This window comes from Notechis scutatus, chromosome Z, assembly GCF_049901735.1.
Source record: "Notechis scutatus isolate UNSWTSFEM ecotype Mainland chromosome Z, rNotScu1.2, whole genome shotgun sequence".
NCBI classification, from domain to species: Eukaryota; Metazoa; Chordata; class Lepidosauria; order Squamata; family Elapidae; genus Notechis; species Notechis scutatus.
In genome coordinates this window covers 56912558-57162390 of record NC_142025.1, presented here as the reverse complement: position 1 = coordinate 57162390, position 249833 = coordinate 56912558, and the positions used below count along the sequence as shown (strand labels likewise).

At 41.3% G+C, this 249833-nt stretch overlaps 2 protein-coding genes and 1 pseudogene across 4 annotated transcripts; 1 reads left to right on the top strand and 2 right to left on the bottom strand.

Moving 5' to 3' along the window:
- Nucleotides 1-17517: 17517 nt before the first annotated feature.
- On the bottom strand, nt 17518-28400 carry BFSP2 (beaded filament structural protein 2). Its single transcript, XM_026678508.2, has 6 exons — nt 27363-28400; nt 25911-25993; nt 25567-25723; nt 24450-24611; nt 22870-23001; nt 17518-17854 (listed from the first exon to the last, which is right to left on the bottom strand). Exons 1-6 carry the CDS (start codon nt 27933-27935, stop codon nt 17621-17623), a joined length of 1341 nt encoding a protein of 446 aa, XP_026534293.2. The 5' UTR covers nt 27936-28400; the 3' UTR covers nt 17518-17620.
- Nucleotides 28401-43011: 14611 nt separating this feature from the next.
- Nucleotides 43012-46236, top strand: LOC148128881 (E3 SUMO-protein ligase KIAA1586 pseudogene; annotated as a pseudogene).
- A 3969-nt stretch (nt 46237-50205) lies between these two features.
- TMEM108 (transmembrane protein 108) lies at nt 50206-243097 on the bottom strand. Of its 3 annotated transcripts, XM_087945258.1 has the most exons (5): nt 242993-243097; nt 175817-175902; nt 84115-85227; nt 58425-58579; nt 50206-50465 (listed from the first exon to the last, which is right to left on the bottom strand). In XM_087945258.1, the coding sequence occupies exons 2-5, from the start codon at nt 175854-175856 to the stop codon at nt 50343-50345; spliced, it is 1431 nt and encodes a 476-aa protein (XP_087801384.1). In that variant the 5' UTR covers nt 175857-175902; nt 242993-243097; the 3' UTR covers nt 50206-50342. The 3 variants fall into 3 exon arrangements, with proteins under 3 accessions (XP_087801384.1, XP_087801385.1, XP_026534299.1); XM_087945259.1 differs by lacking the exon at nt 84115-85227 and having other exon boundaries at nt 242993-243088; XM_026678514.2 differs by lacking the exons at nt 175817-175902; nt 242993-243097 and adding an exon at nt 96356-96539.
- Between the last annotated feature and the right edge of the window lie 6736 nt (nt 243098-249833).

The window sequence follows — 249833 nt, the reverse complement described above, 5'->3', positions numbered from 1 at the left end:
TCTTTCCCTTGTAAGTTTTTACAAGGCAGATAATACAATATTTTATACAGTGTGATTTTAATATATCCCATTTCTACTTAAATATCTTTTAACACTCTCATTTCTTCTCATTAAATTTAATCATCATATTCATATTTCCCTCTGTCTTGTTTGCAATTGTTCTCCTCCCGCTTTCCTCCAAGGTTTTATTAAATCTCACATAGACATAGACACACAAAACACATAAGGTAAAACTTCTTTTTCAAAAAAGTAGCTTGGCCCCGGATTACCACTCTTTGTATGGACTTCAATTAAATTCATATTCATCTTATATGCCATTACCTATCTTAATTACCATTCTGTAATTTCTTTATAACTTCTCCCCGCTTTCCTCTCTTCTTAATTCTATTTTGTTTATTAACTTAATTTAAATCATTATATTTCTATCCTTTGTCCATTGTTTTCCAATTGTCTATATATTTCATTTCCCATAGTAAAATAAAAGAATTTCTCCTGAAATCACAAATCAAAGTATGATGCCTTTCCATCGCACCTCTAAATTAACATTTAAGGTAACTCCAAATTCCCTATTTGATTCTGCTTAGTACATACTACTTACAAAAAGAAAATAGTGAATCCATAACATAATTAAATATGTCATTAAACATTAAATCTCATAACATTCCAATTATCTATTTCAAAAGCAAGTATTACAATAATATATTCATACTAACATCCACACAATAGTCAATTAAAATCTATATTTAAACTAAATATTTTAGACCTTCCTTTAATATTTTAGTTTTTACTTAAATCTTATAAAATTATAATTTTCTATTTCTAATACAAATACTACAATACTATCATATGTACCTTGCAGAATCCTTTTAAAACAAAATTATATTACCCTTTATCCCTAAAAAACCATTTCTTTTTCACATCTTGTTTGATACCCTCGTGGCCTTTTCCCCCTTCTTCCTCCCTGTCTTATCCCATCTGGTCTTTTTACCCCCTTAACTTCCCCTCTCTGTTGTATTTCTCTTTCCTTTTGCTTTCTAGCCTTATATTGATTTTGCATCTTATTTTTCTCTTTCTTAGATATTTTTTTAAGTCTTATATCCTTTTTTTCCCCTTTCTTTCTCCTTCCTTTCTTAAGCACCTCTATGGGTTCATTAAAGATGGCTTCTTCTTCTTCTTCCATCAATTGTTGTATTTGCTGATAAGTAGCAAGCGCCATTTCTAAAAAGCAAAAAATTTCTCCCACATCGTCTTTCTTTATTTTGCCATATTCCTCTCTCAGTTCATCAGCAGATAAAGTCATTGTAAATCCTCCTCTTCTTCTTCTTAAAACAGCCAAAGGTATTTCCAAGCTTAAAGCAAATCCCAAAGTCCCAAAGTCACCAAACAATCCAAACAAAGCACAAAATTCTTCCCTTCTTCCTGGGTTAAAATCAGTTGCAAAGGGAGAAAAAAAACAACCAGTCTGTGTTTTAAGTTCTTATTACAGTAACTTCCAATCTCTAAAATCTTCCAGGCATCTCCTTCGACAAAATCTTAGTATAAATTTTCCTTTTGTCCTCTCCCTTCCCATTTATAACAAGAAGCTTTAGATTTTTACCTTTTATAGAATAGTAGTATTTTCAGCATTCATTTGTTAATTCCATGTGAAAGGAGAGTAAACTTTCACTTGAAAACACTTTCACTCGCCGCTTGCCAATCTCTTCTGGAAACAAAGTATCTTTCAAACAAAAACCAAATCTTAGATTTCAGGGTATTAAATGTATCTTCTAATCCCAGTTCAGCCAAAAAACTTTCGCTTCAAAAATTTCTCCTTCTTCCTCCAGCACGATCTTGTCCGGTTGCTGGCTTCTTTGTGGCGGCCATTGCTGACCGCCGCTGGACCGACTTGAGAAAAGGAGGTTATGCCGGGTGGGGAAGGGGTCTGCGAACACCCAACCCCTTGTCCGGATCCTCCCTGTCTTCGGTTGCCTCTACGGGGCAACCTTATCCTCCGGACCCGTCTGGGTCGGAGGAACCAAGACGGCTAGCGCGGCGGGATCGCAGAGATCGCGAAACCCCGCCGCCTCCGAAGCCTGGCGGAAACCCGTCATTACCAGTTTTAAAGTCGCTACATCCTGCCATGATGTAGACGCAAGGCTTACTTCCATACATTGATTAAAATATACTACGTTAAATGCAACTTCAGTTGCGTTAAATATTTTGTGTGTATAAGGATCTCTCATTTTAAACCTTGTTTATTATTCCAAAAAGTGTTTTTTCCTTATTGTTTACATTGTAGGAAGTTAGCACCCACCCCCTCCTGGAAAAATGAAATATCCTGAGAAATATTAAAAAGGCAGAATATTTCCCCTAAAAAGAGTAAAGTAGAAACTCAGAGAAGCAGAAACTCAGGCCCCCCCCCCTTTGCTAATGGGCCATTAAGGCCTAGACCAGAGTATTCTACATAATAAAGGGTCTACCCATCTCACCACCTGGCCTGGGAAGATTGTATTGCCAACACTCAGGTGAAGCCATGTGGTCCAGACAAAGCCTACAAAGTTAGCTAAGACCCCCCACCCCTGGGAGTCTGACAGCCAATGGGATATATTTTTTACACAGGAACAGGAAACACTAAGGTGGGCGCCAACAGAGGTTATATAAGGGTCTCTCAGCATCTTGATCTTCCCTTCTTGACCTTCCCTTCTCACCTTGAAGTATGTGATCATCTCTTTTTCATTTTGGATCTCCAAGCCATGTGGTCCTGCTGTCCACCATTAAACCATCTTTCCAAATAGCCTCCATGTTTCCAGTGTCTTTTTCCCCACTTGGAACTGAACCCAGAAGGATATTTCTTTCAACAATTGGCACCCCAGATGGGACTCCAAGCTAACCTAACCAATGGACCAGGCCCAGGTAAGATTCCCTCGCCAGCAAACAGACCCATTGAGTCTCTGGGTGAGTTTTTCCTGGACCTTGGCCATTTGGGAAAAAAAGGTTTTAAGGGGGTTTTGAGTGTTGAGCTCAAAGGCTGCTTGGAAAGAAGGTGAGTACCTTTAAATTTTAATTTTAAAGCATGGGAAAACGTGGGAAATGTGTGTATGCCTGTGTGTGAATGAGAAAGAGATCTTTCTTCCTCTGTGTGTTCTACCAGGAGAGCTAGTATCAATTATATTACTGTTTATAACAATAATATTCATGCTATTTGTTTAACCAAGGTAATGTATCTCCCTTATATCACTAATCTTTTCATATATTTCCCTTTTTTCCCTGTTCTTGTCTGCTAGCCATTGATGAGTCCCAAGGGGAAAAAAATCAGTTTCTTCCTTTTCCTTAATTGTAAATGTTAGCTTAGTTTAATCACATCTTCATCGGTTGGGATTTCTTCACTTTTCCATTGTTGTGCAAATACTATTCTCCCTGCAGTCAATACATGTAAATACATTCCCTTTGTTATACTGTTTGGTAGTATGCCCAACAAAAATGTATCTGGTTTCAAATCTATATGTTTTTTTATCATTTTCCCCTCAAGCCATGTATGTGTTTCTGTCTAATATTTTTTTCCACTTTTTGACATGCCCACCACATATGATAGTATGAACCAGGTATCTGATATTTCCAACATTCTGCAGATTTACTCTTAAACATCTTTGCTAACCTTGAAGGCAGAAAATGCTATCTATAAAACATTTTATAAAGATTTTCTTTGTATGCAGTAGACATTGTTAATTTATCATTTCTATCCCATAAATTCTGCCATTGATCTAACTCAATCGAAACCCAAAATTTTTAGAATCTTGCAACATTTTCAAGTTTATCCTTGCTTTTTTTTTTCCCTTGCCAAATCCAGTTTTATTGGTATTGCTTGGAATAAATATAGTAATCTTGGCAGGGTATTCAATTTTATGGTCGCTACTCTTTCCATCAATGATAGTTGTAGATTTTTCCACTTAACCAAATTTGTTTTAATTGGTTGCACCAATTTATAATAACTTGACTATCTGTATACCTATTTTCCTAGTTCTTTTTCTATAAATCTGTAAACAATTATTTTGATTTTTTTTCTTTATTTATTTTCAGTCCTGCAACTTCACCATACTCTTCTATTTTCTTAATTAGTTTGAGTCCATTTTCTTGTGGGTCTTCCAAAATAAAGAGCAAATCTACAAATCCCTATAATTTATATTGTTCCCTGTTTATTTCCATAGCTTTAATTTCTATCTCTTGTCAAATATTTCTATTTAGCAATTCTAATATCAATATGAATAGTAAAGGAGATAGTGGACATCCTTTCCTTGTGCCTTTTTATATTAAAAATCTCTGTCCTATTTCCATTTTTTATCATCTTTGCCATTTGTTTATGGCAAATTGCCTTTGAAATTGCCTTCACCCGTGAACAGCAGCTGGATCTCATTTCTTTGTTTGGCCTCAAGCTGCCCTCTTGCCTGTTGCTAGCTATAGAGAGCCATGATCATCAGGACAGGAAAAGCAAGGGGGGCCATCGGAGTGTGTTGAGGTAATTCCCCATTAGGAGAATGAGCGCATACGGGGAGACGTATTTGAGAGAAGTGTTTGAATAATACACACACAGAACACATATACACTGTACAGTAAATGTAGGTTTTTACTTCCAGAAACGTTAAGCAAAGTCCAAAATAGGCAGTCCAAAGTCATTCACAAGTAAGTCAGTTTTCAATCCAGGGATAATCCAGTAACAAAGTCCAGTGTCAAAAACAGTTCAGTATCAGACTTACATCAAATCCATGAATACCAGTCAATTATGAGGAACAGCAATATTCTCCAACAAAAGGAAACAGAGACTGACTCACACTCTCTTCTGAGACTAAGACAACCCAGGTTTCTGGCTCCATCTTATGGCCGTTTGAGAAACCACACATAATTACACTTTGCATTTTCTTAAAAATACAGTTTATCCTGATTTGTATATTTCTAACCCAAATACCTGTTAGGTGACTTATATTCCTAACATTCTCCCCTTTTGGGTAAGACAATATATACAACCTTACATTCTAATTCCATAATCCTCACAGCTAGCCTTATGCTTTATAGAGCCTTGGGCCTTTGTAAAATGATCTGCTATATTGTTTTCTGACATACAGTATTCCAGCTTAATCATCTTACTTTGCACACATTGTCTCACATTTAAATATCTTAAATCTCTGTGTTTCGTTCTTGTCTTAACAGCAATATTTGAAGCCATCTGTATTGCTGATTGGTTATCTTCGTAAACAACAATAGAATCTGTTACATCAATTCCCATGTCAATTAGTAATTGCTTTTACAAAACTAAATCTGTACATAGTAAAGACAAACATGAGAATTCAGCCTCCATTGTTGACAAACTTAGATGTTTCTGCCTTATAGATCTCCATCCAATCAATGCTTTTCCCAATAATACAGCAGTACCCGATGTAGATTTTTGTGTATTGATGTCTGTAGCAAAACTTGCATCAGCATATGCAGTTAAACTTAGTTCCTCTTTAGGCTCCAAATACAATGCATAATGCATTGTTTGTTTCAGATATCTTAACATAGGGGTCCCCAACCACCGGGCCCCAGACTGGTACCGGTCCGTGGATCATTTTCTACTGGGGTGCCGGTTTGCTGGGTGCCGCCATCTTGTTTCGACGAGAAAGTGCTTCCGGGTAAGCTTTTCTAGTTGGAAAGCGGCGTTTGGGTCCTGAAGGAATCCTCGCGCCTTAGTTTCATCGAACGGGGAGGGCGGCTTCGAACAAAGAGCCGTCCCGATGGCGGAGGAGATTAAGAAAGCACAAAAAAGGTACAAAGGAGGAGTTGAAGGTGGCGGGGAGAAGCGGGGGATGGCTGGCTGGCCGGTCGCTCGGCTCGCCTTGCCTTGTCATGCGTGCTGGTGCTGGTACCGGGCCGCGGATCATTTTGTGATTCCGGTACCGGGCCGTGGCACAAAAAAGATTGGGGGCCACTGTCTTAACACACATTTAGCAGCTTGCCAGTGCCTTTCAGTTGGCTCAACGTTAAATCTCGCTAATTGATTAACACTATGCAATATCTGGCCTTGACCAATTACTGAGAGAAGATAAACTACCAATCAAAGACTGAAAAATGTTCTTATCAAAAATAGGACTTTGAACTGCAGTATTGCTAAACTCCTGGCTCATTGGTGTCTTAGCCGGTTTACAAAGTTCCATTTTAAAACTTTTTAGTAATTTTATCTGACTGTGAGGTCGTTCTATCTATCTTTAAACCAAGATATTGTTTGATTTCTCCTAACTGTTTTATCTTAAATTTCTGTTCTAATAGTGATATTATTTTAGTAGCTTCTTGTTCAGTTTTGGTGATTAATGCTATGTCATCAGTAAATAATAGCAATGATGAAATTACACCATTATTTTCTCTTTTAAACAAACATGGATCAGCCATGCCAGCTACAAAATCTATCTTAGTTAATTCTTTAACTATACATTGGTTCCATTCATATCCTGATTGCTTCAAGCCATAAAGACTCTTTTTCAATCTCCAGCAATCAGTTGTATTATCATTTTTGAGACCTAAAGGTTTCTTTAAATATATAGTGTGTTGCAACAGTGCATGCAGATATGCTGTCTCTACATCCAAATGATTTACAATGTATTTCTCCTTAGCTGACCACACTAATGCCGCCCTTAATGTAGTAACCTTCAGACTAGGTACAAACACCTCATCATAGTCATTTGCTGTCTGATTGAACCCTTGTGCTACTAACCTGGCTTTATGGGTAACAGTCCCATCTACACCTGTCTTTAGTTTATAAATCCATTTACACCCTATGGTGTAAATGTTTACCAGATGGTAACTTAACATTTTTGTATACCTCCAGTCTTTTTAATGATTCCAGTTCCTTATCCATTGCTTTCTGCCAAACAGCCTGATCTTTAGCAGGATACATTTTCAGTTCACTATAGTTACTAGGAACTGTATTCACTTGGCATACAACACTAGCCTGATATCTATCAGGTGGTCGTGTTACTCAGGTTGAACGTTTTGGTAATACAGGGCTTACTGGTGGACTTTCCTGTGCCACCTGCTCCTGTTCTTCTATTTCCTCCTGTGCCTGTTCTCCTACTTCCTCCTATGCTTCCTCTTTAATGGCTATTTGTTGTTTACTGATATCATCTTTAGGGACTATTTTGGTGTCAATAATTATATCATTACTGGATTCCTGTTCCAGTTTATCCCATCCAACGTGCTCAAGAAATTTTGCATTAGCACTACAATAAACATGAGCTGTGCCTTGATCCCACAATATAAACGATCTATGGTTGGCCTTATAACCTACAAAAATAATTTCTTAGCTCTATGTTGCCCTTTCAGTCTTACTTGTGAGGGAATATGCACCCATGCTGGAGCTCCAAATGTGTGTAGGTAACTTAAATTTGGCTTTCTGCCATGCCAACGAGTGAATGGCAATTCTCCAGTTGTTGTGTTAACTACATTGTTTAAAACATGATTGCTACACATTATGGCTTCACCCCACAGTGTTTCAGGTAAACCTGAATCAGATAACATAGTGCGAGCCATGGCTTGTAATGTTTGCCCTCTTCGTTCTATAAACAAGTTATGTTGTGGTCTGTAAGGTGCAGAACGTTTATGCTCAACACCAGCCAATTTCAACATTGTTTGGAATCTTTTGTTAACAAACTCAATCCCATTATCAGTAACTAAAGTAATTACTTTACTTTTCATTTTTCTCTCTGCAAACCGTAGCCAGTTAAAGAAATGTTGGAATGTTTCTGTTTTGTTTTTCATAAGATAGCAGAAATCGTATCGTGAGTAATGGTCCATAATACTCAAAATATAGCAGGCACCTCCTAAACTTGGTTTCTTAGGACCAATTATGTCAGCAAACACAACCTCTAAAAGTTCTTTGGTCTTAAACCCATTTAATCTGTTTGCTGGAGTAACCTTACTTTTTTCTTGGCTACAAGCATTATAGTTTAAATACTTGCTACAGGGTTTCAATTTTACTCTCTCTGACAATTCAACAGTTTGTTTGAGCATTTTGAAATTAATGTGCCCCAGATGTCTATGCAATAAATGTCTGACTGACCACCCATACCACCAGGCCAAGCCTCTGCCACCCAGAGACATGAAAGAAAGGACCCTGAGATGGATACTAAAAGACTTTTTTTTCAATCCCCAGAAGACAGAAAGATTATGGGGGGAGGGTGGAAGTCCATTGTAATGTGAAATCCATTGTAATGTTTTCTTCCTTGTATCATTTATATTGTAACCAGTTTGATGTACTCATGTAAGGATTGTATTTCAGAGTGGCTGGCCCAGCAAGCTCTGAACACCGTGTACTTCTGTCTGATGGGAGGGAAAATTGTCCAGCATGTTTGTATTATCTGTATTGTAAAACTAGCTGCATACACAGGCACATACACAAAGACACACCATTCAGAATTAGACAGAAGCTGTCCTAGCTTCCTTTCTTTTAAAAAAAATGTGTTTTTTGTTCTGTTTTTTTGTTGTTGTTTTGCTGCTCTGTGGCACTAAGGCCCAAGCAGTCATATTGCCTTGCTAATCCCAAGGTGGAGGGGGCATCCCCCTCAGGCAATTCCTGAAGAGATAGCAGAAAAGAGATCTCCAAGCCCTGACTGACTCACAAATGACACTGCGCAGTAAAGCAGGATATGTTGCACTGGTGGTCTCATGAGTAGAAGTCCCAGGGCTCCTTGTGTGTAATTTTAAATACTAAATAGCCTGGATTGTACACTGACTAACCTCAATTTGGCCTCACAAACCCTGGAAGCTAAGAGCTAGGCAGGTAGTAACCATAACCTTGGAAATGGGCAGTCTGTAATTTAAAGGCTGTGGAGAATGTAGGGGCTTGTGCTTGCAACCTGACTGTAAGCTCACAAAAAAAAGTACATCAAACATCTGAAAATTAATTGGCATGAAAAATTGGATACAGCAAAAAAAAAAAAAAAAAAAATCCAAAATTTTTCCCAGGCTGCTAGACCTTTATGGTTGAAAGCTTTTGGAAGCCACAGAAAGAATCCTTTTCTGTTGCCTCTTTTTCAATGCCTTTCCCTTTACATCAGAAAAATTAAAAGCACCCATCGTCTCCCTGATCTTCCGGTTTGGGCTTCTTCAACGATGGGCTGAAATCGCGATTATCCACGGTTTTGATCCGTGCTCGCCACTGGAGCGCCCCAAGCTGCCCGGATTTGGGGCTAAAGCCACCCCGTAGAGGTGGTGATGAAGAGGGAGCCATCAGCAGAGTTGAGGAGAGCCGCATCTCTCCTCCTTGGCTGGCCATTATTCCCTTTCCCAAAGGCGGTTGCAATGGTGGTCAGAAATGGCCACCTCAAAGAAGAACCCGACCGGACAAGATTGTGCAGGAGGAAGTTTAAAGGAGAAAGTTTGACTGACCGGGTTGAATGGAGAACATCTATTTAAGGTACCTGGAACCTGAATTTTAAAGACTAACACTATTCCTAAAAAAGATTTTAAGCTGTGAAAGAAGGAAAGGAAACGGAATTGGCTTTTTTTCCTCTAACATTGACAGTTTTAACTGACTTGGAACATTAAGAAGAAGAGATTCGAATAAGAAATAAGAAAAGGGATAAGAGGCCTCAGTAGTAGAGAGCAAGATGTAAAGAAACAAATCTTTTTTAGAGACAATGGGTAATCTTATTGATGAAGGGATTCTAAAGGTACACAAGATTGTTTTTTATATTTGTACTTAGAAATAACTTTTAGAAGGTTGGAAATAAAGTGTAATTTAAAATGTGGTAAAATATTTAATATAACTTAGTGAAATTGGTGTTAAGGAAAGGGGAACATTTTACTAAATAAAGATTGGAGATATGATGTGGGGGAATAACTGTGGAAAATATAACTATTATTAAAAAGATATGATATTAAATTGAATGGATAAAATGGTTAAGGTATAAAAGAATGTTGGGGAGAGGAGGAGAAGGAGGATTACCTTAATGAAATAATGATTTAAAATATGTGATGGTGGGGAGAATAATTGGAAAGTAGGTCCTCCCACAAAAGTATGTTAATTAATTGAAAAGCAATGTGCTAAGTTTTTTATGTTATAAAAGAATATGAATATTAATGAATAGATTAGTTCTGGTAGTGATAATATTGTATAATTTTTGAATGTACCAAGCAGGATCTAGAGGAAAGAGGTAAAGGCGTTATACTCCAATTAGTGGACAGGAGAAGTTTTTTTTATTTTATTTTAAGGAAGAAAGCAAATGGATAGCTGGAAATAAACAGACAAAGAATAATAAATATTATGATTTGAACTGAGATGAGATGAATAAAATAAAATTAAGAGAATTTAAGAGAGAAAAGAAACTATATATAAAAGTGAAGATGGTAATAAGATATGAATGATATATAAAATGAATATGAATTTGAAGTTGTGTCTGTATAAAGAGTTTTGACCCGGGATTGAGCAACCTTCAGAAAAGATGATTTTTTATTTTCTTTATGTTATGTCTTATGTTATATGTATTTGTGTTTGTTTTTAAAATTAATAAAACTTGTTTAAAAAAAAAAAAAAGACAGATAGTCCCTCGACTTACAACAGTTCATTTAGTGACCTACAATGGCACTGGAAAAAGTGTCTATATATAAAATACACACATGGTTGGAAAAAACGATTAAACAACATATAGATTTGAAGCCTGAAATATTTCTACTAGGAATAGTACCAGAAGGTTATAGTACAGAAAAAGACTTACTTAATTATACATGTTTTAACAGCAGCTAGAATTGTGTTTGTCCAAAATTGGAAGAGTGATAAGATACCAATAAGAGGGAAAAGTAACTGAGAAAATATTTGAATGTGCAGAAATGAATAGATTAACATTGGAAATTACAGAAAAAGAAGAATCTGAATATTATATGGTATGGGATTTGTTTTATCAATGGATAGAAAATAGAACAAATTAAAAGGGATTAGACGTATTTATAGAGCAATAAGAGAAACTAATATAGTAGACATATTGGATCCCATCTATACTATATATATGGGAATGTGATTATTGTTGTATTGTTAAGTTGATAAGAATATTAATAATTGATAAGTAATTGAAATATGTACATAACCAACGGCACGATTGAAATGGATTTATTGTATATAAAAATTAAAAAAAATATATATATTTTTTTTAAAAAAAGAAGAGATTCGAATAAGAAATTGATATTAATCCACTTTGACATTAATAGGCTATTTCTAGCTGAAAATAAAGTGTCAAAGGGATAAAGATTCTTGGATAATTTAAAAACTTTCTTTAAAAAAAGAAAGAAAACAGCAGAGGGAAAAAGGAAAAAAGGGTGGAATCTGGAAAATGGAGACCACCTGAACTTAAAAAAATCAATAGTGGAATTTTATCAAGGCTTGCAAAAGATACATTGTAGCTGAGACTTTGTTACAAGATAACAAAACCCCTGGAAAGAGAAATTGAGAAAAGAAGCAAGAAACAGTTTTGGATTATTGGATGATTCCTGGAATTTTGGATGGTGGGTCCTAATGAAACAAAATAAAATCAATTTAAAAATTTTTTAAATGGCATCACTCCTTGAAGAGTTAAAAATGAGACTTAAAGAACAAAAAGAAGAATCACAAGAGGGAAGAGGATCTTTTGGCTTCATATTTCAATTTTTAGAAATGGAGATCTTGAACTATGAAAAACAAGAAACGCTGGTAGAACAAGAAGGGCAGGACAACAAAGAAGTCATCTTTAATGACCAAGCAATTTTAAATGGGGGGGAAAAAAGGGAAAGGAGGGAAAGGGAGTTAAAAACTTAAGCACTGAAGCAACAACCAAAAAAAAAAAGAGTAATTTGAAAAGTAATCATAATATCAGGAAGAAGCAGAAGGGAGGATCACAGAAGGGAGGATCAGATAGGGAATAAAAAGGGGAGGGAGAAGAGAGGGAAGAGGGTAAGGAAAAGAAGCTACAAAGGACAGAAACAGGACAGATATAGAGGTACAGCAAAAGCGTACAAGAATTAAAAGACACAGAGACAATGGTTAAAATTTAACAAGGAGAGGATTCTGCAAGGGTGCATGGGATAGCATTGTGGTATTAGAAATAGAAAAGGGTTAGAAAATATGTTAGATGATTTAAAGTGATAGAAAATTTCTATTGATGTGTAGTGGAATATTTGTAAAGAGAATAAGGCTCAATGATTTAAAAAGAACGTTTAAAAAAATGAAAAGATACATGGAAGATTTTTATCAGTTGACAAGATGAACTTGAATAAGAATAATAACTTTATTGACTATTGTTAATAACTTGTTTGTTTTTTATTTAAAGACAGTAATAAGTAAAATATGAAATATAGATGATTAAAGTGAAAGACAACTGATTACTACGTAATGTTTGTGAAAAGAAATAGAAATGTAAAAGATTGTTATTAATATTAATGGCAGAGCTGTATTTGAATAGAATAATTATTCCATTTACTATTGTTATACATATATACACAGATATATATACATACATACTTTTTTCTTTTAAGAATTTAGTATTTTTAAGGGAATGTACCAAGCAGAATTCGATTGAAAATAGGTATGTGTTATAAAATAGAGGTTAGAAAATGAATGTTATAACTGTAATACAAAGGTGTCACACTCCAGTCTAGTAATTACAGGGGAAAATTTGTTTTATGAGAAAAGATAATATGAAATTGTAAACAGGACAGACAAAAGTATAAAAACATTCATTAGAAAGATTTTAAAAATTAGAAAAAGATGTAATTGAATTAAGAAAGGAATGAGATAATTTAAAATAAGGCTATAGGAAGTAAAGAAAGGGAAAAGCTATCGAAAAAATTGCGAAAATAGTTATAAGATATGGATTAGAATGTATAAGATAAATATGTATTGAGTTAATGTCTGTATGGAGAAGTGATCACCCGGGGCCACGCTGTTCTCAAAAAAAAGATATGTTATTTGTATTTGTATGTTTTGTGAAAACTTAAATAAAACTTTTATTAAAAAGAAAAATTAAAAGCACCCGTCGACTCCCTGATCTGATCACCTTTTAATCTTTTGTCAAAACACTCGTGTTTTGAAAAAAAAAGGGATTGTAGGAAGTTAGCACCCACCCCTCTCCTAGAAAAATGAAATATCCTGGGAAATATTAAAAAGGCAGAATATTTCCCCTAAAAAGAGTAAAGTAGAAACTCAGAGAAGCAGAAACTCAGCCCCCCCCCCTTTGCTAATGGGCCATTAAGGCCAGAGTATTCTACATAATAAAGGGTCTACCCATCTCACCACCTGGCCTGGGAAGATTGTATTGCCAACACTCAGGTGAAGCCATGTGGTCCAGACAAAGCCTACAAAGTTAGCTAAGACCCCCCACCCCTGGGAGTCTGACAGCCAATGGGATATATTTCTTACACAGGAACAGGAAACACTAAGGTGGGTGCCAACAGAGGTTATATAAGGGTCTCTCAGCATCTTGATCTTCCCTTTTTGACCTTCCCTTTTCACCTTGAAGTATGTGATCGTCCTTTCTTTTTCACTTTTTGATCTCCAAGGCATGTGGTCCTGCTGTCCACCATGAAACACTTTCCAAATAGCCTCCATGTTTCCAGTGTCCTTTTCCCCACTTGGAACTGAACCCAGAAGGATATTTCTTTCAAACATGTTCATTTAAAAGCTTCTTTATTAGCTGAAGTAATATTGTGAATTGAAATTGCAGCATGTATTTGAAGTAACATCCATGAAATGTATAGTATTTGTTAAAAATTTATCATTATAAAAGTCAATATATTCTTTTATTCTTCTTTTGACCATCACAGTCACAAAAGAAAAATGAGGTAAATAAGGAGTTGAACTACAAAACTCTATCTGTAAATGGACCTATTTAGTTTTATAACATTACAGATCTCTTTGCTTAGAATAATAAAAGGACTTCATGTCAGATTGATCAGAAATGGGTCCCCCACTCCAAAAAAGAAACAGAATCTATTGTGAATATTATGGGCACTGAGTTTCATTTGAGTTCGGATTTGAAGTTCCTGATTTCTGGAAGAACACTATTTCACACACTTTCCTAGATGTTAGTCAACATTTTTAAAATGTTTCCTTAGTGTAGGGAATTCTTAGGTCAAATGAATTGAGATGAAATACATTTCTAATATGCTCTATTTTTAAAGAGTTGTGCAAAATATACTTTTCTTTAAGTGGAACATTCTGGAATTCTCCAGAGCAGTGGTCCCCAACCTTTTTTGTGCCAGGGACCAGTTTCACTCAGAAACACTTTTTCAAGGACCGGGAGTTTGGAGTTTGTTTGCAGACGTTTCATTATCTGACTAGGTAACATCTGATGTTGTTACCTAGTCGGGTAATAAACGTCTGCCAGCAAACTACCAAGTTCAGGGAACGCCAATGCCTCCTCATTGCAACCCTGAGCGACAGATAGTCCCTGCAGGACGGCTGAGAAGCCTCGCCTCGGCCCTGCCTTCATCAGCCCCATCCTCAGGTGTCTCCCTCCCTCCTCAGCCTCATCCTCAGGTGTCTGCCTCGTTCCTCTCTCAGTCGCTCTCACTCCTCCACCAGCCCAGGAAGAAACTGCTTCAAAGAAGCCAGCAGGGTGGCTTTTTCCTGTCGGCGCAGCTTCCCCAAAGCGCCCGCTCACCCCCACCCCGCCGCCCACGGTTCAATCCTCCGTTCTGCCTGCCTGCCTTAGTTTCTGGTGGTTTCGGAGCGCAGCTTCTCGGCGCCCGTTCACCCCCCGCCCGCCACCCAGTGCTCGTTCTGCCTGCCTGCCTGCCTGCCTTAGTTTCTGGTAGTTTCGGAGCAGCTTCGGCTGAGAAAAAGAGGCGAATAGTTATTATTCTCAGCCGAAGCTGCTCCGAAACTACCAGAAACGAAGGCAGGCAGGCAGGCAGAACGGAGCACTGGATTGAACCTGGATTGATTGGCATGGGTGGGGGTGAAACGGGCGCTCGGAGGCGCTGCATGGCGACAGGAAAAGTCACCCCCGGCTTCTTTGAAGCAGTTTCTTCCTGGGCTGGTGGAGGAGCGAGAGAGCAACTGAGAGAGGAATGAGGCGGGAGGAAGCCGAAGCCACTGAGCCAGAGAGCAGGACAGGCTTCAGTTGCTTCCTCCCTCCCCTTCTCTCATTTGTGTCCTTGATCCCGATCCCAGCAGCATTCACCGAAGGCAAAGAAAGCCGCCATTTTTTTTTTTTTTTTCCTTTGCGGCCCGGTACAGAGTGCTCCACGGACCGGTACCGGTCCGCGGCCCGGTGGTTGGGGACCCCTGCTCCAGAGGATTCTTCTTGGGGAATACCACTTTTGAAACTTCACGGTTTCTCTGGAGAGGGAAGAATACTGAATTAGATTGGGATCAGGAAAGGGGAAATAATCTGAATACTCTTTTGCAAAATTACTACTTGCTCCACAGAAGAAAATCTTTAGGATGCACTGCATCCCTATTACTAATTAAAATAACTATTGTGGATATGTATGAAATTTAAATTAGAAAACTGCAATGGGGAAAGAGATAAAACCATTTTCAGTACAGTATGGTTCAATATGCCCCCTCAAACAGTTTTTAATTTTTAAAAAAGTTGTCTTTTTTGGCTAAGTTGATGGTATAAAATGCTCACTTGCTAATTTAGGGCTCTGTTGAGATCATTGTACAAGATTAAACGGAAAAGGTAGCCTAGAAAACATCCACATTCTTGGACAGTGCAATAAATAACAATTAGACAAAGGTTAGCTTAAAAATTTCTAGTGCATAGTGCATAAAGCTTGTTCTACAAAAATACAATTTTAGATACTGTTCTGCCAGTCTGATTCCTCAGTTGTTCCTTTAATTAAAACAAATAAATCCCACTGTGATCACTGGAGTACAACTTCCAAGTTACATATCTAAAATTGTAGAATTATTTTAGTTGCTTAGTATTTTAAAAAAAATTGGACAGCAGTATTTGAACCTAATTTTATTCAATTACATTTTTATGCAAAGCAGTAATTTAGGGCATTTAATATAATGCTTAGATTGGTAAATCAAACAAACTTTGTCATGTTTTACATGAACACTTGCCAATAAGATACTTTTCTTTGAATGGTAATACTGGTCTTCTGACAAAGTGATCAGCTGAAAGTTAAATGCAAAAAATACCATGTTATTATTTCCTAAAACAGAACAAATTAACAAAACCAAATTATTAATGTTAGCAACAAAATAAGAAAATTACAATACAGATACATTTTGTATATGTATGGATTTGTATAAATAATTAGCAAACTTCTCAGGTATGGGGTACCATTATTGTTCAATGACATGGATGTGAAGATAGATAGATGATAGATAGATAGATAGATAGATAGATAGATAGATAGATAGATAGATAGATATAGATTTGTAACAAAAATTCATATGCAAATGCTTTGAAGAATTCTCTTAAATCTCATACATTTTCTATGAGAAAGATTTCTCTCTCTTGAAATTTCATATCTTATGCAGGACTGGTGGAAATTTACCAGATGTGGCTATCTCAGAAGAAACTAATTTTGAAAATCCACCTGAGATAATTGAGTCCCTTAGGAGCCATGTGTCCTTACACTCATATAAATGATTTAGTAAGAACTATGCCTTAAATAGATAGTCACCTAATCTAAGGAATTAAGAATACTTTTATCATAGTTTTAAGGGCTGAATAAACGTTAGAATATAAATGAAGTTAGTAAATTGGACGATGCTTTTTATTTACAGAGTAGGTCCGGTAATTGCAAATGCAATATGCTACTAATTATTAAAATTATTATAATTTCCTAATTTTGGTTTTAAATGCCACCTTAAAAACGCCAGATAAGTAAAAGATATGGTTTTCGTGATAAAAGTACACAGAGAAGCACAATTACATTTTCAGTAATATATACCATATATCTGGTGCTTTCTAAAGTTATTGGAAACACTAATTAGGATTGACTGGCATTGTAGTTTGATAGTTTGACAGTTCCTGCTATTTTTTGCTCTGATCAAAGAAAGTAGTATTGTACTGTAGGCTTGACTTTGAATAAACTGAACCATTAGCTGACAATCTAATGACAATCTAGAGAGGCATCAAGCTGGAGAAAGCAAATATATGAATAAAGTGTGCATAACTGCATTCCTATTTGGTAAGTAATATTTGGGATAGGTTCTTAATTATTAATTATTAAACTGCTTGGAATTTCTTATGCAGAAATCCAATTCTTGGAGCAAAGAAAATGGCACAGGCTACACATAATGATCTCGGTGGAAACACAAAAACCTTAACAAGGATATGGACTACAAAAGATGGCATCTGAATTTCGCTGCTGAGAGCTTTTGTCACACTCCAGTTTTCCTTCTTCAATAAAGTGCAGAAAAAAACACTTATCTTAAGATCCCATCTGCTGTAGGCAGTGACTTAATTTTGAAGGAACATTTGAAGGATGTTCTCATCCCTCCTGTAGTACAGGTGCTGTTAGAAGGAACGTGTTGGGCAAACCAGGAATTCTATCATTTTCTATGAATATAACCCACACAACTAGGAATATTCTGCTTTTTTTTTGTCTGAATCAGCTCACTCTGATTTTCCCCTCTCCTTTGGCCCAGACTTGCTGCTATGTAAATTCAACACACAATTCTTACTCATGAAAAAGAATACCTGCTTTCCTTCTCTAGAAGGCAGTGATACACAGCAATGTCTGACTCAAGTTGTGTTTTAATGGACAGTAGAGTTTCATGATTTCTTTGCTGCTGCTCAGTTTCTCCTTGGATTTCTCTTACTTCTGCTTCCAGTTTGCCAATGACAGAGCCTAAATTCTGAAGCTCTATATCATGCCAATGCTTGACATCATAAAGAGAGTTTTCTAAGCCTCTTTTCTGTAAAGACAAAATATCCATGGAATGTTGAGCATTAAATCTTGAATTTCTGTCTTTATTATTATTAAATCCATACATACTAGTTTTCAAATATAGAATCCTCCTCAGATACATACCGTGTTTCTCATATAATAAGGCTGGGTCTTATTTTTTTTTTGAGCCCCGAAAAAATGGCTAGGCCGTCTTTTCAGGGGTGACTTAATTCCCCCCCCTTGCATCTTCAGGCGGGTGGGCAGTGACGGCTTGGATGTTGACCTCGGCGTTGGTGGGGCACTTCGTATCGGGGTCAACGCAGGCAGCACCATATCCGGTGTGCAACAAAAGTACTTCCTAACGGCAAGCCCCCCCCACCATTCCCCCCCATTTCGCATGTTTTAATATAGGCCTTAATTTGGGGGGAGGGGCTTAATTTCATTTCATGCCTATAAACATGCTGGGACTTCCTATTGGGGGAGGCCGTATTGTTGGAGAAACGGTATTAATTTCTAGAAGAAAAAGATATTAATAAATTATTCCTACAAAATATCTGCTATGTACAGTCTAAAGAATTCCAGTCAAAAAGATTATTTGGCCATCAAAATAAATACTAATCAGGAGCATTTAAACAGTGCCAATTTTTCTCATTAACATCAGTTTTATTTCCATATTATCACAGTGCCTTCCAAAATTCAAGTTAAAAGTGGATAATTTAGTAATGATAGCAATAATTACTGTATTATCAGAAAGTGGGTTCCAGTTTATGATTTATAAAAACTCATGGAAAGTGTTGTTTGATAGTAAACAGTTTAGAGCTGGTCAGCTTTTTATTAAGAATGCACTAGTCTAGAAGCCCCCAAGCTTTGGGGGCCATTTGATATTTTAAGAACATGTGAACTCAAAAGAAAATGGTCATTCTAGGGGTGATGGGATCCTGTTCATAAAATGGCTGCTCTACTGCAATACATATGACCAAAAGAGACAATCAGGCATTTTAATAATGGAATGGAAAATGGTGATGTCTAAAATATAGCCTTTTAACATAACAGCCTTAACATAACAACCTTTATATCTTAAGTCAAGGGGTACCTGCTATTTTTCAGTTAATTTGAAAAGCCCTCTGGAAGAGATCAGTCTAGACTTTTAATAAGATCTGTGTATTCTTTTCCTAAACTGGCTGCTTGGGAGAAGAACAAAATCATTTTTATTTTGATCTAACTCCTAATATATACTGCTTTACAGCTTATTACTGAAAAGTGACTTTTCATCGTAGAAAGATGGTACTACGGATAAATTGAAAGAATTTGAGTTCAAAGGACGAATGGCTGAATCGACATATTGCATTAATCTAGGCTTTAGTGAATTATATTTGTTGAATAAATACTGTTTTTAATAGTATTAAGATAGAAGCCATGGTTTATAAATAGAGCATATAGGTTCACTAACGTTCCAAGTCAAAGCCAAACACATTTTCACATAATGTAATATGTGAACCAGGTCAGTGATTTTTTCCAGAAAGTGTTTAGTTTAGTTTAGTTTACTTTATTGTCATTGCACCTCGTACAACGAAATCAAACACCATCTTCAGTGCACATTGTTAGGGATAACATTGTTTACCCTAACTGGTTTGGGTAAAAATAATAAATATGGTATCATGGTTTGTTAGTTAAAGTGTGTGTAACTTTAACTGCAAGAATGTAATTAAGGGTGTGGTTGTAAAAGCACTATATAAGAAGCTAGGCAAATGCAGCTCGCTCTCTCTGGCTTACTGATCCCTAATTACTTGATGAATTGATGACAGCGTTCTTGCTGGAAAGGGGAGAGAAGAAGGAGTGTTGATTTTTCTCAACGGAGAGAAAATAAAGATTGGACAGATTTATTGTAAGTGTACTGACATTGGCTATTCAACACGGACTTTGCAAATAGAGTATCCCTGACAAGACTTGACTGAAATTGATATATGACTAATGGACCGTTTATTTGACTATGCTATAATTCTTAAATGGAATAAACTATACTTTTGATAGCACAAGCGTATCTGTATTTTTACTGCGTGTTAACTAGAAAACTTATCTCACACATTTACCTGTCTTCCTATCTGACTTCGCTGCACGTTCTGTTTAGTTTGTTTTCCTTAACACCCGTTGGGGAATCCAGGCTTAACACACATCATGACCATGACCATGAAAATAAACACAAACACACATCCTTCATCCTTCACACATTGAACCGGAAACCCCCGACACCACACCAACACTGCACTATACAGCAGAATTCAAAAGAGCTACTGCCCTTGGATAGAAGCTGTTTTTCAGCCTATTTGTCCTTGTTTTTATTATTCTTTACCATCTGCCAGATGGTAATAGTTCAAAAAAATGGTTCCCAGGATGAGATGGACCTTTGAGAATGTTTTGAACTTTCTTAAGGCAGCGGGAGCTATAAAGCTCTTCCAAAGAGGGGAGAGGGCAACCAATGATCTTCTGGGCAATGACATTAACCCTCTGGAGTGCTTTCCTATCTGCCACTGTGCAATTGGCAAACCATACAGAGGTGCAGTATGTTAAAATGCTCTCTATGGTGCAGTGGTCACCAGCAGTTTTTCATTCAGTTGTTGTTTTCTGAAAAGTCTCAGGTAGTATAATCTCTGCTGGGCCCTTTTGACCAGGGCTGCAATGTGGGCACCCCAGGTTAGGTCCTCTTAGGGTAACACCCAGAAACTTAAAACTGGCCACTTTCTCCACTTGATCTCCATTGATAAACAAGGGCTGGATGTCTGATCTGTTCCTTCTATAATCCACTATAAGCTCCTTGGTCTTATTGATGTTGAGGACCAAGTTATTGTCTCCACAACACGAAAGCAACCGTTCTACCTCATCTCGGTAGGCAGACTCATCCCCCCGAAGATAAGTCCCACCACTGTTGTATCATCTGCAAATTTAGCAAAAGTATTACTAGCATGAGTGGGAATGCAGCCATGCACATAAAGAGTATAGAGTAAGGGACTAACATGCAACCCTGTGGTTTACCAGTGTTAAGAATAAGGGCTGAAGAGGTATGATTACCTAATCTGACCCTCTGTGAGCGGCCAGACAGGAAATCCATAATCCAAAGGCAGATTGAATTAGAAAGCCCAAGGTCCAGAAGTTTAGACACTAGTCTATGTGGAAGAATTGTGTTAAACGCAGAACTAAAATCCACAAAAAGCATCCTCACATAGCCCCCCCTCTGTTAGATAAGTCAGAGCAGTGTGAAGAGTGATGGCTATAGCGTCCTCTGTAGATCTATTTTTTCTGTATGCAAACTGATGTTTATCAAATGTATGTGGAAGACCAGAAATGATGTGCCAACTGATCAGCACAGTCTTTAAGTACTCGGCCAGAGATACTGTCAGGACCGGCAGCCTTTCTAGGGTCCACAGCCCTCAGAATGCTCCTCACCTCCTGTTCCTCCACAATGAGGTGGGGGCTACACTTGGCTGGTAGTTGTATTTTATCTGTCTCTGATGTCTCCACTTCAAAGCAAGCAAAGAAATAATTCAATTCCTCTGCCAATGAAGCATCCCCCTCAGCAGGGATGACATTGGTTGGTTGATGGTTTGTAATGTGTTGAATCCCTCGCCACACCTGCCTCATGTTATTGCTATAAAAATTATCCTCAATCTTCTTATAATCAGTCTTGACCTTCCAAATACCTTTCTTCAGATTAACTCTGGCAAAACTATCTTGCCCCATCACTGGACCTAAAGGCCTTAGTCCTGTCACGCAAGAGGCACTGGACTTCCTTGGTCATCCAGGGTTTCTGATTGGGATAGATCCTAGTAAGTTTATCCACAGTGATAGTATCTGTGCAGTGTCTGATATAGCACAGAACAGTTGCAGTGTGCTCTTCTAGGTCAGGGTGGTAAAAGATGTCCCAATTTGTGTTCTCAAAACAATCCTGAAGTCGTTGGGAAGCATGTTCTGACCAAGATTTCACTGTCTTTATTATAGGCAGAGCCCGTCTCCTAAGAGGGATGTACACTGGTGCTAAAAGCAGTGACATATGGTCTGATTGTCCCAAATGTGGTAATTGTATAACCTTATAGCCATTTTGATGTTGATATATACTTTGTCCAATATGTTTGCTCCTCTAGTAGCACACTTAACATTCTGATAGAATTTAGGGAGCACTTCTTTTAAATCAGCTTGATTAAAGTCCCCCGCTATGATATGCACAGCATCAGGACACTTATTCTGCTGATTACTAACAATATTATATAAGAATCCCAAAGCTATGGTAGTATTGGCATCAGGTGGGACATAGACTGCAGTAATCAAAACCACGCTGAATTCCCGTGGAAGATATATGGGTCTACATTTAAGAGTCATATACTCCAGATCCATGGAGCAGTGGCTGTCTACAGTCTTTGTATTAATACACCAGCTTTTGTTCACATAAAGGCTTAAACCTCCCCCTTTGATCTTGCCAGAATCTCTACTCCTGTCCTGCCAGTGAGCTATGTAGCCTTCCAGCTCAACAGCTGCATCTGGAATGAGTGAATGAAGCCAAGTTTCTGTGATTAGCAAAACACAGCAGTTCTTGATTAATTTAGTCTTTGCAATCTGTAGCCTTAAATTCATCCATTTTGTTAGAGATCTTGCATTGGTAAGAAATATACTTGGAATTGAAGGCTTTATGGAAACTTACCCAGCCTAAAGAAAACCCCAGCACGGCACCCTCTCTTCCGCTTCCTGTTCTTCTTTCTCCGCCTCTTCCTCCTTCCTATAGGGATCCATGGCTCCCCCAGGGGCCTAGCTGCCTCCCTTGGTATGTTATGAGAATGTATAAAATTGTCCGTAATAACCTTTTCACATTTCAGTCCAATTTGTAACAAGGCTTGCCAACTATAGATGCTCCTTGCCCCACAGGATTCAATCAAGGAAAGGATCCAAAACAGAATCATGTACACCATACACTGAAAGAAGGAGCGGTTAGCCACAGCATCCATGTGAGCAGCCATTTTGAAAACCGTATCAAGAGACTCTTGATCCCTTACTCACCAGTGTTTTCAGTGATTCAGTCTCTACTTGAAGGCTTTGAATTTTGCAAGCTGTTTCATGAAATTCTGCCCTTAGGGATTCAGCCAACTCTGCCTCTTGTGTTTGTATAGCAGGCACTGTTTCTGTGGATTGCTGACATAATAATGATAAACAGAAAAATATTGTTTTATTTTCCAATCTCTTCCACATAGGTATATTAGAGAAAAATGAAAGGGAAATTGTTGAGTTTTGGATCCAGCTTTTTAATTGTTAACATAAATATAATTCTTGAATAGAAACATTATCAGAAGAAAATGGAAATAAAAGTTTTTGCTAATAAGTAGTGCTTCATGTTGCTAGGAAGAAGTGCTGAGTGTGTAAACACTTATAATTCATTTCAGTGGCTCTATCTTGTTTTCAGGATTGTGGCTATTCTAATGAGTCATAGATAAAGGCTACATTTGTCAAAATGCATTTCCAATTATTTTGAAACATCTCTTCCTAATCAAATCAGAAGCATTGGACAGTCTTAATAATGAATAGCATTACATTAAAACGCAGAAGCACACAACTGGGTTAGATCTAAATTACACTAGTCTCACTTCAATCCCAGTAAAACTGATGACACTGAAGTGATTTGACCCATAAAGTTATACTGTAAGTATGACTATTGTAGGCAGGAACTAACCCAGTAAACTGAAATTGCCTAAATTTCTTAATTTCCTTCAACAAAACTTAGCCAAATTTTTGTCATCATACTATTTTAGACCCATGCAAAGACCCAATTCTCTGGAGAAGGCTCTAACGTTGGAAAAGGGTGAAGGAGAGGGATGAAGACGACCAACAGCAAGATGGATAGATTCAGTTACCCTGAGTAAGTGCACCATTGAGAGACTTGAAAGAACAAGTTAGGGATACAGTGTTGTGGAGAAAAACTACATGATTGCTAGAAATCAAAATAGTAGCACATAATCATTCTACTGATGAGCAATTCTGGAGAAACAAAAAGCTTCCCATACTCTTGACTTTCGGATTTAGCCTGATAAATGTTTTTGATTTTGAGGGGTGGAGGGGATCACCAATTCACATTTGTTTTGGGAGTTTCCATTCTTTCACTTAACACTAGTTTTTGTTCCATTTGACAATTTGAAGCTAAATCTTGATAAAATAGAGGAGCAGCAATTGCTAGAATTCTTCATCCTAACAGAGCTATAGATAATCTTAGTTGCAATTTTAAACTATCAAAGAGCATCCAAAGAGTGTAATTGGAATGTCTAGAACTTTTTCAGTTACCTATCAAGTTAGGGACATCCACAATGAGGATTATTGTAAAAGTCAAAATGCACCCATCTGCTTGAAGGCTTGTTTTTTTATATGCATGGAGTTTTTGTCCGCTTCTACACATAGGCTGGATCAAATGCAAATCCTGTGGATGTGGTGTTTTACTATTTCCTACTGAACTCTTGCTTTTATTTATAATTTTGCTGAAGAATTCTGTATAATTCAAAAACTTATATTGTATGTTGTTTGATTATGTTTAATTGGCCTAAAAGAATTAGCAGTTAATTCTTATATCTTATCTTAGCTTGTTCCATGCTTACCTTAGCATGGAGCAAGATACCAGTCTCAGCATGGTTTTGTTCAATATTTTTCTCCCATTGAATCTGGATTTTCTTCAAAATGTCATCCAAGCTAATTCCAATGGGGGTTTCTGATTCTTCCAGTGATGATAAAGCAAGCTGTTTGTAAAGCATTTTGATATCCTGAAAATAAAGTTGTTACAAATAGTTGACCAATTCATCTAAATAAATAAAATATTCATTATAAAAAATCCTGAAGCACATATTGTAATAAAAGCCAGAGCAGTTATTATTTGATGCAACTTTGTCACTATACAGTGCATTTGCCTCTATAGTAAGGAGTTGAAAGAGAGCTATTTCTCAACCTGTATTTCATAGTATCTGCTAGAATTTAATAGAAACATTAAAATCTAATTGTGGCTTTAAGTGGTGACTATGAATATATTTCTCTCCAGAACAAGCCATGTTCAAGAGTGTCTTAAAATGAATGGATGGCTTGCAAAATAATTTTAACTTGTCAGTCTAATAAAACAGTTATCACAGTACTTGCTTGTAATATATTGCTTTGCAAGTTTTTATTTAAATCCAGTACATATTATGTAAGAACATAAAAAGCCCTTTTGGTACAGATTGAAAGCCCATCTAATCTACCACTATTCCCATAATGGATAGCCAGATCTCTCCTAGAACTCCAAAATGTTTGGATTCCACAGCCACTGGTATTTAGAACCATGATTGGGAAGGCTATAGTGAACATATGCTGTACTGCTAATAGCCATTGTTTATTTTCCATAATGTTCTGTGAAAAAACGGAACGGCCTTGAATACATGTCTGTTTGTCTCAGTTTACAACACTTAATATTATTACTAAGGAGAACCCATAAATTTCAAACATGAACACAAAAGAGAGGTTTCATAATGTCTACTTATAAAGTATTTTTCAGTTATTGGTTCTAATGCTAATTAGACTTTCATCGGTGTTTATTATATTACAGTATTACAAAATTATAAAATGCTTATTGATGATATTAAAATTCTGGTATCAAAATACTCTTATCAGATATAAAGTTCTTTTCTATCTCTTGTTTAGATAGAAGTAGAATACATATCTTTTTTTTGTTTCTCAGAATTGATTTACCTCTTCATGATTCTTTGACAATAAAGCTAGTTCTTTCTTCATGTTTTCTATCTGACTCTCCAGGTCTACTTTAGTCAAATTAGCATGGTCAATTACTTTATAGAGCGAGTTAATTTCATCTTCCACTGCTTTTCGAAATGGTTGCTCATTTTCATACCTGCAATATAAATGAGAATATGTCAAAATAATACAGTATCACAAAGTTTAGACTTCTGGCATGAAGAACTACTAGTTATTGAACTCATAGTTCCAGTTTCCTCAACTTATTTCCAGTACAATTCCTTTGTTTTTTAAATATTGAAATGCATATTTATTTTTACTTTTAAATTTAAATTTAACGTTACCTGTCTTTAACATCTTCAGCACATGCTTGAATGCTTTCTGTTTGCAACATGAGGCGGGCATTTTCCAGAACTGCATCTCCTACCTATTCAAAGAGTCAAATGTAAACACACACACTCACACACATATACATATACATATACATATACATATACATATACATATACATATATATATATATATATATATATATATATATATATATATATATACATACATATACATATATATACATATACAGTTTTTATTAAACAAATAAAACAAATAAAATTGTATACAGATGGAACTCTATGCTAGAATAAATTCTTACTTAAGTGGTGTTTGCATGGACATGATTTAATGTTCTCCTGACAGCAGTATAGAGTGGAAAAATGGATGAATCTTCAGAGTGAACCATTGAGAAACAATAATTTTTCGCATGGCACTATTACTATTAGAATTGTTTAAAACAGCTTTTATATGCCATATATATTAATAGCATGTTTCCTGTACACTGTATTTTCGATGAAATGGCATTCCTCTGTTATTGTATGTGATTATTCCCAAGCGATGACTGTAGATCCCAAAATGTAAAAAAAAGAAAGAAAACTCAAATATTGACATATCTCTCATAGGAGTTTGGTTCTTTTATAACAAGCATGTTGTTTGAAATCTTATCTATCTATCAGAGCCCACCCACTCCTTCAGTTTATGTTTATTTTTTGATCTTCTGAAATATGTTACATTTGTATGTATGTTTGAAATGTGTGGTTATTTCATATGCACTATTAGCTTTTTTGGACATGTTTATCATTGGTAAATGAGTGATAGCCAATAACTCCCACACTTGTACGATTATGTTTCCAAAAGCTGGAAATTGGTTTTGAAAGCAGTTGTGGGAGACTTGCAAATGAGGCTTCCCTATGCTGTTAGCACTTATGCTTTGGATGATATTAAGTTTCACTGATTAGTGTGTTAGAGATAGAGAAATGTCTCTATTCCCTAAACAAAATTTTAAATTTAAAATGTGACAAGGAGGGAATATAATGAAAATCTCACTTTATTCATTACATATCGAATCATGCTGGTAAAACGGTTATATAAGTGCATAAACCTGAATAGTTCTGGCAGTATTTCTCTTAATTGTTTAATTCTACTCAACTACTTCAAAGAGAAACAAGAAACAACTTTTCATTCTTCTTTCATATTTTCTTGTGAACTACTCAGAATTGTAGAGAATCAGGTGATACATTAAATAAACGAATAAAAACTTATAGGTCCCCTATGAAAATGCTCAAACTTAATTTAATATTACAAAACAATATAAACTTTTATGAAGACAGAATTATATCAGGTAGGAGAAACTGTCATTTGAGTTTCACCTTAAGTAGCCTCATCAAAATCTAGGTGAATTTGGCTATGGTTGACAAATGCTTCATTTTTTTTTAATTCTTGCCATAAAGTTTCATACTTACTTGATGATAAATGGTTGTCCAGCTCTCCCTTAGAGATCCCCATTTACTGTCACTGGAAGATTTCTTGTTCAGGTAAGCACGGATATGTCCTTCAAGTTCCTGGTTGATTTGCTCCAAAGTTTTCACCTTTTCAATATAATCCACCAAGCATCTGTTCATATTCTCATAAGATAGGCTTCGTTCTTTTTCCAATCCTTGGAATAGCGGTATGGTTGTACAAGAACTATGAAGACCTTGTAAGAAGACACTGCTTATCCCCAGAGCTCTGCGGGATATCCGTGTGCCCAGACTGCTGACACTTTCCATAGGTACAATACCTATGTAAGCAGCAGATGGTCTTAAGAGGCTTCCTCCTCTGCTAATACTAAATCTATGGCTTATGGGCACTGACCTTTCCTCAATAGAAGTTGAGGGTTCATGTTCCGCAAAGGATGTCCTGCTTCTGGGTAAGGACATGCTGTACTTCAGGAGGTTTGCACTAAATGAATTCACTCTCCTTCCCCTGACTTTCTGATGTTGCACATATAGAAATCTGCAAAGTGCTCTCTCATAAATTTCTGGAACATTTCTCATTGTTTGGGGCTACCTATCTCAGGCATATTTGTTAGAACAATTGTTGGACATTTCACTTGGTCAGCAATCTATTTCATGAGAAATCTGCTACAAGAGCACCATGCAGCAAAGACAATGCAGTAGAGGACCATTATAGATGGGGGTGGGGGGTGGGAATCCTCTGTGCATTTAAATATTTGGCTCACTTGATTTCAGCCAGTGTAAATAGTTTTGCTGGAGTCAGGTTTTCAGTGTTAATGTGCTGTTCTCAGTTGTTTTGTGTAATTATCTGATAGGTTGCCAGGAACTGTTTGGTACTGTGAAGGCTAACAACAGTGGCCTTGAAACTGCTATGAATTGCTATGCCTATCTGATAGGATACAGTTGAAATGAATGTGGATTTTAAGAACCATATTTATAGTTTGGAATAAATACAAAGAAAATTCTTTATCTAAAATACCTCTTTGGGTGTTACCCCAAGAAGCCTTTTTTAAGAAGGAAATCACAGGAAACCGTAATGGGTGGATTTATAACGAAATATTCTTTGTTCAAAGTGAACCTATTCTTAAAAGAAGAATAGAAAGTCGAACATATCACTGGTTTCCTATCTACAGTATATCACAGGAGTACACCCCCTCACATTTTGTAAATATTTAAGCATATCTCTGCATTTGACAACACTGAAGAAATGACTCTTAGCTATAAAGTAAAGTAGTGAGTATATACTTGTATAGCAGTGTAAATGTGCTGTCCCCTCAAAATAACGCAACACACAGCCATTAATGAACATCTAGCAACAAAAGTGAATATACCCCTAAGTGATAATGTCCAAATGGAACCCAAAGTGTCAACATTTTGTGTGGCCACCATTATTTTTCAGCTGCCTTAACCCTCTTGGGCATAGAGTTTACCAGAATTTTATAGATTGCCACTGGAGTCCTCTTCCACTCCTTCATGATGACATCACAGAGCTGGTGGATGTTAGAGACCTTGCACACCTCCAACTTCCATTTCAGATGCCCCACAGATAATCAATTGGGTTTAGGTCTGGAAACATGCTTGGCTAGTCCATCACCTTTACACGCAGCTTCTTTAGCAAGGCAGTGGTTGTTTTGGATGTGTGTTTGGGGTCGTTATCATGTTGGAATACTGCCCTCTGGCCCAGTCTCCGAAGGGAGGGGATCATGCTCTGCTTCAGCATGTCACAGTACATGATGGCATTCATGGTTCCCTCAATGAACTGTAGCTCCCCAGTGCCAGCAGCATTCATGCAGCCCCAGACCATGACATTCTCACCACCATGCTTGACTGTTGGCAAGACACACTTCTCTTTGAACTCCTCACTTGGTTGCCACCACACATTTGACACCATCTGAACCAAGTAAGTTTATCTTGGTCTCATCAGACCACAGGACATGGTTCCAGAAATCTATGTCCTTAGTCTGTTTGTCTGCAGCAAACCGTTTGTGGGCTTTCTTGTGCATCATGTTTAGAAGAGACTTCCTTCTGGGATGACAACCCTACAGACCACTTTGATGCAGCATGCAGTGTATGGTCTGAGCACTGACAAGCTGACCCCTCCAACCACTACAGCAATGCTGGCAGCACCCATACATCTATTTCCCAAAGCCTACCTCTGGATATGACGCTGAACATGGGCTCTCAACTTCTTTGGTCGACCATAGCGAGGCCTGTTCTGAGTGGAACATGTCCTGTTAAACTGCTGTATAGCCTTGGCCACCATGCTGCAGCTCAGTTTTAGGGTCTTGGCAATGAATTGTAGAGCAACAATTCATCTTTTCAGATCCTCAGAGAGTTCATTGCCATGAAGTGCCATGTTAACTTCCAGTGACCAGTATGAGTGAGAGCAAATTTAACACACCTGCTCTCCATTCACACTTTTTTTTAAAAGTTTTATTTGGGTTTTCACACATACAAAATACAAGTAAAACATCTTTTTTGAAAATAGCAAGGTCCCGGGTTGAACTTCTTTATACAGATACAAAACTCAATTTCATGCTCCTTTTTGTATTCTATTCCATATCTTACACTATTTTACATTTTCTATATAGTTTTTCCCCTCTTTTAATTTTATCAATTTTATTTTGATTATCTCATCTCAATTCAAATCATTATATTTATACTTTTGTCTGTTCTGTTTCAATTTCATATTATCTTTTCTCATTAAACAAATTTTCTCCTGTAGTTACTAATTGGAGTATGACACCTTTATATCTTTTAATTACATCCATTCAACTCTTATTTAAACTTCAATATATACCTTAAGTTTATGACCTTCAATATAATACATAATACATAACTTCCAATCGAATTCTGCTTGGTACATTCTTATAATACACTATATTCTTTTTTTTTAAAAAAAGAAAGATTGTAAATATATGTAATTATAAACCCTCATTCCATTCCAGTTCAGTTCTATCATTAATAATCATTAAAACCTTTAACATCTTTAACACTTCTGTTCAATTAAATATCATACTTCCTTAAAAACACATATAATCTCCATAATTAATTTTTCCTTTATTTCTCTTCACGTTTTATAAATCATTAAATATACCTTTTGTTACATTTATTTATTGACAAGCATTCCACTGAATTACGATAGCTATTTTATCAGACATTTTAATCATTTTCTAAAATTATTTCTGCTACTAATATAACCATACTATCTTATGTACCTTTGCAGAATCCCTTTTTCCATTAAGTTTTCACCCATTATCTCTAAATAGGCCCTGTTTCTCTATATTTTGCTTCTGTCTTTTATAACTTCTTTTTCTTTCTTTCTTCCCTCTCATCTTCTCCCTCCCCTTTGTCTCTCTAGTTCTAATTCTCTCTTCTGCATTTCCTTCTTCTGTTGCTTTCTGATTTTATACTTATTTTTCACTCTATTTTTTTTTTGGAGTTGTTTTTCCCAATCTTAAACTTTTCATTCTCTTTCCCCCTTTTCTTCCCCCCCCCCATCTAAGATTACTTGTTCATTAAAGATGGCTTCTTCTTTGTCGCAATCTTCTTGTTCTGCAGGCATTTCTTGTTTCTCATAATTCCAAATCTCCATTTCTAAAAACAAATACGAAGCCAAAACAACCTCTCCCTTCTTGTGCATCTTCTTTGTACTTTTTAAGTTCCATTTTCAGTTCTTCTAAAAGTGGAGCCATTTTAAACAGTTTTAAACAACCACCCGACTGATTTTAGTCATTCAAAACAATAACCAAGAATCCAGAAATCATCAAGTAATCCAGATAGTCCCGAGTTGTATCTTATTATTTCTTTTTCGACTTTCTCTTCCTGGGGTTTTGTTGCGATATTTCAGTTAGAATGTATCTTTTGGAAGTCTTGTTGAGATTTTTGCTGTAAGTTCTTTTTAATTCCAGGCAGTCTCCTCCTTCCAGATCCTACCCTTTTTATTCTTTTCTCTCCTTTCCTGTTTTTAAAAGCTTTTAATTATCCAGAAATCTTTATTATCCCTTTGATTTTTTATTTTCAGCATTAAATGCCTATTGATGTCAAAGTGGACTTTTTTTCCAATTTCTTGCTTAAGTCTCTTAGCTGTCAGTATAGGAAAAGGAGAAAACCAAATCTTTTCCCTTTTCTCTCTCCTTCGCAGCTTAAAAATCTTCTTAGGGAACAATGTTATTGTTTTTTAACAGTTTCAATTCTTATTCGTTGCTTTTGCTGTTTGACCCAGTCAACCAAAACTTTCTCTTCTTATCTTCCTCCTGCACATTCTTTTCCGGTTGAGTTCTTCTTTGTGGTGGCCATTTCTGACCACCGCTGCAACCGCCTTCGGGAAAGGGTGTAATGGCCAGCTGGGGAGGAGAGATGCGGCTTTCCTCAACCGTGCTGGCAGTCTCCCCCCTCTTCACCACCTCTATGGGGTGGCTTAGCCCCAAAACCAGCCGGCTCGGGGCGCTCCAGCGGCGAGCACGGATCGAAGCCTTGCAGAGACGAGGTTTCGGTCTGTCGCTGAAGAAGCTCAAACCGGAAGTTTCACCATTCACACTTGAGAACTTGTAACACTAACAAATCACATGACACCAGGGACGGAAAATGGGGCTCCATTGGACATTATCACTTAGGGGTGTACTCACTTTTGTTGGCAGTGGTTTAGACATTAATGGCTGTGTATTGCATTATTTTGAAGAGAGAATATTTACACTGTTATACAAGCAGTATACTCTCTACTTTATACATTTTAGCCAAGTGACATTTCTTCAGTGTTCTCACATGAAATGATATACTTAAATATTTACAAAGTGTGAGGGGGTATACTCACATTTATACTGTATAAATATATACTCATATATATTGTATAATAGAAAATAAAGATTTGCTATGGATAAAAAATTATGGTTTTGAAGTTGCTAAAAGTGAAATTGAAATATACTGTGTACTAATTATGACCATCTTATAGCTAAGGTTTATAAAATGTTACATTGGACCTAAAAAGGGAGCATGTCAAACATTGTATCATTCAATGGGCAGGAAATTTTGGTTATAATAAAATGTTAGAACAATGGGAAAGTATGTTGACGGAAGGCTTGAAATTCACATTGAATTAAAATCTTAAAGAGAATTTCTATAAAATGATGAACTGGTAGTATTTAATACCATATAAATTATCAAAATGCATGAGGGTGTTTTGAATGTTTGTCGGAAATGCAGGTATAAGGAGAAAATCATATACATAATTTCAATTATATATATGAGTTACTGCTTAATGGGAAAAGTACATCATAGGCCAGAAATGAGATAAAGACAATGAATATAGTACAATGAAAAAAACTTGCAATGAATACTCATACCATGATTAGAAGTAAGTAAAGAGAGACCCATAGTAGAAGATGGAATCAAGATGGATTGTGAAATTGTAGTGTCCACTGTAATGCATTCTGGTTTCATATTAATTTAGTGATGACTCACCTCACAGAAATATTTTTAGTCCAGGACTAAGCATAATATCTAATGAATATGTGCCAGAATATGGCTGTGTCCATGAACCATATTAATAAGACCATAAAACCATTCAGAACAATTTCAACACACTTTCAAAAATTTTGAAACACAAATGGTGGATCAAAGTATAAATAAATGAATGTACACTAGGTACTGGGAATTGCTTTTAAAAGGATGTAGAATCTGTAGCCCTCTAAATGGCATAAGGTCTGGTTATTTGGTAGATCGTCTATTCCCCATAGTATTTGCCTGACCAACTCAATTCCACTTGGCACCCTTCAATTAAAAAATATATATGTTGGAACCCTGGAAATATGCCTTCTCTATGGCAGCACCTGACCTCTGAAATGATCCATGCTCCTGAAATTTGGGTAATCACACCCTGCTGATGTTTGTAGGGCCTTGAAGATTTGACTTTTTGCTCAGATTTTTAGCTAGGACAAGTGTAGCCTTTTCTGAAGAATGGGAATGCTGCTTGGTTTTTGCCATATTTTGTTCCTTATTTTTTACTACTTTTATTATTATTTTATTTGTTTCCCCCTTTTTTATTTGGGAACCTTCCAAAGTCACTGGAAATTGATGGTTGTTATTGTTGTTATTGTTGTTGTAAATAATATTAATATTAATATTATATGCACAACAAGCCTCACAGAGATCCATTTCTGACAGTTTGGGGGAGAGAAACAAGCCAGGATCTCTGCTGCGTCTGCTTTCCTTGTGTACAGCCAAAAGTTCACAAAAGGCAGGAAAGTAAAATGCCAAGCTTGACCTGTACCCACATCTCGCATATTAACCCCACTTTCTCAACCTGCTACCCAAGTGATCCTCTCCTCCTGCTGAGGCTTTAGGAATATCTCTCAAGCAAATTCACCCACCATTTTGCCACAAACCGCCCTGCTCTGACTAAGGGCAAAGCTAAAACAGGAAGAAGCTGCAGCTGTGGCTCCAACTGCACTTGCTCACTGGCCTTGAGCATGCTCAGCAAGTGCCAGCAATGCCTGTTGTGGTAGCAAAGGCCAGAGCTGAAGAACCATTTTTGGCTTCTCTGGAGTATGAGCTGTCCTGAAGGAAAAAATTAAGACATGTCTCAAAAATAAGCCCTAGGGCTTATTTCGGAAGTCAAAAGAAAATAAGTGGGTCTTGTTTTCAGGAAAACATGGATACTAAAACAATAAATAACAGCTACAGGCAGATATAAGGTGCAAATTGCAAACTATAAACAGATACTCAAGTTTCATCCCAGTTAGAAATGTTCCTACCAATCCATGAATGGAGAGACTGCAATAAATAAGTCAATACCTGACAAAGAAGAAACAATGCAATTCTGGGCAGTTATGGGACACCCCAAAGAAATACAACAAGAATGCAGCTTGGCTAAAGGAAGTGGATAAGAATAAAACTGAAATTAAACAATTTGTAATAATATCAGAAATGGTGGAGAAAAGAGCAAGGAAGGTCAAGAATTGATCAATAGAAAGTGAAAATGAAGTGCATGGTTTTTAGTTGAAACATTTGAGTGGTCTTCACTTGTTGTTAAACAGTTTAACAACATACTCCAAGGAGGTAAAAATTGAAGAGTGGCTAACATCTTGCAAAACCTATTTGATAATGAAAGATTCTGCAAAAAGGGCAGCATCAGGCAACTACAGGCCAATTACCTGCTTACTAACAGTATGGTAGCTGATGCAGTCCAACAGCATAGTTGAAAAAAGGTTCTTTCTTCCTGAGTAGAAAGGAAATGGCCCTAACAGCAGAAGAACAAAAGATCAACTCCTACTTGACACGATGGTTCTGGAAAATTGTAAGAGAAGACCAACTTGGATGTAGCATGGATTGTTGGTTTGACTCCCCCCACATGACTGGATAATCAAATGCCTAGAAATACCAGGAGTCAGTAGAAACATCAGAAGCTTTGTGAAAAGATCAATGGCACAATGGAAGACATGATTGCTGGTCAATGCTGAAATATTGAGAACGGTTAATATTGAGAGTAATCTTTCAAGAAAACTTACTATTACCCAGGGGTGGGTTTCTACCGGTTCGCACCGGTTCTATAGAACCAGTTGTTAACGTCACCAGTAGTTCTAAGAACTGGTAAAACCGACCCGTTTGGCCCCTCCCCACTCCGCCACTCCTATGGGCCAAAAACTGATTTTTATTACTGCACATGCACGAATATCCCTTCCTCATTCTCCCCCTGCTCGCCCCTCCCTTCACTGCCCTGGCCCCACCCCTATCCGCCGCTCAAATGTAAAAAAAAAACCGGATTTTTTTTTACTGCGCACACGCGAAAATCCCTTCCTCATTCTCCCCCACCCGCCTCTCCCTTTGCTGCCCCGGCCCCCGCCCCTATCCGCTGCTCCAAAGTAAAAAAAACCGGTTTTTTAAAAAGACCCAGTTTTTTTTTACTGCGCACGTGCGAAAATCCCTTCCTCATTCTCGCCTGCCCACCTCGCCCCGCCCCTGCTTATAGCGCACGTGCGCTAACTACAAAAATTTTCCCACTCTGTGCCATCGCTCACACCAGCAGCAGCAGCAACAGTAGCAGCAGCAGCAGCCGCCAAGCCAGCCAGCCGCCGAGCCAGCCAGCCATTGCTGCCTGCCTTCTGCCGCTCTGCTGAGTGAGTGAGGGCAAGCCTCAGCCTCAGTCGCCACCACTGCTAACTGTCCTCGCCCAGCTGGTCTGCCTCCCAGGCATGTCTTGCCCGGCCTGCCTCCCGAGTCTGACTTGCCTGCCTTACCTTAAAGAAGACGTCCTCGCCCACCCTAACTGCCTATCCCGGCGGCCTCCAAAGATGCAGATGTGTAAATATGACCTCCAACCCGGTCGTCTACCTACTGCCGCCAGTCCTGGTCAATTGCTTACTCCTGGGATGCCCACCGCCCTTGCTGACGCTTCCTGCCTTGCCCACCCCCATCTTCCCTCGCCCGCAGCCCTCCATTGTTGCTGCCTTGGTAGTGAGTAGGCAAAGCAGCAGCTCCTGGTGGCCCAGTCCCCTACCTCCTCTTGCACCGCCGCCAGCCAACTCCCAGGCCCGGTGTTGCTGCCATCTTGGCTAGGCCGCCAGTGCCAGCCCGCCACCTTCCCTCACCCGCCGCGGCCCAAGGATTGCTGCCTTACCTTCCCACCACCAATTGGTAGTGAGGAGGCAAAGCAGAAAGTCCTGCTGGGCCGGTCCCCTACCTCCTCCTGCCGCCACCAGCCTGGTCGAGAGCCAACTCCTGCACCGGCCATCCTCGCTGCAGCAAGCTAGAATACTGAGGAGGACCTCGGCATAGTTGGCTAGCCAACTTGCCTGTCTCCTTTTTTGGTAAGTTGCTTTTCTTTATTTATGTATTTATATATTTTGTTACTATCTGTTTTTGTTTTTATTAATCATAAAAACAAAACAGATACTAAAGAAATAAACACATAAATAAAAAATATTTTACTATTCATCTTGATGTTTCTTCTTTGCTTAAAGAAACATCAAGATGAATAGTAAAATAATTTTTATTTATGTGTTTGTTTATTTCTTTAGTATCTGCTTTGTTTTTATGATTAATAAAAACAAAAACAGATAGTAAAATATATATATATAAAGACATAAAGAAGAGCAACTTACCAAAAGGGAGACAGGCAATTTCTTGTTACATTGATGTTATACATTGTATATTTCCGCTTAAATCAATATATAGCAACATCAATGTAACAAGAAGTTGCATGCATATATAAATGGATTTTTTTAAAAATAAAAGTTTTTTTTTTTTAACATAAACAAACCATCTTCAGTTACATATTGTGTTGGTTGGTACAAATCACTTGTGCACAATCTCTGCAGTCTTTCCCTTCCAATTTGCATTAATCCTTACATCATAAATCCACTATATATATTTATATTATTACTATTATTAATTACTTACTAGACTAATATTACATCACCATTTTTACTTAATCTACTTTATAATGTTCATTTTATCATCACCAATCTATTCTACAACAATATATCCTTACTTTACCTTACCTCTGTAATTCTATTATATTTATAAACTATTATAAAATATTTCATAAATGAAAAAGCAAAGCAGAAACAAATATCAATAAGTACAGCAGTGTAACAGAAAAATTATTTAATTTTTTTCGTATTGACTTATTTCTAATTTTGTTAATTATATCAACATATTTATAATTATCAACCTTCTGTATTTAATTCATACATAGCAATGATCATTCTCCACCTAATTTCTATCTCTTATCATTTCTGCACATTGTAATTTTTTAATTTCATTTTCATCTATGGGGATCTCTTCGTATTCTGTCTCTTGCACAGAGCTAGATTTATAGCTGTGCAGATGCAGATAGATAACTCAATAAAGCTTCCATAACAAAGTTCATTTATTGGTACATCAGGTATCTTCATAACTCACATTTATGATGAAGTTCTTCTTTAATGACCAATCCTTTGCATATCTGCCTTGTACGTGAAAGATGGTTATCTCCTAACCCATCTCGTAGCGATAGAAGGAAGATGCCATGAGGTAGAGAGTTCAGACAAAGAATGAGGAAAACTCCCTTAACCCATGAAGGGTCAATTCAGTGACCAATCATGATTACAGATGTAGCCACGTGAGATGAACTACATTTCCCAGGATACCTTTAACTACATTTACCATGATGCATTCCCTTAAGGGGACAGCTCATAATTCCTAAGTAACTATCCAACTCCCATAGACTGGCTGGGACAGCACACTCCCCACCTGGAATTGTAAATTCCACTATTAAAAGAAGAGAAAAAAAAATTAACTATAAACTAAGATAAGCAGTAAACAGTAATACTAACTGAATAGCATATAACAATATAACTAAGATAAACAGTTAGCTATATAACTAAGAAAAAACAGTAAACATTAATAAAGCATCAAACAAAGCAAAGCATGCAAAGCTTGAGGTTCAATCTTCAAGTTCGATCTCTTGGTGCAAGTCTCCTGGTCACTTCTGGCGGCCTTTTAGGGTGGACAGGTACACTTGGTGGCAAAGGTGAAAGTTTGCAGGTCGCGTCTGGGGGCCTTCTAAGGTTGGAACAGTACTCTTGCTTCCACGGTGTCAAAGGGCATCGGGAAGCTGTTGGAAAGGGCATTGCAGAGGCATATACCTGTGTAGAGTGTCTTAATGGATGTCTAGTGGTTGTTGGCAGCCGTTTAGGGTGTTCTAGCGAACTCGTACTGATCGGCGGTGGACTTTGAGGCTGGAACTTCATTCTTGTTTTCGGTGGTGCTAAAGGGCGTCAGAAGGTGGGTGGAATGGATGGTGCTGCAGTATTTGCTAGGGTTGGAGCCTGTATCTGGGCATCACTGACAATTCCTATGATCCCCCATCCTAGTGGAGATTTGATGGCCACTGGGCCGTCTACACAGGACCGCCGACTGACTCGGAGAGGAGAAAGGTGCATGGGGCATTATTTCCCAGCAAGAGTAAGATATCAGCCTTGGGATCTAGAGTGGGAAAGTGATGAGCAAGGTGCTGTAGGTGAGGCATGCTACTTATGATCTCAGGTGTTGCCATCTGACTGCGGTCGTTCGGTATGCCTTCGCATTCAAAAACGGGCGGTAGTGGGAATTGGGTACTTCCATCTAATGACTCTGTACAAAGTCCAGTCCATCTAATGACTCTATACAAAGTCCAGTAGCTCTCCTCCCTGCCGTGCTTCTTGGTCCGTGGCATGTTGATACAGTGAAGGGAAGTTTGGCCTGTTGCACCTCAAAGAGGTCGAAGAATGCAGGTCTGGCCAGGGTACAGGTGCTTTGAGTGTCTATCTGTACATACATTTTCACGGCATCTTCAGGGCGTCCTTCAGGGTACACTTTGGCTAAACAGATGAGAAGACACAAATGAGGGTATGGTGAGTCGGCACACAGTGTTGTGCAGTTTACACTCATGCATGGTTTTGGTTGCGATTTGTCAGTCTGTCAAGGAGCCCTGCCTGCTTCTGTGTTATGTTGCGGCTCCTTGTCTGAAGGAGGGTTACGAAATATTTGCCGTGGTGGCTCGGCATCTGGATGCAGCGTGGTTGGGTGTTGGTCACTTTTGCAGATGTGACATTGCACTTTGGTTGTGCAGTATTCGGGTGAATGTTTGGATTCGCAACACTTGTAGCAGTATTGGTACTCTCTTAGCAATTCTTTTTGTTGGGACAGTGATTTCACTGCAAACCCAGTGCAGCTGTTCAGCAAGTGGCGAGTGTTGTGCATAGGACAAAACTGGTTTCTTCTTGTAGTGGGAAATCTAACTTGGGGTGGATGGGATGAAGTCTCTCCCCAACTGTGTGTGGAGGAGGAGTCAATCTCAGTATCATGGGCAACCATGAAGGGTCTTTCTCTGGTAGTATGTATAGGGCCTGAGGGCGATATATGGTTGGTTTTGTATCTTCTGGTATTAGGAGGACTAACAGCTCTGAGTCCACGGGCTTGGTATGTGTTGCACACTGTAGCTTGGTGGGAGACAAATTCTTCAAGAAGTGTGAAGGGTACAAAGTGAGGGTACCCTTGGCCATGAAGGTGTCAGTCAGCTGGAGCCACTTTTCAATTAGTACCTGCAGGAGTTTCCAAACAATTTTGTTCGGTGTGTCGATGTCATTGAGACAGGTGAGTGTCGGTAAGTTGGGATCCCATTGTGCCGTTCTCAGCTGGACAAGTATATTAGTGAGGTCTATGATTCGGTGGGGCTTGTCGATAGGAATTTTAGGGAAATTGTTGAGGCTATTTAGGAGTGTTGCTTCTACATCTTCGGGAGCGCCATACAGTTTGTCAAGCCTTTTCCATGATAACCATAGGACAGTGGCTGGGTCATCAAAGTGGGATATCAACAGTGCCCTCAGTATGTCAGAAGACTGTGGCCCTAGCCATGCTATCAAGTGTTCGATTATCACATCAGGGTTCAGGCGTGCCGCCTGAATGGGGTACAGGAAAAGTTTCTTCCAAACTAGATATTCGCCATCTGGCTTGTCAGAGAATCTGCGAACTCCATTGGTGTGCAAATTTAGCTTTCCACTCAGCACAGCCAAGTTTCTCCAGTAATCTTCAGCATTTGCTGAGGTGGGGGGAGGTATTGACGTAGAGGGTTCTCTCCCTGAGTTCTCGTAGGATGGGTTCGTAAGTCAATGATGGGTTGTAGTCTTCTTCCCAGTGCTTATGGAGGATGTCATCCTCCCATACTGGGGACGATGGTTGAGTGTCACGCTGCTGTGTTTGTTGGGCACGGCTACCTTGTGGTGCCTGGGAGCCGGATTGGTATTGAGGTGGTGGCAGGAATGCTGCTGCCTGTGGATTGAGTGTGGCAGTTGTGATTGGTTGCAGGTCAACTTGTTGAGAAGTTGGTGTGAGCACTGGTGGGCTACATTGCTCGGCCAGAAGGGAGTGAGACATTGCAGTAGGGTTGCTGGTGCTGGGAAGAAAATCTCTAACATCAGTTGGGGAAGGTTTACTGTTGGAGGGAAATGAATCTTGTATTTTAGGTTGTACATCAGTAGCGTAACTAACGTGTAGAGTCTGTGGTTGAGATTCAACCCTGTGTTTCTCTGTTTGTGGGAGACTGCTATCCAACTGAAGTGGTTGCATCTGCTTGTTGTGAAGCGAGTGCTGCTCATCTACGTGAGCCATGTATCTGGGCTCTCTTCTCCCAAGTCTTTGAGGTTGAATTGGAGGGAGGAGTTGTTGGCTATCTTCCGCCATGCTGCAGCCCGTGCCGCCTTTGTTGTTGAGTCTCTTTGCCGTTCGGCCAACTCCAATTTGGCCATTTCTGCCTGTTGTTTGGCCTGGACTTCGGCTATTTCTGCCTGGTGTTTGGCCTGGGCTTTGGCTATTTCTGCTTGATGAGCCACTACTGCCGCCTTCTGCCATGTCACCTCCTCTGTGGCGCGTAGCTGTGCGTCTGCTACTGCAGCATCTACTTCAGCTTCTGCAGCCCGTTCGGCGTAACTTGCTGCTTTGGAGGCCTGAGATGTGCCACTACAACGGGAGGCTGTTCTGGAAGGCTGGTGGGAACCAGCAGCAGAGAATTGGCACGAGACACTAGAACCTGCCTGCGATCTACCCGACTTGGGATGGAGGGAGGAGGCTTTCTTTGAGAGGTGGGAAGAAGCTGTTTGTGATCGAGGAGCTATGTCGGATGTGGACTTCTCCCTCGGTGTTTGTTCCTTCTGTAATGCAACAAGGACCATGGCCTGGAGGGAGTTTCTGCCTTCCCGAACGCTGTCTTCACATTCTTTGTTCACCTCCTCGAAGCACTGAATGTGTTCTTGGAAATGTGGGTCTTCCAGGTTCGACTGAATGTACTTGAGCTTACTTTCACTGTCTCTCCATTGTTTGAGGTGCTCTTCTAACTCCTTCTGCATCAGGAAGACGGTCTCAAGGGGCAACTTGCTTTTGGGGGTGTTGCAGATCTTGAACAGCTCCGTCCATGCATCTGCATGATGGTGATACTGCCTTTCCCAATCCTCTCTGAAGTGTTTCACCGTGGGTGAGGTAAGCTTCCTATGCTGCCTGAGGTCATAGGCCTTCTGAGATATCGCGGCTTCTCCAGAGGGTTGGACATCTAAAGGCGGTTGTTGGGAAGCAAGCTCCACGTTTACATCAAGGGTGGGTGGAGGATTCGGGTCTTCTGGTACATCATAGACATCTGTCATGGTTGAGGAAGTTACCATGCTTCAAATTGGGAAAGGAAAAATTCTGGAAAATTTTAGTGATTTTTTTGTGCAATTCCTTTTTATAATAGGGTACGCTGCAAGCAGGTGGCAGAAGGTAGAATTGTTGCTGGATTTAACACTTGAGCACGTAGGGGGCACTGCAGAGTCTGGGTGATGCTAGCACAGCACACGGTATGGCTGCTTCTAGGGTGCAGTGTGAGTGTGCGACAGAAGGGGTCACTAGAGGTTGCATCGCGAAGTCTGAGGACTAGAGGGCTGAATGCAGAAATATGTGCAGCAGAGCCTGAAGACTTGAGGACAGAACGCAAAAATATGCCTATAAGGGTTGCTTGCTTCACAAGGTGGCAGCAGAGGGTCTGGAAGACACTGTTGCTATGCCCATATTAGGTTGCAGTTACTCTTGGCACCTTTCAATTAAGTTGATTAAATGGTGCACAATAGTTTCATGATCACTCTGGTCAATATTTGAGAAATTGTGAAAAAAATCACATAAGAAGGAAAAAAAATCTTTTTTTGTTCAAAATAAAATAAAATGACTTCACTGTAAATTTCTTCTTGCCCACCAGATGGAGCTGGTAGGTTGTAGGTAATCTTGGAATATTTGAAATAAATTGATTAAATGTTCACAATAATTTCAAAAGGAGTTATCAATGTAAACACGTATTGGAAACTCAGGGAGACTTTTCTTTGAGTACCAGATTCAGAAATCTTACAGAGTCCTGTTAAAATTCCTCTTGGGAGGTGTAATTTGAGACACAGCTTTTCCTTCACTGAAGAGAAAGGGAAGGGGGATCTCCCTTCCAAATGATGCAGATAGCAAAATCAGCTTCTGGTTTCCATTTAAAACTACAAGCAAGATTTCTCAAACTTTCCAACTGAGGTTTGACTTAACTTTGGAGAACGGGAAAATTTCTAACTCTCTTTGTTATGCAAATAGAGTCTCTGAGATAGTAGGAAGGCGAATTGAGCAGAGAGGAGGGGTGGGTGGGTGGGTAGAAAGGTCTTTTTGTCTGTAGCATGTGGGAAACTCCAGCCCCTCCCAACATCCACAGCATCTAAATAGTTCCTATGCTCACAGAGAGAAACGACGAGACATGCAGGTTCAGATCAACATTGCACATTCACTCCTGGCTTCAATATCACGTTGCTTTATCACAAATCCAAAAATTAATAAAAAAAATTAATTTTACTTTTCTGATGAGTTAGGATTCATCTTTCACTGTTCTGTCGCTTGCACAGAGCTAGCTTTATAGCTGTGCAAATGCAGATAGCTAACTCAATAAAGCTTCCATAACAAAGTTCATTTATTGGTACTTCAGGTATCTTCATAATTCACATTTATGACGAAGTTCTTCTTTAATGACCAATCCTTTGTATATCTGCCTTGTACGTGAAAGATGGTTATCTCCTAACCCATTTTGTAGCGATAGAAGGAAGATGCCATGAGGTAGAGAGTTCAGACAAAGAATGAGGAAAACTCCCTTAACCCATGAAGGGTCAATTCAGTGACCAATCAGGATTACAGATGTAACCATGTGAGATGAACTACATTTCCCAGGATACCTTTAACTACATTTACCATGATGCATTCCCTTAAGGGGACAGCTCATAATTCCTAAGTAACTATCCAACTCCCATAGACTGGCTGGGACAGCACTTCGTTTTTCCACTATTGTGCAAACAATTCTAGCCGCTATTAACAAATGTAACATTAAATATGTATTGTACTCCCTTTATGTGGGTACCAACAAGATATTACTGGTTTTAAAATTTAAATCTATATGTTGCTTTACCATTTTTGCTAACCTGGACACTATATCCTCTTGAATAGCTACACTAGCAGTGCCCAATACTGAATTCATATATTCCAGTTTTTTAAACTGAGGAATAAATTTCAGAAAAAGAATTCAGTATTGCTCGGTGAATGTGCTTATCAATTCCATTTGTAATCTAACTTTTTAGATGATTTTGTACTATCATCTTTTTTTTTTGTACTATATATATCTGCATAAGGCTGTAAAAAGCTTCAGTGTATTTTTAAGCTGCATTCTAAAAAGGTTAGGTGAGCGAACATGGCTTCCCCTGGCTTCTCTCTCTCTGCTATAGAGAGAGCATTCCATTAGGGACTGTTGGTCCAGGTAAGTAGTCTTGGCTACGAAAGATTTTTGTGCCACTACTGGCACAAAATAACAAACTCCCTTGGTTTGTTAATAGTATTTCCATTTCAAGTGTTCCTTTTTCAATTAATCAATTGTAATTATGAAAATATCAGCCATTCTTTTATATACACAGTGCAACATCTTTTTTATAGACTGTCATTTTCAAATCCACTTTCAGTTCCATCTCATTCTTGTCTGGTGAAATTTGTTCCTCTTCCATAACATCTTTTAAACACTAACTAGCTATAGTGTCAGGGACTTTTAAAAGTAACTGAATATTACTGATCTCCGTTCCTTGCCTGCTTTCTTTGCTTGCCACTGCCTTCACCACTCAACTTACAACAACAATCGAGTCCAAACCACTGTTGATTATTTTGCAGCATATTGCCAAGATGAAAAGGCAAATGAATTTGTCTGCTTTCTTTGGCAAGAAAACAAAAGGAGATCCAAAAGAGTCACAACCACAACCATTGGAGTCTGAGGAAAGCAGAGCCAGCACATCATCCATCAAAGAAAGTGGAGCCAGCACATCATCCATACCATAACCAGAGGAAGGAGCCAGCATATCATCAGGTACTGGAAGAGCTGAATCAGACATTGAAGAGAACCTTCCTGACTGCTGATACTGCAGCAATACAATAATTTTAGGGAAAAATATGATGGACTGGACGTTTCATTGAAAAAATTAGGTTGCAAGTATTGCAGAAGATTTGAAATTTCAACCAAAGAAAAAAGTGTCCACGGAGCTAAGGAATGGAAGAATTACCAAAATGAACCATCAGGAAGGAGTAAAGAAATCCAACAAGCTTCCCTCAGAATGAAATTGAAGGAACATTTCTCATCTAAGGCTCACAACATCTGTACAGAGAAGTTAAAGCAATGTGAGCAGGATGCCATAAACAAAGGACTGGAGAAGATGAGTGAGAAATATCTGGGTAGTACATATAGTGTTTATTACAGTTTATAGTCTGGCACAAACATGCAGAACATTTTCATATATAGAAGATCTGATTGAGTTACAAAAAAGAAATGGTGTAGATTTGGGAACAGGATTGCATTCACGTAGAACTGCAGTTGCAATAGTAGATTTCATTGCAAAAGATATCAGAAAACATTTATTTACCAAAATTATTGAGAAAACTCGCAAAATCTGTTTGATAATTGACGAAGCCTCAACAATATCTTCCAAACCAGTTCTTATACTGTACTTAAAAGTTGAGGATCCATTTTTCTCACCAACAATTTTCCTTGAACTAGTAGAATTAGAAACAAAATGCAGAGACAAGATGTTGTTCAGTTATAGAAAGTTTGAATAAAGTTGGGTTTAATAGAAACTATCTGGATAAACATTTAATTGGATTTTTCTCTGAGGGAGCCAGTGTTATGCTTGGGAGAAAATCTGGGGTAAGCACTAGGATAGCCAAAGAGTTTCCAAATATTATAATATGGAACTGTTTAAACCATTGTCTTCAACTTGTTTTAGATGATTCTATTAGGGAAATAAAGCAAATCAATCATTTTCAAATTTTTATTGATAAAATATATTCTATTTTCCATCAATCGAATAAGAACCTAATTGAGCTTAACAAAATCTCTGAACAACTTGAGATTGAAATTATAAAAATTGGTAGAGTTTTTGGACCAAGATGGGCTGCCTGTAGTTTAAGATCAACCCTAACTGTGTGGCAGGCTTATCCAGCGCTACATCAGTTTTTCTGTTCAAATAAAAAATACTCTGGTATGGCTGCCTGTCTTGAAAACTCATATTTTCTCACTGATTTGGCCTTGATGATTGATGTGCTAACTGAAATATCTCTCCTTTCCAATGCATTGCAAGTGAGAAACATAGACATTATAAAGGCTGAAAAACTTGTGCTAAGATCAATTAGATCATTTGAAATGCTTATAGAGGAAAAGGGTTCATATGACAATAAAGTTGATGAATTAGTTACTTCAGAAACCTTTAAAAATATAAATTTTATACAAAATCATCGATTTGTGGTTTTTCCTCGTGAAAAACTTATACAAAGCATTGTAACTAATTTGAAGAAAAGATTGATGGATTGCGAACATTTAAAAACAGGCTGCCAATTTAAAGACATTGATCAATTAAAATTTCTAAATTATTTGGAGCCAGATTATTGGAACATTGAAGGAGTGGTGGTTCCATGGAGAGCAGCTGAAGGACAATTGGCTGCATTTGATGAAATTTTCAATTATGTAATCAATATTAATGATTATTGTGATTTCATAGAAAATGTACGAAAAGATTCTAAAAATTATACAATTCCTTGCAGCAATAAAAAGGCTAGACATATTATTAAAACTATTGCAATCAGTTCAGCAGAGGCGGAAAGGGGCTTCTCGCAGATGAACATAATATGTTCAGAAGGGAGAAGTTGCCTTACAGTTTCCAATATTACAAACCTCCTGACCATCAGTCTAATTGGCTTACTTCTGCAAGAATGGGACCCTGTTCCTTGGAAACTGGCAAAAAGCACTTGCTAAGCAACTGGCCACTAAGTGAGGACCTGGTCATTAAGTGAGGACCACTTAAATTTGGGTTTCCAGCCACATGGCCACCTGCCCGGGCCTTGCCTGGGCCTCCCCAGGCCTTGGAAACTGGCAAAAAACACTTGCTAAGCAATTGGCCACTAAGCGAGCACCTGGTCATTAAGTGAGGACCACTTAAATTTGGGTTGCCAGCCACATGGCCACCTGCCCGGGTCTTGCCTGGGCCTCCCCAGGCCTTGGAAACTGGCAAAAAGCACTTGCTAAGCAATTGGCCACTAAGCGAGGACCTGGTCATTAAGTGAGGACCACTTAAATTTGGGTTGCCAGCCACATGGCCACGCCCACCCCAGTCACATCACCACGTAGCCATGCCCAATCTGCAAGCCACTCCCACCCGTCATATGACCACCAAGCCACACCCACAAATTAGGCCACACCCACAGAACTGGTTGTTAAGACATTTGAATCCCACCCCTGCTATTACCACTACTGTTTGTGATTGCACTTATTCTGTTAACAATACTGGATAATTCAGGCCATGGCTATCAACATGAAAAACACCTGACAGGTTATCCCACCATCTTTCTATGGACAATCTGAAGCTGTATAGAAATACAATTGCAACAACATTTTCCATATATACAGCCAAGAAACTGCAATGAAGTAGACAAATGTGCCACCCTCAATCAAATAGAAATAGTGAAAATGGAAGGAATCAAGATCCTTATGGAAACAACATCAAATACAAATATCTGGGCATCCTTCTAGCCAATAAGCTCAAGTACAAAGTCAAGAACAAAGCCAGAAGTTAATACGTCAATTGAGTGAGGAGGATCTAAACTCCTAACTCAGTTAAGGAAATACCATCAATGCAATCAACACCTCAGCAATTCCAGTCATTAGATACACAGCTGGAATAGTGGACTGGACTCAAACAGAACTAAAAGTTTGTATAGAAAGACTAGAAAAATAATGACAAAGAATTTTTTTCCTCGCAGCAATATTGACAGGCTTTATTTACCATGGAAAATAAGTAGGCCTGGAATGTTGCAAGTTAGACAGTTAAAGAAGAAAATGGGGCATTGGAAAAATATCTTAAGAACACCAAAGAGGATGCACTGAAGCTAGTATACCAGGACGGCTTACTGAGTATTGGAAAGACCAAACTGCTCCACAAGAAAGACCAAATGAAGACAGCAAAGAGATATGGGAAGAAAAATTATTACATAGTAGTACATTGTAAAAAAGGAGGCAAAACAGATAATAAAAAGACCTGGCAGACAGATGGGCTAATTTTGGATGCACAAGATCAAACCTTAAGAACAAACACATACAAAACCAGAATTGACAAGACAATAAGTGACAGCAAGTGCCACATTTGCAAAGAAGCTGAAGAAACAGAGGATTGTCTGGTAAGTTTGCAAGAAGACTGTACAGATAACTACAATTGCAAAACAAAGCAGCAACAATAATACATTGGAAGATCTACCAGAAGTACCAGTTACTTTCAAGGAACAATTGGTGGGGCCATAAAATAGAAAAAGTCATAGAAAATGAAGAAGCTAAAGTGACTTTAGAATTCAAAGACAGGCACTTGCCAAATGATACCCTAAATTTAACACTGAATCGTGGGCTTGGCAGACAGCAGAGTAGAAGGAAAAGAACTGAGAAAAATTACAAAATACAAAGATTTGTGAAAAAAGTAGAATGATGGTGACAAAAGAATGCAAACATTGCCTTGAATGCAATCCCAAAATACCTGAAGCACTAAACATGTTACGGACAAAATGTCCATTGGTCAATTGCAAAAGGCAGCTTTACTTTACTTGAAATAACTTACATATTGTGACAACATCTTTAACACCATCAATATCCTAACCCAGGTTCTTGGATAAAAATGCATACACCAGTCTAAACCTCTTGTAATGAACCATAATGCCAAAGATGACAAGTGCTGGTACTTGTAGCAACATCAGGAATTTTATCAAAAATTTCTCCTGAAGTAAGCAGGTTTGAAGAGCCAATTATTACATCACTTGCTCTTATGAATATTTATCAGTTACATTATACAGAAGAAAGAAGCTAATCTTATACTAAAATCTACTTTATATAGCATCTTCGAATATTCAGAGAAAACTTGGAAACCGCAATAGAGTGTAAGTAGAAAGTATCTAATGCAACTGTAATATCTCAGGCTCAGTTCTACATATCTGAACAGTAAATGTGTAATGTGCAAGTCCTACCCACACATATATTCTAAATATTTGTTATTCACCAGAGAAACAAAAATTCTTTATAATTTAGTTTGTGATTATATGAATTCTATCTCTGCATTTTTGTCACCTCAAAGTTTTTTTATTTTATTTACCGAAAAACCTTTTTTCATCTGTGCTGGCCAAATTAAATAAAAATAGGTATTTTCAATCCTAATCACATTTGTAGAGAGCAGCATAAGAGAATAAACATAGATGTGCCCAGATTGATAGCTTAGGTAAATTCAGAAAGTTAAATGTAGAATGGGGAAAAATCCCAATCTGAATAATTCAGAGGTTTGATGGTTGTTGTTGTTTTTGCTTAGAAATAGCTTTTATTTTATAAAGCTGAAGTTTGGTCTGTAAACTTTTTAATCATACTTATAAAAAAAGAGGAGGGGAGCTGAAAATGTTTCTTACATTTCATGGCTACACAATTTTATATATATATATATATTCTGGGGTTCCCGCGGGTATTTGTATGTGGGTCTTTGGTTATTTGGGTTTTCTCCCACGTAAGATTGGAAGTATCTAGGCAATGTTTCGATGAAGTCTCATTCATCATCTTCAGGTTTGTGTCTTCTGCTCTGTGCTTCTCAGAGTAATGTGAGCTTGCAGCTGCTTCTTCCTTTTAACTGCTAGTGGGTGTGTGACTTGATTGGGTGGGGGCTTGGCTGTGTTCTGATTGGGTGGGGGTGTGTTCTCATTCCCTTGCACCGCCTGCCCCACCACATACATTGGACAAACTAACAGAAGAATAAGTGCACGCATTGAAGAACATAAGAACTCAATCAAAAAAGAAGAACCGACCTCTTCCCTGGTCCAACACCTCAAAGCCACAGGACATGAGATTGACTTTAAAAATACCAGAACTATCACCAAAACTGAACACTTCAACAACAGAATAATCAGAGAAGCCATAGAGATAGAAAAACGCCCACACAGCATGAATAAACGAGATGACACCTCCCGCCTACCAGCCATTTGGAAACCCGCCCTCACGAACAGACGAGTACCTAACATGAAGAATGACACCAGACCCACACCCACGAGGGCCACACAAGATGCTACCACCACACTTCCACGTAGAAAGCAGACTCACACCCACACAGAAGATGAGACACGACCATGGACCAGAAGCCGCACTGCAGCTGCATCACTACCCGCTTCAAACCCCTCCGAGCCATACATAAAGCGAACTGACACCCACCATGAAGATGCGGCATGACCATGAACCCGAAGCCAAACAGCAGGATCACAGCTCACCAGCTCAAATCCCCCAGCAACTAAGACTAACCTGAGCACAACCAAGCCCCCACCTGAACAGAACACACCTCCAGCCAATCAGAACACGGCCAACCCCCAACCAATCAGAACATAGCCAAACCCCCAACCAATGAGAACACACCCCCACCCAATCAGAACACAGCCAAGCCCCCACCCAATCAAGTCACACACCCACTAGCAGTTAAAAGGAAGAAGCAGCTGCAAGCTCACATTACTCTGAGAAGCACAGAGCCGAAGACACAAGCCTGAAGATGATGAATGAGACTTCATCGAAACGTTGCCTAGATACTTCCAATCTTATGCGGGAGAAAACCCGAATAACCAAAGACCCACACATATATATATATATATATGGATCTTTGGTTATTGGGTTTCTCCCATCGCACAATTGGAAGTACTTTGGCGTCGACAAAATACTTCCAATTTTACGCGGGAGAAAACCCGAATAACCAAAGATCCACATACAAATACCCGGGAAAACCTCAAATATATATATATATATATATACTCATTCATAATTTGGAGATCATAAAGATAAAACTTTAAGAACTGGAGCAAAGTTCATATTTCAGACACTTGTTCATGTCCTACAAAGAGCGTCTCCTGGCAGAAAGGGTTCACGAGAACCATGCCGGTGTTCCTGTAATCCCCATTGGTTGGAGAACGGGGCTCGGAAAGGTGGTCCTAGAAAATATTGAGAAAGGGGGAGAAAAAAACTATTTAAAAATTTCATCACATATTAACTTTCATAAAATGGAATGTGTTATATTCATTCCTGCCATGCAAATGGATTATAACATTGCTTTATATAAAGTGATATATAATTAATATTTGTATGCAGATTAATTGATTCTAAACTAATGTCCTCCAAGTAGAACTTCTTCATTACTAAGTAGCTTGGGATAAATGTAACTAATTCATGCACAACTGAAGGGGTCCATTGCTTTGAAAGGCTTGTAAGTTTCAACATGTAAAATGGTACTCCATCACTTATGTCTAAAATCTAATGATTCAGTTAAAAAAAATTAAAGATAGAAATACCAGGTAAGATTTTTAATCACCCATCATTTGGAAGATCAAACAAATGCAAATCACTTCATGCAAGGTTCTACTTTTATTCACTATATTATTTGCCAGAATTACACATCATATCTCTGCAAGCAAATATAGTATTTGAAAAATAGGACTAATATTTGATTTAACATGCTAGCAGAAACTAAACAAAAAGTATCATCCAGCTATATGCAAATCTTTAAAATGTCTTCAGGAAACATAGCTACATACTAATGTAAAACTATGGCTACATATTAGTTTAAATCTATGACAAACTTCTGTCTTTTCCAGCATTGGCAAGCCAAAAATTTACAGTATATCATAAGTGAGTACCCCCTCACATTTTGTAAATATTTTAGTATATCTCTTCATATAACAACACTGAAGAAATGACATTTGGCTACAATGTAAAGTAGTGAGTATACAGCTTGCATAACAGTGTAAATGTGCTGTCTCCTCAAAATAACTGTCAGATCTGTGCATCTGTCATTTCTTCAATGGAAGAAGAAAAGTGGGGGGGAGACTAATAAAGAAATCCTTCTTGATGTAACCTGAATATATTTAATCTTATATCGAATTTGTATAACCTACACATGATACAATGGAGGGATTAAACCCAGATAGCCGGAACCTATCACCTCTGAGAGAGACAGTCAGGAGATGAAGAGACCATAAAAATTCCACAGTGAGATGTGTCCTGGAAAACTCTGGAAAAGATCGTTCTAAAAAGGGGGTGGGGGGAATTAACATGTTGCCTCTTTGTTTTACTAAATACACATCAAGAGAAGAGGAGGGGTTTTAAACTCCCTTATCTATCTCTGCATGTCTGAGAGACTTTAGACTACTTTTAACCCCTACATGAATTGTCTCATCTCAATAAAGGATTCCTTTTGATAGGTTTTGATACGTTTTCAGAAGTTCATTCTAGTTGATTGAATGGGAAAAGTTCTGCAGCCTGACATAAAGCAGCGTCTGCAATAGAGGTCAGCCCGGAGAGGAAATTTAAACAAAAAACAAAAAACCTTCACTCTATCGAGGGAACCCTACAAAAAAAAAAAAAAAAAAGGAAAATGTCTGAGTACAGCAAGGACCAAGGGGAAGCCGAATGCTGGGGAGAAACGTCGACAGTTACCCAGCCAGATACTGACTCGGTGCACCCCATCGAAGATAGCGAAGCTGCCTACGAATCCTCCACAAAGCCCCGGTGGTCTATAGGCATAGGAAAGAAAGACAGCTGGGATAGAAGAACCAGGGGAGTAACCCTCACCCGGGGTAATCGTAAACCCGGGTGGAAATTGGAGCTGGAGGCCCTATCGGATCAGGAAGAATGGGGTGAGAAGCCACCAGCCAACGACCGACTGAGACGGTACATAAATCGCCTCGTGAAGGAAATCCTGGAGAACCTCGAGGTGAGGGATCCACCAGGACGCCAACGCAGGAGAGCGAGGGAACCAGAAAATGAGAGAACCCGAGCCACCACCCTAGATTCAGCTGATAAAGATAGGGCAGCGGGACAAGCTGAAGAACCAGCAGCCATACCAGGTACCTGACCTCTAACCACCCCAGAACAGGGGATTAACCCTGGCCAAACCAGAGACATACAACTGCAGAGGAAGGTACCATCCCTGGGAGTAAAATTCGATGGAGACCCCCAGAAACTGGGATTTTTCCTGGTGCAAGTCCTCACCTACATGCAAGAATACGGGCAGAATTTCCCAACCCAGGGATCCCGACTACAAGTCGTCACCCTGGCCCTTGAAGGATTTAGGATGCACCCAATGCCTAATAAACCCCTCCCTTGCAGAGAAATTGGGGATCTAATTGAAGGAAATGGAAAATCCCATCGCTTTCTGCCAACTAGATGGAACTATAGAGGGGTGGGGATCCAGCTAGGTTTACCACAGAACCATTGAAAATAAGACTAGGGAACCATAGTGAAATGCTCTCATTCATTGTAGCCCCAGGAATGGAAGAGCCACTAGTCCTAGGTCTCACATGGCTGCGGGAATGGAATCCAAAAATAAATTGGAAGAGAGGAACTGTACAATTCCAGAGAGACGTAGTATTTGCAAACAGTTCAGAGGAAAGGATAAAGAAAGGAACAGAGTCAGCCCTGACTGGACAGTCGGCTGAACCCATTAACATACCCAACAAGTACCAGGATCTGGCCCAAGCATTTAGTGCAGAAGCTTGTGATGAACTCCCACCCCATTGCGCCATATACTGTGCTATCAAAATCCTACCAGGGCCTAAACTCCCAAAACCACAAATTTACTGCATGTCTCCCAGAGAACTAAAAGAACTTATCGATAAAAATTTAAAAAGGAGCTTCATCGAACTCATCCTACCAAAAATAGCTGCTCCAGTGTTATTCCACGAAAAGAAAAATGGCTCTGTACGTTTGTGTGCTAATTACAAAAAATTAAATGCGATTTACATAGAGAATATGTATCCACTCCCCCTCATGAAGTACATGTTAGCCCACCTCTCATAAGGAAATATTTTTTCAAAGTTAGACCTACAAGATATATATTACCGCATCAGAATAAAGGAAGGGGATGAGTGGAAGACAGCTTTTAACACCCCATTGGGATGCTAACAATTTAAAGTGCTCCCTTTTGGACTGAAAGGAGCGCCTGCCGTGTTTATGCAATTGATCAATGAAACCCTTCATGAATTTTTATATAAAGGGGTTCTAATGTATCTTGATGATATTTTAATCTACACAGAAATGATGGAAGAACACATCAAGCTACTCCATGCAGTCCTCACAAAACTCTTAGACGCTAAACTATATGCAAAACTAAATGTGAATTCCACCAAGAAAAAATTGACAATTTGGGGTATAGAATATCCCACAAGAGAATAGAGATGGACCCACAGAAAGTAAAAGCTGTCATGGACTGCGGCCCACCGCACACCTGCAAACAACTGCTAAGCTTCCTGGGATTTGCGAACTTTTATCGCCAATTCATTTCAGCTTTTGCAAACATCGCCCTCCCTATCACAAACTTGCTAAAAATGAAGGGGGAGGAGAAACCCAAACCAAGGTAACCCCTTATCTGGACAATGGAATGCCAAACGGCATTAGAAAAACTCAAAAGTCTATTCTCAGCAGAACCGGTCCTTAAGCATCCAGATCCCGAACAACCTTTTGTCATCCAAGCAGATGCTAGTGATGTTGCAGTTGGAGCAATCCTCCTCCAAAAGAATGGAAATGGACAATTACAACCATGCGCTTACACATCCAAGAAACTGACAGAAACCGAGCAAAGATGGTCCATATGGGAGAAAGAGGCATATGCTGTGCAGTGGGCAATGCTCACATGGAGACATTTCCTGGAAGGAAACCAAATCCCCTTTGAAGTATGGACTGATCACAAAAATCTGGAAGCCCTGAGAAATCCACGGAAACTCTCCGAAAAACAAGCAAAGTGGGCTCAATATTTTAAACAGTTTAATTTCACTCTCAAATATTTTCCTGGGAGAAAGAACTTCTTAGCAAATGCACTGTCCAGAAAACCCCAATACACCAACCAACCCAACTAGCAGCCAAAGTAATCACCCAGGCACAAGAGGAAAAAAAATCATCACTGACTGAAGATACAACGACATCAATATTTAAGGAGGCACTACTTAAGGACGATTGGCTCCAGGCTAACAAAAACACTTGTTTACTCAAAGATGGCCTGGCCTGGGTAGAAAACAAACTTTATGTCCCTGCAAGCGAGAGAATGGATCTCATGAAACACTGCCACGACTCCAAAATAGCGGGACACTTTGGGTTTGTAAAAACCCTGCACCTCATCAAAAGACAATTTTGGTGGCTGTCTCTCAAAAAGGACACTGAAAACTATGTTGCAAGCAGCCCCAATTGTGCTGCTGCAAAGAGAAGACAAGGAAAATCTTCTGGACTTTTACAGACAGTAGCAGACCCTTCTGCACCCTGGAAAGAGATTTCTGTGGACTTTATTGTGGAGCTTCCCAAAAGTGCTGGAAATACTGTCATTTGGGTTGTAACTGATCTTTTTTCCAAACAGGTTCACTTTATTCCATGCCAAAAGATCCCAACTGCCAAGGCATTGGCAAAGATGTTCCTAATACACATTTATCGCCTTCATGGAGCTCCCCAACAGATTATCTCAGATAGGGGAGTTCAGTTCACATCCAAATTGTGGCGGGCATTTTTAAACCTATTAGGCTCCACCCAGGGTTGTCATCAAGTCACCCCCAGACAGATGGATCAACAGAGAGGGTTAACAGCGTATTAGAACAATATTTAAGATGCTTTATTAATTACCAACAGGACAATTGGACTGACCTTTCTTTTGCAGAGGTAGCATACAATAACTCAGTCCATAGCAGCACGGGGTTTAGCCCATTCCAGGTAGCCACGGGCCAAGAATTCAACTCCATGCCGGAACTACCCACCAAAGAACCTGAAATCCCCACCCTTAAGGAGTGGATCAATAACTTACAAGCCATGTGGCCAGTGGTAAGATTATCTTTACAGGAAGCTAGAGCAGTTTTTAAAGCTCAAGGAGACAAAAAACTCTGTGAACCTAAACCTTTCCAGATTGGGGACCATGTATATTTGTCCACAAAATTCTTAAAATCATTACAACCCTCTAAGAAACTAGGGCCAAAATTCATTGGCCCATTCCCCATCTCCAGAATTATTAACCCGGTGACGGTAGAGCTTCGACTTCCCAAAACACTTAAGCAGATTCATCCAGTATTTCACTGTAGCTTGCTCAAACTGGAGATCACTTCAAACCTCCAACTCCCATCATGGTACATGGGGAACAACATTTTGAAATTAAAGATATCCTTGATTTGCGCACTCACCGTGGATCCACACAATATTTGTAGCTTGGAAACACCTTCCTTCCTCAGAAAATGAGTGGGTAGCCAAACAACACGTGAAAGTACCCACATTACTACGAAAGTTCCACCTAAAATATCCTGATAAACCATCCTAAATTGCAAATGTAATGCATGATTTTTGTTTTTTCCAGGTAGACCTATCTGTTTTTTAAGGAGGGCAGGATGTCAGATCCGTGCATCTGTCATTTCTTCAATGGAAGAAGAAAGAGGGGGGAGGAGACTGATAAAGAAATCCTTCTTGATGTAACCTGAATATATTTAATTTTATATCAAATTTGTATAACCTACACATGATACAATGGAGGGATAAAACCCAGATGGCCGGAACCTATCACCTCTGAGAGAGACAGCCAGGAGATGAAGAGACCATAAAAATTCCACAGTAAGATGTGTCCTGGGAAACTCTAAAAAAGATCGTTCTAAGAAGGGGGTGGGGGGAATTAACATGTTGCCTCTTTGTTTTACTAAATACACATCAAGAGAAGGGGAGGGGTTTTAAACTCCCTTATCTGTCTCTGCATGTCTGAGAGACCTTAGACGCTACTTTTAACCCCTACATGAATTGTCTCATCTCAATAAAGGATTGATTCCTTTTTATAGGTTTTGATATGTTTTCAGAAGTTCATTCTAGTTGATTGAATGGGAAAAGTTATGTAGCCTGACATAAACGCAATACACAGCCATTAATGTCTAAAACACTGGCAACAAAAGTGAGTACACCCCTAAGTGATAATGTCCAAATGGGGCTCAAGTAGCCATTTCCCCTCCCTGGTGTCATGTGACTCGTTAGTGTTACAAGGTCTTAGGTGTGAAGGGAGAGCAGGTATGTTAAATTTGATGTTATCCCTCACACTCTCATACTGGTTATTGGAAATTCAACATGGTACCTCATAGCAATGAACTCTCTGAGGATCTGAGAAAATGAATTGTTGCTCTACATAAAGATGGCCTAGGCCAAGACCCTGAAACTGAGCTGCAGCATGGTGACCAAGACCATACAGAAGTTTAACAGCACAGGTTCCACTCAGAACAGGCCTCGCTATGGTCAACCAAAGAAGTTGAGAGCCTATGTTCAGCATTATATCCAGAGTAGGCTTTGGGAAATAGACATATGGGTGCTTGCCAGCATTGCTGTAGAGGTTGGAGGGGTCAGTTGTCAGTGCTCAGACCATACACTGCGTGCTGCATCAAACTGGTCTGTAGGGTTGTCATCCCAGAAGGAAGTCTCTTCTAAACATGATGCACAAGAAAGCCCACAAACGGTTTGCTGCAGACAAGCAGACTAAGGACATAGATTTCTGGAACCATGTCCTGTGGTCTGATGAGACCAAGATATACTTATTTGGTTCAGAAGGTGTCAAGCATATGTGGTGGCAACCAGGTGAGGAGTTCAAAGAGAAGTGTGTCTTGCCAACAGTCAAGCATGGTGGTAAGAATGTTATGGTTGGGCTGCATGAATGCTGCTGGCACTGGGGAGCTACAGTTCATTGAGGGAACCATGAATGCCAACATGTACTGTGACATGCTGAAGCAGAGCATGATCCCCTCCCTTCGGAGACTGGGCCACAGGGCAGTTTTCCAACATGATAACGACCCCAAGCATACATCCAAAACAACCACTGCCTTGCTAAAGAAGCTGTGGGTAAAGGTGATGGACTGGCCAAACCTAAATCCTATTGAGCATCTGTGGGGCATCTGAAACGAAAGGTGGAGGTGTGCAAGGTCTCTAACATCCACCAGCTCCGTGACATCATGGAGGAGTGGAAGAGGACTCCAGTGGCAACCTGTGAAACATTGGTGAACTCTATGCCCAAGAGGGTTAAGGCAGTGCTGGAAGATACTGACGGCCACACAAAATATTGACACTTTGGGCTCCATTTGGACATTATCACTTAGAGATGTACTCACTTTTGTTGCCAGCAGTTTAGACATTAATGGCTGTGTGTTGCGTTATTTTGAGGGGACAGCACATTTACACTGTTATACGAACTGCATACTCACTACTTTACATTGTAGCCAAATGTCATTTTTTCAGTGTTGTTATATGAAAAGATAAATATTTACAAAATGTGAGGGGGTATTCAATTTTGTGATATACTGTATATACCATCAATGCTATATCTACAGTGTAGTATTGCTAAAGACTTCCAGGTCTTTAGAAAATAGGTAGTTTCTTTGTACCATTGATAAACATGTAAAAGGATAGAAATTGTAAGATACAACTTTTCTATAATATTACTATCATGATGGAAACTAATTGCCAGATATGCTCTCTTGTTAAAATGTCATGGAATCTTCCTGAATATTCTATCCACTAAGGGAAAATAAAGAATGTAATAAAAAAGAAAAAAAATGAAATTAGAAAGAACATGTTAAGTAGTGGCACGGTGCAGAAACCAGGTGGGCAAAGAGGGATAAATGAAGCAAGTGGTGATAAGAGAAAGGAGTGGGGCTTAAAAGCAGGGAAAAGGATAGATTTTGGAATCCTATAACAAAAACTATTGATGATAAAAAGTAATTGAATCTAGTAGTAATAGGAAAGCATATGAGGAGGAATTATAGTTCTAGAAACCAAGGGATGGTGTCTTTCAAGAATTGTAAAAAATGAACATTTCTCCTGGTTCCCATCACAAGAAGAAAACTGGTATATACATTAATCTGAACCTCCCCAACACTCCTTTGCCAACAGGGTTCTAATCTCACCTCAGATATTTCAAAGGATTGTATTTCTCTTGGCAATGCTACTGCATGCCTATTGAAGTAGTCCATGGTGATTGCATTGTTCCAATAACTCAGGTTGTTTTCTGGATTTGATGTCTTCTTTTTTCGTCGCATGCAGCACACAGTTAATAGCACAGCTGTAAATACAAACATGTTGGGTTTCTGTTGTGAATCAAGTGGAATGATTGCTAGTATGAAATATTTAGACTAGAGCTACTTTATCATTACTGGACTCTTTCCAACCTCATTCCTAATAGTATGATATATACTACAGCAACTTGATTAGATGCATTATGTCTGGAGGCTTCCATTTTACCTTGTATCAAGTAATTATTTATTGATTGATTTATTATTTTACTAGACAACCTATGAGCAATTGGGTCATCCTTTCAGAATTATTTCCTTACATAAAAAGAGCTTATTTAAAATAAATTATTTATATTATAATAGCATTCTTATTATATCACCTCCTTCTTTCTACATGTAATATAAGCTGTTTCCTTTCTTTTCATAACACTCAGCAGAATATCAGTTAAGCAGCTTCCTCTGCAGGAAGAAGGAAATGAAGCTGTGGATCATGACACCCTATTCCCATACCATCCAAGCATATCTCTAAGGGCCCACTCCTTCCAGGGAGACAGCTGCTGTGTCCTCTCACCCCCCCCCCCCCCGCCCCAACAGCCAGCCCAGTCACATAAGCAAATATATTTCCTTGTCTTTCACTATCCATTGCTGTTAAAATATTTCAAATTTTGTCCTCAGTTTCAAATCAGCCAGTCACCAGTCAGTTGGGCACAGGAGCCAGAGGGAGGTGGGAAAGAAAGCAGGGACATACCCCTTCAATGCTCCCTTGTGCCATGCAACCTACAGGTTTCTGGAAATGTAGTTAGAAATCACAATCAAGTGACAACTTTGCAAATATAACAAGTGTGAAAATTCTTGCAATTTCAATTGCAGAAGAGTAATGGGTTCCAAATTTTGCGTGCTTTCTTTAAATTATCAGATTTGAGGTACCTTGATTCAGAAATTTTTGTGCTTTGATGCATTCATTATTTGGTTGATTGAAGGTTATAAATGGATGAACAAACAGGAATATTTTAGCAGTGTATACACAGAACCAGTGTAAGCTCAATATTCAGTATCTACATTTTAATGTAGATTTTTATACTTATAGACATCTTAAAACAGGTAATTCCCCAGGTTACAAGCATTTCTTTTGTGAACGTTCAAAGTTACGCGATCAGCACCCACTAGCATTTACAAACAAGTCCCAAAATAACAAATCTTACACCACCATGGCAGTTGTTCACTCTTACTAATGACCGCAGAGCCTCTGAAACATTCACTTTATCTTTGATGGCAAGCCTCAAAGAGAAAAGAATGGTTCCAAGCAGATACAACTCAGGCAAATAAAGTTACTCATCTAAAGGAGGATTAGAGAAAGGAAGTAAACATAGGTTGGACTTTGACTAGAGATCATTAATTGTGTTAGTTACTATGCTGAACAATATCGAAACTCAAGCAGAAACCAAAGTTAACCAATGTTAGAGGATTACTAAAAATGTGTATAAATGCAAGACTAGATTCCAATAAAGACCATCATGAATCAGTTGATCATGAACAAACACCTCGACTGCCTCGTCATTGCAACAAGTGGCGCATGAACAGGGACACTCTTACTTCGTCCGGCAAGGATTTGGTGCATCTTCAACCCTTTGGGGTTTCTCAACCATTTTTGGTTTCTGTAAGTATGGGGTCTTCGCTTTCTGAGGAACAAAGGAAGCATGTAGATGAATTAGGCTACTTGTTGAAGAAAAATAATACTCAGGTACCAGAGAAAAATATCTTAAGGCTGGTCCAGGAGATTGCAGCTCAGTGCTTATGGTATCCAAAAGAGGGGTCTTTAAAATTAACTGATTGGGAACGTATAGGGAAAACATTGCATACTGAACCTAGAGCAGAAATAGAAGTTTTGCAGGTGTGGCATTTATGTAGGCATGCAATTGAAAAATTTGGTCACAATGAACTTTCTCTTTTAACTCCTCCACCTTCACGTTATACTAATGCTGTCATTTGTCCTCCTTCTTCACCTGAATATATGTCTTCCATTCCCTCAGCTTCTGCAGATACAGGGCAAAAGCCTCCTGACTCTATTGTTCAGTCTTCTTTTCAGAAAATGGTTGAGGCTTGTGAAAATGATGCCTCTGTCTCAGGAACAGAACTTGCAGAATTACTGTCTGTTTGTCCAGTACAATATCATCCTGGTCAGGGGCCACAGCTTGGACTGCAAGTAGCAGAATGGGAGGGTCTGCCTTATCAAATCTTAAGAGAGTTAAAAAAGGCAGTTACAGACTATGGGATTAGTGGAAATTTTACAAGAGGACTTGTAGAAGGAATAAAAACTGGTTATACAATGATCCCTGAAGATGGGAAGCAAATATTACTTGACTCTTCCAGCAGTCTCTCTCACTCCTCCCTAGCCACAGCTGGTAGCGCTGGGATTGATTTAATCACTCAAGAGGAAAATGAGTTTAAATTTCCCATGGAAGTTAAAATAGTTCCATCTCAATTTAAAGGTACTCTTCCTTCAGGATTAGTTGGCTTAATTTTGCCTCGTTCTTCTGCACACAAAAAGGGCTGTTTTGTTGTGCCTGGTGTAATAGATTCAGATTACACTGGTATCTTCATGATTCAGATTTGGGTGAATCTTCCTCAAGATCTTCCTTGTAATTCTTCTGTTGTTCAATTGTTTCTTCTTCTATATGAAAATCCATCTCCTGGTATAGGTAATCATGTGGATGCAGGATTTGGATCAACTTCTTTATCTGTAGGTTTACTTCATCAGCTGAACTCCTCTCGTCCTTTGTTAACACTCTTCCTAAATAAACAACCATTTCAAGGGTTATTGAATACTGGAGCAGATGTTACTGTCATCTCCTTTTTACAATGGTCAGTACAGTGGCAAAAATGACAGTTTCTTCATTGTGGGGAATAGGAGGTTCTACAGCTCCTTGGCAGAGTGTTCAAGAAATTAATGTTACAAAATCTGCTGGTAAGTCTTTTTTTTCTACAACCATACATTATAGATATTCATACTAATATTTGGAGCCATGATATCCTTTCTCTTCTTAATGCTTATTTGATTCTCGATGATGGCTCTTCTTCTTAAATGGCTCTGTTCTAAACAGGTTTGGGTGGAACAATGGCCATTATCAAAGGAAAAAGCTTATTGCTTTACAACAATTGGTTCAAGAACAATTGGCTGCTGGTCATATAGAACTTTCTACTAGTCTTTGGAATACTCCTGTTTTTGTTATAAAAAAGAAAAATGGGAAATGGCATTTCCTTCATGATTTAAGAGAAGTTTTTAATAATAGCATGCCCACAAAACGATATCATTGGTGAGTGTTGCCTCAGGGAATGCTTAATTCCCCTACACTTTGTCAATATTTCGTGGATAATGCTCTTCAACCCTTTAGGAATAAATTTCCTTCCTATTTAGTCTATCATTATATGGATGATATATTTATAGCAGCCCCAGAATCTAAGTTGTTAAAAGAGTTAATGGATATTGTGGCACAACAAGGATTGTATATAGCCTCAGACAAAATTCAAAAGGTAGAACCTTATACCTACTTAGGACATAGAATGTTGCACAATTTCTCCATTCCAATTCCTCCTGAATTACAAGTACAGAAATCATATACCTTAGTACAATGGGAAAAATTACTTGGCATTATTAATTGGGCGTGCTCATTCTTCTACATTACAACTGGTGATATGTTGCCCTTATTTCAGTCTTTGAAGGGAGCACAATCACCAGGAGATCTAGTTGTATTAACTGATCTTCAAAGAACATGCCTTCAAGAAATATTGAATAAGTTTAAGCATCGATATGTGGACAGGATAACATCCTTAACAATAGGACTTTGTTTAGCTATTCTTCCTACTGCACCCTTACCCACAGGATGTCTTTATTCTAATGCCTCTCCACAAGCAGTCAACATTCATGAATGGATTAATTTGTCAGCTACTCCGCCTAGAAACATTTATCCTTATCAGTCTGCATTAGAAGATTTGATTATTAAAGGTCGTAAACGAGCCTTACATCTTACAGGACAGGATCTCATTAGCATAGCTTTCACTCATACAAAAGTTGAACATGAGCATTTGATGATGATTTCAAAATCATATCAGATAGCCTTTTCTCAATATGTGGGAGACTTATTGTATTCTTTACCCAAGGATCCTAGAATAGTGGTTACTACTACTTTAAATCCGGCCTTTTCTTCCATTTTTGTGCAAAATCCTATTTCTAAAGCTCTTAAAGTTTTTACTGATGGCTCACCTACAAGGGGTGTGGTAGTCTGGCAGATTCAACAACAATGGTATTCTAAATTTACTGCCACGCAGACTTCAGCTCAATGTGCTGAGCTGGCTGCTGTGATTTTAGCTTTACAATTGTTCAGTGACCAACCTATTAACTTGATTGTTGATACTCAATATGTGTATTTAGCTATGTAATCTCTTCTTTTTTCTTATTGTGCTCTCTCTTTGGATAAGAATTTGTTATCCTTGGTTTTATCTTTAAAGAATAGTTTGGAAACTCGCTTGTATTCTTTGTATGTAGAACACATTTGAAGTCATGCTCCCTTTACTAATGCCTTGACTGAAGGAAATCAGAAGGCAGATGAATCTTTAAAGGATGTTATTTCTCATTGCCTATTCTCTTTTGCTGTAATGGTTTGGCCTTCTCAGTTGAAAACTGACAAGGGCCTCACTTATATTAGTAAGGAATTTCAAACCTTTTGTCAAAAATGGAATATTACTTTAGTGCACGGAATTCCTTACAACTCTCAGGGTCAAGCTATAGTTGAGCGAGCTCATCGTACCTTTAAGGCATTGCTTCAAAAACAATTACAAACTGAGTCTGGCCCTTACCATCTGCGAAAGATTCAAAATCTCATTGCTGTAGCATTATATACTTGGAATTATTTAACCTTTTTAGATTCTCTTGCAGACTCACCTGTTAATTTGCATTTTCGAACTACTGAATCTTTAGCAAGGCCTTTGGTAAAGTATCGCCAAGCTCCAGATCCAACCTGGAAAAGCCCTACACTGCTGATCACCTGGGGTTGTGGTTACGCTGCCATGGAAGATCCTTCTACTCGACAAGCAGTGTGGGTTCCAGCGCGCTGTGTTCGTCTATATCATGGCATGGCATCAGGGCCTTCACAACCCGATTCCGGATTTCAATCTTCATCTGAACACAGAAGTCTGTCTTCCAAGGTCGAAGCGCCCGCAATCCATCACTTGGGGCCAGGTTAAATCTACTACATATCAAGCTCAACAACAACTGCAACAGGCCTCATTACCTCAGACTCCTGAAAACCTTGTTGCTGCTGTTTTTGCTATTATTACTGCTAACTCTGTTACAATTTTACTTTGTATTTTCTTGTTTATGGTTAATGGTGTTTCTGCTCAAAATGACACTTCTGGGGTTCGTCTTAACCCTAATTTGTGGGTTCGTCATGCCCAATACATGTTTATGACCCATGGCACAAATATTACTTTATACTATGAGCCCCCAATGGCATTTGGTCAAATTTCCCTAACTTGATCATGTCTTCTACATTTATTGTCTCACAACTACAATCTATTTCACACTCCTGGCTATTTTCTAAACCCCCTATGCAATTGAATTCTGTCCATTGGCGTTACTTGAAAGTTAATCAATTTACAAGGGGTCTGTGTTTCTGTTGTCACGCTAAACACACTTGGCTTCATAATTGGTCTGATTATGATGCTGCTCAGCACATATTAAAAAAGCTAGGGAATTATAGTTATTGTTCTGACTACTATTGGTTGTCAGGTACCTTTAATTCTTCTTTGTATGGACTTAATATAGTTCCTGATATGTGTCCTGACAATTTTCCTATTTTTAATGCTTCTGATCAATCTAATACAGGATCAATATGCGCTGGTTGGCAGATTGGATCCTAATATGTGGTTCTTTTTTGATAAATATGCTACTAATGTTCATCCTCTTTGAATAAAACTATTGAGGATGAGCTTGCCAATTTACAATCCTACATTCAAAATAATATCCATGCTCAGTACTCACCTTTTGAGTGGCTAACCAATTGGCTCCCTGATTGCTCCTGGCTCAGACAGTTTTTCCTTTATGTTATTATTATTATTATTGTATTAATTGTAACCTGTTGTTTTATTCAATGTATTCCAAATTTATTTGCATTGTTTCGTCCTGCTTTCCCCTCTCTTAATCCTCTCTTACTCCTTTACAGTTGTGATACATTCATAAATCTTTGAATCCTCCATTTCAAATAAAAAACGAGGATATGTAGAGTTGTAATTGCAGGAATGTCTTTATCTTTGATGGCAAACCTCAAAGAGAAAAGAATGGTTCCAAGCAGATACAACTCAGGCAAATACAGTTACTCATCTAAAGGAGGATTAGAGAGAGGAAGTAAACATAGGTTGGACTTTGACTAGAGATCATTAATTGTGTTAGTTACTATGCTGAACAATATCGAAAGTCAAGCAGAAACCAGAGTTAACCAATGTTAGAGGATTACTAAAAATGTGTATAAATGCAAGACTAGATTCCAGTAAAGACCATCATGAATCAGTTGATCATGATCAAACACCTCGACTGCCTTGTCATTGCAACAACCCCACCTATTTCCCCCACGCTGGGTCTTCACAGGCACTTCACCTGTGGAAACTCACTTACCTTGCAAAGATCTCCTCTCACGGTTTCTTTGCCTGATTCACTGCTTCAGGCTTTCGGTGCATTCACAGAGAACAAAGGCTTAATGTACTGCGAGATCAGTAGTGCAAGATCTTACGCTACTAATCTTGTGTGATCTCACACTTTAGGCCACTATTATCTGGGAATTAAGGCCTGGACATTTGCAAATGGAGGGAAGGCTTCAGGCCCTCCCTCCATTTGCCATTTCCTTGCTGAAGCCTGCAGGGAGATTGCATTCTTGTAGGCTTCTGCAGCCCTTTGCAAAATCTTTTGTTGGCACCAGTGGAACTTGGGAGGAGTGGGCGCATCCCTCCAAAGCTCTGTTTCTACCGGCAAAGCTTTTTGCAAAGAGCTGCTGAAGCCTACAGGGACGCAATTCTCAAGCACTTTGCTGATGAGAAAGTAGGCCCAGAGGGGTATGTGTCCCTCCGAACCTCCTTTTTTGTCACCAAAAGCCAACTCAAGCAGTTTGGTAGTGAGAAAGGAAGGCCGGAATGGCGCGTGCATCCCTCTGGGCCTCCTTTTTTGTTGCTGAATAGTTTAGCAGCAAGAAATGAGGCCCAGAAGGGCACACACGGGCCTCCTGCATTCTTCTGGGCCTCCTTTTTCATTGCCAAAGGCCAACTCACGCAGTTTGGCAGCAAGAAAGGGGGCCCGGAAGGATGCGCACAGCCCTCTGGGCCTCCTATTTCATCGCTGAAAGCTCACTCAAGCAGTTTGGTGGTGAGAAAGGAGGCCGGGAAAGGTGTACACAGACTTCCAGGCCTCCTTTTTCATTGTCAAAGGCCAATTCAAGCACTTCAGTAGTGAGAAAGGAAGCCCAGAAGGACACACACAGCCCTCTGGGCCTCCTCCATCGCCAAAGTCTGACTCAAATGGTTTGGTGACGAGAAAGGAGGACAGGAAGGCCGCACATGGCCTTCTGGGCCTCCTTTTTCATCACCAAAGGCTGCCTCAAGTGATTCAATGATGAGAAAGGACGCCCAGAAGGACGTGGGCCTAATTTTTTATCACCAAAGGCCGACCCAGATAGTTGGATGGTAAGAAAAGTTCAGAAGAACACATATGGCCCTCTAAGGCCTCGTATTTCATCGCTGAAAGCTGACTCAAGCAGTTTGATGGTGAGAAAGGAGGCCCAGAAGAGTGCATGAGGCCCCTTGGGCCTCCTTTTTCATTTTCAAAGACTAACTCAAGTGTTTTGGTGGTGGGAAAGGAGGCCTGGAAGAGTGCGCATGGTCCTCTGGGCCTACTTTTTCATTGCCAAAGGCCAACTCTAGCACGGCCCTCTGGGCCTTTTTCTTCACTGAAGGCAGGCAAAAAAGAAGGCCCGGAAGGATATGTGCAGCCCTCTGGGCCTCCTTTTTAATCACCGAAGGCCTACTCCAGTGGTTCAGCAACAAGAAAAGAGGCTTGGAAGGGTGCATATGGCCCTCCAGGCCTCCTTTTTCATCACCAAAAACCAACTCAGAGGGTTCAGCAGTGAAAAAGGAGGCCTGGAAGGGTGTGCGAGGCCTCCAGGCCTCCTTTTTCATTGCCTAAAGTTTCTTCAAGCCCTTTGCTGATGAGAAAGGAGGGAGCAGGCAAAGAAACAGGTTGGAGAGGAAACGTATCTTCATAAAGTAAGTGACCCAGCATGGCAGGATGGGGGGAGCAATTGTGGGGAGCCCTGGGGAGGGAGAATGAGGTATCTGTGAGTTGGGGAGGCCTTGGGTGGCCTGAATCAGATGGCCTAGTCCATTGCTGCCCCCCCCCCCATGGCCTTCCCCACCCCAAGATACCTCATGTGCACTTAATGACTTACGCATTCGATTAGCAAATGCGTGGAGGAAAGCAGAAAGTGATCTAATTCATGGTACAAGATTTACTCCCTCAAGTCTTCAGGTTACGAATGGAATGGGGAGGCTCAAGGACTTCCTGTAATTTTTTATTCCATGAATCAACAGCTAAGGCAATAATCCTGCATAGAATTAGAAATTACCTAGAACTCTGAAACTACAGATCTTTATTAGTAAAATTTGGGTTGCATTTTTATTTGCATTTCTTTCCTGTGTGAATTTAAGACAGTGGTTCCCAAAGTGGGCAGTACCGCCCCCTGGGGGGCAGTGGAATGCCTTAGGGGGCGCTAAGAGGCAAAGGGTCTGGCAGGGGCGCTAAGAGGTGGCAGGGGGGCATTCGAGGCCCTGCAGGGTCACCCCATTGACTGTTGCACTGCTCCGGAGCCGGCACCTCAAATGCGGCAGCTCCGATGCACCATATTGTAATGGGCTCCAGGAGGAGGAGGAGGGGATGGAGTAAAGTGCACTAAATTTGAGTGTGCCGCACAGGTGCTGCAAGAGTAGCAAAAAACCATGGAGCTGGCTGTGGTGGGGCCTGGAGGGTGCACATGAGAGGAAAAGGAGGGGAGAGGGAGGAAGGAAGCCTCTGCCACGGCTTGCGCTAATTCCTCAGCCAACCTGGATTTCCAAAAACTCGCCAAGAAGAAGGAAAAGAAGCTTCTCACACTCTCGAAAAGTCCTGCATGCTCTACTTGGGGCTCTTCGCTATCCTTTTTTCTTCCTTCCTTTTGGAAATCTGGGCTAGCTGGGGAACGAGCAGAAGCTGCGGTGGAGGCTTCCCTCCTCCCTCTCTCATTCTTCAGCCAGCCCAGGTTTCCAAAAGGAAGAAAGAAAAGGGGACAGTGAAGAGCCCCAAGGAGAGCATGCAGGGCTTTCCGAGAGAGTGAGAAGAGAGAGGGAGAGGGAGAGGGAGAGGGAGAGAGAGAGAGAGAGAGAGAGAGAGAGATTCAGCTCAATTCAGCTCTGTCTGCTCCCCTCTCTCTGTCTTTGCCCAGTTTTGCAAGTATTCAGCAGCAATCTAAGGCAGCAACCTCGTAGCACTGTGAGGTAACAGCCTGACTGTCACTCCTTTTGGAATGCAAGGTTTACTTTTGTATCTTTCCAGAGACAGAAAGAATGTGGCCAAATTTCCTTACAGTTATTCCCTGGGTGTGGGAGTTGGGAAGGGGGTTGGGGAATGGGGGAGAAGGAGCCCGGACGGCAGCTGAGACGGAAGTGAAAAAGAAAGAAAAGATCTTGTAACAGCATGCTTAGTCTTGGTAAGAATCACTCCAATTTCTGCAGTGGAATTTTCCTTGGAAAGTGGGACTCAAAGGAGGAAATAAGTTGCGATTAACAATCAGGAGTGACTATCAGATTTAGTAAAGAAAGAAAAGATATTGCAGCTAGAAGTAACTTTAAAAGTAAAGGACATATTGGATTGGTTAACCCAAATTTCTGGACTGTATTTTTACTACTACTCAACTTGAAGAACTTTGGGAAACTATTGAAAAACAATCTTATTCAGAAACATATTGATTGCAGTTAAAGTGTTTTAATTCAGCGAGTTTTGCTCTCTTTCAATAATACAGTGTGCTTTTGAACATCCTGTTACAGCCTATTGTTTACAGCGCAATAGCAGCAGCCATCTGAGCAATAAATCCCTCCCACCCAGTAAATAACAGCTGCTAGTAAAACAATTAACCCTTTCCTTGCAATACTATCTCATTACTTTAATCAAACACTTTACCTTTTTCATTACCTCAAAACTTACAACTTTTCTACCTCATTACTTATATCAATGATTAGATAATAAATTTCTATAAAATAATTTATTAATGGTTTAATTGATTTATTGTTTTAATTGATTAGTGTGATTAGAATGTTTAGTGAAAATGGTGTGATTACTGATTAGTTGAAAATATCAAGATTCATCTAATTTAATTGATTAGTAAAATTAGTGATTTAGTGAATTTAATTGAACAGTGTGATTAATGATTAGTGTAATTAATTGATTAGTGATTAGTGTAATTAATTGATTAGGCAATTGTTGCTTAGCAAAATTATTTAACTAGAGAGATTATTGCAATTGATTGATTGGTGTGATATTGGCTATATTGATTACCCAAAATTGTTTCATAAAGTAATTTAATCAATGTACCATCTTAACAAACCTACCATGCCAAAAAAAAAATCCAATGCCAAACCAAAACCTAAACAGAAAGTAATCCCCACCAATGAACCACAAGACTCCTGCATGTGCCTTAAATGCTATAAAACTCTAAAGAAAAATGAAAATTCCATTAAATGTTCTCTATGTAACAAATACGCTCATCATGACTGCTTGGGATTACCCGAGCAAATGATTCATCCAATGAATCACCTAGAATCATCCAATGAGTTTCCATATTTCTGCAAATCATGCAGACCCAAAATGGATCTGTTTGAAAGAGTTGATACCATAGAAACACGAATAACATCCCTTGACACCATAGTAGCATCCCTGGACGCTTTAAAAAAAAGATTATCCAACCTTGAAAAAAAAGACACAACCCAAAAACCTGAACATCTAATAGTTACAAACCACGTCTCTACCCAACAACCACTACTCAATCCACAAAAAAACATAAATCAGACAAATAATGATATCCCAATCCTCATCAGAGAAGCTGTTGAGCATGAACGGAAACATCAAAATGCGATCTTTTTTTAAAAAAAGTTTTTATTGGTTTTTAAAAACAAACAAAACATAAAAACATCAAACCATCTTCCATATATGTACATCCAGTGTGCCGGTTGGTTTACAAATTGTTTTGTGCTTCCATTTCGTAGTCTTCAATTACAATTACATTGCATATAATCTCGTATTTCCAATCAAAAATTAAATACCTTAGTATCATTATTAATCAATCATTTGACTATACTTTTATTCATTCATGTTTTACAAGATAATCATAATTTACTTATTTTGTTTTATAACAGTTCATATTATCACCCCAAATCTATCCTAAAATCATTTTGTAGATATAAGAAGAAAGAAGTACATCTTTATATATTTATTATTTTCTAAAAGTCTACATATTTCATTACTGTATTTTATTGTCTAACCATTGAAAGAATAGATCCCAAATTTTATAAAATTGTTTATCCTCTTGTTCTCTAATTTCAAATGTCAATCTACTCATTTCAGCACATTCCAATATTTTCTTAATGATTTCCTCCTGTGATGGTGTTTTCTCATTTTTCCAGTTTTTGGCATTGTATTATCCTAGCCGCTGTTAATACATTTACAATCAGATATTTCAAGTCTTTACTATATATTTCAGGTAAAATTCCCAATAAAAATATCTCTGGTTTCAAGTCTATATGGTTTTTTGTCATTTTTTCCAATCACATGTGGATTTTAATCCAGTATTTTTTAGCATCCGCACAAGTCCACCACATATGGTAATATGAGCCAGGTGTCTGATGACATTTCCAACACTTTTCGGATTTATTCTTGAACATTCTTGCTATTCTTGTCGGGGGGGGAAATGCCACCTGTAAAACATCTTATACAAATTTTCTTTATATGCTGTTGACACTGTCATTTGATAATTTTGAGACCACAATTTTTGCCATTTCTCTAAATCAATCCCATATCCAAAATTCTTCCCCCAAGCAATCATAGTTTCTTTAACTTGTTCTTCTAATTTAATTTCTAATAAATATCCATACAATTTTTTAATCACCTTTTCATCAGTACCTGTCAAAATCTTATCTAAATCAGTCAATTTATCATAGAAACCTTCCATTTTAGAATCTTTATCATACCTTGAATGTATTTGCGCATATGAAAACCAATTCATCTTTATACCTTGTTCCTCTAGTTTTTGTATAGATTTGAGTTCACCCTTTTCATTCAATATTTCACCATAACTGTTTGTACCTTTTTGTATATTATAGGATAAGAAAATGCTTCAATAGTCGATAGCCAGACTGGAATTTTCAAATAACATTGTCTTTTAATCTTCTCCCAGTTTAACCACAGAGACTCCCGTATATAATGTCTTCTAAAATACCCCTGTGTTTTAGTTCCTTTATACCATAAAAAAGCATGCCACCCCAACAACAAATCATGTCCTTCTAATGTCAACAATCTAGTATTTTTTAATGTTATCCATTCCTTAACCCACATCAGATTTGTAGCTTGATAATACAACTCCCAATTAGGCAAACCAAATCCTCTTCTAATTCTAGCATCTTGCAAAAGTTTTAACTTTATTCTCGCTTTCTTACCTTGCCATATATGTTTCAACACAATTTTATTTAAATCTTCAAAGTAATCTTTTCCAAGCCTAATTGGAATTGTTTGAAACAAATATAAAATTCTGGGTAATATATTCATCTTGATTGTTGAAATTCTCCCTATTAGTGACAGTTGTAAATTTTCCCATTTCGCCAGATCTAGCGCTATCTGTTGTTTAAGTTTGATATAATTATTCTCTTTTAATGTACTACATCTTGCTGTCAAATATATCCCCAAGTACTTGATCTTATTCGTGACCTAAACTTTCAATAGGTCTGCCAGTTCTTCCTTTTGTCTTAATAGCATATTCTTTGTCAAGATCTTTGTCTTATCTTTATTTATTTTCAAACCAGCCACCTTTCCATATGTCTCTATCTTTTCTATCAATTTTGATGCTGTTTCTAAAGGGTCTTCTAAGATGAAAACCAGATCATCTGCAAATGCTTGCAGCTTAAATTTTTCCTTTTTGATTTTCATTCCTTTTATATTTTTTTCATCTCTAATATTTCTGTTTAGCACTTCCAAAGTTAACACAAACAACAAAGGTGATAGTGTGCACCCTTGTCTTGTTCCTTTTCTTATATCGATAGAGTCTGTCAGTTCTCCCTCTATCATTACCTTTGCCGTTTGCTTATAGTATATAGCTTCTATTGCTTGAATAAATTTTCTAGCAAAAGCCATCTATTCCAACAGTAATAACATGCATCGCCAATTCACATTATCAAATGCCTTCTGTGCATCTAGAAATATCAGAGCCATTTGTTTTTCAGGATGCGCCTCGTAGTATTCCAAGGTGTCCAAGATTACTCTCATATTGTCTTTAATTTGTCTCTTTGGCAGAAATCCATTTTGATCAGGATGAATAAAATTATTTAAATATTTTTAAAGTCTTTCTGCCAATATTGAAGCAAAAATTTTACAATCTGTATTTAGTAGAGAAATGGGTCTATAGTTCTTAATTTGTAATGGATCGGCCTCCTCTTTTGGAGTAAGTGTAATATAGGCTTCTGACCATGATTTAGGTATCTTCTTCTTTAACATAACTTCATTCATAACTTCTAGCAATGGAAGATTCAACGATTCTTGTAATGTTTTATAAAATTCTGCCGGAAGTCCATCTGGGCCTGGTGCTTTTCCATTATTTTGCTTCTTGAGTGCTTCAGTTAACTCCATCATCTTTATATTGCTTTCTAACATTGTTTCAGTCTCTTTAGGTATCTGAGGTAAATTAACATTCTGTAAGTACTGTTTAACTCTTTCATCATCAATATTCTCTTGCATATATAATTTCCCATAGAAGTCTCAAATGATTTCCTTCTTATCTTTACTACCATAGCAAACTTGGTCTTGGTCATCTATTAATTGCAATATTTTCCTTGATTCTTTCTCCTTTCTCAGTTTGTATGCTAACCATCTACCTGGTTTGTTTGCGTCTTCAAAGTAGTTCTGTTTAGCACCTCTAATTTTCTGTGCTGATTCTTCTTTTTCTATTTGACCCATTTTATGTTTAATTATATCCATTTTTAGCTTGATGTCCTTTTTCTGTGGCATTTTCTGTAGCTCTTTTTCAAGTCTTTTATACTCATCCTCTAAGGCCTTAGAGGCTAATCTTTTCATAGTATTTCTTTTCCTTGTATAGTCTATTATCAAGCCTCTAATATATGCCTTCATTGTATCCCATACATTCTGAATTGATGTATCTTCTTTTTTGTTTTCTCTAAAGAAAAAAGCCAATTCTTTCTCCATCCACTGTGTGAAGTCTTTTTCCTTTAAAATAGTATTATTTAACGTCCATCTAGATCTTTTTTGTCCTTTCCATTTAATTGTCATTGGATTGTGATCTGCCCAAGTACTTGTTTCAATATTTATTTCTTGAATATTAGTTATTAATTCTGTTGACATCCATATCATATCTATTCTGGACCATGATAAGTGTCTATTTGAATAGAAGGTGTATTAGCATTTCTTTCTCTCCATGTATCTTTTAAGTTTATTTCATCTACCATTTTAAAAAAAGATTTAGGGAGAGTCTTTCTGTTTTGCTTTATTGTTTTCTGTGCTGTATAGTCCAATTTATAGTCTACAATTCCATTAAAATCTCCCATAATAACTATATTAGCATAGTCCAGTTCAATTATTTTCATATGTAATTTTTTGTAGCATTCTTCTTGTTTGTCATTCGGAGCATAGATTGCAATCAGGAGTGTTTTCGTATTATTGTCCATTATTTCCACCATTAGTATTCTTCCATCATCATCGGTATAAATCAATTTTGCTGGGGTGGTCTCTTTAATATATAAAACCACTCCTCTTTTCTTACATTGTGTCAAGGAAGTAAATATTTTCCCTAATTTTGGCTGTATCAACAATTGTTCATATTGTTTTTTAATATGTACTTCTTGTAGACAAATTATATCAAATTTTAATTTCTCTAATTTATGAAAGGTTTTCCTTCTTTTAACGGCTGAGTTAAGTCCATTTATATTAATTGCAATCAATTTTTTCTCTTCCATGATTATATTTTGTAGTTAAGTTTAGCAGCTCTTGTAGATCTTAGTTCACGTTGTTCTTTGGCTTCCACCTTTCCACCTACTGCACCTTCTTTTTTTTCAGTCGCCATTTGGCAGTCCTCTTGGAATTCAATTAGTGAGATCTCTTTTTCTGCCTCTTCCTCTTTCCCTCCAAAATATTCTGTATAAAATAATTCTGCTTTCTCAATTGAGTCAATTCTATGTCTCTGTTCTTGCCATGTGAACATTAAACCTTCTGGAATCAGCCATCTATAATTCACCTCTTTTTTAAGTAGCATTTTAGTCAGGAATCGGTATTCTCTTCTCATCTCTCTCATTCTTCTGGGTATTTGTTTCAAAACCACAATCTCCTTGTTTTATATTTCAATGTTTTCTCTTTTGCCACTTGCAATATTTGCGTTTTAATGGCTTTCTTTGTAAATCTAATGTGAACTTCTCTTGGTAAGCTATTTCTCATCCCGTATCTTGTGAAAACTCGATAAACCTCATCTATTCCATCCATCATCTTCTCTTTAGTTATTTCCAAAGCTTCAGCCAGTATTTCTATCATTATCTCAGCTAAGTTTTGTCCTTTTTCTTCCTCTACGTTTTGGAATCTAAGATAGAATTCTGATCTATCCATCTCCCATCTCAACATACCACTTTTATCTTGTTCAACCACCGTTAATCTATTATCAATATCTCCAATCTTCTTGTCTCTTTGTTTATCTTCTTCAATTTTTTGGAATCTCTCATCATACTTCAACATCATTTGTTGGATGTTCTCCACTTTTTCATCGGTTTTCCCTGTTCTTTGTTCAATGTTCTCTGTTCTTTGTTCAATGTTCTCTATTCTCTTTTCAATATTCTCTGATCCTGCTTGAATATTTTGAATTCCTTGCATAATCATCTGCAGAGTCACTTTTTCTTGTTCTTTTTCTTGCTTTAACATTGTCTGTATTGAACGTTGTCCTCCAGATGGTGGAGAGGAAGAAGTGGAAGTTGAAGAACCAGGAGCTGTAAATTTCCTACTCATTTTAAGCAATTCAAAATCTTCAGGTTCTTCTAAACCTTAATCCAATTGTGAAGTAACCAATTATAGTTCAAAATAAAAATAGTAGAAAAAAGAAGCCCAATAATAATGATTTTTAAAAAAAGGGAGGACAAAATTTCTTCAGGTTCTTGTATACCTTAATCCAATCAGTAGTTAGATGAAGAAAAAGGCTTGAAAAGAAAAAAAAGAAAAAGGAAAAATTCTTCAGGTTCTTCAACACCTTAATCCAATTGAAAGGTCTCAAATAGAAAAGAGTGCAAAAGAATAAACCAGAAAGGTAGATGAAAAAACAAAAATACCAGGAAAGGGGGAAAAAAGGCTATTCCCTTTAAAAAAAAAACATTAATACTAAAGCTTTCCCTTTAAAATAAAAAGCAAACATAGAGATTGGACTTCCAAAGAAAAAACAAAAAACAAAGACAAGCTCCAACAAAGCCAAAAACCCAAATAGTTATTACAAGAAAAAAAAAGATAAAATGAAATACAATAAAGCTGGTGAGGAGGGATAGCACAACTTCGAAAAAGTAAAAAGAGCACACTGCACTTTGTTTAATTATCCAAGGCTCTTATTATAGCTCTCTTCTCCAAAAACTTATCACCTTTTTTTCCCCTAGATTTCAACACCAGACTCCAGCTGTTGATAGAAACCCAGAAGAGCACCTGCAATAATACTCTCCCATGCTCTTCCCTCTATCTTATCAAAAAGCAATGTCCTTGAAAAAGAGTCTCAGTTCTTTCTTTCTCAGCTTTGTCTGGTCACAGGGAAATAGAATATTTTCAAGCCTCTAGTTGGCAGTGTTACAAAGTTTTTTTGCTCTCACTTTCCCCCTCCTTTTCCAAGCAAGATATAATAAGAATTAATAAAAAAAAGAAAATGATATTTTTTAAAAAAGAAATAACTAAAAGGGAGCCTCTAGCCTAAAATATTACAAAATCAAAAAGGAGAAAAAAAAATAGATGTAAAAGAAAAAAACCAGTCCAGTTTCAAAATATAAGATCATGTTTTGAAAATCCAGCAATGAGAAAAAAAACACATTACTTTGACATTCCTGTTTAAAATCGCCGCTTAATCACATTTGTCAAAACTTTTACAGATTCTTTCTTTTCCTTAGGGTGTCCTTTCAGATCTTAGAATAAAGAAAAAATTCTCACCAAACCGGCACACTCTCTGAAAGTTCTCTTTCGTTTCGGAGCTGTCCCAACTTCAGCAGCTTTAATGGCTGCCTCTTTGCCGTTTGCAAAAAGAGCTTCTCCTGGATCTACCAGGAGATCTACCACTTTGCGGTATCCCTGGAATTGACAGGATGCGCTCTTCACTTTCACTGCCTCTTCGGGACAGTTTAGATCCGATAGGACCGTTCAGGAGCAAAGATATCGGCAGCGATCTCAGACCTCCAAGATTGCATGCTGTATCATCACAACGCCAGCTCCGCCCTCCCAAAAATGCCATTTTATTTGGTCTAGAGGACATCAATGACAATGATGACATCACAACTGTCTGCAACATCATCAGTGATTATCAAGCATCAACCATCTCCCCTGATGAAATCCGTGACATTTTCCGTATCGGGGTTTTCCGCATCGGCCCAGAGTTCAAAAACAGAGACGGCTCTGTGGCCCCATGCTTCTGCAGGGTCATTTGCAAAAATGAATCAAGCAAACGTAAATTCATTTATACTATAAATTCACTTGCCAAAAGCAACACCAACCATAAGAACCTCCGTTCTCACCCTGACCTAACCATACAGCAATGTGCCCACTCCCGTGTACTCCGCACAGAACTCAAAAAACGACTAGACAATGGAGAGAAGGACTTGTACATTGACTATCGTGCTGACTGTATCCAAAGTAAGTCACACAACCTGCAACTCAGCTTTAACCTTCAACCAATCCACCATCACCCAAGACTAGGCACGCCCGCCCCTAACTACCTCAATTCCAACTACAGCTGGCCTTAAATGCAAGCTACTCAATGCAAGAAGCCTTGTGAATAAAATACCTGAATTTCTCCTCTTACTAAATATGGCTAATCATATTTTCACAGACAATTCATATTTTCACAGACAAATCATATTTGTCTGTGGAACATGGCTCAACGCATCTCTCCCTGACTTCATTACCACAGTAAGAGACTATCAGATCGTGAAATTCGTAGAGGAGGTGGTGTTGCTATCTAAAAGTCCTTACATCTAAAAAACATCCAAGTTACCCAGGAGCTTGCTCTTCCTGAGACCATCATCTGTGAACTATCCTTAAATATCACATTTCAATTCTTACTATGTTACAGAGCACCTGATTATGACATTCAACATGTAAACGAGCTAAATTCACGACTAACATGGGCAACATCCTGCCCACACGCTTTTATCTTTCTTGGTGACTTCAATCTACCTCATATTAACTGGACCCTAAACAAATGTACAATTGAACCCATAGGTGCAACCTTCTACAATGCTGTTACAAATCTGGGACTGGAACAACTAATAACCAACAATACTAGACTTAACAACTGCCTCGATCTCATCTTCTGCAATAGTTTGAATTTAATTTACGGAATACAAATTAAAGAACCCTTTTCTAACAGTGACCACAACATGATTGACTTTTGTCTCAACATACGCCCACACAAAAATCATCACAATGATGTAATCTCCAATTATAACTTCAAAAAAGGCAACTATGATCTTATAGACAACGATCTCTCATCCCTTGATTGGCAATCTCTATTCACTGGATGCAATACTGTTGAAGACCATTACAACATATTTTTACTTGAAGTCAAAAGAGTCATCAAACTATATGTACCAATAACAACTCCCAAAACAAACAAAAAATTACCCATAACAATAAGGAAACTTTAATCCAAAAAGAGATCACTCTGGCAGAAAAACAAATCTGGTCACTTTGCCAACTTCAAAAGCCGATACAAAAATATATGCCACCAGATAAAGACTGAATGCATCAATTATCACATTAAACAAGACGAAAACCTTCTACGCACCAATTCCACCCGTGCCTTTTACAATTTTGTAAACAACAAACTAAAAGACTCAAGGTCCATCCCACTCCTGATAGGATCTAATGGTAAAGACTGCAATGACGACACCATTAAAGCCAACATCTTTAACACATTCTTTGGCTCAGTATTTGTAAACAGCAATGGATCATGCCCAGTATTTCCTAACCGAACCACAGAAAACTACAATGATCTAATACATATCGATTTTACAGAAGACAATGTTGAAAAAGCACTACGCAATCTAAAACCATCTCTATCTATTGGACCAGACGGAAGATGTGCCTACTTCTTTAAAAAACTATCCACTGCTATAGCAGAACCTCTAAGCATAATCTTTGAAAAATCTTTCAGGACCAGCTCCTTGCCTAACTTATGGTCACAAGTCACGGTCATCCCCATCTTCAAATAGGGAGACCCCAGCCTAGTTGAAAATTACAGACCAATCTCCTTATGCTGCGTCACCTGAAAAGTCATGGAATCAATTATTAACCAATCCATTATCTTCCACTTAGAGACAAACAACCTACTCTCTAATAAACAATTTGGTTTCAGAATGGGCATTGGTAGAAGTTACCGTGAACGCCCTTTCTATCTATGCTGCAAGAGAGCCCAGGATGGGTTGACTCCTTCCTATGACATCATTTAGCTGAGTCTGTACTAAGATATAAAAGCCAGCCCCTGGGAGAGACCCCAGCTTTGGTGGAGATACTTGACAGACTGAAAGCACAAAATGAATACAGAAATATGTCTTACCCTCTCCGGACAAATCAAGGGAGGGGCTGGGCTCTCTTGCAGCAGAGATAGAAAGGGCGTTCACGGTAACTTCTACCAACACCCATTCTCCTCCATGCTGCATCGATAGCCCAGGATGGGACATACCAAAGCTTGCATGTCCACGGGCGGGTCCTCGTCCAGCTCATCACATCGACTGTGGAACCACTTGTTGAAGCACCTGTCTGTCGAAGGCTGCAGTCGCCGAGGCAAAGGCATCCAGATGGTAGTGTCTGATGAAAGGACATGGAGATGTCCACGTGGCCACACGACAAATCTCCTCAAAGGATGCTTGGGTCACCCAGGCAGCAGAAGTGGCTGTGCTTCTGGTAGAGTGCGCCATCAGACCTCGGGGAACCGGAAGGGCCGCAGCTTTGTAGGCCTGCTCAATGCAAGACCTGACCTACCTGCTAATAGTAGAAGAGGCCTTGTGCCCCAAGTGAGAAGGGAATAAGGAAACAAACATGGCTTCTGACTTCCTGAAGGAGGAAGTGTGCTTAATGTATATTCTAAGTGCCCTTCTGACATCTAGCGTGTGCCACTGCCGTTCTAAGTCATGGTGTGGGAGAGGACAGAAGTCAGGCAAAACAATGTCCTGGGACCTGTGAAACCAGATGTTAACCTTTGGAATAAATGAGGAGTCCAGACGAAGAACAACCCTATCATTGTGAAAGGAACAAAGGTCCTGTCTGATGGAAAGAGCAGCAAGCTCGGAAACCCTCCTGGCAGAAGTGATGGCAACAAGGAACACTACCTGCAGAGTCAAGAAATGGAGAGACACTGTTCTAAGGGGTTCAAAGGGGGGTTTTGTAAGGGCATTAAGGACCAAATGAAGGTCCCAGGAAGGATACCTGTGAACCACCGGAGGGTGCAGGTTGGAAGCCCCTTTCAAAAACCTCCTGACTGAAGTGTGATGGGATAAGGAAGGAAGCGAACCCCATGAAAGAACTGAGGAGAGGGCTGAAACCTGCCTGCGTAAGGTGTTGGGGGCCAAACCTTTCTCCAGCCCATGCTGAAGGAAGCTAAGAACTTCTGCCAACTGGGCTGAAGCAGGAGAAAGACCCTCCCTGAGGCACCATCGGGAAAAAGCCTTCCAGGTGGCATCATAGATGCGCCTTGTAGAAGGTTTGCAAGAAGCCAGGATAGTGAGGATGACCCTTTCTGGAAGATCAGCCTCCTCTAGCCGCTGCCGCTCAAGTGCCACATGGTCAGCTTGAACCACTGGGGCTCTGGGTGGAGCAGGGCCCCCTGGTGAAGGGAGATTAGATGGGCAGGGATCCTCCAAGGAGAAGCCACCAATAGGTTGACCAGGTCCGCAAACCAGGGCCTCCTTGGCCAATAGGGTGCCAGGAGGAGGAGCTCCACTTGTTCCTCCAACATCTTCCGAATTACTGCCGGAATGATGGGAAGCGGGGAAAAGGCATAGAGGAGACCCTTGGGCTATCTGCACCGAAGAGCATTGGTCTCCTCCGCTCCCTGGCCAGGAAACCTGGTGAAGAATCTGGTGACTTGGGCATTTTGAGGAGTGGAGAAAAGATCCACCTCCGGTGTTCCGAATCTGAGAGAAAGATCCCTGAATAGAGATGGAGGAATGGACCATTCTGCCTGGTCAACTAGGCTCCTGCTGAGCCAGTCGGCCTGGGAGTTGTCGACCCCAGAGATGTGGTCCGCCGAGATCGATAACAGGTGTTTCTCTGCCCATAACCCCAGCTGTAGAGCCTCTCTCATGAGGGCTTTGGACCTCGTCCCCCCTTGCCGGTTGACATGAGCCTTTGCGGCCATGTTGTCCGTAAGGACTAGAACATGAGAGCCAGTCAATGATTGCCTGAAATGCTTGAGAGCCAGAAAAATGGCTCTGAGCTCTAGCCAACTTATGGGAAGGGTCTGTTCCGATCTGGACCAAACGCCCTGAGCTATCTGGCCCTGCATATGGGAACCTCAACCCAGGAGGCTGGCATCGGTGGTTATCACTAGCCTGTCTGGGTCCCTGAACAGGAGTCCCCTCCAGATAGATGGGGAATGCCACCAATTGAGAGATCTCCATATTTGTGGCGGGAGTGGGACCTTGATGGATGAGTGGCTGGTTCCTGCTCGTTGGTAGGGAAGCAGAAACCATTGAAGGGCTCGGGAGTGGAGCCGAGCCCACGGGACGATGCCAATACAGGAAACCATCTTCCCCAGATGTTTGGACAGCAGCGACAGGGGGACAATTTGATGTTGCTGGATCTGGCTGATGATCTCTGCAAGGCTCTTTCCACGAGCTGGGGACAGGAAAACGACATGGTATCGATGACTGCTCCCAAGTGTTGCAATTTGGTTGTAGGAGAGAGCTGGCTCTTTGTGGTGTTGATAGAAAATCCGTGGCTCTGGAGACATGACAGGGTAATTTGCAGATCCCGATGGGCTGCAAGGATGGAAGAGGAAAGAATCAAAATGTCATCCAAGTAGCATTGGATCCTCACTGGAATAGAACACAGAGATGCCACCAATGCTGCCAGAACCTTTGTGAAGACCCTTGGAGCCGATGAGAGGCCGAAGGGAAGTGCTCGATACTGGTAATGGGTATTCTGATAACAGAAACAGAGAAAGTGGCAATGATGAGGCCAAACTGGGATGTGGAGGTAAGCCTCAGTGAGATCAATGGAAGAGAGGAGGTCGCCCACCCAAACACTCTCTAAAATAGAATGCAGAGTCTGCATTTTAAATCACCTGTATTTTACAAATTGGTTGACAAATTTTAGATCAAGGATGGCTCACGCAACCCCCTGAGGCTTTGGGAGCGATGAAAAGGCGAGAGTAAAGCCCACGTCCCGTTGAGAGGGGGAACAGGTTGAATAGCCCTGATTTCAAGAAGGTGCTGAATGGCCTGATTCATGAGGGCTTGCCTGGAAATGTCCCGAGACACAGGACAGATCAAAAAAAATTTGGGGGTGGGGTTAGGAAGTCCTGACCTAATAGTGCTGAGCACCCAGGCGTCCGTCGTTGATTCCTCCCATTTGGAGGTAAAGAAGGCTAGGCGACCTCCGATGGGTGGGGAGAACGAGGGATTACTAAGAGCGACGGAAGGAATGACACCCTCCCTCCCGAAAGGGCCGTTTACCAGTAGAAGGTTGTTGCCTGCCAAATGTTTCCACCCTTTGGTCTTGGCGTTGGGAGTACGGCCTGTGAGAGCAGGGAAGCGAGATGAGGTCTCCACTCGGAAGGCAGGAGGGCGATAAGGAGCAGGGCAATAGTCGGCTTTCTTCCCGGAGGAAGAGAGAATTTTACGTTTATCTCTGGTTTCGATGAGATAAGGTTCCAGAGTGTCGCCAAAAAGCTTATCACCTGCAAAAGGAACTGACGCCAGCTTCCATTTTCGGCGTGACTTCGCAGAGCTCTGTAAAGCTGCTCCCAACGTTGCAGGAGAGAGAGAGAGAGAGAGAGAGAGAGGGAGGGAGAGAGAGAGAGAGAAAGAGAGAGAGACCTGCTCTCCTGGGAGCTGCTTGAAGAGAGGAAAAAAGTACTGAAGATCGCTGGTGATTGCTATCTAACAGAACGCTTTCATAGACACAACTACTGACTGAAAGGAGCTGAGTCAAAAGCTGGGGTATCTCCCGGGGGCTGGCTTTTATATATCAGTACAGACTCAGCTATGACGTCATAGGAGGGAGTCAGCCCATCCTGGGCTCTCGATGCAGCATGGAGGAGAATGACAAAGGCAACTGGTAAGAAGACTTTGGACAGTCTTTGGACTGTTAAACGTATATGACCTGGACTGTTTATTGGACTGTGCTATTTCTTAAAGTAAACTTGGACTCAATTCAGTGTAGCTGTGTGTGGCTGAATAATTATTCATAACTACTCTCATAAATGTTTCCATGTGCATATCCTTGTTACTCAAGGGTTATTCTGTACATATCATAATACACCCATTGCTTCTTGTCCTGCTGTCAGGTGCTTTGGAGAATAGCTTGACTCCCTCTTCTTTGTGGCAGCCCCTGAGATATTGGAACACTGCTATTATGTCACCCCTAGTCCTTCTTTTCATCAGACTAGACATACCAGTTCCTGCAATAGTTCTTCATATGTTTCAGCCTCCAATCCCCTAATCATCTTTGTTGCTCTTCTCTGAAAATCCCCATTCCCTCCCCACTCTGGGGGAAGGTTACTGCAAAATCCCATTCCCTCCCCACCCCACTAACCTGCTTTCCAGTTCCATTCTCCTATGCAGGACAACAAAAGAAGACCCAGCCAATCAGCTAGGACTCGGGAGGCAGGGGATGGGACGGGGCCAGTCAGAGGTGGTATTTACTGGTTCTCCAAACTACTCATAATTTCCGCTACCAGTTCTCCACAACTGGTCAGAACTTGCTGAATACCAGCTCTGGATGCAAAGTCTGGTTGCTGTTCTGATGAAAGAGATGTCATCAAACATATTGAAATCTCAGCAGACTTTTTTAAGAGAGTTGCAGAACATACTAACTGAAAATTGAAATATCAATGATATGAATAACTTCACTGCCAATTTCTTAATCTACTCTGATGAACTAGCAATTGGCTATAATTAGCTTCAGTGAAGTAATATCAAAAAATAAATTAGACCAATTGTTTTGCACAATTAATAAATAAGGTTACCCAACCAAAGCTTTTCTCCTTTTCTCAAAGAGTAAAAGGGTTATAATGGAGACAATAAGAAAGTGGCATCAGAGGCATTATGCAGGTGAGTGCTCATTTCCAGATAGGTAAAGGTTCCCCTCACACATACGTGCTAGTTGTTTCCAGCTCTAGAGGTCAATGCTCATTTCTGTTACAAAGCCGAAGAGCCAGCACGTCCAAAGACATCTCCATGGTCATGTGGCCAGTATGACTAAACGCCGAAGACATATGGAACGCTGTTAACTTTCCACTAAAGTGGTCCCTATTTTTCTACTTGCATTTTTACATGCTTTCGAACTGCTAGGTTGACAGAAGCTGGGACAAGTAATGGGAGCTAACTCCTTTACGTGGTGCTAGGGATTCGAACCACCGAACTGCCAACTTTCTGATTCACAAGCTCAGCATCTTAGCCACATCCCTATGTGGCAACTTTTCATGGCAAAATTATGAAAGATAATGGATTACTATCTGCTGTGATTGCTCATCTGATCAAAATTATATGCCAAGGATGAAATAAAAAAAGATGCTCCTGAATTCCATGCACCCTAATAGAAACACCGTGTTTAGATGAGTAACCAAAACATGCTAATTCTGCTGTGCTCTCAACAGTGCATGAGTGTACAAATGTAAGGATGTTGAAATGATTATTAATTATATGGGAGTCATGAGGATCAATGAAACTTTAGGTTGTTCAATCTTTTTTTTCTCTTCATTATCAGTATTTGATACATGTTATATCCTACAGGGCATAAATATACAGGGCATAAATATAAATAATATAAATAAATATAAATAAATATTCAACTTACAGCATGAGGATACAGGTACACTGATGGCCAAGATGATCCATGCTATATCCACTTTGCTGAGACAAATAGTTGCTCTGTACTGGGACTTGTCCCTTTCTGGGACATGAGAAATATTGCCTGAGACATCCGGCTTTCTGGTATCAGCAGGTACCAGTCTGTTTAGGAAATTCTCTGTGGCTGTTGAAATGGAACTTGAAATCCATGTTGAGGATTCCATAGACAGTGTACTGCTTGGCAAGCTAGCATTATGTCCAGAGGGATGCAGTGTGGTAGCTGGTTCCTCAATAGAGCTCCCGGTTGTATATAAGGAGGAAAGACTGGCATCAACATCATTTTGACTAGGGTGTCCAAAGTCTACTTCTGTTGCTGTTGTCCTAGGACCAGAAAAAAAGGCTACCTGATCTGTATTCTGGCTTGGATTTATCCATGAGTTGTTTTTCCCCAGTATATTCTGTATGCCAAACCGTGTGGGTTTAAAAGGCACTGTCACCATTTCAGGAACAGTTGATGGAACAATTGTTGAGGTAATGAGATCAATCTCCTGTGTAATCAGTTCTGATGATCTCCCCTTCTCTGTTTCATTAAGGCCTTCCAAGGTATGAATAGAATAAGTTGAGTCTGTTGTGGTTCCCTGTAAAGTATTTTGATGACTGGTGTGAACTGTAGGCTGGGTCTGAAATGGATATTCTGGGGGCCAATTTTCTGTGGTAGCAGAAGAATACAATTCTGTTTTTAGATAAGGTTCTGTAAATGCTGTGAAATTGCCTTGGATACCCAGAAACATATTTCGTTTGTTAAGTGACTTCCTGGACAACAAAGCACTCTGGTTGTATAAATGATAAGGTTCTGTGTTATCAACAAAATGGCTGTTGTTTAATTCCTTCTGGCCAACAGAAGGAACAGAAGTCTCTGCTATACTACTGGAACCAGCATTTGCAAGAGTTGTTGTAGACAAAGATTTGGTTGTGTGATGGCCTGCAAGTCCTGGAGTTGTCTCCATAGCTAAAATACTAATATTGTCCATCAGGAGGCTTTGAGATGACACAAGTTTAGGAGTCAATACCTGAACAGCAACTACTAATTCTTCTGTTAGCACCAAGATCAATAGAAAACCTAGAAAAAATAAAGAAATAAAAATTAATAACATGGAAAATCTGAATGTCACCAAATTCCAAACCTGAAGTGCATTATACATATACAAAAGTATATATATGTATGGCATTCAGCTTTGTTCGGGTATTTTCCCACGTCATTGTAGTTGTGCTTTTAAAGTTGTAGCAACGTTTCGGCAGAATCTCATCTGCCATCATCAGGCTTCTGTATAGTGTTCATCTGTGAGTCAGTCTGATTTTATATATATATATATATATATATATATATATATATATATTATATATATATATATATATATATATATATATATATATATATATATATATATATATATATATATATATATATATATATATATATATATATATATATATATATTATATATATATATATTATATATATATATATATATATATATATATATATATATATATATATATATATATATATATATATATATATATATATATATATATATATATATATATATATAAACAAATATATATATACAAATATATACACTTCCTCACTAGTCCAACACATGGAAGCCACAGGTCATAGAATCCTTCAATGGCACCAAAACCCTAGCCACTATAGAAAATCCCAGCCACAGAATCATCAGAGAAGCCATAGAGATTGAAAAAGACCAGAAAGCATGAACAGAAGAGATGATTCCACCAGACTGTCAATCATTTGGAAGCCTGCACTCACAAACAAAAAATCTCCACACCACAAGCCAGGCAAACACCTGGGCACAAACAGATCCCCCTGATACCTCCAACCAGGCACCCAGATGAAACCCAGCTTCCTAACTAATGATAGCCATCCATTTACCCCGAAGCCAAGCTGCACTAAAGGCCTCCAATAAAGTAACACAATGTTGCCAGCCAATCAAGATACAAAAAGAGCCAAAAAAAACAGACAGAAGATATTAGAAGCAGAACACAGCAAACTCCAAGACCAATAAACACAGACCAAGACTCTCAACCAATCAGGATGAAGAAAAAACCATTCTGGCACAGCAATAGGCTGCCCCAAATTTAAATCTGAAACCACTGTAAAAGTCTAACTCACAGGCAGAACACTATACAAAAAGCCTGATGATGGCAGATGAGATTCTGCTGAAACGTTGCTACAACTTTAAAAAGCACCACTACTATGACGTGGGAAAATACCCGAACAAAGCTGAATGCCATTTCCAATCTTACGTGGGAGAAAACCCGAATAACCAATGATCCACATACAAATACCCGCAAGAACCTCAGAAAACACACACACACACATATATATATATAGACATAAAATGCAATTTTATTACATAAATGATTCTGAATTTAAAAAGAAATACTATATTATAATTATAAAGAGAAATAAAATACCATGGTAGCACCATGATACCATAATATATAATAAAATACCATAATAGGCCTGGAAGCATGCTTTGGTTGAAATCATCGTTCTCAATTGGAGTTCTGTGGAACCCCAGAATTTTCAAGAGATTTGCAAGAGGTTAGAAGTTCCATGAGAGATTATTACTTGGATTTTTTTTTTAAATTTTATGTAGTGCACAATGCCAGTGCTTGCTATGGTGAGAATTTTTATGGGCCATAACTCAGCTGCTAGCCTGCTGCTTTGTTGTTATTATGGAATGTATGGGTTAGAAGTGAATTGCATTGTAAAGTTTTCCTATTTTTTGCCATTTTTAGTAGAGCTCCCTATGACCAGGAAATTATTTCAAGATTTCCTCCAAAATAAAGGACTAGATCACAATTTGTTCATTTGTAGCCGTGCCTTAATCACTTCATCAAACTGGCTCTCAAAAAAAAAGGAGAGTATTTTAAAAAACAAGCATATATTGAAAGAGTGTGAAATGTCCATTGGTTCAAGAGCCTCTTTGGGTTCCATACATCTGAAAGTTCTAAAGTCAGTCCCTAAAATAGAGGTGGGCCCAGGACCTTGATTCTGAGAAACTCTCAGGATCTTAAATCACTGATATCTGGTCTTTTGTTGTAATAAAGGTTGAATCTTTTTTTAAAAGTCCAGATTATATTTATGCATGTAGCATTATTGTGAGTTACATATGACAGAGGAAGAAATGGGAAATGTAAAACCATGATAGAAGTCGCTTGATAGTGAGATGAGTGGCATATAAATTTAATAAGAAATAATGATTCTTGTAACAGCTTACATTCTGTGATACCTTTAATACCATCACACATCAATATTAGCCTATCCCAAGTCCTTGGGAAGGATTCACTAGCTGTATAAAAATGCCAAATCCAAGTTTTGACTGACTATGTGATGAACCACAATAATCTTAGTAATTATTGCTTACCAAAGAAACTACTGATGATATGAAAAACAGTATGACATTGGATAAACTTATTCACATATACGCTATCATCAAAAAAGAGAAAATCTCTGTTCAAGTTACAAGAAAATAAGCTTATTAAAATCAAAGAACTGGAAACAGCCATTAAAATGACTTTAATGGCCCCTTTCATTTCTCTAATTCTAAGAAGCTCATTTGTGTTTCCTGATTAACATAATAAATAGTCATTAAGTTAAATAAATAATTAAAATCATTTACTCTATGTAAGAATCCAAATTAAACCCTATCCCTAACCTGACAGCCTCTGCCTTTCTAGCAAAGGGAATCTATCATTTTCTCTGGATAACTGAGTCCTCTGTCCAGTTCTTAACTTACAATTGGAATTTGTAATGTAGATTCATTATCCCATGAGTGTACTCTGAATGAAAGAGAATAAGTCCCTGAGTTTCTTGCATCTTAACTTGAGGGTATCTCATTGAAGTCTCCTTGTGCAATTTGTTCCAAAATGGACACTTCTATCAATAGAAGTGATATAATATCCTGCCATCAGCGTTATTATAATGTCTGTTTGAAGGTCATGTTTGTTATTCATTAGAAAACACTTTTGAGCACCAACTCTGTGTCTGTTGGACAAAGTATCTCCTAAAAATGCCCACATGAGCTACGTATAACTTTTCTTGGTTTGTATTATTTTGTAGCATACAGCAAAAGGGAGAAAAGAACCCAAAGCTAAACATAGGATATGGATTAGCTTTAGTTAAATCCAAATCCAAAGCCCATCCAAATGGCTCAAGCATATGAAATGTTTTATTTATTTTTAATTTATTTTGATTTGTCAATCGCTTACAAGATAATAGGTATAAGTATATACATAGTTATGAATACATGAAATGGGTACATATAAGAAAAATAAAAGAAACAATAGGACAGGGACGGTAGGCACGTTGGTGCGCTTATGCACAACCCCTACAGACTTCTTAGGAAAGGGGTGTCATGTGTCATGCATGACAGGGGAAACAAAAGGTGAAAGACCATATGGCTAAGAAGAAAAGAAAATTCTTTCATAGTGAGATAATCAGTTATTGTCTGAGCATGAGTGCAAAGCAAATTGGCAGAACTTCTGGCTAAAAGTTTTCTAAGCCCAGATGCACAACCATTTCTGTTGTACTACAGTCATGATTTTTGCTGAGATTCTGAAAGGAAAAAAATACTTCACCTTCAAAATTGTAGGTAAATTAATTTTGGGCTTTTTTGTCAAGTTTTTTATTTTATATTCTTTATACATTTCAATATGTGAATGGTGTGATATCTGGGTATCATACATTTTGATACAAATAAACATAATATTATTGCTTCCAATTATTACATTTCATTTTCATTATTTCCTGTTATTTACCTTATACTTCCATCCTTCATTTTCTAAACCTCCCTCTTGTTCTTTCATACATCTTGATATATGAATATATGTACTATTGTTCCCCTCTTATTTCTACCTTTTAATTTCCCCCCCATATCATTGTAATATTCAAAGATGTCTTTTTAATCATATTTTCCTTATTTATGTCTTCCATCTATTTGTATTAAAATTTCATCCTTCTTTCATTAACCAGTATCTCAATATACACTTCTAGTACCAATCACAATCATTTAAACATTTTAAAATACATCTATTCATGTTCTTACCAATCATCCAATCCATATGTTTCTGTTAATACACATATTTACATTAAAATATATTCTTTCATTATCTAATCACCCATTGTTTAATTTTATCATTTTACTGGCAATCATATTTTATGCATAGTTAATAATGTCATCATTCAATCTCTAATTTTCCAATTAATGCTTAATTCTTATTCATAATTCCCATATTTCACTCTTCATATATATTTATCTTAAAATATTATCCTAATGTCTATCACACTACATACAAGATAGTTATCCAGCCTATACAGGGATGGGATTCAAATTTCTTAACAACTGGTTTTGTGGGTGTGGCCTGATTTGTGGGTATGGCTTGGTGGTCATGTGACTGGCTGGTCATGGCTTGCTGACTGGGCGTGGCTTGGTGGTCATGTGACTGGCTGGCATGGCTTGCGTGTAAATATTATAAATATTTATGTAAATATTGATTTTTTTATTTAAAAAAGAGCAACTTTTACCCAAAATCAGGCAAAGCGGGTAGGCAGATTGAGTTGCTCATAGATTCACTCACAGATCTATCTTTCTGCAATCTGCTGCCTGAGTCTGCACTGAAAAATAGAAGCTTCAGTCCTAAGGAAGGTTCAGCTCTGCTCAGGCCACTTCTCCAAACCCCCTCCAACTCCCTGAATACCACCCGACAGGGTCTCTATTTCTCCCATTCCCTTTTTAAATCCTTTAAAACATTTCCCTTCTGTTTTAATTCCTTAATCATTATTAATGTTAGTAACATCTCTTCTTTGTTGTTTTCTTTTTGCTGTTTTCTCAGTTCTGCTTTCCTCTCCATTCCTTCTGATAGCTCCTTTCTTTGCTCATTGTCCTGGTCTTTGCTCCTTGTCCCTTGTATAATATTGTCCAGTTTTTGGTCTATACCAGTGGTTCCCAAACTTTTTCAGTCCACCGCCCTCTTGGTGCTACAAACTCATCCTCAGTGCCCCCCACCCAGGGGTGGGATTCAAATTTCTTAACAATTGATGCCTAATTTGCGGGCATGGCTTGGTGGTCATGTGACTGGCTGGGCATGGCTTGCTGGCTGAGCGTGGCTTGGTGGTCACGTGACTGGATGGGCGTGGTTTGGTGGTCATGTGACTGGGTGGGCATGGCCATGTGACTGGCAAACCAAATATAAGTGGTCCTCACTTAATGGCCGGTTGCTTAGTAAGTGTTCCAATTTATGACTGAACTCCCCAGAGCTACTTGACCTGTTTTTGGAGTTTTGACAGCCATGAACACACACACACACACGCACACACTCCCTTCTAATCCTGCTGGAGTGGGTGGTTGGACTAGATATCTCATTCACTTTCTCCTCCCTCCCTTTCTTTCTTTCTTTCTTTTTCTTTCTTTCTTTCTCTTTCTTTCTGTCCCTTCCTTCCATCCCCCTTCTTTCTTTGTCTATCCTTTTTCTTCCTTTCTCTCTCCCTTTTTCCCCTTTCTCTTTTTTTCTTTATCTCTTCCTTCTCTTTCTCCCTTTCCCTTTTTCTCTCTCCCTCCCTCCCTTCATATCCCATTAACTTTCTCCTCCCTCCCTCTTTTTCTTTCTTTCTTTCTCTTTCTTTCTGTCCCTTCCTTCCATCCCCCTTCTTTCTTTGTCTATCCTTTTTCTTCCTTTCTCTCTCCCTTTTCTTTCCCCTTTCTTTTTTTTCTTTATCTCTTCCTTCTCTTTCTCCCTTTCCCTTTTTCTCTCTCTCCCTCCCTCCCTTCATATCCCATTAACTTTCTCCTCCCTCCCTTTTTCTTTCTCATTCCCTTTCTCTTTCTCTATCTTTCTGTCCCTTCCTTCTATCCCCTCTTTCTTTGTCTATCCCTTTTCTTCCTTTCTTTTCCTTTCTCTTCTTTTTTCTTTCTGTACTTTCTTGTCTGTTCCTTCTGTCTCTTTCTCTCTCTTTCCCTCTTTCCCTTTCTCTCTCTTTCCTCTCTTTCCATTTCTCTCTTTCTCTCTTTCTTCTCTCTCTCTCTCTCTCTTTTTCCCTCTATCTCTTCCCTAATCTCTTTTCTGCCCAGGCAGGCGTGGCCTAATCTGTTAAAGGCCTGGGCTAATCCTACATCACCCTGTTTCCCCTTTCAGAGGCCCGGCCCTTAATCTCCCTATTTCCTCCCCCATGACTGCCTCTTTTGTCGTCCCACGGCTGTGACTTTACCTTCCTCCTATGGCTGGCTGCCAGCCCATGTCGCCCTTGTCATGAATGCCTGCAGCTGCCACATGTTTTTTTCGGTGCGGCTGGACTGCAGCCGCACCCAAAAAACCGTGGTGGCTGGATATTTTTTGCAGCGAAAATTACAGACCTCCAGCTTTGCTCTGCTTCTCCAACACGTTGCTGCGGCCGCATTCAAGGTGCCGGCCCTGCAAGTCCAGCCCGCTGCACCAGAGGGACTTGCCCAAGCAAGTCCGAGTGGAGCAGTGCAGCAGTCAATGGAACCTTGTTACAAGGCGATCGGCTTGGACATTCCTACTCTTTACCCATAATGCCTCTGGTAAGGGGTAGCCCTTCCACTTGATTAAATATTGGAGTTGTCTCCTGTGCCACCTCAAATCTGACCTCTAGCAGTTGTAGGAAGTCATCTACGTCATGTAGTTGGGACTCCTTCTCTTGTGGAGAGTTGCTAGCCATTCTCTTGCTTCTCCCTCTAGCCCCTCTGAAATTGCATTCACCATGGCTCTAGGGGAGGAGTAGCGGTGTCCATAACATTACAGGTCGATCTCAGCTGAATCAAGGAATAAAGCTAGCTGGTCTGGGTCTCCATCAAATTTCCCCCTGAAACGGGGTGGTTTGTTGGGCTTTGCTTCTTCCTCTCCCTGTCGCCCTCTGTAAGCCTGCACTTGAGGTGGCTGACCTTCCTCCCCAGCTCTAGTTCACACAGGAGGAAAGGACTGCCTGTTGCATGGGGGAGGCACTGGCTGCCGCTTTTTTCTTCTGGTATGTAGAGAGGGAGGGCTGTGGTCTTGCCTGCTTCTCCCCACTTCAAAGGCTCTGTAAAAATTCCCCTCCGTTTTGGGTGGCAGGACAGGCCATCATCTCGAATGGTGGCCTGCTCAGATCCCTCCCTCAGCTGCTCTATGGATCTCCCCAGGGATTCCATCAGGTACTTATCTGGTTTTCTCCCTTCCAACGAAGCAGGTTTCTCCTCTTTGGAGTTGACGAGGGACTGTGCTCCTTCTATAATTATGCTATCTGTTTCTGTTTGCTTCTGTCTGGAAGCCAAGCTTTCTCCTGATAGCCTCTACCATGGCTGCTTGAGTTTCTCTCCATGCACCCCAGATGTCGGGGAGCAATGGAAGAGGCCGGGACGCAGGCACCTGGTGATTAATTATGAGAGTTGGCTATCTGTCAGGATTCTGGCAGTTACTCCAATTAAATCATGAGCCTCTAATCACACTCCCAAAACTAAAGAGGATTTATTTGAAGTTAACATTCTGGCATTAGTCTGGGTGTAGCCAACTCTGATACGCAATTCACTGTCACCCTTGATCCTGCTTTCCCCCTCTTTTGAGTGTATCATCCAAAGAAACATGTCCATAGCCAAGAGTCATCAATCATGCTCTCCAATTAGATTTTTGCGCAGCAGAAACTTCAGTCATCTAATCTGTCTCTGAAGAAAATATGAATGGAATGTACTTTCGATTCCACACTGCTGCCTGCTCTTTGAAACTCCCCCCTTCTTTCAGTTGACAACCATAAAACGTGTATACAAAATGTTTTATAAGTTGACATTCACACACCATTCACTGTATCTTCACTCCTGCACTGTCTTAGGTGTTCAGACTGTCCCGGCTTCATGGAAGCCATTTTGCTGCCGCTGCACCTCGTCTTTGGATGAGGGGTAATTTCCGTGTCAGGGAGGAGAGATGCAGCTCTCCTCGAACTGCATGGCAATCCCCTTTACTTCACCATCCTTTCAGGGTGGCTATGGCTCTTTTTGGAGCCCTCCAGTGGGGAGAGCTCATGGAGCTCGCAGTCCTCACTTCCGATAGTACAGCCAGAACTCAATTATTTTTAATTATTTTTAAGCTTTAATGGGCTATTAGTTTGTCATAATTTTTTAAACCAGATTTCCCAAATTTGGTGGCTTCCTGATATACTGGTCCACATTACACAAAGTTCCAAGTCAGAGGACTATTGTTCTAGAAAGCTTCTGTAGAACCATTGGCATCACAATGTAATGTCCTTTTGGAATGCCCTGATTTAATACATTAACTATTTTGTGTTCTAGGTGTTAATGGTACCTGGCCACACAAACATTAACCTTTTCTGTAAGAAACATATCTTTTCTAAATTATTCAGAGAGATAGTGAATTTAGATTAAAATTCTATGTGTAACAGAAAAACTAAAAATCTAAACTCTCCTATGAGTGTGATTTCTGGTGACTACATAATATGTATGTTTATATTCTTTTCCTGGCAATAAGACACTAGTTTGGCATTGCCTTCTGCTGGATTTTTTTAAAATTCTGATTTAGGCTATCTCTAGTACCTCTACTAGACATGCTGAGTGTTTGCAGACTGGTATTTTGTGGCAGCATTATGCATTCATACTGACTGGCACACAGAACAATCTTTTAAACAGGGCAGCAGCAATATTTTTTATTTGTAAAACCCACCTTTATTATTATTATTTATATTATTATTTTCAAGCTAATATAGCTTGAAAAGCAAAGGCAGAAACAGATTTTTGTGCTCAGACCTGCTCAATCTTTATTTGGTTCCTTGAGCTAAGAAAGCAAAATGAATTAGCCCTCTTCATATTAGAAAAATATATGCTAGTGGAAAGGAAGATTATGCATTAATCTCCCCAGAGGAGAAATGACCATGATAATTAGACCAGCTTGCAATTTCTACAGAAAGCAAACAAAACAAAAACATATCTCAACAAATATTCTGATCCATTGCTTAATTTGCAAGAATGAATTTTCTTTTAAGAAAAAATATAAAACTTTTTATGAAATATGTAAGTTACATCATCTTTTAAAATTTAAAACATTATTTGTTTTAGAGTCTAGGACTAGCAATCTATTCATGCATTTGTTTCTGAAGTGGGAAAGGTACAATACAGTTTTTATTGCCTAACTTTCATGCAGAGAACAATTTATCTGAAATGAATCAACTGTCAATATCATTGTATAGCACAGGGATTGCCAACCTTTTGGACCTCAGGGACCACCAAACTCATAATTTTAAATCCAGCGGACCAGAGGCCCTGGGAAAATCCCCCCAAAAGTCTGCAGGAAAATCACCCACCCTGTTTTCCTACTGATCGATTATTCTTTATTTGGGATTGCAGGATACCATCCCCAGCTCCGTTCTGAGGGAGGGAGGGAGAGAGAGAGAGAGAAACTGACTTGTGGCAGAAGCAGCAGAAGTCTTTCTTTCTCTCCCCCAAACTCCACCAGAAATTAGTTTTTGTGAGACTTGTCACGCTGGCGCAGCCTCTTGGAGCAGGATGCCTTGCAGGGTCCCAAAGACTAATTTCTGGTGGAGTTTGGGGGAGAGAAAGAAAGATTTTTTCTGTTTTCCTTGCGTGCAGCCAAAAGCAGAAGAAAAAAAAACAGCAGAAAGAAATGGCCAGGTGAGGCGTGTGGGGCAAGTGGAACAAGTTCTCCCCCTCCACCCTTTCCCCCCTCCTCTATCTCATGTTGTTCGTGATGTAAGTCTTGTGTTCCCATGGGCCATGTGGACAGCGCAACCTTGTGTTCCCATGCAGCCTGGGTTAATTGCTTTGGGGGGAGTGCTTTGAGGGTGACATTTCTCTGAGGACCACCAAAATTTTCTTGCAGACCACCAGTGATCCCCAGCCCACTGGTTGGTGACCACTGGTATAACAGATTACAGATATTTCAAAGTTAGGGTGTGGGTTTATTTCTTTTATCTGCTAAATATTTTGGAGATTTCAATGCTGGACTAGAGAAGTTACCAAATATTACCAGCCTCCCCTTGTTGTGCCAGACTGATTTGGCAAATAATTTTTATTTTTATGTAATCTAATAAAAAATGAGCCTCTAAATAAGCCATCAATTCATGAAAAAATACTTCATTTTGTTTCATTCTTTAGAAACCATTTTGCCAAAATACAAATGGATTTGGGAGCAAATGACCCATAAAACATTATTCAAATTATGGTGTTTCTGTCAAAGTTTAGATATCTCCTAACAATTGTCCTCACAATAACTTGCATTAAAGCTCAAATGTATTGATTGATTTTCTTTCTTGAATAGGATACTTATCTTTTTCTTACACTTTTGGGATTAAGCATCAAGGGAGGATGTTGGGTTGTTTTAGTTTAGGAACATTATTCAAAGAATGATCTCCTGGGAAGGACACTCTACTTTTTGAATATAGCATGAAGTTAATACCAATTTTGTAAAGGGTAGGTACACTAAAGGAAGAGATGAATACATAAAACATCTGACCCCAACTTTTGTACCTTCAAAGCACAATTCCTAGCATCCCCATCTATTGATCATCTGGCTGAGGCTGGTGGGAGTCCTATCCAAAACATAGTTGAGGAAGACTACACGCATAGTTGAGGAAGACTACACGCATAGTTGAGGAAGACTACACTATAACAAGGAGAAGTCTTTAAAAATTCATTTCTAAAATATATGGAGAATTAAGAGGTGGGTTGTGAGTAAAAACCACAAAGGGAAGCAACACTAAACGATTTGCTCCTCAGCAATTTACTGTACAGTTTAACGATTACCACCCAACCAACCTGTTTGTCACGAAGATTTGTCTCCACAGAAGCCAATTCGGTCCAAGAAATAAGAGCCGCAGTTTGCTCTCAGCTTATAAACCATTCGGAACAATTGATAGCATAAACAGAATATTGATATACCACCAGCCATCCAGGCGGTTTTCATTCCTGTGCAAGGCGAGACAGGAGAACGCGAGATTCCTTTACAATAAAGCATAGCTGCTTTATTGCAAACACTTCCAGGCAGTCGCCTTTTCTGGAAACGATCACCTGGCATGGACCTTTTAATAAACCCTTGAAAGGAGGAGGGCGACGGGAATAGAAATGGGAGTACGGCCGCAGCAGTAGGCAGGGAAAGAAGACTGGAGACTCCGGTTTAGCTGAGCTGGGGAATTGAGGACTCACCTGAAAATATCATTTGGACTCGACGTCAGCAGACATTCTCACCTGCCGGCCTCATAGCAAGGCGTCGAAAAACCAGATCCAGAGCTCGTTCGCTACTGCTGGCGTCTTTTGGGGAGTCGAGGGGACGGGAACCGACTACGTAGGCGTGTCTTGCGGAAACCAACAGCTTCGCACCAGCTCTTTTGCAGAGGTTTGGTAAGGCGAAGACAGCGCATGGCTTATTAGTTACCGAGTCCTGTTTTTCCCCGCCCCCAGCAAAGCTGCTTTGTACTTCATTTTGAGCGATTCGTCCCCCACCCCTGCAATCATCCCCGCCCAAAACGACATTGGTCTTCTACAATGTGGTGACGCTCTCCCATCCCACGAGCGTCTCGAACTGCACTGGTTTGCTAGCGGAGGAGACTCCCCCTCCTCGCGTCAGACTATAGAGGGTTGAAGGCGGCCCACAGGCAAATTTGGCTGCATTTTGCCAGACCGCTCTCCGGCCTCGTGGAAGACCGGATTTAAAAAAACAAAACAATGTAGGAAAAGGAAAGCAGTGCTGGCAATGATCTTAAGTGGCCAAAATTGCAACCAGATCTTAAGTGGCCAAAATAGCCAAGGATAAGCTGTTCCATTACTCCTTATAGGCATGACTCAGATTGAGGAGAATCAGGAAGTTCTTGTTTAGAATTTAGCTTTGAATTCAGTAGCTGCATTCATCAAAGCAATCAGGTTTAGCTATTGTTTTGTTTTAAGGGATGGATTCACAATGCTACTGGATATTAACAAGTAGGATTTGGTCTTACTACAGGGCATGAAGCGAGCCATTATTTTGGAAAACAGGTCAAATGACCTTTAACTTTGCTTAATTCTCTTCATTTGGATATGGCAAAATAACTTTTTCCTTCTTTCTCTGTGTCTTCCTATCCAGTATATATTTCACTCAGAAGATTCCCCAGACCAATCAGCAGAAAGAGCTTCTGGTTGGCAGAAAAGACGCTTCTAATTGGGAGGCCCTTCCCAATTCCCTTCCAACCTGCAAATCCTGAATTATGGGCATTTGCTTATTTCTCGTTTAGAATGCTCTTCACTCCTCCTTGAGCTGGCAGAAAACTATTACCAACAAATGTTCCTGCTTTCTTGACTCTATTTAAGCCATCTAATTGCAGTAGATGCCAAAGACTTACACTTAGTGACTATCCTTTGACATTATTAAAGGGGGGGGGGGAGCAGGGACAATATTAACATATATACAGTTAGGATAATATACACCTGTCTCCTTGTGGACTTGGGATGGGGTAAAAAAAATGCCATGAGAATATGACAAAATAATTTTTTTGCCAAAGCATCATTGCGGTGCCATGGTTAGCTGCAAGTAGATGCACTGTGAAATCTAGAAGAGAACAGTTAGCATATATGAAATCTAGTTCTGATCCAACCACTACAAATTAAGCTTTCTCTCCCATTTGGTTAAAATTAGAAAGGCAGCACACATATTCTCTTTTCAGATCAGGATGGTTGAGAGAATAAGAGAGAAAAGGAGAGGCAACATTGCTTATAAGGCTTCTCCTCAATAGCATCAAATGAGCTGTTGGAAGAAAAATCTGGTCCAGTTCCAAGCCAGGAGAAAGGCACTGGAAATAAAATGGAGGCCAATTGGAAAGAAGTCTGTTTATTTGGATGCCAGAAACTTCAATGACAGAAGCATAGTTCTGGGGTTGCTGACCCCTTGGCTTAGGGAATGGATTGATTTTTATAAGGTTCTGAGATGCTCTAGGAGTTATGCAATGTAGTGAGCTTTTGCTATTTTAGTGGTGGTTAGAATAGAAGAATAGAATAGAATAGAATAGAATAGAATAGAATAGAATAGAATAGAATAGAATAGAATAGAATAGAATAGAATTTTTTATTGGCCGAGTGTCATGGGACACCAAGGAATTTGTCTTGGTGCATATGCTCTCAGTATACATAAAAGAAAAGATACATTCACAAAGAGTCAAGAAACATAAGGTACAATACTTAATAATAGTCGTAGAGTACAATAAACAATCAAATCATACTAGGAAACAGTCAAAAAATTGTTAGGATTACAAGCAACAAGGTTACAGTCATAAGTCATAAGTGGGAGAAGATAGATAAAATAGATAGAATTCTTTATTGGCCAAATGTGATTGGACACACAAGGAATTTGCCTTGGTGCATATGCTCCCAGTGTACATAAAAGAAATGATACATTTGTCAAGAGTCAAGAAAAGGTAATAATAGTCATAGGGTACAATAAGCAATCAAATCATACTAGGAAACAGTCAATATAAATCGTAAGGATACAAGCGACAAAGTTATGGTCATACAGTCACAAGTGGGAGGGGATGGGTAATGAGTGATAAGATTAACAGTAATAGTAATGCAGACTTTGTAAATGTCAGTGTTGAGGGAATTGTTTAGCAGAGTGATGGCATTGGCATTAGGGGGAAAACTGTCATTGTGTCTAGTTGTTCTGGTGTGCAGTACTCTATAGTGTTGTTTTGAGAACAGGAGTTGAAACAGTTTATGTCCGGGGTGTGAGGGGTCTAAATATTTTCACAGCCCTCTTTTTGACTTGTGCAGTATACAGGTCCTTGATTGAAGACAGGTTGGTAGTAATTGTTTTTTCTGCAGTCCTAATTACTCTCTGAAGTCTGTGTCTGTCTTGTTGGGTTGCAGAACTAAACCAGACAGTTATAGAGGTGCAGATGACAGACTCAATAATTCCTCTGTAAAACTGGATCCGCAGCTCCTTGAGCTTTCTGAGTTGGCACAGAAAGATCATTCTTTGTTGTGCTTTTTTTATGACGTTTTTGATGTTAGGTGTCCATTTTAGGTCTTGTGATATGAAAGAACCTAGAAATGTGAAGGTCTCTACTGTTGATACTGTGTTGTTTAGTATTGTAAGAGGTGGTAGTATGGGAGGTTGTCTCCTAAAGTCTACCACCATTTCTACAGTTTTGAGTGTGTTCAGTTCCAGATTGTTCCGGTTACACCATGAGGCAAGTTGTACAACCTCCTGTCTATATGTGGATTTGTCATCTCAAATGAGACCAATCACTGTTGTATCATCTGAAAACTTCAGTATTTTAACAAATGGATCATTTGAGATGCAGTCATTGGTATATAGGGAGAAGTGGAGAAAGCACACAGCCTTGGGGGGGGGGAGGTGTCCTGTGCTGATTATACAGGTATCAGATGTGACTCTGCCTAACTTCACCTATTGCTTCCTGTCTGTTAGGAAGCTTATGATCAACTTACAAGTGTGTTCAGGTACTGCTAGCTGGTTTAGTTTAGTTAGAAGAATGTCTGGAATGATGGTATTGAATGCTGAACTGAAGTCTACAAAGAGGACCCTTGCGTAGGTGTTGTAGGATGTAGTGCAGAGCCATATTAACAGCATCATCTGTCGATCTATTTGCTCGGAATGCAAACTGGCTGGAATCTAACAGTAGATCCATGATTCAGGTGGGACAGCATTAGCCTTTCAAAGGTTTTTATAATTACAGGTGTTAGAGCAACTGGTCTGTAGTCATTCAGTTCCCTGATGGCTTCTTTGGCACTGGGATGGTAGAACGTTTGAAGTAAGAAGGAACATAGCACATCTCTAGTGATTTATGGAAGATTCAGGTGAAGATGGGGGCCAATTGGTCAGTATAGACTTTTAAGCAAGAAGGAGTTATCTTGTCTGGCCCTGGTGCTTTCCTTGGCTTTTGTCTGTGAAATAAACCTTGTACTTCTTTTTCTGTGACCACCAGAGGTTGTGAACCCAATTGGTTGGGGTAAGTTGTAGGAGGCTTGGCTGTTGTTGGTGTGTTTGAAATGGAGGTTGCGGAGATAGGTGGCTGTAGTTTCTTTTCAAACCTGCAGTAAAACACATTCATGTCATCTGCTAGTTGTTGATTTCCTTCTGCCTGGGAAGGAGGTTTGCTGCAGCCAATTATGTTTTTAAGAGTTTTTCACAGGTTTGCTGGTTCATTTGTTGAGAACTGATTCCTTAACTTTTCAGAGTAGCTTCTTTTTGCTGCTCTGGCCTGATCTACATTTCTGGCCTGATTGTATAGCATTCTGTCACCTTTTCTGTATGCTTCCTCTTTGGAACAACGTAGCTGCTTAGGTTTAGCTGTGAACCAAGGTTTATTGTTACTATATATTTGCAGGTTCCTTGTTGGTGCACATAGGTCTTCACAGAAGCTGACATATGATATTATAGTATCTGTGAGCTCATCTAGCTCTGCAGAGGTATCTTCAAAAACATTCCAATTAGTGCAATCAAGGCAAGCCTGAAACTTCAGCTTTGCCTCATCAGTTCAAGTCCTCACTGATTTAATTGTTGGTTTCATGGTTTTAAGTCTTTGTCTATAGGCAAGTACAAGTTGAATCATGCAGTGATCAGAGTGTCCCACAGCTGCTCATGGTAAAGTTAATCCTATTATGTCCTAAAGGTCATGTCCTGCCCTTAATCTCATCAGCTAGAGCTGAAGGTGTTTTGTTTAGCAGGGTACCCGTGCTTTGCTACAAAACTATGTGATCGGGCAAGTTTGGGGGGAGGAAAATAAGGGGGAGGGAATTGTGCCTCTGCCTACCAGCATCCATCGGTATTCATCTGGCTAGTGTCCTGTCAGTGTGTGAGAGTTCAGGGTTGTTTGGAAACTGAAACAGTATTTGCTGTGTGAGCAAGGAGACAGCAAGGAGCCCGGGCTTGGCTTAGCTCAACTGCAGTTGGAAGATATTTCTTTTCAGGTGGGGAGGGGAGTAGAAGTCCTTAGCATCAGAGTGTGTTAATAATAATATAGGAAATACTAATGCTTTGATGGTCATTTCAAAAAATTCTTTGTTAGCGAGCACCTAGAAGCCAAGAGGAACATATGTGCCAAATTTCAAGTTTGTAGGCTTTACAGTTCTGAAGATTTTGTGATGATGCGTGAGTGGTATTTTGCTTTTAAGTATATAGGTTCTACAACGGATGTCCCTCTCATTGTCATCATCACCAACAAAGTATATCTGGAGAAATGAAGGTTGCTGCTGAGGCCCCACCATGATGCTCCCTATCCTGTTGCCTTGCCTCTGCACTTTGAATGTTGGCATAAAATTTCCCTCCCTCACCTCTCTGGCTCCCAAAGACGTCATTTGGAAGCATCCGTTGTACTTCCAGATAGCAGAAAGAAAGTGCTTTGCCATTGGATGCTGGTGGGTGAGAAGGCTGTGTAAGGGTTCAGAGGAGGGCTGAAGGGGAGGGAGCTGGACTTTACCGCCACTGCAGCAAATCCTGGGATTCTCATCTTGTCACTTGACACCAGGCACAAGGTAACCGAGGTCCGAGATCAACAACCTTTTCCCTAGAATAATGAATCTGAGGTTCATACTGAAAACCAGAAAAATACTTATTAGTCCAAGGCATTGATCTCATTTGTGACTAATTAATGTAGGGATTATTAGATGTATACTTTTTACAGCCTGTCTACTAACTTGGGGATGAGTTTGACGATACTTGTGTGCAGCTTCCCTTAACTTGTGTTTTCCTAATCGCATCTGTAAATCTTTTTCTGCATTTTTTGCCTCTTTTCCTTTTAACTGGTGTTACAATAGAAGGAACAGATTTGTCTGAACTGAGGAGGAAAATAAGTGGAAAAAATTCTGCCTTTGCCTACCAACATCCATAGGTATTCATCTGGCTAGCATCCTGTCAGTGTGTGAGAGAATTGAGGGGTATTTGGAAACTCAAACAGTATTTGGTGTGTGAGCAAGGAGACAGCAAGGAGCCTGAACGTGGCTTAGCTCAACTGTTCTGTAGTAAAGCTGTTTGCTGCTGTGAAAGTAAAACGGAAATGGAAACTCCTCTGCTTGTATTTTGCATTTGTAAGAGACTTTTCAGGTGGGGAGAGGGAGTAGAACTCCTTAGCATCAGAGCGTCTTAATAATAATATAGGAAATACTAATGCTCTGATGGTCATTTTGAAAAATCCTTTCATAGTGAGCACCTAGAAGCCAAGAGGAACATATGTACCAAACTTCAAGTTTGTAGGCTTTATGGTTCTGGTGATTTTGTGATGATGCATGAATGCTTTTTTGCTTTTATATATATAGATTGGCCCAGTCTTTCTTAATGGGAACAAAATATCTATCTGTAAAGACTTGAGGTTTCTGTTGGAGGCTATTAAAAAAGACTGGGGCTGCTTTCTGCCTTTAAGAATGTTTTCTCTGTTTCTCCTTTGGGGAAATATTCTATCCTGCCTCTTTTAATTTTAAGAATAAAGAATATTTTAATCTGCAGAAGGAGGGAGCTTCTTACAGAGCCATGGCAGAAATATTTGAAACTTCCTCTTGAGATATTTTAATTGAAGTGAAAATAATTTCTTATTAGATTTAATGAGATTGAAAACAGTCTTAGAAAATAAAATAATCTTGATTTGGTGTAGTAATGATTTCCTCTTGGGATTTGAGTTCAGGAAAGATGGGGTTTTTTTTTTCTCTCTTCCTGGGAACATGGCTAACTGAACAAACCTCTGGGGAGAAATCTCCAAAGGATTTTCCCCTTGGATGTTGCTTTTCTGCCTTCTAACAGAAGGGACTGGCATTCCATCAGTTTTTATGACCCATCTGAAGAACTTCCCCACTGAACCCTTCAATAGAGCTGTAAGCCTGCAAATGGTTTCTGGAGTTAAATTCCAAAGCCAATTGCATGCCAAAAGCTGGGAGGGGAGAGGCTGCAAACTGTTCAGGGTTGAAGAAGCCGCCATTTTGAAATTCATCTTTCAAACAGACAGTAAGTTATGCCTTTCTCTTCTTAATCAACTTCAACAACTATTAATCTTTTTTTAAATCAACTGAAAAAGAGGCTCTTTGTAGCTACAACCTACTACAATGTTTAAAGACTTGCGCCATTTTAGGGATCTCTTTTTGTCTCAGAGAACAAAGAAAAAGGCTGTTAAGGCAAGTCAAATAAGGAAATGCTGAGGGGAAAAAAGCTGACAGAGAAAGATAAAGATTGAAAGCTATGATTTTAGTTTACTATTGTAGTAACTGGTAGCTTGATCTTCTTAGCACATTACTTCTGAGATGCAAATGTGGAGAATGTCACAAGTTGTTAGGAGATGGCGGCGCCCAACTAGGAAGGTGAGGCTCTTGCTCCTAGAGCACTATCACCCTATAAAGCCACTGCCTGCACCAGAAATCACCTTTAAAACTGCCGCCTGTGCCAGAAACCATGAGTAAACCGGACCCCAAAAAACACTGGATTCCGAAGCCCTGGAGCCCTAATCACGTTGGCGGAGCTCCTGCTAGCTGGAGCGATTGGACCATTATCGGCCTTCTTCGGAGAGCCTTCCCAAAAACGTAAACCAGAGCCCCAAAAAAACTATTGAAATCTGGAGCCCTCCCCTCTTTTCCCAGAGAAGCGGAGCTCCTTCCCTCAAGCCCTACCACACTGGCGGAGCTCAAGCTAGCCAGAGCTCTTGAACTGGATCACATGGAGCCAGCAGAATGCAAGCAACACACCTTCATTTAAATCCCCCACACAGCTGATCAGAGTACCTTCCATGCCAGACAAGGTGTCTCCATTCAAATCCCCCACACAGTTTCCCCGGAGCCACAGCTGATAGCTGGCAGGGAGAAAGAATGAGGGAGGAGAGAGACCAAGACTTGAGGAGAAGGACAAAACTAGTGGAGAGTCCCGAGAGAATTATAAACGGAGATACTGAACTAAGTGGAGATTCTGAGCTGGCCGGAAGACCTGAGAGGCAGAATGAAACTAGCTTCTACCTCACCAGGAAACAATCACTTAGATGTCATTAAACCAGTGGTGGTATTCTACCAGTTTACAAAACTTTAACTTTCATTCCTCCATTTAAATTACTCAGCTGATTAGACATTTAAATCCCCACTCAGCTGATTAGACAAGCTCCATTTAAATTTCTACCCAAATCTCATCCATTCAAAACTCCCAAGTAGCTGATTGGAGAGTTCATTCAAATCTTCCCCATTAAAATCTCACAAGCAGCTGATTGGAACATCTCCATGATCTAATGAAAGGTAACTGATTAAAGCGTCTTCCACAGAACACTAACAAAGCTCTTTCAAGCAATGCTTCCTCTTTAAAAAACAAAACACAAAACAACAAAACAACATGGCTTTAAGAAAAAAACAAGGAACTTTTCACTACCAACCTCCAATACTTCACTACCTCCATTATTTCATTACCTCAAGACCTATTATTGATAGATAATGCTTTGTCTAAAACAATTGATTTATCATTTAATAGTATAATAATTAATTGTTAAATGACCACTAATTACTGATTTATTGATTGATAGTGATGTAATACTGTATAATTGATTATCTAGTTGATTGATTTTTTAGTAATAAGTAACCTTACTATTGATTTGTTCTCTAACTTATCAATTAACATATATTAATTACCAACATTCATTAAGTAACTGTCTACCAGCCATATTAATTTAGCTATTGTAATTGTTTAGTGTACTATTGTCATCGACCATGCCAGCCAAAAACTCCAAACCCTCCACCAAACATCAACAAAAGAATAATATCTCTACCAATGTTTTGAAACCATCAATGAAAGCAAAAATAACATGAAATGCCGCCTATGTGACAGTCAAGCCCACTTCATCTGTTTAAACTTAACCAAAAACCTAGCTGATCTCCTAAAAACTCAGATACATTTCCTTGTCTATGTTCATCATATTTACTTAAGCTAAACCAATTAAGTACCCTGTCTGATAGAGTTGAAAACATAGAATCATCCATTCACTCAATAGAAGAACACTTAGTAACACATTTTGAAGCAACTATACAAGCAAGTCTAATCTCTCTTGAAAAAATATATAGCACAGATAAGCGAATATCTAACAGCTCAAAATCAAATCTCAACTCAACAACCACTACCACAACTACTACCTCAACTACAATCACAACTACAACCAGAAATAACCACCAAACCACAACCATAAATAATTACTATCCCATCAAATAATACCACAAATGATATCCCCTTACCCATCAGAGACATCATGGAACGTGATCAGAAACATCCAAATGCCATTTTATTTGGTCTTGAAGACACCAACAAATCAGATGATATCACCAACATCATAAGCAACTCCAATAAAACAAACATCTCTCCTGAAGATATCATTGAAATAACCAGAGATGGCCCTGAGTTCAAATACAATGGCGGCTCGGTGGCCCCAAGATTTTGTAGAGTTGTTTGCAAAAATGAGTCCAGCAAATGCATATTCATTCATACAATAAATGCCATTGCTAAAACCAATCCCACCCATAACAAACTTCACTCAAGACCAGACTTATCCATACTGCAAAGACTCCGCTCCTGTGAACTCCACACAGAACTCAAAAAATGTCTAGACAATGGAGAGAAGGCTCTATACATTGACTACCGTGTTGATTGTACTAAAAGTAAGTCATACAGCCCACAACTCAGGATGCAACCCTACATCATCCAATCCACCATCACCCAAAACTAGGCAAGCACGCCCCTAGCTACCTCAATTCAAACTACAACTGGTCTTATATGCAAGCTACTCAATGCAAGAAGCCTCGTAAATAAAATACCTGTATTTCTTCTCTTACTAAATATGGCTAAATTTGACATCATATTTGTCTATGAAACATGGCTCAATGCATCTCTCCCTGACTCCATTACCACAGTAAGAGATTATCATGCTTACCAATCAGATCGTGAAATCCGTAGAGGAGGTGGAGTTGCTATCTTCTATAAAAAGTCCCTACATCTAAAAAACATCTAAGTTACCCAGGAGCTTGCTCTTCCTGAGACCATCATCTGTGAACTGTCCTTAAATATCACATTTCAATTCTTACTATGTTACAGAATCCCTGATTATGACACTGAACATGTAAACAAGTTAAATTCACTACTAACATGGGCAACCTCCTGCCCACACGCTTTTATCTTTCTTGGTGACTTCTATTTACCTCATATTAATTGGACCCTAAATGAATGTAAAACTGAACCCATACATGCAACCTTCTACAATGCTGTAACAAATCTGGGACTGGAACAACTAGTAACCAACAACACTAGACTTAACAACTGCCTCGATCTCATCTTCCGCAACAGTTTGAATTCAATTTATGGAATACAAATAAAAGAACCCTTTTCCAACATTGACCACAGCATGATTGATTTTTCTCTCAACATACATCCTCACAAAAATCATCATGATGGGATATTCAATTATAACTTCAAAAAAGGCAACTATGATCTTATAAACAGTGATCTCTCATCTCTTGAGTGGCAAATTCTATTCACTGGATGCAATACTGTTGAAGACCATTACAACATATTTTTACTTGAAGTCAAAAGAGTCATCAAACTATATGTACCAATAACAACTCCCAAAACCAAAAAAAAATAAAAAAAATACCCATAACAATAAGGAAGCTCCATTCCAAAAAGAAACCCCTTTGGCAGAAAAACAAATCTGGTCACGTTGCCAACTTCAAAAGCCGATACAAAAATTTATGCCACCAGATAAAGACTGAATGCACCAATTATCACATTAAGCAAGAGCAAAACCTTCTATGCACCAATTCCACCCATGCTTTCTACAATTTTGTAAACAACAAAATTAAAGACTCAAGGTCCATCCCACCCCTGAAAGGACCTAACGGTAAAGACTGTAACGATGAACCATTAAAGCCAACCTCTTTAACACATTCTTTGGCTCAGCCTTTGTAAACAGCAATGGATCATGCCCAACATTTCCTAGTTAAACCACAGACAACTACCATTATCTAATACATATCGATTTTACAGAAGACAATGTTGAAAAAACACTACGTAATCTAAAACCATCTCCATCTATTGGACCAGACAGAATATGTGCTTACTTCTTAAAAAAGCTATCCACTGCCATAGCAGAACCTCTAAACATAATCTTTGAAAAATCTTTCAGGACCAGCTCCTTGCTAAACCTGTGGTCATTAGCCACGGTCATCCCTATCTTCAAAAAGGGAGACCCCAGCCTAGTTGAAAATTACAGACCAATCTCCTTATGCTGCGTCACCTGTAAAGTCATGGTATCAATTATTAACCAATCCATTATCCTCCACTTAGAGACAAACAACCTACTCTCTAACAAACAATTTGGTTTCAGAAAAAATTATCCTGTAATCTGCAACTCCTACACTGCAAAAACATATGGACTACACAACTTGATCAGGGCAAAGCAATTGACACTATTTACATATACTTCTGTAAAGCCTTTGATTCAGTGGTATATGTCAGACTAACTAAAATCTTATGGCTTCTCCGGACACCTGCATAACTGGATAGATGCATTCCTGTCAAACAGGCAACAAATGGTCAAAATAGGGAACATCCTATCAAATCCTGTACCTGTCAACAGTGGTGTCCCCCAAGGCAGTGTTCTAGGACCGTGTAAGCACTGGACTTTTCCCCTCCAACCGAAAAGAATGAACTTCTGGAAATAAGCATTTCAAAAGGAATTCTTTATTGAAAGGGAGTGATTCCAGCAGAGTCTAAATCAGGCTTGTCCAACCTGCGAGCCGCGGGCCGCATGCGGCCCAGGTCACCTCGTAATGCGGCCCAGTGCCCACCCCAACCTTCGTGCAAGAGCCAGCGAGGAGGAGGAGGAGAGGCAGGCGCGAGGCGGGGCGAGGTGAGCGCCACGCCAAGCAGCAACATAAAAGGCGGGCGCCATCAGAGCGCTCCTCGTGCCGAGGCAGCCGCAGCCCAAGAGTCCCGTTCCGCCACCTCCTGCTGTTGCCGCCGCTGCTGCCGCTTCTGCCCCCGCCGCCGCCGCTTCTGCCCCCGCTGCCACTGCTGCTTGTGCCACCGCTGCCACTTCTGCCCCCGCCGCCGCTGCCGCTTCTGCCGCCGCCACCACTGCTGCTGCTGCACCGAGCCTCCCGGTCCTCGCCTTCCAGTCCTGCCGCATCCAGCCGGGCCATTTGCAGGAGGAGAGGTAGGCGCGAGGCGGGCAAGCTTTCTTCCCTTCCCCCCCCGCAAACTTTGGCTAATATAAGATGGCGGAGCTAATATAATGGATGGGGCGCAGATCGCAGTTTGGCTCTGCAGCCAAACTCAAGCCAAAGGCCAAATTATTTTTATTATTTATTATTAATTATTTATTTAAAAATTTGGCCGTAAAAAAATAATAATAATTTTAAATAAATAATTAATAATAAATAATAAAAATAATTTGGCCGTATTTTGGCTTGAGTTTGGCCGCAGAGCTAATTTTAAATTTTTTTTGGATGATCAGGTATTGTTACTGTTATTTTGTTTTATGTGCGGCCCAAACCAAATTTTCATCTTTTAATGTGGCCCAGGGAAGGTGAAAGGTTGGACACCCCTGGTCTAAATGCTCCCAGGCATGCAGTAATAGATAAGGGGAGTTAGGACCCCTCCCCTTATTTAGATGTGTATTTTGTCAAACAAAGAACCAACATGTTAATTCCCCCTCCCCTTCTCTGAGAATGTATCTTTTGAAGAGTTCCCAGGGAGTATCTTCCAGAGCTGGAATTTTTATGGTTCCTTCTCATATTGTTATCTCTTCAAGAGGTGACAAGTTTCTGGATACCTGGCTCCCATCCTCCAGTTGTATATTATGTGTAGGTTATATAGATTCAATATAAGATTTAATATATTCAGGTTACATCAAAAAGGATTACTTGTACCATTCCTCTACTCGTAGCAGAATACCTTATGCCACCAGACTTGAAATTTTAGACCTAGACAACCTAGAACTATGCCACCTTCGGTCCGATCTAAGTAGTACATAAAATTATCTACTGCAATGTCCTACCTGTCAATGAATACTTCAGGTTCAATCACAACAATACAAGAGCACACAATAGATACAAACTCAACCCACACCAAACTTGATTGCAGGAAATACGACTTTAGCAACAGAGTGGTCAATGTCTGGAATACTCTACCTCAGAGGTGTCCAACCTTTCATCTTCCCTGGGCCACATTAGAAGATGAAAATTTGGTTTGGGCCGCACATAAAATAAAATAACAGTAACGATACCTGATCATCCAAAAAAATTTTAAAATTAGCTCTGCGGCCAAACTCAAGCCAAAATACGGCCAAATTATTTTTATTATTTATTTTAATTATTTATTTAAAAATTATTTATTTATTTTTATGGCCAAATTTTTTAAATAATTAATAATAAATAATAAAAATAATTTGGCCGTATTTTGGCTTGAGTTTGGCCGCAGAGCCAAAGTGCAATCTGGCAACCCTGCGCCCCATCCATTATATTAGCTCCGCCATCTTATATTAGCCAAATTTTGCGGGGTGGGGGAGAGGGGAAGAAAGCTCACCTGCCTCGCGCCTCTCTCCTCCTGCAAATGGCCCGGCTGGATGCGGCAGGACTGGAAGGCGAGGACCAGGAGGCTCGGTGCAGCAGCAGCGGCGGCAGCGGCGGTGGCGGCAGAAGAGGCGGCGGCGGCAGAAGCGGCGGCGGCGGCAGAAGCGGCGGCGGTGGCAGAAGCGGCAGCGGGGCAGAAGCGGTGGTGGTGGTGGCGGCACAAGCAGCAGCGGCGGCGGGGAAGAAGCGGCAGTGGCGGCGGCGGGGGCAGAAGCGGCAGCGGGGCAGAAGCAGCGGCGGCAGCGGCACAAGCAGCAGCAGCGGCGGCGGTGGCAGAAGCAGCAGCGGGGCAGAAGTGGCGGCGGTGGCACAAGCAGCAGCGGTGGCAGCGGCGGCAGAAGCAGCAGCGGCAGCGGGGGCAGAAGCGGCGGCGGGGGCACAAGTGGCGGCGGCGGCGGAAGCAGCGGCGGCAACAGCAGGAGGTGGAGCAGGACTCTTGGGCTGCGGCTGCCTCAGCATGAGGAGCGCTCTGACGGCGCCCGCCTTTTATGTTGCTGCTTGGCGTGGCGCTCGCCTCGCCCCGCCTCGCGCCTGCCTCTCCTCCTCCTCCTCGCTGGCTCTTGCACGAAGGTTGGGGTGGGCACTGGGCCGCATTACGAGGCGACCTGGGCCGCATGCGGCCCGCGGGCCGCGGGTTGGACAAGCCTGCTCTACCTGATTCTGTGGTTTCTTCCCCAAACCCAAAAACTTTAACCTTAGACTGTGTACTGTTGACCTCCCCCCTTTCCTAAGAGGTCTGTAGGGGGCGTGCATAAGTGCACCAACGTGCCTACCATCCCTATCCTATTGTTTCCTTTTTATTCGTATTCATTTCATGTATTCATAATCATGCTTATACCTGTTATCTAATACTTGCTTGACAAACAAACAAATAAATAAAAATAAGTCACTGAAAATGCAGAAGAGTTTATTGCAGCTTTGGAAGAATCAGATATTAACTTTCACTACTATTGTTCAAATGTAAACCTCTCAACACAACTGAAAGAAGAGCATTGAGAAAAAGACAAATTTAGGACTTTTTCTTTTAGAACATTAAGTTTGAGGATCTCGTGATAAAAAGAAAGGCCTATAAGTCTTTGATTAAACTTCCAGAGAAGAAAAAGATTTTACTCAATGAGGCTAAGCTGGAAGGACTGACTAAAACTTAATGAGCTAACTGGAATCAGGTTGCATTTTTCTCTAGTTGATATATGCAACTGAAATTGTCAGATCCGTGTATCTGTCATTTCTTCAATGGAAGAAGAAAAGGGGGGGGGAGACTGATAAAGAAATCCTTCTTGATGTAACCTGAATATATTTAATCTTATATCGAATTTGTATAACCTACACGTGATACAATGGAGGGATGAAACCCAGATGGCCGGAACCTATCACCTCTGGGAGAGACAGCCAGGAGATGAAGAGACCATAAAAATTCCAGTGAGATGTGTCCTGGGAAACTCTGGAAAAGATCGTTCTAAAAAGGGGGTGGGGGAATTAACATGTTGGCTCTTTGTTTTATTAAATACACATCAAGATAAGGGGAGGGGGTTTAAATTCCCTTATCTATCTCTGCATGCCTGAGAGACCTTAGACGCTGCTTTAAATCCCTACATGAATTGTCTCATCTCAATAAAGGATTCCTTTTGATACGTTTTGATACGTTTTCAGAAGTTCTTTCTAGTTGATTGAATGGGAAAAGTTCTGTAGCCTGATAGAAATAAATGTTCAATCCAAAATATGAAAATGTATATTTTTTTTACATACCACATTTTTTGCACTATAAGATGCTCCAGACCATAAGATGACCTAGCTTTTGGGGAGGAAAAGAAGAAAAAAATCTGCCTCTACCTCCTAGCATCCATTTGGCTAGCATCATTGCAGCAAACAGCCAACAGCCTGGTCAGCTTCAGCACATTATCACAGCCTGATGTAACATGTGCAGCTGATTAGCAGTTGGATCGGTCTCCTGGAATACCACTGGTCAGCTGTTCCAGGCTGTGGGGATCATCACTGCTCATCACCGCCATCACGCCCATTGCTGCCACTGCCTCTCCGTGCTTGATTTTTTGCCTCCCACATCCTGTTTTTGGCCTCTGTATGTCCTGTTTTCAGCCTCCATGTGTCCTGTTTTTGGCCTGGTCCAGGTGGTGGTGATCGCCACTGCTGCCAATCACCGCTGATTGCTGCTGCCATCAATCACCAGACAGATAAAACCCATTTACAACACATACAGCAAATGCACAAATAAACAAACACAACTTTTGTTCTAAATGATATTAAACATTCCCTCCTGACAAACTTGGGCTGTTCTTAAAGGCACAGAGAGGAAAGGGCGGGGGGAAGGGACACCATTCTCTTTATCCTGTTTTGCTGGCCAGGCAAACTAAGGTGAAGGAATTTTGTTTTCATTGCTTATTTTAACATTATTTTCTAACAGAATTTAAAATTCTTGTCTCTAGGGATTAGAGACATTTAACAGTTACATTTACCTCGAGGGCACACAAAGATTTTGATACACATATACACAAAGACAAGAGAAAGTGCAAAGAAACACCCTGCTCATTCTCACTGCAAATCACTGTTAAATTAGAAAGGCAAAAAATCTTGACAAACATACAGTATTAACTGCATAAAGGGAGAAAAATCAACATTACTATAGTGTTTCCACAAAAATAAGACCCAGTCTTATTTATTTTTGACCTCTGAAATAAGCATTCGGTCTTAGTTTGGGGGGTGTCTTATTTTTTGCAAAATAGGAGGGTGCAAGCACAGGGGCCAATGGAAATGGAAGCGCTGCTGCCACGAGCTCTGACTTCTCCATCCCACCATTTGCTTGCCCGCAGCTACAACAGGCCAAGCTTCTTGGTACATCCTGGCCTACACCTGCCCTGTCTGCTGCACCTGCTGCTGGTGGCGTCTGGGCTGGGCTGCTGTCCATGCTGCTACTGTGCAACCTGCCCTGTCTGACTTTGACTCTGGCTGCCACTCTGCTGCTGCTCTCATGGCACCTGCCGGTCAGGCTCTCAGTGCATCCTGGCCTCTGTATGTCCTGCCTGCTGGCCCTGCTGCTTCTGGGAATTTCTTGGCCACTGTTGGCACTGTACTGGCCATGGAACGGCTGCCCATACTACTGCTGGCTCCACAGGGATTCTTTGCCCTCCTGGCAGGGCAGCTCCTGCCTGGCATGGGGCGAGTCAGTTCAGTTCTATGACTTTAGGAGAATAAGGCTAGCCTGTATACCTGACTATGTATGTGGAGGTGCAAGTGAAAGTCATTTCTTATTAGATTTAATTTGATAAAAACAGTCTTAGAAAATAAAGTAATCTTGATTTGGTATAGCAGAGACAGAGAGACATTGTCGATTATGATTTCCTTTTGGATTTGAATTCAGGAAAGATGATTAAAGGCATTTACCTCTAGTTCTGTCTACTATGAATTAGAATTCAATGGATCTTATTGCTAACTACTGCTGGATATGAATGGACCGGTTATAGACATCCCAGTCAGAAAGAAGGAAAAGTTTTAAAATGCTATTTGCATAGGCAAAGAACCTGGATAGATAATTTGTCCAAATTTTGTCAGGTTTAAAATTTTCTAATAATTTCTTAAGGACAATATTTTCTTTCATTGATAGTGGTACCATCCTCGAGATTTAAGTGAACTATATAAAATATCAGTTAAAATTCAACACTTTGAATTGACGTAGGATAAGTCCACGAAGAGGACCTCCAGGCACATAAATGTGATCACGGAACTGCAACAGGTCCCCAATATACACCCAAGAAGTCTCTTGTCTCCCATTCTCATCCAATTCTCGACGCCGAGCTGCCACAAATGGGTCTTGCCGCTGCGCCTCCTGAATCCTCACTCGAACGTCCACAGGTTCCTCGGTGGCCACAAACCGCTCCAACGGAATCACCTTCTGGGGCAAGATTTTATTCTCCCTTCGGGTATACTCGGGCTTCTGAGATAGGGCGTTGGCGCGTTGATTCCCTCCACTCAGTAAATAGGTCATCTGGAAATCGAATTGAGCAAAGAATAAGGACCATCTCACCTGGTTCAATGTCTGAGCTGTACGTAGGTGTTCCAAATTGCGATGATCTGTCTGAACCTCGATTTGGTGACGAGCCCCCTCCAGGTGGTGCCGCCATGTCTCAAAAACGACCTTAACTGCCAATAGCTCCTTGTCCCAAATCGTATAATTGCGCTCTGGAGCCAACAACTTCCGGGAATAATAAGCGCACGGGAACAAGGTGCCTGCGGGAGCATAAGCCTGGAGGAGCACCGCACCAACAGCCACATCGGAAGCATCTGTTTCCACCACAAATGGCTGGCCTGGATCAGGGTGTTTGAGGATAGGCTCAGAAGCAAAGGCGACTTTCAACACCTCAAAAGATGCCTGCTCCTCAGCACCCCAATGGAACTTCTCCCCCTTCTTGAGCAGATTAGAAAGGGGAGCAGTCAAGGCAGCAAAGCGGGGAATAAATGTGCGGTAATAGTTCGCAAACTCCAACAGTCCTTGCACATCCTTAACCTGCTGTGGAGGTTCCCACTCCTGCAATGATTGTATTTTTTCTGGGTCCATTTCCACCCCAGCAGGTGAAATACGATGTCCCAAGAAGTCAATCGTGGTTTGTGCAAGCTGACACTTCTCACGTTTAGCAAACAGGTGGTTATCACACAAACGTTGCAACACCAGCCGCACATGCTGCCAATGTTCCTGCAGGGAGTCTGAGTAAATCAAAATGTCATCTAAATAAATGACCACGAATTGATCCAACAAATCACGGAAAACATCGTGCATGAAAGGCAGGAACACGGGGCATTGGTTAATCCAAAAGGCATCATGGTATACTCAAAATGCCCGTACCTCATCCGGAAAGCTATTTTCCACTCATCCCCTGCAAGAATGTGAACCAGATTGTAGGCCCCACGCAAGTCCAACTCCGTAAAGATCTTAGCTTGACGAAGCCACTCAATCAGTTCAGGGATGAGGGGAAGCGGGTACCGATTCCTCACTGTGATTGCATTCAACTTGCAGTAATCACAACACAAACGTAGCTCCCCCGATTTCTTTTTCACAAAAAGCACCGGTGGAGCCAATGGGGAGGTAGAAGGCCAGATAAACCCTTTCCAGAGGTTCTTGTCAATAAAATCCTGCAACGCAGCCAACTCCGGTTCCGACAGGGAATATATCCGACCCACCGGCAATTTTGCATCGGGCAACAAGTCGATTGGACAGTCATATGCCCGATGCGGAGGCAACTGATCTTCCTCCTTCTCCCCAAACACATCAGCAAAGTCCACCAACTCTGCAGGTAGATCCAGGTCCACGAGCATAGCCACACTCCCTGCACAGGAGCACAAGCTATGGTTGGCACACTTCCTATCAAGGAACTGCACAGCTCCAGATGACCAAACAATCTGTGGATCATGGGCCTGTAACCACTCCAAACCCAGCACCACTGGAAAATGAGGCACTGCAGCAGTAGAACATAGCTTCCTCCACCTGCTGCCCAATATGCATGCAAAGGGGTTTGGTTGCAGCAGCCATAGGTCCCGAACGAAGGGTACGACCATCAATTGTCTCTACCATTACTGGTGGGGATATCTGTTGCTGAGGAATGAACCACTGCTTGACAAAATGAGCATCCATGAAATTGGCTGTGGCCCTTGAGTCGGCCAAAGCTGGGATCTCCACCGCTCCCACACCAGGCACGAACACACTTGCTAGCAGCACAATATGCTTCACCAATAGCGACTGTGGTGTAGATGTCGAAGATGTCAAAGGTGGCGAGGGTGGCAAGTTTGGTGAAGATGGCAGGCCTATGGACTTTACACCCTGACCTGCAGACCCCCATAGGCCGAGCGATGCTCGTTTCCCACCACCGCAGGTATCGCTGCTGTGGATGTCTTAACAGAACACTTGGCCGCAAAATGGCCTCAATTGCCACAATAGAGGCATAAATCATCACGACGACGTCTATTCTTTTCTACTTGAGTCAGGCAAGGGCAGCCAGCCCCCAACTGCATGGGTTCCTCCAAAGGCATTTCCACCAAGGTCGCCATCTTGCTGGAAACAGATATGGTCTCTGTCTGTCGTCGCACCCATCGCTGCTGAAGTCTAGCATTGATACGAAGACACAGATGCATGAGCTCCTGAAGGGTGCGAGGGCATTCAATGTGCGCCAACTCATCCAGGAGCTCCGACGACAAACCCTCCTGGAACTGGTCTAATAGTGCTGCCTCATTCCATTGTAGATCCTGAGCAACCACCCGAAAACTAGCAATATAATCCATGAGTGAGCCACGCCCCTGCTTCAACTCTCTCAAATGTCTGTTTGCTGTTTGGCTTTGAACAGGGTCCTCAAACATGGCCTGAAACTGATGGCAAAACTCGGCGTAATTGTCCAACAGTGGTTGGGCTGGGTCAGTAGAGGCATCACCCAATGTGCTGCAGAACCTGACAACAAACTAATTAAAAACCCCACCTTATCCCGGTCAGTGGGAAAGTCTTCAGGCTGAAGGCTCATGTAAAGCTGGCACTGCCCAAAAAATGCTGGAAATTGGGCCAGCAAACCATCAAATTTATTTGGCACTGCCACTGTGCATTTTCGGCATGGCCGGTCAGCTTGCATTTGTGCCACCTGTGCAGTCAAAAGAGCCACTTGCTGGGTTAACTGGGCAATCTCTGCTCTGAGCTGATCCATGGTCACCCCACAAAAAGCAAAAATAAATTGAAGGGGTGGCAGGAGTCAAAATGTGATGACTCGTACTCTCTCAAAATAACCCAAAACATATATTAAAGTCTGGTAAGGCCTTCAACTTAACTTCACAGTTTTATTAGGCACAGTTTAAAATCACAAAAGTAAATAATGAGGCAAACAGAAAACCAAAACAAACCGCATTGATGAGAGTTCCGAAGCAATCCAAGATAACTAATCATAAACTCCAGGAAAATAACCGAGAAAAGTCCATGGGAAGAACGCCAACAAAGATAAACCTCTTTCAAGGTGAACACTAAATTGACTCCTGCAAATTCTAACTGTGCAGTTGCAAACTTATATACATAGCTCCCATCTGCAAGCCACGAGGAGGATCATGATCATCCTCTTGAGTAGACCTCGCTTTTCCCTGATCCTCTCCTCCCTGCATGACCTAGGATGGATAGGGGATGGGCCTGGATCCTCCTCTGACTGCTCAGCCAGCCTCTGCCTTTCCCCAGCCTCCTCCACCACCTCTGGAGCCACACTCCCACTCCCTGTTGGCTGTTCCTCCTCTTCCTCAGAGTCAGTCTCCACCAAAGGCATGACATTCTCCAATGAGACACATCCATAGCCAAGAGTCATCAATCATGTTCTCCAGTTGGAATTCTGCATGGCAGAAACTTCAGTCACTTAGTTAATATCTTTGAAAACTATTTATGGAATGCACTTTCGATTTCCAATCTGCCACACTATTATTTCAAACACCGTTCCCCCTCCCTTTCTGTTGGCAACTCTAAAAAGACCATAGAAAATATTTTATGAGTTAGCACTCAGGATGTGTCATAAATCACATTCTCCAATGGAGCACTTTCATGCCTCTCCGGGTTGCTCTAGTAACCTGGGATACAATCTGGAGAAAGATATGTGTGGTATGTTCTCCTGGTCATAGCAACCAAGATTCTCCATCAGTTCTCTCCCCTTCCTACCTATGGCAACTCAAGAGCTGCCCAGGAATGCTTTACGAGTTGATAACTGGCAGTGAACCTATACTCTAAATCAGAGGTCATCTGGGTGGCTGCTCTGGGATGACCAGTGGGCCAGTCCTGTGACTAGAGCTCTGGAATATGGGACTGGCCAGGCAACTCGTGCTGTGGCTGGAAATCTCTGCCATAGGGGGAGGCACATGCAACTTGCAGGTGGTACAACATAATAGCACAGCCCTCGCTGCCTGGAATGAGATAATGGTGCTGTTGTGGGAAAGGGGGTGAGGGTAGTGGGACAGGTGGGACAAAGCAACAATTTTGGCAACCCGTGGCTCTTTCATCCTGCTGCTGTCACTTCCTGTCAGCTGAACCCACCACTGGCTGGCCCTGCCCCTCGCCCATCCCTCCTAACCTGGCCTGAGAAGAGAAGGGCGGGGATGGAGATTCGCTCCATATTCCAGGGCAGGAGTGAAGCTTCATCTCTTGCTGGGTCTCATGGGCATTTCTTCCAGTGTTGGTGCTGCACGACTGAGAGACATACAACTTCCTCTCTACCCCGAGACACTAGCTGGCCCATGAGATATGAGAAAGAGAGAGAGAGATACATAGGGAGAGAGAGAGAGATACAAAGATAGAGAAAGAGAGATGAGAGAGAGAAAGAGAGAGAGAGAGAGATGAAAGATCCTGGTGTTTTGTTTTCTCTGGGAAAAGGTTCCAAATTGAGTGTTTAAAGTTGCAGAAAAAGGCACCCAAGCTAAGTGCCTGAAGGACCCCATCCCATCACTGGGAGTCCAGGTGCTTCAGAAAGCAATGCGCTGGATTCATATTAGTGGTCTGCAGGATTTAAAATTATGAATTTAATGGTCCCTGAGGTCCAAAAGGTTGGTGCAAATTCAACCAGACCCACCTGGGCTACCGAGCATCAAGTGAGGGAATGGAGGTGGACCCAGCAAAATTGTAAGCTATCCTAGAATGGCAGTCCCCTCTGACCCCTAAACAGTTACCAAGCTTCCTGGGTTTCGCTAACTTCTACAGGCAATTCATCCCTTAATTTGTAAAAATAGCTCTGCCAATCAGAAAAATCAGAAAAACGGGGGTCAAACATTGACCGAACCAGCTGCTGCAATGGCATTTGAGACCCTAAAGAGGTTATTTGCAAAATAACTAATCTTAAAGGATCCCAATCCCGAAAAGCCTTTCATAATTCAGGACAATGGCAGCAATGTGGCCATGGGGGCTGTCCTACTCCAAAAGAATGGGGCAGGAAATCTACAGTCATGTGCACACACCTTCTGAAAGCTCACTGACATGGAGAGATGCTGGTCCATATGGGAAAAGGAGGCCTTCGCTATCCGGTGGGCATTTTTGACCTGGCATCACTTCCTGGAAGAGACCAGTGTGCCTTTTAAATTGTGGACTGACCACAAGAACTTAGAGGTCCTCAGAACCCCTTATAAACTCTTGCCGAAAGAGGTTCAGTGGACACAATATTTTAACTGATTTAACTTTGCCCTTAAGTATCTCCCAGGGAGGGAAACTTCCTGGCCCACTCCGTCACAGATGTAATGGGGCCATTACAAGAGCAGCCAGAAAGAAGTAGTCACTACATTTATCCCCTTTCCCCAGAGGGCAACTCATATGACCACATGACAGCAAACCAAATGATGACCTACCAAATCAATGGGAAGCTGATCCAGAGATTCTAAGTCGAACTACAAACCGACCCCTGGTTCAAAGACTACCAGCAGCTTTTGACCACCAGGGATAGGCTGGCCTGAAAAGGGACTAAACTGTACGTCCCTAGTAGCCTACAGGTCCAGATCCTACAGAGGAGCCATGAAGCCAGGCAAGATGGACACGTTGGGTTCCTGAAAACCCTACATCTAGCTAGGAGACAATTTTGGTGGCCTGGGATGAAAAAGGACATTGAAGGCTATGTAAAGAGCTGTGCAAATTGTGTAACAATGAAGAAGAGGCCGGGGTAATCCCCTGGCTTACTACAAGTAGCCGAGCCAACCCAACCCTGGGAGATCGCGATGGACTTTATAGTGGAGCTATCTGAAAGTGGTGGAAATACTATAACCTGGACAGTAACTGACTTGTTCCCCAAGCAGGTGTCAACTCATAAAACATTTTGTATACATGTTTTATAGTTGACAACAGAAAGAAGGAGGGACGTTTCAAAGAGCAGGCAATAGTGTGGAATCAAAAGTACATTCCATTCATATTTTCTTCAAAGACTGATTAGATGGCTGAAGCTTCTGCCGCAAAAAAATCTAATTGGAGAGCATGATTGATGACTCTTGGCTATGGATGTTTTTCGTTGGTTGATACACCCAGAGGGGTGGGGGGGAAGCAGGATCAAGGGTGAATTACGTATCTCAGAGTTGGCTATGCCCAGGTTAGTGCCGGACATAGAATGGTAGCTTCAAATAAATCCTCTTTAATTTTGGGAGTGTGGGTCGAGGCTCATGATTTAATTAGAGTAACTGCCGGAACCCTGACAGAAGGCTTATTTTACAGCCTGCCCAGGACTACCTTCCACCCAAAAACTAGCAAAGCTCTTCCTGAAACAGATCTATTGATTGCACAGGATGCCAAAGAGAATTATTTCTGATTGGGAGATCCAATTCACAGCTAGGTTCTGGCAGAAGTTCGTAAAATCAATAGCATCCTCCCAGGGACTTAACTTGGCCTTCCATCTGAGTACCAATGGTGCGGCAGAATGAGCTAATGCAATGGTAGAGCAAAATCTAAGGTGCTATGTCAATTATTAGCAAACCAACCAGGCAGACCTACTGCTTTTTGAGAGGTGGTGTAAAACGATGCAGTGCACAGTAGAATGGGGCTTCAAGCTTGTCAATGGGGTAGACTTTGTTCCCATGCCAGAGTATCCCCAAGAACTCCTGTCCTCTGTTAGTCTAGCAGAATGAGTGGACTCACTGAAGAATGCCTGGAGAAATGTAAAATGGCCACTGGCTAAAGTGGCACAAATTCATAAAGAGCAGGTCAATAGGAAAAGGGTCCCTCAGAAACCGTTCCATGTTGGGGAGTGTAATGCCCCCATCAAAGCCTGAATCTGCAGAGGAAGATGAGCCAGAGCTGGAGCTGATGGAGATCGAGGGGGAAGATTCATTGGCTTTGGAGGAATGTGGAGAGAAGCAGGCTGAGTCAGCCCAAGATGCCTCAGGATTGGGACAAGAGAGGGCAAGCAGTGGACATGAAGAGCAATACAGCTCAGGCAATAAGCAAGGACCGCCCCCTCCTGATCCCCAAGCATAGAGTGGAGAGAAGATGGGAACAGCGCAGGCAGACTTGATACGTGATGACCTGGGGCATAGTACAAAGGCAACCCAACTAGATAATTAATAGAGGTCCCTTTATTAGCTCCAACTTTGCCTCCAATGTCCTGGTTACCTTCTGGTCTGGAGAAAAACTCTCCCACGAACCTGTATCAGCCTGTAGCTGCAATATTCCAGTCCAAACATTGTAAACTGAAAACTTTAAACTATAAATCCAAAAAGTAAGATAAGGTAATTAAATCCAGCAGAACAAGATACGGAGTTCCAGAAATGAAGTAACAAAGCAGTAAATCAAACCAGTTGGGAGGATGTCAGGAACTCAGCCAAACACAAGATAAACTCAATGTTTGTTCCTGACAAAATGCCCCTCCCAATTGGTTCTCCTTTAAACTCCCTTCCCAGGTGTGCATTGTGAAGGGAATCAGGGCCCTTTCCTCCCTTGTAAGCCACACAACCAACGTTGCTCTCTTCTCCATTCTTCCCTGCATGCCCTAGGATGAAGAGGGGGTGGGCCTTGGTCTTTCTCTGAACTCCCCCTTCCTTGTTCTACCTCTTCCCTTCTCTGCCCAGCCTGATTTTGCCCTTTTCTAGTTTCCTCCACAGACAATGAAACCACTCTCCCACTCCCTGACAGCTGTTCGTCTTCCTCCTTGGATTCAGACTCTGACAGGAGCATGACACGATGACTCAGGAGGAGACCACCATGCCCCTCTTCACAAGGCACACATGGGGACTGAGATTTAAGGAGACACTGTGGGTAGGGGCATTTGTTGGGAACAAACACTGAATTGGTAGAGTTTGGTGTGCCAGTTGGAGTTTGCAGGACTGCTTTCTTCTTCCTTACTTGTGGACTCAGTGCCTTGTTCCTGACTTTGTGGACTCAGTACCTTGTTCCTGACTTTGTGGGCTCATTCTTTGCTCCCTGTTTTGTGGACTCCTTTCCCGGTTCCTTTGTTATCCTGGACTGGGCATAGCTAGAGGCTGAAGTGTGTGTTTGTGTGCACACTTTGCTCTGGGGCGTGCCAAGAACGTGGGACTATTTGAGGGGAAATTTGGAACATTAAAGGGGAGTTTGAACTCTCAGCTCACTGTGTGACCTTCATGCCTTGTCCCAGATCATCACGGGGAGAAGATCTCTCTCTCTACCAAATACTTAAAGATAAAACTGCTGTGCAAGAAACTAGGTCCTAAGTTTTTAGGACCATTCCCCATTGTGAGAATCCAGTCACAGTGGAATTGAATCTTCCCCACTTGCTGGGGAAAGAATATCCGCTTTTCCAGAATAGCCTATTGAAACTGGTAATAGGTTCTAAGCTGAGACCGATAGCTCGAACAGCCCTAGGCCCCATTGTGGTGGAAGGGGAAACCCACTAGTACGAAATAAAGCCAGTGGTGGGATTAAGCCGGTTCTCACTGGTTCAAGAGAACAAGTTAATTTCTTGCGCAGTTTGGAGAACCAGCTGATCCCACCACTGGCTGGCCCTTCCCCACTCCTCCCAGTCACTCCTTATCTCACCTCACCCGCTTTGGCTGGGGCCTAGAATGATGCCTATGGCATAGCTGCTGCTGCTTTCTCACTTGCTTACATGCCTCAATTATGTGGTCCCCACAGCCTACCTTTCTGCCTTAGGTGCCTGCCTTCCCCAATCTCCGCTCCTTGCCCAGCTGCCTCCCCCCTAGCACAGCCTAACTTTCAGCTCAGTCTCAGTCTTGTCTGGTGAAACTTGTTCCTCTTCCATAACATCTTTTAAACAGTATCTATCTATAATGTCAGATACTATTAAACATAACTAAATATTACTGATCTCTGCTCCTTGCCCACTTTCCTCAATCACCTAGACTTCTCCAGCTACTCTCCAAACTTCCTCGCCCACTTTCTTCACTCATCAGCCTTCATTGTTGCCTAGTTTTTGGTAATTTGCTCTGTCCAGCAACTGTGTGACCTCCCTCACTTGCTTGCCTTTGCCGCTGGCCTAGAGCATGTGGTGCCCACAGCCCAGCTGCTCTTTGGCTCCCTTGCCCACTTCTTCCCTCACCTAGACTCACCCATGGCCCAGCTGCTCTCCACTCCTCCTCGCTCACCTAGATTTGCCCAGTTGCTCTCCAACTATCTCGCTTCACTTTCCTCGCTTACCTAGACTCTCCCAGTTGCTCTCTGGCTCCCTCGTTTGCTTTCCTCACTCACCAGCCTTCGCTGTTTGCCTAGTTTTGGGTAAGTTGCTCTGTCTCACATGTACAGGGACTATGTTATCCCCCCTCCCATCCCGTTGCATTGCCCGAGGGAAAATCTGCTCCAAACTAAATCGAGTCCTAAACTAAAACATTTTAAATATTTTTCCAGTAGCCCTTAACAGGATGAAAAGGCAACAGAGTTTGACAGATTTTTTCAGTAAGAAACCAAGATCAGACTCAGTTGTATCAGAATTGGTCTTGGATGATACAACCACTCACAAGCACACAATCACCCCAACTTGGAGAACAAAGCACGTTAATTATGGAACTAAAAACCGATAACTCCAAAATTGAAAATAATCTTCCTGCTGCTGGAAGTGCAACAATATAACAATTTTAAAGAAAAATATGAGGGACTGATAATTTCTAACAAAAAGTTAGGTTGTGAGTATTGTGCAACATATGACTTCACAAAAGAGAAGTGTTCATGTGTCAAAAGAATGGAAATATTTTCAGTTTGAGGCATCAGGGAAAAATAAAGAGATACAACAAGCTTCTCTAAGGAAAAAAGTTGATAAATTAATTACTTCAGAAACCTTCAAAAATATAAAATTTGTAGAAAATCATAGATTTGTTGGGCTTTCTGAGGAAAGACTTTCTGAGAAAACATCATAACGAATTTGAATAAAGACTAAAGGATTGTGAACATTTAAAAACAGGTTGTAGCCAATTTCAAGACAGGAATAAATTACAATTTCTCAATTTTTTGGAGCCAGATTACTGGGATATTAAAGAAATAGTAGTTCCACGGAAAGCAGCCGAAGAACAATTGCTCCTGTTTAGTAACATTTTTAATTACCAAATTAATATTAACGATTATCAAGATTTGTAGAAAATGTTTTTAAAAATTCCCAGAAACATGCAATTCCTGACAGTATTCAAAAAGCTAAAAATATTCTAGGAACAATTGCTGTAAGTTCAGCAGAAGTGGAAAGGGGTTTTCAAAAACGAACATATGTTCAGAGACGAGAAGTCACCTGTTTCCAATATAACAAACATAATTATTAATCTAATTGGCCTACCTCTACAAGAATGGGACCCTATTCCTACAGTCAAGAAATGATTAAGAGTAAATTACACAGCCGATGATGCTCCAGTAAAACTGAAGTGAGGATGCCAATCAAAAGAAATTTGGAAATACCTTACATAACATTTTTATTGTTTTTGTCATGTATTATCTAATAGTTTTTCATTAATATTGTAAAACATTTCTTGAACAAAATCTAGTTTTGTGTACCTCTTTTATTGTTCTTATTTAAGTATTAAATGCATGAAATAATAAATTACCTTTCGGTATATCTTTTTTATATTTAGTCATTAAGGCAAAGGAGTGACATCAGGTTGGCCACACCCATCCAGTCATATGACCATCCAGCCATGTCCATCCACCCAGTCATTAGGGCAGAAAACCAGTTGTTCAATTATTTGAATTCCACCACTGAATAAAGCGGATTTTAGATTCCAGACTCTACAAGGGAAAACTATAGTATTTGGTTCAGTGGAAAGGGTACCCTCTGTCAGAAGCTACCTGGGTAAAGAGCAGTGATGTGAGAGCAGAGCGACTGTTAAATAAATTCCATGACAGAACAAGTCCAAAGAACCAGGGAAAGAAGGTGGCTGGTTAATTGTATTGTATTTTTTGTACTATAAGACGCCCTTCTTCCCCCCTGAAATGGGTGGAAATGTCTGTGCACCTTATAGAGTGAATATTGTGGTGGGGGAGGGAGAGGGGGATCACCACCGCACCTGTCATTGCTGCCATTCACCTCCGGCGCTGATTGGCAGTTGGATTGCCACCACCACCTATCATTGCCGATTGCCACTGATTACTGCTGCCACCAATCACCAGCAGTGGCAGTGATTGGCGACAGTGGTGAAAAGCAGTGAATGATGAACTGCAGCAAACAGTAGTGGCAATAGGTGGCAGTGGCAATAGGCGGCGGTGATCCCCGCTGCCTACAACAGCTGATCAGCGGTATTCTGGGAGGCCGATCCAACCGCCAATCAGTTGCTCAGCAGTGAAGGCTCCAGCTTTCCCTGGCAGCAGCAGCAGTCAGCTCAGTTGACCAATGGTGGGTGCAACAGAGCGGAGCCCTGATGAGCCATGTGATGGGCTGCGATAACTTGCTGAAGCTGACCAGGCTGTTCGCTGTTTGCTGAAAGGATGCTAGCCAGACAGAATAGAATAGAATAGAATTCTTTATTGACCAAGTGTGATTGGACATACAAAGAATTTGTTTTGATGCATATGCTCTCAGTGTACATAAAAGAAAAGACACATTCATCAAGAATCATAAAGTACAACACTTAGTAATAGTTATAGGGTACAACAGCGTCAGAGTCCTGAATTGATTGGGATCATTAACTGGGAACCATGGCACCTGCTATGTTCATGCTGAATGATCTTTCCACCCAAACTGAATGATGTTCACAATATTTCTACACAAAACTTCTACTCCCAGTTATCCTGATTTTTCTTTATTTCAGCATATACATTTGGATACTAGGCCTTTAATTAAATAGTTTTAAGTTACAAATGCTTGTCATTCAGCAGTAGATCTCCCTTCTATTAAGCATGTTTTTGCAAAGAATGGGCTAATCAAGTTCTATCTGGCTAGATTTTATTCCCATATCTGTTTTCTTTTTCTTGGCTTTGTGAGACTTTTCTGCTGATTATTTGCCAGGGCTGTACTTCCAGCTGCAAATTTTGTGAGATAAATGTCAAGCAAGAAGTCCCTATTGCCAACTCTGCAGTCAGTCTTGCAGGTCATATTATAATTGAGGTGGTGAAAGAAAACTCTTTGCCTAATAGAGCAATATACTTTATTATTATAATAAATGCAGACAAGTTGAAAATCAGGAGCCATGTATTTGCAGCAACTGCAGCAACAACAATAAGCAGGAGGTGGTGAATGTATTGTTCTTGGACCAGGCTTTGGAGGTGTGCTTTTCTTGCTCTCTTTTTCTATGTGTATCCATCTAATATCTGTCTTCTTTTGCTTAAGGACTAGGCAAATAATAGCTTCGTATTATTACCAGTTAAATGCATTGATAACATCCTGCTCAGTGGTGGGATTCAAATAATTTAACAACTGATTATCTGCCTTAATGACTGCTGGGTAGTGGCTGGGTGGTCATGTGATTGGATGGGCATGGTCAACTCAATGTCACTCATATCGAGGGGTGCCTCACCTGGCCACTCCTCTCCTTTCCTCGCCCCTCCCCTCTCAGCCAGTCCTCGCCTCGTCTAGCCTATTATGATGAGACAAGAAGTTTTTTCAAAGTCATCTTCTCCTTGATACTAGCCAATAAGATGAGATTTTGCTATCAGAAGACCTGATGGGCATTTTCAAATATTGTTTATCACCATTCTCTTAGTAACACTGAATTTATAAGATTTATAAAGAATAACAAAGTTGGAAGAGACTTGGAAGTTTTCTAGTCCAAGTCTAGCTCAAGCATGAGACCCTATACTATTATGGACAAATTTCTTCTTAAAAAACTCCAGTGATGGTATATCCACAACTTCTGAAGGCATCCCATTCCTCTGATTAATTGTTCTCACTGTCAGGAAATCTCTTCTTATTTCTAGGTTGGATCTGTTTGATCAGTTTCCATCTCACAGTTCCATCTCACAGTGACTTCTAGTTGAGCCAGGCACCATCTATTCTATAGCTGTGCATTTGGTTTTTTTCTTGCCTAAGTGTAAAATCATACTTCACTAAATTGTATTTTTGGTGAGAAATGATGTTCTACAGTAGCATTCAGTTTACTACAGTTATTTTTGCAAAATGCACTAAAGCTTGAAGAATACATCTCTGCTTATACTGATAAAGATTGTTCTTTTTGAACATTAAAGCATATAGTCAAGCAAATATTTCCAATCCTTTGTAAATGAGAACACATTTGAAAGGCATTTTCAAAGCAGTCAGTTAGTAGATGTCTTACCATTCTTTCTCTTCTCTTTTAATTAAATCTTTCTGCTTTATTTTTTTTCTTGGGCCTTTTTGCAATACTCCAAATCTTTCACAGAGCCTTCACAAAGAACCACTTCTAATTTAACTGGAATACATTGTTTTCATTCTCAGTTTTCTGGTTACAGAACTTCTCCTTCACTCATCATTTCTACCTTTAATGATGTTTGTGCGTACTTGCAAGAAAAGGAAGTATTTAATTTTTGAGCCACCCGGGCGATGGCAGCTGCTGCATCCAGGCCCAGCTGCATCCTCCGAGTGGCAATCCCACCACCAGCGGCCACCACCACCTCATGAGTCAGCCAGCCTAGTCCAAGCCTGCTAGGCGCTCCTGGCCAGTCTCCCAGGGACCGCGCATGAAGGGACAATTGCATCCGGCTCCATGGTTCCCAGAAAGGCTGGCAGGCAAGGACTTCTGGGTCCAACAAAGGGCTGGGGGTGGGATTTACTCCTCTCCCTCTTTTGGGGAGATTTTCAAACAAAGTGCTGGGAACTTCAAGGTGCGCACTGCAGCCTTACCCACCCTTGCTGGCAGCTCTGGGTTGGGCAGCAGTTAAGAATGCCACAGTAGCTCATGTTTAAAGTAATAGGGCTAACATATATGAAAGAAAAATTAATAAAAGAGGATTTAACACTGCAGGGTATTTGTGTGTGTATAGAACTTTCACTGAAAAACAATATAATATTACTTCTAAAGGAAGCCATGTCACAAATGTCAAGGTTAGCAGAATAATTCATTTACTTAAAAAAATATAAAAATGAAAGTAGAAAATATCAAAGAACAAAAAGTTTTGCAATATAGGAAAAGAATAAACAGAAACCAATATGATAATGTGTTTGTAAGATCTATTTAAGGCCCCCCATTTAAAGATTTCCCTGTTTGAATGACTATCGGATCTAACTTTCCCCAACTGGAATTTTTCTATCATCTTTCAGCTAATATGATTTAATTCACTTCTGTGTTAAAGATAATAAATCATAAGAAGCACAATTTATTTGCATTTGTCTTGCCAGAATTAGCCTCTGATTAATCTATGTGAAAATCTAGCTATGTGAAAGTCCTATGAGAGAATACATTTATAATATTGTGTAGATAGTCCTTGACTTACAACCATTAATGACCATTTGAAGTTACAGCACTGAAAAAAGTAACTTATAGCAGTACTTGCATATATAATTGCTTCAGCATCCCTGTAGATAAGTGATCAAAATTCAGGTATTTGGTAACTGGCATGTATTTAAGATGATCACAGCATCCTGAAGTTCATGTGATCACCATTTGAGATCTTCCCTGACAACTTGTCAGGCAAAATTAATGTGGGAAGCAGGATTCAGTTAATGACAAGATTCACTTAGCCTCTTTGATTTCCTTAGGATATCTTGTGAGATGAGTGAGACCACCTGGTATTTTTAAGTGGTGCAAATGGATCTAAGGATTGCTTTTCCTGGGTGTGCTTTTTCTGGAGAGCTTAAATGACCTCTCTGCTAAAGGGTTTCACTTTATGAGCAAGAGATGGCTGCTTATCATTGCATTTTAACTATTTTCATTCCTCAAGGTGCTCTGGCACTCTGCCTGATTTGTAACTCCGGCTTGCAGGTATTTTTAATCTAACGATTGGTATTTAGGACAGCTTTTTGCAAGCAAAGAAGCTTTTTGTATTTTTGTACAGGTAATCCTTGACTTACAACAGTTCATTTAGTGACTATTCAAAGTTACAATGGCACTGAAAAAAGTGACTTTTAACCATTTTTCACACTTAGACTGTTGCAGCATCCCCACTGTCATGAGAGGCCAGGTGAGGAGAAGCGCCCCTTGACATGAGTGATGTCGAGTTGGCCACGCCCACCCAGTCACATGACCACCAAGCCACACCCACCAACTAAGCCATACCCACAGAATCGGTTGTTAAAAAAACGGAATCCCACCCCTGCCTTTCACTCTCCAAAATCATACAGTTCAGTTCTTAGTGCACAGAATGATTGGAATGCTAGTGTCTTGTCTAGACTCAGCACTCTGAAGTGCTCTAAAAAAACTTTCAACAGGTCAGCTTCAAAGTTAAGTGGAAAATGCTATAAATTCCATATGGATGAAACTGCTTAATACTAGTGAACATATTCCAAGCAATGAAGTTTTCCTCTGTAAATATGAAAGGATTATTTATCACAACTTTAGAAATTACAAGGGTTTATTCATGAATCAGAAATACATTTTCATGGCATATATGGAGAATTGGTTGTAGGTCTGTGTTTCATTTTGTTAGATCATAATAATATTTCCCAGGTGGTGAGCTGTTACTGGAAAATATGAAAAATATTGAGTGTTAACTGAAATAGATCATTCTGAGCTTGCATCTGGGTGCAATCCCTTTCCTGCCACTTTCATCCACTTTTCACATTATTGACCAAACATACTAGGTTCCAGCACTTCTGCACAGCTTCTTATTATATCTAAACAATTTTTGTTAGGTACTTCTAAGCAAACTTGAATGTATAACAGCAGATGTTGATTTAAAGCAGCCTTCTAATTCCAACTGTTTTGAAATTTAATTACAGTTTTTGAATTGCATATTATGGTAGGTTATGCTGAACTTCAGCTTTCCACTTTGTGCAAAGGAAATATAATATGCATATCTTTTCTTTTTATTTGGGTATATCTTGGTTATTGAACTATGGCCATTTTCTGTTCCTAAGGCAAAATTAATAAACAAAAAATGGGTAAGTAATTGACTTCCGGTTTGCAACCTTTCGGCGGCGGCAGGGATTCGCGACCGCGCGATCCCTGCTGCGTTCACCGTCAAGGTTCCCCCGATCCATTTGGATCTGGGGGATATAGCTGTCCCGCAGAGGCAGCTGAAGATAGGGGGATCCGGCAAGGGGTTTGGGGGTGTCGCAAACCCCCTCCCCAGCCGGCTAAACCCCCTTTTCCCGAGGCGGAGGAACGGCAGTCAGCAATGGCTGCCACGAAGAAAGCTGCAGCCGGACAAGCAGGTGCAGGAGGGAGGAAGCTGAAAGAAAAGTGAAAGTTGCTTCTAACCGGGACAAGACGGGAGAAAGTGACCTGGAACCTTGAAGGCTGCTAAGTATATATTGTTCCCTGTGAGAGTTTTAAGCTGCGAATATTCTAGACAAAAGATTGAAATAGGATTAACTCATCAGAGCAGGAACGAAAAACTCAGAGCAATCACTAATCAGGACAAAGCCATTAAGCCATAATAGGAATTGCCCAAAGCCCCTTCATTACATCACCCAGCAAGATTCAGTCAAACCTGGGACTCAACACAACCTACAAAGTTTCCCCTGCATGGTCCCATGGGAGTCTGACAACCAATCAGGATACATTTCTTGCCACAGAAACAGGAAGCAAATTCAAAGCCCAACAAAGGTTATAAATATCTCTCCCTCTCTATTCTTACCCATGTGCTCATTTTTTGCCCAGGACCTCAAAATTATGTGGTCCTCTCCACCATTAAACTATCCTTCCAAGCAGTCTCCATGTTTGCAGTGTCTTTTCTCCACCTTGGAACTGAACCCATATGGACATTTCTCCCAACAATACATAAAAATACACTCCATGGTATAAAAGGCAAAAGCCATTTGTTGATCATAATGCACTGTGTCATAAGAAATAAGTAGCTTTCTGCTTTGAAAGAAAGCTGAGAGGCAGTACAAGAAAACAAACTTACACATGCCAGAAATAATAAATCCATATGTTGCTAGCAAACCTTATGTCCAAACAGAAATGCATTCCATGATGTTTGGTAAATGATTGTAAATGCTTTGTTTTTAAATATCTTGTATCAGTTTTTTTCCCAAAAAGAAAACAGCTTGCTATTACAAAAGGAAATCAGAATTCTCCTCCTAGTGATATTCTGGATTCCTGAATGGAGTTTTCTTTGCAATAGTACAATTTTCTTTCCTTCTAGCACAATTTTCAACTTCCCAGACTAGCTACAGCTCTGGTGTTCCATTGGTAGTCTACCATCCAATAACTAGTCAGGCTGAAACAATTCTATAATGATTCTAAAATTATATATACTTCATTTTTGACACTCCTACTTATATCTTAGATAACTATTGCACTCAGTCATTCAAGCCCAAGTCATTTCACATCTGGACTACTGCACTGTGCTTAACATAAGGCTACATGTTGGAAGTTACACTGGTGCAGAATGTGGTGAGGCATAAAGTTTTGGGGACCATTAGAGTAGCCCATATTATATCACTATTCCAGAACTCCACTGGCTGTCAGTTTGCTTGCAGGTGCAGTTGAAAGTATTGGTTATCACTCTTAGAGCGCTACATGGCATGGGTCCAGGCTACATGAGGAACCATCTCACTTCATTGGGACTGGCCCCTGCATACTGGCAGAAGACCCTTCTCTGCTGTGGCCCTGGCCATTTCTCCCCTGAGGTGAGATTGGCCCCAACCCTCATAATCTTCTGTAAGGCACCTAGAGTTGCCTTGCAGCAAGATGGGTGGCTAAATAAATTTATAATCACCCTGAGTATTTAAGTCAACCCAATGCATCATGTCCTAGAACTGCAGTCCTTCCAACACAGTAGTGTTAGAATCCAGCTTTCATGTCTTAAGAGAACCGACAAATACCACCTCTGACTGGTCCCGCCCCCATTTATTCCCTCTTCCCAAGTCCCAGCTGATCGGCTGGGTCTTCTTTTGTTGCCCTGCACAGGAGAACGGAGCTGGAAAGCAGGTTAGTGGGGTGGGGAGAGAATGGAGATTTTACAGTATCCTTCCCTTGCCATGCCCACCAAGCCACAACCACAGAATAGATAATAAAAATTTTTGAATCCCATCACTGGTCTTCAGCTTTACCACAGAGAAACAATCATGCCACCAAAAAACAGGGACTGAATATTTAATCCTTTTTGCTATTGTTGCTGTAATTTTGGATGCTATATTTGATATTGACAAATCTGACAAACTCTAATATAATACTTTATTACTCAGCTAAATTTTTGCAATGTGGATTTGAAAGATTACAAAGGAAGTTGAAATTCATGGGCCTCTAACAGTCTGTGGTTCACTAATTGTTAATCCATATCCTATATTCATTCAGTCATTCAGCTATCATCAGATGATGATAATACTAATAATACCGTAAAAATAATTGGTGACTATTGCTTATTTCATGGTGGCTCTTTGTTTTGGGAAAATCTTTCCAAAGTCACTTTGTATCTATTCTATATTTAAACAAACTCTTGCACATATTACACATATTTTATATTCCATAAATTTTTATTAATTCCTAATTCTTATTATCTTACATACATTATACTTTTTAGAACTATACATCATTCTGGAGGCATTATAGAGTTGAAACTATTCAATATCAATGCATGGAATTATTAAGAACCCAAAAGAAGAAAATAATCAAAGAAAAATTATGTAAATATCTTACAAAAAAGTATTAGATCCACAATATAGGATCTTATAGCAGGATGCAAAAATACAGAACAGTCTGTTATCCTGCAAAGAATGGAGTTCAAGGATAAATATTTTATGGTGTAGCATCTAAAAGGAAAGCCAGGTACTGTTGCAGTGATACTATTGTCAAAATAACAGCAAACAAATAAATGAGAGAAACATTTAATACATGGACTGTGACTGTGGAAAAGCCATTTCTTAAGCTTAGACTTCCACCATATACATACCAACTGTTATCTCATGGTGGATTAATGTTGTCCATGTTTAAAGGATTGCATGGAATTTGAGAGTACATTCTGAAGAATTAAAATCCAAAAAGAGTTGTTCCATGTTAACTTTATAGATTACTCTTATTTTTGTGATTTTTGTGATTGGACCATTTCTAGTACATTCAGAATGGCCTGTTTTGAGATTGAAAGACTATTTCCATGAAATAATGCTGCAGTCTTGAAACATTTTGTAAACTTCTATTCTGTCTTCAAGGAGTTCTGCAGAAGATGTGGAAAAAAGTGTCAAAGTTCAATACAGAATAAGACTGAACATTTCCCCATTGACACAAAGGAAAAGCTAAAGAAAATCCTGCTATATCAAATCAAAGGCCAGGTTTAGCATTCTGTAATACAATGGACCCCAACTTTTGGGCACCAGGGACTGGTTCTGTGGAGAGATGTTTTTCCATGGATTGGAGGGTATGTGATTTCACATGCTGCCTACACCCTGCGGATGGGGCTTCAGATACAGATTAACAGAGTTGGAAGGGACATTGGGGGTCATAAGTGCAACCCCCCACCCAAGCAGACCCTACACCATTTTTGCAGATGGCAGTCCAGTCTCTTCTTGAAAGCTTGCAATGATTAAGCTCCAACAACTTCTGAAGGCAAGCTTTGCCAGCACGAATGACCTGCCATTGCCACCTCTTTGTCAGTGCGAACGGCCTGCCACCACCACCTCTTTGCCAGCCGAACCACTGGCACTGCCTCTTTGCTGATGCCTGCCACTGCCACCTCAGTTCGGGCTGACAAAGAGGTGGCAGTGATGGTTCAGGCTGGGAAAGAAGTGGTGGTGGCAGGCTGTTCACATTGGCAAAGAGGCAGCGGCAGCAGTGGTAGTGGTTTGGATTGGCAAAGAGGTGGCGGTGGTGATTCAGGCCAGCAAAGAGGTGGTGGCAGCAATGGTAGCAATTCAGGCTGACAAAGAGGTGGTGGCAGTGGCGGCTTGGGTGAGCAAAGAGGTGGCAGTGGGGTAGCTTGGACTGTCAAAGTGGTGGTAGCAGCAGCCTGAACCGGTGAGAACTGACTGAATCCCAGCTCTGCATGCCCAGTTTCTATAAGCATTCTTCATATGTTTTAGCCTCCAGTCCCCTGATCATCTTTGTTGCTCTTCTCTGGATTTTTTTCTTGAGTCTCAACATCCTTTTTATAATGTGGTGTCCAAAACTGGATGCAGTATTCTAGGTGTAGGCTTACTAAGGCTTTATAGACTGATTGTCAGGTAGTGCTCCATCCAAAATCCAAAGATATCTTTTACTGGAAATGAAGTGGTAGCGACCATAGAATTCTGAATCTGAGGAATTAGGCGCGCAAATCACATATACAAAGTGATGGAAATGTTCCCACCCCCAATAGTTCAAATGATTCTTCCAATTAAAAGTTGTGAATATGATCATGTGGACATCTTCAGGTGGTGATGAGGCCTCTGTCCATTGACCTTGGCATATTTTGATAAAGGTTTGCAGCTGCGCAGAGAAAAGCTAAGCGAGAAATAGAAACCCAAGCAAGAATGTATACTCCCCCCTCATTTTAACAACACTAGAATGTAACACCTCCAGCTCGCTACCCATACTTTCCCCCTTCTCCCCCGTTTACTTATGGCAGCCAAAAGATGCAAAGCAATAGTAGAAGATCTTGAAGGCTGACACTGGTATTAGTACCTCACTTGATCTTGACTGAATCCCTCTGTTAATGCAATTTAGGATTGCATTGGCTTTTTTAGTTGCCACTGCACACTGTTGGCTCATATTTAATTGGTTGTCCACTAAGACTCCAAGATCCCTCTCACAGTTACTGCTATTAAGTCTGGTTTCTCCCAAATTATGTGTACTTCTGGTTTATCTTGCTTAAGACTTTATTTTTCTCTTATTGAATTTTATTTTTTTAATTAGGGTCCAGTGTTCATGTCTGTCAAAATCCATCTGGATCTTGAGCCTATCATCTAAGGCAGGGGTGTCAAACTCACATTGTCATGGCAGCATCACATGACGTATCAGGACTTTCCCCCTTCACTTAAACCAGGCGTGGTTGTGGTCAGTGTGCGATACATCCGCCCCGCAGGCCATGAGTTTGACAGCCCCAATCTAGAGTGTTGGCTATTCCTGCCAGCTTAGTATCATCTGCAAATTTGATAAGTTCTCCTTCTATTCCCTCATCTAAGTCTTAATATTGAAGAGTACCGAGCTTAAGACAGAATCCTGTGCTACCCCACTGCTTACTTTCGTCCATGTAGATGTAGTGCCATTAAGGACTACTCATTGAGTATGGTTTGTCAGCCAGTTACAAATCTATCTGATGGTGATGCTATCTATCCCACTTTTTTCTAGGTTACCAAGAGGTAGGTTGCGGTCTATTGAATGACTTACTGATGGCTAAGTATACTATATCCACAGCATTTCACTGGTCTACTAATTTAGTTATTATGTCAAAGATTGAAATAAAATTGGTTTGGCATGATCTGTTTTTAACAAACCCATGCTGATTTCTAGTTATTACTTTACTCATTTCTAGATGTTCACAGATTTGTTTTTGATTGTGTTTTCCAGTATCTACATGGGCAATGATGTTAAGCTGATTGGTCTATAGTTTCCTGCATCTGTTTTTTTTCCAAGATGGGAACCACTTCAGCTCTTTTCCAGTCCTCTGGTAGTTCCCCTGTGCTCCAGGATTTTTGGAATATGATACAGTAGTTCTGAGGTGACATGTTATCCATCTGATCCCAATTATTTATATTCATCAAGATCCAACAGATGTTCTTTTATCATTTTTTTGGCTTATTTTAACTTTTATTTCTAGTCTGTCTTTTACAGTTATGTACAACTGATACAATTCAGAAAGTATTGGGTATGCAGATTCCAAGCAGATGGTTACTGATATTTTTACTATTAATTTTGCTACATTGAACAACATGTATTTGCATGTGAACCAAATCTTCAACATGTAGTAATACTATATCCAGACTGGGTCCATTAAATATGGTCAAATCCTTTCTTTTTCTTTCTTTTTTCTTTCGACATGGTTGCTAGAATATAGCAATACTAGAATAGAACGAGCTGGAAGGGACCTTGGAGGTCTTCTAGTCCAGCCCCCAGCTCAAGCAGGAGAACCTATACCATTTCAGATAAGTGACTGTCTAGGCCAGTGATAGTGAAACTTTTAGAGACCAAGTGCCCAAATTGCAACCCCAAACCTACTTATTTATCGCAAAGTGCCAACAGTATTCAAGTTAAACACAATTTAACTTGAATACTGAGGTTTTAGTTTAAAAAAAACAATGACAGAACCAATCCATAACCCAACTTTTTCCTTACTGATGTCACCTCCTGTGCTGCTTCCTTAGCCTGTGTTGTGCAGTGTAGAGTGCTGGCTGGCTGGCTGGCTGTATGAGTGCCTGGAACATAGGAGCATAAGAACATAAGAACAGTCTACTAGATCAGGCCAATGGCCCATCTAGTCCAACTCCTGTATCTCACAGTGGCCCACATTTATAATAAGGAGATAGCACATACCCATTAGGACTAGTAACCTGTGATGGACTTTTCCTCCAGAAATTTGTCCAATCCCCTCTTAAAGGCATCTAGGCCAGATGCCATCACCACATCCTGTGGCAAGGAGTTCCACAGGTTAATTAGATGCTAGGTAAGTGGGTGTTCCTCTTTTATTGAGTAGGCTGCTTTTATTCAAAGGCTGCTTTTACCAACTGGTTGAACATGCAAAGAGCAAAGATCTATGCAAGTGAACCGAGATGGACCGCGTTTGCAAGACAAAAAAGAGGCCATCCCGAGGAACCGAGAAGAAAGTGGGTGCTACAGCAGGGGGAGCGGGTACTGAAGCAAACCTCACAGGACTTGGAAGTGCCAGGAAGCCTGGTATTTGTAGTCAAGGCAGTGATCATACAATAAGTCTCCAAGGTCCCTCTTACAATTACTGTTTTTGAGCCAGGTTTCTCCTAATCTGTACCTTTGATTTTCCCTGCCTAAATGTAAAACATTGCTTTTCTCCACACTGAAATTAATGTTGCTGGATGAGGCTCATTGTTTCTCAAGATTTTTTTGGATCCTGAGTTTGTCTTCTGGAGTGTTGGCTACTCCTGCATTTAGTTCATCTGAAAATTTGATGAGTTCCTCTTCTATTCCTTCTTCTAAGTCATTTATGAAGATATTGAAGAGTACTGGGCCTAAGACAAAGCCTTATGGTACCCCACTACTTACTTTTCTCCATATGGATGTAGTACCATTAAGGACTACTTATTGAGTACAGTTTGTCAGCCAGCTACAAATTCATCTGGTGGTGATGTTGTCTATTTTACATTTTTCTAGCTTACCAATAAGTAGATTGTGGTCTACTTTGCCCAATGCCTTACTGAAATCTAAGTATATTATATCTCGCTGGTCTACTAATTTAATGATTTTATCAAAGAATGAAATAAGATTGGTTTGGCATGATCTATTTTTATCAAACTCATCCTGGCTACTAATTACAATTTTATTTGCTTCTAGTTGCTAGCAGATTTTTTTATTATTATCTCTTCCAGAATCTTCCCGGTATTGATGCTAGACTGATTGATCTGTAGTTTCCTGGGTCTGTTTTTCCCCCTTTCTTGAAGATAGGAACCACATCAGCCCTTTTCCAATCCTCAGGTGTTTCCTGATGCTCCATGACTTTTTCCATAGGCTTTTTTTAGTCTGAGGCAGATAAGATTTCTAGTTTTAATTTTGACTATTTATTCTAAGAGTTGATAAACCTATAGTATATATGGTGGATTCTTCCTCAAATTTCACCACAAAAGCCCTGAATTCTCCTCTAAGATTTTATCAAATTCATAGAACATGAGTATGCACCTTTTTCTTTCTTTTTTTTAAGAAGAGGGCTACATTTATCCTTGGGTTGGGTTGACATGTTGTAGGATACATACTTCAACAAATAGGAATGAGCATAGATAGAATTACAAAAACAAAATGGAATGAAAATTAATAAAAGTAGGTGGGTTATTAACCAGAACTTTCAATTGAATTCTCTAAAGTTTGAAACAACTGTGGAATTTGAGACAATTTTTGTAAAATTGTACAGTGAGGGTACCTGCTATATATACAGTGAGGGTCATCTAAAGGTTAGTTTCACTTTTAGCAGATTTAACAGTTAGGGTCATCTAAAGCCGCAGCCCAATGGTGGGCTGTGGAAAAATTTTGGTGGGCCTGTTGAGGTAATTCCCCGTTAAGAGAATGAGCGCACACAGGGAGACATAGTGAGAGTGGTGAAGAATAACACACAACCAGCACACAGATACACTGTATAGTAAAAATGTAGTTTTTACTTCCAGTAAAACCGTTAAGCAAAGTTCAACAAACAGTCCAAGTCATTCACGGTTAAAGCAGTCAGTTTTCAGTCCAGGGATAATCTAAAAACAAAGTTCAGTATCATAAACAATTCAGTAACAAACTTACAGCAAAACCAAGACTAACGATGATCAGCAACAGTCAACAGGGAAATGCAGGAATGGCAACACTCTCCAGAACAGGACAGAACAACCCAGGTTTCTGCTCCATCTTATGGCCGTTTGGGGAAACACACCCAATTACAGTTTTAGCATTCCCTTAAAGAGACAGTATTAAAATGTCTATCTTGTTTTATATATTTCCAACCCAACTGTTAGGTGACTTACATTCCTAACATTCTCCCCTTTGGGTAGGACAATATATACAACCTTACATTCTAAGTCCATAATCCTCACAGCAAGCCTTATGCTTTACAGAGCCTTGGGCTTTTGTAAAATGATCTGCAATGTTATTTTCTGACATACAGTATTCCAGCTTAATCATCTTACTTTGTACACATTGTCTCACATTTAAATATCTTAAATCTGTGTGTTTTGATCTTGTCTTAACAGCAAGATTGGAAGCCATCTGTATTGCTGATTGGTTGTCTTCATAAACAACAATAGAATCTGTTACATCAATTCCCATATCAATCAATAGTTGCTTATAATAAACTAAATCTGTACATAATAGAGATAAACATGAGAATTTAGCCTCCATTGTTGACAAACTTTCTGTCGAATAGACCTCCATCCAATCAATATCTTTCCTAATAATACTACAATACCCGACATAGATTTATGTGTATTTACCTCTGCAGCAAAACTTGCATCGGCATATGCAGTTAGAGTTAGTTCATTCCTTAGGCTCCAAATACAATGCATAATGCATTGTTTGTTTCAGATATCTTAACACACATTTAGCAGCTTGCCAGTGCCTTTCAGTCGGCTCAGCGTTAAACCTCGCTAATTGGTTAACACTGTATGCTATATCTGGCCTTGATCAATTACTGAGATAAGATAAACTACCAATCAAGGACTGGTAAATGTTCTTATCAAAAACAGGACTTTGAACATCACTGTGGCTAAACTCCTGGCTCATTGGTGTTTTAGCCAGTTTACAAAGTTCCATTTTAAAACTTTTTAGTAATTGGTTAATTTTATCTGCCCGTGAGATCTTGTATCCTCCCCTAGTTCTATCTATCTTTAAACCAAGATATTGTTTGATTTCACCTAACTGTTTTATCTTAAATTTCTTTTCCAATAGTGAAATTATCTCAGTAGCTTCTTGTTCAGTTTTTGTGATTAATGTGATTAATACAACAAAAGCTAAAACAGAAGAAATAAAGTCTGTAGAAATTCTCAGTTATCCAGGTCATGGTTGTCCCAAAGGTGCTTTTTCAGGAGGCAGCTGAGCTGAAGAAGCTTCTTGGATGAGAAGCGAAACATCTTCAGAAGAAAAAACAAGAAAGTCCAGTTGCCTCCTACAGACTTTTAGCTATACAATTTGGGGTAAACACCCTTTGAATGGTGTGGGAGTACGAATGGATTTCCAGAGGAAAAAATTGCAGACTACAGGAACCAGGAGCACTACTCAGATAACCTGAAGACACAGATAAACCTCCAAGTGATCCAACAACCCTCTAAAACAGGGGTGTCAAACTCCAATTTCATTAAGGGCCACATCAGGGTTGTATTTGACTTCAGAGGGGCCAGGGGGAATGGCCAGCTTGATGTCACTTGTATTGGGGGGCACTTGTGGTGGCCTGTGTGCTCTGCCAGCAAAAACAGGCTCCCAAGTTCACTTGTTGGCTGCACCGGCTTCCTGAAACCCTCTGCCAGCGAAAACAGAGCTCCATCCTCCAGTGAGCCCACTGACCACTGCTCCCCAATGTAAGGACCAGACTATCTCCTTCAGTCAATAAGAATTAACTTTTGAAAACTGGGTATTTCAAAAGGAATTCTTTATTGAAAAGGAGTACAGCAGGTCAAATTCAAAGCAGGGTCATGATAGCAGGCATGCCACTTAGATAAAGGCAGTTAGAACCCCTCCCCTTAGTCCGATGTGGATTTCATCAATACAAACAAGCAACATGTTAATCCCCCCCTTTTCTGGGAACGTAGTTGAGAAGAGATCCCCAGGAAGTATCGTTCAGAGCTGGAATTTTTATGGTCCCTTCTCCAAGAGGTGACAAGTTTCCAGGCATCGGGCGGGGGGCTCCAGACCACAGTTTTAAATCAGTACAAGAACTTAGGATATTCAGGTTACATCCAAAAAGATTACTTATATCCACACACCCCTTCTTCTTCCATTGAAGAATGGCAGATACACGGTCCATAGAGATCTCTCTTCAGGGTGCTGCAGGCTCTGCTACTGTTTGTAGATGTCCAGGAGATTTCCCTTGCCTTCTTTTTGCAGCTGTACAGATAGAGCAACTAGCAACATAGCTTTCAATGTCTTTTTTGAGAGATGGCCACCAGAATTGTCTTTTGATGAGGTGCATGGTTTTTACAAATCCAAAGTGTCCAACTATTTTGGAGTCATGGAATCGTTTCATGAGGTCCATTCTCTGGCTGGCAGGGACGTAAAGTTTGTTTTCTATCCAGGCTAGATCGTATTTGAGTAAGCAAACGTTTTTGTTAGCATGGAGCCAGTCGTCCTTAAGTAGTGCCTCCTTAAATTTGGAAGTCATTGCATTGTCAGCAAGTGGTTCTTTCTTCCCTTGTACTCGGGTGATTACTTTGGCTGCAAGTTGGGTTGGTTGGATCATGGGTTTTACAATTCCAATCTTTTTTCTGTTGTATTGGGGTTTTGGGGACAGGGCATCTGCCAATAATTTTTTTTCCCCTGGGAGATATTTGAGAGTGAAATTAAAACGTTTAAAATATTGTGCCCAACGTTGTTTTGGGGAGAGTTTCCATTGAGTTTTCAGGGCTTCTTATGGAGTTTTCAGGGATTTTTATGATCAGTCCAGACTTCAAAGTGGATTTTGTTCCCTTCTAGGAGGTATATGCTGTGCAATGGGCACTGTCTCCATGTGAGGAGTGCCCATTGCACAGCATATGCCTCTTTCTCCCATATGGTCCATCTTTGCTCATCTTGGAAGTAGAAGCACATGGTTGCAATTGTCCACATTTATTTTTTTGGAGTAGAACTGCTCCTACTGCTACATCTCTAGTGTCCACTTGGATGACAAATGGTTTCTCTGACTCTGTGTGTTTCAGGATTGGTTCTGCTGAGAATAATTTAAGTTTTTTGAATGTTGCTTGGCATTCCATCATCCAGTTAAAGGGTTGTCTTGGCTTCGGTTTCCCGCCCCTTTCATTTTCAACAAGCTCATAATGGGGAGGGCAATATTCACAAAAGCCGAAATGAACTGACAGTAAAAGTTTGCAAAATCCAGGAAGCTTTGCAGTTGTTTGCGAGTTTGGGGTGGCTTCCAATCAACAATAGCTTTTACTTTTTGTGGGCCCATCTCTATTCCCTCATGAGATATTCTGTACTCCAGGTAGTCAATTTTTTCTTGATGGAACTCGCATTTAGAGAATTTTGCATATAGTTGGCATTTTGGAATTTCATGAGAACTGCTTGAAGTAACTTTATGTACTCTTCTTTTGTATTGGTGTAGATTAAAATGTCATCCAAATAAACTAGAACTCTTTTGTACACAAATTCATGGAGCACCTCATTAATTAATTGCATCAATATGGCAGGGACTCCTTGTAGTCTGAAAGGGAGTACTTTAAACTGGTAGCATCCCAGTGTTAAAAGCAGTCTTCCACTCATCACCTTCCCTTATTCTGATGCAGTAGTATGCCTCTCGTAGATCTAACTTTGAAAAAAAATTCCTTTAGAGAGGTGAGCTAGTATGTCCTTCATGAGGGAAGTGGGTACATATTTTCCAAGCTGAATTATGGAAATCAACACAGAGGCAAAGGATGCCATCTTTCTGTTTGTGGAATAATACTGGGGCTGCTATTTTTGGTTGGATAGGTTTGATAAAACCCTGTCTTAGATTTTTATTGATAAATGCTCTATGTTCATTTAATACTCTGGGGCAGTGGTCATCAACCAGGGGGCTGGGGACCACTGGTGATCTGCGAGAAAATTTTGGTGGTCTGCAGAAAAATGTCACTCCCAAACAATTAATCCAGGCTGTGCAGGAACACAAGGCTGCGCCACCCACATGGCTTGCATTGAGAACAACACAAGGTAGTGAGGGGAGGAGGGGAAGGGCGGAGGGGGGGAACTTGCCCCACTCATCCAACGTGCCTCACCTGGCCACCGGGCTGCTTCTTTCTGCTTCTTTCTTCTTATGCTTTTGGTTGCATGCCAAAGTAGTGTGAGTTTTGCTCTATTGCATCAGCTATCTTTCCTGTCCTTTGGAGTTAAGATGGTTGTCTCCTTTTTTAGTCCAGCTCTCTTACTGTGCCTTCTTTCTTCTGATCTTCTCCACACTTATAACATCTACTGCAAGTCCCATTTCCATGATCTTTCAGTCCTCCAAACTAGTACTAAAATTTCATTTAAACACTATTAGGTAACCAAATCCCACTGGCTCTAATGTTTGTCTTTGAGCCCTATGCTCTCCCCGCTGGATCGCTGCTTTACTATTGGACTTTCACCCCCCACTCAGAGACTCACAGTTCTGCTGATCAGTTTTAAACTTTCTCCTCTTGACAATCACTCTCTGCCTCCACACAATCGCATTTAATAATTAGTTTAATGTTGATGCTGCTGTTTCTATTATTCCTTCCTCATTTAGTGTGATCGCTGTGGCTTTGGTCTGCCAATGATGGCCGATCACTCACACACTGAGTTTGTAGAGTTTCCCTATGATGTAGCAGGCAGTCGCCCTCTGTCCACTTCCACCTCGGGCTTCTCCACAATTTTTCTGATCTCTCCAAGATTCGCGTGGCCCTCGGGGGGGCTTCAGATGCCCAGATTGGGGATGAAAAGATGGAGCCTGATCTTTTCTCTCCACACCGCTGCACTGCTGCAACTGGAAGTCAGTCTAAGCGAGTCTTGAACAGTTTGGCATATAAGTTCACAGCTAGAAGTTTCTTGAGTACCTGGTGTACCCAACGTTATGTGTTACTCCTTTGTCTCAGTGAAGATGAGGATGTTGGCCAGGCACAGTAGGACCCCTTTATATAGGTGGCCATGTAGCATTAATCCATCATTAATCAGTTGTATGAATACCTGGGGGCTCCTTGGAGTCTAAACGGCTTCACTTTGAACTAGAAGCTTCCCAGCGGGCAGTTAAAAGTGGTTTTCCATTTGTCACCTTCTTTCATCCTTACCCTATTGTACACCTCCCTCAGGTCTAATCTGATAAAGATCTTCCCCCTGGCCAGGTGGCTTACATGTCCTTCGTCATGGGAAGGGTGTACACATCCTTCATCAAGGGAAGGGTGTAACCCTATTTATCCCCCTAAAATCCATGCAAAGCCTCATTAACCCATCTTTTTTCTCTTTGAACAATAAGGGGGCTGCCACGCAGGATTTGGCTGGCTGAATTAAGCCCTGGGCTAAGTTTTTATCAATGTAGTTCCTCAGTTCCTCTTCTCTTTTGGGGTAATGTAATACATTTTTAAGGAGCTTTGTCCCCAGCAGGATCTCTATAGCACAGTTGGTGAAATGATGGGGGGAGTAGGATGTCGCATTCCTTCTTTCTGAACACCTCCTCCAAGTCCCTGTTAGGAATGAGTGGAGTCCCGGCAGCTGCTCTGAGACAGCCTTCAAATGCTCAGCTTCTCCTTCCTCTGCTCTCCGCTCTCTAACTTTTCCTCCAAGGACTCCCACTGGGAAAGGGAGTTTCTCCCCCAATTTCATCTTTCTCTCCCCCATCTGCCACCATATGGTCGGACCCCACTTGTCTAGCCAGGACAGTCCCAGAATCACTGCCTCTGTCTCAGAATCACTGCCTCTGTCCCAGAATCACTGCCTCTGTCAGCTCTATCACAAAGTGGATGGTCTCTTAGTGCTGGCCTATTTCTAACCACACAGGTTCAGTTAATTTGGTCACAGGGTAACCCCCTCTATCAGTGAACCGTCCACCTGTTCATGGACTGGAGCAGTTCCCTTGCTCATATTCTCAGCTTCAGCACTGTTGGCATGTTCATTAGGCAATGGATACAGCCTGAGTCAATGAGTACCTCCAACTCTCCCTGGGCCCCTGATTTGGTTGCTACAATTTTCACTGGGATAGAAAAGGGGCAGATGGCTTCACTTAACATTGGGTCACTCTCCCCCTCATCCTCACTCTCATAAGGGGCTAGCTGCTGGTCCCCCTTGGTCAGAGTTCCCTCTGCTATGCTGCTAGGAGAGTAATCTCTATGACCTAGTGCATTACACTCAATGTCTCTCGACCCTTCTGCTGTGGCTTCTTTGGTTTGGCAGGGGTGGGTGCCCCCCCTCCAGATTGAGGAGCAGGTGCCAAGCACTCAGCTACTCTATGGCCCTTTTGGCCACATTGAAATATTGTTCACAGTGAAATCATAGGATGGTTCCACGGACCAGGGCTGCTGAGGTGGTGGTTGCAGGGCTAGATGTTGGCCTTTGTCCCAGCTGGTGCTACTCTTGGCTTCTCTCAGAGGCAGCACATCTCTTATACTCCCTTAGGTCAAGTTCTATCACTGCTGCCATCCGGTACCAGTTGCGGATCCACTTGGGCACCTCTCGGGAGATGCAGGCATGGAACAGCTCCCAGTTCAAGCCCTCCTGAAATGGCAGACTTGCATCCACTCCAGCCAATGCCTCAGCTTTCTGGCAACCCTCCTGAACTCTCGGATGTATTCAGCCGGCAGACTCTGTGGCCTGAGGTGCCATATCTCCAATTCAGCTTTCTGGGCTTGGGTCTCCTCTTCAAACCGGGCTCTGAACTTATCTAGAAAGACATCAATGTTGTGCAGCTCTGGGCCTCCTTGTCATGGGGGCTTATCACCTATTTTCTGCTTTGCCTTCAAGATTGGCCATCACAGGGTTCACCATTGCCACCTTGTCCAAATAGGCCCAGGTGGGCCCATACCTGGTTGAGGAAGAATACCAGCTTTTCTGGGTCCCCATCAAAGGTGGGCATTATCAGTAGGGATCCACCTGTGGGGGTGGAGGTCCCCAGTGTCTGTGGAGCCAGCCGTGTCCAGAATGGAAGGGCCATGGCTAGGGCCCCATTGGGATCTGTGATCAACCGGCTGCATCTGTGGGTGGGCTTGCTGCTCATTGGTTTCTCGGGGGCTCTATATGGATGCAGGCCCTGCTGAGGCAGCTGCTCTAGGAGGAGAGCTCACTGCCCCAGTCCCCACGACTGGTCTCGGGCTTCTGCAGGTTGGAGGCAGTTGGCTCGGGTGGATCCTGGCTTCAATGAGCGGTTTGGTGTTTGGTGATTCAGACTCTTCTTAAGCTGCTGCACTGACAGGCTGTCAAATATCTCCACTCGGCATGCTCATCCCACTCTGCTGCCATCTTCACTCTCCACCTTGGTATCGGCGAGCTAGGGGAATCCTAGGGGAGGTCAGAGGGAAATTGGCTTCGGCCGCCTGTGGTGTCCTCCTTTGCCAAATATCTTGCTCTGTTTGGTAGAGGTCCCCAGTCCCCATGGCCTCTTCCTGTACTGCTTGCCCCTCAGTTCTCTGCGCTAGGGCCTTTGACCAGGTCACTGCCAGTTAGGTTCCAGAGGTCGGCCCAGACACCTCCTTCACCGGGACTGTGCTGGACTTGTTCACAGGTTCTCCCTTTTGCTCCATCCCTACAATCTTTCCTGAGTGTTCTCCATCCTTCCAAAGGTGTAGGCGGCCGGGGCTCAGGACCTCAGAGAGGTTGTTCACTAAATAAAGCTTAAAGAGAGCAGAGCTCATTTACTGCTAAGGTTCCAACTAATCAGCCCAACCAATTCAGCACTCTGAGACTTTCAGTTTTGTCACAGAACCATTTTATTGAGTACATCATTTCGGCACAAATGAAAACAAAACCAGTTTTGAGTATTTCCTGCATTTATCATAGGTCACATTGTCCAATCAGGTGTTCTGGTGTCTTTTTGGTAATCTCCTCCAGTCTCTGGCCAGCACCTGTTGGGGTGATCCTGGTTTCCACAGGATAGTAGCAGGGGTGGGATTCCACCAATGTAACAAACCGGTTTGGTGATTGCACGCTTTGTGATCAAACTCATCAGAAGACCATCACACTTTATATTGATAATAAATACATTAATAATCCGCAAACTATCCTATCCTACTATATTGCATACATGGATAGTTGGACATTTGCTTTCTTAAAAGTAAGTACATACTCATATATGTATTAATTTTCTATGTGTATAGTTTTCAATTGGTGGGGGTATTTTCAATTTAATGCAGGGTCAATTTATGGCCTTCCAAACATTGTTGAGCTGCAACCCCCATCAATCCTTCTCATCTTACATACAGTTTATAGTTATCACAACAGTGTTATTCTTGAATTTATCTAATCTCCTTCAAAGAGAGTGCCTGATTGGACATTATCACAAGTGATTTTTCGAAATATGAATTAATAGAGTAGGGTTTGTAATAGTAGTGCCATATGTTTTCTGAAAAATATATCTTCAGCATCTTGTTTGGATTAAATAATTATTGCTGAATTAATTGCAGATAACTATTGAGAAAATACATCGGTAGTGTTTCCTCAGATTCAAAAAGACTTTAAAATGTTGCTTAACTTAAGGGTCATAGCATGAAGAGCAGGTGCATACTTTTTCCTATGCTATGGAAATATGCAAATATCTCACTTGGGAATAACTTGGGAAAGATTCCTTGGATAAAAATCCTAAAGGAGAAAGCAACTCAAGAATCTTAGAAAACTCTGAAACATATGATCATACAAGCTCAGACCAGCACAATATCACTGAGAAAGAAAAACAAGAAATCCAAGAAGAATCCTGATATCTCCAACAAATTGAAAGACAAAAAGGACAAGTATGAAAAATGGAAAGAGGGACACACAACTAAGGCAGAATATCAACAGATAGACAGAATCTGGAAAGACAAAGTCAGGAAAGCAAAGGCTCAGAATGAACAAAGTCTTGCAACAAAAGTCAAAGATATTTAAAAAGTATCTTCCAACATATAAATAACAAGAAAAAAAAATCAAGGAAACAGTTGGTTCACTAAAGAGAGAAGATGGCAAGGAAGTAACAGGCAATAGAAAGAAAGCAGAGTTGCTTAATCAGGGGTGGGCTGCTGGGGGTTTGCAGGCATTTGGGTGATCCCCGAGCTAAGACTCTGTGGGATTTATTCAACCCCCAAATCCCATTCCTGCCCCGCCCAACCCTGTCCCACTCTGCCCCACTCCGCCCTCCACAGCTCTCGCAATGGGACACTGTTCATCACCTCCAGACGTGAGCTGCCACCTTTGAAATGCGGCACACCTTTCAGGAAACTGGGCAGCGATGTCTGGGACCATGGGGGGAGGAACAGAGGCATCAGGGCTGCTCCCCCACTCCTCAGCAAGCGGAGGCAGCATGGGTGGGTAAATGGGTGGATTGTGCACGCAGGCATAGGGGGTGTGGGGGGGAGCACATTGCCTTCTGGGTGCTGGCACGTGAGTGTGAGCATGCAAGCACGCACACAATTTTTGCCACAGGAGCCCAAAAAAGTTAGCCACCACAGGTATAGGGTTTCATGCCTGAGCATGAAGAAGACCTCCAAGGTCCCTTCCAACTCTGTTATTCTGTTATCTTGAGATTGTACTCATTTGGTATCAACAACATACCTAAGCTTCTATTGTGTATGTTAATTTATTTGTTTAGAGACCAATTAGTATATTTTTGATAAGACTTAATATGTTACTGTCAGATCCGTGTATCTGTCATTTCTTCAGTGGAAGAATAAAAGTGGGGGGGAGACTGATAAAGAAATCCTGTCTTGATGTAACCTGAATACATTCAATCTTATATCGAATTTGTATAACCTACACATGATACAATGGAGAGAGGAATCCCAGATGGCTGGAACATATCACCTCTGAGAGGCACAGCCAGGAGATGAGAAGACCATAAAAATTCCACAGTGAGATGTATGCTTGGGAAACTGAAAAAGATCATTCCTTCAGAAGGGGGGGGGGAATAAACATACTGGCTTTTGTTTCACTAAATACACATTGAGAGAAGGGGAGGGGTTCTAAATTCCCTTATCTATCCCAGTATGCCTGAGAGACATTGGACGCTGCTTTGAACACCTACATGAATTGTCCCATCTCAATAAAGGATTCCTTTTGATACGTTTTGTTTTCAGAAGTTCATTCTTGTTAATTGAATGGGAAAAAGTTATGTAGCCTGACATAAAGCAGCATCTGCAATAGAGGTCAGCCCAGAGAGGATTTTTTTTAAAAAAAGAAAGAAAGAAAACCTTTCACTCTACTGAGGGGACCCTGCAAAAGAAGAAAAATGTCTGAATACAGCAAGGAGAAAGGGGGAGCCAAATGTTGAGGAGAAACTTCAACACTTACCCAGCCAGATACTGACTCGGTGCACCCCATCGAAGACAGCGAGGCTGCCTGCGAAACCTCCACCAAGCTCCGGTGGTCTATAGGTGTAGGAAAAAGAGATAGCTGGGATGGAAGAACCAGAGGAGTAACCCTCAGCCAGGGCAATCGTAAACCCGGGTGGAAATTGGATCTGGAGGCCCTATTGAATCAGGAAGAATGGGACGAGGAGCCACCGGCCGATGACCAAATGAGGTGGTACATAAATCACCTTGTGAGAGAAGCCCTGGAGAACCTTGAGATGAGGGATGTACCAGGACCACAACGCAGGAGAGCGAGGGAACCAGAAAATGAGAGAACCCAAGCCCCCACCCTGGATCCAGCGGAGATTGAGCGGGCAAAGGGACAAGCCAAAGAACCAGCAGCCATGCCAGGTACCCGACCCCTAAATGCCCCGGATCAGGGGATTAACCCTGGCCAACCCAGAGACATACAACTGCAGAGGAAAATCCTGCCCTTTGGGGGTAAAATCCAATGGAGACTCCCAGAAACTGGGATTTTTCCTGGCACAAGTGCTCACCTACATGCCAGAATATGGGTGGGATTTCCCAACCCAGGGTTCCCGAGTACAAGTCGTCACCCTGGCTCTTGAAGGAGCAGCAGCCAGATGAATGGGACCATCCACAACGTCAACGCCCTAGAATTAAGGAACCTCGATTGCTTCATGACGGACTTACGCTACCGCTTCGAGGACCCCCTCGCCAATAGAAAAGCCTGCGACCGCATTAGAGTTGTAAAACAAGGCTGTCCCCCCGGTAGCAGAATACACCGAGAAATTTTGTGACCTGGCTGGCCGGGTAGACTGGCCAGAGGATATCCTAGTCTGTTGGTTCAAAGATGGACTAAATGATGATCTATATGCTGCCTGCCTGGCCTGTGGGGCCCCAAACATCTTGCACGAATGGTACATGATGGCAGAGGAGGCGGAGATAGACATGACTCAAAACCGGTACCGCACTGGCAAGTTTTGGAAAAGATCCCCACCCCAGGGGAAACGGGAAGTTTTCAAACCCCAAACCACCATGACTCTAAGAACATCTGGTTGCTTTAAGTGTGGAACGGAGGGACACCGCGCAGCAGAATGCCGTTCGAAGACCCCTGCAAGAAAGCTAGACCATCCATCAGGGGGAAAACCCAGAACATCCAGCCCTTGAGGAAAGGAGACTGGCCTAAGAGGCCGAGTAGATGTGGGATTCTGATCCCCCCCAACCCTGAGGAAAAATCCCAAACATTTCGAGGGGACCTGAGCCAATCCAAAAGCGATCCGGAAGATGACCCGCTGGTAAGCAATCCAATTGAACCAATCACCCTACCCCTGAGACTGTTTATCCCCAGCTGAGGGAAGGGGGAGAAAGTTGCAGCGTTGCTGGATTTGGGATGCACCCGATGCCTAATAAACCCCACCCTTGCAGATAAATTGGGAATCTAACTGAAAGAAATGGAAAATCCCATCGCTTTCTGCCAATTAGATGGAATTATAGCGGGGGGGGAGGGGAGCCAGCCAGGTTTACCACAGAACCATTGAAAATAAGACTAGGGAACCATAGGGAGATGCTCACATTCATTGTAGTCCCAGGAATGGAAGAGCTGCTGGTCCTAGGTCTCACATGGCTGCGGAAATGGAATCCAAAAATAAATTGGAGTAAAGGAACTGTTCAATTCCAGAGAGACGTAATATTTGCAAAAAGCTCAGAGGAAAGGATAAAGAAAGGGACAGAGAAGAGAGAATCAGCCATGACCGGACAGTCGGCTGAACCCATTAACATCCCCAATGAGTACCAGGATCTGGCCCAAGCATTTAGTGAGGAAGCTTCTGATGAACTCCCACCCCATTGAGCCACAGACTGCGCTATCGAAATCCTACCAGGGGCTAAACTCCTAAAACCACAAATGTACTGCATGTCTCCCAGAGAACTGAAAGAACTCGGAGAATTTATCAATAAAAACTTAAAAGGGGGCTTCATTGAACCCACCCGACCAAAAATAGCTGCCCCAGTATTATTCCGTGAAAAGAAAGATAGCTCCATGCGTCTGCGTGTGAATTACCAAAAATTAAACACAATTTGTATAGAGAATATGTATCCACTCCCCCTCATGAATGACATGTTAGCTCACCTCTCGAAAGGAATTTTTTTTTCAAAGTTAGACCTACGAGAGACATATTACCGCATCAGAATAAAGGAAGGGGATGAGTGGAAGACAGCTTTTAACACACCAGTGGGATGCTACCAATTTAAAGTGCTCCCCTTTGGACTGCAAGGAGCGCCTGCCCTGTTTATGCAATTGATCAATGAAACCCTTCATGAATTTTTATATAAAGGGGTTCTAGTGTATCTTGATGATATTTTAATCTACACAGAAACGATGAAAGAACACATCAAGCTACTCTGTGCAGTCCTCACAAAACTCTTAGACACTCAACTATATGCAAAACTCTCTAAATGCGAATTCCACCAAGAAAAAATTGACTACTTGGGGTATAGAATATCCCACGAGGGTCTAGAGATGGACCCACAGAAAGTAAAAGCTGTATTGGATTGGGTCCTACTGCACACCCGCAAACAACTGCAAAGCTTCCTGGGGTTTGCGAACTTTTATCGCCAATTCATTCCAGCTTTTGCAAACATCGCCCTCCCTATCACAAACTTGCTAAAAACGAAGGTGGGGAGAGAAACACAAACCAAGGCAACCCCTTATCTGGACAATGGAATGCCAAGCGGAATTCGAGAAACTCAAACGTCTATTCTCAGCAGAACTGGTCCTTAAGCACCCAGATCCCGAACAACCTTTTGTCATCCAAGCAGATGCTAGTGATGTTGCAGTTGGAGCAGTCCTCCTCCAAAAGAATGGAAGTGGACAATTACAACCATGCGCTTATACATCCAAGAAACTGACAGAAACTGAGCAAAGATGGTCCATATGGGAGAAAGAGGCATATGCTGTGCAGTGGGCAATGCTCACATGGAGACATTTCCTGGAAGGAAACCAAATCCCCTTTGAAGTATGGACTGATCACAAAAATCTGGAAGCCCTGAGAAATCCACGGAAACTCTCTGAAAAACAAGCAAGGTGTGCTCAATATTTTAAACGGTTTAATTTCACTCTCAAATATTTTCCTGGGAGAAATAACTTCTTAGCAGATGCACTGTCCAGAAAACCCCAATACAACAGCAAAAAGATTGAGGTTATAAAACCAATGATCCAACCGACCCAACTAGCAGCAAAGTAATCACGCGGGCACAAGAGAAAAAATAATCACTGACTGAAGACACAACGACGTCAATATTTAAGGAGGCACTACTTAAGGACGACTGACTCCGGGCTAACAAAAACAATTGTTTAATCAAAGATGGACTGGACTGGGTAGAAAACAAACTATGTCCCTGCAAGCCAGAGAATGGATCTCATGAAACGCTGCCATGACTCCAAAATAGTTGGACACTTTGGATTTGTAAAAACCATGCACCTCATCAAAAGACAATTCTGGTGGCCATCTCTCAAAAAAGACATTGAAAGCTATGTTGCTAGTTGCTCTATCTGTGCAGCTGCAAAAAGAAGACAAGGAAAATCTCCTGGACTTTTACAAACAGTAGCAGACCCTTCTGCATCCGGGAAAGAGATCTCTATGGACTTTATAGTGGAGCTTCCCGAAAGTGCTGGAAATACTGTCATTTGGGTTGTAACTGATTTTTTTTCCAAACAGGTTCACTTTATTCCATGCCAAAAGGTCCCAACTGCCAAGGCTTTGAACTCCTACATGAATTGTCTCATCTCAATAAAGGATTCCTTTTGATACGTTTGGTTTTCAGAAGTTCATTCTTGTTAATTGAATGGGAAAAAGTTCTGTAGCCTGACAGTTACAGAACTTACAGTATTTGAGTAGAATTGGAATAGAATTATCCAAAATCAAATTTTCATTCATTCATCATCATCTCTCAATTGAACTTAAGTATCTGAGGAAAAAAAATAGCAACTCAAAGAAAGACAGTAAATAATAGCAATAATGAAATTACTTTCTCTTTTAAACAAACATGGATCAGCCATGCCAGCTACAAAACCTATCTTAGTTAATTTCTTAACTATACACTGGTTCCACTCATATCCTGATTGCTTCAAGCCATAAAGACTCTTTTTCAATCTCCAGCAATCAGTTGTATTATCATTTCTGAGACCTAAAGGTTTCTTTAAATATATAGTGTTTCAACGGTGCATGCAGATATGCCGTCTCTACATCCAAATGATTTACAATGTATTTCTCCTTAGCTGCTCGCACTAATGCTGCCCTTAATGTAGTAGCCTTCAGACTAGGTGCAAACACCTCATCATAGTCATTTGCTGTCTGATTGAACCCTTGTGCTACTAACCTGGCTTTATGGGTAACAGTCCCATAAAGCTTATATATCCATTTACATCTTATGGCATGTTTACCAGATGGTAACTGAACATGTTCATATACCTCCAATTTTTTTAATGATTCCAGTTCCTTATCCATTGCTTCCTGCCAAGCAGCCTGGTCCTTAGCAGGATACATTTTCAGTTCACTATAGTTACTTGGAATTATATTCACTTGGCATACAACACTAGCCTGATATCTATCAGGTGGTCATGTTACTCGGGTTGACCGTCTTTGTAATACAGGGCTAACTGGTGGACTCACTTGTGCCACCTGCTCCTGTTCTTCTACCTCTTCCTGTGCCTGTTCTCCTACTTCTTCCTGTTCTTTGTCTTTAATGGCTACTGGTAGTTTACTTATTTCATCTTTAGGGACTATTTGGGTGTCAATAATAATATCATTGTTGGATTCCTGTTCCAGTTCATGCCACCCAACGTGCTCAAGAAATTTTGCACTAGCGCTACAATAAACATGAGCTGTGCCTGGATCCCAAAATCTAAACGATCTATAGTTGGCCTCGTAACCTACGAAAAATAATTTCCTAGCTCTATGTTGCCCTTTCAGTCTCACTTGTGAGGTAATATGCACCCATGCTGGAGCTCCAAATGTGTGTAGGTAACTTAAATTTGGTTTTCTGCCATGCCAACGAGTGAATGTCAATTCTCCAGTTGTTGTGTTAACTATATTGTTTAACACATGGTTGCTACACATTATGGCTTCACCCCACAGTGTTTCAGGCAAACCTGAATCAGATAACATAGTGCGAGCCATGGCTTGTAATATTTGCCCTCTTCGTTCTACAAACAAGTTATGTTGTGGTCTGTAAGGTGCAGAATGCTTATGCTTAACACCAGCCAATTTCAACATTGTTTGGAATCTCTTGTTAACAAACTCGGTCCCATTATCAGTAACTAAAGTAATTACTTTACTCTTCATTTTTCTCTCTGCAAACCTTAGCCAGTTAAAGAAATGTTGGGATGTTTCTGTTTTGTTTTTCATAAGATAGCAGAAACCATATTGTGAGTAATGGTCCATAATACTCAAAATATAGCAGGTACCCCCTAAACTAGGTTTCTTAGGACCAATTATGTCAGCAAACACAACCTCTAAAGGTTCTTTGATCTTAAACCCATTTAGTCTGTTTGCTGGAGTAACCTTGCTCTTCTTTTGGCTACAAGCATTACAGTTTAAATACTTGCTACAGGGTTTCAATTTTACTGATCATCATGTATCACATATAAATCATTCTCTAAAGTAGCAGTAATACTTTTACCCTCTTTCTCTATTATACAGTTATCTCCCCTAAAGATTACTACATAACCAAGATTAATTAAAGCCCTTACTGATAACAAATTAAATTTCAGTTTAGGTACATATAATATAGTTAAATGTTCGTTTATACAAGAACAATATGAAGTACCTTTACCAGATGTGTTCATCTTCCATCCATTTGCCAATGATACATGTTGCTTACTCGTAGACATCTTTACAAACCTTTTTCTATCTTTAATAATGAATTGTGATGCTCCACTATCAACAACCCACAAATCAAGGTTTACAATTGAATTGCTAGACATAGCTAAACTAACATTCTTCTTAGCCTTCTGGTGTTTACCAGTATTCTGTTGTTTTCCTTTTTTACAGAATCTAGCTATATGTTCCCTAGCCCCACAAGAAAAACATTTCCTAACAGTATAGGCAGTTGAACACAAATCCTCTTCTTGTGGTTGTTCCTTTCTCAGTTGGTCTCTATCCAGCCGTCTTCTTGCTTCTTCTAACAATCTTCCAGTTATGTCAGTCAATGTCAGTTTATCTCTGGGCAGGACTTCCAGTGAAGATATGTAATCATCATAACTTTCATCCAATGAGGAAAGAATGATGTAAACTTGATGCAGCTCTGAAAATATCAGTTCCTTTTCATGTAGCTCTTGAAAAGTTCTTTTCATGAAGTTCAAATGAGCTAACATATCTCCTCCTTTCAGACGTGCTCTAAACAGTTTACGTGTAAGATGTATGTGTGCACCTACACTGTCACTTAACATAAATCCTCTTCAAATTCTCCCAACACCTAGCAGCAGACTCTTCTCCACGAATATGGACTAGCTGCTGGTCACTCAGTGTTAGTCCAATTATACAAAGAGCTCGTTCGTTGTTCTGTTTAAAGTCAGCAAGTTTCTTGGCATCGTCCTCATTTTCTGGATCCCAAGCATTTACATCCGGTGGGTCTTGAACTACATTCCATAAACCTTCTCTACGCAGAAGTAGACTGCACTTCATAGACCAGGAAACATAGTTTGTTCCATCCAACTGGGTTATTAGTGATAGACTTGTTGAAGTGTCTTGTGCCATCTTTACCAGGATAGTAACCTACAATTAAACAGTAAACAGCTGTCTGTATACAGTACTGTGTATTCACACCAACTCTCAGTTATCTGAGCCTGGTATGGCCTGGGCCCATAACCAGTGTTGAGGTAATTCCCCGTTAGGAGAATAAGCACATACAGGGGGACGTATTGAGAGTGGTAAAGAATAATACACACACAGCACACAGATACACTGTACAGTAAATGTAGGTTTTTACTTCCCATAAACATTTAAACAAAGTTCAAGATAAGCAGTCCAAGTCATTCACCGGTAAAGCAGTCAGTGTTCAGTTCAGGGATAATCCAAATATCAAAGTCCAGTATCAAAAAACAGTTTAGTAACAGACTTACATCAACGATCAATAACAGTCATTTAGGAGGAATGGCAACTCTCTCCAACAGAAGGAAACACTGACTGAGAACTCTCTCCAACAGAAGGAAACACTCACTGAGACTAACTTCTGAGACTAAACAAACCCAGGTTTCTGGCTCCATCTTATGGCCATTTGCGGAACCACACCCAATTACAGTTTTAGCATGCTCTTAAAGTCATAGTATTAAAATGTCTATCCTGGTTTATATATTTGCAACCCAAATAACTGTTAGGTGACTTACATTCCTAACAAGAGCTATTCAGCCATCTTTGTATCAGCAAATGCTTGATAAAGCAAATTGTGGGAAGTTCCTTGGAATAAGATTCAGCAGTAAAATTCAATCTCCAGATTTTAAATGGCTTAATTTGGCTGCTAAGTTTGACAGAATTGGTGTTTCTTAGACATACTGCCAGGTGCAGATAATAAAGAATTTTTATTGCAATCTAGAATGATACTGTGCAGAGAGGTTACAATAATTGCCTTTTGCCACTGTTAACAGTACAGTTTTCCTATTATAACCACAGTAAATCCATTGCTGCTTCTTCCCTAAGCTAAATGATTTCAGACTGTTAACATATCTGATAATTCTGCCCTAAGAAACATTGCTCTTACCCCATTGGCATGAAACTGGCAGTTCCCTGAGCCTTGCCTTTTCTGCTTCTACATCAGGGGTGGGCAAACTACGGCCCACGGGCCACATCCGGCCCGTTGGTCATTTTAATACGGCCCGCCTCTGAAAAAACAATATTCCCCTCTGAAAAAAAAATCAGGGTCAGCCAAAAGAGACCCCGCGCCGTGCGCCAAAAAATCACACACACAACACGGAGCTGGGCAGCCACTTCCCTGGTGGCGGGGCCGATGTCGCCGCCCGGGGAACGCCCACTGCTTTCCTCGCCAGGGCCGGGCAGTGGTGTGTTGCCCTGCGCCGCGTGGCCCCCGCCGGCAGCGCGTGCTCGGCTGGTCTCCTCCTCCTTGGCCATACAGAACGAAAAGGCAGAGAAGGAGGAGACCAGCCGGCTGGTTGGGGAAGCTTTCTGCGCCGAAAGAGGCAGCTACTAATCTCCAGCTTTGCTCCGCTTCTCAATGGTCCGCACCACCCTGTTCTATGCGCCGGCTGCTCGGACTTGCTGGGCCTGACACATAGAACAGGGCGGTGCCGGATGCTGGAGAAGCAGATGAGCCGGAGATCATTAGCCGCCTCTTTCGCAGCACAAGAAGCCTCCCAACTGGCCAGCTGCTCTCCTCTTTCTCTGCCTGTTTGTTCTGTATGGTCGAGGAGGAGGAGACCAGCCGGCTGGTTGGGGGAAGCTTTCATGCGCCCGAAAGAGGCAGCTACTAATCTCCGGCTTTGCTCCGCTTCTCCAATGGTCCGGCACCACCCTATTCTATGTGCCAGCTGCTCGGACTTGCTGGGCCTGACACATAGAACAGAGCATGCTGCAGGCATCTCGCGACAAGCCCCAGGACATGTGGTCACCTGCTGGCTGGCCAGGCCAGGCCGGGCTGGAAGAGGCACGTTCTCCAGGAGAAGGAAGAAAGCGTGCTCCGGGAGGGCGGGTGCCGGGCAGGTGGGCAGATGTTCCGGGACCACTTAAAGGTCGACTTTAAGAGTGCCCCATGGAAGAAGCTGAGCAAACATAGTGGCGGCAGGGGTGATGGGGCATATGTGTCCCTCCACAAGGAGTATGAAGGGAGGCAGACACCGCACCTCTCTCAGGAAAAAAGTAGGTGCCAAAGCCCTGGCTGTCACCTGGGAGGGGACCGTGGAGGGACCCATCACATGCCCTGTTGCCCCCGCCGCCTACTTTTGTTCTCGTTCTTGGCTTCTTCCATGGGGGCGCTCTTAAAGTCAATCTTTAAGAGCTGGAAGACGTTTTGTTAGGATCGCCACCAACTCATCGTTGGGAGAGGTGTAGCCCCTGAATACACGAGAAGTCTTGGGCAAAGTTCTCTGACTTTTAAAACGCATCCGTGCAGTGTTTGCCTCCCTTCATGCTCCTTGTGCATGCCGGGAGCACCTAACTGGAGCAAAAGAGAGCGAAGTTGACTGCTATGAAATGAGCACCTTGGCTTCCCCTCTTGCTCCTCACAGTTGCCCTGAGCTGGTGCGGTTCTTTGCCTTGGGCAGCCAGACGCCCAGCAGCAGCGCCCGCAGCAGCAACAGGCAGTTCCGCCCGGGCTACGCTCAGGTGTCCGGCTGGGGCTGTCAGGAGTTGCTACCGCCGGCACAGCTCCGCGGCTCCAGTCCGCGTTGCCTTGGGAAGGGAAAGGCAAAACCAGGAGCCGCTGAGCCTGAGCCTCCCGGTGCTGCTGCTGCCATTGCAAAGCGCCGCCGCGGCTCTTCCTTTTTGCCTTTCCCTTCCCGAGGCAACGCAGGACTGGAGCCGTGTGTGGAGCTGCGCCGGTGGTAGCAACTCCTGACTCAGGGGGCCTCCGAGGGGAGGGGAAGGAGGAGAAGAAGGGGGGAAGGGGGGGCGATTCCCAAAAAATCTTGTGCTGACCCGGCCCATCTGTCAAATTTTAAAAGTCAATGTGGCCCCTGAGCCAAAAAGTTTGCCCACCCCTGTTCTACATCAACAGAGTATTACCTCCTGAGACTGCAGCAACAAAATAAAATTGGAGCATTGCCTTTCTAAGAAGTGATTGAACATCCTGCTTTTTTATAGATGACTACAGCTGAGATCTGAGGACATGATGCTTATTTAACAGGCATAAATACAATTAAATTTTCTTTGTACAGCTTTGCTTCAAACTGCTCATCTGTTGTTGTTTTTCAGATTACATAAAGCATGCTGCCAGGTATAATTATTACTGCTGAGCAGATTAAAGGATCCAAAAAACCAGGACTCTTCGCAGAATCTTTGCAGACAACATTTCCCAATAGGTTAACAAGATCTGTATCTTGTAATAAAACATTCTGGGTTTTTGTTTGAAAATCAAGATATGGAGGATCAGATTAGACTTAAATGCAAATAATATGTTTTTCAAATGCAAATCAGTTGGGAGGGAAAAGTAATTGGACATAGAAAATGTAGAGATATGAAATATTTTTAGAGTGATAATTTAACCTCCCACCACCACCACCACTCTGGTCAAGAAGAAAATTATTCTAAAGCAGGGCACAGCTGTCCATTGCCTATTTGTAATCAGTGAAAAGGAGAGAGTTTATTACATCTCCATACCTATTGTTATCCTATTATCCCATTGCTGTGTTGGAATCAGGAAACCGAAATCCTAAACAAAGAAAAATAGGAGGAAAGAGAGTGTGTGATACCTTTAACCCCTTTGTGATAGAATATAAATCAAGTTTCAAAAGCCAATCCCTTCTTCCTTGTTTCATGTAGATGCAGTTCTCATTAAGACACATTTATTATGTAATATCATAATTTGCTCCTCTTTTGTCAATATAGAAGAGATAATGTTCATTTTATAATAATAGCAATAACACTTAGACTTATATAGCACTTCACGGTCCTTTACAGCCCTCTCTAAATGATTTACAGAGTCAGCATATTGCCCTCAACTGCCGAACTGCTGGCACAACCTGAGTCTCAATTTTTTATCTTATATAGAACTTCATAAACCTACAAAACGGGTGGGATTCTACTGGTTTGGCCTGGTTCGGGCGAACTGGTAGCTCTGAAGATCAAGGTATTTCATTCCCCCCACCCATCAACTGTTTTCCAAAGATCAGCTGTGCAGCGTGATTTAGATTAGCTAGAAAGCAGGAAATCTAAATCACACAGCACAGCTGATACCCCCTCACTGTTGTGCTGCTTCACCCAGGAGGCTTCCCTGAGGCCCAGGAGGCAAAAAACAGGGTGGGGGGAGTTGTGTCCCCCTGCACCCAATTTTTGCTCCCAGGAGGCTTCCTGAAGCCCAGTAGGCAAAAAAAACAACAACTCATGCCCATCCAGTCACATGACCACCTGGCCATGACCACAGAACCCGTAGTTTAAAATTTTGCATCCCACCCCTGTACAAAACTATATCATAAATAAGGCATATGCAACTGAAAACAGCAGCTAATTAGAGTACTGTAGAGAAAAAAGTATTTTAAAACAAGGCAGAGCTGGCAAAACATCAGAAATGCAACATCTCTAAAAAGGGAACAAAGTAATGTAGTCTTTCTTGGAATGGTATTCTGTAGCTGCTATTGAAAAAAGTGATTTCGAGATCTGCAAGTTTTGCAGAACAAAATAATTGGCATAGGTTGCATGTTGATAATCCAACATCAAATTGAAGACAGCTAATCAGAATGTAAGGTCCCAAAATGTACTTGTATGTAGAAGACGCTTGGAAAAGATATCAGCTTTTATTTGTACAAAGAAGAGCAGGTAGACATTCCACAACATACAGACAAAGAGCATGCAGTGAAAGGCCACACCTTGGGGGAAGGTATGGCATCCTTTTATACCTTCAGAGACATAAGTTTAGTACCCAGTTCTGGCCCTCTGGCCCAAGCCTTCCTTGTAGCCCTGCACTGGCTGTGCAGCAAGGAACAGGGGGAGCTGGGTGCTTAGCAACTCAGGTGTTTGCCCGGTATAACCCTGCTAAGTATGACATATTCCGTTCCAGACATTGAGTTATACAAAAAAACAAGATAACAGACATTAGATCACTGGTAGAAGCAAATGGCAGAGGCAATTCTAATTCTTACAGGAGCAAAGCAATTCTTACAGAAGCGAAATAGCAAGTTATTATTATGTCCCTTCACTCTTCTATTCTACTATTATGTCCCTTCAAGAACAATGTTGATGAAATATAAAAGTGAAAATGGCTACCCTGAGGGGTTCATCCTAGTTTGCAGATGCCACAGTGACGAAGGAAAGACAAATTTAAAATATATCTTTATTAATCAAAGTTAAACATTATTGGATTATCAGGTATATATTTCCAATTTCCTGTTCCACCAATCACTTATTAAAGATTTAATACATAGAATTAGTAGAGGTTTTTGGACCAAATCACTGGCATGCAATGTTTGGGAGCGGGAGAGGAGGAAGGGGAGACATCTTCAAGGTGACACATTTTTGTTTAGTAAAAAAAAATGAACAATGAAAAAGAGCAGCAGGCATTGTGCCCATCACTGTTACCTTGAAGCCTTGAAACAAAAGCTGTATTGTTAGAAAAGCCAAGTGAATAGATCTAACCGGGGGTGGGATTATACCAGTTCCATCCGGTTCTATAGAACCGGTTGTTATGAGTCTGCGCAGTTCGGAGAACCGGTAAATCGTGCCACTGACTGGCCCCGCTCCTTCCTGGCCCACCCACTCGCCCTGCTCAGTCATTCCTCATCTTGCCGGCCATTGCTAACCTTTCTTAGCCCGCCATTGTTGCCTGCCTTCCCCCACTGACCTGATCTCCCTGGGTGAGTAAGCCTACAAGCAAGCCCTGCCCTGGTCAAGTTGACTCCCAGGCCAGCCTAGGCTGCTGTGCTGTCTCTTCATCCACCCCTCCCCAGGCTTACCTGGCTTACTTCACCGTGACCTAGCTAGCTAGCTGCCCCACCCCCTGCCAGGGAGAAGCTGTGTGTCTGTGTCCGGGCTGGCTGGGAAGGAAGGAAAGGTCTCGGGAGGAGGGAGCGAACTCCCCTTCCCACCCCCGCCAGGGAAAAGCTGTGTGGCTGTGTCTGGGCTGGCTGGGAAAGAGGGAAAGGTCTCCTCAGGAGGAGGGAGTGATCTCTCCCCTTTCCCCCGGCCAGGGAGAAGCAGTGCGGCTGTGTCCGGGCTGGCTGGGAAGGAAGGAAAGGTCTCGGGAGGAAGGAGTGATCCTCCCTTTCCCCCCGGGAGAAGCTGTGTGGCTGTGTCCAGGCCTGGCTGGGAAGGAGGGAAAGGTCTCCTTGGGAGGAGGGAATGATCTCCTTCTTCCCCTGGAGCTGCCATGGCTAGATTCAGCCAACAAAACTCCCCACTGCCGGGAAGTTCCGGGACTCTCGGAAAGAGCCTTCCCATCGGCGAGAGAGGCTCTGCAGCCCCTCTCGCTGATGAAAACAACTGGAGAATGCCACAACCACCACCCCTCCCCAGGTATGGAGAACTCCAGATCGGGACTCAGCACACAGGGCATTGCTGGAGCTGAGGGGGGTGGCCTTCCCCTCTGCCACCAGCTGCGGGAGGAGGAAGGTTGGGCAAGGTAAAGCCAAACTGCTGCCCAGGCAAGAGCTGCCAGTGGGGATGGGCGAGGCTGCAGGGCAAACCTGGCTGGAAGTTGTTTGTAAATCTTCACAAAGGAGGGAGGGGAGTAAGCTCCACAGCTGTCCAGGATGATTTTATAACAAGAGAAGACCTGGTTATGTTTTTATTAGACAGACTTTCCTAACAAGACTGATTTTTTGCTTATATCACTGTTGGTCTCATCGAGCAACTCATCTGCCTTTTTGGTGCTATGCAGTTAATCATGCATTGCTTAAATAGTTTGTTAGGTCCCCATCTTTTCTGAGAGCAAGATAATTATATTTATGAATTGCTAATATCACCCTCCTAAGTAATTCCCTTTGGAGCACTTTCCATTTTGACAACTTAGGAAAGAAGTATTGTCTTTTGGGTTTACCTGAATTAAATGCAGGTGTAGGCATCAGGGGAGGGTTAATTTGAAAAGAGCAGTAAAAGAGAAGTATGTAACAGAAAGGAAAGGAAAACACTGAGAAGTGTTGAGGAGCTGAGGAGTGTGAGTGTGAGTCAAGGAATTCCAGACCAGAAAGATTGTTTTGTATTCCAATTAAATTAGATTCTTTGTGAAGGATCTGTGAAAATTTTTGAATATTGCAATAAGGCCAAAGAAAAATATATATAAAGTAGAAAGATTTAATTAAAGGAGAAGAGAAAGAATGGTAAGACATCCACTAACTGCTTTGAAAATACCTTTCAAATGTGTTTTCAATTGTAGGATTGGAAATCTTTGCTTGACTGTATGCTTTAATATTCAAAAACAATAATCTTTATCAGTATAAGCAGAGATGTATTCTTCAAGCTTTCATGCATTTTGCAAAAATCATTGTAGTAAAATGAATACCACTGTGAAACAATTTAAATATTTAATAGAGAGTAAAGTAAGATTTTACACAGGCAAGAAAAATGTATAAAATAGGTGGTGCCTGTGAGATGGAAACTTATCAAAACAGATCCAACCTAGAAATAAGAAGAAATTTCCTGACAGTGAGAACAATTAATCAGAGAAGTGGGATGCCTTCAGAAATTGTGGGTATGCCATCACTGGAGGTTTTTAAGAAGAAATTTGTCCATAATAGGGTTTCATGCTTCATCCCTGGACTAGAAAACCACCAAGGTCTCTTCCAACTCTGTTATTCTTTATAAATCTCTCCACTCAGTCTTTCCAAGAGAATGGTGATAAACAATATTTGGAAATGTCCATCAGGTCTTCTGATAGCAAAATCTCATCTTATTGGCTAGTATCAAGGGGAAGATGACTTTGAAAAAGCTTCCTCTCTCACCATAACATGAAAGTTGAAGTGAGGACTGGCTGGGAGGGGAAGGGTGAGAAGCCAGGTGAGGCGCCCCTCCATGTGAGTGACATCGAGTTGGCCATGACCACCAAGCCATGACCACCATGACATGACCACCAAGCCATGCCCACAAATTAGGCCACGTCCACAGAATCAGTTGTTAAGAAATTTGAATCCCACCCCGGATCTAACCATGTATATTTGTTGCCCATGATTAATTCCTATGATTTGATTGCAAATAGTTGATTGCAATTATGGGACAGGAAATAGTTGATTGCAATTATGACAAGACTGTATTGACATATATAGCAAAGGGCATCACAATAGTAAAATGAAGCTCCATGAATAATAACTGCTCAAACAGGTATCAGTCATACTGCTGTAAGGATATGTGAACCCACTTTATTTCTACAACTTCTCTTTTAGATGCTAAACTCAGTAATTCAGGTATATCAAGGCCGTGTCTGAATTGCTTTCACTTCCTCCAAGAAAGGGAAGAACTTGTAGAACGGAAGGTCAGAGGAGACCTGCACACTCTGCATTGTACCTTAGTTTCTTTGCCTCAAGAATGGCTTTTCTTTTACCGCCAATTAGCTTTGATTTTGCTGAAGCAGCAGCTGCTTCTGTCAGAAAGATGCAGTGCTGTGTATTGTCTGTGAATTTATAAAGTGGCACTTTACAAAAGTCTGACATTGTCATATGCATTTTAGTTCAACCAATGTCACCATTCTTTTAGCAGAGCAGAATGGCAATGGTTGCCATTTTAATTGGAGAGGACCTGGAATTGGGCAGATAGAAACTGTTGCCAGAGATTGCAGGTACACAACAGCATGTGAAATTGATTGTCAATCAGTATTGCTACCTAAGTGGACAGTTTGATTTTATAGAAGTGTGATTGACTTGGAGTTACATTGTGTTGTTTAAGTGTTCCCTTTATTTTTTTGAGCAGTGTACTATGCCACAATATATGTAATTTATCTTTTTCCTTCTCTCATGTTAAAAGTTGCTTTATGACATATAATCAGTCAATCAGTGTAAACACCTTTTTCTTGTGTATCATTGATTTGTAGCTATTCTAACAGCCATTTATAGTTGTTGATAATGAAGATATCCTTACTTTAAATCAGTACATATTATACATAGCTATATTTTTTCTTCAGTTATCTAAGACCACTTTGACAGTTGTGATTATTATGATTATTATAATGTTGAAAATACATTCTATCATGAATCAACCAATCTCTTACGCTGTTTCAGTATCTTATTTTTTAATTTTCCATTCCTGCTTCTTTGTCTTCTCCAGTGTTGCCTGTTATCCCCACTTTTATTTTCACTTTTATTTCTCTTTCCTCAATTTGCTTTAATAGTGGTCCTATGACAAAATAAAATGAAGCCCTTCTAAAAATCACCTAATCTTTTTTTTAATAAGTTTTTTTATTTTTATCTTTTAAAAAACATCTTTTTTGGTGAACAATGTGGTTCCAGGTTTTAACATTTCAATACAAACATGACTTTAGTTACATATTTATCTTTTATATGCTATTTCATATCATATTCTCAAATATTCTTATATTTAAAATTCTTATTTCTTATTCTATATTATTATACTTTTATACTTTTGTCTGTCACATTTGCAATTTATCACATATTTCTATTTCATTCAGTAAATTCCATCATAGTTCTAATAATTCCAAAAGTTTTCCCTTTTAATTACCAATTTGAGTATGCCACCTCTTTATCTTATACATCACTCAGTTTACTCCCCTTTAATTCATAGTAAAAATTTACCATAGTCTAATCACTTTTTAATTATCACATTCTAGCTTAATAACAATAATCTAACTATTACATACCACATATGCATATATTTATTTTAAGCCAGATTCTGCATGGTATTTTTTCCCTCAATTACATTCTAAATCATTTATTATTTCAAATATATTAATCTAATCAATTAATTGTAGAAACTAATATTAATCTTTTTACTACAATCCTCATAATTCATTTTAACTATATTCTTCATTTTATTAAATATAATTAGTATTCTTATCATAACTTCCCATTTTCACATTTATTCCAGTTATATCTATACGTGATTTGACAATAATCCTTAGAAAATTTCAAATAGAAAGTAAATATCAGTTCCAATCTTTTACTTTTAATATCTATATTCTTATATATCACAACACATTACCTTGCAGAATCCCCTTTCCTATCCTTTATCTACCCATTATCTCTAAATCTCCTAACTGTGTAATTTTTTTTTCATTTTTATTTGCTTTCTATATTCCTTTATTTTCTGGTCCTTTCTCTTAATCCCCCTTTTTTTCCTTTATTTTTTCCCCTCCATTTGTTGGTCCAGTTTTTATCCCCCTCCCTCTCTTGAGCTTTCTTCTGTAATTTCCTTTTCTGGTGTTTCCTTTTTTTTTGTTTGATTTTCCAACCAATTCTCTCTTTAATTATCCCCTCAAACCTCCAGATTTTAATTTCCATTCTTTCCCCCCCTCATTTTAGAATTCGTTGTTCCATATGTTCGTTAAGGCTGGCTTCTTCTTTGATCAACTCCTCCCCTTTTGGCTCTCTTTGTATGGAACAGCTGTCCTGCCCTACATAAGAGGCACTACAGACAAAATTAGTAAAATACTACACAGACACCACATCAAGACTGCCTTCAAAACAGACAGAAAAATAGCAGCCATCCTCAGAAACCCCAAAGATAAAATTGACCTGGAAAACCAAGGCATATACGAAGTCCCCTGTGCATCATGCCCGGCCACATACATTGGACAGACCAATAGAAGAATAAATACCCGCCTGGATGAACACAAAAATGCAGTCAAAAAGCTGGAACACACTTCCTCACTAGTCCAACACATGGAAGCCACAGGTCATAGCATCAACTTCAATGGCACCAAAACCCTAGCCACTATAGAAAACCCCAGCCACAGAATCATCAGAGAAGCCATAGAGCAGGGGTGTCAAACACAAGGCCCGCGGGCCAAATCTGGCCCGCCAGACCTCGTCTGATGGCCGCGGTGCCGCCGCCAGCCTTGCAGCCTCCCCCTTTTTTTCAATGAATTTACTCCGTGCCTGCACGGAGTAAATTCATTTTAAAAATGGCTCAAGTTAAAAAAAAAAAATTTACTTACCTTCCGGGACCTGGCCCGACTTCTTCCTGCCCCGCACTGCTCCCTGGGTGTCGGACGTGCGTCATCACGTGGCGTCCGCCCGACATCTCCAGGAATCAGAGGAGGCGTGGACGCCGAGGAGAGGAGCAAGAAGAAAGAAGTAAAAGAAAGAAAGAAGTAAAAGGTAAGTAAAGTAAATGGAGGGGGCAGATGGCTGGGCACTATAAAAGGGGGCAGATGGCTGGGCACTTTAAAAGGGGGCACATGGCTGGGCACTTTAAAAGGGGGCACATGGCTGGGCACTATAAAAGGGGCACATGGCTGGGCACTATAAAAGGGGGCACATGGCTGGGCACTTTAAAAGGGGGCACATGGCTGGGCACTATAAAAGGGGGCACATGGCTGGGCACTTTAAAAGGGGGCAGATGGCTGGGCACATATAAGGCAGGTGGAGCGGTAAATTTTGGATATACTGACCACTTCCATGTCACTTTACAGTGGTATAGGGACCATAAACTACAATCAAATACCCCAAAAATGTCCAAGAAAAGAAAAGTTGATGCAGAGGGAAGGCAATTTCAGGAGAGATGGGAAAGTGAATACATGTTTGTGATTAATGGAGACAAGCCGGTATGTCTTATTTGCTATGAGGCAGTGGCAGTGATGAAGGAATACAATTTACGCCGGCACTTTGAGACCAAACATGGAGCCAAATTTGCTAACTTTAGCCCCCAGGAAAAGCAACAAAAGGTCCAAGAATTAAAAGGTAGCCTGCATTCTCAACGGAATATTTTTCAAAAATGACAGCAAAAAATGATGCAGCAGTGAAAGCCAGCTATCTTGTGGCTGAAGAAAGCGCGAGCTTCAAAGTGCTTTTCAGAAGGTGCATTTGTAAAGAAGTGTATGCTGAAGGTATGTGAACAGGTGTGCCCTGAGCAGAGACAGGCTTTTAACAATGTCAGCTTGTCAAGAAACACCATCACAGACCGAGTCAGGGACCTAGCCTGTAATCTTAAAACAAAGTTGGCTGAAGAGACATGCAGTTATGTGGCATTTTCATTAGCTGTTCATGAAAGCACTGACAATACTGATACAGCTCATCTAGCTATTTTTGTAAGAGGTGTGAAGGAAGACTTGTCTGTCAGTGAGGAGCTCTTGGATGTGGTCGCCATGTATGGGACAACAACTGGGAGGGACATCTTCAATGCAGTGGAGGAATCCGTAAATAAAATGAAATTACCTTGGGAAAAGTTGGTGGGACTTACTACTGATGGCGCTCCAGCAATGTGTGGAGTGAGAAATGGCTTGGTTGGACTGTTAAAAGAGAAAATGGAAAAAAGTAATTGCCACACGCCGCTGATAACTTATCACTGCATTATCCACCAAGAAGCTCTGTGTGGCAAGGTTCTGCAACTGGATAACATAATGTCCAATGGATTGGGGCCAGTTGTAGGAGGTTTGGCTGTTGTTGGTGTGTTTGAGATATCCGTTATATCTGATATATTGTGTCTGTTCATATTGGTGGCTGTCAAATATAAAATAGGTCCTAAGGCAGAAGCAACCTCCATCGACCAACATGACTGAAGCAAAAACAACAGAGTTAATTACAGGTGGGAGGTAGTTGGAAGGTCTGTTCATCTTCTGGGTCTCTATTATGTCTCAGTGTGTTTTTGTGGATCAAGCCGGTGATTTTGCTTTTGTGGAAGCTGTTGGCTGTCAGTACTTTGGTCAGGGTGCATAGTTCAGTCTTAATGTGTGTCTTGTCTGCCAGGCGTTTGGTTCTAGTAATTAGTGTTTTAGCCCGGAGTTTATCTGTGCTGGGTGGTGGTGGGATTGGGCGTTGAGGTAGCGGTTGGTGTGTGTTTTCTTCTGGTATATGGTGTGTCCTAGTGTGCCATCTGTTTTTTTGTAGATTAGTACATCTAGGAATGGTAGTTGTTTGTTTGTTTCCATTTCCATGGTGAACTTGATTTTGGGGTGTGTGCTGTTTAGGTGTGTTAGGAAGTTGTTTAGGTTTTCTTTTCCATGGGGCCAAATCACGAATGTGTCATCGATGTATCTTAACCATAGTTTGGGTTTGTGGATGGCATTGGCCAGGGCTCTGGATTCGAATTCTTCCACAAACAGGTTTGCAATGACAGGTGACAGTGGTGATCCCATAGGGTCTCCTTCAATTTGTTTGTATCTTTGTCCTTTGTATATGAAATATGTGTTGGTTAAGCAGTGTTCTGTTAGTTCCATGAGGTGTTTAGCTGGTTGGTATTTATTTTTGATGATTTCCAGGGTCTCTTTTATCGCGACTTGAGTGAATAGTGAATAGTGTACAAAACTCATACCACTTCTTGGAATTGATCAAAGATCTACATGTGGAGCAGGAAGATCTGCTTGTAAGCTTCGGCGTGGTTTCACTATTCACTCAAGTCTGTTAGTCAGACTTTTACAGTTGTTTCAGTTTTAAATTTGGGGCTAGCCTACTGCTGTGCCAGAATGTTTTTTTCTTCATCCTGATTGGTTGGGAGTCTTGGTCTGTGTTTATTGGTCTTGGAGTTTGCTGTGTTCTGCTTGATTGGTGTTTCTAATATCTTCTGTCTGTTTTGTGGCTTTTTTTTTGTCTTGATTGGCTGGCAACATTGTATTCCTGTATTGAAGGCTTTTAGTGTAGCTTGGATCCGAGTAAATGGACGGCTATCATTTGTTAGGAAGCTAGGTTTCATCTGGGTGTCTGGTTGGGGTGTGTTTGAGCTGGAGGTATCAGGGGAGTCTGTTTGTGCCCAGGTGTTTGCCTGGTTTGTGGTGTGGAGATTTTTTTGTTTGAGAGTGCAGGCTTCTCCAATTATCTGGAAGCCTGCACTCTCAAACAAAAAATCTTTTACAGCTCTTTCTTTTGGGACGCTGCTTTTCGGGGTTAAAACCTTGGAGCTTCCTCCTCTGCTGAAAATCTCTGGAAATTACTCACTTTAAAAGTTCAGTCCAGTCTGTTGCAATTTGGGATTCTTTCCAAAATGTCACAGTCCGTTCTTTATAGTTCTTCCTTCCTCCTCAATTGTGACTAGTCACGGTTTTGAAATGACAAGGCAGGACACTCTCCATGCCAGGATTGAGGAAAATCCTTCAGTGTAGCGAGAGGCTGGCTCCCTTCCCACTGCACCCTTGGGGTCCCCTCTGCTTTGCATTGCTCTCCAAGCTTCCTGTGCCCTTGAGAGGTCCCGAGTCACAGAAAAATCAGAGTTAAAAGATGGAGCTAGTCCTCTTCACTCTGCAACACGAAGACGTCGTCACAGGAAGTCCGGTACCGTGGTTTTGAGATGATATCTGCCAATACCTTTAGAACTCTGGGACGTAATCCATCAGGTCCCAGTGATTTGTATTAATCAAGATCAGACAGGTGTTCTCTTACTAATTTTTTGCTTACTTTAACTTTTGTTTTTAGTTTGTCTTTTACAATTATATTTTTGGTAGGTTGGGCTATAGTTTCTTTTTGCGTGAAGACCGATGCAAAGAATGAGTTTGTCAGCCTTCAAGATCTTCTACTTCTGCTTTGCATCTTTCGGCTGCCATAAGTAACGGGGGGAGGAGGGGGGACAAGTATAGGAAACGAGCTGGAGGTGGTAAAACTTAGCATTGTATAAACTGAGGAGGGGGGAGAGTGCATTCTTGCTTAGGTTTCTATTTTTTGCTTAGCTTTCTTTTCTCTGCGCAGCTGCAAACCTTTATCAAAGTATGCCAAGGTCAACGGACAGAAACTTAATCACCACCTGAAGATGTCCACATGATGATATTCACAACTTTTAATTGGAAGAAACATTTGAACTATTGGGGGTGGGAACAATTCCATCACTTTGTATATGTGATTTACGCACCTAATTCCTCAGATTCAGAATTCTACTGTAGCTACCACTTCATTTCCAGTAAAAGATATCTTTTCTCTAACTAAAAGAGTCTAAGTATTTCTTTCTTGGATTTTGAATGGAGCACAGCCTGACATTATTCTGAATCTCACCTTATCAGCCCACCCAGAGAGATAGTACAATTTCTTCCAAGGGGGTCTGAACATCATGTCAACTCCAGCTAGCGACCAAGAGGACCTGGGCGCCATTGGAGGGCAAGATTCCTTGCTGCTAGAGGAAGCACGGGAAGCTGAATTGCTAGCAGAGCTCAATCTTGAAGAAAAAACAGCTGTGAAACCCAAATGGTCATTGGGAGTCGGCTGGAAGGATCCGGAGGAGCCCCCCCCCCCAGGAGTCACCACTACCCGCCGGCGTGGAAGAGAGGAGCCATGGCAAGAGAGGGAAAGGAAAGATTTTTTACTGAACCAAGCCAGGCACCTTATCAATGAGGCCCTTGGAGAACCTCACGTTGCACAAAGGTATGAGGGAGAGGGGGAGGGGGAGGCAGTCCCAGCCAGAAGAAGCCGAGCAGCCACCCCCATAAATCAACCTGGGCCAGCGCAACAGCCAGCAGCAGCCCTGGGGGCCCCAGCGGGAGTAATTCCTAGAAGACGTAGAGCTCCCAAGTTGCCTCCGTTGGAAGTAAAATATGGTGGGGACCCCAAAGAATTGGGATTTTTCCTAGCACAAGTTTGGAGCTATATGGAAGAATACGGAGGGGATTTTCCCTCAGAAGCAGCCAAAGTTAGATGTGTTACCAGGGCTCTGGAGGGACCAGCTGCAAAGTGGATGGTGACTTTGCATAATGATAATGCTCCCCAGCTGTTGAATTATGACCTGTTCATGACTGCGCTGCGAGCAAGGTTTGAGGACCCACTGGCGGAGCGGAGCGTAAGGCCAGGATTAGAATGAAGAACATAAATCAGGGGCGGAGATCAGTGGCCGACTACACCCAGGAATTTAGAGAGCTGGCATGTCATATCCGAGGCTGGTCCCAGGTAGCCCTGATAGAAGCGTTCAAAGATGGATTAAATGAAGATGTATACCAGAGCTGCATTGCCAGAAGAGACCCAAATGATTTGCAGATGTGGTACTTGCTGGCAGCAGAGGTGGAAATTGACCTAACTCATAACAGACATCGGGGGGGGTTCTGGTTGGAGCAAGCCCTCCCCACCACGTCCTCAAGAAGCCCTTAAACCTCAAAAGGGAGGGATGGCGGCAAGACCCAAGACTACCGCCTGCTTCCGATGTGGGAAGGAAGGTCACCGGGCGGCAGACTGCTGGGCCAAGTTGGAACCGAAGGGGGCGCCAAGAGGGAAAAAGCCTGAAAAACCCCCAGTGAAACCTCACAAGACGGCACTTAAGACGAGGGAGGTTGTAGAGGTCGCCCCTCCGAAAGGAGAGGAGCTGGGACCTCCGACCTCCTCTGAAGAGAGTGAATCCGATTCGGAAGACGACTCCCTGGTAAGTCCAAACAAGGGCCCCATGACCATTCCAGTGAAATTAAGGGTACCCACATCGGGGGCCGAAGGGGAAATGCTAGCCTTGCTAGACTCTGGGTGCACAAGGTGCGTAATCAACACGGGAGTAGTAGAGAAAATGGGCTTAAGACTAAAAACTTTTAAAACGCCCATAGCCTTCTGCCAATTGGACGGATCAGTGGCGGGGGGCAGCCCTGCACGCTTCATAACAGAACCCATAGAAATGACCATGGGAAGGCATAAAGAGACCCTGTGTTTTATTGTGGACCCTGGGATGGAACAACCGCTAATACTGGGATTACCCTGGCTCCGGAAGTGGAATCCCCATGTAAACTGGAGGAAGGGGTCATTGAGCATACGTACCAACCAGCGGCTGGAAGGGGAGGGGCGATCTCAGCCAAAGCTTCAGAATCCGGTTGAGTTAGCCTCCACAGGTACCGAAACCCTGAAGGGGGAGGAGAAAATTCTGGAGGAATATTGGGACTTAAAAGAAGTATTCAGTGAGAAGGCCTCGGATGAGCTTCCCCCTCATTGGTCAACAGATTGTAGTATTGAAATTTTACCCAGGGTGAAGCTCCCGAAACCAAAGTTATACTCAATGACACCACGGGAATTAGAAGAGCTGCGGTCGTTCATCGATAAAAATTTGGAACGTGGTTTCATCCAACCCGCTAGACCCCGGGTAGCGGCCCCAGTATTTTTCCGTGAAAAGAAAGATGGCTCCATGCGCTTGGTGGTTGACTATAGAAACCTGAACGCTATTTCCGTGGAAAACGTGTACCCCCTCCCCCTGATGGGACATGCTGGCCCACCTGGCCAAGGGAAAAATTTTTACGAAGCTAGACTTGAGAGAAGCATACTACCGAGTTCGAATTAAGGAAGGAGATGAATGGATAACACAACTCCAGCTTAATTGGCCAGTCACTCGTAAAGCATTAGATGATGCACATCAAGCTCATAAAAAGTTTGCAGACAAAAAGAGAACTCCACAGAAACCATATCAAGTGGGCGACAAAGTTTTCTTGTCCACCAGATATCTACAAACCACTCAAAAGTCGAAAAAACTTGGTCCTAAGTATGTTGGTCCTTTCACGATTGAACGGATTGTAAACCCTGTGGCGGTCCAGCTGAAATTACCAAAAACTCTTCGACGAATTCACCCAATCTTCCATGTTAGTTTGTTAAAACCTGAACATACTTCTAATCTGAGATCAACCCAGACTGATCCTCCTATACCATTGCTGATTGAGGGTGAACAACATTTTGAAGTTAAAGAAATTTTGGACTCTCGCAAATGGAGGGGTCGGCTCCAATATTTGGTTGCTTGGAAACACTTCACTTCTTCCCAAGCTGAGTGGGTCAACGAAAAAGATGTTAGAGCCCCTAAACTGATCAAAGCTTTTCGTACCAAGTATCCTGATAAACCCTAGAAATGTGTCCGTTTTAAGTACCTGATTATTAATTAGAATCTTCTGTATTTCTTTCTCTTATAGGACTAACGTCTTTTTTCTAGGAGGGCTGAATGTCAGCCTTCAAGATCTTCTACTTCTGCTTTGCATCTTTCGGCTGCCATAAGTAACGGGGGGAGGAGGGGGGACAAGTATGGGAAGCGAGCTGGAGGTGGTAAAACTTAGCATTATATAAACTGAGGAGGGGGGAGAGTGCATTCTTGCTTAGGTTTCTATTTCTTGCTTAGCTTTCTTTTCTCTGCGCAGCTGCAAACCTTTATCAAAGTATGCCAAGGTCAACAGACAGAAACTTCATCACCACCTGAAGATGTCCACATGATGATATTCACAACTTTTAATTGGAAGAAACATTTGAACTATTGGGGGTGGGAACAATTCCATCACTTTGTATATGTGATTTACGCGCCTAATTCCTCAGATTCAGAATTCTACTGTAGCTACCACTTCATTTCCAGTATAAGATATCTTTTCTCTAACTAAAAGAGTCTAAGTATTTCTTTCTTGGATTTTGAGTGGAGCACATCCTGACAGAGTTAAGCACAGGGGTGGGCTTCAAATGTTTTAGCAAAACGTTCTCTGCCCTAATGACTGGCTATGTGGGCATGGCTGGGTGGTCATGAGACTGGATGGGTATGGCTAGGTGGTCATGTGACCGTGTAGGCGATGGAAAGAATGAATTAAGCAGCTCTGCTTTCTCTCTGCTCCCTGTTACTTCCTTCTGTCTTCTATCTTTAGTGGACCAACTGTTTCCTTGATTTTTTTTTTTTGTTATTTATATGTTAGAATTTTTTTATTATGTTTGACTTTTGTTGCAAGTCTTTGTTCATTCTGAGCCTTTGTTTTCCTGACTTCATCTTTGCAGATTCTGGCTATCTGCTGATATTCTTTTCCCAAATTAGTAGTGTGTCTTCTCTGTGTGACTCACAGAATAGTATTATTAAAAAAGAACATTAAAAATTCCCCAAGAATAGAAATAGAATCTTATTCAGTGTGAATATGAGAAAAGCAATTTGAAAATACCTCGATAGGCACAAATTAACTAGCTGGGATGGAAAGGCGTTAAATACAAACAGGACTGTTTGAGATATATTTCACATAAACAAGTATCTACCATACATTCCTATGCATTTCCTGTCCCATACTAATATTTAATTATAAACTTATATACAAAAATATAGGATGGAAAACAGTAGTTTATTCCATTTTATCGATCAAATAAAGCAACAAATTTATCATTCAATTTATGCCAAAAATAATATTTTCAAAATCAATATTTTACCAATGTTTCCCTAGGGAACTATTTATTCATTTTTGATTCTAGCTACAAAGGAAGGCTCAACGGACATATCTCATTCTAATTGTAACAACAACACAAAATCTGATTGTTTCGGTTTCATAATCCAGACAGTAAAATGTAGCCCGCAATGGTAGAATTCAGTACCCATAATTCCGAGCTAGCAGTATCTTCACATTTGAGATTGCTATCTAATACATTGTCAGAATATAATTTTTGCAAAGACATACCATGTTTTCTTTAGACTGCAAACCTGTAAAAACAATTTCTAACTTCTGTAATATAATGCCATAAATATGCCATGAATATATTATTTACCTAAGAGCGCTTCTACTAGAAACATGAGAACCACATTGTAAACAATGAACACTAATGAAACTAGAGAAGAATTTACAAAATGTAATTGATTGAAATATACTATATTACTCAAGTTTTGCATGTAACGAATTTATGAGCAAATATATTATGTGAATTAAAAATAATCCTGAAAACATCTAACTTCTCTTTAATTTTACTTTAAGTGTTTTACAATAAAACAAATTACTTGTGAAATGACAGACGAGACAGAATATTAAAATCACAAATATTGCTGTTATGTCCATAGTGGAATATTATAATTCTGAGGGGTCCATAGTGCTCTCTGTGCTTGGTTGTTTTCTTGCAGGCATTTCATTACATCAAGGAACCCTCATTTCTATCCTTAGCTACAAATATTCTCCTTTACGGATCCTACAAATTCTTTCAGAAAAATCAGAATTCAGATCATGAATACAATTATTTTAATGCTGCCAATAAAACATGCAATAAAACAGAAATGCTGTGAAATGCATGCAGCTACTGCAACATGCAACGCAAGCCTATCCAATCCTCTATAATATCTAATGGAAGATACAAACGCACACACATACACATACATGTGCACATACAGATCCTACATTATTTCTTGCAATAAAGTATTTTTTTGTGTACGACTAGCTGCCTTTTGGTAGAGACATGGAGGCAGGCAGAATATCAGGGAATAAATTCTTTTATATTACATTTCCCAAAATAAAAGAATACAGAGATAAACAGAGTACTTGAGATAAGTAACAGAGATAAAGCCAAATACATTTTTGGACATAATTAAAATTAAAAAGTTCAACGATATTGAGATCAAACTGTCATTATCATTTAAAGCTGACCACATTCAGAATATGGAAATTCTGAATCAATGTATTTGGTTAACCAAATCAATGTATTTGGTTAACTAACAATTTCCAATTTTTTGCTCTGCTGCCAAATTGCAGACAGCCTGAGTTTTTAGCCAGTTCACTATGACTGTATATTTTTTATGGAAATAAACTCAACAGAAATAAAAGCTGAACATGAATATTAAAGAAATAAATTTAACAGCTATATACATATGAGTGCACATGTAGTGTTCTCCTCCAGTTAAGAGAATTATAAAATTAAATCTTTATAACTTTTACTTACTAAGCACTTGGCAACAGAGGGTCTGTAAACTTCTCTTCATGGTATCATCTGCTCTTGGTTGTCTTGCAATCTATTCATGTTTCTGTCTAACGGACAGAGAAAGATATGTATGATTAACTTAAAAACAATAATAAAAAAATCCGTGCCAGTTTATTCCTCTCTCAAACTCTGTATAGTGTGGGTCAGAAGAAAAACAACTAGGGAAATGCTAAAAGTAGAACTGCAAGTTCTTACACATTAGTAGCCAGAATGCCAGAGCAAGTTCTAAGAAAAATATGTAAATTCATTGGTGAATCCCAAGTAGGGGATATAGCAGACAAGACAATGATTCTGCTCCTTGACTGCTGTATTCTACAGTTCACTACAGTGAAATAAGTTTGTCTTATAGTACCAGATTGAATATCTGAAAAATGGGTCCATATATCTGCAGTCTTCTATATTATATTCATGCGTAAAATGGCATATTTTTTCTGTGCATGCATAACAACTTTTTTGATTTCATGGTCTGTATACATTATATCAGTAAATTCAATATTACTATTAAAATATGCAATCTTCATCTATTTTTGTTTCTTCCTAAATACCTTCAGAACATCAGAACTCATCCTTTGACTAAAGGCAAGATGAGGAGAAAGAGAAGTCTCTGAGATATAACAACAGGCCATAAGACCTCAAATTATGACCACAACTGAGCTCAAAATTTGTTAAGTGAATTTTCATCCCATTTATGACCTTTAAGTGAATCTGGCTTTCCCAATGACTTTGCTTGTCAGAAGTTGCAAAAGGTGACCACATGACTCTGGGACATTGCAACCATCATAAATATGAGTCAGATGCCAAGTATCTGAATTTTTTTAGAAAATTTTATTGAATAAACATTAAAACAGTTGAACACAGTGCGACTTTCCTGGCAGTTATTTTGCTATACATGCTATAACGTAAAACCACATACAGGGAGACATAGTGAGAGTAGTATTTGAATAATACACAAATAGCACACAGATACACTGCCCCTAAATGAGCTAACCTAGTTGAAGGGATCAAATGGCTTTTATCCCAATTTATGGAAAAGCCGTGACCTTGAAGGGTCTCCAGAGTAATCTTGGTATCCAAATTTGCTTGATGTCTGGAAGATGACAAAATTAAAATATCATCCCAGATAACATTGTAAACAAATAGATTTGATCCTGAGGGAGGCAACCAAAGCCGCTAGGACCTTGGTAAAAGTCCTAGGGAACGAAGCCAGACCAAATGGTAGGGCGATATATTCGTAGTGCCAATCACAATAGCAAAATCTAAGATATTTGTAGTGAGCAGGTCTAATTGGTATATGTAGATAAGCCTCTGTCAGATTGTTCTCTCTGATGCTGAGCAGAATGGACTGGAGAGTAGTCATCTTGAATTTTCGATAAACCAATGATCTGTTCAGACATTTGAGGTCCAGAATTGCCCTCCAGCCCCCCGAACTCTTTGGGACCACGAACAATAGAGAGTAACAGCCTTGATCCCGTTGTTCAGATGGGACCTCTCTAATGGCCCGAATATGCAGAAGATGATTGATAGCCTCCTGCATCAATGCTCTCTTAAAGGGGTCCGTGGACCTAGGGCTCCTAATGAAAAAGTTCAGGGGAGAGGATTGAAACTCTAGCGCCAAACCAAACCTAACAGAGTCCCTGACCCACGCATCAGAGGTGGAGCTGTCATTGTTTGATCAGCAAACAATTTTAGCCGCCCTCCAATGGGAGATGCTGTTAAGGACTCACTTGGGGCGACGAAAAAATCGGCCTCCGGTACCTCTGGGGTTTCTTCTGTTTTGGCCTCCCCGCTGACCTCTATCGGAAGATTCCGACCTCTCCTGTCTAAAACTGGGCCTGTAACCTGATGTTCTCTGCAATCTGAGAACGTATGGGCCTTGATAGTAGGGCCGAAAGGAGCCCCTTCTAAACAACTGGGGCGTTCTGTTTTCAGACCTACGAAAAAGAGGGGGAAGCACTTTTTTCTTGTTTCTATTCTCAATAAGCAGGGGCTCCAAGATACTGCCAAATAATTTATCCCCCGATATTGGGGCTGATGCCAGCTTACATTTATGCTTGGTATCCGCCTGCCAATGTCTGAGCCATAGCAGTCTCTGTGCTGATACGTGAGATGCTATGGCTCTAGACGAGAATTTGACTGCATTAAATGTGGCGTCGGCAGAGAATTCTGCCGCTGCAATAATCTTAGCAATGTCCTGGTGGGCTCTGACATTTGACGCCGGCAATATATCCCTCAAGTGGAAGAGCCATCGTAGGGAGGACCGTGTAAAAAAGGACGCAGCTGTAGCTGCCCTAATGGCCCAGGCATCAGAAACATGCGCCCTACGGAGTGCCAACTCTGCTCTCTTTTCCTCCGGTCTCAGGGCTTCCTCGGCCTCGTTGGGAAAGGTTGAAGAAGAGGCCAGTGCCACAATGGGCTCATCCACCTCCAGCGTTTTGAGAAAATTTAAAAACTCTGGTGCCAAATTATATCGTTTATCATACCCTGTTGGGGCTGGGTAGGATGCTGCTGATGTTGTACTAATCATTGATTTTGTACTAATTCAGCAAACATACAAGGGATAGGAATAGTTTCTGCCTCATTAGCCAGTTGTGAGAATATTAGATCCTCAGATTCGTCCTGAGACCCTCTTGACAATGGATGAGGGCTTGATGTGCCTAGTTTAGCGGTGTTCTTTGCTTTGAATAGTAAAGATTTAAAGAGGTGTGGACGAAAAAGGCCAGAAAAGGTAGGTTGGTCCAGAATGAGGCCTTCGTCATCCGACATTCCTCATTCTAGTGGGTCAGCCTCTGACAACCCCAAGTCCACCTGATGGATCGACCCCACCTCCATGGGAACATCCTGGTCATCTAATTCCACCTCCTCTTGAAGACCCTGGACTGGTATGTCAGGAATATTGGGGAATACCTGAGTTTGATGATGTCCCATATGCGCAAAGGATCGAGCAGACAGGGATCCCGCTTCCAAAGTAGCCGAAAAGTGTCTGGTCCGGATGGATTGCTGAACTCCAGCTGCAATGCGCTTTTGTATGGCCATCTCCATCCATTGCCTCATTTCGATGGGAATAGTCTCAGGTAATCCCTCCTCCTGTCTTAAACCAGTGGCTGTAGGGGTGAAGGTTGCCTCTGGGATTCGCCAGGCAGTGCTCATTGGAGGAGATATGCCTATGGGAAGCTGTCCAGAAATAGCCTGTCTGGGCTGGGTGGATAAGTCCAAGGGCCCCAACAATGTATTTGGGCCCTGATCCGATTGTTGTGTCATAGCCATCTTGTCCGCCTCCCTGGCCCGTTTCTGCAACTGCCTTTCCAAGGCTTGGTGCCGTCTATGGGCATACTTATCCTCCGCCTTAGAGGCCTTTTTGGGGCCCACTGACTTATCTCGGGACTTATTTGTCTTGGAGCGGAAGACGTTGTCACCTTCCATTGTGGAGGACTGATTCTCGTGCCTCTCTCTACCTTTAATTTATTATTATTATTATTATTATTATTATTATTATTATTATTATTATTATTATTAATTATTATTATTATTATTATTATTATTATTATTATTTGTACTTAGGGGTGATGCCTACCCCTGTGGTTGAAAGTAGAACGCTTCTCCAGGAGTGTAAGTCTATATATATATATATATATATATATATATATATATATATATATATATATATATATATATATATATATATATATATATAACACACACACACACACACACACACACACACACACACACACACACACACACACACACACACACATATACGTGCCTATATCTACATGTAAAACTGTGTATATGGGAAACAGTATCTAAGGGTCCCCAACAAGGGAAACCCCCAAGTGCTCCAAGCAAGAAATATTCTGGATCCCTGGTCCCCAACAAGGGAAACCAGCTATACAGGGCCTGGATGGATCCTTTCCTGTCAAAAACGTCCCGCTGTTTGGAATGGCACTTGCGGCTTCACTCCAATGTAATGATCCAAAAGCAATTGCAAAAGGAAAAAAAATTCCTGTTTAAGGACTAGCCAGCTTATCCAACGCCAGCAAGATAAAAGAGAAATAATGCCAGGGAAGTGGAGTGGGAAGGTACTTGCCCCGGTCCCCAAGAAGGGAAACCAGCGGGGAATGGCGCCTGTGATATTTAGGCACGAACTTGAAGCCAGCTGTTGAAAATGGCGGGAAGGCAGAATCTCCGATGTTAATTGCCTGAGCAGTTTAACGAGCCGCTGCTGCTGACTCTCTAAATTGTCAGATAAATGATCCTGTCAGTCGAAATGGCAAGAAGTGAGCCGCGGCTGCGAGTGCTACGCCAAGATCGCAGAGATAAGACGATCGGGGGATTAGATAAGCTAATTGCCTGAAGCAGCCATCTCAGGCTGCTTGCGGAGTGGCAGGCTCCGCCAGGCACAAAGAACTGCTCTCAAACTGATCAGGGGGATGACCTAATAGAGCCACAAGCCTTGAAATCGCCAAATTAATTGGGGGGAAATTTACAAGCCGAATTAACCCAAGAGCAAACATGAATTTTGACTAGCTGAATCAGAAAACCGTTCCAGTCAGGGAGTGCACAACCTCTTGCCATGAAGGCTGAGCTAAAACTGGCGGATGTTGGGGAGGTGTCTCGTGGAGGAGGAGGAGCGTCCCGGAGTTTTAAGCCCAGCCTTTCCAGAAGAGACTGAAGCATCTCCCACTTCTGGATGCTCTGAACAGCTCATGGGAGAACATTTCTGTTTTGTTTTTCATGAGATAGCAGAAACTGTATCGTGAGTAATGGTCCATAATACTCAAAATATAGCAGGTACCTCCTAAACTTGGTTCCTTAGGACCAATTATGTCAGCAAAAACAACCTCTAAAGGTTCTTTGGTCTTAAACCCATTTAGTCTGTTTGCTGGAGTAACCTTACTTTTCTCTTGGCTACAAGCATTACAGTTTAAATACTTGCTACAGGGTTTCAGTTTTACTCCCTCTGACAATTCAAGTTTGTTTGAGCATATTGAAATTAATGTGCCCTAGACATCTATGCAATAAATGTATACATTCATCATGTGGCTTAACATTGTTATAAACTGAGTTAGCCATCTTCAACTGGCCATCATGTATCACATATAAATCATTTTCTAATGTAGCAGTAACACTTTTACCCTCTTTCTCTATTATACAGTTATCTCCCCTAAAGGTTACTACATAACCAAGATTAAGTAAAGCCCTTACTGATAATAAATTAAATTTCAGTTTAGGTACATATAACATAGTTAAATGTTCGTTTATACAAGAAAAATATGCAGTACCTTGACCTGATGCTTTAATCTTTCATCCATTTGCCAATGATACATGTTGTTTACTCGTGGACATCTTTGCCAACCTTTTTCTATCTTTAGTCTGTAAACAAATCATGGTTTACAGTTGAATTGCTAGACATAGCTAAACTAACATTCTTTTTAGCTTTCTGGTGATTACCAGTATTCTGTTGTTTTCCCTTTTTACAGAATCTAGCTATATGTCCCCTAGCCCCACAAGAAAAACATTTCCTAACAGTATAGGCAGTTGAAGACAAATCCTCTTCTTGTGGTTGTTCCTTCCTCATTTGGTCCCTATCCAGCCGTCTTCTTGCTTCTTCTAACAATCTTCCAGTTATGTCAGTCAATGTCAGTTTATCTCTGGGCAGGACTTCCAGTGAAGATACGTAATCATCATAACTTTCATCCAATGAGGAAAGAATGATGTAAAGGTGATGCAGCTCTGAAAATATCAGTTCCTTTTAATGTAGCTCTTGAAAAGTTCTTTTCATGAAATTCAAATGAGCTAACATATCTCCACCTTTCAGAAGATGTGCTCTAAACAGTTTATGTGTAAGATGTATGTGTAACCTACACTGTCACAAACATAAATTCTCTTCAAATTCTCCCAACACCTAGCAGCAGACTCTTCTCCACGAATATGGACTAGCTGCTGGTCACTCAGTGTTACTCCAATTATACAAAGAGCTCGTTCGTTGTTCTGTTTAAAGTCAGCAAGCTACTTGGCATCGTCCTCATTATCTGGATCCCAAGCATTTACATCCGGTGGGTCTTGAACTACATTCCATAAACCTTCTCTACGCAGAAGTAGACTGCACTTCATAGACCAGGAAACATAGTTTGTTCCATTCAACCGGGTTATCAGTAATAGACTTGGAGTGTCTTGTGCCATCTTTACCAGGATAGTAACCTACAATTAAACAGTAAACAGCTGTCTGTATACAGTACTGTGTATTCACACTAACTCTCAGTTATCTGAGCCTGGTATGGCCTGAGCCCATAACCAGTGTTGAGGTAATTCCCCATTAGGAGAATGAATGCATACAGCGAGACGTAGTGAGAGTAGTGTTTGAATAATACACAAATAGCACACAGATACAATGTACAGTAAATGTAGGTTTTTACTTTCAATAAATGTTTAAGCAAAGTCCACACACAGTCCAAGTCATTCACAAGTAAATCAGTCAGTGTTCATTTCAGGGATAACCCTTTCAATATCAAACTCCAGTATCAAAAAACAGTTCAGTAACAGACTTACATCAAATATCAGTAGCAGTCATTTAGGAGGAACGGCAAAACTCTCCAACAGAAATAACAGAGAGACTGAGACTTCCTGAGACTAAACAACCCAGGTTTCTGGCTCCATTTTATGGCCGTTTGAGAAACCACACCCAATTACAGATTTAGTATTCTCTTAAAGACATAGTGTTAAAATGTCTATCCTGGTTTATATATTTCCAACCCAAATAGCTGTTAGGTGACATATATTCCTAACAGTTGGTGCTATTTACATATGTATTTTCCAATTTACAACATAGTTTCCTTGCACATTCTTTTTACATAGTCATTATATCCACTATATTACATTGTCTTTAGCTTAAAAATCTTCCACCTTCAGTCTTATAAAGCGTCACAATTTGTTTTTGTTTTGCTCCAACTTCGTTTCTTTGAGTCTAACCATTGGTACATTTTGTCCAGACTTCATAATTTTCTGTCTTTAATTTCTAATGTTAGCCTCTCCATCTCTGCACAGACCAAAATTTTCTTTATTATTTCACTTTCCTTGGGGATATTCCCATTCTTCCAGTTTTAGGCATAGACCAATCTTGCAGCAGTTATAACATGCAGCATTAAATATTTAATTCCTTTACTATATTTTCCTTCTATAATTCCCAATAGGAATAATTCTGGTATGAACTCTATTTTTTGGTCAAGCCCCTCTTCCAGCCATATCTTAATCTGCCACCAAAATTCTTTTGCTTTGGTTCATGACCACCACATATGATAATATGTCCCTAACACTATGTTACATTTCCAATATTGTGGTGATACGTTTTTGCTCATTTTTGCCAGTCTTGTTGAAGGTAGGTACCACCTGTAAAACATTTTGTATAGGTTCTCTTTATAAGAAGTAGCCAAGGTTAGTTTTCTATTCCTTTCCCATAACTTTTGCCATTTACCTAATTCAATATTGTAACCGAAGTTTTTTGTCAATACTACCATTACTTCGTTCACTTGTTCCTCCTACATTTTATATTCCAATAAGTATTTGTAGGTTTTCTTAATTGTTTTATCCTCTGTTCCTAATACAATTCTATCTAGTGTTGTCAATGCTCTCTGTATACCCCATTCATTTTTATCTTCTAGCATGATTGGATTTGAAATATGCCTACCATTCCAATTGTACCCCTTCTTCTCTTAGTTCTTGTCTGGATTTTAGTTCCCCATTCTCATTTACTATATCTTTATATGTAATAACTTTCCCCAAGTTGATAAAGTTTGGGTGCATTATCACTTCTAATGTTGAGAAACATACCCGTGTTTCTATTCTGTTATTTGAGTTTTATCCATACCCAAGGCTGATCTTATATAATGCCTCTGGAAGTACTGGTGAGCATTATGTCTTTCGTCCCACAAGAAAGTCTGCCAACCTAATTGTAAATCATGGCTTTCCAATGTTAGTAACCTCCTACTTTTTAAGTTTATCAATTCTCGTAGCCAAGTAAGTGTAACAGCTTGGTAATATAGCTCCCAGTCTGGCAAGCCAAATTCCTCTCTTTCTTTAGCTTCTTGTAATAATTCCAATTTAATTCTCAGTCTCCTCCACTGCCAAATGAATGTCAATATTGTTTTATTCAAAATTTCAAAATATTGTTTCTCTAATTTTGGGGGTATATTTTGGAAAAGAAATAATAATTTTGGTAAGATATCCATTTTTATTGTTGCAATTCTCTCCATAAGAGAAAGTTGCAGGTTTTTCCATCTCTCTAAATCTATCTTTATTTGATTATTCAAATTAATCTAATTATCCTCCTTAATTGTGATGCACCTTGCTGTTAGCTGTATTTCCAAGTATTTCACTTTCTTCACTATTTGGATATTGATTTTCTCGACCAGATCTTTTTTTTTTTTGTACTTTTGACATATTTTTGACTAACATTTTGGTATTGTCTTTGTTGATTTTTAAGCCAGCTACTTCCCCATATTCTTCTAGTACTTCAGTAAGTTTTGCACCCAATTGTAATGACTCTTCTATGATAAAAACAAGATCATCTGCAAATGCTTGCAGTTTGTAAACTTCCTTCTTAATGCTTAAGCCTTTAATTTGGTTGTCTTTTCGAATCATTCTCGAACCTCTAGAGTTAATATAAACAATAGTGATGATAACAGGCACCCATTTTATGCCTTTCTTGATTTGAAAACATTGTGTCACTTCTCCATTAACTGTAACTCTAGTCTCTTCTTTGTCAGAGATAACCCTAAATATATTTATGAAATTATCACTAAAGTCCATATAACTTAACTATCTTAACATAAAATCTGCAGTTTTCTATATTTTATTCATGTGTAAAATGGCAGAATTTTTTCTGTGCATGCATAACATCTTTTTTATTTCATGGTTTGTATACATTATATAAGTAAATTCAATGTTACTATTAAAATATGCAATCTTCATCTATTTTTGTTTCTTCCAAAATACCTTCAGAACATTTGGCTGTTACTCATCCTTTGACTAAAGGCAAGATGAGAAGAAAGAGAAGTCTCTGAGATATAAGTTCTCAAATTATGACCACAACTGAACTCAAAATTTGCTGGTGAAACATTTGTTAAATGAATTTTCACCCCATTTATGGCCTTTAAGTGAATCTGGCTTTCCCATTGTCTTTGCTTGTCAGAAGTTTGCAAAAGGTGATCACATGACCCTGGGACACTGCGACCATCATAAATATGAATCAGGTGCCAAGCACCTGAATTTTGATCATATGACCATGGGGAGGCTGCAACGGTCATAAGCGTGAAAAACGATCCTTTTTCCAGAGCCACTTTGAACAGATGACAAACTGTGTTGCAACTTTGTTAAATCTTGCCCCTCTTTTACATGTTATGCAACAATACACTCAGGTATTTAAGCAGTATTGCATATATTTTAGCAATAGCAATAGCACTTAGACTTTATAGTGCTTTACAGCCCTCTCTAAGCGGTTTACAGAGTCAGCATATTGCCCCCAACTATTTCGGTCCTCATTTTACCCACCTCAGAAGGATGGAAGGCTGAGTCAACCTTGAGCCTGGTGAGATTCGATCTGCCAAATTGCAGGCAGCTGGCTGCAGCAGAAGTAGCCTGCAGTACTGCACTCTAACCACTGCGCCACCGAGGCTCTTCTAATTCTGATGTCACAAAGCAGGGTCCATCACTTTGCTGGCATGTAGACTCCTGCTCTACAGGGATCTACAGGTAAAACTCGAAAAATTAGAATATCGTGCAAAAGTTCATTTATTTCAGTAATACAACTTAAAAGGTGAAACTAATACATGGGATAGACTCATTACATGCAAAGCAAGATAGTTCAAGCCGTGATTTGTCATAATTGTGATGATTATGGCTTACAGCTCATGAAAACCACAAAACCACAATCTCAGAAAATTAGAATATTACATGCAATCAATAAAACAAGGATTGTACATAAAACAATATCGGACCTCTGAAAAGTATAAGCATGCATATGTACTCAGTACTTGGTTTGGGCCCCTTTTGCAGCAATTACTGCCTCAATTACTGCCCCCTAATCCCACGGTCATTGAACCAGGTGCTTTTGGCAGTGTGGGCAGATGCCAAGTCCTGCTGGAAAATGAAATCAGCAACCCCATAAAGCTCATCTGTGGAAGGAAGCATGAAGTGCTCCAAAATCTCCTGGTAGACAGATGCATTGACCCTGGACTTAATGAAGCACAGTGGACCAACACCAGCAGATGACATGGCTCCCCAAATCAACAAAGACTGTGGAAATTTCACACTGGACTTCAAGCATCTTGTACTGTGTGCCTCTCCATTCTTCCTCCAGACTCTGGGTCCTTGGTTTCCAAATGAGATGCAAAAGTTGCTCTCATCAGAAAAGAGGACTTTGGACCACTGAGCAATACACCAGTTCTGTTTTTCTTTTGCCCAGGTAAGATGCTTCTGATGTTGTTTGTTGTTCAGGAGCGGCTTGACAAGAGGAATACGACATTTGAAGCCCATGTCCAGGATTCATCTGTGTGTGGTGGCTCTTGATGCACTGACTCCAGCCTCAGTCCATTCCTTGTGAAAGCCCCCAACACTTTTGAATGGCTTTTTCCTTACAATCCTCTCCAGGCTGCGGTCATCCCTGCTGCTTGTGCACCTTTTTCTTCCACACTTTTCCCTTTCACATAACTTTATATTAATGTGCTTTGATACAGCACTTTGGGAACATCCAACTTCTTTTGCAATTACCTTTTGAGGCTTTCCCTCCTTATGGAGGGTGTCAATGATGGTTTTCTGCACAACTGTCAGGTCAGTGGTCTTTCCCATATTTGTGTTTCCTACTGAACCAGACTGAGAGACCATTTAAAGGCTCAGGAACTATGGCTTAATTAGCTGATGAGAGCGGGACACTTTGAACCTAGAATATTGAACCTTTTCACAATATTCTAATTTTCTGAGATTGTGGATTTGGGATTTTCATGAGCTGTAAGCCATAATCATCTCAATTATGACACATCATGGCTTGAACTATCTTCTTTGCATGTAATGAGTCTATTAGGTTCACCTTTTAAGTTGCATTACTGAAATAAATGAACTTTTGCATGGTATTCTAATTTTTCGAGTTTCACCTGTATATCAGGCAGCTTTTTAACAATACATTTGAGATCTCTTATTCAGAATTCAACCTACTCTTTTTCTCCCTTTTATTTCACTCTTGGTAATTATCAGGTACCTAATTCCATTGTTTGACTGCCATGAGATAAAAGATACCTGACAGGTAATTATGTTTAGATTTTCCATGTGGTCCAGTTTCCTTTAAAATGGCTGCTTTTTAAAGCAAGAGAAATTTGAAAAAACAAATTTTGCAGAGAGAGTAAGGAGATATGGGTTATGACAGAAACTGGGACTGTGAGAATTGCTGTCACTAAGCAATGAGTTTATGTGACAACACACTTTACAACTGCCTCATTTAGCTATGGAAGTTCCAGTCCCAACTGCTGTCATAACTCAAGGATCTGTCTGTGTACTAAATTAAAGAACCAGAACCACAGAGTACACAGTTCAGCCTTCTGATTCAGAGTAAGAAGTTAATCCTTAAGAACAATTTTACAGTATTACTTGACATCCTAGGGCAGGGGTGTTAAACTTAGATCATCATGGTGACATCGCGTGATATATCATGACTTTCCCCCCTTCACTAAACTGGGTGTGGGCATGGCCAGCGTGTGACACATCCAGCCCACAGATCACGAGTTTGACACTCCTGTCATAGGGAAATGTCCTTCTACCATCTCGTAGACAGTATTGCTAGCTATTTCAATGCCTCCAACTATAATTTTTTCTCAACTGTTAAAAAATGAATAAGACATCTATGAAACAGGGGAATCCAATACAGAAAACTCTTCCCCTGATTAAATGCCAAGGAATTTATGATACTGAATGTAATATATTTGATTTGTAGATCAGGTCTCTCAGGATTGCCACTTTTATTAGCTTCATTTGCCAGCAGAAGACATGAGACATTTCCTTCTGTTACTACTTTACAGTTACTTATACACATAATTATAAACTCCTGCTTGAATACTCCTTTTCTCTCAGTCTTCATTCCCAATTTTATGTTAAAACAGATTGTAATTGCAAGAAAGACTGAGTATTTCCTATAGGTTAAATAAATTTCACTTCAGTGAAATAATATTTAGATTTTATCATGATTTTGTAGGTGATTATCAAAATTACCTGGAGACTAATATAAAAATGAGTTGCTTTTATATAAAGGCAATAATCTTACATATATTTACTTCAAAATAAGTTCCATCCTGAGTACAAAATACAAAGTTGTACTTCATACATATTATCTTGCCTTGCAGGGATCCAAGCAAGAGATACCAGGAAGGGTAACCTCAATATACCCAAAGAGTATGCTAGAGAAATTACAACTTTTTAAAAATGTATATGTATTTTGCAGGTTTTTGCTTTTATGTAAATTAACTTTCTATTGCCCATAAATTATTGGATTATTTAAAACATTTATATAACTACATATCTTATATTGAAATCTGGGAAATTCCAATTATTAATTGAACAATATCACTAATAAAACAACATAATACATAAATAGATTTCCAATGGTGATGTCACAGCAGATTATCCTGCATGGGAACCCATTGGGGTATCGTGGATCCTGGAGAGAATAACGAACTAGAGGGGAAGCCTCGAGGGTAGCGAGGAGGGAGGCAGCCTCCCGCTATGGCAAAAGGAAACCCCTTGAAACCAGCATGCTAGAAACCCAATGATTATGGCGGGTCCAAAGCTGTGACAGCCAGCTGTGATCAGGAAGCAGGAGAATGAGGATCAACATGAAGACATCAGAGGAGAAACGGCGGACTTTGACAGTTTGGAGACATGAGAGAAGACAGCCCTGAGAAACGTGCTTAGCAGAGAAAGTCTCCAGGGAAAATAGATTGTGGCGGCGGCGAATTGGCGGTGAAAGCGGAGCGGAGATTGGTGGAAAGTGTGTAGTCAGAGAGAGGAAGAAGTTCAGAAGAACAGAAGAAGATTGAACTGTGTGATTTTAAAACTATTAACAAATATTAAATAGATGCTAGGACATGGAGAAACACCAGAGGGGAGTTCTTCTGAGAGGAGACAGACAGACAAGAGGAACCATTTTGAAATAGGACAGTGACTGTGCAAATTGGTAAAGAACTGAACAGTTAAAGACAGCTGACGAAGCAGAAGTGCGAAGAGCAGTTTGATGGTGAGTAGGAAAGAAGAAGTGAGAATTGATTAACTACTTGCAAATTAATTCAATACTCAAGCAAAATACATAATTATTATGTACCTTATGTCTTATATCTGATGAACTGAATTATATATTATAACTACATATATCTATATCTATATATTTACCTGTTCTGTCTCACCTTCCCTTTCCCCCAAAAGATGAGGGAGTATATACACACACACACAAACACAGGCAGGCAAGCTGGCTCGAACTTCGCAGAGTTAATTCTTTGGAACTGATAATATTCTTGGCATTCCACCACGTTCTGCCTGCCAAGTCCGAGCTGGCAGCAATTATAAAATAAAGTTTTACTCACAGAGATAAATGGTTCTTTTACTTCATAAAAATCACAAGGTAGTCCACAAAACAATCATTCACGAAGAAAACCTGAAGTAAGGTTAAACTTTGTCCCGTACAAAGTTTAAGGAGAAAACACACCCACTTTTATCCCCTGTGGGGTGTGGCTCAATGACTCAGCTCACTCTCTGACCCTCCCACACCTCCTACGTTGCTGCTCACGTTTCTCCCTACGACGCTGCTTGGGGTCGAGCCAATACTCCTCCTCTTCCCTCCCTGTCAGGGGCTGCTCCAACATGCCTTCCTCCTGATTCATCTCAGGCTGTTCCTCTCGGTTGTCTGATGGAACCTGAGGCATTACCAGGGAGGAAGGTCCTGGAGAGGAAGGCATTGCCAGGGAGGAAGGTCCTGGGGAGGAAGGCATTCCCAATTCCTCCCCATCATCTTCCAGGTCCTCTTCCTCTGACAGTATAGGCTCGGGAATCGGGGCCACAACACTTACCTATTTATATATTTATTCTATTTATATTATCTATACCAAAATTATTCATTGCAATTTTACTATTTATATAAGCTACCCATTCTATCTATATTAACTATATTTTCCTGATATTTATTTGATAGTTATTTACAGTTACATATATAGACTCTTACCTTTACTTAGCCTATTCTAGAACTATATAATCAAAGATAAGGTGGGATACAGACATACTATTGATATTATATTATTTTGGATTATTTTTTATATTATTTACATTTATGTATGATGTTTCTCCAACAATATGCCCCTCCCCCAATAGGAAGGCCCAACATGTTTTCTAGGCATGAGGTGAAATTAAGCCCCTCCCCCAAAATTTAGGCCTATTTTAAAACAAGCAAAATGGGGAGGGGAGGGGGGAACTTGCCATTAGGAGCACCCCACAGGCAGCCATGCCACGTCACCAGCTGCTCCTAATGGCCAATCATGGCGGAGCGTGGGGAGCTCCCTACCCTCGCCAAGTGCCTTTATTGCAGACCCGGGTATGGTGCTGGCTGCAGGCCGGGTCAGCGGGCAGGCATCGTCATCATGGATGTCGGTCTCGGTTGCAATGGGGCACTTTGCATAGCAAAGACCTTCAGCTGCTGCTGCCGCTTCCTCCGCCACCGTCACTTTCCCTTCTGCCCTCACCATGGCTTATGCCACGTTTGGAGTGCCGCCTCTCTTACCAGCGCTGTCTGCAACAACAGCGGCAGCAGCGGTGGGACAGAGCCCGCTGCTGACAAGAATCACCTGCCCTCCTGCAGGGGCATCGCTTTGCTTGATGGCAGCTGCATCCACAACGTCCTACAAGTCGGTGAGTCATTCGGGCTTTGGTGGGTGGAAGCGGCAGTGGGAGGGTGATGCCATCGTTTCTCTCCCCCCATGCCTCATTTTGCTTCCCGCCACAGAGCTTCGGGTCATGGTCTTGTCCCCTGTACAGTCGGCCACTCTCCTCCTGCTCCAGCCACTCGAAACCCTCCCATGGACCTTTCCCCCCTCTTTAAGTTTTCTTTATTCTCATTCCCTCCATCAATTCCCTAAGAATACAGACTGGTCGGGCAGCTTCCTCCCACCTCCAGTAGTTTTAAAAAGGGAACCATCTATCCATTTTGCCCTTCGAGCAGAGGCAAACCTTCCAATCCAAACATAAGAGAAAGGGAATCATCCCACAGACCCTTAGCATCCCCTTAAATGCACTTCCCACCTTCATCTCCTTGAAGGACAGAAATAGGATGGAAATCCACTTCCTGGATTTCTCCTGGCAAATACCAAAGACACTCTTCTCTCCCTTCCTCTCCCTTCTTTTCCTGCCAAGCTTCCCAGAGGATTCTCCTGCTGATTCATTCATTCATTCATAATTCTAAGGTGATCCCTTTTCTCTTATGTTTGGATTGGAAGGTTTGCCTCTGCGATGTCCAGCAGGGACTCCGGCCTCTGTCTTTCCCAATGGCAGCACTCCAAACATGGCATAAGCCGTGGTGAGGGCAGAAGGGAAAGCGACAGCGATGGAGGAAGTGGCAGCCTGCGATACAAAGTACCCCGCTGCCACCGAGGCTGACATCTACATTGCCGCCGCCTGCCCGCTGACCTGGCATGCAGCCAGCACCATACCTGGGTCTGCAGCAAAGGCACTTGGTGGGGGTAGGGAGCTCTCTGTGCTCTGCCATGATTGGCCATTAGGAGCGGCTGGTGGCAAGACATGGCTGCCCACGGGGTGCTCTAGGTGCATGGTGGGGAAATTAAGTCACCCCCCAAAAGACGGCCTAGCCATTTTTGGGGAGGTCAAAAGAAAATAAGGCCTGGCCTTATTTTCTGAGAAACACGGTAGATACTTCATATATAGTTTTAATTAGTTTATATTAGAACTGCAGTGCCAAATAGATAACAAAACATAGACTGATATATGTTATTTAGATTGAGATACTTGATATAAATTGGCACTCTTTAGAGATTGATTGATATAATTGATGATAGTATTGAAAGATTTCTTTAGAAACTTTAGAAACTTCAAAATGTCAACTACTACAACTGTTACAAAGATCAGGGGGAAACGGCGTCTAATTCAGCATTGATAACAGCATTGCCATCAGGACAACTTTCAATCGAGGGTATGTTGAGCTCTGAAGAAATGAACCCTGCCTCAAATATGCAGACAATACAATCAACACTTATGATGATACAAGTAACAATGATGAAAAGCCAAGAAACAATATCACGAAACCATGAAGATTTTAACAGTGAGATGGGAGAGATGAAGGGAGAAATATAGAAATTAGATGATAAAATCCAGCAGGCGATAGATAAGACGGAACAAAAAATAAAGGTGGTGAAAACAAAGATACATCGAGCAGAAACTGATGGTGGAAAACAGAAAACTAGAAGAGGCAATTGCCCATCTGGAGATGGAGAGAGCTGATCTTTTCCTTAGGTTTCAAAATGTGACAGAAGATAGAGGTGAAGACTTACCAAAAATAATGTGAGACCTATGGCAGAAATATTGCAAAGAAGTGGACAAGAGATCCAGAGAGAAATCGATGAGGTGTATAGAATACACACCAATTATGCGAGACGCTTCAAGTTGCCATGAGAGGCCCACGTAAGATTTTTGAAGAAACTTACAAGACATGAAATATACAGAATAATGAGAGACAAGCCATTGGTCTTTAAGGGAAAAGAAATCATGACATTAAAGCAAATCCCAAGGAGAATAAGAGAACAAAGAAAGAATTAGCGGTTCCTGGCATCACAATTGAACAAACATAACATCCTATTCAGGTGACTCATCCCAGAAGGGATGTTGATATCATGGCAGGATAAGAAACTCAAAATAGACAGTATAGAGAAAGCATGGGAATTGTTCGACTTGTATGTAGCATCAGAGGAAGATCAAGGGAGTAAAAAAAAATTAAGAATAGAAGCCAGGAAGAACAACAGTCAGAGGAAAGAGAAACAGAACAAGAAGAAAGAGAACAAGAGGAAATTGAACAGGAAAGAGAGGGTGTAAGAACAAGACAACCAGGAGAAGTAAGAGCAAATAGATGTCAACAAGTAAAAAATAGGATGGAAGAAAAAATAAAGCTAACCTCCATAAATGTCAATGGATTAAATTCACCAGCAAAAAGGAAAGTAATACTAACTAAACTACAGAAACAAAGATATAATTACCTGAGAATGTCCTTTCTATCTACACTGCAAGACAGTCCAGGATGGGTTAGACTCTTCCCTATTACGTCATAGAGCTGAGTCTGCCGTATATAAAAAGCTAGCCTCTAGCCAGATCCCCAGCATTGGCAAAGATATTTGACAGATTCTGAGTGTCTAAGGAAGCAAAGGAACAAACATGTCAGAAATAACCCTGCACCCTGCCAGCACTGGACATAACCAGGGTGGGGCCGGACTCTCTTATAACATAGATAGAAAGGGTGTTTTCAGGTAATTTTACCAATGCCCATTCTCATCCACGCTGCACTGAGAGTCCAGGATGGGACATACCAAAGCCAACATGTCCACAGGAGGGCCCATGTCCAGTCTGTTTATTCCATCTGAGGGACCACCCTCTGCAGTACCCTTCATCGAAAAGCCGCATCCGCCGAAGCAAAGGAATCAATCCGGCAATGTCTAATGAACGGTGACGGAGATGCCCAGGTAATCGCTCTACAGATCTCCAGCAAAGCCTGAGTAGCCCAAGCGGCCGAAGTAGCAGCACTCCTAGTGGAGTGTGCCATAAGTCTAGTAGGCACTGGAAGGGACAAAGTGTGGTAGGCTTTGGCAATACATGACCTGATCCACCTGCTTAAGGTAGGAGGGAATTGTAGGAGAAAGACACAAATAAAGCCTTGGTTTTCCAAAATGTGGACGTACTTTTGATGTAAATATGTAAAGCCATCTTAACAACTAGTTTGTGCCATTTATGTTCTAGATTGTGACTAGGATTAGGGCAAAAATCTGGTAGCACAATTTGTTGGGTCCTATGAAACCAGGTATTAACTTTAGAGACAAAGGTTGAGTCCAAATGAAGGACCACCCTGTTGTCATGGAAGGCACAGAGATCCTGCCAGACTGAGAGGGCTGCAAGCTCACACACCCTCCTAGCAGAAGTAATGGCAACTAGAAAAACCACCTTAAAGGTTAGGAACTGAAGTGACACCGACCTAAGAGGTTCAAATGGAGATCTATTAAAGCCTGCAACACCTTGGGAAGTTCCTATGTGGAGTATCTGTGGACCACTGGTGGGCAGAGATTAGCGGCCTCTTTTCAGGAACCTACACACAGAAGGATGATGGGACAGAGAAGAAAAATGATCCCAGTGGATAACGGTCGACAGGACCACCACCTGGTGGCGGAGAGTATTAGGTGAAAACCCTTTATCCAACCCATCCTGAGGGAATAGTAACACATCCACTACAGATGATGAGGTGGGAATACGGTCAACTTTCTGGCACCAATTGCATAAAATCTTCCATGTGGCCACATCATGGAAGGTTTACGTGAGGCCTGAATGGTGTGAATGATTCGATCAGGAATATTCGAATCTCTCAGGTATTGCCACTCAAGCGCCACACGGTTAGGTGGAACCATTGTGGCTCCGTATGTAGCAGGGGCCCCTGGTGAAGGTCTGGGATTCTCCAAGGGTAGTCTGGGATTCTCCAAGGGTGAGCAACTGATAAGTTCACCAGATCTGCAAAACCAGGGTCTCCTGGGCCAATGAGGTACCAGGAGAATCAGCTCCGCTTTCTCCTTCAACATCTTCCAAATGACCACCGGGATGATCGGAAGAGGGGGGAAGGCGTAGAGAAGACCTGGGGACCATCTCCTCTGAAGCACATTAATTCCCTCCGCTCCCTGGTAATCTGGTGAAGTATCTGCTCACCTGGGCATTCGGGAGATGCAAACAGGTCTACCGAAGGAGTGCCGAACCTGATGGACAGTTCCCTCAACAGAGAAGGGTGGAGACTCTACTTTGAATGGTTAACTGCACTCTGACTCAACCAGTCGGCCTGAGAGTTGTCAACCCCAGAAATGTGGTCCTCCCTGATGGACAAAAGGAGTCTCTCTGCCCAATGCTGTAGGCGTTCAGATTCCCTCATCAAGGCCCTGGACTTTGTTCTCCCTTGCCGGTTGACGTGTGCCTTTGCGGCCACATTGTCCATCATCACCAGCATGTGACCCCATCTCCTTGGTACGGAAATGTTTGAGGGCCAGGAAGATCGCCAGTTTATCAGACAAGACCCTTCTGTCTGTGACCAATACCCCTGGACCATCTTGCCTTCCAGAATGCCCCCCCCAGCCCTGGTGGCTGGCATCCATGGTGAGCAGCAATCTGTCCGGCTCCTTGAATGGATGTCCCCTCCAAAGTGCAGGAGACTGCCACCAGTGAAACGAACGTAGAATCTGCGGAGGGATCTGTACCCTGGAAGAAAAGTGGCTGCTTCCTGCTCATTGAAAAGGAGCAGGAACCATTGGAGAGCTCGAGAGTGAAGCCTTGCCCACGGGACGATACTGATGCAGGAGATCATTTCCCCTAGCAGACTGGAAAGATGAGCCAAGGGAACTGTGTGCTGTCGATGGATTTGGAAGATCATCTCGTTCAGACTATCCCCTCGATCTGGGGAGAGGAAAACCTCGCAAAGGGACATGTCGATGACCGCGCCCAAATGGAGAAGCCTGGTCATGTGATTGAGGTGGCTTTTCTTCATGTTGATAGAAAAGCCATGGTCTTGCAGAAGCTGCATCGTCAAACGTAGGTCTCGTAGACAGATTGGCACGATGTAGACTGGATCAAGATGTCGTCCAGGTAACACTGAAGTCTGACAGGAACCGCCCAAAAGGCAACCAATGCCGCCAGCACTTTGGTGAAAACTCTGGGACCCGTTGACAGCCCAAAAGGAAGGACCAGGTACTGGAAATGCCTGTGCTGATAAGAAAAACAAAGAAACTGGTGGTGATGACACAAGATAGGAATATGGAGATAGGCCTCTGTAAGGTCTATGGAAGAGAGGAGGTCGCCCTCCCGAATGCTCTCTAGGATGGAACGCAAAGTCTGCATTTTAAAATGCCTGCATGGGATGAACTTGTTCAAAAACTTCAGGTTGAGAATGGCACGCCACCCCCGCAGATGCCTTTGGAACCACAAAAAGCCTGGAATAAAACCCCAGCCCTTGTTGGTTCACAGGAACAGGTTGAATGGCCCGAATGTCAATAAGATGTTGAATGGCCAATTCCATCAGGACTCATTTGGCATTATCCCGTGAAACGGGGCAGGTCACAAAATGTTCTGGGGGAGGTGAGAGGAATTCCAGCTGCAGACCCGATCTGATTGTCCTGAGGACCCAGGCATCTGATGTAGACTCCTCCCATATGGTGGCATAGAAGGCCAGGTGACCTCCGATGGGAGGGGAGAATAAGCGTTTACTTGGAGCATCGGAAGGCACAGCCCCCTCCTCCTCGAAAGGGCCATTTACTCATATATTGGTGCTGCTGTCTGCCAGTCACCTCAGGATGCTGTTCCTGTCATTGAGGAACGCCCTCTGATTACGTGAGAAGCGAGAGCTCGGCATGAAAAGATGAAGGACGGAAGTAAGGAGCTGGGCAATAGTCAGCCCTCTTTCCCGTCAAAGAGAGGCCTCTTATCCCTGGTCTCTACGAGGTATGGGTCCAGGGCCTCACCAAAGAGCTTCTCACCCAAACAAGGAGCTGAAGCCTGCTTCCACTTATGGCGTGAGTCGGGCTGTCAGTTCTGGAGCCAAAGTAATCGTCTCGCTGTGACCAAGGAGTCCATGGCTCTAGAGGCAAACTTGGCTGAATTCAGAGTGGCATCCACCATAAATTCAGCCGCTGCGATGATTTTGTTCAGATCTTGGTGAGATCTAAAATCAGATGGAAGAAGGCGCTCCTGTAATTGATGCAGCCAGTGGAGTGAGGCTCTAGTAAAAAAAACGACGCTGCTGTCAAGGCTCAAACAGCTCTAAGTGAAGCCTGATGGTTGCATTTAAGCGTTTGTCTTCGGCCTTGAGCACTCTGATCTTTTGTCTTCGGCCTTGAGCACATCCTCTGGTTTGGTGGGGGTGCCAGAGGAGGAGAAAGAGGCCACTATTGGAGCATCCACCAAGGGCACTACCAGGGCAGAGGCCAAAGCAGACCCCACAATATAGAAACGCCTATCGTGAGATAATAGTCTAAGCCCAGCAGCAGGAGAGGCACATTGCTCTTTGACAAGGTCCGGAAACAACAGAGGAGAGGGGAGGACCACTGTGTGGACCACAGGTTTAGAAAAAAGAGAATCCCCTTGGGCAGAAGAATCTATCTGGGGTTCAGGAGCCACCTCCTCCAAGGTCAATTGGGCGGCGACCAATGACTTTTATAAGAGGAGTTTAAATAGGGTGGGCTTAAAGACCGCCATCGAGGGAAGCTGATCCTGGAGAAAACTTTCTGCCTCTGACATATAGGGGTCTCTGATCTTGCCCTCTTCTTCCTCTGACCCTGACAAAGGACTGTGCTCCGAAGGATATGAGTAATCCCTCTCCTCATAGTCTCCCCAGCCAGATTGAATAGAGGCCTACTAACCTCCTGAAGTCTGGGGTTTTCCCTATGTCTGAGAGGAGCCCCTAGAGAGGGATGGGGGAAACCAATCCTGCCCCCCCCCAAAAGGACGAAGGAACTGTTGGAAACCCTCTGCTAAACCTCGTTGAATGGCTGTAGAAACTACTAATGAAATATCACTGCCTGAGGGAGCTTCAGCAGGGCACATGCCAGCAGCAGTAGGGGTGAAGGGAGCTTCGGGCCTATGTCTATGACTACCCTGAGAGGACTGGCTGGGTGGAACCATAGTAGCCTGTTGAAAATAGGACCCAGATCTGCTAAGGTCTTGGGGACCCCCTTCCTCCTCTGCGCCATAGGAGACCAGACTTGGGTATAAGAGAAGGAAGTAGAATGGGCCCCTCCTTCCCTGGATCCCACACTCTGGCCAACCTGTGCCTCCCCTGGAAGGGAAGCCTGCTGCAAGCATCCTCTCATCTGGTCCAGGGTTTTTGCAAACTGCCACTCAAGAGCAGCATGCCTCCTTTTTTCAGCCTTTAATTCAGCCTGGGATACTTTCTTTGGAGTGAGTGCCTTAGCTCTGATTTTGGCCGCTGCTTCCTTTTGAGCTGACTGACCATGCTGCCTCTTCCTTTTCTTCTGGGCCTGAGGATGCTGTTCCTCTAAGACCGAGTCTTCAGCTTGCTTGGAGGAATCCATGATCCAACAAGAACACAAGAGGTCCTGGAAGCACCCCTCAATATGTGTCTCCTGATCAAACTGGGTTAAACTCCCCAAAAAGGCCACAAAAAAATCAGAAGGAACGACAATCTGATGATTCTGGCCAATTAAAAATGGCTGCCATCTCATGTGTTATGGCTGAACTAACAAAATGGTCACCAGCACATGGAGAGGCCCTTCGGAAAACACCTAGAGAGCCTCTGTCGCTCTATAGGCCACAAGAGCCACGAGCGAATGGAGAAACCCAGGAGCGAATGGCTGCCTCGAAGAAACAGCCGAGAGGTGCCGAAAGGCTATTGCTGTGGCTCGTTGCAGCACAGAAATGCCTGGGAGGACTGCGTGGGAGGTTTATGAGCTCTTCCCCTGTCTGCAGCTTCCCGAAGGCAGCACCGAGTCTCTGACGCTGCTGGAGAGCGGATCCCCGCTCTCTAGCTGGCACAGTTCAATCGAAGCCCCGAGAGCTGTGCCAAAGGTTTTTAAATAAAAATCAAACCTCTTCCTTGCTTTCAGATATGTCTAGCTACGATCTCAAACTTTGCTTCCAAGACACTTAGCTCAATTGACTAGGAGCTGAGTCAAAGCTGGGGATCTGACTAGAGGCTAGCTTTTTATATACAACAGATTCAGCTCTATGACATAATAGGGAGGAGTCTAACCCATCCTGGACTCTTGGAGCAGCGTGGATGAGAATATCATATGCCTTCAGGAAACATATATACAAAAACACGATGGTAAAATTTTGGAATCAACAAAATTGGGAAATTTATATTTAACCTTGGCTCAAAAAAAAAAAAAAGAGGGATAGTGGTATATGTTAGAAAGCTGCTACAGTCTAAACTGTTTATGCAGACGAGGAGGGCAGAATTCTAATGCTTGAAATAATAATACATTATAAGAAAGTGTTACTTATAGTTATATATGCACCGAATGAAAAACAGAAGGGATTTTATCGTAAGCTCTATAGGAAACTGACAGAGATGGAGTATGAAAATATATGTCTGGTAGGCAATTTTAACACAGTAGTGAACCTCAAAAAAGATCATGTGAGCAATAGCATAGACAAGAAAAAAAGGAAAACACTGTCGAAGGTATTTTATGAAATGATAAGTGAATTGGGATTAAAAGATATATGGAGGAAAATGAACCCAGATAAAAAACAAATTACTTTCTATTCAGCACCACAAAAATCATGGTTGAGAAGGGTGGGGTTGATGTTGTGACCATATGCCGAGCGATTCCGGGGCTCCGGGCATCAATACCACCGCAGCTGGAAGGTCCACCAGGATCCAAACCACCCTATAGAGATGGTGGCCAAGGAAAGCATAGTCTGCTGATCCCAGGGACACCACAAAGTCCCTGGTTGATCCAGATAAAGCTGTCTAATCTGGCTGCGAAAGGAAGTGGCCATTGAAGCTGTTGAAAGGTTGGGACAGCTCTAGAATGGAAGAGAAGAAGAAAAGTGTTGGTTTTGGGTGAAACCTTTATTTTACTGATAAAAAGAGAGAGCACCCTAAGGGTGGAAAGATACTAGAAAATAGAAGACAGAAGAGGAAACAAGCGGCGAAATTGAGCCTACCTGTCAAACTAATTGGAGTTATTTTATTGAATTTTGATAAGGACTTAACTTTTAACTGGACTGGACTAGAACAAGATAATTTTTAGAATTAAATTTAAAGAAAGACTTTGTGGTTTTTTTCTTGTTGGTTTTCTTTTTTCTCCTTAAAGGGGAATTTTTTGTTTAGAAACTTTTTAAAACTTTTTCCTTCAGCTTGTTAGTCTAACCAAGTATTGACAGCTAAGTAACTTAAGCAACACTGCCACCTAGAGGCCTTAAATTTTTTTTTTTTTTTGAAGGAGTTGAAGATAAATTGTTGAAAATGCTTTCCTAAGTCACAGGCTATTTATATTAAGATAGAGAATAGAGCACTGAATAAATGTTTATGCAGGTGCTTCTCTTGTAAAACAATCTAACAGCTGGAGACTGATGTTGAAAGAAACAAGATTGCTGTGACCTTGGATTATATTTTGTTGAAACTTGTTGAAATCGGGGTTGGTCCTTACCTGATACGCCCTTTCTCGGCGAGCCACGAGGAGCATCCAGAGAGTGGGAGGTGCTTCAGAGTCCTCTCTCACAGGCTGAGCTTTAATTGAGGAACGCTCCACCTCCTTCACGTGACTCCATGCAGCGTTCCCCAGTTTTGCGAGGACGAGAAGAAAATGGGGGTTGGTTCTTACCTGACACGCCATTTCTCTTCGAGCTGCGAGGATCATCCAGAGAGTGGGAGGTGCTTCAGTCTGCGTCGTTGTAGGCTGAGCTTAATTACTGAGGAACGCTCCACCTTCCATCACGTGGCTCCGTTACGGCGTTCCCCAGTTTATGCGAAGGCGAGAGGAAAGAGAAATTCGTACTCTCAACTTACTAGACTTAAGGTTCATTGGCCGAAACAAGACCCCACCAGACGGTGAAAGATCAGGGTGGGACTGGATGATCCTCGCAGCTCGAAGAGAAATGGCGTGTCAGGTAAGAACCAACACCCATTCTCCTTAGAGCTGCTCGGATCATCCAGAGAGTGGGACATACCAAAGCTTGGCTGTCCTACGGGAGGGACTCCGTCTGGTTGGGAGCCTCTCCGGGTCCCGAAGACCCGCTGTAAGACTCGTCTGCCAAACGAGGCCTCCGCTGAGGCAAATATGTCGATCTTGTAAGGCCTCATGAAGGGAGACGGGTAGGCCCAGGTGGTAGCCCGGCAATTGACAGTGATTGGGGCTGTGGTGGCCCAAGCTGCTGAGGTGGCCTCACTTTTGGTGAGATGTGCTGTTATTCCGCTGGGTCCTGGCAGATCCTGTGACAAGTAAGATCTAGCGATAGTAACTCTGAACCAGCGGCCGAAGGTTGAATGAGATACTTTGTGACCCAATGGCTTGGGTTGAAAGGAAAGGAACGGGAATTCGGACCTCCTAAAGGACTAAGTGCGCTTAATATAGAAGTGGAGGGCCGTCTTACATCCAGGGGATGCCAAAGGGACTGCCTCTCTCGCGAGGATTTGGAACAAAGGTTTGGGAGAGTGAGGTCCTATGTCCTGAAGCAGACTAAGCTGGCCTTGGGCAAGAAGGTAGGGCCGGGCCGGAGAAGCACCCGGTCGGCGTGGAAGACACAGAGGTCCTTCTCACCGATAAGGCTGCGATCTCCGAGATTCAACGGCCAGTGATATGGCCACCAGGAACACAACTTTGGAAGTAAAACTGGAGGGTGGATTCCTTGAGAGGTTCAAGGGGTGTTTAGTGAGGGACACGAGGACCCCATTAAGATCCCGAGTGGGATATCGGTGAATGGTTGGGGGCACAAATTAGTAGCCCCTCTGAGGAATGTCCTAACGCGAGGGTGGTGGGAAAGGGTAACCAATGTTGTCGCAAGCGATAACAGTTGTGAGGGCTGTGACCTGGCATCCCAAGGCATTGGGGGAAACCCCTTTCTTCAGGCCCTCTTGGAGGAACCTCCAAAACCGTGCGATGGAGGGTGAAAAGGCTGACTTGGGACTTATGACACCACTTGCGGAAACTATTCCGAGTGGCATCCGTAGATTCAGGTAGTTGAGGACCGTCTGGCGGCTAAGATGGTATCAATAACCTGGTCAGAGAACTTCTCGTTTCCTGCAGACAGCTAAGTTGAGCCGTTGAGGATCCGGATGTGAAAGGGGCCCCTGAGGAGGAGAGATCCTGTTCGGAGGGATTTTCCCGGGGGGGGGGCTACCGATAGGTTGCGGGGGTCCGCAATCATGGGCGCCTAGGCCAGAAGGGGGCCACCAGAAGCAGTTCTGCTTTTTTGTGGATCAGTCCTAGAATGACTCTGGGAACTAGGTCTAGTGGGGGAATGCGTATAGAAGCCCTGGGGCCAGGGGTAATGTAGGGCGTTGTAATTCTCGGCCCCGTGAGAGGGGTGCCTCGAGAATCCTGGGAGTTGTGTGTTGAGAGGGGATGCAAAGAGGTCCCCTATCGGTAGGCCGGAGGTCATGGTCACCTCCTTGAACAGAAATGAGCTCTGCTTTGAGGGAGAGGAGAATGCGCTCCGCCCAGTAGCAGGGGCGCTCGGTTTCTCTCACCAACCGTATGGATTGAGTGGTCCCTTGTCTGTTGACGTGAGCCTAAGCGGCGACGTTGCCCGTGAGGGTAGGGACAAGACGCCTGCGTATCTGAGGGAAGGAGCTACGAAGGGCCAGATGAATGACGTGAAGTTCCAACTAGTCTATACTGCATGTCCGGTCTGTCTCCGACCGTCTGCCCTGAGCCGTGAGCGAGTGGATGTGAGCGCCCCATCTGGACAGGCTGGCGTCTGTGGTGAGGGTGAGCCGTTGGGGCTCCTAGAAGTAATGACCCTCGTTGATGATGGGGTTGGTCCACCAGAGACGTGAGGACCCTTGATGGTACCTGGACCGAGGATTTCGAATGGCTTCTGCCGGCTCTTAGAAAGGGGAGCAGGAACCCTGTAGGGGTCTGGTGCATAACGGGCCCCGGGAACAATGGAAATGCATGAGACCATCTTGCCCAGTGATTTAGACCATTCTAAGAGTGTTACCTTTTTTGTTCACCGGATATGCTTGACAGATTCCTGGATGCTAAGGAGTCTTTCTGAGGAAGGAAAGACCTTTCCTTTTAACCGTAACAATTACAGACTCCAAGTGGGTTATCCGATTAGATGGCGACAGTTGGCTCTTGCCAGTATACGAGGAACCCATGGTCTTGGAGGGCAGAGAGAGTAGCTCTGGTGTCCCTCTCTGCTTGGCGTCTGGAGAGGGACAGGATGAGAAAGTCATCCAGGTAGCAGTGGAGACGCCCGGGGAGGTATCTGAGGTGAGCTGCTAGGGACGCGATGATCTTAGCATGGGTTCTAGGGGCAGATGCCAACCCGAGGGGAAGGCCACATATTGGAAGTGGCGGTGATTGTAACGGTATTGGGATGTGTAGATACGCTTCTGAACGATCCATAGAAGAGGGCCAGTCCCCTCGCCTGGTGCCCAGTAGAATGGGCTGTAGGGTGTGCATCTGAAACCTTCGGTGGATCAGGTAACGATTAAACCGATTTAGGTCTAGGATTGCTCTCCATCCACCTGAGGATTTGGGGGCCACGAAAAGGTGGGAGTAACAGCCCCGCCCTCGTTGAGAGGGTGGGACAAATTGGATAGCCTGTATGAGGAGGAGATGATGAATAGCAGAATCCATTAAACTACGTTTGGTGGGATCCCTCGAGGGGGTGCCCTGAAAAGGTGGGGGGGTGCGCTGAATTCCAGGGCGAGTCTGAGCAGAATAGTGACTCGGACCCGGGCATTGGAAGTAGAGGAACCCCATGGGTCGGCGAAATGTCTGAGGCGTCCGCCAGTGGGGCGGGAGGAGTGGGGCCTATTTTGGGCGCTGGAAGGGCCTCCCATCTGATCCCCTGAAGGGTGTCTTGTAGCAGCCACCCCCTGTGTTCCTGTCGCCCGAGTCGGCTCGATCCTGGGGACGGGATGGCCGAAGGAGGGGGTCTCGGGTACCTGGGCGGGGAGAGAGACTGGAAGAAAGGTCGAAGGGCCCTTTCCGAAATGGCTAAGGGGCTCAGGGCTCTGACCTCTGAAAAGGGGAGGGAAGGACTTTTTCCTTGCTTCGGCTCTCGACTAGCAGAGGTTCCAAGGCTGTGCCGAAGAGTCTGTCTCCCTTGATGGGAGCCGTGGCCAATTTGACTCTGTAACTTGAGAGGTTCTGGTTCTGGTGGAAACTTAACCGAATGGTAGGCGGCGTCGGCCGAGAATTCTGCTGCGGCCGTGAGTTCAGCGATGTCCTGATGCGCCCTTGTATTAGAGATGGGGACATGCTGTTTTAGTTGGCGAAGCCACCGGATGGAAGACCTGGTGAAAAAGGAGGCGGCCAAGGCCGATCTAATGGCCCAAGTGTCCGCTTGGGGAGCCCGGCGTAAGGCTAGTTCGGCCCTCTTGTCCTCGGGTTTCAGAGCCTCCAGAGGATCACTAGGGGAGGAGGAGGATGCTGAGCCAACAACGGGCTCGTCAACCTCGAGGGAATGAATTCGGTAGAGAAGTCTGAGTCGAGGTTGAAGGAAAAAAACCTCTTGTCCAGGCCGGATGAGGCGGGGAGGGCCCCTGAGGCAGCCAGCTGTTTTGATACCAGATCAGAGGAAATGGGTGGAGCTGGAATGACATCAGCTTCCACCACGGGCTGCTTGAAAATGGAATCCTCTGGGCCCTCCGCCGAGGAAGGGAGGACAGAGGGAGACTATGAGTACAGGCCGGAGATGTTTTGGCCTTAAGGCGAAGCGATTTATATATGTGCGGCTGAACAAGCCCTCAAAGGTGGGATGTTCGGGATTGGGGCCCTCATCCTCGGGCATCTCTCCCTGCATGGGCTCCGTCCCCGATAGGGGTTCACTGTAATGTGTTGACCCCAATTCAGATTCTTCCTCCTCCCTGAATTGATTCAGGCCCCCTTCCTCCTCCTCCTGTTCCCTTTGGAAGAGGGCTGTCCCTCTGTGAAGGTACCTGACCGTGGGTAGGATCCGATCTAGGCAGGGACCTGATCGATAGAGACTCATGATCGGGAGCCCTCGGGAAGAAGCCGGGTCTGGACATCTGTTGGAGACCTTCTGCAATCCCCTGGCGGATAGCCAGCTCCATCCATGACCTGATTTGTTCTGTAATCCCGATTGTGGCAGGCTCCTCCTGGCTGTCCATCTGGTCGTTGATCCGGAGGCCTGATGCCCCTGGGGTGAGCTGTGCCTGGAGAGGGAAGAGAATCTGGAGGAGGGGGGGTGAGTAGAGATAGAAGGAGTGGAGGGTGGCAGGGCTGGAGGCACCGGGAGAGACCCCCTGGATAGCCTGTCAAATTCCTTCTCTGATGTCTATGACACCTCAAGGCGTCTCCGCTACAACACCTGGTATTCCCAGATGGTCTCCCATCCAAGTACTAACTGGGCCTGACCCTGTTTGGCTTCCGAGATCAGGCGAGATCGGGTGAGTTCAGGGTAGAAGGAAACAGATTTGGAAAGGACCTTGGAGGTCATCTAGTCCAACCCCCTGCTTGAGCAGGAGAGTCTATTCCAAATAATATCTGGAAGTTTCCCTAGCCTGTCTGCGCAAATGGTAAGACTTAGATGTGGCCTTCAGGGAAGGGCCATTAGAGAAATTATCGTCTGCCACTTTAAGAAGTAATAATCATATGAGAGGATACTATAGGCGGTTGGCTCGCCTAGGGTTCAGCCTACAACAAAGGCCGGGTGTCCTTATCAGCTGGCCCGTGCCCCCTTTTGGAATTTGATGTACCATGGTATCATAGTGTATATAACGATATTATTATTATTATTATTATTATTATTATTATTATTATTATTATTATTATTATTATTATTATTATTATTAATTATTATTATTATTATTATTATTAATATATATATATATATTTAATTTATTTATTTATATATATATATATATATATATATATATATATATATATATATATATATATATATTCTTGTATGCGTGTTTATTTGTTGTCTCTCTCTCTCTCTCTCTTTTTTTGAAAATACATAATTTGATACTTAATTCTGGATCCTGGTCCAATAAAGTATCAACCTAGGTGCTATTTATCCAATTAGTCAAATGAATGCCTGAGACCAAATGCACCGGGTTGGAAGGATAAGGCCTCCAGCAGCTTTAACTCCCAGACGACAACCGGGAGGGGGGGGTGCTATTGCTTCGCCCTGAGCGCGGCTGCGGATTGCCAACAGTAGTTTAGGAGGTTTCCAAATACAAAGAGAGAAGCTCGGAACGGGCTGGTAAGGCCTGTCTGGAGAGCTGGAGAACCCTCGCAGCCGAGAAAGAGGCTGGAGAAATAAAATGGTGCCCGACTGCAAGGCGGCGCCCAAATAGGTGGCCGCCTACTAGTCTGGATGTCGGGGCCGCTCAGGGCGGAATCGAGCCCCTCCGACGAGCCTAGAATGCCGAGAGGGGCCGCGAGGAAGAATTCGCCCCTTCCTGGGACGATCGGCGTTCGTGGGTGGGGGAAAACCAACGGCGCTTTGGAGCGCTAAATTCGAGCCGCTAACGAGGGCGGCGTGGAAGTCGGCAGGAATAAAAGCTCGAAAGAGAGAATCTGGGGGGGGTTAGCGCCAGAGCGCTGCTAAGCCGCCCGCTATCTTTCTCCCCCTGGGGGCGATGAACTGAGTCTGTCGATGAAAACCTGATTGCGCAGAGGCTAGGGAAAGGAATATTAGAACGAACCTTCCAACGATCCTGAATCGGCCAAGGAGCTATACAAACCAACAGCCTGACCTTTGCGAGGCTGAGCATAAACTGGGGAACGCCGTAACGGAGCCACGTGATGGAAGGTGGAGCATTCCTCAGTAATTAAGCTCAGCCTACAATGACGCAGACTGAAGCACCTCCCACTCTCTGGATGATCCGAGCAGCTCTAAGGAGAAAAAGCTATGTACTCATCCTAACTAACTAATAGATCCTTGGCCGAAACAAGATTCCCCACCAGACGGAGAAATTAGGGTGGGGCTGGATGCTCCTCGCGGCTCGCCGAGAAAGGGCGTATCAGGTAAGGACCAACGCCCGTTCTCCCTCGAGCCGCTCGGAGCATCCAGAGAGTGGGACATACCAAAGCTTGGCAGTCCTACGGGAGGGACTCCGTCTGGGTTGGAAGCCCCTCCGTGTCATCGATGACCCTCTGTAGGACTCGTCTGCCAAATGAGGCCTCCGCTGAGGCATATACGTCTATCTTGTAATGCCTAATGAAGGGAGACGGGGAAGCCCAGGTAGCTGCCCGGCATATGTCAGTGATTGGAGCCTGGATGGCCCAAGCTGCCGAAGTAGCTGCACTCCTGGTGGAATGTGCTGTTATTCCACTGGGTGCAGGCAGGTATTGTGACAGGTAGCATCTGGAGATAGTTGCTCTGATCCAGCGACCAATGGTTGAAGGGGATACTTTGTGACCTAATGTCTTGGGCTGAAAGGAAAGGAATAGGGATTCCGACCTCCTCAAGGGTTGTGTGCGCTTAATGTAGATGCGCAGAGCCCGTCTCACATCTAGGGTGTGCCAAAGGATTTCCCTGTCCCTCGAGGGTCTGGGGCAAAAGTTTGGAAGAACTAGTTCCTGCGCCCTGTTGAGTTGATCTCGGGTAGAAAGGTAGGGTCGGGTCGAAGGACCACCCGGTCGGCGTGAAAAACGCAGAGGTCCTTTCTGACTGATAAGGCTGCGATTTCCGATACTCGCCGGGCCGATGTAATGGCCACCAGAAACACCACCTTAAATGTTAAAAACTGAAGGGTGGACTCCCTCAGAGGTTCAAAAGGGTGCCTTGTGAGTGAAACAAGGACCTTATTGAGGTCCCAGGTAGGATACCTGTGCACAGTCGGGGGGCACAAGTTGGTGGCTCCTCTGAGGAAAGCCCTGACCCGAGGGTGGTGGGAGAGGGAACCAAAGTTGTCGCAAGAGACAACAGTTGTCAGGTCTGCGACTTGCCGCCTCCGGGTGTTAGGGGAAAGCCCTTTGCGCAGGCCTTCTTGGAGGAATTCCAGGACCTGAGCAATAGAGGGGGAGAGAGGGTTAACTTGGGATTTATGACACCACCTGCAGCTTTTCCAAGTGGCATCGTAGATCCGCGTGGTTGAGGGCCGCCTGGTGGCCAGAATGGTGTCAATCACTTGACTGGAGAATTTCTCTTTCCTCAGGCGGTTCCGTTCAACCTCCAGACGGCTAACTGGAGCCATTGGGGGTCCGGATGTAGGAGGGGCCCCTGAGAGAGGGAGATCCTGTCCGGGGGGATTCTCCAGGGGGGCGCTACAGATAGGTTGCGGAGGTCCGCAAACCACGGGCGCCTGGGACAGTAAGGGGCCACCAGAAGCAGATCCGCCTTCTCGTGGATCAGTTTCTGTATCACTCTGGGAACTAGGGCTAGTGGGGGAAAGGCGTATAGGAGCCCTGGAGGCCAGGGGCAGCGTAGCGCGTTGTGGCTCTCCGACCCGTGGGATGGGTATCTCGAGAAGAATCTTGGAAGTTGTGCGTTGGTCGGGGATGCAAAAAGGTCCACCACCGGTAGACCGAAGATTCTGGACGCCTCCTTGAGCAGGGATGGGTGGAGGTGCCATTCTGACTGGTCCACCGTGGCCCTGCTCAGCCAGTCCGCCTGGATGTTGGAAACTCCGGAGATATGTTCTGCTTTTAGCGAGAGGAGATTGGACTCTGCCCAACGACAGAGACGTTTGGCCTCTCTCATCAACTGAATGGACTGGGTGCCCCCTTGCCTGTTGATGTGTGCTTTGGCCATGACGTTGTCCGTGAGAATGAGGACATGACGTCCGCGTACCTGAGGGAGAAAGCTGCGCAGGGCCAGGTGGACGGCGTGAAGTTCTAGCCAGTTGATGCTGCATCTTTGTTCTATCTTTGACCATCTGCCCTGTGCCGTAAGCGAGTTGATGTGAGCGCCCCATCCGGATAGGCTGGCGTCTGTGGTGAGGGTGAGCCTCTGGGGCTCCTTGAAGTGATGACCTTTGTTGATGGTGGGGTTGGTCCACCAGAGGAGGGACGTGAGGACCTTTGGAGGTACCTTGACCTTGGATTTCGAATTGCTTCTGCCGGATCTTTGAAATGGGAGCAGGAACCACTGTAGGGATCTGCTGTTTAAACGGGCCCAGGGAACAATGGAAATGCATGAGACCATTTTACCTAGTAATTTGGAGAGGTCTAATAGAGTTACCTTGTTTGAACGCCTAATCTGTTTAACCGATTTCTGGATACTGAGGAACCTCTCTGAAGAGAGAAAGACCTTTTCTGAGACCGAATCAATTACAGCCCCCAGTGAGTAATTCAAGTGGATGGAGCCAGTTGGCTCTTTTGCCAGTTGATGAGGAACCCGTGGGCTTGGAGGGCGGAGAAAGTAGCCCTGGTGTCCCTCTCTGCCTGGCGTCTGGAGGGAGATAGGATGAGGATATCATCCAGGTAGCAGTGGAGGCGTACGGGAAGGTTCCTGAGGTGAGCCGCTAGCACCATGCGAGAACCTTGGTAAAGGTCCTTGGGGCTGATGCCAGACCAAAGGGGAGGGCCACATATTGAAAGTGGAGGTTGTTGTAACAAAACCTGAGGAATTTGTGGTGGGAGGGCCGGATTGGGATATGTAGGTATGCTTCCGAAAGGTCTATAGAGGAAAACCAGTCCCCCTGCCTGGTACCCAGGAGGATAGACTGCAAGGTGTGCATTTTAAACTTGCGATGGATCAAGTGGCGATTAAGTCATTTTAAGTCTAAGATAGCTCTCCATCCCCTGGAATGCTTGGGAACCACGAAGAGGTGGGAATAAAATCCCCGTCCTCGTTGGGTGGATGGGACGGGTTGGATGGCCTGAATGTCGAGGAGATGTCGGATAGCGGAATCCATCAATTCGCGCTGGTGGGGTCCCTTGAGGGGGATGTCATGAAAAAAGTCAGAGGGGCGGACCGAAACTCAAGGGCGAGACCAAACCTGATGGTGTCTCTGACCCAGACATCGGAGGTAGAGGCATCCCATTGGTCGGCGAAATGTCTGAGGCAGCCGCCAACGGGGAGCGAGGAACGGGTCTATCTGGGACGATGGAAGGGTCTTCCCCCTGATCCCCTAAAGGGTCTCTTATAGCTGCCGCCCTTTCTACTCCTGTCGCCCAAGTCGGCTCGATCCTGGGGTTGGGATGGTCGGAAGGAGGGGGTCTCGGGTACCTAGGCGGGAAGGGGGGCTGATAGAAGGGTCGGAAGGAACCTCTCCAAAGGGCTGAGGGACTCTTGGCTCAGACCTCCGAAAAAGAGGGGAGAAATTTTTTCTTGCTGCGGCCCTCGACTAGCAGGGGTTCCAAGGCTGGGCCAAATAACTTGTCTCCCTTGATGGGAGCGGTGGCCAATTTGACTTTATTTTTAATGTCCGCCTGCCAGTGTTTGAGCCAGAGCAGGCAGTGGGCTGTGACGTGTGAAGTTATGGCTCTAGTGGAGAACTTCACCGATTGGTAGGTGGCGTCGGCCGAGAATTCTGCTGCAGCCACCAGCTTAGCTATATCCTGGTGCGCTCTACATTAGAGGTGGGGACGTGTTGTCTTAATTGTCGAAGCCACCGGATGGAGGACCTGGTGAAAAAGGAGGCGGCCGTGGCGATCTAATGGCCCAAGCGCCGGATTGGTGGGCCCGGCGCAAGGCCAGTTCCGCCCGCTTGTCCTCGGGTTTCAGAGCCTCCAAAGCCTCACTGGGGGTGGAGGAGGATGCTAGACCAACAATGGGCTCATCAACCTCGGGGATATTTAGAAGACTAGTAAAGTCGGAGTCAAGGTTGAAGAACCTCTTATCCTGGCTGGATGGGGCGGGAGGTGCCCCTGTGGAAGCCAGCTGCTGGAGTTTCCGGTTTGTCGGCGCAAGCGGTAGGGATTCGTGAAGCTGCGCGATCCCTGCCGCGCTAGCCGTTTTGGGGCTCCGACCGGACGGGTGCGGAGCAAGGCTGCCCTGCAGGGGTAGCTGAAGGTAAGGGGATCCGGAGGAAGGGTTTGGGGTGTGTTGCAGACCCCCTCCTGGCCGGCAGAACCCCTTTTACCAGGATCGCAGTGCAGCGGCGGTCCGCAATGGCCGCCACAAAGAAGTCGACAGCCGGGCAAGTATGCGCAGGAGGAAGAAGAGAAAGTTATTAAAAGTGAAAGTTCTTCTTGGTCGACCAGGGCTTTGAGATTTATCTAATTTAATTCCTGGAAAAGATGGTTTTTTGATGATTTTTTCCACAAGAGAAAAAAAAGCTGCTATTTTGAGGTTCTGAAAGGAAAGTTTACTCTCCCTCCCGACGGAATTAAGCCGGAAGGGAGAGGATAAAGAAAATATATAAATTTGGATCTTGTTGGAGGAGATGCCTTGAAGATTTGAGGACAGAAATATAATTTTAATAAGGCTTTAAAATATAGATTTGGACTCTTTTTTTTTTATTTGTTTGATACCACCCCTGGAAGAGGAAGGGGAATTTTGGCTTGCTTGGATTTATTGAGGATTGTGGATTTTGGGATTGTTTTACCTTTCTCTCGGAATATTTGGTTGGTGTAAGAAGAAAGAGGAATAAAGAAAAGAAAAGATTTATTCATAATGGCTTTCCTTTTTGAAGACCTGAGGGATGAATATGAGCAAACAAAAGCAGCCTGCAAAGATGGCATGGAAAAAGCTTTTCTATTTCTAGAAATGGCGCTGGTCAATTACCAACAGACAATGGAACAGATGGAACGGAAGAAGAACAACAAGGAAGAGACGAAGACGCCATCTTCATTGAATCCCAAAACTTATCTAAGGAAGAAGGAAGGAAGAGAGCAAGGAAAATGAAGGACTTAAGATCTAAAAAAACATTTGAGAAAGAGAAAAATATGAAGCAAAGTAAATATAATGATAGCAAACAAGAGAAAAAGGGAACACAACAGAGAAGGGATCCCAGCAAGGCAGAGGTTAGAAGAAGAAGGGGGGTAGGAAGATTTGGTGGGGAAGAAAGAAAGGGGAAAAGGGAGAAAAGCCTCAAAGCTTTAAAATTGGATGGGAGAAGAGGGATTTTTTTTAGAGACAAAGGATGAAATATAAACTTCTGTAAGAAAGATTCTGCTAAGGTACAGAAGATGGTATTGTAACATTTATATTTGAAATAGTAAATTAGAATGGTTTAAGATTTAATAAGAAATTAAAATGTTGGAGTTTTTAATAATGATTGATTTTTAAAATGTAATAAAATATCGAAGGAAAGGAGGATACAATGTATTTAAACATTTTTGGTGGATAGAATGTACCAAGCAGAACCAAATTGGGTATTTGTTATGTTGAATGTTAATTTTACTAACTTAGGGGAGGATAGAAAGGCATCATACTCTGATTAGTGATTTCAGGAGAAATTCTTTTTATTATAAGAAGAGATAGAGGGATAATGAATGGGCAAAAGATACAAATTTAATGATTTAATTAAGATGGATTAAATAAGATAGAATTGTGAAGAGTGATATGTGCTGCCCATGCAAAGAGAGGTAACTGGGGCCAAGGTACTTTACTAAAAGATTTTTTTATGTTTGTTTGTGTTTGTTTGTGTTTTATGAGAATATTGGGGAAATTATTGTAGAAAGACAGGGAAAGATTTAATATGTAATGATTTGTTTGTTGTTGAAACTTTTAATAAAACTTGTTTAAAAAAAAAAAAAAAGGAAGCCAGCTGCTTTGCCACCAGGTCGGAAAAAATAGGCGGGGCCGGGATGACCTCGGCCTCTACCACCAGCTGCTTAAAGATGGAATCCTCTGGGCCCTCCGATGAGGAGGGGGGCAGAGGGGGACTGGCTGAAAAGGCCAGATATGTTTTTTGCCTTAAAGAGGAGGGATTTGTACAGGTGTGGCTTAAACAGGCCCACGAATGCGGGTTGGTCGGAGGTAAGACCCTCATCCTCAGACATCTCCCCCTCCATCAGCTCCGTTTCTGATAGGGGCTCACTATAATGGGATGATCCCAATTCGTATTCCTCTTCCTCCTCCCTGAAATGACCAAAGCCCCCTTCCTCCTCCTCCTGCTCCCTTTCTGGAAGAGGGCTATCCCTCTGTGAGAGTACCTGACCGATCGGAGGATCCGATCTTGGAAGGGATCTGACGGAGAGAGACTCTTGTTCGGGGGCCCTCGGGGAGAAGCTGGGTCTGGACATTTGTTGGAGACCCTCCGCAATTCCCTGGCGGATAGCCAGTTCCATCCATGCTCTCATTTGTGCTGGAACCTCTACTGGAGAAGGTTCCTCTTGGCGCAGACCAGTAGGAGTAAAGGTGGCTTCGGGTGTCCGTCTGGTCGTTGATCCCGGGGCCTGATGTCCCTGGGGTGAGCTGCGCCTGGATCGGGAAGAGAGGTCTGGAGGAGGGGGGTTGATTAGAGATGGAGGGAGTGGAAGGTGGGAGGGCTGGAGGCACCGAACGTGACTCCCTGGATCGCCTATTAAATTCCTTCTCCAACGCCTTATGGCGCCCCTCTGGGAGGCCTTGGAAGGTTCCTTAGCCTGCCTGCGCAAATGGTGAGACTTCGATTTAGCCTTCAGAGAAGGACGTTTGGAAGAATTGTCATCTGCCATTTTAAGAAGTAATAAGCGTATGTAATTCACTAGAGGCGGTTGGCTCGCCTAGGGTTCGGCCTACAACAAAGGCCGGGTGTTCTTTAAGCTGGCCCGCACCCCCTTTTGGAATTTTAATACCTGCTGTAATAACAATTATAGAGATAGCTACTGAAATGAGTAATAAAGTATATTATATTATATATATATATATATATATATATATATATATATATATATATATATATATATATATATATATATATATATATATATATATAAATGTATTTATCTTTTTTTTTGATGTATAAGTTTTTATTTGATATTTTTATACTTTTAAATATTATTATTTTTATAATTTTTCTTTTTTTCTTTTGTAACAAAACTAAATAAGTTGAACTGGATTAACTGAAGCAAAAGAGAAACGAAAGCTGAACAAGGATTAAGGAATGTCCAAATTAGCCAAATGAACGCCTGAGGCCAGGGGTAGAGAGGCCTCTTGCAGTTGTCCTCCAGGCAACAACTGGAGGGGGGGTACTGCTGAACTTCGCCCCGAGAAGGCTGCGGGAAGGCCAACAGAGAGCTAAACCAGGGCAGGTATTTAGCAGTTGTCTAAGTTACGGACTGTGCTCGTGACCCAGAGGGTCTAGATGAGGCTAGGTCGACCGCAGCTTCTTTAACGACACAAGATGGCGCCCGACCACAAGGCGGCGCCCAAAATGGCGGCCGCAAGCTGAGCGAGCGGCCGGGGCCTCTCGAGGCGGAAATAAGCTCCTCCGGCCAGCTCAGCGTGCCGAGAGGGCCAGCAGGAGAGATTTCGCTTCTCCTGAGCAATCGGCATTCGGGGGGGGGAACCAGCGGCGCCGTAGGCGCAAGATAACGAGCCGCAAGGGCAGCGTGGAAAGAGGCAGAGAGGCAATTTGGATCGAGGATGGTGGGGGGGTTAGCGCAAAGGCGCTGCGAGCCCGCCCGTTTTTATGCCCCTAGGGGCGAGAGAAATGTTCCTCTAGATCCCAATCACTTGCGCAGGGGCTAAGGAAGAAATCAAACCTGTTTGCTGACACTTTTGAGCGATCGAATAGGAAGAAATCCTGAAACGGCCAAGGAGCCTAACTACGAACAGCCTGTCTTTCCGAGGCTGAGCAAAAACTGTGCATGGAGTCACGTGAAGGAGGTGGAGCGTTCCTCAATTAAAGCTCAGCCTGTGAGAGAGGACTCTGAAGCACCTCCCACTCTCTGGATGCTCTGAGCGGCTCGAGGGAGAATTTGATATTATACCTTGGACAGTATTTGGTGATGGTAATTTACTTTGTGACTCATTCTTAAATTACAACTAAATCTTTTTTTCTGCTGATGGATGGCCAATCTTAGCCTACTTTTTTCTTTTTTAGGCTTATTCAAGTTATTCGCCTGTCTTTAGCTTCACTGTTGGAATATAACCCTTTCCCCCCCTTTTTAAAGTTTTTGGTTTTCTCTTTTTCTTTTTTAAATTACTGGTGGATTTATCTTACTATTTTTCCTTCCTTTTTATATATATTATTTATAAATGTGGTGTTTTTATATTTTCTTCTTTTTTCCTTTATCTTCACGTTTTTACATCCCAGCTTCTTTTCATTTTTTATTGACTCTCTTTTCTCCTGTTTTTTTGGATTGTTCCCCCCTTTTTGAATTTTATTTTGTTTTTTTATTTTTTGCAACTTTTTCTTTCCCCCCTTCCTCTTTGATAATGGGATTATTGTAAAGAAGAACCTGAAGAAAATTGTTTTTGGCATTGTACGTTGAAATTTTTGACTGGGATTATAACTATTCAAAGATGAAGAAGACACCCTCCTCTCTAAGCCCAAATTCTCAGCAGTCACTTTGCACTATGTTACAGCAGGAGAAAGAAAAAGAGAGGGAGAAGGAAAAGGAAAAGGAGGTTACACTACAAATGATAATGCAAGCAATACAAGAACAAGGGAAACAAATGGAAAGAATAAAAGAGAGAACAGAGAAAACTGATGAGAAACTAGAGAACTTACAACAAATGATGGTGAAGAATGAAGAAAGATTTCAAAAAATAGAAGAAAAAGGAGACCAGACAGATTTAAAAATTGGAGACATTGATAACAGGCTGACAGTTGTTGAACAGGAAAAGGGAAAAGGAATGCTGGCCTGGGAGATGGACAGAGCAGATTTTTATCTCACATTTCAAAATATAGAGGAAGAAAAAGGATAAAATCTTGCAGAAATAATGATAGAAGTGCTGGCAGGAGTTTTGAAGATATCCAAAGAAAAAATGATTGATGGAATAGATGAAGTGTTCCGAGTATATACAAGATAGCTATGAAAAACAAATTGCTTAGAGAAGTCCATGTAAGATTCACTATGAAAGCAATTAAAACACAAATATTACAGAGTGCAAGGGATGACCCACTGAAATATAAAGGAAAAGAGATTGCATTCCTAAAACAAGTACCGAGAAAAGTGAGAGATTTGAGAAGATACTATCAATTCTTGATGAAAATTTTAATTAAGAAGGGAGTGAATTATAGATGGTTGATTCCAGAAGGCTTAATATTTACTTGGCAAGAGCAAAGACACAGATTGGACTCAATAGAGAAGCAGAATTATTTTATGGCGAATATTTCAGAGGAAAAGGAGAGAATATGAGACGAGGAAATAGTTAAACTTCAAGAGGAAATGGTTGAAGTAAGTGATAAAGAAAAAAGACATGAAAAGACATGAGAAGAGGGAGTGGTAGGTGGAAGGGTGGAACTAAAAGAAGAGAGCAAAGAACAATGAGAGCAATAAACCCTACATAAAGTATAAACAATGGAAGAAAAGAAATTGATTACAATAAATATAAATGGATTGAATTCAGCCATCAAAAGGAAAAAAACATTTGTCAAATTAGAAAAATTAAAACTAGATATAATCTGCTTACAAGAAGTTCATACTAAAAAACAACATGTCCAAGTACTGAAATATCCTAGAATTGGGAATCTATACACTTCATTGGTGCAAGGAAATAAAAGAGAAGTAATTTTATACATTAAGAATACAATTAAAGCTAAATTAATTTTTACTGACGAAGAAGGAAGAATATTGATGGTGGAAATAATTGATAATAATCTAAAGATGCTTCTAGTAGCAATTTATGCTCCAAATGAAAAGCAAAAAGAATTCTGTTAAAAAATTGCATAATAGATACAGATAATCAGAGTTGGAAGGGACCTTGTAGGTCATCTAGTCCAACCCCCTGCCCAAACGGGAGACCCTACACCATTTCTGACAAATGGCAGTCCAATCTCTTTTTGAAAGTCTCAACTGATGGTGCTCCCACAACTTCTGAGGGCAAGCTGTTCCATTAGTTGACTGTTCTCACTGTCAGAAAGTTTCTCCTCGTTTCCAGGTTAAATCTCTCCTTGTTCAGTTTCCATCCATTATTCCTTCTATGGCCTACAGGAGCTTTAGAAAATAGCTTGACCCCTTCCTCTCTATGGCAGCCCCTCAAATATTGGAAGACCGCTATCATGTCTCCCCTGGTCCTTCTCTTTACTAGACTAGCCAAGCCCAGTTCCTGCAACCGTTCGTTGTATGTTTTAGCCTCCAGTCCCCTAATCATCCTGGTTGCTCTTCTCTGTACTTTTTCTAGAGTCTCAACATCTTTTTTATAATGTGGTGAACAAAACTGGATGCAGTACTCTAGGTGTGGTCTTACTAAGGCTTTATAGAGTGGTATTAGTACTTCCCTTGATCTTGACTGTATCCCTCTGTTAATACAACTTAGGATTGCATTAGCTTTTTTGGCGGCTGCTGCACACTGCTGGCTCATATTTAGCTGGTTGTCCACTAAGACTCCAAGATCCCTCTCACAGTTACTGCTATTGAGCCTGGTTTCACCCAGTCTATATGTGTACTTTTGGTTTTTCTTGCCTAAGTGTAGGACTTTACTTTTCTCTACATTGAATTTCATTTTGTTAGATATGGCCCAGTGTTCTAGTCTGTCAAGATCCATCTGGATCTTGAGCCTATCTTCTTGGATGTTAGCTATTCCTGCCAGCTTAGTATCATCTGCAAATTTGGTAAGTTCCCCTTCTATTCCCTCATCTAAGTCGTTAATGAAGATATTGAAGAGTACTGGGCCTAAGACGGAACCTTGTGGCACCCCACTGCTTACTTCCCTCCATGTAGACTTAGACCCACTAAGGACTACTCGTTGAGTACCGTTTGCCAGCCAGTTGCGAATCTTATGCGCATAAGAAAATAATAGAACTGGAATATGATAATTTATGCATCTTGGGAGATTTTAATGCAATAGTGGATACGAAATTGGACTATAAAACACAGAAAGTTAATAAACAAAATAGAAAGATACTCCCAAAATCCTTCTTCAAGATGGTAGAGAAATTAAGCATTCAAGATATTTGGAGAGAATTGAATGCTAAGAATAGACAATATACATTCTACTCCAACAGACATTTATCATGGTCAAGAATAGATATGACTTGGATATCAATGGAATTAATCTCTAACATACAAGAAGTAAACATAGAAACAAGTACTTGGGCAGACCATAACCCAATATGGGTTAAGTGGCAGGGACAAAGGAAAAGATCAAGATGGACTTTGAATAATTCAATATTGAAAGAAAAAGAATTTATGCAAAATATGGAAAAAGAACTGTCTTTTTTCTTTAAAGAAAACAAAAGGGAGGAAACTTCATTACAAAATCTATGGGATACCATGAAGGCCTATGCCAGAGGTCTGATCATAAAATACACGAGAAGAAGAAACATTAAAAAAAGACAAATGCAATAAATATTAAAGGAAGACTACAAGAAACTCGAGAAACAACTACAAAAATATTCACAAAAGAAGAATATTAAAAGTCAAATGGAAATAGTTAAACATAAAATGGGGTTGATGGAAAAAAGAGGAACTAGCACCAAAAACCAGGAGAGCTAAACAAAACTTCTTCGAAAACGCAAACAAACCTGGCAGATGGCTGGCATATAAACTGAGAAAGGAGACAGAAATGAAAAAGATAATACAATTAACAGATGAGCATGGAATAGTTTGTAATGGAAATGAAGAAAAAAAAGAGATAGTACAGAAGTACTAAGAGAAATTATATGATCAAGAGAATATTGAAGAAGAAAAAGTTAAACAATATTTGCAAAAAGCAGAGCTACCCCAAATACCTGAGGACATTAAGAGAATGCTAGAAGGGAAAATAACAATGATGGAACTGACAGAGGCGATAAATAGACAAAATACTGGAAAGGCTCCGGGCCTAGATGGGCTACCAGTAGAATTCTATAAGACTTTGCAGGTATCCTTAAGCATTACAATGCTTGAAGTAATGAATGACGTTTTGTCAAAAACCAAAATTCCTAATTCATGGACAGAAGGGGACAGAAGGTACCAAAAGGGGACACTGACTTACAACAAATAAAAAACTATAGACCTATATCCCTGCTGAATGCGACTATAAAATATTTGCCTCAATAATGGCAGAAAGACTTAAAAGATACTTTAACCACTTTATACACTCTGATCAAAATGGATTTCTGCCTAAGAGGCAAATTACAGACAACATGAGAACAAGAAAGCAACATTATATGAAAATACCAGTCTGGTTATCAACTATAGAGGCATTCGTTTATCCAATTCTTTTTAAAATGGAACACATATTTAGATATAGTGAAATCTTAAATGAAAAGGGTGAACTAAAAACAAAGCAAGAATTAGATGAACAAGAGATGAGTTGTATTCATATGTGCAAATACATTCTAGATATGATAAAGACAGTAAGAATTTATAAGGGTTTTATAATGAACTTACGGAACTAGATAAAATCTTAACAGGTACCGATGAGAGGATGATTTAAAAATTATATGGTTATTTACTAGGAGTGAAACTAGAAGAAGAACAAGTTAAAGAAACAATGATTGCATGGGGGGATTTTGGATATGGGATAGATCTAGACAAATAGACCTTGACTATGTATCAGAATGGTCAAACAAATGGCAACTTCAAATCTCAACAAATAAATGCTCTGTCTTACATATTGGCAAAAAAAATCAGAAAATAAAATACAGGCTGAATAGTCAAGACCTTGTTGAGGATCCAAACTCTGTCAAGGATCTTGGAGTATCTCAAATGACCTAAGTGCTAGAGCCCACAGTAACTACATAGCCAAAAAGGCATTAAGAGTTGTTAATCTAATCTTATGTAGCTTTTTCTCTGATAATATTACACTACTAACTGGAGCATACAAAACATTTGCTAGACCAATACTCGAATACAGCTAATTAGTCTGGAACCCACATTACGTATCTGATATACAGTTGAGAAAGTCCAGAAATATTTCACAAGAAGAGTTCTCCACTCCTCTACTCATTGCAGAATACCTTATGCCACCAGACTCGAAATTCTAGACCTAGAAAACCTAGACCTACGCCTCCTTCAGTCCGATCAAAGAATAGTATATAAAATCATACATTGCAATGTCCTACCTGTCAATGAATACTTCAGCTTCGACCATAACAACACTAGAGCAAACAACAGATACAAACTCAAGGTTAATCGCACCAAACTTGATTGCAGGAAATGCGACTTCAGCAACAGAGTGGTCAATGTCTCGAATACTCTACCTGACTCTGTGTTTTTTTCCCCAAACCCCAAAAACTTTAACCTTAGACTGTCTACTATTGACCTCACCCCTTTCCTAAGAGATCTGTAGGGGGCATGCATAAGCGTACCAACGTGCCTACCGTCCCTGTCCTATTGTTTCTTTTATATATTTTTATTTTTCTTATATGTATCCATGTATTCATAACTATGTTTTTACTTATACCTATTATCTTGTAAGCAATTGACAAATAAAAATAAATAAATAAATAAAGATAAATAAATGGCAGAAACTATGGACTAGAAACTATAAAACAACAATGTCAATAGCATATAGAGAATTTGTATAAGATGTTTTACAGGTGGCATCTACCCCCAGCAAGAATAGCAAGGATGTCCAAGGATAAATCAGCGAAGTGTTGGAAATGTCATCAGTTACCTGGATCATATTACCATATGTGATGGTGTATGTGGAAGCTAAAAGATACTGGACTAAAATACACACATGGCTGGAAAAAATGACAAAACAGCATATAGACTTGAAACCAGAGATATTTTTATTGGGAATTTTATCTGAAGGTTATAATAGAAAATTGACATACTTGATTATTAAAGTTTTAACTGCAGCTAGAATTGTATTTGCTCAAAATTGGAAAAAATGAGAAAATTCCAATAGAGGAGGAGGTAATTAAGAAAATAGTAGAATGTGCAGAAATGAGTAAATAAACATTAGCAATTAGAGAGCAAGAAGAAAAAGAATATTTTAAGATATGGGATTTATTTTAGCAATAATTAGATAGAAAAGTGGAAAATTAAGTATAATTCAACAGTAATGATGTTATAATTAATTATTATAGCATGACTTTTAATATGAATTAAAATTAGTAAGAACTGAGATTTTCTCTAAAGGATAATGTGGATTTGAAACTAAAGCCTAGTGATGGTGTAATAATGGTGTAATATAATATGATATGGAAAGTTGATTAATGTAATATGAATGTAAATTTAAATTTGAGAGGAAAAGACTATACATATTGTGCACAAGAATTATATACCAACCGACACAATGTATAATTGAAAAATGGTTTTATTTTGTTGTTTTATGTTTGTATTTGTTTATGTTTGTTGTTAAAAATAAATTAAAAAAATCATGGTCAAAAATAGATATGATATGGATGAATGTGGAATTAGAACAAAATATAAAGGAAGCAGAAATTGCGACAAACAATAGCATCAATAGGGCAGATCACAACCCTATTAAAATAAGTTGGAAAGGACAAAAAAGTAAGAGATGGGTTTTAAACCAAGGAATCCTGAAAGAAAAAGAATATGCCAAAATGATGAAAAAGGAATTAGAGATCTCCTTAAGAGAAAATAGAAAACAACAAACATCAGTTCAGAACCTATGGGACACAACGAAGGCATAGATCAGGGCTTAACAATATCATACACAACACAAAGAAATAAAGAAAGAATAGGAAAACAAACTCGATAGCAAAATACGCTTACAAACCTGGAAATGGGCATTGGTGCTTACCTGATACGCCCTTTCTTGTCGAGCTGTGTAGAGCATCCAGAGTGGGAGGTGCTCCAGTCTTCACTCTAACAGGCTGAGCTATAATTGAGGAACGCTCCTCCTCCTCCACGTGACTCCTCCACGCGTTCCCCAGTTTTACGAAGACAAGAAGACAACAACTATCCTCTCATGTCAACAATTATACAATTCTCAACTATAAACTATGTACATCATTGGCCAAAACAGGATTCCCCACCAGACGAACCAATTAGGGTGGGGCTGGATGCTCTACGCAGCTCGACGAGAAAGGGCGTATCAGGTAAGCACCAACGGCCATTCTCCATAGAGCTGCTGCGAGCATCCAGAGTGGGACATACCAAAGCATGGCCTGTCCTACGGGAGGGACTCCGTCTGGTCTGGAATCACCTCTGGGTCTCTTGCCACCTGTTGAAGGACTCGCCTGCCAAAGGATGCCTCAGCTGAGGCGTAAACATCGATTTTATAGTTTCGTATAAAGGGGGACAGAGATGCCCAGGTGGCCGCTCGACAGATATCCTGAATCGACGCCTGAGTAGCCCAGGCAGCCGAGGTGGCTGCACTCCTTGTAGAGTGAGCGGTAATCCCACTAGGGACAGGTAGAGCCTGAGCCAGATAGGCCTTGGATATGGTAGCTCTAATCCAGTGGCCAACGGTAGACGGGGATACCTTGCAGCCCAGCGTCTTTGGCTGAAAGGACAGGAACAACGACTCTGACTTCCTGATAGACTGTGCATGATAGATGTAGATACGAAGTGCCCTTCGCACATCGAGAGTGTGCCACTGCCTTTCCCTTTCTCGAGAAGGTTTGGGACAAAAATTAGGCAGAACCAATTCCTGAGCTCTGTGAAATGACGAGTTGATTTTAGGCATAAAGGGGGTTTGATTTTAGGCATAAAGCGGGGTCTGGTCTCAGAACCACCCGATCAGTGTGGAAAACACATAAGTCCTTTCTCACGGATAGAGCTGCTATTTCAGATATCCTTCTCGCCGATGTTATCGCCACAAGGAACACCACTTTAAATGTGAGAAACTGAAGTGGCGCCTCCCTGAGAGGCTCGAAGGGAGGTTTAGTTAATGCCATAAGAACCTTATTAAGATCCCAGGTAGGGTATCTGTGAATCACTGGGGGATGCAGATTGGAAGCCCCTCTAAGGAAAGCCCTTATGCGAGGGTGGTGGGAAAGTGAGCCAGAAGAGCTACCAGCGACCACCGTTGACAGGGCTGCGACCTGTCTTCTCAGGGTGTTGGGGGAGAGGCCCCTATCTAGCCCGTCTTGTAGGAAGGCCAGGATTTGTGCAATTGAAGGTGAGAGCGGATCGACGGACGACTTATGGCACCACCTACAAAAGATGTTCCAGGTTGCGTTATAAATGCCGGTAGTCGAAGGCTCGCCTTGCTGCCAGGATGGTATTGATGACCTGGATCGACAGGCCCTCATCTTTTAGCCTTTCCCGCTCAACTTCCAGACTGCTAACTGAAGGCACTGTGGGTCTGGATGTTGAAGAGGACCCTGGGACAGTGAGATCCTGTCTAGGGGGATCCTCCACGGAGGGGCCACTGACAGACTGCGAAGATCCGCAAACCACGGTCTCCTGGGCCAATATGGGGCTACCAGGAAGACTTCCGCCCTTTCGAGTATCAATTTCTGAATCACCTTGAGAATCAACGGGAGGGGGGGAAAGGTGTAGAGAAGTCCGGTGGGCCAGGGGCAGCGCAGGGCATCGTGGTTCTCTGCCCCGTTGGTGGGGTAACGTGAGAAGAACCTTGGTGTCTGGGCGTTGAGTGGAGATGCGAACAGGTCCACCAAAGGCTGACCGAATATCGCTGCTGCCTCCCTGAACAAAGAGAGGTGTAGGCGCCATTCCGATTGGTCCAGCGTGGCCCTGCTCAGCCAGTCTGCTTGGACATTCGAGACCCCCGAGATGTGTTCCGCCCTGATGGATAAGAGATGCACCTCTGCCCATCGACAGAGCCGCTCAGCCTCCCTCATGAGGCGAATGGAATGAGTGCCCCCTTGACGGTTGATATGGGCCTTGGTTGTAGTGTTGTCTGTTAAGACCAGTATGTGGCGCCCTCGCACCTGAGGGAGGAAGGCGCGCAGGGCTAGGTATACTGCGTGAAGCTCCAGCCAGTTGATGCTGCAGCGCCGCTCGGTTGCTGACCAAGTTCCCTGGGCTGAAAACAACTGCATGTGGGCCCCCCATCCAGAAAGGCTGGCGTCTGTTGTGAGAGTGACCCTTTGGGGCTCCTTGAAGAGATGACCTCTGTTGGTAGAGGGTCTTGTCCACCAGAGAAGGGAGGCGAGAACCCTTGGAGGAACCTTCACCACGAGGCCTGAGTTGCTCCTTCCAGAACATTGATAAGGCAGGAGGAACCACTGCAAGGATCTGGAATGTAAGCGTGCCCAGGGAATAATTGATATGCATGAAACTAACTTTCCAAGCAACTTGGATAAGTCCAGCAATGAGGCCTTTCTAGTCCGTCTAATAGTCCTGATAGCTTTTTGGATACTGTTGAATCTCTCGTGGGAAAGGAAGACCCTCCCTTCAGCTGAATCAATTACAGCTCCTAAGTGAGCTATACGGGTGGAAGGGTTAAGCTGACTCTTCTTCCAGTTTACGAGGAAGCTGTGAGCCTGAAGCACCGAGAGGGTGGTCTTAGTGTCACTCTCGGCCTGATGTCGGGTAGGGGATAGAATAAGAATGTCGTCAAGGTATCAGTGAATGCGGATAGGGAAGTGTCTGAGGTGAGCCGCCAGAGCTGCCAACACCTTGGTGAAGGTCCTCGGGGCCGAGACGAGACCAAAGGGAAGGGCCACGTATTGGAAATGCTGATTGTTGTAGCAAAATCTCAAATATTTGGAACACGAGGGGCGAATGGGTATATGGAGATATGCCTCGGAGAGGTCAATGGATGTAAGCCAGTCTCCCTTCCTGGTGCCCTGTAAGATTGAAGTGTATGCATTTTGAACTTGTGACGGACGATATAGCGATTGAGCCTCTTCAGATCTAAAATGGGCCTCCAACCCCCGGAATGCTTAGGGACCAAGAAGAGGAGGGAATAGAACCCCCCTCCCCGCTGTGAAGGCGGCACAGGCTGGATGGCCTTGATATCAGAAAGATGACTGATAGCGGCCACCATGAGAGCCCGCTTAGTCAGGTCTCTGGAAAGGGGAGAAACCATGAAGTGCTCCGGAGGAACAGACTGAAACTGAAGAGAGAGGCCAAACCTTACAGTGTCCCTAACCCAGGCATCCGAAGTGGATGATTCCCACTGGTCGGCAAAATACTTAAGGTGACCGCCAATGGGATAAGAGGCTGAAAGTCTACCTGGGACGGCGGGGCACCTTATTCCCTGCACCCCGGAAGGGCCTCCTGTAGCTGCCTCCCCTTCTGTTTCTGTCTCCCAAGTCGCTCCGGTCCTGATAGGCCGACCAGAACGTCGGGGAACTCTGATACCTAGGGGTGAAGGATGGTTGGAAGGAGGTGCGAAATGAGCCCCTCCGAAAGGGCTGGGACCCTCTGGACTCTTGTCTGCGAAAAAGTGATGGGAGGAACTTTTTCTTATTCCGGCTCTCCATCAGCAATGGCTCTAGTGCCGGGCCAAACAATTTTCCCCCCGATATGGGAGCTGAGGCCAACTTAGTTTTATTCTTAACATCAGCCTGCCAGTGCCTAAGCCAAAGTAGCCTACGGGCAGTAACGTGCGACGAGATGGCCCTAGATGAAAATTTTACAGAATGAAAAGTGGCATCGGCCGCCGTGAGTTTGGCAATGTCCTGATGGGCCCTGGTGTTTGACGGAGGGACATGCTGTTTCAACTGCCTGAACCACCTGATGGAAGATCGGGTGAAAAATGACGCGGCTGTGGCCGACCGGATGGCCCAAGCATCCGACTGGTGCGCTCGCCGCAGCGCCATTTCTGCCCGCTTATCCTCTGGCTTCAGCGCTTCCAGAGCGTCAGTGGGATTGGATGATGATGCTAGTCTCACTATGAGGTCGTTTACCTCAGGAGTGTTTAGCATGGTACAAAATTCCGGGTCGAGATTAAACAATCTCTTGTCCTGGCTGGAAGGAGCGGGAGTGGGGCCCGCAGAGGCCAATTGCCTCGCCACCAAATCGGAAAAGATTGGGGGGGTAGGAATAACCTCAGTTTCGACGACCGGCTGTCTGAATATCGAATCTTCTGGGCCCCCCGGGGTCACTGGAGATGGTTCAGAGGGAGGCTGGGAAGTCAGGCCTGAAACATTCTTTGCCTTGAATAGCAAGGACTTAAACAAATGAGGCTTAAACAGGCCTACAAATACTGGTTGGTCAGGAGAAATGCCCTCGTCCTCTGACATCTCCCCTTCCATGGGGTCTACCTCGAAAAAGGGTTCGGAGTATTGGAGAGACCCCCTATCTGAACCTTCCTCTTCCCTGAAGGGTTCAAAACCCATTTCTTCCTCTTCCTGGGCCTCCTCCCCTTCCGGGAAAGGGGCTCCCACTTGGGAAGGTACCTGACCGTGTTGTGATGCCGGTCTGGAGAGGGATCTTCCGGACATAGATTCGACCTCGGGCGCCATCATTTGGGACCCTGGTCTGGATAGCTGTTGGATACCCTCTGCTATTCCTTGACGTATGGCCAGTTGCATCCACTCTCTAATGCTGTCCGGAATGATGGTTGTGGATGTAGGCCCGTAGCGGTTGGTGTGAAGGTCGCTTCAGGCGTGCGAGAGGCCTGGCGACTCCGGGCGGGTGAGCACCTGGAAGGAGAAGGTTGTCCTGGAGGGGGTTGAGTAGAGGTAGAGGGTGGGGCAAGGGTTACAGAATGCGAGTCTTTAGATCGTTTGTCAAACTCCTTCTCCAAGGCCTTATGGCGCCTTAAGGCATCCATTTGAGAGGCCTTGGAGGAATCCTTGTCCCTTTTGCGCAAATAGTGTGCCTTTGACTTCACCTTCAAAGAAGGACCACTGGGATTGCCTTCTGCCATCACACCAAAAGGATATTAGACAAGAAAAAAAGACAAAGGGCGGTTGGCACGCCTGGGAGTTCGACCTACAACGTAGGCCGGTTTTCCTAAAGTTGGGCCAAGTCCCCCTTTTGGATAAAAATTTTTTTTATTCTGTACCTATCTATTTATTATTATTTTTTTCTTTTTTGTGGGCGGAGCCCAAAGGGTGCCAATCAAGTGCAAACAAAAAAAATTAATGCTAATACGTTTTTTGCTTATTGCTGATTTACCAATAATAAAAAGAAGAAATTTAAAACTAAACCCTAATCATCCAATAGGCCAAATGAACGCAGAGGCCAAGAAAGGAAAAAAATATGTACCAAAAAAATACAACAAGAAAAAAAGGCCTCCTGAGGCAGCCTCCCAACAAAAATGGGAAGTAAGTGCCTGCGCCTCTGAGCGAGCTGCGGAACACAAACGGCCAACTAGCACTTGAAAGGAAGGGTAACAGGGCACGGAACCACACTACCCTTAAAATTTAGGCTCCACACGGCCTGCCGGTCCCGCTATGGGTCTTTACAAACTTTGCAGCACGATCGGAGCAATATGACAAAAATTCAAAATGGCGGCCGGCCACGAGGCGCACCCAAAATGGCCACCGGCCCCGGCGCGAATATCTCAGAGACGCACAAGCCCTCCAAAACAACAAACGGCAAGCCGGAAAGCAGGAAAAAACACGAGGGCTGTAAGAAGAAGTTCTCCTTCCTCTAAGGCGTTCGTGGGGGGAAGGCACAACGTAGCGCTATCTAAAGTGCGAGTCAAAGCCGCTGCTTAGATGCAGCACGGCTTGGAAAGCGGCAGAGGAAAGGGGAGGGGGGGTGGGGGGGCAAAGGGCTCCAAATCCCCCTATTTCCCCCCTGAGGGGCGAAAAAACGCTCCTTCACTAAATTTGGGATGAAAACTAAATGCGCAAGGAACAAGGAGAAAGGAGAGATCAAACCTGAATTTGTAAAAGTAGAAAAACCTGGATCGGCCAAGGAGTAAACGTTCAAGCTGCCTGTCTCTAGTGAGGCTGAGCTAAAACTGGGGAACGCGTGGAGGAGTCACGTGGAGGAGGAGGAGCGTTCCTCAATTATAGCTCAGCCTGTTAGAGTGAAGACTGGAGCACCTCCCACTCTGGATGCTCGCAGCAGCTCTATGGAGAACAGCATTACAAAAAGATCCACAAAATAAGATAATAAATTAAGAAAGAGCTATGGTTAGACATAAATTGGACATGCTGATGCAGGAAGAATGGGCACAAGATATGAAAAGGATGAAACAGAACCATTTTGAATATGCAATCAAGCCAGGAAGATGGTTGTTGTACAAGTTAAAGAAAGAGAAGGAGAAGATATCGATACAGCAACTGAAAAATGTTAATGACATACTACAACACTAGATGGAAATAAAAAAAAATTGTTAAAACCTTTTTTGAGGAATTATATAGGCAGGAAGATATAATAGAAGAAAACATCCAACAATACTTAAAGAGGAAAGGATTAGTTACACTCTCGGAAGAAAATAAAAAAATTATGAATAAGGAAATAACATTAATGGAACTACAGGAGGCAATCCAGAAATAGAAAAACAACAAAAGACCAGGACCAGATGGTCTCCCAGAGGAGTTATATAAAAAACTACAAGAAATATTAGAACCAGAAATGTTAAGAAGCTTACAATGAAGCCCTAGCGATAGCGAAACTACCAAAATCATGGGAGGAAACATACATTACATTAATGCCAAAAGAAGATATAGACCACCAACAAATTCAAAATTATAGGCCCATATCATTGTTGAATGTTGATTACAAAATACTTATGACTATAATTGCAGAAAGGCTCAAAACAATATTGAATAAAATTATACACACTGACCAGAATGGATTTCTAACAAACAAATTAAAAACAATACCAGAACAGTAATAAATGTCTTAGAATACTATGAGATACACTCCAGAAAACAAGCAGCACTGGTGTTCTTGGACGCACAAAAAGCAGTTGATAACGTAAACTGGCATTTTTTTAATAAAACAACTAAAATCCATGGATTTTGGGGACAATTTTATTATGATGATATTAGCAATCTATTCAATTCAGACAGCCAGTGTTAATTAATGGGGACAGAACAGAAACATTCAATATAAATAAAGGAGTGAGACAAGGATGTCCATTGTCACTACTACTCCTTATCCCTCTCCTTAGAAATATTAACAAATATTAGAAGAAATAAAGAAATTAAAGGGATTACAATCAGAAAAGAAGAGTATAAAATACAAGCATTTGCTGATGATATAGTATTTTTTTAGAGGAACCGGATGAAACTGGGACTGCCCTAATAAGAGAAATTGAAGAACTCGGTAAAGTAGCAGGACTCAAAATAAATAAAAACAAAATGAAGATATTAGCCAAAAATATGACGGGCAAAAAAAAAAAAAAAAAACGGAATTAGAGGAAAATTTGGGAATGCAAATAGTTAAAACTATAAAATATCTTGGTATTTGGCTAACATCAAGATGTTCTTCAATAAAGAAAATAATTATAATAAATTAATGTTGCAGATAAAAAAGGAATTGGAAACATAGGGGAAACTCCAAATTTCATTAATGGGAAGAAATGCCACAGTTAAAATGATTATACTACTGAAAATACTATATCTATTCCAAACTGTATCGGTAAAATTAGATAAAATCTAATAGCTAAATTTGTTTGGGCTGGGGAGAAAATTAGAATTAAAATGAAACTGTTGCAGGATAAAAGAGAAAGGGGTGGCTTTGGACTTCCAGATTGGGAAACATATTATCAGGCAGCAGCTATGGTATGGATAAAAGATTGCATAAGAGAACAAAAGGATATTACGAATAGAAGACATGACCTGCAAAGAGGGTGGCATAGTTTTCTATGGGAACGGAAAAACAAACAACATGCCTACTTTCAAAGGCATCAAATTAGGGATGCACTGATTCAAGTATGGGATAAAATTAAGGACCACTATACTAAAATACCAAGCTGGCTGTCGGCGATGGTGGCATTAATATACCCAAATACAGTGGATCTGGCTAAAAAGATGGGGAGTTGCTCGATAAACAAGGAAGATTAAAAACAATACAGGAATTAAAACAGCAAAACATAGACATTGACTGGTGGCCTTATATGCAGATACAGGCAAGGTACAGAAAGGATAAGGAAGAATATGGAGTTTTTATGGACAAAAAACAATTAGATAAAAATTATCCAAGGAAAAGAGAAAAAGATATCTAAATTATATAATTTTCTTCTGAGCTTTAAAATGGAAGAACAACTCAGCATCCAACCCTACTTCAACCAATCCACCATCACCCAAGACTAGGCACGCATGCCCCTAACTTCCTCAATTCAAACTACAACTGGCCTTAAATGCAAGCTACTCAATGCAAGAAGCCTTGTAAATAAAATACCTGAATTTCTCCTCTTACTAAATATGGCTAAATTCGACATCATATTTATCTGTGAAACATGGCTCAACGCATCTCTCCCTGACTCCATTACCTTAGTAAGAGACTATCATGTTTACCGATCTGATCGTGAAATCCGTAGAGGAGGTAGTGTTGCTATCTTCTATAAAAAGTCCTTACATCTAAAAAACATCCAAGTTACGCAAGAGCTTGCTCTTCCTGAAACCATTATCTGTGAACTGACCTTAAATATCACATTTTGGTTCTTACTATGTTACAGAGTCCCTGATTATGACATCAAACATGTAAACAAGCTAAATACACTACTAACAAGGGCAGCATCCTGCCCACAGGCTTTTATCTGTCTTGGTGACTTCAATCTACCTCATATTAACTGGACCCTAAATGAATGTACAACTGAACCCATACTATTGAGGTAATTCTCCGTTAGGAGAATGAGTGCATACAGGGAGACGTATTTGAGAGAAGTGTTTGAATAATACACACACAGCACACTCTAAACAGTTCACATGTATGATGTATGTGTGCACCTACACTGTCACAAACATAAATCCTCTTCAAATTCTCCCAACACTTAGCAGCAGACTCTCCTCCACGAATATGGACTAGCTGCTGGTCACTCAGTGTTACTCCAATTATACAAAGAGCTCGTTCGTTGTTCTGTTTAAAGTCAGCAAGCTTCTTGGCATCATCCTCATTAGCTGGATCCCAAGCATTTACATCCGGGAGGTCTTGAACTACATTCCATAAACCTTCTCTACGCAGAAGTAGACTGCACTTCATAGACCAGGAAACATAGTTTGTTCCATCCAACCGGGTTATTAGTGATAGACTTGTTGACAGGTCTTGTGGCATCTTTACCAGGATAGTAACCCACAATTAAACAGTAAACAGATGTCTGTATACAGTACTGTGTATTCACACGAACTCTCAGTTATCTGAGCCTAGTATGGGCTGGGCCCATAACCAGTGTTGAGGTAATTCCCCGTTAGGAGAATGAGCGCATATAGGGAGACCTATTTGAGACAAGCATTTGAATAATACACACACAGCACACAGATACACTGTACAGTAAATGTAGGTTTTTACTTTCAGAAACGTTTAAGCAAAGTTCAAACACAGTCCAAAATCATTCACAGGTAAGGCAGTCAGTCTTCAATTCAGGGATAATCCAATAACAAAGTCCAGTGTCAAAAACAGTTCAGTATCAGACTTACATCAAATCCAAGAATATCAGTCAATTATGAGAAACGGCAGAACTCTCCAACAGAAGGAAAACAGAGAGTCACTCACACTCTCTTCTGAGACTAAGACTAAGACTAAACAATCCAGGTTTCTGGCTCCATCTTATGGCCGTTTGAGAAACCACACCCAATTACAGTTTTGCATTTTCTTAAAGAGACAGTATTAAAATGTCTATCCTGGTTTATATATTTCCAACCCAAATAGCTGTTAGGTGACTTACATTCCTAACATTTTCCCCTTTTGGGTAGGACAATATATATAACCTTACATTCTAAATCCATAATCTTCACAGCAAGCCTTATGCTTTATGGAGCCTTGGGCCTTTGTAAAATGATCTGCTATATTGTTTTCTGACATATAGTATTCTAGCTTAATCATCTTACTTTGCACACATTGTCCCACATTTAAATATCTTAAATCTGTGTGTTTTGATCTTGTTTTAACAGCAATATTTGAAGCCATCTGTATTGCTGATTGGTTGTCTTCATAAACAACAAAAGAATCTGTTACATTAATTCCCATATCAATTAATAATTGCTTATACAAAACTAAATCTGTACATAGTAAAGACAAACATGAGAATTCAGCCTCCATTGTTGACAAACTTAGATATTTCTGTCTAATAGACCTCCATCCAATCAATGCTTTCCCCAATAATACAGCAGTACCCGATGTAGATTTTCATGTATTTATGTCTGTAGCAAAACTTGCATCAGCATATGCAGTTAAATTCAGTTCATCTTTAGGCTCCAAATATAATGCATAATGCATTTTTTGTTTCAGATATCTTAACACACATTTAGCAGCTTGCCACTGCCTTTCAGTCGGCTCAGCGTTAAATCTCGCTAATTGATTAACACAGTATGCTATATCTGGCCTTGACCAATTACTCAGATAAGCTAAACTACCAATCAATGACTGATAAATGTTCTTATCAAAAATAGGACTTTGTACATCACTATAGCTAAACTTCTGGCTCATTGGTGTTTTAGCCGGTTTACAAAGTTCCATTTTAAAACTTTTAAGTAATTGGTTAATTTTATCTGCTTGTGAGATTTTGTATCCTCCTCTAGTTCTATCTATCTTTAAACCAAGATATTGTTTGATTTCTCCAAACTGTTTTATCTTAAATTTCTTTTCCAATAGTGAAATTATCTCAGTAGCTTCTTGTTCAGTTTTTGTGATTAATGCTATGTCATCAGTAAATAATAGCAATAATGAAATTACTTTCTCTTTTAAACAAACATGGATCAGCCATGCCAGCTACAAAGCCTATCTTAGTTAATTATTTCATTATACATTGGTTCTACTCATATCCTGGTTGCTTTAAGCCATAAAGACTCTATTTCAATTTCCAGCAATCATTATTATCATTATTATCATTTTATCATCAGTATTATGACCTAAAGGTTTCTTTAAATATATAGTGTGTTGCAATGGTGCATGCAGATATGCCGTCTCTACATCCAAATGATTTACAATGTATTTCTCCTTAGCTGCCCACACTAATGCTGCCCTTAATGTAGTAGCCTTCAGACTGGGTGCAAACACCTCATCGTAGTCATTTGCTGTCTGATTGAACCCTTGTGCTACTAACCTGGCTTTATGGGTAACAGTCCCATCTACACCTGTCTTCAGTTTATAAATCCATTTACACCCTATGGCATGTTTACCTGATGGTAACCTGACATTTTCGTATACCTCCAACTTTTTTAATGATTCCAGTTCCTTATCCATTGCTTTCTGCCAAGCAGCCTGATCCTTAGCAGGATACAGTTTCAATTCACTATAGTTACTTGGAATTATATTCACTTGGCATACAACACTAGCCTGATATCTATCAGGTGGTCATGTTACTCGGGTTGACCGTCTTTGTAATACAGGGCTAACTGGTGGACTTTCCTGTGACACCTGCTCCTGTTCTTCTACCTCCTCCTATGCCTGTTCTACTACTTCCTCCTGTGCTTCCTCTTTAATGGCTATTTGTGGTTTACTTATTTTATCTTTAGGGACTATTTGGGTGTCAATAATAATATCATTGCTGGATTCCTGTTCCAGTTTATCCCACCCAACGTGCTCAAGAAATTTTGCACTAGCACTACAATAAACATGAGCTGTGCCTTGATACCAGAATCTAAATGATCTATGGTAGGCCTCATAACCCACAAAAAATACCTTCTTAGCTCTATGTTGCCCTTTCAGTCTTACTTGTGAGGGAATATGCACCCATGCTGGAGCTCCAAATGTGTGTAGGTAACTTAAATTTGGCTTTCTGCCATGCCAACGAGTGAATGGCAATTCTCCAGTTGTTGTATTCACTACATTGTTTAAAACATGGTTACTACACATTATGGCCTCACCCTTCAGTGTTTCAGGCAAATCTGAGTCAGATAACATAGTGTGAGCCATGGCTTGTAATCTTTGCTCTCTTCATTCTACAAACGAGTTATGTTGTGGTCTGTAAGGTGCAGAACATTTATGCTCAACACCAGCCAATTTCACCATAGTTTGGAATCTCTTGTTAACAAACTCAGTCCCATTATCAGTAACTAATGTAATTACTTTACTTTTCCTTTTTCTCTCAGCAAACCGTAGCCAGTTAAAGAAATGTTGGAATGTTTCTGTTTTGTTTTTCATAAGATAGCAGAAACCATATCATAAGTAATGGTCCATAATACTCAAAATATAGCAGGTACCTCCTAAACTTGGTTTCTTAGGACCAATTATGTCAGCAAACACAACCTCTAAAGGTTCTTTGGTCTTAAACCCATTTAGTCTGTTTGCTGGAGTAACCTTGCTCTTCTTTTGGCTACAAGCATTACAGTTTAAATACTTGCTACAGGGTTTCAATTTTACTCCCTCTGACAATTCAACAGTTTGTTTGAGCATTTTGAAATTAATGTGCCCCAAATGTCTATGCAGTAAATGTCTATGCAGCATTCATCATGTGGCTTAACATTGTTAAAAACTGAGTTAGCTATCTTCAACTGATCATCATATATTACATATAAATCGTTTTCTAAATTAGCAGTAACACTTTTACCCTCTTTCTCTATTATACAGTTATCTCCCCTAAAGGTTACTACATAACCAAGATTAAGTAAAGCCCTTACTGATAATAAATTAAATTTCAGTTTAGGTACATATAACATAGTTAAATGTTCGTTTATACAAGAAAAATATGCAGTACCTTGACCTGATGCTTTAATCTTTCATCCATTTGCCAATGATACATGTTGTTTACTCGTGGACATCTTTGCCAACCTTTTTCTATTTTTAGTAATGCATTGCGATGCTCCACTACCAACAACCCACAAATCATGGTTTACAGTTGAATTGCTAGACACAGCTAAACTAACATTCTTTTTGGCCTTCTGGTGATTACTAGTATTCTGTCTTTTTCCCTTCTTACAGAATCTACCTATATGTCCTCTAGCCTCACAAGAAAAACATTTCCTAACAGTATAGGCAGTTGAAGACAAATCCTCTTCTTGTGGTTGTTCCTTCCTCATTTGGTCCCTATCCAGCCGTCTTCTTGCTTCTTCTAACAATCTTCCAGTTATGTCAGTCAATGTCAGTTTATCTCTGGGCAGGACTTCCAGTGAAGATACATAATCATCATAACTTTCATCCAATGAGGAAAGAACGATGTAATCTTGATGCAGCTCTGAAAATATCAGTTCCTTTTCATGTAGCTCTTGAAAAGTTCTTTTCATGAAGTTTAAATGAGCTAACATATCTCCACCTTTCAGAAGACGTGCTCTAAACAGTTCACATGTATGATGTATGTGTGCACCTACACTGTCACAAACATAAATCCTCTTCAAATTCTCCCAACACTTAGCAGCAGACTCTCCTCCACGAATATGGACTAGCTGCTGGTCACTCAGTGTTACTCCAATTATACAAAGAGCTCGTTCGTTGTTCTGTTTAAAGTCAGCAAGCTTCTTGGCATCATCCTCATTAGCTGGATCCCAAGCATTTACATCCGGGAGGTCTTGAACTACATTCCATAAACCTTCTCTACGCAGAAGTAGACTGCACTTCATAGACCAGGAAACATAGTTTGTTCCATCCAACCGGGTTATTAGTGATAGACTTGTTGACAGGTCTTGTGGCATCTTTACCAGGATAGTAACCCACAATTAAACAGTAAACAGATGTCTGTATACAGTACTGTGTATTCACACGAACTCTCAGTTATCTGAGCCTAGTATGGGCTGGGCCCATAACCAGTGTTGAGGTAATTCCCCGTTAGGAGAATGAGCGCATATAGGGAGACCTATTTGAGACAAGCATTTGAATAATACACACACAGCACACAGATACACTGTACAGTAAATGTAGGTTTTTACTTTCAGAAACGTTTAAGCAAAGTTCAAACACAGTCCAAAATCATTCACAGGTAAGGCAGTCAGTCTTCAATTCAGGGATAATCCAATAACAAAGTCCAGTGTCAAAAACAGTTCAGTATCAGACTTACATCAAATCCAAGAATATCAGTCAATTATGAGAAACGGCAGAACTCTCCAACAGAAGGAAAACAGAGAGTCACTCACACTCTCTTCTGAGACTAAGACTAAGACTAAACAATCCAGGTTTCTGGCTCCATCTTATGGCCGTTTAAGAAACCACACCCAATTACAGTTTTGCATTTTCTTAAAGAGACAGTATTAAAATGTCTATCCTGGTTTATATATTTCCAACCCAAATAGCTGTTAGGTGACTTACATTCCTAACACATACATGCAACCTTCTACAATGCTGTAACAATTCTGGGACTGGAACAACTAGTAACCAACAATACTAGGCTTAACAACTGCCTCGATCTCATCTTCTGCAATAGTTTGAATTCAATTTACAGAATACAAATTAAAGAACCCTTTTCCAACAGTGACCACAACATGATTGACTTTTGTCTCAACATATGTCCACACAAAAATCATCACAATGACAAAATCCCCAATTATAACTTCAAAAAAGGCAATTATGATCTTATAATCAATGATCTCTCTTCCCTTGATTGGCAATTTCTATTCACTGCATGCAATACTGTTGAAGACCATTACAACATATTCTTACTAGAAATCAAAAGACCCATCAAACTATATGTACCAATAAAAACTCCCAAAACCAGGAAAAACAGATTACCCATAATAATAAGGAAGCTTCAATCGAAAAAGAGATCATTTTGGCGAAAAAACAAATCTGGTCACGTTGCCAACTTCAAAAGCCAATACAAAAATTCATGCCACCAGATAAAAACTGAATGCAATAATTATCACATTAAACAAGAGGAAAACCTTCTACACACAAATTCCACCCATGCTTTTTACAATTTTGTAAACAACAAACTAAAAGACTCAAGGTCCATCCCACTCCTGAAAAGACCTGATGGCAAAGACTGCAACGACGACACCATCAAAGCAAACCTCTTTAACACATTTTTTGGGTCAGTATTTGTACACAGCAATGGATCAAGCCCAGTACTTCCTAGTCGAACCACAGAAAACTACCATTATCTAATACATATCGATTTTACAGAAGACAATGTTGAAAAAGCACTATGCAATCTAAAACCATCTCTATCTATTGGACTAGATGGAACATGCGCCTACTTCTTTAAAAAGCTATCCACTGCCATAGCCGAACCTCTAAGCATAATCTTTGAAAAATCTTTCAGGACCAGCTCCTTGCCAAAACTATGGTCACAAGCCATGGTCATCCCCATCTTCAAAAAGGGAGATCCAGCCTAGTTGAAAATTACAGACCAATCTCTTTATGCTGCGTCACCTGTAAAGTCATGGAAACAATTATTAACCAATCCATCATCCTCCACTTAGAGACAAACAACCTACTCTCTAATAAACAATTTGGTTAAAAAAAAATCTATCCTGTAATCTGCAACTCTTACACTGCAAAAACATATGGACTACACAACTCGATCAGGGCAAAGCAATAGATGCAATCTACATAGACTTCTGTAAAGCCTTTGATTCAGTGGTACACAACAAACTACTCCTAAAACTAAAATATTATGGTACCTCTGCACAATTGCATGACTGGATAGAAGCATTCCTGTCAAACAGACAACAAATGGTCAAAATTGGGAGCGTCCTATCAAATTCTGTACCTGTCAACAGTGGGGTCCTCCAAGGCAGTGTTTTAGGACCAACTCTCTTCATATTCTACATAAATGACCTCTGTGATCATATTAAGAGCAACTGTGTTCTCTTTGCTGATGATGTAAAGCTATTCAACATCACAGACAATACGGCTACCCTTCAAAAAGACCTCGATTATGTATCAAAATGGTCAAACAAATGGCAACTTCAAATCTCAACAAATAAATGCTCTGTCCTATATATTGGCAAAAAAAAAATCAGAAAATAAAATACAAGCTAAATAGTCAAAACCTTGTTGAGGATCCAAACTCTGTCAAGGATCTTGGAGTACTCATCTCTAATGATCTAAGTGCTAGAGCCCACTGTAACTACATAGCCAAAAAGGCGTTAAGAGTTGTTAACCTAATCTTACATAGCTTTTTCTCTGGTAATATTACACTAATAACTAGAGCATACAAAACATTTGCTAGACCAATACTCAAATACAGCTCATCAGTCTGGAACCCATATCATGTATCTGATATAAACACAGTTGAGAAAGTCCAGAAATATATCACAAGAAGAGTTCTCCACTCCTCTACTCATTGCAGAATACCTTATGCCACCAGACTTGAAACTCTAGACCTAGAAAACCTAGAACTACTCCGCCTCCAGTCCGATCTAAATATAGTATATAAAATCATACATTGCAATGTCCTACCTGCAAATGAATACTTCAGCTTCAATCATAACAATACAAGAGCACACAATATATACAAACTCAAGGTTAACCACACCAAACTTGATTGCAGGAAATATGACTTCAGCAACAGAGTGGTCAATGCTTGGAATACTCTACCTGACTCTGTGGTTTCTTCCCCAAACCCCAAAAACTTTAACCTTAGACTATCTACTATTGACCTCACCCCCTTCCTAAGAGGGGGCGTGCATAAGCGCACCAATTGTGTCTACCGTCCCTGTCCTATTGTTTCTTTTTATTTTTCTTATAAGTATCTATCTCATGTATTCAAAACTATGTTCATTCTTATACCTGTATCTTGTAAGTAATTGAAAAATCAAATCAAATAAATAAATAAAATAAGAGGTAGTTAAAGAAACGATAGTAGCCTGGGCGAAAAATGTGGGATATAATATAGAATTGGGACAGAATGTGGGGGGGAAACTATAGACTAACATTATCTACAGTGTATAACGAGAATATGTACAAACTGTTTTTATAGATGGCACCCACCCCCCACCAGATTGGCAAAAATGTTTGTAAATCAAAACCCAGAATGCTGGAAATGCAAGAATAAACAGGGTGCATACTTTCATATGGTGGACCTGCTCGGAAGCAAAAAAAATATTGGAATAAGATTCGAAAGTGCTTAGAAGAAATAACAAAGGGTGGTGGTAGTTATTTAGAGATTTGGGATAATGTCAGCATTCCAGAAAAACTCCACTCCAATCAATAACTCTGAGGCAGACATGTTCTCAAAGGTTCCTTTTATTAGAGTAGTAAACTGGCACATCTGGGAAATCCCGAATCTGAAAGTTCTGGGTTTCCCTTCAGTAAGTAAAAAATTACAAATCCACTCCCTGCACCCTTCATTGCATCACATGCCCCAATCACCATCCATCCCAATTTGAGACGTCCCCTCAACCACTCCTCAGCCAGGTGCAGAAATAACATGACCTTGACTTAGAAGAAGAATGCTATTATATCTAACCATATACACTCCAAGAAATCCCCCCCTCCCATTTTCCCAGGCTCAAGAATGTGGCAGTGTGGAAGCGTCTGGTACTAATATGGCTTCCAAAGCTGACACTAAATGCTATTGCTATAGCTATTACTGCATTCATCTTGTACTCACACATTTTCTGTACAGTATTAAGTAGGCATGTGGAAAACAAAGACCATCATGACAATATATTATGAGAGAAACGTTATTCTCAATGGTTCACTCTTTACAAACAGTACTGTTAAAATGGACAATTAAGGTCCTCCTTATTACTGACAGAATGATGCTGATGCTTCAAGTGGGGGAAACAATATGAGATATTGTAAGACAGAAATTTCTATGCCTTGAAGCCTGCCTTATATGCCCCCAAAGTAAAGGGCATATTCTATCACCAATGTTAAAAATAAATCCACCTCTAATCTTATTGGAATGACAGACACCAATTTTTTTTAAAGTCATACCTGTGGTGTCAAGTATGATTCTAATAAAAGGTTTTCACTATGGGTAAGTGCACGAGGAAAATGAAAATAATTTCACATTAGAGTGTTACTCTAATGGCAATAATTCAGAGAATAACATTCTGTGCATATACTGGTGATCTTTGAATACAGGTAGTTCTCGACTTACAACAGTTCATTTAGTGATCATTCAAAGTTACAACAGCACTAAAAATGTGACATGATTGTTTTTCACAGTTACGACCTTTACAGTATCCCATGATCATGTGATCAAAATTCAGATGCTTGGCAACTAGTTCATATTTATGACTGTTGCAATTTCCTATACAGTGTGCACGATCCTGGGAGATCCCAGATATTGTGTGCAAGCTGCATGTGAGCCAAGGGAGGCTGAGGAGGCTTGCTGTAGGTTGCATGTAAGCTGAGGGAGGCCTGGAAGGGCCAATAGAGGCTGCAGGCAGGAATGACTTACCAGAGCAACTTGTGACCTTCCCTACAAGCTTTCCCAATGACTTCATTTGTGAGAAGCTAGCAAGAAAGGTTGCAAATGGCATTCCTGTGACCGTGACTCCCTGAGACATCATGAACCAAGCATCTAGGTACCTGGATCACATGGCACAACTAGAGAGGATGCTGTGATACCAGAATCTTAGCTTTTAAAATCTCCCTTTGAGCAAGTTTAACGCACAATTAAATTCTCAACACAATTTAAAGAAAGGCCTTTCTTCTGTACAACTTAAAGAAGAACAAATCACATTCTTCCTGGATTAAAAACAAATTGATTCAATGGGCTGGGTTTTCTATACTACAGGTAGTGCTCATGTTACAATAGTAATTGAGACCAGAATTTCCATCCCTAAGCAATGTGGATCTAAATCATAGCATCATGTGACTGCATCACTTAATAATAGCAATCCTGGCAATTCTCAGTGCCATCACTAGCCAAATTCCACTGGTGCTTAGGCAAGGATCCATCATGATCCAAGTCATTCCTGGTTTGATCCCTCCCAGTCTCAAGCCTCAGTTATGGTAAGGGACTGGCTCCTTTGCTTCTTAAACTCCCCCACTCCCCTCTCTCCCCCCATTTCTGTCCTTTTGATAGTGACATTCTTCAGATAGTGACAGATAGTGGCATTCTGCAGTGGCAGTGGCAGTGGTAAGTAAAGGCTTAAAGACTTCAGGAGTCTTAGCAGGCCACAGACCTCTACTTCAGTCCTAGCACTGCTGGAACCACTATGAAGGAGTGCTGTCTCAAGCTTCATGCCACAATTAGCAACCTCAGCATCACAGTGCAAAGCTCCTGCTGCCCTGCATTCCATAGACTCTGACAGCTAACACTATCTTCCTCCTGTTTTTGACAAAGCATGCCCAATCCTGGCCCTAAATGAGAGAGCTCCTGGTTGCATTAAGTATACAGAGAATAATATAGCCTACTCTTCACACTGCTCTGACTCATTTGGAACAGCGGTGGGGGAGGGGGCTATGTGAGGATGCTTTTTGTAGATTTTAGGTCTGCTAAATACTTCCACATAGTGTCTAAACTTATGGATCTTGGACTTTCTTATTAAAACTGTCTCTGGATTATACATTTCCTGTCTGGGCCCAACGGAGGTTATATTACCTGAGACTTCTCAGGAAACAACAACAGAATGAAAAACTGCTGGTGACCTTCTACTACTGCACCATAGAGAACATTTTAACTTACTGCACCTATGTATGATTTGCCAATTGTACAGTGGCAGATAGGACAGCATTCCAGACAATTAACATCATTGCCCAGAGGATCATTGTTGCCCTCTCCCCTCTTTGGAAGAGCTTTATAGCTCCCACTGCCTTAAGAAAATTCAAAACATTCTCAAAGATCCATCTCCTCTTGGGCACCCTTTTTTTGAATTATTACCATCTGGCAGATGATATAGGACAATAAAAACAAGGACAAATAGGCTGAAAAACAGCTTCTATCCCAGGATAGTAATTATATTGAATTCTACTGTATTAATGCAATATCAGGTTTTATATAGAATGTGAAGGATGTGTATTTGTGTTTTATTTTTATAGTTATAATTGAAGATGCCATTTAATTTTGTTGTATGAGGTACAATGACAATAAATTAAACAAGAGAGAGAGAAAAGGGTAATTGTATTAATTTAGCTTAATTTAATTTAGTATTGCATTAAAATATGATTTAGTGTGAATTTGGTTGTAATAAATTAATAGGATTTTCTTCAGTCATCCCCTTTTTATTTATTTAGTTACGTATTTATTCTCTCTCCTCCCGAAACAAACTATATATTCTTAATATCTGGCATATAGCTCAAAACTTCAATTTACAAGTGTGAAGTAAGGTCTCTAACTGCTTAACAGGATTACAAATTTCCTGAATTATTGAATCCTAAAAATTTCCAATAGAATTCATGGTGTCTAAAGAATCCTTGAAAGATCAACTCTGCCAGACTAAGCTTAACAGAATTAGCTTAGTACCTGCACATTCTAGATAACTTTGAAAGCAGTCATAGAAACACTTGTGCAAATGACAATGATTACATGATATTATTTCTGGGAAGAAAAATGATGCTCCAGGTACTATATGTGTTTTCCTATTTTAGCATGTTAAGCATGTAAGAAACACTAGGGAGCAAATGATACTAATCCATGAACTAGTGCTGACTAGACATATATAATCGTAAGTTTCTCATTTGCAATAAAAATGCAGGTAAGATGAAATGGCATAAATTAGTTGAAAAACCTTTTGGTGTAACAGAAAAAACTTCCTTGCTTTTTATTTACTTCTTAAAATAGAAATAAAAAGTTGATCTTAAAAATAAAATTATCTTTAGGATTTTGTGTAGCATTGATTGATTTTGTTTACTGTACACTTCTTTTCGCATAGTCTTTCTATATCTAGGATGACTTACTTCTAGTAAGCCTGTACAAAATGAAGACTTAGGCATTTCCTTTCATTCTGATCGTGAAACTTGGAGAATCTCCATAAAATTGTGTCAGCAAACACTCAGTTGCACCTTAATACAGAAAAATATCTGCCTTACTTAATTATGTATCTCTGACAATCATCTATTCCCAGAGAAATGTTCACCTCTACTTCTAACCCCACCCCATATAAATATACTGTAATATTAGTAGTATACTGTGGTATATTGTAGTACACTGTAATATTGGAATAGTAGCATTTCTTGAGAGGAACAGAAATCAATCTTCTCTATCCTGAGCAATATTTCCAATGCACTGCATGGTCAATCTGATATTCAAATCTGTAAGAAAACTTGCATCCGGTCAGTAAAATGGCATCAATTCCATTAACCAGAAGGACACCGCTGAATAAATGATTTGCTGTCCGCAGCAGACACTAAATTTGGAGTGTTACACGCGTGCACACCCTTTGCCGGAGAGATTCACGGGCAATAGGCTTTAAAGACAGCGCGCGCGCGCGCGTGTGTATGTGTGTGTGTGTGTGTGTGTGTGTGTGTGAGAGAGAGAGAGAGAGAGAGAGAGAGAGAGAATGTGGCTTACCTCCGTTGAAATGCAGCCCAGAGGTTTCCCAGAGCGCTGAGAAGAAACCGGGATTCTTCAACCTATATAGGAGGACAACCTCGCAACTCCTTCCAAGCTGCCAGCAACCCAGAAGGCCAATAGTACATGTTGCCTAGCATCTGTCATGTGACTGTCAACCGGCCAATCCTTCGGCCCTTCTTACGCCGATTTCCCGACAGATCTTTGCTACGGCTCCCAGATTGTTCGGGTTGGACAATGGGAACAAATAGGGAGACCCACTGCTCTTGTTTGTGCAGATAAGTTTCACCATGTAGAACGTGTCGGCATTTCTCGACTGACAACAGGCAAGACGACAGGGATGAGCCTTGGAAAGAATTCCCAGCTGTGAAAACATACAGAAAGGTGCAGGCTAGCATCTTTCCAACGGAATCCGGAATAGGTAAGTAAACATCAATGACTGAATAGAAATGAGGATGTTTAAAACAGGATGGATTGGTTATTACCAAGAAGCAAGATTTACTAATGCTTATAATCCCTGTAGTAATCAGATATTCTATATTTTCCTGAGATTCTGCCAATAAATGCTACATTAAAAGCAAGCAGGTTTCACTGTAGATTTGCGTTAATTTAATGCTTTATCTGGACATATAAGTAACTCTTAACACCACAGTGTCAAATGCAGATGCACAAAAAATTGCATACTAAAAATGAGATTACAAGATTTATTGCCAGATAAATAGATACTGAACTGTAACTTAACTATTAAAAGTTGGTATAATATAGTATGATTGCACTACTCTGAAAATCAGTTCTGCTTAAGTTTTGAAATAGAAACTTCAAACATATTTTTATTTAGATAATTATAGCACAAAGAAGTTGATTTGTACACATACTTAATGTAACTTTTCTGTTTATAAAAACAACTTTTACTTAACCTTACACAACACAAAAATTGTATTAAGAAAAAAAATCCACAGGTGGGCAATATCTTTATTTGGATTACCCAAATTGCCAGAAAAACATATGCTTTTGAGATTTCTTCAAATATTGATAAATGGGAGTCGGTAAACCTCACCTTTTGGGGATAGTTAAATGATATCAAAATGAATATTATTCCCAGTTTCATTTATATTTTGAAAAGAATTCCAATTCTGAAATATTTTCAGAAAATAAATTATTTGTTTATGTTGTTGGTTTGAACTCCGAGTTTGGTGATTTGGTTGCAATCATTTTGTCCCCATTTGAGGAGACATCTTCATAGAATAGAATAGAATAGAATAGAATAGAATAGAATAGAATAGAATAGAATAGAATAGAATAATAATAATAGAATAGAATAGAATAGAATAGAATAGAATAGAATAGAATAGAACAGAACAGAACAGAACAGAACAGAACAGAACAATTGTTTATTGGCCAAGTGTGATTGGCACACAAGGAATTTGTCTTGGTGCAAATGCTCTCAATGTACATAAAAGAAAAGATGCATTCATCAAGAGTCAAGAATCATAAGGTACAACACTTAATAATAGTCATAGGGCACAATAAGCAATCAAATCATACTAGGAAATAGTCAATATAAATCGTAAGGATACAAGCGACAAAGTTACAGTTATACAGGCACAAGTGGGAGGGGATGGGTGATAAGGAGTGATGAGAAGATTCTTGACTCTTGAATGTATATTTTCTTTTATGTACACTGAAAGCATTTATACCAAGACAAATTCCTTGTGTGTCCAATCACACTTGGCCAATAAAGAATTCTATTCTATTCAATTAATAGTAATAGTAGTACAGACTTTGTAAACGGTTGGACAGTGTTGAGGGAATTATTTGTTTAGTAGAGTGATGGTGTTCAGGGAAAAACTATCCTTATGTCTAGTTGTTCTGATGTGCAGTGCTCTATAGCATCGTTTTGAGGGTAGGAGTTGAAACAGTTTATGTGAGGGGTCTGTAAATATTTTCACAGCCCTCTTTTTGACTCGTGCAGTATACAGGTCCTCAATTGAAGGCAGGTTGGTAGTAATTGTTTCTTCTGCAATCCTAATTACTCTCTAAAGTCTGTGTCTGTTTCATTGGGTTGCAAAACCAAACCAGACAGTTATAGAGGTGCAGATGACAGACACAATAATTCCTCTGTGGAATTGTATCAGCAGCTCCTTGGGCAGTTTGAGCTTTCTGAGTTGGCGCAGAAAGAAAATTCTTTGTTGTGCTTTTTTGATGACGTTTTTTATGTTAGGTGTCCATTTTAGGTCTTGTGATATGATAGAACCTAGAAATTTAAAGGTCTCTACTGTTGATACTGTGTTGTCTAGTATTGTAAGAGGCGGTAGTATTGGAGAATTTCTCCTAAAGTCTATCATCATTTCTACAAGTTTGAGTGTGTTCAGTTCCAGATTGTTCTGATTACACCACGAGGCAAGTTGTACAACCTCCTGTCTGTATGCAGATTCATCATTGTCTTGAATGAGACCAATCATCTGCAAACTTCAGTATTTTAACAAATGGATCATTTGAGATGCAGACATCGATATATAGGGAGAAGAGAAGTGGATAAAGCACACAGCCTTGGGGGGGCCCTGTGCTAATTGTACAGGTATCAGATGTGATTCTGCCTAGTTTCACCTATTGCTTCCTGTCTGTTAGGAAGCTTATGATCCACTTACAAATGTGTTCAGGTACCGCTAGTTGGTTAATTTACTTAGAAGAGTGTCTGGAATGATGGTATTGAATGCTGAACTGAAGTCTACAAAGAGGATCCTTGTGGATTGTGCTTTTCTGGAGGAGTACTGGCCTTTAAACACCTTTCTGAGTCCTGGTCTGATTTGGGATTATGTGATTGGCTGGCTGTAGTTGCTGAGTCATAGTCAGTTGTTTTAAGTACCATCGGTGTGATGTAAATTAATGTTGTTGTTGTTTGGTTGTAGCTAGCCTCAATTCCGACAGAAAGGAATCGGGAAACTCCTTAAGGACAATGGGAAGGTAGGGTATAGGAATTATTGATCTGGCCACCTTAAGAAAAATATTCAGTCCTTGAGAACAGGGGTCGCCAATCTTTTGGACCTCAGGGACCACAAAACTCATAATTTTAAATCCCGGGGACCACTAATACGAATTTTGACTGACGGTGGCTTGCTGACATTGGTGGGAGAGGGAGGGAGGGAGGGAGGGAGAGAGAGAGAGAGAGAGAGATCTGATCTAACCTCTCTCTCTCCCTCTCTCTCTCTCTCACACACATACACACACATACACACATAAACACAAATACACAGAGGCAGGGGTGGGATTCAAATTTCTTAACAATGGGTTCTGTGGGTGTGGCCTAATTTGTGGATGTAGCTCAATGGTGGGATTCAAATTTGTTTACTACCGGTTCTGTGGGCGTGGCTTGGTGAGCGTGGCAGGGGAAGGATACTGTAAAATCTCTAGCCAGAGGTGGTATTTGCCGGTTCTCTGAACTACTCAAAATTTCCACTACCAGTTCTCCAGAACTAGTCAGAACCTGCTGAATACCACCACTGGTGCAGCTTGGTGGTCATGTGACTGGCTGGACATGGCTTGTATGTAAATATTACAAATATTTATGTAAATATTGAATTTTTATTAAAAAAGAGCAACTTTTACCCAAAATCAGACAAAACAGGCAGGCAGATTGAGTTGCTCACAGAATCACAGATTCACTCAGAGATCTTTCTGCTAACAGCTAGCTGAGTCTGTCACATAAAATTTGCTTGCAAGCAAACTCATAAAATTTGCTAGCAAGCAAACTCACAAAATTAACTCACAACACACCATATATGTAAATATTGATTTTTTTATAAAAAAAGAGAGCAACTTTTACCCAAAATCAGGCAAAACAGGCAGGCAGATTGAGTTAATCACAGATTTATTCAGAGATCTATCTTTCTGCCATCAGCTATCTGAGTCTGCACTAATAGTCCTGCACTTTCAGTCCTAAGGAAAGTCTGCACTTTCAGTCCTAAGGAAGATCTAAAGATTAGCTAAAAAGCAAGAAATCCAATGGTTTCCTCCTTTCTAGCTAATCTAAATCTCCAGGCACAGCAGAACAGCTGATGGTCGGGGAAAAAAGGAAAAATAGCAACTTAGCAGGCAAGTTTGCCAGGTAAGGAGTGAGTGGGCGGGGCGGGTTCCTGTGGGCCATGTAGGCAGTGCAGACTTGTGTTCCCACACAGCCTGGATTAATTGCTTTGGGGGGTGCTCTGGGGGTGACATTTCTCTGCAGCCCACCAAAATTTTCTCATGGCCCACCAGTGGGCTTCGGCCCACCGGTTGGCAACCACTGCTTTAGAATGTGTTTTTAGTAACTGGAAAGCATTGGAACCCCGAGTGACTTGCTTTTTAGTAAAAGCAAACTCCGAACCTTTTGCAACACCATCTGGCCCACATATATTCTTGGTCCACAATCTCTGCCATGGCCAAAAGAAAGTTAAGTGAATATAGAAGAGATTAAAGTCTTAACTGACTATCTCAATACCCAAGGAAAATTAGAGGAAAAATTATATGCAAGTTTCTTCCTTAATTTGGCACTAAGACAAGACATCTTGAAATAATGTCATCTTGAACCTGCTAGATTTTTGCCATCTAAAGTCTGTTCTGTTTGAAAGGGGGTGGAAGAAGAAAAAACTGTGCTGGAAGAGATTTTTGAAGATAAACTGGAGGAAGAATTTCCACCTCCCTATTATCCAGAAACAAACAATGCTCCTGTTCCAGCAGCATTATTTCCAGTGCCTCCACCTCTTCCCCCTCTCTTCCTCAGTCCAACTAGGAAGCAACAGACACAAATAAAAAGGGAGGGGAATTGTTAAGCCCTTATCACACTAGAAGAGGAATACTTTATGGAGGACTTGATGGGTCATTTACAGCCTCACTGATGTCTCCTTCAAGAGAATTGCCGAGGGAAAACCACCTTGCATATGTTCACATTCCATTTACCATGAGTGATCTGTTTAATTGGCAAAGGGGAATGCCCCCAAATAGAGAAGTCCCTCAATAGAACTGGTTCAAAGGATTGTGGCAACCCACAGACCAACAGTGCCTGACCTGCATACTTTGCTTGCTGCCTTCTTGGGCCCAGAAGACAAGCAGCAAGTTTTGGAAGCTGCAGAAAAACATTATAAAACCAAGGGGGCAATCATTAACAATCCCACAATGACCCTATAGGCATAGACGTTCTGAGGGAGGCTCAGGAAGCCATTATTCAGGATCTCAAGAAAGGAGTACCAAAACTGTAAATTTTCAGGTACACCAAATTATGCAAGAACTAAAAGAAAGCCTAACTGACTTTTTAATCCATTTGAAAGATGGCTTTCAGCTCTTTACAGATCTAAACCCAGATGCCCCACAGAATGAAGTATTTCTTTTCTTTTCTTTTTGAAAATTTTATTTGGGTTTTCACAAAAAAACATAATACAAATAAAACATCTTTTTTTGAAAATAGCATGGTCCCGGGTTACACTTCTTCATACAGACACAAACTCAATTTCATGCTCATTTTTGTGTTCTATTCCATATCTTATTACTGTTTTACATTTTCTACATAGTTTTTCCCCTCTTTTAATTTTGTCAACTTTATTTTGATTATCTCATCTCACTTCAAATCATTATGTTTATACTTTTGTCTGTCCTGTTTCAATTTCATATTATCTTTTTTCATTAAACAAATTTTCCCCTGTAGTTACTAATTGAAGTATGACACCTTTATATCTTTTAATTTTATCCATTCAACTCTTATTTAAGCTTCAATGTATACCTTTAAGATTATAACATTCAATATAATACATGACTTCCAATTGAATTCTGCTTGGTACATTCTTAAAATACACACTATATTCTTAAAAAAAGATTATATATATGTAAATAAAACACTCATTCCATTCCAATGGAAGTCTATCATTAATATTCATTAAAATCTTAACATCTTTAACATTTCTTTTCAATTAAATATCATACTTCCTTGGGAACACTTATAAACTTTCCATAATTAATTATTTTTTCCACATTTCTCTTCACTTATATTTTATAAATCATTAATAATCATTAAAATGTTCCCATCCTTTCCTGATTTAATTCTCAGAATGAAGTATTTCTGAAAATGACTTTTGTGGGACAAAGCACTGATACCAGGAGGAAACTTCAAAAGTTCGATGCCCCAACTCCCCAAACTTTGGAACTCCTATTTCAGACAGCTTTTACAATCTACTCCCAACGAGAGGAAAAAGAGGAAGAAAAGGAAGATAAAAAGATGAAGAGGCAGGCCACCCTTCTAGAAGTGGCATTACAGATACAACCTAAGAAAGGACCTCCAAACCAATATTTTGGAAGTTTGAAGAAAAACCAATGTGCCCGATGCAGACAGATAGGACATTGGAAGAATGAGTAAACTAAAGCACAAAAATCCTCAGCCCAATAGACAATTCCAGCAGTGATGGCCTTGATCCCAGCCATCCCCAAGCCCTCCCCAGATGATGGCAAGACAAGAACTATACTGATGGAGCTCTAGAGGATTTTTTATTTATTTAAGTTTTTATTGGTTTTTAAAAACAAACATAAACAAACAAAACATTAAAACATCAAGCCATCTTCCATATGTATACATACAGTGTGCCGGTTGGTTTACAAATTGTTTTGTGCTTCCATTTCGTAGTCTTCAATTACAATTACATTGCATATAATCTCATATTTTCAATCAAAAATTAAATACCTTAGTATCATTATTAATCATTTGACTATACTTTTATTCATTCATGTTTTACAGGATAATCATAATTTACTTAGTTTGTTTTATAACAGTTCATATTATCATCCCAAATCTATCCTAAAATCATTTTGTAGAAATAAT

Coding starts and splice junctions, on each gene's coding strand:
- BFSP2 (XM_026678508.2), bottom strand. CDS start 27,935: ATGAGAAATGTTCCAGAAATTTATGAGAGAGCACTTTGCAGATTTCTA. Junction 25,724..25,910: donor GCTGAAGATGTTAAAGACAG/GTAACGTTAAAT, acceptor TTTATATTGCAG/GTATGAAAATGAGCAACCAT. Junction 24,612..25,566: donor TGTCAAAGAATCATGAAGAG/GTAAATCAATTC, acceptor CTTTATTTTCAG/GATATCAAAATGCTTTACAA.
- TMEM108 (XM_087945258.1), bottom strand. CDS start 175,856: ATGAAGAGAAGTTTACAGACCCTCTGTTGCCAAGTGCTTA. Junction 85,228..175,816: donor CCTCTGTTGCCAAGTGCTTA/GTAAGTAAAAGT, acceptor TATTTTTTCTAG/GTTTTCTATTGATCTTGGTG. Junction 50,466..58,424: donor AATCCTTTGAAATATCTGAG/GTGAGATTAGAA, acceptor AATATTTTCTAG/GACCACCTTTCCGAGCCCCG.